Below are 279,102 nucleotides of genomic sequence, written 5' to 3'. Positions count from 1 at the left end.
AAAGGACATCGATGGACTGCCCTCTGGCCTCCTTGTTTCAATTACAAAGTGGCTTTACCCATCTAATTGAATCGTGAGCTGGCCTCCATTCCGGTTCATACTTTATTCCACCTCAGCACTCTATTTTGTTTGCTTTTAGTTTTCCTTGAAAGCTTCTCGAATTGCTGGAAAGGGTTAATGAACTTTGCCTCGATTAATGTTTATTTTGAGTGACTAAGTTCTTTCCTATAACAAAATTTGTTAGTCTTAGAAGATGGAGAAATGGGATTTTTTTTAAATATGAATTTGGCATCATATTGTCCAAGAAAATCATACTCTTTGTAGAGAAGTTCAGTTATGCAGTTTATGATATGCACAAAAAAAAAGATTAATATGATACCCTTTTAAAAATAGCACTCTAAAAAGCATAGCGCAATTAAATACTTGAACATTTACATTGAGTAAACATTTAAATAACGGAAAAAAGGGACCAAGGGATGAAAAGTTTTTATGGTCGATTGAATCTTTGATGGTGCTTGCCAAATCACCGATAACATTTTTTTATATTATACCCCCAAGCATGGGCCATAAATTTCTCATTCGATGGGAATCTGTTTCGACAAAACAACATTTGTGTTTAACAAGCTGCTCCCCGATGAACAAGAGTTTCGAGCACCTAACAAAAATTAATTGTCTGCACAAATTAGCCCCGAGAACAAATATAACCATCCCTCCTCATTCCACTCGACAAAGCATTTGCAATCATTTTCCATTTACAGGGACAAAAGGAAGCAAATGTCGCTCGTTATTTTTAATCAGCTATCAAAATTTATCGCTGAAAATTTGTCTGGCCAGTGGGCAGGTGTTTTGGCCATGAAACATTTCCATTACCCGCTCGCATTACAGGTTCATTATAATGCGTCCAGCGAAATATTTTACGCGAATTTAATAAACTCTGGGAATTGGGCTGGCGCATTAAAGCTAATGGGAAATTTCGACATCCAGCTGATATGGCATGTTAGTTATACGCACTGGGGGATGTGTCGGTTGCGATAGTCGTTTGAATATTTAATGGAAAGTGTGCGCTTGTATTTTAAGTGGGGGTGAATGCCTTCTCTGTCGGATCATAATCATTGATTTATAGACACCGAAATACATTCTTTACAGTAGTTGTGATAAAATTGAGTCTCTCTATTTCTTTTTACGCCCAGACCTTCTATAGTGAGAATCTTGAAAAATGTAAGAAGTTTATGAGTTATCGCATATTTTATAAGCAAAGCTACGATTAAAGTACCAACATATTTTAGGCTGATATTAAAGCAAACTCCAAAAGCCTATTTAGTCAAAAAGTAAATTCTGCAGATTGAACGAATATTTAAAGAGTATAAATTGCAATAAATCTGGTAAATACCTTAAGCTTAACTTTTTTAAAATTTTAAATACAATGCACAAGCAAATAAAAACATTTATACCAATTTGCTCAAACTATATATATAAAATATATACCATTTTAATCCTAGTTGAAGAAAAACAAAGTGAAAGAACTTTGTAGTTTTTTTTTGGGGGGTAATTGTGAAAATAACAAAAAACATCCTTTTTTCCTTAAAAGGATTTGGCTGTGCCCCAGTTCTTTTATTCTGATTGCAATTGTGTAATGGTCCGACTTCTCAGGGTAAAAATCGAAGCATACTTTAAGGCCTGACATGATTCAGAATTTTGTTCGTTATTCGCTGCTGTTGTTGTTACTGCTGGCCAAGAGTCAAGAGCACTTAGAGGCCATTCAATCAACGAGTCACTAAGCGAAGAAAGTGGACCCTGGGTCTTCCACTGAAAAGTGTTCGAGCAGAACATCAAATTTGCATAATATTCTTTTATGGGTTTTATGTTGTGGTCGCGAAACTTGAACCGCATAAAGGTTTTGGGCGCTGAAGGTTTTCATGGGGAGTGTGGAAACTTTTTGAAGGGTCGTTGGCTGGCATTTATTGAGTGGCTTTTAATCCCCGGCACATTTCAATTAGTGTCAACTTTTTGATTTTATGTAAACACAAGCGGACGCAGAACAACTTTGCAGCCCCTCCTTTTTTCCCCACCAATTTGTTGTTCCTCTAATCAGTGTATCCACACACTCACACACAGAAAAGCCCAAGCAGAAATACATATATGCACATGAGTGTTGGTCACGCAATCCTGCGGTTGTGGTAATGTGTGTGTTTTGCGAGCGGTAAAAGTGTGTTCTACACTGCGTATGAGTGTTTATTCTATAGTTAAAGTCTTTGTATGTCATGTTACCCTAAACCCATTCGTAAGTGAGAAGATTATGTTGTTTATAAAAGTCGTTGACTAAGTATAGCAAAGTTTTTGCTTGGAATTTCACTTTGAAAGTACACTCTATAGTTAAAGTCACATTTTCCTAAACTAAAATACGACGATTCTGCTGTTTATAAAATGCTTTACAAAGTATCGTAAAGTTTTTCTTGGAATTTCACATTGAAAGTACAAGATTCTATAGTTATAGTCATTGAATGCCATATTTCCCTAAACCCCTTCGCAAATACGATGGTTCCGCAGCTTATAAAATGCTTTACTAAGTATAGTAAAGTTTTTGCTTGGAATTTCACTTCGAAAGTACAAGATTCCATAGTTAAAGTCATATTTCCCTAAATCCATTCTTAAATAGGATGATTCAGCTATTTATAAAATGCTTTACTAAGTATAGTAAAGTTTTTGCTTGGAAATTAATCTTGCAGAACGGCTTATATGCTAATAAAGTCACTTTCAGCACATGTATGCCTAAAAATGGATGGGTTCTGAATGAAATTGTAATACCCTCTAAAAGGCAAAAAAGGTTTTTCTACTATTTTATAAAAATTCAATTTGTAGGCCTTATATTGAATGAAAAGGATGTAAGCCAAAGCGTAAAATAATTGGATTGGGTATGTAAATCTTTTTTTACCATATCATTTTTTTACCATTAAAGGTGTTTTATTACATAGAGTAAACGACATGGCAACTGATGATACTCCACCCGTTACATTTACCATTTCAGTTTGGCTTTGGAGACGTAAAAAACGTGGTTTTGGCACGGATATTGTCAAAGGTCCCCGAATAAGTGAGTATCGGAACATCCGTACAAACCACATTCTCGTCAGCCGCTGGTCGTCCAACTGTCGTTTGTTTACATAACATCAACATCAACATGAGCCGAAAAAAAGCCGAAGGATATTCGGAATCTTGAGTGGGCACATGCGCACTGGTGTTTCCGAATACCCTTTGACCCCCCGGGTGGGTCTTCACTATCGACTGCCTGCAACTGTTGCTTCCTTTTTTGATTGCACTGGCAACTGACACTAATCCAATCTGGTCGAATCAGCTGCGGAACGAGCTGCAATCCCAACTGGTGCCACTAATTGCGAACAGGGCACAAAGGCAGCGCCAATGGATTTAATTTGCAGTCAGACAAATTGCACAACTTGGTCAAAACAATTGCCGACAGTTAAATTGTAAGGGTAAATACTTTCCCTAACGGGGGAATTCAATTACACTTGGCAGACCGTCGACTGTCAACGGGAGTAATAAAAGTTATCGAGGCGAACCAGTTGGTCATGTTCGCGAATCCCTTCAAAATGTAATCAAATTTTAAAAGCTTTCGAGCACGTGACTCGATGGCGGCTATTAAAGCGTAACCAAGTAAATTGACTGTGATAAAGCTGGGATTTCTGGGGTGAGAACAGTCAAAACTACACGAATTCCAAGTGATAAGAGACCGCTAATCCCCCAGACGTGCACTTATCAGCGAAGCAAACTCATACCATTTCTATTTTGTACGCTAAACCCCTTAGCAGATCCCCTTTTCCTTAAGATTTCCCACCAGTATTGAGTGCACAAATCAACTGAAGAAAAACCCGGAAAAGGAAAGGTTAAGCCAGTCAACCCCCGATGCAACAAATGGCGCTACTAAGGCGGATATAGAACACAATAAGCAGCCGCGAAACAGAACAGCAAATGGAAGTGGAAACACAAGTGGATGTGGGGTGCACTAAATAGTTGCAGGAGTTGCAGGAAGAAGGATAAGCCGGAGAAAAAGCTGCAGCCGAGTGCCAAAGTTCACACCAACCCCATCAGGAAATCCGGGAAAAAATAGGGGTGGGATAAGGATAATAATGCGAAAGTAAGAACAAATATGCGTTGATCTGTGGCAGGGTCTTGGCAAAGGGGTATATAACAATAGGAGTGTGTGGCAAACAGCAAAAGGAATCAAATCGCAATAAAGCGAGTGAAAACTAAACGGAATGGAATCCCCTTAATGTAAACAAACTGGGCACGTGACCAGAAAGAAAACAGCTATAAGGATGTTGGGTTAAGGTCCAAGCTTTGGAAAACAAACTGCTGCACAAAAGTAATCCCGACAGTTACCAGATTGTTGCAAGGATCGCAAAATACGGGAACATTTTGAGATTTGGCAGAGAGTTGCAAGACATTGTATTATCCAAATAGTAAGTAAGGGAGTTGAAAAAGTATTCGCCCCGAAAAGAAACAACACTGACTACCACTTTGCTATTCCCAGAATCAAGTGCATCTGCAGCAGTTGACTGGCTGTTAAATTAAAAAAGTCTTTAACACCATCTTGATTGGAATTGAGAATGCTAAATGGCCATCCATCAATGCCACTGCCACATTTCTGAGTTTCTTTTATTACTGCCTTATTTCTTTTAAGACACTTGAAAAATATTTTTATTAAGCAAGATGTAGATAATTTCAAACCGAATACCTAACCTAATAATATATCTTATGACTATATGATCTTCTTGCTTTTTTGTTTGCATCGCTTACGCTGCCAGATTGACTGGCTGTTGGAATTGAACTCCTCGAGAATTTTCCGGCCCAAACGGCAGGAATACTCAGCCAGCTGGCGGTTCTCCAAATGGGATTTCTCCTCCAAGTAGAGTTTCTTCTTGTGAAAGGAGATCCTGGTCTGCTCTGTCGCCTCATCCACAGGATCAACCTCCAGACCCCAGTTAAAGTCGCCTTCGCGAGCCCTCAGCTCGAGGGGATTGGGTTCGATTCCCGGCCTATAGGCAACCAAGTACCTCCTTCCATCTGCACAATTATAAAATCTGGTGGAGCAGCTCATCTCCTCCGCCAAATGCTCCACAATTGCCTCCTGCAATCGAGGCAATGGACTAAAGTCAATGAATCTGTGATTACTGGCCAGAAATCGACGCAATCGTCTCAGAATCACATCTGCCCTACGAATATGCTCCTTCAAATCCGCCACAGAAAGTTGACCTAACTGCCCGGGACTTATGCTATCATGCAAAGAACAAACCATCTGGCGTAAAGTCCGTTTGGGTGGCAATTGAGATTTAGTTACAAAGGATTCATCAGGAGGAACATAGTTGTAGCTGTGCTCAATGTGGATAAGACGGACGAGTCTGGTAATATCTGTCCCATTGTCTAAAAAGGAGCAAAGTCTTAAAGTTTATTATCATTTTCAGGTGTATTTAGCCTACCTTTAACGCCGCTATTTAGTTGCCCAGACATGCCTAAAGACTTATCCACTTTGCCTTAGTAGGGAGAGTTATGATGTCTAAAGCCCAAGTTGCCAAGATTTCCACTTAGCTTACGGAAACTGCAGACAACCAATTTAAAGCAATTTTAACTTATCTGAAGCTGCAATTTGAATTTAATAAAAACTTTGTCCAGCCTTTTAAAAGCTGAATTGGGCTGTCTCCCTTTTTTTTCCTCACAGCTGTCAATGACAGAGCCCAGGGCTGCCCAAAAATATATAATATTTTTGGATCAGCATGAAACCCTACTTTGGAAAGGTGACAACCCATAAAAAGTGTTGCAAGTTGTTTCATCGAAACAAAGGGAAATGCAACTGAAAATTTAACTAAGTTGGCAACTAAAGGATGCATAGATACTTTATAGCCCCATTTCCAACAAGTAAGGATATTATTATGGCCAAGTTAAACTGAAATCAAAGTTTTAGTGTTCCGAAAAAGTCGGTTCTGCAAATTGTTGGCCATTGGCTTTCCATGCAAAACTGCGCCTCCGGGGTGTCGAAGGTGACGGGAAAGTTTCATGGGATGGGCCAACCACAGCAACTATCGAACATCAACAACCATCCAGTTTTATACTATAGAACGGATGGTATTATGTGGAATGGGAGGACATGCCAAACTTCTTTGGTGAAAGATTTTATTGCGCTCAGCCGCTTGCATGTGTTTCTAGTCTGAAAATGGGGACTGTTTGGAAAATCCTCTCATCCTGGGAGTGGGCCTAGAGTAAATGAAGCACGACGCTTTTGTTTTTCTTGGATTTAGTTTTATGAGTCTACACCGGATGTAATTGAATTATGCAAGTTGGCAGACGACTTTATTAGCATTCGATCGTAAAGTGGGGCAGACGGAGAGTAAGGGGGCAGAAAGGGGATGATGTCACGGTTGAAGGATAACACCAGGAGGCAGGATACAGGATACAGGATACGGACGGACTCAGACGAGGGTTCCCTTTTTAGCAGTAAGATTTGAATCTCAGATGATTCCGCACAACTCACAGGGAAATGTATTGGAAAATATATGGATAAGATATTCAATATATGTTCCAGGGACAAGACAAGACTTCTCAGCCTAATTAAGACCAATGTGTTACAAAGGGAAGATATAAAAAGTGAACAAGAGTTCACGACAACCCTTGGGATAGCCACGCTTAAGCAAAAATGCACACTTGTCAACTGCCCCAGGGATATTGCAGTGGGTACTGTTTCAATATTGCGGACCAATATTTAATATTTAAGTTACCATGGTGCAAGGATAACTCTGGGGTGGTGCATTCTAGGGGGAAATGTGTCAACTCAGTGCGGGTTTTCCTTATAGAAAATGCAGTGCCAAAAAAAACTCCCCTGAAGAGACCTCCGTGAACTGACAGAATCATCTGCAGGGACCTCCAATTACAGTTTCATGAACTGTCAGATGGGTTGAGAGAATGGCGTGGAGTGGGTGGAGCAAATGGCACTGACCCCGAATCCGTTTACGAACCGAAACCAATGACAAATTGAAATCAAAAGCGTTCGAATTGCATTTGCATCTCCACTGCCCTTTCACTTAATACCATGCCCCTGTAAATTGAGAACTCAATTGGGAACATCCGAGAGCTGCTTTTGTGTCCTGTCGAGTTGGACAAGGACTAAGCTGTATCAGACGATTCAGGGGATGTGGCATTGCACCTCACGCATCACCACGCAGGCTTACAAATGTCAGAAGATTTCGTAATTCGCAACAACAGGGGAGATGGTACAACGATATGGTTCTGAACAGACGCACTGAGTCAACAGAATACAGCCATCGATTGCTGCAGTCATCAGCAGTAAAACAATGCACTTAACCAGGCCCCCAGGACACACTCTCCACACTTTCCCCACTTTTCCCCTTTACATCCTAGGAAAAAAACTTCTACACCACGTCGAAAAGTTGCCTAAAAATCCTCACGTCCTCGGCACGTGACCAAAATGTTTGGCCGTAAACAACGACAATATGAAAATGAAGAGGCGAATTCAGGAAACAATGGAAAGAAGGAAATCATGAGGAGGAAGTTCTAAGTCGGTAATCGGGTTGATATATTTATAAGAGAAAAGCCCCGGCTAACGAGGTAAGAAGTCGTGACGATCGCACCTTCAACATTTGAAATTTCTGATATAAAACATCGTAAATAACAAGAAAGAATGCTATATTCAGTAAGCCGAAGTTTGTATACCCTTCTTTGATATTTGGGATATAAAAAATAAGTACAAAAATATTAAAATATTGTTATATATTAATTTAATAGCTTATATGTCTAGTGGTTTTCGTACTATTTTAGCATGAGCGTACTGATCCTTTCTTTGGTAGCTTTATGATATAGTAATCCGATACAAAAAGCCATAGGGACAATCGGTATATTTATGAACAAATCTGCCGGCTACAAATTAAATTTTTTTGCAGAGAAATATATTTTCTTGAATTTTAGCCATTTCTTTAAAAAAAAAAGGTATAACAAATGTTTTTTAAATAGTCTTCTTCCGCACAATTCCGGTGTGTTTCGTTACTATGTGTACTGCCGTCCAAAGTGATCCTGGCTGAAAGTTTGTTCAAAGCCTTTTCAAAAATTCATCAAGGCGACGCGCACAAGTTGACTTCAGCTGAGTTCACGTCGTGGGCGGCACCACGCCCCCTTCTTGGCTCCTGCGGGTGTGGACATTAACCCCAATTGGCTAAATGGCTCATTAGGTCAGTGGGGGAGTTCTTTTGCTCACGGAACTCCAAAGGAAATGTTGAAATGTAGAAATGGAAACAGAAACAGAAACAGGAGCAAAGGCAAGCGAATTGCACTGCTGCGTGGTCAGTTATAATTAGGGACATTCGCATTCGGAGCTTTACGACCGAGCGATTAGGCAAAGGATACAAAGGATGTGGCTACCAAGGGAATGATGATGACCAAGGCCAAGGACACAAGAGTCCTCACTCCACCTTCGGTTTGCATTCAATATAATTAATTGACAACATGGTGGTTCCTTGGGAACCCCTAGAATCGTAAATATATCGGTTACAGACGGGCCTTTGTCCAATTGGAAAGTGGCCAAAGTCATGTTTGGTATGTTTGTTTAGGAGCCGTTAAGGGAGCGGCTGTGAAAACGCGTAGTGCCCATGGAAAGTGTATCCTCCTTATTGGATATAGCGACTTTGGGGGGTTTGATTAATTGGCCATAAACCAAGCGATTATCATTCTAATTTTGGGGGAGAAGGGGTAGTGAGGAATGTCTCAACCCACTTTGGAACCACCCCCACCCACTTAAATGTATCTCCCCTTTCGAAGTTCGAGTACCAGGCATCTCTGTGGCTTAGCCAGGATATGGGATGTCCTTTTGTTGCAGGGTGGGTGCTGGAGTGATTGCCACTTGTTCTGGTGTTCTGGAGTTCTGCAGTTCTCGAGTTCCAAATCCCTTTGCCTGGGCAGCGTTTACCGTTATGATTGCAGAGCCCTTCCAGCTGGTAATTTTCCCTTGAAGTTGCCCCGCAATCAAGGGGATGTGGATGTAAATGGGGATGTGGATGTGGATGCGGTGGGCGGAGGAGGGGCAGAACGCCGAGCAGTAATTGCTTAATTTGATTACGTGCCGCCGTAAAAAGCAGAACAGGAAATTTGCACATACACACGAGCTCCGTGCTGGGTAATGAAGTTAGGATGGATGGATGGGTCTATGGATGGAGAGTTCAGTGGGTGGATAGGTAAGTGGGGAGTACGATCCCCAACCGCAGGCCCAGAGCAACTTTAAACTTTATCGCAGACGCCAAACAACTTAGTTCATGTTTCGGCTGAGCCTTTCGCCGAATGTCGCAGGCCATTTGCCATAAACAACAAACGAGATGAAGGGTCCTGGAAAAGGGAAAAGGGGAACAATGGCGTCAAAGGATCGAAATGGGAAATGGGAAACTGTTCGCTCCGTGCGATAATTAGAAGCGCCCAGTGCACGCTCAATTAGAAGCTTGTAACCCGGGTCCTTGTGGGGTTTTCGGGGGTATAAGGTGTGTGGAGAGTCCATGGAACATGGAAAGTCTTTCTCCCGGCCAGCTGCAACCCCCTCCCCCGACTTTCTCTACGCCACGTTGCAGACACGCGATGATCCGGGGCAGAGTTCGGCGTGAATGAGTCGCTGGATGGCGCAGTGGGTGGGGTTGGTGAGGTGGAACAGGGCTTGAATGTCTTAATTAACTGTTAGCTGCACTCTGCGAAATCAACAGGCCATAAACGCCAAAGGGGGAGGAAGAGTTATGGCCCGCTGTTTGCCTCTAAATAATGTCGAGGACGCCGTGCCTCATATTTATGATTCGCAATTATTCTACAACGTGTGGCGGCAAATCTCCGCCTTTAGCCGGAAAATTGCACTGGCGTTGGGTTTCCACGGGTTGAGCTAAGTGTTATCTGATTCTGGAAACACGGAGAGTGCACAAACGTGAACACACATCGATACACCCACTGACGCGCACTGCCAAACAATTCGCACACACTCACCCAAAAAAGGGGAGGCAAATGAATTTGAGTTGTTGTTTTTCGGGGGGTTTCATTATACTGTTTTTTTTTTATTTTCCTTATTTTGGCGGCAGACGAAAGTGTTGGCCAGACAAATGGGGTGGCTAGGGGGTTAGGGATTAGAGGCAGGAGCTGGGGGGCTTACTATTACATGTCACTGGGCCATAAAAAAGTTTATGTCTGACATGAGCCAAAAACAATTTGCATATTTTTCCACTGGATAACAACTTAATTTAGGATACCCATAGACATTTTCGGGGGGCGGAGGGCCCTGCGTAGCCAACTGGAACGGCGGCAGAGGAGTAATTAAGCCCGCCTTAAAGGGAAGTGGTATAAAATGGATGTGGATGGTAATGGGAATGCGGATCTGCCAACTGCAGGGCCACTCGGGCGGATGCGCGATTTGGCTGCCTTTCGCACCTTTGAAGCTCTGCGGGTGGCGTCGCTAGATTGAAATTGCTTTTCACATTTCACATTTCCCATTTACTTCTTTCTGTGCGCATTTCCTTTCCCCCCGGCTGCATTCTTCGCTTTCTCTCCCCGGTGGCCATTCTTTCTTTCGTTCCTCCTGCTTCCTTTTTCCCCTGCACTTGGCTGCTGCAGTGGAAATGCAATTTATTTGCTGTCGCGGGCATTAAACGCGCTGCGCTGACTTTTGACTGACGCCATATTTTCCGCCACATTTGCAATATTCGCACGAGCCGAACGCTTCCGTTTCCGCTGAAACTGCCACTGGATCTTTATGGCTTGTGCCACGCCCCCCTTACCGCCGCCACCCTCCGCCCTGCGCCCTCTCAGCTTTCATTTTTCAAAACTGTCAGCTGCGAATATTTCACAGTCGCTTTTTGGCGTCTCACCCTTTTGGGTTTGCCCTCCCCCTGCTTTGTGCTTAGCCATCGAAGTGTGGAGTTAATGGCCAGAGCTGTGAAGTGCCTCGTAGTAACCCGAGCAATCCTGAAAGGAGCCCATTTGCCCCCACTTGCCAAGGCTTTAATTACGCCGGGGCAACAAGAATAACACGTGTACAGGATATACTGGAAAAAATCATGACTTTAAATGTATATTCAAATCAGAAATAGTTATAAAGATGAAGGTTAAGTGAGTACTATAAATATTTGATAGGTGAATAATATTAAAAGACAAATCAATTACACTAAGAAGTCTTACTACCACTAAGAAGCTTTAATTATATATTATCAGTAGGTTTCTGATTATATGTGAAATAATATTTAAAACTTTTCCCACGATCATTTCTAATGATTCATAAAATATGATGATCATTTTGATGAAATTCAGTATCAACTCCATATAGACGTTCGCCATCTTGCTTTTTGCTCTCTTTTTCTATTTCAGAGAGTTTCGAACATTGCTGTCTCTGTTTTGCCCCGAGTACTTTTAGGAGCTATCTCGCTCTTTTCTTGGTTTTTCGTTTTGAGAGAATCTTCAAAAGAGAGGTAAAGGATATATAATTAAAGTACCATGTGAATATCAAATTGATCCTTATAGGTGATTTTTTGGGTTCCATTTTTATACCCGTTACTCGTAGAGTAAAAGGGTATACTAGATTCGTCGGAAAGTATGTAACAGGCAGAAGGAAGCGTTTCCGACCCCATAAAGTATATATATTCTTGATCAGGATCACTAGCCGAGTCGATCTAGCCATGTCCGTCTGTCCGTCTGTCCGTCTGTCCGTCTGTCCGGATGAACGCTGAGATCTCGGAAACTATGGGAGCTAGGCTATTGAGATTTGGCGTGCAGATTCCTGAGCTTCCTACGCAGCGCAAGTTTGTTTCAGTAGACTGCCACGCCCACTCTAACGCCCACAAACCGCCCAAAACTGTGGCTCCTACAGTTTTGATGCTAGATAGAAAATTTTAACTGAAATGTAATGTTCTCATCAATACCTATCGATTGACCCAAAAAAATGTTTGCCACGCCCACTTTAACGCCCACAAACCGCAAAACCCTGTGACGCCCACAATTTTCATGCTAGATAAAAAATTTTAACTGAAATGTATTGGTCTCGTCAATACCTATCGATTGATCAAAAATTTGCCACGCCCACTCTAACGCCCATAACGCTTAAATCTGTATACCGCCGGTAGGTGGCGCATTTTAATCTTGCTTTGCTGCTTGCATATCTCCATATAACTGAGTAACGGGTATCTGATAGTCGAGGTACTCGACTATAGCGTTCTCCCTTGTTTTGAGTAGATCCATAGTTGGATTAAAGTTTAACTTAATTATGATTAAATTAAATTGGTAACCACTTAAGGATCCGTATGAATGGAGCGTTAACAAATTATATGATCACTAAATTGCATTTTGCACTTAATATTCAAATACATTTTTAATCAAATCGAATCAAAAATGATCTTTTCACTTCCACAACGATCAATTAACTTTTCCCTGTGTAAAAGGAACATGCTAAAGCTGGCCAAGATTATGCAGCATTTTTTCATTAAGAGTGCCAGGCGAAGCGATTCGTCTGCTCCTTGGTAGTCATCAACTTGGCTAGCCTGCGGCAGGATATGCGACGGAAGTGGAGCGCCAAGGACTAAGGCGAGGTCCTTTGTGAGGGAGATCCGGTTCAAAGCGGACCCGGAGTGCGAGTGGTCGTGTTCACTGGTTTTCGTGTTCAGCTTCGACTTGAAATTAGCATAATCAACATGAAAAGGCAGTCCCAGGAATAGCAACTCACTCAGATTCACCAACCCAACCCAGGCCAGGATACCCCTCTGTGGTCGAGTTTTTCGAGCGCCTTTAATTACACAGCCCTGCACAAATGATGAGCTGGCAAATTTCCACAGATCCCCAGTGGGCGTGGGCGGGCAGGGATGTCTAGGTGGGCGTGGCGGTGGCACAGTGACTAAGGATTTTGCGAAAATGGCCCGCAGGCATTACCAAAGCCAAGGCAGGAGTCCAGACAAAGCGATTAGTGTGCTCGAGGAGTGCATGCCAAATGCTCCGTAGACCCAGGGTTTCTTTCCTCAAATTGAGATAAACTTGAGATAAAGTGGGCCAGGGATTTCGGGCAAGGGAAAGAGATCTGGAAAAGCCATAGCCATAGCCAAAGGCAAACCAGAATGAATCACACGATAAAGAGATGTCAGCAATGAAACGAATTAGGACAATATGTTAAGTGCCAAAGTGATGGCGATGCTCGTTCTCCATCAAACTGAGAAACCAGAACCAAGGAGCAAACTAATAAAAACTAATGAGAATGAAGTTCCCATAAATCTAATTTCCTTTGCCTTTCTGCTTTCCATGCCAGCGCTGGACTATTAAAAATTCCCAGTATCAAGTGCAATTGATGGCTTACCAAAAGCATAAAAAACTAACAAAAACTGGAGTTGATATTTAGACTATGTGAAGCTCATTAGCCTTTTATTTGTGTATTCCTTTTAATTGAGTATAGGTTAATTACTTTAAAATTGTTACTATATAATTCAGGTATTTAGATAAACTCAAAGCTTATATCATTTCTTTAAACAAAGATTTATTTCACTAAAAACGGTAACCCAATCGATCTAAAATTATCCTATTAACTATGTATGCCATCTGCACACTCTGGTAAATTAAATTAGGAACCTGGCTGTCAATCAATGGACTAATCCGAGTAAGTGCGCATAGTGGCCTCAATATTTGACAGGTTGGATTGATAGATAGGGCTTTGGCTCTTTAAAATTCGCAATAATATGCTAATAGCAAGCTTTCCGTCACTTGATAAGTCTGCAGGAGCGAAGGAACCAAAGACCAGATCCTCTTCCATGCAGATTAGGCTGTCATCTCTGGCGGAGAAGCCATGGCTTAGCGGACTGTCTGGCAAACTGACAAACTTTGCCAGATTGCTCCTACTGCCAATTGTCCGCACTTTGAGCTGGACATGCAATTAAAGTTTGTGGTCCTCAGACACTTGAGAAACGCCCGTGTGAGATGCCCAATCCCCAGAGCGATTGGGCGCCAGTTGAAAAGTTCTCCTCGCTCTTCAGACCAACAGCTCGAACACTTTTAATTGTTGAACAACTTTCGAGTGCTTCATAGTTCCATGGCCTTAATCAAAGATGCAAGTAATGTTTGTCCATGAACATGAGCATGAACACGGAACATGGAACATGGCAGCATGAAGGGCTGAAGACGGAGTACAATGCCATTCGGGGCAATACGTTGGGGAAAATTCCGGGTGAAATGTGGAGAAGAAGAAGGCGAAGGCAGCAGCAGCAGCAGCAGCAAGTCACCAGAAAGTCGATGGGGGAACCCCATCTAGAGGGCTCCTCAGCTCAGCCCACCTCATCCCAACCCGCATTGTGAATGTAAATACATGTGCGAAAGCGACCACCTGAGAAATCAGCACGCCAGGAAAAGCTCCTTGGGTCGGGGTGACTGATCCACTCAGTGTTGTCGCGAATTTAACAGCTGACGGAAGGAAAAATATAACAAAATAGAAATGTTTCCGAATAAAATCCTTAAATTTTAATACACTCTTAGTTGATTAAGATACTTGTTATTTGATATTCATCCATTTCAGTTGCAAAGTTGCAGATTCTAGAGATTCTTGCGCTGCGCAAGGGCAGTAGGGAGCCACACCCACACTAGCACCCACGTTTTTTTAGATTTTGTAAAAGTTTATATGGAATTTTGTTTTGAATATTAATAGCCATCACTTAGAAAAATATTTTATTTAATAACTATATCTTCCACATTTATTTAAATATTTCACTATTTATTTTTTATATTTTACTATTCCAATTTTTATTAGTTTAGATTAAAGCTATCGATGGTTTTTGTCATATTTAAGCGGTTAAAAAAAGTACTCTTTGCAAATTGTGTAAGAAATAAAAATCGTAAGTCTTTTAAGCTCACGAGTTTGTAGTAGCTTGAAACCAGTAAAACTAAGAGCAATTAAATAATTTTTATCCAAAGATGCATAATATTTTATTAATTTTATTAAGACTTTTTATGCATCAAGAACATAGAATCAGGGTTTTTTTCAATACCATAGCTGAACGGGCTGCTCTGCCGGCACACCACCTTGAATGTTACCAAATCGCTTTAGCTCCGCCACAAGGAGCAATAAAAATGATACCGAAATGCCGCCCACTCATTGCGGGCGGATTTCGATGTGGGGGAGTGGCAGTGCCATTATGCTTGTGTATTGATCTAAAATTGAATGTAAATTGCGGCAACTCGAATGATGCACGTGGGAAAGAGCAGCTGCCTGCTGGGACGAGCACTCGAGCAGGGACCTGAAGTAGCTCCTCATCCTCCTTCCCGTCTCCTGTCTGGCCATCGTCTGCCGCGACAGGGTGTCCTGAAAGTCCTGGGGTTCCGATGTCCCGATGTCCTGGCTTTCTGCTAAATCATGCCACAGCCATTAAACCTCGCTCGTGCAGCCATTGCAGCCGAATGCAGCCAGTGTCGTTGACTCGCAGGCAGAGCAGCTCCCATGGTCAGTAGAAATAGTAGCCAGTGTGTCCTGGATCCTGCCACTCGTAACTCTTCCAGATAACCAGGGGCTACAGCCCAGCCAGCCAGCCGAGCCAGCCAGCATGTGTGCCCACCAACGAACTGGGCCACAAAAGGCCATTACATCTTATCTTGGCCAATTGGCTTTGGTTAAAATTCTCGTCGCCGGTGGAATTTATGCCGGGGGCCTGTCCTCCGACCGAGGCATGCGAATAATTTAAATCGGCAGGAAAACACCTGCCGGACTTTCGGCAATGTACAGGGCATATGCCAATGGAATGCCAAGTGGCCACGATGGAGGCACCCTCTGTTTCGTGGGGGTTCCCCGGCACATCCGCATCCTCGTCCTCGTTCATCTCGCATATTTCCATTGTTTATGCTTTTCCCCTACCCAGTAAAATGTCTACTTTTCGCTCCGTTTCGTTGGGCTTCCTTCCGTTTTATGACTTCATATTGTGTGTGTGTGGCATTGAGTTGTTGTCGGAGCTGTCGTCTCGCAGATTTTACGACCATGATGGCGCATTAAATTTTATAACTTATCAAAGGGGCCAAAAGCCGCCCCCGGCCGCCCCTTTTGCGATGTGTCAAATGCGGAATGGGGTGTAGAGTGTGGGGTGTGAATTCAGGGGGGTATCGCCCGAAAGTCATTTAAATTTTGGTTAACTGTAAATTGGCTCTCAGTACTCACCCACGGAAATTTGGATACCACGATGCCAAGTCCCCCTACCTCACGAACCTCACGTTAATTGAATTTCGCGTCAAACAAAAGACTCTGCGGCTGAAATGTGGCTTGTCACACCAAAAAACCAGGCTCGAAAGAGGATGTGCTACATGGAATGGGAATTTCCGGTCGGTATACGACGAAATACGGATGTGTGTGGGTCTGGCTTTGACTTGATTACGAAACGCGATGACACCCACATGACACTCCACTCAATCGGGGTGACAATTTTGCCATTTTCGAGAGCACTGGACTAGTTGGAGAGCTCCAAAAAAGGAACTTTTGGACGCAACTGTACTGGCTGGGTGGGGCAATCTGATAAGATTTGCAGTACAACACTTAATTTGATATTATAGTTAAAATACCTTCCATGAATAATCGGCAGCTTACAACCAATTAATCTAAAGCTTAGTCCCTTTTTGTTTACTTAAATACAACCTGACGTTATACAATAATATGAGCTTAAGGTAATCATAAAATAAACACCATTTGGATGTATCAACCTTAAAACATTTAAATTTAATACGTCTGCTTTCCTACCTCAAAAGCTTTCTGCCTTACTCACCTGCAACCTTTCCAATCCCCTTATCATACCCCATTTTCAAGCATTAAATGCACTTGTTATTTTGCAATCAAAGCCAATTAAAGCCATCAAACGGGCTATGGTAAATGAATTTGCGTCTGACATTGATCTCCGTATAAGGGAACCACCGCCCAGAAACCCCCCAGAAACCACCCAAACACCACCCACTTGACCGCAAATGAAACAAACTCAGCCAGTACATGGGAATTAACAACGATATATGACTATAAATTGTTTGGAGGTGCGGGGGTGCTATTGCGATTGTGTTTGTGGTTGAGCTTGGGCGAGTGCTGTGCAGGGCAATTGATTTAAATTAAAATTTAAATGGAAATCAATTAATTCAGATTGCCAGTGATTTTAATTGAAATTCGTTTTCTACAACGACCCAAAACTAAAGCCCAAAACCGAACAACCGAAAACTGCAAATGGTCGAATATCGAGATTGAAACTGAATTAACTGGCGAGCAGAAGGAGTCGTTCGTCGTTCAATGCCCAGTCAATTATAGTCGATCCCGATGCAATTTTTGCGGCCATCCCTCTGCCAACATAAATTGGCATTGGTTTGGTTGTGAAATTAACAATTTCATTTGATAAATCAAAGGTTGCCTGGCTGCCAGGGCGATGGAATTGTGCATTCAGTCACATTTGCAGACGCACTTGCAGTTGCAGTTGCAGTTGCAGTGCCAGTTGCATGCCCCAGTGGGCAGTGGCAACCTTTTGTGTGTCCATATTCAACATGACACGAACACCCACGCATCGTGGAGCATTCATTATGCATTGTTGCTTTCGCACACCCAAACACCCCAAAACACCCAAACAACCGAGCACCCGAACAACCAAAACACCCAAAACACCCGAAAGCCCCCACCCACCCGCATTCACACACATTCGAATTTGCATAATTGCATCTGTCATTGGCATTGGCTTGCTGGCTACAATTGCATTGACCATCGGCAACCCCAACCCACTCAGAACTGCAAATTCGAACCATTTTACTTTGTGTCCAATATGTTGAACATGCTACATTTTGTTTGCTTTGCTATGCAAAGTATGTCGAGAATGTTCCGCAAATCGAATTCATCTGCAATACTTTGGAATTTCAATAGGTTTGATAAGTAACTGCCTTGATAAAGTGACTTTGCAACTGGATAAATTCCGTAAACAAAGAAGTACTAACATTCATTCGAAAACATTTCTTAAACGATGATAAATTCATGATTATCTTTCTAAAATAGTGGTTAAATTTGGGTTTTCTTTTGCTGAAAAATGATTCAAGAGCCATATTTTAATTTGAGATACAACATTTTTTAAAACAGAGAATAATATTACTTTGTTTTAATATATTTCATCAATGATATATAGTTCTAGGTAATATGTTTTTAAGGATTTTTGTGGCACCAACGGTTAGTCCCAAATGATAAATTGAAAATTCCCCAATTTCGGTCAAGGCAAAAACCTCCTTTGATTGGCAATCAAACCGTTTGTTAATTAACAAATAATTTCTGAGTTATGAAAGACGAGAATGAAAATATTTGGCAATTCGAGGAGTTTGTTGACATTATTGTAAGTGCATTCAGGGTCCCAGGACTCTTTTATTTGTTTTTACACTCTCGACATGGCAAACACAATTTGCCACAGGCCAGCGATGACTGGAAAATCTCGCACTCGACTAAAATACATATCAGAGAAAATGACTATAACATTTTAAAATCATAGCAGGTAAATATTGACCGACTGCTCCCCCGCACAAGAGGCAGCCATTGATTTCTGCCATCCAGTTAGCTATATCTCACTGCCCATATATAGATATAGATGGATAGATAGGATGGATAGGCCGAGTGCTTGGGGAAACCGGAGAGCGGGTGTGAAGGCGAGTGGCAGACTTTTAATTAAAAGGCTGAATGGGGCCAAAAATGTTGGCAAATATCAAAATATGCAGATTCTGGCCAGGCCGTTCATTGGATGCCACGAGAGCAGATCGAAAATTGACTAATTTTTTTTCACCCTCAATCGATATTTGTTTATTGAGCTTAAAACCGGCTGAGTCATGGGTTATGTGGGGACTTTTACAGCCATTACTTGGCATGGTACACATGATGTATGCCAGTAAGTAAGAGTGTGCATGTTATTGCATGCACTTCATTTATTTTATGCGTTCGCCGGATCCTTAAATGTTCTTGTATTTTGTTAGTCATCCCCCCCCTCTGCACATTTGCAGTGCTCCGTTCCAGTGCATAAAATTTATTTCGTTTTTATTATCATTTCGTGCATTGAGTGCGCCACCCTGGGAAACCCCCACCAATCCACAATACCGCACCCCCGCATTTTCCGAGCGGAAGGAATGGAAAAAATTCAGAGAATCGCCTGCAATTGACCTGCCCTTCTCACCCCTCCCCCCCACAAAATGCTTTTCCCGGAGCGGAGCAGCAAAAAAAATACGGGAAAAAAATGGGGTAAAAAATAGTTTTCGCCCCCTTGTAAAAATATGTAAAGTTGCAACACGTTCGCCATGGCCTTGCTTTTGTTGTTGCTGGTATGTTCCTTTAAAAAATAAAAATGGAAAATGGGAAACCCCAAATATATATGTATATGGATATATATATGTATGCATGTGCTCCTGTAACAATAACAACAAGGAAAATGGCAGTGACAACAAGGACAATACTGTATGAACTCAGAAAAAGAGAGATAGTGTGGGGCGGTATGGGTTTCCCTGTCTATTTTAGTTGTTGGGGTAATTTTTTCCGTCGTCGTCGCTTTCTTTATGCTTTGCGTTCAAATAATGTCATTTCGTAAATTGCTTCACTTCTCTCTCCCTCCATCCCCCCCCCCAAAAAAAAAAAACCGCACACCCTTGTTGGCATATTTTTTTAGGGCTTCCAACTGAAACACAAACATATAGCGATATATATCCCCCATCATACATATCGGTAGTTCGGCTGGGGGTCCTTTTTCTTTTATGTTTTCTGGGTTGTTTTTTGTTTTCCTTTGTTTTTTTTATATCGTGTCCAAAGCCAACAATTGGCCTTTTAGCTCCGGCTCCTGCTTTGGTTCCTCCGCCAGCTGCTCTTCCTGTTCAGGCGGCTTTTGTTTCATGCCAGCCACTCCTGTTCCTGCTGCTGCTCCTGATCCTGATCCTGCTCCAGGATCCCCCTCCAGTTCCAACACCCCGACGTGTGTCCTTTTGAAACTTTGCCTTTTGTTTGGCGCGAAAATCAATTAACGCGCTCAATGAGCTTCAGAAACTTTTGCCCCGGCCAACACACAAACACACACACACAACAAAGCCAATTTACAGTTAACCAAAATGTAAATGTCCTTTTTGGGGGCGGCTGTGGCCAAGGGGGCGGGGCTGCGAGGCAAGTGTCAACTGCTTTGATAAGCTGTTAAATTTAATGCGCTTCAATGTCATAAAAGTCTGTGGCAGGGTCGGCAGCTGAGGGAGATTCAAGGGAGCCGTTACACGAAAACAAGTTTGGAAAGGCATATGAAGTCATCATCAGTGCGGAAAAGCCTCCCTTGGAAAAGGAATTTCGGGGAGTTGTACGGTGGGTTGGGAAAATCTCAGGAGAACAGCTGGAAAATGCATGTAAATCGAGGAGGACGAAAGTTCGAGAGTCCTATTCAATGCAGGCTTATGCATTCACACAGAGCAAAATGGATATTAAAACCTGACCTAAGCTCCAGGTATTTCTAAGTGTTCTGTATCCAATGACTTTTACTCCTTATAACCCAGCTTACCTTGGGGTGATTTCATTTTTGATTCAAATCTCGTTTAATCTTACACCTCAGAAAAGTAAACCATATTTGAAAATTAAAAAAAGGTTTTTATAGGCTTAGATTGAGATTAGAGAAACTGTCTTCGTGTTTACTTCTATTTTAAAATCATAGTAAATATTATTTATTCAAAATCTAAGATGGCTTAATAAAACGTGGACGAGTGCCTCGACTATTAGATACTCCTTACTCTGATAAAATTACACAACAAACATTTTTTTAGATAGGTCGATAAGTATTAAGGAAACAATTGTATCAATTCTGATGTGACTCCACAGACTTTTGTGATATGTGGTCGTTTTTGTGGATGTGGTATTTTAGTCAACATGGGTGTCCTAGCACCTAAGGAATCTGGATGATAAATTTTCACTCTCATAACTTTTTAGTTCCTGCTTTTACACTTAAAAAGATCTTTAAGAAAGGTGAGCGCCAGGAAGACTTTATCGTCATGGGTGCTAGAAATCTGAATGTCAAGTCTTTACTTTTGAAGAGCTCAGGGTTTTAACTTGCCTAGGACTGCTGATCAAAAATATATATACTTTAACTACTTTTCTATGTATCCTGCTATCTGTTACATATGTACTTTCCAACAATTAAATTGAACATTTTACTTAACGAGTAAGGAAACTTAAAATATATGCTGTGTCATTATGATAGTTAAATGTTTGTTTTTAAATATAAATTGAACAAGCTGATATTTGTAATCTCTAGATATTACCACTTTTTTTGTTCTGGTGCAGCCCTCCTTTCGGCTGACTCACCTGAGCCGCCTCTACAGTACTGTATCCCTCACTATCCCGTCTCCATTTTTTCCACCTGCCCCGATTCCCACGTGTGGCATCATCAACCGCCGAATCAGATCCAGGTACTGATACGCACTTGCCACGATTCACATTCAATTTGAGATCAATGCGCGAACATAATGCGGAGCAACCACATCCCCGAAAGGGGGAAGTATCCAATTGAATGCCATTATGGCTTGTGGCGGCGGCGCCAAAGCAAATTGCTGCCAATACCCCATTTGCCCAGGTGATTGCATTCGCACATGTATTTGCGAGTGCCCCATAAGAGATTCTGGCCAGGTCCTTTGGGGCTAATACCGCATGCACTCCGTTTCGGTGGGGGGAACAAAACTACTATGGCGAAGTGCCCTCCACGAAACTTGTCCGGCAATTAAAAGTAGCCAAACTGCAGTCTGACAGGTCCTTTGAAGTGGCCAAGAGACCGCAAACTTTAATTGCATGTCCGGCTCAAACGGGGGACAATTGACCAATCAAGCAAGTTGCAGAACTTTGCCAATTGTCTTTGATTTCATAGGCGGCCTGTTTGCCTCGGTTAGCTTGAGTTGCGTGTTTGCACAAATTGCGGCTTGTGGAGAACTCAATTCGGCAGTTTCCCAGTTGGCAGTTTTGTGCCGGAGTTTCGAGTTGGGAATGCCATTCATTGCTCGGCTCTGGAACTACTAGATTTATCTGGGCCTTCAGTTCTGCTGGCCATTGTCCTTCGCTTTTCACACCCCAATATCACCAGCTCAACCTCTTGGATTGTTGCCAAAAAAAAAAAAATTCCTTGCTTTTCGGGTCTTAAAAATGCGGCTTATTGTCGTTTTTCAAAGCCTGCGTGTTCGACTGTGCTGTGCCGGATTTTTGGATTTTTCCCAAACAACAATTATTTTAGATTCGTGTTTTTTCAGGCATGAAATTAATTTCGGCTCTTTGTGGTGAACGATTTGTGTTTGTGCGGCTAGTGAAAACTTTCATTAACTGTCTTTGACCTTAATCAAGTGTTTGGCATTTGGGGATGGTTACTTAAGGACCCAACCGAACTAAAACTGTTCTGTGCTGTAAGGCAATTTGAGTTTCCAGTCATTCGGAATGAGCTTCGGACATCGATACTGAAAACTGATACCCCTCCAGAACTATGAATGCCACTTCCATAATTTCTCGCTGGCCGTTGCCGTTGCCATCGGAAACGAAATTGGGATCCAGATACGGATACGGATACGGAACCTCATCGCACCGGAGTGCACTGAGCCGTAGATTTTGCTCCGTTCCACATGCATGAGTGCATCTTGACTCTCGACATGCCAATTGCAAAATTGTTTTTTGTGCCTCCTCCTCCAGGAATCGTCCATCGTGGACAGGTTGCCCTGGCAACAGGCATTAACAACACAATCAGTCGGGTTCTGAAGAGCGTTCTGGGTACGGCGATGTGAAGGTGTTGTTACCGGCGTCCATCTGCATCTCTATTTTCAACGGCCCTCCATCACTCCATCACTCCGTCGAGTGTATGCATGGCCAGCCTCTTTAAGCACTATCTACTGCCAAATTCATTCCCTTCGAAATCCTTCTTCACTGACCATAGAGCTCTTCAACATTTCCCGGCCCCCTCCTCGGTTTCCGCTTCCGAAATGGATTAAAAATGCTCTGTGCTGGCGAGAATTATGGAGAGATGGCGCCCGGCAAATTAGTTTAACTGGTAGTCGAAAACAGAACGCTAAATTAATTTCAATGCCAGGCAACTGAAACTGGAACTCAGTTAAATTCCGTTTGACAGTGAATAAAACTGCTCCCGTTGCGTCTGGTTTAAAAGTATCAGGGTTGGGTGTAGTTGGGTTAAGCGGGAATCCAGGGGGTTTCGAGTTCTGCTTTAACAAAATGCAATTCATTTGGCGCCACTGCCGACGCCATTGGGCGCCATTTTGTTGCCACAACTTTCCATGGAGTGGGATTACGAGTGCAGCAAGGCAATGAACAAGTTTTTTTCACCCCGAAGCATTATTTTTTTTGTGCTAAAGTTCTTGGCAAAAAAGTTTCAAGTTTATTAGAATGGCAGAGTTGCAAAATGCCAGTGTTGGCCAACGCCTGCCTCCAAGTGGGTCCAGTAATGGGCAAAGTTGAGCGCTAAATGCTGACCCAACCTGACCAGCTGCAGTCATCAGATGGTGCACTGAGGAAAACATTTGGTTGGGAATTTATTCAGAGCCCATTTATATTGGAGCCTACTTATAGGTATTTGTCTAATCCAGGGAACGCCAATAAAAGTATTAGGCGTCCTATATTTTAAGAGGCCTTCTTTGATATTTATTTATTTTGTATATCAATTTGGGTGATTTTTAAGTTGTAGATATGAGTAGAAACGGTTTTATTTATTTTAAAATCAATAAAAATTACTCTAGTTTAAAGATCTTAAATTATTCTATGGTCAAACCGACAGACTTGAAAGTTCCTTAATATTTTGAAGAATTTAGTTGAACAGAAAATTCAAGATGTCCTAATAGGACTTTATTTATTGAAGTGCAATGATTTCTTTCAATTTTAAAAACTATTTCCTTATTGTAAGTAGTTTTTACAAAAAGTAGTTTATGGTAATTTCTCCCACATGAGTACCCAAAATTTTTGCAGTGCGGCTCTTAGAAGCACTTTGTACCGAAACCCAATTCCACTTTGATTGGGCACTTTGAAGGCTCATTGTCGGTGGGAATCAGATTAGAAGCAAGCTCATTGTGAAGTGCTGCCCATCCCCCTCTTTTGCCGACGCCACTGGCAGCACTTTGAGGTAGCTCAAGTTCACATCTGACTAATTCCGGGCCATTTCCGAAGCTGCAGTCTGTCTCCGAGCAGGGTGGCATGCCACATGCATCTCTGTCAGCGACTCCACACCCCGTTCCACCCACTCCCCACCAGTCCCCGCGAAATGTAGCAGAAAATATGGCGTTAGTCAGCGCACAGGAACAGGAAGAACAGGAAGACGGAGCAGTCCGCAAATGGATTGCCTTCCACGTGGAAAGGCAGAGCGGAAAATGGCAAACAGGAGAAGTGAGTGGCCAGAATTGCGGGCCAACTGGCTGTTTTGGCCTTCTGAGGAGGCCGCTTACGCAACACGCTCCCCGGAGAAAGACAAAGCCAAGGGGATTGGGGACACCCCCAGTTGTATCCCAAATTAAGTCGTTATCCAGCGCTGAAATATATGCAAATTGTTTTCGGCTCATGTCAGACATAAACTCTTTTTATGGCCAAGTGACATGTAAATCCACCTAACCCACTCCTCTTCTTTTTTTGCCCCCTAATATCATACCCCCTTCTAAATTTGTCTGGGAAACACTTTCGTCTGCGTCTGGCAAAGGGAATTATTTCACGGAGCCATAGTGAACCCGAGTTGGAGTTTGTGTGCACGTTTATGCACTCTCCGTGTATCCAGAATCAGATAAGCGGGGCCCACAACTCAACCCACTCCGAAGTTGGCTTGAAAGCCCCTAAACACTCTAATTCAGCGGTGGATTCTCGGGGGATTTCTGGATTCAACCTTCCCACAGGTCTAAAATTGCAAAAGTTATTTTAAAACTCGTTTAAATATAAAATTAAAATATTAAATTCTCATTTTGTGTAACTGATTCTTAAATGATTAGAAGTATTTGAAAAGTTTAATATTTAATTGTATAACAATTAATATTAAGAAATTAATTTCGAGGAGACTATAGAAACTTTAAGTATTATAGAGATCAAAGTAAGCTATTATAACCGAAAACTTACACTCTAGCTTTAGAATCAAAACAATATTGAACCCCTTTACGTATTTTGTTTTACCCCGCCACTGCCCAGTTTAAATGGAACTTCCATGAAGGGAAGCGGAGATTTGCCGCCACACGTTGTAGAATAATTGCGAATCATAAATATGAGGCACGGCGTCCTCGACATTATTTAGAGGCAAACAGCGGGCCATAACTCTTCCTCCCCCTTTGGCGTTTATGGCCTGTTGATTTCGCAGAGTGCAGCTAACAGTTAATTAAGACATTCAAGCCCTGTTCCACCTCACCAACCCCACCCACTGCGCCATCCAGCGACTCATTCACGCCGAACTCTGCACCGGATCATCGCGTGTCTGCAACGCGGCGTAGAGAAAATCGGAGGAGGGGGTTGCAGCTGGGCGGGAGAAAGACTTTCCATGTTCCATGGAGTTCTCCACCCAAAAATACTGGGGTTACAAGCTTCTAATTGAGCGTGCACTGGGCGCTTCTAATTATCGCACGGAGCGAACAGTTTCCCGTTTTCCATTTCGATCCTTTGACGCCATTGTTCCCCTTTTCCCTTTTCCAGGACCCTTCATCTCGTTTGTTGTTTATGGCAAATGGCCTGCGACATTCGGCGAAAGGCTCAGCCGAAACATGAATTAAGTTGTTTGGCGTCTGCGATAAAATTTAAAGTTGCTCTGGGCCTGCGGTTGGGGATCGTACTCCCCACTTACCTATCCACCCACTGAGCTTTCCATCCGTACACCCATCCATCCATCCTAACTTCATTACCCAGCACGGAGCTCGTGTGTGTGTGCAAATTTCCTGTTCTGCTTTTTACGGCGGCACGTAATCAAATTAAGCAATTACTGCTCGGCGTTCTGCCCCTCCTCCGCCCACCGCATCCACATCCACATCCACATCCACATCCCCATTTACATCCACATCCCCTTGATTGCGGGGCAACTTCAAGGGAAAATTACCAGCTGGAAGGGCTCTGCAATCATAACGGTAACCGCTGCCCAGGCAAAGGGATTTGGAACTGGAGAACTGCAGAACTCCAGAACAGCAGAACAAGTGGCAATCACTCCAGCACCCACCCTGCAACAGAAGGACATCCCATATCCTGGCTAAGCCACAGAGATGCCTGGTACTCGAACTTCGAAAGGGGAGATACATTTAAGTGGGTGGGGGTGGTTCCAAAGTGGGTTGAGACATTCCTCACTACCCCTTCTCCCCCAAAATTAGAATGATAATCGCTTGGTTTATGGCCAATAAATCAACACCCAAAGTCGCTATATCCAATAAGGAGGATACACTTGCCATAGGCACTACGCGTTTTCACAGCCGCTCCCTTAACGGCTCCTAAACAAACATACCAAACATGACTTTGGCCACTTTCCAATTGGACAAAGGCTCGTCTGTAACCAATATATTTACGATTCTCTGGGTTCCCAAGAACCCACCATTTTGTCAATTAATTATATTGAATGCAAACTGAAGGTGGAGTGGGAACTCCTGTGTCCTTGGCCTTGGTCATCATCATTCCCTTGGTGGCCACATCCTTTGTATCCTTTCGCCTAATCGCTCGGTCGTAAAGCCCCGAATGCGAATGTCCCTAATTATAACTGACCACGCAGCAGTGCAATTCGCTTGCCTTTGGCTCCTGTTTCTGTTTCCATTTCTACATTTCTCCATTTCCTTTGGAGTTCCGTGAGCAAAAGAACTCCCCCACTGACCTAATGAGCCATTTAGCCAATTGGGGTTAATGTCCACACCCGCAGGAGCCAAGAAGGGGGCGTGGTGTCGCCCACGACGTGAACTCAGCTGTAGTCAACTTGAGCGCTTCGCCTTGATGAATTTTTGAAGAGGCTTCGAGCAAACTTTCAGCCAGGATAAATATATCAACCCGATTACCGACTCCGAACTTCCTCCTCTAGATTTCCTCGTTTCCTTTATTTGCCGAATTCGCCTCTTCATTTTCATATTTTCCTTGTTTATGGCCAAACATTTTGGTCACGTGCCGAGGACGTGAGCATTCTTAGGCAACTTTTCGACGTGGTGTAGAAGTTTTCCCAGAAGGTGCCGGGGGGAAAAGTGGGGAAAGTGTGAAGAGCGTGTCCTGGGGGCCTGGTTAAGTGCATTGTTCCACTGCTGATGACTGCAGCAATCGATGGCTTACCGAAATTACAGGGTAGTACCAAGTTATTGACCCATCTCGTAGCTCAACAATGTTATCTGGCATTTTGTGAGCCTGCGTGGCGATGCAGTAGCCACTTCTCCTGAATACCCTGATGCCGCTTAGTCCTTGTCGAACACAACACAACTCAACATGACAGGGGACACAAGCAGATCTCAGCTTTCCACATATCCGATGACTGGGGAAGAAGATACTGAAGATGCAGTTCGAACGCTCTTGATTTCAATTTGTCATTGGCCTGGGTTCGGAAATAAACTCGGGATCAGCGCCGTGGTTCCACCCACTCGACTCCACTTGTCCAACCCAACTGACGGCTCATGAAACTGTAATTGGAGGTCCCTGTCAGTTCGAGAAGGACTCGGCCTTCGATGGAGTGGCTCCATCCCCCCTCCCCCCAGGCCAACATTTTCGATAAACGAAACCCGCACTGAGATGACGGATTACCCCCATGAAGAACTCACCCATGATGGTAGTATCCCGGCACCATGGTGACTCACATATTAATTATGGGCCCACAATATTGAAACAGAGAGCCCTGCCGCACTCTCCGAGGCAGTTGACAAATCGATTTCTTTCCTTTTGCCATGAAGGGAGGCCATCTGACCCTCGCCCTCACTTTATACAGTTCCAGTTTCGATTTCTGATTTTCCACCCTGCATTTTCCTTTCTGCATTCCGGACCACCATGGGTGTCAATTAGGCTGTGGAAAGCTTTGTTGCTCGCCTGCAAATTGGCTTTTTATTATGGATTCCATCCTGTTGCCATCGCATTGAGCATTCATCGAGCTGCTTATCACTGGTTGTGAATGTGCTTTTCCCCAGGCTTGTGGCGGAATATCAAATATCCTGTATCCTTTATCAGCCGCCGTCGCCGCATCCACATATTTTCCAATTCATTTCATCGTGAGTTGTGCGGAATCATCTGAAATTCAAATATCACTGCTAAAAAGCGTAGCCATGTTTGAGTCCGCCTGTATCCTGTATCTCGGATCCTGCCTCCTGGTGTTATCCTTCATCCGTGTCATCATCCCCTTTACTCCTTGGGCTCCCCCACTTTACGATCGAATGCTAATAAAGCCGTCTGCCGTTGGCCGTCGGCGCCAACTTGCATAATTCAATTACATCCGATGCAGACTCATAAAACTAAATCAAAGGAAAACAAAGCGTCACGCTTCATTTACTTTAGTAGAACTCCTCGGCGGGGAGGTCCTGTTGGAGCCCCCCATTTCGATGTGGAGACACATCGAGCCGGCTAAGAGCAATAAAAGCGTTTGCCAAGAAGTTCTCCTTTGGCTTTTACTACCCCCCCAAGCAGCAAGTATCCTTCGTGTTGCTAGTCTGCTTATCCTCTTTGGCCGACACCCAAACTCCTGGCTGACAGTTGATGTCCTTTGGCTGGGGCCTGGCATGGTCTTTGGTGGTCTTTGGTGGTCCTTGGCAGACTCCACAGCTCCAGACCTCCAGACCCGTCTGCTGGCCATGAAACATGAAAGTTTCCCGTCACTTCCGACGCCCCCGAGGCTGCTCGACTGCTCAAATGCTCGACTACTTTGCATGGGAAGCGGCAAACAATTTCCTCGACTGAAAGTTGGCTGCGACTTTGATTCTAGTTTGGCCCCGGCAATAATATAATATCGCAGAATGTGATTGTCGTGACTGATTGCACTGGGTCTGCGGAAGTTGGCAGCCATTTCTTGCAGTGCACTTAGCTTTATTGTTCAGATTGTGGCGGATTTGAGTTAGTGCCCAGGCATCGGGCATAAAGTGTTGGCGCATTATTATCTTTCGGACTTCATAACTTCTGGCCCCCCCAAGAAGTTTTGATTGTGTGCCAAATTGTCTTATTTGAAATAACATTTGCCCCAACAATTTGGAGTCCTGCAGGATCCACCCCATCATTATTTTTACATTTATCGAGCTAATTAACAGTCAAGCAGTACGTGAGGTTATTTAAGCGAGTGAACGGAAAACGCCTTCATGTCGACAGACTTCAAAACGAAAAGTATTTAAACTGAAAATGCCACATCACAAAGGAAAACTGACTGACGGCGAGTGTTGAAATCAAGAGAGGAGCTTGGGAAATACTTCGACAGGCGTTGAGGAAATGAAAGGGGTAAAGTGGAAAGTGGAGGACTGCTCAAAAGATGTTTGATTTGACAGCCATTCAAGGACTGCAGTTGCACTCTAGTCATGGGAATGGTGGTCACTGATGGTCATTTCTGCTCTTTGCTGGTGCGAATAATGCACAATCTAGCCTTTTCCTATTTTTTTTGATTTTTCCAATGTACAATGTCTTGGTACGACTATCCTTTGCCAACTCGCAAAGTGCTTCCTTATTCTCGGATCCTGGCGCCTTCGCAGTCTGTGTCTCGGTTTCAGTATCCGACCGGGTTTTATGATGGCGCAACAATCTGCAGGCTGTCAGGATTACTTTCATGCGGCAATTTGTTGGCCAGTTGGCAACTTTCGGACCAGGGAATCCACATCTACCCCATGCTCTTTGATCCCTCATCCGACTCCAGCTGGCTTCCCCCTTTCTGGTCACGTGCCCATTTTGTTTACATGCCGCATTAAGGGGATTCCATTCCGTTTAGTTTTCACTCCCAAGTTTTTCGTTTCGTTTTATTGCGATTTGATTCTATTTTCTGTTTGCCATACATTCTTTTTTTGCCTTGCCATGTATACCCTTTAGCGTAGTCCCGTGCCACAGATCAACGCATATTTGTTCTTACTCTCGCATTATTATCCTTATACCATCCCCCGGATGGCATCCCTGATGGGGTTGGTGTGAACTTTGGCACTCGACTGCAGCTTTTTCTTCGGTTTATCCTTCTTCCTTGCAACTCCTGCAACAATTTAGTGCCTTCCACATCCACTCGTGTTTCCACTTCCATTTACTGTTCTGTTTTGCGGCTGCTTATTGTGCTCGGAGACCGCCATTTGTTGCATCGAGGGTGGACTGGCTTAACCTTACCTTCTCCACTTTATCTGCAGCTCGTCTTACACTCATTACTCAAGGAGTGGGCGTGTGGATAAATCCGGGTGGGTTAATGTTTTTGGGAATGGGAATGGAGATGTGTGTTTGCCTGGCTGATAAGTGCACGGTTGGGGGATTAGTGGTCTCTTATCAGTCGGTATTGGCGTAGTATACCTTCTACCCCTCTTTCCACCCAAGAATCGGGGATTTTATCACAGGCAATTTACTTGCTGGCAACTTAATGGCGCCCAACGTGGCACGTGCTCCACGTGCGAACAGCTCGCAATGGGTTGTTGAGATTGCGGAATTGGGACGGGGTTGACTACTGACTGGCGCCTGGTTAGCCATGAAAATTTCAATTATTTTCAAAAGCCCTGTTATGATTTGTAATTGGTTTTCCTTCGTTTCGCTTCGCCTCGTGCGGATGTCCCTTTCTTTAATTAAAAGTCCGAGCGTATCGAGCCTAAAAGTTGGCACTTTTTTTTGTTTGCCCTCGCTCGCTAGCCTTTGGTAATGAGCCATTCTCCGATCTAATGGCTAACTAATCAACCTTTTTTAATTGAATTCCTGGAGAGACGATGCTGTCGCTTCCAGGCCGGGGACAAATCAACGAAAGTTATTTCATTAAAAAATTTTAATTGACATTCGTTCTTCCAGCAAATTAAGCTTTGTGTCGTAAAAATATTTGCCCATTTCAGCAAGAAGTTTTGGCCAGGCCAGGCCATCTGTCAGTTGGACAGGAAAGGACAAGACCTGTCCCAGGACCTATTACCTCGTCCTTTTCTCTCCCCTTGCCTGGTCTCATTTTCACTTACCCAATGAATCAAGCTGACAGAAGCTCATATATATTTCTATTTCAGCTTTTTTTGGTACTCGGACTTTTTGTGCAAAGTTCGCTTTTCCCTCTTTATAGATATTTTGATGTAATTACTGCGACAAGTTGCCCAATTTGCTTAGTTCGGAGTTCGTTTTATTTAATTAGTTTGAAGATTGTTTGTCCCGGCTCCTTTGGCTCTTTCTGCTACATTTTTTTTTTCAGCTACTTTGGCTGGCAACAGGAAACTGCTCCGTTTCGTCGGCTGTTGAGTGACAAATTGAATTTGCTGAGACAAAATGGGGCCACTTGTAAAGGCCGCCCGTACTTTGGATTCTGTCAGAAACAACGGAGGATATATCACCCACACCTCCTATGGGGGAACGAGATTTTTGGTACTAGATCTTTGTGGTCACTACAACACTGAATTGTTTTGGCCCCCAAAAATCACCATTTTGGCTAACTGGGCAAACCAGTTTATCTTTTCTGTCCGTAAAACACAAACCAAATGCAGCTAGAAGTCCTCTAAGGGATATTCAGTGTTAAGCTTAGAATTCACAGCAGTAGTGCTGTCTTTGTTCTGGGTTTCTTAGAACTAGTTCATAGAATGAACATTCAGTCCTAAAAAAAAATTCCCATTGAAGATGTATCCTCTTTTTATACATGCATCTTTCTTTAAACATGTATCATCATTTATCTCCAACGATTAAAAAATATGTTTTTAATATGAAATTATTTTATTATTTACCTCTTAATTCAAAGCTTATCGAACATTGTAAAGATTTAATTACTGCGGTCTTATGGCTTTTAAATTTGGTATTGTTTTTAATGGCGGTATGACCATCTGTATTGCTTTTAATCATATTATCCAAGAAATATTAAAAAATTGTTAACTTACAGTTCCACGTGTAGCTATAGTACTTTAAGGTAATTTATCTTTTCTTGTTTTTAGAATTCGTGCATTAAAATTATTCAAACTACGCACATGGAGTGGAGCTAGTTCCGCTCTATTTCCGCTATCGGAGAACCCAAGGACTCAACACGACATCAAGTGCAATCATAAACAAGCGCAGCTCACAGCAACAACAACATTTATTGCTAGCCATTTGCAAAAAAAATGCGCAACAGTTGCATGTGGCAGCCAGTGGCAAGAGCAACAGCAACAACAGAAAACAAACAATTGTCCTTTCTCCGGCCCTAAAATCCGCACCCAACCCCTGAGGCCACCCAATTTACTGCCGGCATTTCGGCAGTCCCTCCTCATGAAATCCGACATTTTGCGCATGTGCCCACAGAAAAGCCGAGTCCTTTGCCGTGGCAAGTTCGTCGAAAAGAGTACCGAAGTCGAGGACTCCGGCGAAGGACTTTCCGGCGATTCAGTCGCTCGCCACTATTCGAATCACACGGTCGTCAAGGACTTCCCCCGCCGGAAAGTGTGGAAAATCTTGGTGCGCGCGTGAGTGTGTGCCTTTCGAAAGGGAAAAGCGAAATTCTCCGTCCAAACAACTACAAAAAAAAGTAAAAAGTAAAAAAAAAACACACAAGTTCCGAAGTTCCGTAGTCCCTGCAAGGCCCACAAGCCGCAAACCGAATCATTAATAAAGAAAAGCCCTGCCGTCGACAATATTGTTTCGCGGTCCCTGCATGTTGACACGGCTTAAATGGGGCATTAAGTGTTCGGTGTTCGGTGCTCGATGCATGGTGTCCGGTGTTCGATGCTCAGTGCTCATACATGCAATTGCCGCTAATCACAAGTGCAAAAATCCCACACGATTATACCTCGGTGTGACCAACTGGGCGTCAGAAATAAAAAAGGATTAAGCTCCGGATCCACATCAGTCGAAAGAACCGAGTCGACAGGCGTAAAGCTGATTGCCCGGTGATATAAGTAAGCATTTAATGTGTTTTGTTGGCTCTGACCGATTTCAACACCCGCTTGAACCCGTCACACGGATTCGCACCCATTTCAAACTCTCGACCGGAACTAAATAAATAATTGTGCTTGGGTCCCCCCGTCTCACGTCCCATCCACATTTATATGGTTTTTTCTGGTCCTTTTTTTTATGGTGTCACATTGCGTAACTGAGTGAACTTGCGAGGGTGGACTGACACTAATTGCAATGTGTGAGAATAAGGACCCTCTTTCCAGGGGGGGCGCCAAGAAGTAGGCAGTAAAAAAGTAATGTAAACTCTGAAGAGCAAATGAACAGCCAAAAAACTTGGGGCAAAGAGGAAACTAGAATAAAGTGCTCAGACTATCAGAAACCTATGTTAAGTATTACGTATAATACCCAAAGGTAATCTTATATTAGCTGTATTATCGTATAATGCATGTACTAGTTTGTTAGAATATAAATATTAGTGAAAAAAGATAAGTAAGGGTAGAAAATTGACTCGATCTTAAAAAGCATAAGCTGTTAATAAGAGTTATTTATATTTTTAATGGCCTGCTGTAAAATTTAATTGTTTTTTAACATGCTTTAATATAGTATTATTTGTATAGTGATCCAAGACGATTAAGGGTAGACAATTGCCTCGACCTTAAAAATAGGCTGTTAATAAGAGTTATTTATATTTTAAATGGCCTGCTGTGAAATTTATTTGTTTTTTAACATGCTTTTATATAGCATTATTTGTATACCAAAGTTGCTGATTCTAGAAGGCCTTTTCAAATAAAAATCCCAAACAAGCCTTATTTATGGGCACCGTTAAAAAGTTAGTCCCCATATTTTAGAGTTAGCGCTGGTGTCATTTTGGGTTTGCAAGACTTTAGCAATGTCTTAAATATATATATTTCTCTACTGAGGTGAATTTTAGAATACAAATCAATATATTACAATTTTCTTACAGGGCTGTCGTTTACCTAACGTATTTAGTTGGGTTCGGCTTTAATTTTTCATGCTGCCTTCATGAATTTAATATTTAAATTGAACTAGCCAGTTCCAACGATTCAAGGTTTGGTAGAAAAGGGATTTTCTAGTGCACACTTAATGGGGTCACCAAATTACCTATATTTCAAGGAACGACATATACCCTGGTTCTCCAAGAGTACCCCATCATCCCAATAGAGAAGAATAAAGCAGAAAATGCAAATCTCTCGTTGCGCTTGGGCGACTCTAAATGGGCTGGCCCGACACTTAGCACCACCCCACCACCCAAACAACCTTCGGCCAGTGAACCACCCAACCCCACCCAAATCCACCCAACCCAACCCACCGACCCACTCAGTGCACGCCAACGCCTCGACACGACAGTCTACGTTGATTGAATGCCTAAGTGCTCGGGCAAGAGCAACAAAGGAGGCTCAAAGTGAAACTAAAAGTTGGCCCCCTTGGTATGGGCCACAGTTTCCCTTTTAGCCCGGTTTTTATGCCTGAGCCCCTGATTAGGGGTCTTGGGGCAAATATGCATAGATTAGGCACGCTTTTAGCGCTCGATTGCCGGGCACTCGGCTTTGGCTTGATGTTTCAATTAGGGGCATAAAACTGTAAAAAAATAAATGTCGGTAGCCAAGGAGCTACCCATCCAGATCCTGGACTGACCCAGATAGCCGGCTCAGATGTCGTTCCAAGTCAGATTTTCGCCAGCTCTGGGGAAAATATCATTTTAATAACCGAAATGACAGCCATAAATCAATGATTATTGCCCATTTTCTGGGCCGGGGATTGTCGTCTGTCGTTTTCGTTGCCTTCGTCATTCGGAGGAGGGACTTTAAAACGAGGGACCCGGACTGTCGTCGAGATACTTTCATGGAGATAAAAGTCCCCGTTGTCCCTGGGTGTTGTCGCTGAGCCCGGCTTCTGTCACTTGGCACCGTAAATTTACGCCACATAATATTGAAAATTCCCATCAGACAACCGCACGGTGTTGAGTTAAACTCGTAAAACGTAATTGAGGTTGTATTTCATGTTAAATGGCTGGGCTGCCCAGTGGCGCAGTCTGTGGTGTTCTGTGGATCAGGCGACTGGATATGTGAGATGGTCATTATGGGGTTATTTACTAGGCACACGTTGCATGCAGTGGAGCATCCTTAAAAGCTTTCGTCCTGTGGCGGGAGTGGGGAATCCCCAGTGTGGTTGGATCTGCAGGTGCTTAGTTGAAAACACAACCATTCCATTTCCAAAAAAAAATCTGGAGTATTAAAATAAATTATTCCTACTGCTAAAAAGTCTGAAATTGCTGAATGGAAATATGACCACAACTGAGTACGCATTTTATCTGCCTTTTTTTTCCTTAAATCAAGTTAGATCTTAGCACATTTGATGCTTTAAATTACATCTGTACAAAAAATTATTTAAATTCCATTGTTACAATGTACACAATTTCATAATTGGCATACCAACACAATTGAATCTGATTTGCATTTTCCATTTGTTGATTTAAATTCTTGAATATTTATCTGAATAGTTTGACATTGCCATCGAAAAAAAAGCAGAAATACTTGCAATTCGATTTAAATTTCACTTTCATTAAAATGTAACACTTCATTTAGTAACGAGAAATCATTGGCTGTTTGGAATATATTGAGTTTCGGCATAAGCAAGAGGTTTAAAACAAATAATAAATCAATTGTTTAAAGTTTATAATTCCCTACATATAGAAAGCATGGACACAAATTAATATTCTAGTTTAATTTGCTAATATGAATTTAAGAAAGGAAGTTAACTTCGGCAAGTCAAAGTTTAGGTTCCTCTGAAGCTATTTAATTTCATGAATTTTTTTTTATATTGAAGCGAAACAAAAAACAAGGAAGAACGCTATAGTCGAGTACCTCGACTATCAGATACCCGTTACTCAGCTAAATGGAGATATGCAAGCAGCAAAGCGAGATTAAAATGCGCCACCTACCGGCGGTATACAGATTTAAGCGTTATGGGCGTTAGAGTGGGTGTGGCAAATTTTTTTTTGGATCAATCGATAGGTATTGACGAGACCAATACATTTCAGTTAAAATTTTTTATCTAGCATGAAAATTGTAGGCGTCACAGGTTTTCGCGGTTTGTGGGCGTAAAAGTGGGCGTGGCAAACTTTTTTTTGGGTCAATCGATAGGTATTGATAAGAACAATACATTTCAGTTAAAATTTTTACTCTAGCACTAAAACTGTAGGAGCCACAGTTTTGGGCGGTTTGTGGGCGTTAGAGTGGGCGTGGCACTGTACTGAAACAAACTTGCGCTGCGTAAGAAGCTCAGGAATCTGCTCGCCAAATCTCAATAGCCTAGCTCTCATAGTTTCCGAGATCTCAGCGTTCATCCGGACAGACAGACGGACAGACGGACAGACGGACATGGCTAGATCGACTCGGCTAGTGATCCTGATCAAGAATATATATACTTTGTGGGGTCGGAAACGCTTCCTTCTGCCTGTTACATACTTTCCGACGAATCTAGTATACCCTTTTACTCTACGAGTAACGGGTATAAATATTCTGATACGACATTGACATTTACTTTATTATAAAGAATTAACATCGTACAAAATGAGGAATAGACCGGTGATATACAAAACCTTATATTCTTCGGCTTAAAAAATAGTAAATTTGTAAATTTTTGTTTGATTTAACTTACAAATCGACCTACAAAATGGGGTATGTTTTAAAATGAATTGCATAACCTTTAAATTTTGATAAAAGTTTTCTCAGAGCAGTTTTTTTCTACTTACATTCCAACTTGTTTTTTGGTATACTTTACGCAAGTGTATAAAAAGCTTGTAATTACATTACTGGTATTTGATTAACAAAAAGTGAATCTGATTTGCATTTTACTTCTGTAAAACCTTGCATACTTATTAAAAATAAAACAGGAAAATTAATAGCAAGTAGATACAATTTCCTTTTAATAAAGTGTATCACTTCACTTAATTAAGAGAAACAAAAAACAAATTAAATGAGTTCGACTTTGACGTGAATAAAAACCATCTACAATTTGTGAAGTTAAATCCCTAATGGTCATTTTGGAAGTGAAAGATCAATTATATGCCCAGCTTATGGGGACAATAATTACGAAAGTAATTTTGAAACTGTTGGTAATTAGGAAGGCCCCACATTAAGTGGAAACTGTCATCAGGCGAAATCGCACAAATTGTGAATTTAATGGCTAGGCCAGGCCAGGCTCTAATGCCAAATCGACCCAATTCGGCCGCAAAACATGAATGTCTTTCATTAGAGGTCCCGGGTATTTTGGATAAATATATATTTACTACACATGTTCGGCTGGGAATCGTTAGCCCAGTGGAGCGCAGCGACAAAATGAAACAAAATGGAACAAATCGAGTCGGCCTTTTCCCCGTAGTCCCCGTAGTTCCCTTTCTCTAATCTAAATTAATTGCCAGCACAAATTAGCCAGTCCGGCGAACATTTTGGACATTAGGCCCGGGACTCGTGGGGCAGGACACACCAAGGGGGGCAGTGCAATCCCCAATTGTTGGCACAACATTCGCCAAACAATTCGACATTTAACATACAACAATACGCAGGTAATGCCAGGTAAACATGGCAAACTGTCGCTCGTTACTTTTAATCAGTTATCAAAATTTATGGGCAACAATTTGTCCGGTCAGCGCGAAAATTTCGCATTGTGTTGTGTTCATTCGCGAACTGGAGTCCATTTTCAAATATTTACGCCAATTTAATGAGGTTCGGGCCTGGCGGCGCGGATGTTTATCGCCCCCTCAAATTAAACAGGACGACGCCCATGCACTCAAACAATATTATTTGCTGAAAAAATAAGAATTTTTCTTTTCGGTTGCTATTTGTATATAGTTAAATATTTTAACTTAAAGTAAATACAAAAATAATAATAATGCAAGCTAGTTAAAAATTAATGCATGCATAAGTATGTATGTATTTAAATAATATGATTAATTAATAATTTTAATTTTAATAATTTATTACGATCATATTCTTTAATTTTAAATGAATTGACCTACTTTTTATAACGTTCATGTACTCCTAAAAGTTAAAATTAATCAATAATACTTACTTGTTAAAAAATAAGTTTGTACTACCAGTTCCCTGGTCCTAGTATAATTTTCCAAAATTTACCAAAGATTACTGATATCACTAGAGCCCTATAAAGTTTGGTTTAGTGTGGCTGGTCATTTAAAGTTAATGAGGATGGCCACAGGGATGACAATGAATGCAATTTGATATTTTGTTTGGGGGCTTACAAAACTATTCCCATTTTGTGAACAGTCACCGCCGAGGGCGAAACTAAATTTGAGTTTCAGTTTTCCGAAATTTGGCCACTCGTATTACTCGAATGCGAAATGTGTTTTTGTTTTTGTTAGCCAAAATAGATTCCATCGGAGTTTTAATAGCCAAGGAGATGGATATCCTGCCGCATTCGGTTGTTTATCATCAGTTGGCTAGAAGAAGGGGGGAAATGCCAGTTTGGTTGCTACTCGGAAAAGCCCCGCGGCTGTTTTCCCAGCCCAAGCAACAACAAATGGGATTGGGAGATGGAAAATCTAGGGGTGGATGGGGAGTGGGAGAGATATAAGGGTGGGGGCCTAAACCACGGCAGGGCATAGGATAGGGTCGGGGGTTCGGGAACCGAGGAACTGGAAACGCTAAGCAAACAGAGAGATGGAGAAGGAGCAATCGGTGGAAATAAAATATTAACTCAGCCCCGACTCTCCAGCTCACGATTCAATTAGAAGCGAAAGCCATTTTATAATTGAAACGAGACGAGAGGAGCCTAAGGCCCCAATTCCCCCCGCCTCCCAGGCGAAAGCCTTTTCAATCTAGGCCGAACTCAGGGGGGCGGAAAATAATACACATCGATAAATATTAGCTGGGGGAAAATGATGCAGGCAGCGGCAAAGATTATTATTCATTACGGATCCGACTTCTTCCTCGGCTATTCCCCCGAGTAATTGAAAAGTTTTTCCCTTCCTCATCTTAGGGAATTTTGCCTTCAGATCCAGAAACAACGGCAAATGCTCAATTTGTCACCGACCAAGGAAGCAGGGGCGGTTTGGATTTGAAGGCGTGGCAGACTGACAGATGATGCGAGTGACTAAGCAGAAAATGCTTGAAGGAAATATACTCTCCCCCAGTTCCGTGATTATGATTGAGTTGATGTAGTTAATATGCTATCGACAAAGATGACGATTTCAGTTAGGGGTTGGGTGTAACTCCGCTTTAGGAAGTGCAACCAGCTCCATGCTTGTCTGCTGCTCCATTAAAATCAGTTACAGGGAGTTACCCCTCCAGAAAAACACACAGCCAAAGACACACATTTTCCCTCGTTTATTTGTCTTTTGAATTATTAATGCACTCGCTGAATGACTTCGAAAGCCCAAGGATTCCAGTTCTCCCTCTGCAGATGCGACTGCTTGTGCTCCTTTTCATCAGGATAAAGGTGATGATGATGGGGCCGAAGTGGAAGGTGGCTGGATGTGCTGATGATCTGGTCCTTAATCAAGTGACTCACTGCGATTCCCGCAGGCGCTCTTTTGGGCGCAGATAAGTTTAATTAAAAAGACCGCAACATTCTTTGGCTTAACTCGGGAATTGCTTCCCGTCCGCTGGAAAACTATCTTGCGTTGGCGAAACTTTAAAATTCCAAAACTGTTTCAATGCAAAAAAGAGAAATCGGAAAATAAAGGCAGCAAACTTTTCTGATTTCGATTTTTATTGCGGCCAGAAAATGGGGAAAACCAAAAGGAAGAGATAAGTTGGGAATGGAAATGAAGCAGTTCTGGTTGCTTCTTGGCAATAATTTTATTTTGGGAGCACTCGACTGTCCCGGTTACATTGCCAAAACCACCATCCCCAACCAATCACCCACCGCCTCTTGCACTTTGACCTACCTTCCCCTGCAGTTGGCATTCCTTTCGGGTTACCTGCACACGCAACCACCAAGGATAAGGGGGCAATGGATAAGAGGTAGGGGGAAGGAGCAGCTGAATAAACACGTAGACCAAACAACAATGAGCCAAGAGGGGTAAGCCACCTCAACCACTTGAACCACAAACATTTCGAAAGCCAAAAGTTGTTCCCTTTTCCCAGTTCATAATTTATGCCAAACAAACACATAAATATTACCTCAAATTTATTAAAGCACCAGCCATTTCCAACCACCGACTCATATGCGAAGAAAGTAAGTGGGGATGGATCTCTTTTGGATCCCCTAAGCTGTTAATCATTTTGCAACTTTCTAATTACTTTTGCAGGGAACAAACTTTTTATTTTGCTTCTGAACCACACGTAACCACATATACAGACCCAAAATCCGTAATCCAAAATCTTCTAACTGAGGAAATCCCCTCCTTATAAACGCATTTCCTTTTGTCAACTTCTGTTTTCTTTTCTGCATTCTGATTTGCACTAAACTAAATCACTTTCTATTCACCAGGAACCGAACTTTAACGAGAAAGAAATTGGAGGAGAGTTGGGTAGATGGAGAAAGGAGAAAGGAATATGCAGTGACCAGCAGCAGAAAAGTGGACAAAGTGACAGGCGATAGCCGCAAAACAACACAGGAAAAGTGGAAGGCAGGACCAGTTGACAGGAGCTCAGCCAATAAAAGCCAACCAAACTCAGTCCGGGCCAAATTTGGACACACTGATGCAAAAGGGCAGCGGAGGAGGCCAACAGCAACCGCAGCAAAACAAAACTGGAAAAGTTGGTCTAAAGGGCTGCGAAAGGGGCCAAAGAGGAGCAGCCAGCGGAAGCCGAGGCTGAAAAGTTCCCAAATTTGGTAGACAGACCTCTTTCAGGCCACCCCATCCCATCTCAGTTCCCACTTCCTACCGGAACAGTTAGCAGCAGTTGGAATTTGATTTTAAAGCTGGGATCTGTTCTGAGTCCTCTGTTTGTGGCACCAGCAACTGACAACCATCACCCAAAGCAGGGGCAACTGGCAGCCGAATTAAAATCCGCACCAGGGAAACTTCACCCGGAAAACTCCACTCCCCCCTCCCTTCAAGGATACGCATCAATGGAGACACATTGAGATTGGCTGTCAAAGGGAGGATCCGGAAAAGGGAAGTGGAGCTGTGGAAATGCTCGCCACTTGCGGCGACACATGCTCTGACAACTTATTGACTCCTCGCAGCACCCACTAAACAAAACCCACTCCACCATGGGACTCCTCCCGCCGCCCATCCCGATCCTGCTCTTCTGCCTGGCGATATCCACATCGGTCAGCGGCTATCTGAACATTTTCATCAGCCACCACGAGGTGATGAAACTGATGGGTAAGTCCAGTTGCAGTTCCGGAATAGCTCCTAATCCATTAATGAAACCTCGATGGGGAAGTGACACACCCACTCCAACCCAGATCTATGATTAATAGTTGGAGGCCAAAGTGCGACGGGACAAATTCATTGATCCCTGAACACGAAAACACAAACAGTTCCCGAGGTTGGCGACCATGTCACAGTCATTAATAGTTCCGAAATTATAGTTGACCATTAAGGAAAGGTTGGTTGATGGAGGGGAGGTGGAAAATAGGTGAATACTTATCCAGGCGAAGCAAAACAAATCGCACACAAATCGATTTCCGCCGGGCCTAAACCATCCGCCTCCACCTTGCTGACAGCTGCAAGTAGCTTTTCCGTTTTCCACTTTCCTCGAACATTTCCTTGGCACCCTCCTTCAACCCATGTTCTCCTTGTTTGTTTTCTTGTTTTTCCGTTTGTTGCTCCACGCGAATCCTTGTTATTGATGGCGCCGGCTCCAGATCGAGCCAAGGCCAAGTTCCCCAGCCCCAAGAACTCCTCCTGGTGGGAGCTACACGGATTTCATAGACGTGCCAAGGCGGAATGGCCTCGTGCTTGTCGTTTGGCTCGCGATTTCCCTGCTCCTCAGGTTGATTAATGGAGCTCAGAAATACAGGATGGGAAACTCCGATGGGGAGGCATGGAAAACTGGCCTAGTTCGTGCTACTCCATCAATCGCCGCTTAGCTGGTCACAGCGTTTTCCGGCACTTAGCTGTAATTGGAGCATAAATGCTTCCATCTCATTATGCAGGTTCTCCACTTCGTTTCCTGGTTGCCAAATCAGGGCACTTCAATTAGCTGATGGCGTAAATATAATCCACAGTCGGATGGGAATGGATACTAGATTGATGGATGAATAAGCTGCGCTGCATCCAATTATTCTCATCCATCTGCTACCATCCATCTCTCAAGGCATTCAAATGCATTCCGGATCACTGGGGCAAGTGGGCTCCTTCCTGGCAATTGCACTTTATAAGCAACCATCACCATCACTTCCCACTCTCTGAACTATTTACCCCGCATGCAAATCGGATTTCATTAGCGACATTTCAAAAGATGTTTCCACTTTGTTTGTTGCTCCTCGCCATTTCCTTTGCTCCACCAGAGGGGATTCCTTTTGAGCTTTATCCCAGAACTCCTCCATCCATTTCTAAAAGCTCGTTATGTTTCTAACGACCAGTTAACACCCCTGGTATATTTCCCCCCTATTTGCGATGGTTGCCACCCTCTGAGTTGTTTCGATTTGAAAATTAACAAGCAGCATGAAATCAAACAAACTGACCCTCATCCTCCTGGTTTTTCTCACACCCTCGATGAAAAATTCCTGTGCATGATTTTCCCCTAGACTTCCACCTCATTTCCCTTTCATCCTCCGCTGCTTTTCCGTCTCCATGGGAGTTTCTTCATGCGGAAGATCCGTCACGGATGCATGAACTAGTTCCGTTTCCATGGGATTCTCTTGATGCATTTCCCCACATGGAAATATAGACTTTCTTCCTATAGTTTGTTGTGCACTTTTCGGCTCTTTTGATGACTTTCTCTGTGCAGAAAAGTAAACAAAGTTCAGATCTGTCTTCCCATTTCGTCTGTAGTGTCAAAGCCGAATCCTTGAACTTTGGCCTTCCATAATCCTGAACACCCCCTCCCTTGTTTCCTTCGATGAAGTGTCGACAGCATTAAAATTAAATATTTTCTGCGCTTTTGTTGGAGATTTTCCGCCTCTGAGTTCAATTTGGATGTGTTGTCCCAGCAACGAACCATTTTCCCCGTTGCCACCGACTCCGTCACCCTCCCCCCCCCTTTCTGAAACCCCCCTTCCGTTGAAGACTTTCCTGTTCAAGGGTGCGTAAAAATGCAATTTCAACAAGTTTCGCTTTGATGTGCACACTTTTTCTTTGCCACCCGATCCCTGGTCCCGCCCTTCGGACCTGCTTCCATCTGCCCCACCCCAGGGTGGACCACAACCTTCGGCGGGTGAGCTCAGAAATTTCCCTGCAAATGAAAAGTTAATGCAAAAGAAAATTATTTTTAATGAATAGAAAACAGTCGAAAAATCCCCACATTAGTATGCTTCCCCCAGGAGATGTTCCGTCTTCAAGGGTGGTTCGGCATCTGGAATCCATCTTAATTGACCAGAAATTGGGGGAGCAGTAGAGGGGAGGAAATCAGAAACTGTGCCAATTGAACGAGCACTTCTCATCTCTGATTCATTGGACAATTAGCAGGAAGCCCTTAATCAGCGACAAGGTGAAGGTGCACTCCCCTGGGATCCTGAGATCGGAAGAGGAGGATTACGAGAAGTGCAGTGCACCTCCCCTACTAATGACACTAATTATCCTCGTAATCTTTTATGCAAATAGTGTCTCCTCTTTGTTGGCAATGTGAGAGCTGCAAAACCTACACGGCACTGAGATTCACCTCAGCCGTTTTCTGCCAGTCTTCCGCTTTCATCCCACTTTCTGCTCCATCCCTGGAATCATATATGCCCCCCTTTTCCCCTATATAAGAATATGAGTTGCGGTCGCAGAGTCACGTGTGTGTGGCGGAGTCATTCAGACAATCGCAATTGCAGGAATTATAATTACGACCAGGGAGGAAGGCAAGTTGAGGTGGTATTACCATGGAAGAAGGGGTCTTAGAGGAAGAGAGCTGAGAAGAAAGGGGGGCCTCCATAAGCGCGGCGAAACTTTCGCAGGCAAAGTTGGCGGCACCGTGATATGAAAGACGAGCAAAGTTTGAGACTGAAAGGGGATTCCACGAGATATCCCATCCAGGAGCAAGATGAACTTATACAGGGGGTGAGAATGCCAATTGATGCTGCTTAAAGTGCAGTTCAGGATGGTTCTCCCCAGTGAAGCCAATCGAGGTGACAGGAATTACAAGGGTTACGGGAATCGAGAGATTGAGCATTTCTGACATCCTGAAATCAGGACTGAATTAATTGCGGCAGTCACTTATTCAAATACCTTCCACTTCCCTGGAACTTCCCTTGGAATGGCTGACAAAAAAAGGTAAAGGACTAAAAGGCACAGGATGACATAGGAACATTGTCCTTTTTCCGTGCTTTTGCATATTTGATGGGAAGCACTTTGGGGTTATGTTTGTGTTTTCCCACTAGCTCAAAGAAATTTCGTGTAGCAGCAGGTAGTTGAGGAACCAGAAAAGTTGGAGGAAAGTGGTGCACTTGGCCCAGTCTGAAACCCAGGCTAAAAACGCGACGGGGAGCAAAGCAATTTGGGACTCAAAAACAAACCAGAAATGAAAATGAGAGAGTGGAAAACGCATAGAAAACTGAACTGGCGTGGAAAACAGTCTGAAGATGGAGATGAAGCTGAGACCTGGATGAAAGCTAACAAAAATGCTTTTTCTTGTTCTGTAATTGGATTTAAAATTGTTTTAAGCAGCTAGCGAGCGCTTTGTTCTATCCTAAATGCAGGGGCTTTCCTCTTTTCCTTCCAATCACCCCCATTTCGGTCCGCCGGAAGCGGAATTGCTACATTCAACATCCGGCGGAGTCTGAGGAAGAACAAGCAGCAGCAGCTCGAACTTGAAGCGGGTAAACATCCAGGACACCACTCCGCTCCCACTCCTTTTGGCTCTGGTGAATAGCGAACTTAGCCTGATCCCGTGGAGTAAATAATGCACCCCCATAAGAGGTGGGCGAGGAATAGAAGTAGGAAGAGCCACAATAAAAGCGGATGAAGAAATTTAATTTCACGTCGTTTTAACTCAACCAGCTCGTCTTTCAATGCCAGCGGGTGGGGAGTTCGGATGGAAAGTGAGAAAGATCAGGATACTCCAGGACTTTTGAACGCTCCAATACGGTTCTATCCGATGAGGAAGCAGTCGCAGTTGACACCTTTTAATATCCCCACCCGAATCCCTTCTCCCAGAAGACCTTATCCTAGTCCTAGAGGAGAACTCGAGACACTCCCTGCATTCTCGCCTGCTGGTGACGGATTCGATTTCGATTATTATTGTGTCTTGGGTTTTGTTTACCCACCAGCATTGTCACCTCGGCTTTCCCTTTTCCCTTCCTGCCTCCTCCACTGAGAAAATCAATTTCCTCTTAATGGCAGAGAGAAGCGCTCGAGGGGAGTGTAAACAGAAAATGCACAAAGTTTGCTTAGCAGGGGGAAACCCAGGGCTCTAATGGAGTGGGTGTGGCCCGGCAAATTGCGGGGAAACTTTCGCTTTACGTCTGCAGTGCATCCGCACCTACACTCACCTACTAACTGCACATCCTGTTGGTTCTTCCATCCCCGCAGGACTCGAGGCGGACCTGTTCTATGTGCACGAGGGAGCCATCAACACATACGCGATGCACTTCACCGTCCCAGTGCCTGCGGATGTCCATGAGCTGGAGTTCTCCTGGCAGAGTCTCATCGCCTACCCGGTGAGTTTGGTGACTCCCGCCATCCCCAAACCGTCTATGATTAACCACTCCGCCTTCTTGCAGCTGCCGTATGCCATCAGTATCGAGTACAACACCGACCAGGAGGCACTGGGCACGCCCACGCTGAGTATTCCGCACAAGGGTCTGGTGCCGCAGGAGATCGAGTCCTTCCTGGTCTACCTGCCCTGCACCGGAAATGCCAGCCTGCAGATGCCCGTCAATGTCAACATGGTGGTGCGAGCTCCACCCCGTTTCAACGACACCCGGCTCCACTTCAAACGCAACAAGATCTGCGCTAAAGGTGGGTTCCATCACCCACACCCACACCCACTTAACCATCACTCATCGGAATTTCGTTTTGTAGGCATCTCACCCGAGCCCAATCAATCGCCAGCACCCGCCCATGCCCCCTCGCAAGGACCCGCCCTCCTCAGTGCCGCCGCCTGTGCCCTGGGTTTGGTTTTGGCCGTGGGCCTGGTGGCCAGCATGATGTATGTTAGGGCGCGCAAACAGCTCCGCCAGGACTCGCTACAGTGGGTTAACCGCCACCCTATTGCCTTTAAACCATTAACACTCCCTTTCCCCAACCCTGTTTTTAGCACCAGTTTCACCACCGCAGCTTATGGCAGCCACCAGAACGTGTTCATCCGACTGGATCCCCTGGGAAGACCCCCGAGTGCCACGGGATCCTATGCCACCATAGCCAGCCTCAACAAATACCCTGCGGAGAGCAAGAAGTCGTGCAGCATATTCGACCGTAAGTTCATTACCCACACACAGGTCTGTTTTGATGACCTCTAACCCGGGAAATCCCACAATCAATCCACAGGTTTCAGGAGCTCACCCACTCCCACGCCCTACGCCACTGCCCTGCTGCCCATGAACCTCGAACAGGCCGCAGAGACGATTTACTCGAAGCCCGAGTCGATCTGTCCCTCGAGGATATCCTACTACGCCTCCTCGCAACTGACCCAGGTGAGTGCTGAGATTCCACTATCTAGTCCACTATCGGCTATCCCTTGGGCTTGATTGGATTTGAAATGGGGATTCCGACTGGGTCCACTGCGGAATCAAAGCCTTTGATATATTACGACACGTGGCGGGCGCAAATGGAAATGGAATGGCAATACCCTTGAAGCAGACTCTCCTTTCCCCGTTGCCACGACTACCCTCTAATTTGTGCCGAGTACCACTCGATTGCTCCCCAGGCGGAGGACCCTTCATCCAACCACCTTTCCTCGATGATAAAAATTAAATTCTAATTTATATTTACGAGCTGATAAAGCTCCCGTAGTGCGTTAAACTCGAAACAAGAGCCATTCATAAATATGCGGCTTTTGCCACCCGCTCGCCCCTCAAGGATGTCTAGATGTCTGGTGTCTGGTACTGATTTCGGAAGGGGAAACTTTCGTGTGGCGCTCACGTACCTCATGTGGCAGGTGGAAAGCATGGACTGGAAGGTGGAAAGTGGGCGAAGGTGAGGCGACACACAAACCCAGTGCCTCGAGAGGCAAATGATGTGAGTCCCTTGAGGAAGGGCTGGGATGTCCGCTTAGATAAGCGAAAGGTGCTCCAGTGAGGCAGACGCAGACAGTCTGCCCCTGTTTATCTTAGCTTTGTTTCCAATCCAGTGAATTTCAGGCAGTGCATGCCCTTTGGGCGAAAATTAGTAAACTTAATCCAAACTAACCACAGAATGTGCTGAAACCATTAAGGATCCTTTAAAAACATTGGGATTACTCCCCATCCACTTGGGGCTTGATGTCGCCTCTTTAAAAAAACTTGCCCCCTCTAGGGAGAACATTAGCATTTCTTTCGGGCCAAGTTAACTTCTTGGTGTTGTGGAAATCTCTGGCAAATTGGAATAAATTATTTAGCAGCCTCTTCAATTGTTGTCCTTGTAAACATTCCTGAGACCCAACTCTGGAATTTTTCTAGTCCTCCGCCACTCTGTCTAACATCATGATGTCTAGGCCATTTTCGTCACCAAAGTCTAACGCAATTTCCATCGACGCATAATTAAGTATTCAATTTCCACGGGGACTCGAGGGGATTTTTATGTGCTTGGCTTAAAGCAGTTCCTTTGGTCTGATCCTGTCTGTTTGCCCAGTGAATTCAGTTTGTTTAGACTTCAATTCCATCCTCATTATGAGAACAGCCTCCCATTGCAGATGAGATGGGAGGCAAGGGCTGCTCCTCCACTCACCCACTCGGTTATCGGGCCACACACAATGCCAAGAGTCATATCCATTTGGGTCCGCTCTATCTAGTGGAAGGATGCACGCATCGAAGCAGACGGCAGGGAATTAAATGAATTCCCCATCTCCCCCTAGTTTCGCCTCTATCCCAATCTCTCCTAGGATATACATAATTCCCCCATTTCCACCAAAATCGGAGTGGGTATTCTCTAGGATGCGAAGTGGGGATGGCGAAGGGGATGCGGTTGGAGTTTGAGAGTGCTTGCCATAATTATTGTTGTTCCGTTCTGTTCAGCTCCCCATCCAAAGGATCCTTTGCAACCCATCCCCAACCCACTCCTTCCTTCTGGCCATGTGTGAGCGTTAAGCGAAGTATGGCACATTTTGGGGGCACAAACAAGAGGCGAACGCACTCATTTAGTCAAACAATTATATCCAATTGCACACAGATACTCTACGCACCCACACACACACATCCGAAGTCTGGCTCTGTTCATTTGTGTGGAAATATCTCATTTGTGCGGGGATCCAACCCCTCTCCCCCCCTTTTGATTCTATTAAATCAGTCTATAAACGTCGACCAAATGGCTTTAATGTGCAGCGAAAGTTTAGCAAAAAGCAGTAACAGTAGAGGCCATAACAATGGGTTTGGAAGGGGGTTGGAAGGGGTTCTTTATGGAAGTAGTGGTACATAACAATAAAAACAGCAGCGAGCAGAAAGCAGGCTACAGCTGTTGAAACATGACACGGTGCTTGTTTAGAAACACTTGCAAAATATTATTGCAGCACCAACAACAAAAGCCAAATTCCTAGGGGGTGGGTCTAAGCAGGGACCACAGGGCGGATGCGCCATTTGCAGGAGATCCAACAACCATGGAAACAGACTCCAAGCAGGGGCATTAGTATATTGGATCAGCTGGAAAACGAGAGCAAACAGTGGAATCAGAGCAAAAAAGACCCAGTTAGGCTGTAACGGGTTAAGCAGAAGCCAAGAACATCGTGCCACGCATTTGAATGGCATCATTAGGGGGAAAGTTGTCGAAGTGTTTGGGCGTACTCGCAGTACCGAGGAAATTACGAGGCGAGCAGCGGGGAAAAGTTGGAAATTAATTTCCATGGAGCTGCGAGCATGTCCTCCTGTTTTATGGAGATTACTGGATCGACAAATGGCTGACTAACCTGAACAACAGCAGAAACAGGTGCTAATTAAAAATGTTGTTGGCGCCCCATTAAAGAAATTTGTAAATCAACCTGCTCAGCGGGGGAGCAAGTCAAGCTCCATGGGGGGAATCCTTTATAAAGGGGAGCTAGACTTCCTTGGAAGTAGGAAGTACTTCTCCCCAGTTGAAGTTGGCGACACGTACTCCCTTAATGGATTTACCACTGTTGTTGCTTTTGATTAAAAGACATTACTTACATTTGTGACAAATCTGAGGGGAAGATAACAAAAAGTTAGGCTAGTGAAAAGACAGTTAATGGGCTTGGTAGTATGTGACGACCCACCAGGTGTCGAATCCAAGGGGTTAAGCCGCCGAACAAAAGCCGTCGCCAAAGGTTGACAAATTACCCAACCGTCGGTCGATATTTTTTCAAGTCGCTCAACTCTCGGCCATCCGCTGGGGATTCCCCTTTGGTCCGGCAAACTGCGGCGGATGCGGATGTGGATGCGGATGCTTTTGTCTGGCATTACACTATATTGATTGCTTCCTGTCAGCCGCAGGAGAGACAAACGGAAGTGGCGGATGTTTCTTTTGTTCCGATTTTTCCTTTGTGATCCAAGGACCAAGGACTTTCTCCCACACACCCTCCTCTATTCCAGGCTCTAACCACACACTGCACTTCACTTTTTGCGTTGGTGGTGCAACATGGAAATCGTTTGGGCCAAAATTAGAGAACAAGATTTCTCCATTAAAATGTTTGTACTCAGCTTTAATTGACATTTGGTCCACTGCTCGTTTATGTGCCTTTCTTGGGGGAGCAACGAACTGGTCAAATGTGCCAGCCTGGCGATTCTGAATTAATTTCCATTTTACATTTTGCAAAGTCAACATACCGAGAAAATCAATGGAAATCAATGGAAATCCGTGTGGGACATATGTAAAGTGTGCAACCGCATTATTAAATGCTGAATCGAAAGGTGGGTAGTGAAAAGTTAAGAGGTTGGGGTGGTTGGGTGGTATGGAAAAGAGGCGGCCAGACAGGTGAGTGCCCTAAGGGGCGTGGCCAGGACACGCAATGGCTAATTGAAAGGCAATTATGCGTGATTAAGTGCGTGTAAGCGGCGACTTTGCTTAAGTATGCGCCACCTTTAATTAGAAACCGGTAAAACTCAGGCCAACCGCCAACCGCCATCTTCCCCTCTTCAATTATGCATTAAGCCAAAAGAACCTTTTTGGTTGCCCCGAAAACGCTTATTAAACGACGGGCCTAACGAGGTCGTCTCATCAAAATGCCATGCATCAAAGGAGGCCAGAGTGAGGTGGTTAAGGGGGCGGTGTTGGCCATGGCCAAATCGATCAGGCATAAATCAAACGAAATTCAAATTAGTCGGCCCCGGCAAATTAGAAGGCACACACAGTTTGTCCTGGCAGCTTTCGACATGCAAATGCCAAAATAATGAGAGTTCCAGTTAGTTGGTTCCAAAAAAAAAAAAAAGACCAAGGGAAAAGTCAGACAGAGAGGCTTTCCACTTTGATTAAAGGCTTTTTCAAATTGCAAAAGGGGAGGGATGGTAAAAGACCTGTTGTCAGGTAAATTGAAATATAATTGAGCCAACGGCGAGCAGGTCGCCCTGTCAGCTCCACCTGGCAGCCAGCTTTTCATCTGGTTCCACTTCACTGCCATGGCTTATTAGGACAAGGCGACAGGTCGTATGCGTGATGCGTTCAAAATGTTGTCATTGTCTGGCCAAAGTGAAATTCATTGTCAGCGGGGAAGGGCTGAATATTTTCAACAGCATCAGCAATTTGCATAGTTTCATTTTGTGTCAACAATTTTATGGCACAGTGGTTTATAAATACGGTTTAAGGAAGTTATTTATAACTATTAAATAACAATAGTGAACAAGGAAATCACAAAATAAATTTTAAACTTTTTTAAATATCTAAAAATTTGAGAGTTTAATGAGATAAGTAAACATAAAGTGGGGTAGGGAAAGAATATTATTTTTACCCCTAGCTTAAACTAAAAATTATATTATTTATTATAGTATTCAATAAAATTTAAAGAGAGTCCGGCTTATAAAAACAAAAAATTAATCAAAGTATATATCTTAATTTAAAATTAAAAGAACAATTAATATTTAACCCGACTATAACCAGAAAAGCTAGATTTGTTAAATAAAATATGTTTTTAAGGACCTACACATCTATAATTTTTCGATCTAATGAAATGATCTCATTATCCCAAGAAAGCAATGAAATATTATTAACCCAAATCTCAGAGTACTGTTTTGTTTTTGACTTAATTTAGTTTTGCAAAATATATTTTAACCAAAATCAGCTTTCACCTAAAGAGATTAATTATTTTTTAAGGTTAATTAAAAGTTGTGCTTTAGATTGAGTTAAAATTAATGAAATTATAACAGACTCCACTCTTCTGCTGCTTTTGTCGAGTGCCAAAAGAGAAGTTCTTGTGCCACCGAATTTTGTTAGAGGTTGCCCAACTCAAAAGTTGCAGCGGTGAGACTTCATTAAAATATTTACGCCCATCACCGCCCCACTGTGCGGTGTTGGAAAATTGTGTGAAAATGTTGTGTGTTGCGTTGCTTTTCCCTCGGTTGTTGCCAAAAAGTTGGCCTGCTGCAGTTTGGTTTTCCCGGCAAGTGACGTGCTGACGGGCGTCGTTCTGGCAAAATTGTCATCAAGCGTTTTTAATTACAAGCCGAGCGAGATTTGGGGGCCCCAAAAGGGGCGTGGCATGATGGCAGGGGGGGGGGGGAGTTGCGGTTGTTGTTTCTGCGGGCAGCCGTAGAGCTGCAAGTGACATAAGCAAATCAGACGCCTGTCAAGTCGTATATGTTTCGTTGTTTGTGCTTACGTCACTGGCAGGACAACCCCCAGGAAATACACCACCCCCACCCCCCCCCCATGTTGCCATTAGAAATGTCACAACAACCAAACAGCAGCAGCAGCAGCTGCAGTCCTGCCCTCAAATGAGAGCAACCTATTTCGTATCCTTGACGACCAGCTGAAAATTCTGTTTCAAAATTCAACTGCCTCCCCCCGAAAAAATTCCCAATAGCCATATCATGATCAAAAACTGGGCGGGGTCACCATCAATTGGCAGCTATTTTCGGTCTTCTTGGCCATTTCGAATTTCAAATGAAAAGCCAAGCAATAATGTCTCCTCGTTTGACATCCGCATTTAATATCGAAAGCTGAAAATGAACATTTCCATTTGCAATTCGAGCCGAGGGGTTTCGGTGCTTTTATAAAATCGTTTTCACCACCCCACCTTGTTTATTGGAAATGGAAATAAAAATTGGCCCAATCTCATTTTAATTTTACAGACATTTTCCGCATTTATTGGCCTGCTCACACAGAGAGGAAAAACTTCAAGTATATCTTCAATGACAATTGACTGCGATTGAAAGCAATAAAGTTAAGAGAGCAGAAGTCCATTGAAGTGCACAATTATTTTATTTGAAACTGAGTACAGGCATTTAACTATTTATGGAGCCACTTAAAGTGTTTTTTTTTTCGGAGTATTTATATATATTGGGAAATGGGTGAAAGAAGCTTAAAGGATTTTAAAAATATATGTTGCAAGATAACTGAAATCCTTTAAGGTAGTCGATATTTAAAATGTTTTTTTCTTTATTTGGGGATTTTAAATTGTTAGGGAGGATACATTTGAAATTGGTAAAAGTGGCTGAATTTTTATCTCATAATATTTCCTTTAAAAAACAATTTAATATCAAAAATCTAAAGCTTTTCCTAAAGGGATTTAAGAAAACTGTTTAAGTAATCGAGAAAGTTCTCCGCCTTGATAAACTAAAAATATATGGGAAACCATTATTTATCTTATAATATTTTCTTTAAAAAAAACAATTAAATACAAAACATCTAAATCTTTTCCTAAAGGGATTTAATAAGTAAGTTTTTAAGTAATCGAGAAAGTTCTCCCCCTTGATAAACTAAACATCCATAGAAAACCATTACACTAATTATAATCCTAATTACCTTATCTATCATCAGTCACTCTTTCTTTCTGTGCAGTAATTAACAATTAATAACTTCTCAAACGCCTACTTTTCAATGGTGTTTCCGCTGTTTAATGTTAAACCGATTAAATAAATTCTAATTACACTTGAAGGGGGCTCATTAAGGCAACCAGGCACATGTTCTGTCAGCGTTTCAGGACATCCCACAAGGGATGCGGATTGTAACAGGATCTGTAATATAAGCAGACAGGTTCAAGGTCTGGCAGACAATCGTTGTCGTCTCTGGATCCCCTTTTGCATGTGAATACTGTAGGATTTATGGCTCAGCCCGGAATACGCCCCACCAATCCAATACTTGGGGGGCTTGAGGGGGCCAGCTGAGGGGACAGCTTTGATGATGGAGTGCGATATTGTTGCGTTTTAATTGAATTTTCTTTGTGGCCCAGAAGCAGCAGCACCGCCAGCAGCAGGAGCACGACAAATACAATAAAGGACCAAACAGCAGGAATCGCAGGGAGTTGGGCAGTTGGGGATTCCCCCCCCCCCCCCCCCCCCGTTCAGGCAAAGTGGCAATGAAGGCAATAATGAAATGAAATTCACTAACAAAAGGCAGCCAACTATTGTTTTTATTGCCTTTTGTCGCTGTCGCTGTCGCCGTTTGCTGTTGCGAATGCGCTACAATTGTGTCGTTTGCCTTCCTCCTCCGGCGGTCATGTCCTTTTGTCCTTTTTTCACACAGGAGCCGCGTTGTCAGACAACCACCACACCAAATAATATAATTCCCGCATATTGCCAACGGCGGTGGTTTTTTAATAAAAACGTTATCCACCTGCTGCTGCTGCTGCTGCTCCTGATGGAGATTTAGTGTCCAGGGAAAAGCCACTTGGATGCGATCCATCCACTTGAACTCGGCCGCAGTTATGCAGATTTCCTAGGGAATTGTGCAGATTTTTCTTGTGTTTATTAGACCGATTTTCTGTCCATTTTTTTTTTTTTTTGGACCAACTGTTTCATGTTTTATGGGAATAAATGTGCTGCGTAGGCAGGAATTTAAGCGAGTGAGTTCTGTGGGGAAACGAATACAGAGTACAGAATACAGACTTGCTGTTTGCTCAAGACGAGTTCGCAATTTCCTACAGCTGAGCTCCAGAGAACTACGGAATATTCCACCCCCCCCCCAGGCGGCTGTGCAAACATAATGCTCGGCGAATTAAAGCTTTTTTGCCAGCCAATAAATTATTCATGCCGTAAGACAACCGAGCGAGGGGCAAAATTATAGCTAAAGATGCGAGGGGGGGGAGGGGAGATGACTTCGAGCGGAAACGGATCTCAATTCATTAAAATGAATGAACGGAGGAGCAGCGCAGCCGAGTGCATGACTAACGGTAAACGGATGCAAGCTGAAAGATGCAAATCCGGCAGCTGAAATTGCTGTTTCTGTTGCCAAAGTCGATGGGAAGTTGGCCCTTTTTGCGAAGGCTATGGCGAAGAGGGTCCTTAGTTGGCCCAAATTAGATGGGGTACGGAAATATGGAAATTTATACAGTTTCCTGCAACTCAAGTGTCCTGTGAGTGAGCAGTTTACTTGAGCGGAAACCCCTTTTCGAAGCACTGAAGGGTGGTAATCTTGATTGCAATATTGCCTCTAAATCACCAGCGGCGCTCACATCACCTATATGTACATTCGATACATATTAACAGGGAATGGTTAATAATTTGCTGCTGCTTGAATTCATTTTTAATTGGTTTCGTGTGTTAATTATAGCGAACCTAGATTTCGGAAATGTTATACTTAAGCTGGGCTTTATGTTTCAAGCGAATAGAGAATGGTCACTTAAATACATATTGATGCAGTTTGGTTGGCTTTAAACATGAGGAGGAATAATTAATGGTTGCACAGGTTGGGAAATTGAAAACGTTAGGTAATTAACAAACATCGAGAATAATATATTAAATTACAGGCTGTGGGAAATACGCTAATGTGATTTTACTATATTTTTGTTATTCTATAGATTTAGACAGGTAATTTAGGCTTAAATGTCCAAACCTAATAGAATAAATACCATTTAAATTGTAATATATAATTTGATATATTAAATTTTCTATTTGAACACAAATTCATTTATTTTTTTACTTTCAGGCCTGCAGTTTGTCAACGCCGAAGAGCATTCGAAGCAATGGCAATGGTCATTGCACTAGCGGAAGTGGCAGCCTGAGTCTTTTTGGGGGAATACCCACTGGCAGCACCATTACGATGGCCAGTCATGGGGACAAGGGAAACCAGAGGCTGCGACGCATCCCGAGTGTCCAGCCCGGTGCCCTCAGCTACGAGGAGCTGGTCAAAGAGGGCACCTTCGGCAGGATCTTCGCCGGCAAGCTGGGCGAGTCCTGCGAGGCACTGGTGAAGACCGTCATCGACGGCGCCTCGCTCACCCAGGTGGCCTGTCTGCTGCAGGACGCCTCGCTCCTGATCGGCGTCAGCCACCAGCACATCCTGGCCCCGCTCCTGGCCAACACGGAGCTGCCGGGTCCGCCGGAGATCGCCTATCCCTATCCGTCCAAGGGCAATCTCAAAATGTGAGTAACAACCAAAAATATCGATTAATAAAATCTAGGAAATATTATTGCTTTTCAACCAAGAACAGGTGTTGTAAAAGTGCCTAGACTGAAAAATATGTTGTTGCTTACAACACTCTTTATTGGTTTAAAAGCAAATTCGCTTTGATAGGTATAGCAGCCATGCCTTTATTTTGAATAACAGTCTTAAAGATCGTTAAGCTATTTTTCTTAACTTGTCGTGGTCTCTTCTAATTAAAGAAAAGAAACCAATACATTTAAAAAATATAATAATAAATTAAAGAACAAGTTTTTACATTTATTTGAATTTTATACATTTTAATGAAGGCGATTAACTATATAAAATGTAGTGTATTCCTGAAATGTCAGTAAAAATGCCAAAACTTTTTAAAATAATTATAAAAGTGTTTGATTTTTTACAATCCTTGAATTATTGAAACGTAGATTTAAATACAGTTTCCATATAAACCTAAAGTTTAATGCCGATTCCCCAAAGACTTTAGCGTTCAGAATTGGCCAAAGAACATTATATAAAATTCATAAGATACTTCAAGACCATTTTATTAATTTCTCCCCCTTATCAGATACTTGCAAAAGTCTCGGGAATCGAGCACGGCACTAAGTACCCGGCAGCTGGTGGAGTTTGGACTGCACATCACGAAGGGATTGGCCTATCTGCACTCCCTGGGAATCGTCCACAAGGACATTGCCACACGCAATTGCTAGTAAGTATACATATATTCATTCTCCCAGATTTTCCTCTTTCTAAAAGCTTTAAAATAACTATTACTATTACTTTATTAACCCTGCTTCACAGCCTTGACGAAGAGTCCTATGTTAAGATCTGCGATAGCGCCCTGTCGCGCGATCTCTTCCCAGACGATTACGACTGTTTGGGTGACAACGAAAATCGCCCCCTGAAGTGGCTATCGCTGGAATCGCTCCAGAAAAGGGTTTACGCCACCCAGGGGGATGTGTGGGCGTTGGGCGTGACCTACTGGGAGCTGGTCACACTGGCCCAGATGCCGCACGAGGAGGTGGACATATTCGAGCTTACCAATTACTTGGCTGCCGGCTTCCGGCTGGAGCAGCCGGTCAACTGCCCAGATGAATTGTGAGTACACCCCACCGTCGAAGAAATATTGCTGAAATTAAAAAATATATATCTTTCCCAACTTTCTACCCGAATAACCAACCCTTAGCTTTACCGTTATGAACTGCTGCTGGCACAGCGAGGCCAAACAGCGACCTACGCCCTCACAGTTGCTCTCGTATCTGCAGGACTTCCATGCGGATCTGGGCATGTACATCTAGAGGGTGAGACGAAGGACTGACGAAGGACGAGCGGTAACCAAGTGAAGTCGAGCGGAGCGAAGCCCAACATATAAATTAATTGAAACTTTTGCATTTTAAATGTGAGATTAAATGTGAATTTACCTGTTAGAGTTTGGCGCAAAACCAATTAGAATGAAAGCCAGCTAACTTCAGATACGTAAGCAACACGCCGATACACACACACACAAGTACACTGGGGTGGACCTCTACTAGTTGAATATAATACTTAAATAATAAAAAAAATATTCTAAGATAATGGAGACTGGGAGAAAGGGCTTAGGAAAGATCATGTAAAAAAGGGGGTACAGGCAAGGTCACACTGCGTATGAGAAATGCCTAAATTTAAACATCGAATAATCTAAGGCCACACTGCGTTTGTCTGATACAGTTTAGCACCAATGCACTGCCCTTTAAACATAAAGTCACTCTGAAAAGATAGTGTCAACCAAGGTCACACTGCGTATGAGTGATACTCAAGACCAACTCACTGCCCTCGAAAACCGATGCACTTCAAAAGTCAAATAGCAACTGAGGTTCACCCAGCAATAGAGCAGCTATCAATTTTCAACCCGCTGACACAAAATGGCCCCCAGGCGGCACGTGGGTTAAACGTTAGATAAAACTGACATTTAAGTAGTTAGCAATTGAATAACAAACACTCACAAGCAGCGAAACATACACACCTACAGACAAACATACACAAACCTTACATGATAAATGAATGTGAATTATTGATGTGCATATTTTATTGAATGTGTGTAGTGTGTAAGCAAAAAGGACGAAGGATTCAAGCGGGGGAGAGATGCGACAACAGGATGCGGAATCTTTTGTTCACGATTGTTGTCCTCGAGATTGTTACGAAAGCGATATATTTATTTACCTTGATTATTATTATTACTATTGCGTATGTCATAAGGGAGGAAGTTCAAAACAGAATCTGAATCAGGTGAAAAGGAGAAAGAGCAAATGTTAAACCGATGGCAAACAACCGATAAACATTATTCACACCCACTACCACAGAAACACAAGCACACTTGCAGGCGTAGGGCTCCCCTTTAACCCCCTGAAAGCCGGACACCCTTTAGTCCCTTTAACCCTTAACTTGCTCCTCGCTCGCATAGCGCTCTAATTCAGTTTTGGAGAACCTTGTCGCAATCGTTTCGTTGCTCAATTATTTCGATGTCAAAGGACGATGGCAGGACATGCCATAAAATATGCAATATGCAGCTGAGATTTCGCTCAGTGCATTTGCAGGTGTGTGTGCAACGCATTTGTCTCCGAGCCAAAATCCCCAGCTTAAGACATCCGTGCAGTTTGTTTATGCCCTTTAGTTGAATTAGCCAAGAGTTGTTTATGTTTGTGTCTCTCTGTTTCCATTTCCCCAGAGTTATGTATTAATTTGCATTTCCGTTAGCCAAGTCAGGCGGCAACTTAAAGTTGTCAAGCCCCCAAAAACCCCCAAACCCAAAAAACACTTGGAAAATATGCTGGAATGAGTGAAGGTGTGACAAGAAAACTTGGATGATGAGAATACTTATCTTCCTTTTTTAAATTTTACCAGAAACAGCTTCACCCATCCCAATATATTCTCTAACTAGTAAATAACTAAAGCATTGCCGTTACCACTTAAACGTAGTTTCAATGTTCTCTGTAATAATCAAACACAAATGAATCTGCAAAATAAAGAAAATAAAATAAAGTACAGTCACGCACCGAAACAACTAAGGATGAAATAGAAAATAGTTCCAAACCAACAGCTGCTTATTCGTCTAGCTACGTAAGCTGACTCCAGTATTGTTTATTCTTAAGCTTCGCACTCGACTATGGAAACGTTACTAAAGCAAATACTGAACTGCAAACTATCAAAGCTCTCTGCATTTAATAAATATTCCCCACTAAAAACAAAAAAAAATAAAAATAAATAAGGCTGCCAGGCAGCTCCCACACACACACACAAACACCCACACAAACACCTACAATTATCCTGTGGAGACAAGCAAATTTCAAATAGATTATAAAGCTAAGGAGACGCCGCTCTTCAATCAAAGGAGCAGCCCACTACTATAACTAACTGAATGTGTTTCATGTTTATATATGTGTACGTGAGTGTATGTCTATGACTAAACGTATATTTTGTCGTCAAATTGAAAACTAACTGTAAAGGCTATTAAGTGGAAAACAAAACCAATACCAGCAAACGTGCAAAGCCCGGAAGGAAAAGGCTAACACAAACACAAACACACACACAGACAGATACACAATCACACAGATACACACTCACACTTCCAGACACACCCCATAAACCACAAAGCAAAACAAATTGTCATTCACTCTACATATGTCTCACTCTTTAACTCTATATAGATGTATCTCTCTGTATCCTACTTTTAGATATACTCTAGCGTATGATTGTATGTGTATACACAGAAACTCGAAACTAATGCGTTTTTCGTCTAAAAAAAAAGAAAATGAATGAAGGAATATCTGCTAAGACACACACAAACACTCGAAACGCCCTCACACCTCTAACACCCCACCCCACCCCGTCTATCTATCCGAAAGCTATCATATGAATGGCAGTGGGCGTGGCACTAAGACAAAGCTAAGAACCAGAACCACAACTGAAAGCAGAAATTCAATTTTTGTGAAGAGCAACAGCCGAAAACGATAAAGAATAAGGCAAAAAAACAAAAAAAAACAAAGCAAATAAATTAAATGTTCCTTTTGAATCATAAACAAAAATTGCAATCTGAGCAATCCGAGTGCTTTATTAATCAACTGGAGGTTTGTATAATGGGGGGCAGTACGAAAAAATGGGGATGCATCGAAGGTCTGGGGAGAAGGTCTGGGGATTTGGACCGATTCGATGGGCAAGCCGGATCCATGCGAGGGCACGTTCGCACACAACAGGAGCGGTTTTGGGGATTTCCAGAATTGGGCGACACATTTATGGGGCCGTAAAATCAAACGGACCTCTGGCTGATGATATCGCTCTATTTTCTATCATAGGTGATATTGTAATTTCTATAGGCGCACTTTACAAAACAACTTATGCCCAAAGACATTTCTATGAATGTTTTTTTTTATTTTAGCCATGTTAGCGTTAGCTAAGAATGACAAAATGTTTGTTATTTAAGAAAAGTGGCCCAGATTTCAGTAGTAGAGCACATAAAGTACAAAGTACACAAGCAATCCATGCCCGATTTAGAAGTCCATAAAATAATGGGCTTGTTTTCTTTAATACTGGTAACTTAAATTAATAAAAAAAATGTTTTCAAATGTCTTTATATGAAATTTGTTATTACTCAATGATCCTAAAGTACATAGAAAGTTATACATACATCCAAACTTAGCTGAAAGGTATCTTAAATATACTTTTAAAGGGAAGTAAATTGATTTACTTTTAAATCAGCGTTTTGTATTCAGAAGGGTTTTAGGACGGCACCCCTGCCTTTTCTGGAACCGCTCCTGTACAGGGTCCACCATTCCTTTGCTCAGACAAACATATTTGCCGTGCGTGTCAAAAACTGAGCGATGCGCATTTGCTGACCCCACGTTACCCCTTCTTCATGGGCTTCGTTTGTGCTGCTCTAATTACAAAGAATGGTAACTCAAGGATGTCGACTTTTAAGTACCCTAAGATAAGAGGGATTAATAAATGTTCCAAAGAAACTATTGCAAAGGCTTAGGTACATTAAAGTATAAGAAACAGCGTGTATAATAATAAGTTCTCGGAGATCCCATCCTATATATTATATAACGACTTTTTCATATTTAAAATTTCTCACATGAATATCCTTTTCCATATGTCACGTCTGACCTGAAAAAGTCAGTTTTCCCGCTCCAAACAGCATCCGAAGATTGTGTATACCCACTTAGCCGTCTGTACCTCGGGTATACTCAATCTTTTTTGCTCTCGCCCTCTGACCTGTCACTGGACATTCGCTTTTTCAGCCGTTCTCATAACGGCAAACTTTGACTGGCAGCCCCACAAGAGGGGGGGGGGGGGGGCGTGACCCAAGGTAGGGTGAAAGCGGCGTTATGTGTTTTTGTGCCCCTGAGCCGGCAAAAAATGGAATCGGAAAACAAAACAAGCTAAATGGGAAAATCCGGGCCCACGTTTGTCAAGGAACAACATTGTTGGCCCTGTGTGTGTGCCCCCTACTCCTGGAAAATGGGAAATCAGAAGTGCGAGAAGCGGAAGTCTCCGATGCGGATATACCAACAGGTGTTTGAGCGGCCATTCCATGGGATTAAGTTTTGTAATTAGCCAAGTCTGATTGAATTGGAAATCATGTTTGGGAATTAATGAGCAATTAGTTGACGCATTATGAGTGTCTGTCCACTCGATTTGTGGGGGTTGCGTTGATAAGATCGCGGGATTAGATGGGGCTTATGAATAATGCATATCTACACGATATTACACAGCTTATGTTGGGAGTGTAAATATGGTCATTAGTTATAAATCTTCTTAAAGTTAATATATATTTCGTTTTTTTAAAGATACAATAAGTTAAGTCATCTAGAAATCTTGTTAAAATGTAGAGCAGTTCCTCTTTAAAAAGTACTATAATCTATAATTAACAACAAAATAAACACTTTCTCTTCATAAATTAATAAATAAGTATATGCTTAAATGAAAACTATAATTCCTGAACTGTATGATTCTGACTTGTTTGTTTGATAGTGTTCATTGATTGATAAATGAGGTTGGCTGCCTTCGCTTGGGTTCAACAAGCCCATTTGGCAGGCATAAATCAGAATTCCTGATTGCGTTTATCGCAGCATTTTGCTATTTTAATCTATTTAGCATTTAATTGGCAGCCAGAGGACCTGAGAACAGGCATGAAATATGCAAAACGCTTTTTAAATCATTTAAAAAGGCTTTATTATTTATGAATTCAGATGATTTGTGGCACTATAACCATGCAATCGATACCGCCAGGCACTAAACCAATTAAATATGAGTAAACATATCAGGCGGTCTTTGGTGGCAAATGATCGAAATGTTAGATTACAATATAATGTATGTTTTTATCCTGCGGTTTTCACAGTGCATTTTTTTGCGCCCGCCATTTTCAACTCAATCGGTTTAATTGTTTATGCAGTCCGCGTTTGCCCGGAATGTTAAACAAATTGCGGTATTGCGGGCATATTGCATTTTTATCTTCTGTGCATTATGTGCCTTGTGTCTCGTGCCACTGCCACTGCAGCAGATGTGTTTTTTACCGCTTTTAATTAAAATGATGTATAAACTTACACATACAGATGACGAGGCCGCAGAACTGCAAACCACAAAATAAATAGATTCCCCCTTTTTCGAACGAGCTGAAAGCCCGCAACTGCGATTATGTTTACGAGTTCTCGGCCATAAGGCTCACTGGATTGTTATTACAGCTTCCAGTTATCGCAGTGGATTTTCCATTTGATTAAACGTAAATATTGTAGGAAAAACAATGACCAAAAAAAAAAAAAAACTACCAGACTTGGAACTGCCAATTGGTTTTGGGTAAGTTCATCAATTTGACAGCGCAAATGGGTTTCGTTGTTCGCAGTTTGTTAGTTATATGCTGCAGTTGCATTAATTAAAATTTTACACCCGGCTGCACGGCGAGCAACAATAAACCACTGGAATAATTCAACTTGATAGACAGCAAGACCGGCAATTAAACATTCGGTGCGCCCAAGATCGAATCTGAAGTTGTGTCTGCCACAACAGCAAACGCCAACTTATCGCCAGCTGCAGCTTTTGGCCATTTGGCTGAGTAATTTGTGGGCGGTGCTGACAGCCAAGGATAACAAAAGTACCGAAAAAAAAACCATTAACGAACTATACCAAAATATCTTTGATTCATTTGAAGTCGCTGAAAAGCAGGCAACACATTTTTATCACACATGTATAATACATTTTAAGATATTTTTTAGCTTTCGGATTTATTTGCCTTTAAGTTTAATTCTAACTATAGTTAGAATATTTAATTTAAAATTTTTAGAATCTTCATCATTTATGATTTAAAATTTTTTTTAATAACGCCATTACTTTGTCTTAGTTTTCAATTTATTGCTTATAATTGTCTTGCTGAGTTTATTTTGTTTTTTATATTGTCCAAAATAAAGAAAATAAATATTTTTTAAAAAATATTTTGTCTTAGTTTTCAGTCTATTTTATTTGTCTTGCTGAATTTAACTCGTTTTTTATATTGTCCAAAATAAAGAAAAAAAATTTTTTTTATTATGAAAGAAAAGAAAAAATTTTTATTTTTATTTTGTGGATAGAGATATTATAAATTAAAATATTAATAATTAGACCAATTTATTTATAAATTATTAAAATGAATGGTTTCTAAAGTAATTTATTCAAGTTTTTGCAGGGTTCTTTAAGAAATACAGACCTAGCTATAAAAAAGCCACATTCGCATATCTGGCAGTTTGGCTATTGATAAAATAAAATGGCAAAAGCAGTTTACAACTTTCGACCGTTTACAACTAACAAAGGGTCACAAATCAAGTTGGTCGGAGGGTTGGCTCGTGACTAACCGGAAGTCGCCATGTGCAAGAATTCCAGCAGCCCCTCCACCAAATCCCCCCCCCCCCCCCATCCACACCCCCAAAAACCCCCCCTTTTCATTTTCCAAGTTGGGCCGCCTGCAGTGTTGCGATTTAATTAAAGCGCCATTAAGTCGGCAATTAACAACAACAACAGCAATAGCAACAATGGCAACCAAAGTACAGCAACAACAACGCCAACAAAGGGCAAACAACTTTGACGCCCTGGCTTCGGCTTTACGTTTTCCTTTTGTATTTGCCGCTTCCGTTTCCGCTGCTCCCGCTTTCATTATGTTTGCTTTTTACCTTTTTTGCTTTGTTGCTACTGGCGCATTAAATTCTTTTTGCACTGTTATCGCTTAGAGAATTCATTAGCAATTGCAGGGGGGGACATTCAGTGGGCCTGGCCAGAAACCATTTTGCATATGGCTGAAAAAACCCTAAGCACAGGACCCCCACAACTCCAGGAATATTGGTAAAAGTCGCCAACTTTTAGTGCCGCCAACTTCATCACACAACCTATAAAGTAAAACCTACTTTACTTGGCATTTTTCCTTGAAGTCCCTGGAATATTCCAAGAATTTCTGAATACTTAAACAAATAAATCTTTATTATTTAGCTTTCCGCTCAAAAGGTCTCCTTAAAAAGAAACTGGTCTAATATTGAATATTACTACGTTATACGGTATAAAATAAACACAAGTAAGTGAATAAATAAATAGTTTAATATATTAAGTCCATTAGTGTTTTATGTTATTCCATAAATTTTAGTTAAACACACTCAAACAAAATCATAAAAAGTATGTTTAATATGGCCTAGTGGGTGGCTGGCAGAAATAATAGTGAGTTTGAGAAGAAAAATATTAAAAGCGCAAAAACATTTCCCCAATTTATTTATATTAATTTCAAAACATTCAAAATAAAACAAAATAAACATGAGAATACCTCTAAAAGTTGTTATGGAAATCCTACAATATACCTACTAATAATTATTTTAATAAAACCAGAAGTTTTCTGGTGTTTTGGCAACATCAAGCATACTTAACTAAATGAAACCCAACAAATAAACGAATTTAAAGCAAGGCCAAATTATATGAAAAGCACTCGAATATGAAAAATTCCTTGAATGCAAAATTACGGGAGGAATAAGTCTGCCCATTGTGATTGTGTGGATTATTATTTCAACTTTCCATTGTTTAGCATAGCAACTAAACTCGAATTTCCATCGGAGGAAGGGGTCCAGAGGTTGTGAGAAGGTTTCAACGGCACAAAAAACACATTAAAAACATAAAAAATAAAATAAACTGCTGTTGCTGCTGCTGCTGCCATATTCCACTTTTTTCCTAATATTTGACTTTGTTCTTTCGTTTCGACGAGAAAGTTTTATTAGGGGTACGTGTCAGGGTTGCCATGTGTGCGGATGTCGAGGGGATGTTTAGGGTTAGACTGGGGTTTCCAGCGAGGGGGGTACGACGAATGAACTGAAACTGTCAAAAGTGCACATTCCGCTCTTGACATTTTACCAAAGCGCAGCTTGAACTCAGGGGTGTGGGTTGCTAGGGGGGCAATACGGCTACATAGCCGGAGGGGGAGGGGGTCAGAGGGAAAGTGTCGTGCCAGCGATTGGCATTGAAAGCGCAAATGAAAGGGAAGTCCTCTTTTGAATGGCAGTGGCAGCTTGCGATGGAATCCCAGACATATCCCAATCCCAGAGGGTGGAACCAGCCAGCGCTGGAAAATACTGTCGGCACGCGTTCGTCCGCCCCTTGGGGTCGCAGCACCCCCCTTTTCACCCTCCTAAAAGACCGCCCCTGACAAGCAGTTAAAAAAGGCTAAACGAGAACGAGGCATAAACCCAGAAATTTGCTCTCTGTACGTTTATTGCTTTTAAATTTGCCAATTGTCGAATCTGGCGATGGTAAGTGCATGTGTGTGCACTGGAAAAAAAGGTTTGATTTTAAAGTTTAAAATAAAGTGTTACGATATACAGGGGTTTTAAGCAGGGACTGAAAATAATCTTTATTTGTGAGTTTTATTTTGGAAAGACTACGGTGATTCTTACTTTTACATGTCAAAAATGACACTTATCTTATTTAAAGAGTAACTATCAATCCATTTACACTTGCCCACAGTGTGTGTAAAAATCTGCCAAATTGGAAAAGGAATTACAAAAATACTAGGAAGATAAACCAGTAATAATAATAATATTTAAGTAGGTCTTTTAAAATGAAAATCACTAATACTGATTATTAACAGTCCCTGGTTTTAAGATATTCAAGCTTTTCTAATAAAAGTTCTTATTAAGTTTGTGTAAGCAACAGAAGTACTTACCTTATACACAAGGTTCTTCAAAAGCTTACTTTTAATTCATTAATAGCTTATATTCCCAGAATTAAAAAACAATTGGTTATCTAGGTGGACTTATAAAAGGTTTAAGATATAATGAGCTTTGTGCATGTGTCTTTGAATTGTGTAACCAGTAACCTTTATAGAAACAATAATCTAATTTGTATGTCATAATATCACCTATGGCTTAACAGAAATATTTTTCTATTGTTTTTTTTTTTTAGAATTGTTAGCCTAAACACCTTTTTTTTAAGTGCATCTGTCTTTCATGTTTGTTTGAACCAGTCTGGGTGAGTCTACAACAAATTGCTTATCAAGCGAACGCATGTAACAGTCAAACTGAAAAGGGGCCTTGCAAAAGCAAAAGCAGCCCTTAATTTGGCCAATTTAAAAATGGAAATCGATTCCCCCGAGAACCGGCGATGTGTCAATAAAATGTGATTAACAAGTTGCTGCACAAAATGCCAGCACAGACTGCAATCGGATAATGGCAATGGCAATGGGAACATAATGGTCCCGTGTCCCCCGACATTCCCTCAGGCATTTGTCGCTACTTTTGTCTCCCTTAGTTGTCATTGTGGGGTTTTTTATATACTTTTTTTTTATTTTGAATATAGTGGGGGCAGCATCCTGGGGGAGCGTGGCGAATTATCCCTTTCATAAGTGACAAATACGTCCACCCTTATCAGCCACGGCTGCTGCAAGTAATGAGATTTTATTCCAAGGGCCGTGGTAATTCGCAATAAATATGCAGCCAGGACCAGACCAGCAACTCGATCTCTAAAGCAGGCGATAAGGATGAGGACACCACCCCCAGGACCTTACTTAAATAGTAATTCTCTGAATGCATTCCGTTGGAGATTAATCATCACCACCAACGCAATGCCACAAGCGTGAAGGGACTTATCTCTGGACTTAATTAAGGTTCAGCCAAGTTTCAGTTCAAACAATATTAATTACAGCTTGCAGCTTAAGTTAGATTTGAACTTTGCTTTGTAAAAGGATACTGGGAAAATGATACGGATATTATTATCATACATATATCCATCTTTGGCGTTGAGAAAGTTTATATGATTTCCATTTGAACTAAACATAAAGCTAAAGCTGTTATTAAATTGCACATTTTAATTAATTAGACTTGACTAAATAATTGTCAAACAATGTCAAAAAGCTTTTGACACTTTGGGAAAGTTTCATTTATAGTCACCAAGCTTTTTGATAAATTAATTATGGAAAACTTTAATTAATGGTTTATGGATCAGTTAATTTTAATGACATGGCAAAATTTAAGGGGTCTTAGTTTCTGACTAATCATTGGCAGAGGTATCTTAACTCTATCGAAAGTTTTGACATGACTTAATAATTGTAAAAACAAAGTCAAAAGGTTTTTGACACTTTGGGAAAGTTGCATTCATATTCACCAAGCTTTGTGATGAGTTAATTATGGAAAACTTTCATTAATGGTTTATGGATCAGTTAATTTAAATGACATGGCGAAATTTAAGGGGACAGTCTCTGACTAATAATTGGCACAGGTGTCTTAACTATATACTCTATGGAAAATTTTGATAAGAAGGTCCTCAGTTATTTCATAATACCAAGTGTTTCCTAAGAACCGGTATCTTTTGGCTAAAATCTGCAACTGAGATTTGTTTCGATCTTTAATTGCTCATTCTGGTGAACTTAGCGCTTAGTGATTAACCAAATAAATATTTCCAGGAAGGCCGTCAAGAAAGTATCGGAACAGCCTTGTTTTGCACAACCGCAGGCGTGAGTCAGGTAATCTTATCGGGGCCCCTTGATTGCCGGGGGGTTTCTTATACTTTGATTTCGTTTTGCACTATTTGGATACTTTTTTTTTTTGCCAGACTCTCGCCCTCATGCCCACTTCATGGGGACCGATAAGCCCCCGGCCTGTAACAGAAGTTAATTAAAAGCGTAGCGCTTTTGTAAACATTGTCTTACTCATTTCGTTGCGAGGCGGTATAAAAGGCCCAGCGCTTTGAACAGCTGATACCAAACGATCCAAGAACGTTAAACGAAACCAACATGCGTATTCTGCTCGTCCTCTCAATTGTCCTGGCCGTGATCCTCGGCTGCCATGCCTACAGCGCCACCTGGGGGCGCAGGAACAGCAACGATTACCTGCTGTCCCGCACCTTGGAGGCCCGCAATCCCATCAAGAACAACTACTGGAACGTGAACGTGAACTACCCCAATGGATACTACAACATCTCGGCGGTGATCGTCTACGACAACTTCAAGAACAACTCGGGCGCAAATCCCAGCCTCTATTCCGGCGGTCCCGGATACCGCTTCTGTACCGTCAACCTGCGAGGCCAGGTCAACCGTGGCATCAACTCCACCGTCGAGATCTGGGGACGTTAAGTGACCGCACGAATCTATTATGAACGAATAAAACACGCACGAAATTCTACTAAAATAGTAACCAAGTTTCTTTTTATTAAAAACAATACGGTGCGGTTTGCAAACTTGCGAAACTAGTATTATATCACTGTCAAGAACAGTCGAGAACCCAAAATCCTTAAAGTTTTAATCTGCATACAGAGAGAAAATCCAAGAATATTGTTCTTGAATTGAGAACATTCGTTCTTAAAAACCGTGTGAGTACATTTTGGTATCAATGCACACAGAGAGAAACATCCAAGAACATTGTTCTTGAATTGAGAACATTTGTTCTTAAAAACCGTTTAAGTACATTTTGGTATCAATGTTCTCAATATTAGAACGAAATGGTGAGAAGAGAAAAGTTGAATTGAGTTTATCTAACAACTTTTAAGTAGAACTAATAGTTTATTTGTGGAGATATAGTACAATGTACATAAATACCGTCAATTCAACTTGATTCCAGCAAAACAAAAACATTTTCAACTTAAAAATGTCGCTCTATTTTTAAGAACATTTTTAACTCAAATGAGAACGTCAGAATTGTCTCTGTGCATAGATATTGTGATTCTTTAGAAAAGATTGGTTAGCATTAATATACAAATTTAAAATGCCTCTCTGTTTACAAAAACCAATTGAATTTAATAATTACAGACCTTTTTTAAAAAAAATTAATTATTTTTTGCGGTTCTGCTATTAGTTATTAAGTTCTGCAAAGTGAAAATCCCAAGAAAGTGTATCATAACCGAATATTATATTTTAGGATCCCTCTATCATTGTGCTCTGTCAATAAGAATAGCATATTGATGTATCTATATCTGCCGGACTTTGCATAATCGTATATTAGCCCTGGGCCAATCCCCCAAAACTCCCCGACAAGTTTAGAATTTTCCCCCGGCTGTTGGGGGCTTTTTCCCTCGTTACTGGGGGCGCACAAAGGATGAAAGTCGGCCGCCCGAGGAAAGGGGAAACTTTTCCTTTTTGCCAGCCAGGGGCGTAGTCATCTAGCAAAGGAAAACATTCAATATTTAATAAATATCAGTGAGTGTGTGTGGGTTCTGCGGATGGAGAGGTGGGCAAAAGTAACTGGAAATTAGGGCTGGGTATAGGACTATTGCCCACAAATCCCATGAAGACCAGACAGACTGTTAAAAAGGCTGGAGGGCTAAACCAAAAAAAAAAAGAACGGGAAAAGAAAGGGGATCCACCGAAGGGGAGACAGACTTATTGGCCTTGGTTCATTTGATTCCAGGGTTTGGTGTAAAATTTGTATTTCAAATTGCCAAAAGCAGACCCAGAAAACGAGCGGCGGATTGATATGTTAAGCTGCACGGTCAAAAGGATGTGTTGGAGTCCCTTTTTTTTTTCTTCACTTTCCTATTTCCTCAGTTTATGTATCGAATTTAAATTTCAATTTTAAACGTCTTGAGGCAACCCAATCCCAATCCCAATCCCTGCTATCCGGTGCCGTGGCGGTAAATATTTGCACAGGGCGCACAAATGTTTGAAAAGTTGTCAACGAAAATGTTTCACTTAGTTAATATGCAAAGCGCGGCCGTTCGGGCTGGGGATGCAAAGCCCCGGATCCGGATATGTTTACGGATAGGGCCACGGCTACGGATACAGCCGGAGGTTGTGATTCCGCCCTGCCAAAGGGAAAGTCAGTTGTTCGATAAAAAATTGCCCCCCAAAAAGTCACGTAACTGCAGTGTGGCAGAAACGAGAGAAAAAATGAAACCAAAGGGAAGAAGCTGGTGCATCCGAATTCGATTTGCTCTGGTGTTTCTTTTTTCGTAAACCCCATGCTATACTAACTTTAAGAACTGGCAAATGCGAGTGCCGAATTTCGCTTCCGGCCGCATTCACTTGGCATTCCTCATACGCCGCGTGGCCGCCACAACGAAATGCCTAACGTAAGCCGCTTGCCAGGCTAAGCTGACCACTACACCAGTGTCCCCGGGTAACCAGACTGCCACACACACACACACACACTGGGACAGGACTCGGGATCCAGGATACACCATCCTGCCACTCCCACTCCCATTTTCACTCCCCCTTTTGTCAGCGGCAACAGCTTGCCGAGCAATTACTTCGGACTGCCCGGAAATGTCGCCCGAAAACCAGCAGCGACAGCAGTGGCAGCTGCTTGGAGCAGGTCCTGCGGAAAACGCCCCCACCTCTGACACCCCCCCCCCGCCCCCTCTCACTTTCTCTGGGGGGGTCTGGCGCTGTAAGGACAACCGCCGGCAGCTGCTTACACTGGCCTCTGTGGCTCGGGAACATCGAAGGTACCCGCCTCAAATGGGATTTCAATTAGCAGCCACTGCCCCACCCCAGTTGCCGATTTTGTGTTGTCCAGTGTTGCGGCTCACCCTGCAACGTTTACGGGTCACAGTCAGGATGCACCGCTAAAAATCAAAGCGTAATACCATTATGTCAGCGAAATACTACTATCTACTACTTACTTATACTAAGAAGCTAGTACTACCCTGCTAGGAAGCTTCTCTAAGAATAGTAGTATGAAATACTGATAAGCCTAAAACAATAATTTTAAGAAATATATTTCGTATCTCTAGATTGACATTCAATTTACCAGAACTTTTTAATGGGGGTCCATTTTTAGCATAAATAAAAAAGAAATATGGAAGAACAACATTTAGAATAGGTAATTTCGAAGCTACTAAGAAGCTTCTCTAAGGATAGTAGTACGGAATACTGATAAGCCTTAAACAAAAATCCTAAAATATATACTTTAATGTTATGATATTAAAGATGAAATAAGGAGAATAAAATTCTAGTTTGGTAACTTATTTATTGGTTATAACATTTTGGAAAGAGGCAATATCTTTACTTCTGGCCTTCTATAAAAAATCATGTTATTCCTTGGTTTCGTTAAAATCTTTTTATAGATTAGTTAGTGATCTCAATATACATTTCTTAATAAATTGGCTATATTTACACTATGCAACATGAAAAAAATTAACTCGATGCGGCTAGGAATCCTAAAATTATTTTGAGTAAGCGGTTCAAAAGATAGGGAGCGAGACTTATAAAATGTTTTGACAAACTGACAAACCAGAAATCCGTTCGCCTGTAATTGCAGTTTAAAAAAAAGAAAAAATTGAATTTTTTAACATAACCTTTTTCTCAAAATCCTTACGCAGGGGAATTTTTTTTTGAACGCATTTTAAAATTCGATTTCAAAGCGAATAAGATTTTCTAGCAGCCATCGAGGTAAACAACTAAAGGTCCAACTTTGTAACCCAGTGTTATTAAACCTTCTTATTTTCAGTTGAGTCTAGATCCTGGACGCCCAAAAGATTATTGTTAAACCAATATTCTGTGTTTATGAAAAATATGTTTAAAATAAATGTCTCTCAGGGACTGACCTGCTTGAAAAGATTATATCTGCACTACCCTGTTTACTTGCATTATTTTAAATCTTATAGTTATTATTAATATTTTTTTCCAGTGCTTACAAGGTTGTGGGAGGTAGTGTCCTAGGGACATGACACAGAAGGGTGTCGGACATGCTGTTGGGGCTGCTGAAATTGCTGATTTGCTGTTGCTGGCGTTGTCGCCGTGCTTTGCGTTCACGTTAGTCGGTGGCCAGCAGCATTGATTTTTAATAAATAGCAATTTGGCAAACCAATCTGAGTTGTGATTATTTTAGCTGGCAGGTGGAAAAAGCATTTCAAATGTGCAGCAAGGCCAAAGGCTGCAGCTAATGTGCCGCCCACACACACAGCCATCGCCATCGCCATCGAAAAAGCTAATGAAGTATTTATGATCGGGCTGATTGCATGTGGTGGCGGTGGTGTTAGCCGGGTCTTTCTGTGCCACGTGAGGTGTCGCCTCGCCACCTGCATTTACGTTTTGACAGGCGCTGCTGGGGATTTGTGGCATAACAAATTTTGAGCGGCTAAATTGTAAAATGCCACGACATGCAGAACCAACTGGAGCAGCAGGCAATCAATATTGATGATGGTCAAATCAAAGGCAACGCCGCTTTCGCATATCCAATATGAGTTTCCAGCTTTTGGGCAACAAAAGGCGATTCCAGTGGCGCAATTTCGTACTCCCCTCTATTCGTATGACCAAGTGGTTTTGGAGCAACAAAAAACCATGGGGATACTAGTTCACGATTTTTAGGGCTAAAAATGATCGAATCCATTTGAATTGCCCTTAAATATTCTTTTAAGTGTCGTTGTGCATCTTTTTAGTCCAAAGTTTGTCATATCACAATACATTCGACTTACCTTTGCTTATTGGGGAGGGTGCTTAAGAAATTCCATTTTTGTAACACTAGACTGCACATGGCTTCCCTGAATAATTACATTTACTTTGTCTGAGTTTTTCAGCCCATGTTTTGCCCCTACTGCTTTTTATCTATGGGTACTAGCAACATACAAAAGAAAATTGCTTAAAGAAAAATGAAAGTCATGAAAAGCAATGGGCTTGAAAATTGCTTAGATAAGACAAGCAAAATGCCCATGCAAAAATCGTAGCAAAATGCCTAGCAAAATGCCTAGCAAAAGCCTATCAAAATCCTAGCCAATGAGCCTAGCAACAAGCCTCGCAAAAAGCCTCGCAATGAGCATCGCAATGCACCTCACCTTGACCATCTAAAATAGCCTTGCAAATAGCCTCGCAATGAGCCTTGTACTGACCCTCACAATGAGCCCCGCAACGAGCCTAGCAAATACATTTCATGTAAGTACAGCTAAACTTTAATAATATTAAACAAATAATGTTGAGCTTAAGAATTTGAAAAATTATTTAATTTATCTTTAAAATACGGGTATAAAGCAGTAGAAAACGTCCGTAAAGCAGTGCGAATTCGGCTAGCTAGGACTTAAACCTTACACACATATATTTAAGATTACTTACATCTAATTCCTACATTCTACATCGAGCGAATTCAAAATCGTAGCCGTGCCCCTAACCAATCTAAAGCCTTGAAAGCAAGGTCACGATCCACGGGCATGAAGTCAAAATCCACGGATTCAAGGTCTTTTGGAAGTGGAATTAAAATCCACATGAGGGACGTGGGGACTTGATTCAAATTCGAAATTCGTTGAAGACTTTCAGTACTTCATATTTTAATTTGAATAATATAAAAAATAAAACGCTATCAAATAAAAATTTAATATAATCTGATATAAGAATATAAATAATATATATATATAAAATATCAATTATTCAACATTTTTTTAAAGAAAGAATATGAAAGAATACTTTACTCACTATTTAAAAAAGACGGTCGGTATCTTCAAGAATATTGGCATGAACAGTAATGACAGAAATAAAATCACTTTACAAGAAAAGAAGGCCGAGTTAAAAGTGTCCAATAAGATAGCCGATACACACATCAAAGATAGCAGAGTTACCCTCCCTGAATTTCATTAATGGAATATTTCAATAAATAAAAATGGTATAAAAGTATATTTGTTTGAGGAGGCCGCTATAAATTATGTTTAATTTGGCGGTCAAACTGATGTTTCAAACAAAGCAAGCGGCACAAACTTTCTGTTGAAAGGTGAGGAAGAGCAAATTCGAAATCAGCTGACTGTGTGACCATCCTCCACTCGCTCCGAAATGTCCGTCTTTTTCATTCAAAAAATATCGAATACTTGAGTCTTTTTCACATCCCTAACTTTTTATAATGAAACGTATTTAAATTGCATTTTAATAATGACACATATTTAAATTGCATATTAATAATGAGAAATATTTCAATTTCATTTTAATACTGAATCATATTTAAATTTAATAATGAAACATATTTGAATTGAATTACGTACACCACCCGGAAGGTAGTTCCGGGAATGCTCATTGCGGTAGTAAAATAGTTCAAAAAGGTCATGTCGTTTTTTTTATACACAACAAAATAAAGCAACAAAACGTGTTTTTTTAGAATCATAAATTCAAAGTCCTGTAAAAACATTATTTTTGTATATTTTTCAACATTTTTACTACGGGCTGTAGCCAGACCCTCGCAAATTAAAATGCTTTTTGATTTTTTAAATTAGATCATGATTGATAGCCAGCGTAGAATTTTCTTTTTACAACCTCTACTTCATCGTGTTTTAACTTCTAAAGTTTTTATTATTTTTACTCAAAAAAAACGTTAGAAAAACGTCTTCAACACGGGACGACCCCCTTATGTAAGTAATTTTAGTATTGGGAGCGATTCCTAATTTTATGGAATATTCTTTAAATACTTAGCTTATGAATATCTCTTATCCCATTCTAAGTAAATGTAGAAAAAAGTCTCTTCTCTTTACTTTACATTTAAACTTTAATTTAACCTCCTTCACCTAAGACCAAATACATTATTTTATTTCCTGATTTTTCCATTTACTTTATAATTATTATTTTGTATAGTTGTCTCCTGAAATAAGCAAATTGGAAAAACTCCAAATAAAAGACGGCGCTCGCAAGGTATTTTACTTCATCCGGCAGAACGGGCTGCAACAATTCAGTTAGAAAAACGTCTTCAACACGGGACGACCCCCTTATGTAAGTAATTTTAGTATTGGGAGCGATTCCTAATTTTATGGAATATTCTTTAAATACTTAGCTTATGAATATCTCTTATCCCTTTCTAAATAAATGTAGAAAAAAGTCTCTTCTCTTTACTTTACATTTAAACTTTAATTTAACCTCCTTCACTTAAAACCAAAAACTTTATTTTATTTCCTGATTTTTCCATTTACTTTATAATTATTATTTTTTATAGTTGTCTCCTGAAAAAAGCAAATGGGAAAAACTCCAAATAAAAGACGGCGTTCGCAAGGTATTTTACTTCATCCGGCAGAACGGGCTGCCACAATTCAGTAATAAGGTATAAGTGTCCAGTGTCCAGTCTCTAGCTTGCTGGACGTAGTTCTAGTTCGAGGCGTATCGTCCCAAGAAGCAACGGTCGCAAGCCATCCTTTGAATAAGGTAAGTATTTGCCGAGGGCCTGTAATATCCTCTACATCATTCTTTATTCCACAGCCGGAAGTCCAAAATTTACTCCAGCAACAAGCATAAGAGATTAGCAGACTGCAGCAGCAGCAGCAGCAACTGGAGATCCAGCCACCACTGCCACCAACAGGAGCTGGACCTGGATTTCGATTTAATCGATTCTTTACCCCCCACAAAACAATCGATTCTTTAGGCCGTGCAACATTGCAATTTGGAATTATAATTTCTGATAGAGCAGCATGTAAAAAAAAACAATGAAGACTGTTTTATATGTTTTAAGCTTTTTTTTATTATCAAAACAATCCACATTGAATGTGTATATGATCTCTAAAAAATAGAATGATCTGTTTTTTATATATATTGTCAAGACAATGAATGTGTAAAGTTTCTTATCATTTTTAAGTTTTTTACTATTTTAAACGTTTGGTGTTTTTAAAAAATAAATTAAATTTGGAAGTGCAAAGATTTTTAAGTGGTAAGTGCGGTAATTGTTTTAAAAGATTTTTGTTACAAATATTTATTATTAATTCAAGTATTACTGTATGTTATTAATTTAAATAAACTTTCAGGGCTGCAACAAGATTGTCAAGAGCGCTGGTCTGTCTTTTTCACGATATATACATTTTTTTTTTCAAAAAATATCGATGTGTTAATATTTAGACCTATTTTAACATCACTAACTTGAGACAATTTTCGTCTCCCTCATTACGATTGTTGACACTTACGTGGCTCTTACGTTTGCTGACACTTACGTTTCAGGCACTACGTTTTCGGCGCTTACGTGACAGTGGAGCACAAAAAATATCGATGTATCGACATCTCGATGTCTTTTTCACATCCCTAATCTCAACTCAAAACAAAAAAAAAACAGCGCGAGTCGGACGCGGTTTTGCGGTCGAACGCGATTTCTTTGTTTTAGCGCTCGAAATTGTCGAAAACTCTCGTAAAAAAATACACTGCAAAATAACTGAAAGTGCATGCCGAGTGAACAGGAAATAAATGTTAAGTGTGTAGATAAAAAGTGACAAAAAAAGAAAACAAACAAATTAGTAAGCAGCTTTTTAAAAATATTTTATGCGGATTCTGTGTTACACTTTACCGGTTTCATGATTAACTAAGAAAACAGTGAAAATATCCAAACAGTGCATAGTGAGATAAAAGTAAGGAAATAGTTATTATTATTTTTAAAACAACAAAATGCAACCCTCAACAGCGTCCTTTGCATAGGTGTGCGTTTGTGTTTCCCTGTGTGTGAGTGTGTGTGTGTGTGCGTGTGACTGTGTTGCAAGGGGAAATTGCCGCCTGTAAATTGTTTATGTTTAATTTGGAAAGAGACGAAGAGAGAGTTGTCAAATTGCAGCACTAGCATTTACCGTTAGGGAGAGCGTAAACACATTCAACATGTTGCAGTCACTAAAAAACTAAAACAAAAGCAAAGCGGATCACTCTCTCTCTCTCTCTTTCCGTCTCTCTCGCCCTCTCTTTGAGTTTTATGAGTGTTCCCGAGTGTTTTTGCCGTGTTTTGTTTTGATTTTCTTTTCGAACACACACACACAAAGGCACACAGAGAGCGAGCGCCAGAGAGAGCAAAATAACGATTGTTGTTGTTGTTGCATTGGCCATCTAATAAAATTGTGCCGTTCTTGTTGTTGTTGCAGTTGGATTAAAAGTCAAAGCATTTATCAGTGCTAAATAGAAATGAAATACAAATAAAAGCCAATCAAAGGAAATCAAAATCAAATTGGATTATCGCCACAGCTTCTGGGTAAGTAATTTCGCACTCCTCTTATCGCCAAATTAGTTTATAGCGTTTTTTTTTCGTGTGTGGGTGGTTTTTGCATTTCAAAACCAGTTTGAATTCGGGTTTTATAAATGCCTTGATTTTTTTTTTTCGTTTCTGATTTTGATAAGACCTTGAAGCGGTTTTCGTGTAGAACTTTGTTTGATTGATGTTTTTATGCTCGAGGCAGCTTGAGCCAAAGCTTGGCTTTTAAAAATAGATCAAGACCAGTTTTTTCGAGGCCTTAAGATTGCCAAATAATTTCCTAAGCCTAAACTGCAGTTCGTTGTTGTTGTTGCTTTTGCTTGCATTGCCTAGAAAATGATGGATGTACAATGGCGCTATCTCGCTCTCTCTCTCTCTCTCTGTGTGTACTCCGTCCCGCTCGCACACCCAGAAGTTGTCGGTTGAGTTTTTACTGCCGTCTCTTTTGTCTTTTCATTTATTTGCCTTTGTCTTTGGGCTGATGACTTTGTTTTTGCCCTGTCTTTGCTTCTCTCTTCGCCTCTCAGTTTCATCGTTGATCCTTTGATTTGATTTGATCCTTGTAGGTAGAGGAAGGTAGAGAGTGGGAGAGAGTTACCGTTGTTCCATTCACTTCAATCTGCAAGATCTCGAATCTTCTGCTTTAAAACCAATTCGAGAAATACTTTGTCTAAGAATTTCTTGAGCGGGAGTTACAAAATCGTAACACTAGTTTTGAATCGACAAAACATAGAGTTTTCTATTTTTAAAGGATATTTACTTATAGGGATTGGTACTTTTATTTATATTTGGGGATTTCCCTCGTTAGGAAATCAATCCTCAAAATCAAAAAGATTTGGGATATAAATGTTTTAAACAAATATTTAAACGGTTGAACTTTAGAGGTGCAAAACATCGATGTTTTTCGACGTTACATTGATGTTTGCCAGTTAAAACATAGGAAAAGCGATGTTTTTTGCACCTCTATTGAACTTACTTAGTTTATATTACCCCCTGTTCAAATTTTAAAGTATCCCCAAGATTGTCCAATGACAATAACGTAATACACGGCTTGACAGTCCTACGATTATGATCTTAAGACAATTTTTTTTTATTCCTTCTAGGACTGACAGTACATCTTTCGTTTTCAAGGCTAATTTAATTTTTAAAACTTCTTGATAGCAAGGACAATTTTTATATTACATTCATCTCTTATTATTGAGTATTTTCCCATCAAACTTCTGTACAACTTTCATACCTTCCAAGCTTACCCTTACCAATATAAGCTGCATTCCATTGGAATACCGATGAAGGGCATGCATTTAGGCACAATACCTGGCATACTCGACATTTTAAATGCCTTTCTTCACTTGATAAACAGTATTATTTGTCCGGTTGTTAAATGACTTTTTTCTTATATGTTTATTGTACATGTATGTATATTTCTCCCTCTGTTCTTCGCCGTTTGTTGTGCCCCCGTCTTCGCATACGTCTTCGAGTGGTCTAACATGTAATGTATGCCTCGTCTTCAGTTTCTTGTTCGGTTCGTCTTTGAGACACCGGAAGTTGTTGCTAGGCTGGAAAAAAGTTATGTGTGTTTTTCAGCGGTGTCTCCATCTGTATCTTTATCTCTCTCTGGAGCCGCATATATCCATCTCTATCGGCGGGCAAGTGGCGCGTGTGAATGACCCAATTAAGCTGAAGATAACCCGGCCTAAGCTTCGACTTCGTAGGTGGCTTAAAGCCACTCGGATGGCTAAGAAGAAGCGGCCCCAGAACCTGCCAGACGAACATGGCTCAGCACAACAAAAAAGAGTTCACATCGAATATATCGAATGCGAAGTTTGAACTGTAAACAGGTTTACTTGGCCTCACCTCGCTTGCAGTTGGCTGCCACAGGTGAAATTCCGTAACGCGAACTGTCTCTAAGTATATTAAGTGCTATAGACTTACTCTTTTTCAAATTATCTGCCAGAAAGACTCACAATTTGGTAAACAAAACTTAACAAGTCCAATTTTTGGAGCTATAAAATATTTATTTATTCTGGATACCTTTTTTTTTGTATATCCTAAAAAGTTACTATCGAATTTACATCTTTCAAATCCGAAAACAATCAAAATCATGAAATTCTTAAAAGTATAGCATAAGGGTAGGCTTTAAAAAAGAAGAACTTCCAAAGATTATAAAAATTATTAAGACAGCTCAGAATTGAAACATATTACTAATGTAAATTAAAGTTTTGAGTTCAAACTAAAACTTCTTTAATTAGATTGACCTATCATTTTACTTTTGTGAGAGTCTACAAGCTATTTAAGTAGAGCTATACTTATAGATAGAATTACTGTAGGTTTCATATACGCATCTACCACTGTATTTGAATTTGTGTGTTGCTTTATTTTGTCAGGCCAAACTCCTTTTCAGCATTTTTGTATTAAATATTTCGCACCATGTTCTGCATTTATTCGGATACGAAAGATCCCCGAGGCTCCAGTCTCCAACTCCAACTCCAACTCCAAACTCCATCTCCATCTCTTTCCGACACTCTGTTGCCGTCCTTTTCTGTGGCATATTTTGTCGTTGAGTCAGTTGGGGTCAATGCTGCTGCTCAACTTAACTCTTTGCTCACTCAACTCACTTTGCTCGGTGGCCAAAACAGGTTTCCGCTTTGGCTGAGCTTTTGTTGTACGCTTTTTTCGGGTTTTTCTCCTGTGCAGTGGCCTCACCCACAGTCTGTTTTTTGTTTGTTGTTGTTTTAGATTTTTTTGTTTTTTTGGGTCCAATACCAATATGTATATATCTGGATTCCCAACCCCCGAGCGAAACATCCCTGCTGCTGCCGCAAAACAGCCCTCGACAAAAACGGGGCAGTGGCAACCTGAGACACTGGGAACGCGAGTGCAGATGGAACTTGGGATTCGGAGTGGGACTCTTGGTTGGGGAGCTGGAGTCCGTCCGGGCTATCCCGAAGGTGGATGCCCCATTCCAGGTGTTCGGTCGCTGCATTGGAACAGGCGCTCAGCTGCATTCACCGCTCGATTGCAGTGGTCGCATGTTGCAAGTTGCTGCACCAGCAACACTCGAACACACTAACACCACCAGCGAATCTTTCGCGAAAGGCGGAGACGCAGACAGACGACTGTGGCAGCATTTCTGCACCGGTTTTCCAGCCATTTTCCCCCATTTCGAATGGGCCGCCTGTGCTTTCTTCCTTGTCGCCTGTTTCGCTGCTGCCGCAACCTGCTGCTGTTGCCGCTGTACATGTTGCTGCTGTGCATGTTGCCGCTGTTGCCTCCACCACTGCGCCACTGCTGCTGTAGATGTTGCCGCGGATGTTGCTGCTGCAGGCACCTTTCTGCGGTGCCAGCTGCACTTGCCGGTGGCCCCCAAGATGCGGATATCAATTTACCCAAACATTTCTGGCTCCTGGTACTGAAAGTTTTATTTGGAAAGTGATAGCAGGAAAATACATTTCTCCATAAGTACTACACAATAATGTTTACTTTTATTTTAAAGTAAAATCAAACTTTAATCTATTTATAATCCAATTATGTACATACATATTTAGTTTCGTCTTGGAAATGTTAGTAAAGAATTTGATATCTAATTAAATGCTCGAGGCTACTGAAAGTAATAATTTGATAATAAAAAATAATCTCTCTATCAATTAATAATTATACAATTAAAATAATTAATAATCTTATTTCTCCGTGTTATGTTATAGCAACATTTAAACAATATTGGATTTGAATAAATTACACATTTTGTGTTTCTTTTATAAAAAGAAACAAGTAGATTTCATTATTGAATTCAAAAAAGACTTTGAAGTTTCCCATAACTTGTGGAGATACACATTTTTTGTTTGTTTTACAAAAAGAAAGAAGTAAATTTCATTGCACATTTTTTGTTTCTTTTATAAAAAGAAAGAAGTAAATAAAAGTACATTTTATTATTAAATTCAAAAGACGTTTTGAAGACACCCATAACTTGTAGAAATAATCCCAACATTGTAAAAACCTTTTGAAGATACCCACAACTTGTAGAAATAATCCCAACATTGTAAAAACCTTTTAAGATTTATTAAATTAAAAAAATACTTTGAAGATACCCATAACTTGTAGAAATAATCCCAACATTGTAAAAACCTTTTAAGATTCGTTTTTAGACTTCGCGGTCCTTGAATACATTTCAAAATGGAATAATCTTGATAGGTTTTAGAACATATAGCAGCGCACCCATTTTGAAACCGATCGCAACCAGTGCGATCAACCAGACTCCAGTGGATTGTGGTCCGGGTGAGTTTGCTTTTGCCTTAATCAGCAGAAAATCGTATGCGAAATATACGATACAGATGTGCCCATGTACATTGTACATACATATAGCTGCGGCTATAGCACACTTTATGTAGAAGCCCCCTGGCTCTAGACTCTACAGACTCTACGGTCTAGAGTCTAGACCACATAAACGCGTATCAATGGCGACGAAATGTGTACATCGCACATCGCACGGTGCCGAGTATGTACAGTTTAAGAGAGCGAGGCAATACGAAATATAAACAAATAATTAACTGACATATCCGTATGCTTATCGCGCAACAAACCGCAGCAGCAACAGCAACAGCAGCAGCAGCAGCAGCAGCAACAACAGCAAAAGCAGAAGCACCGATACAGATGCAGATACATGAGATACAGATACGGATACAGATACAGACACAGGCACACTTTCGGGGCGAGAGCGACTGTGAAATTTGTATCTGACAAAATGCCATAATGAACGTGCTGAGTGGCGTCGCGGAACCAGATACTCATGCCCACAGATACTCGTACTCGTACTCGCACGTCCACGTCCGAAAAACCCGAGAGATACTCTCGTACTCGTACTCGTATCCGTACTTGCTCGCCGTTGACGTTGCCGTTGCCGTTTTGCGGTAGCAACAACATGAACAGAATGTATCTACAACATCAAACGTGCGTTGCCTTTATGTCGTACTACAAATTCATTTGAGATTCTTTGCTTTTTTCGGGTTAATATAAATCAGTTTTTCAGTTCGGGTGCCGGCTGAACACATTCGGCTGATGATTCGAAAATCTGCTGGCACGCTTTACGCATCTGTCAGATACTCTGCTCTGCTTAAGATACTTTCTGGCCCGTTAGTTGGGCAATCGTCCGCATCGTTAAAAAAAAAACATAATATATATATATACACATGTACCAACTTAAAAAGGGTGGCTGTGGGTGGTGGTTTTGGTTTGAGCAGGGCAGATTAAAAAGACCCCCTCCCCATCTCATTACTTCCATTAGTTTGCCTTTTTTGTTGGCCCTAACATGCTAATTGGTTAAACCGCTGTTTTGGCTGGCCCTGTTTGTCGTTGTCGCCTCAAGTTGGCCAAGTCGAATGCATTTTTAATTAGATCCCAGCCAAAGCAGAAATCGAACGAAAGCAGTTGGCTGTTAACCTGTTAACTTGGCTCGTTGCTTTTTCTATTCCTCCTGCTTTTGTTGGTCCAGTGGGACGCGTGGGAATTTTTTATCAAATACATCTCTAAAATACACTATACATAGTGAGTTGTATTCCCTATAAGAGAAACATTTTTTAATTGATTTATTAATTTAGTGGCCTATACAACATTTTAATTATGAAAAAGAAGCCAAAAATCTTTAAGTATTTATCCACACTTAGAAAAAAAAACAACAAATACTTATTATTTAAATACAAATTAATATTAAAATTAAAATTAGAGATAGGAATATAATATAATATATTCTCAATCAATCTCAAATTATTTCTTCAAGTGCACTTTATTATGAGAGCAATCAGAAGTCACGTATCACAATTGCCTTCCTTTGTTTTATAAAAAATCAGAGGCAGCGATTATCGGATTTTTATATAAAATTTATTTAAATTTTTGTATCTAAGCATATTTTTTTCTCGCTTCGCATCGCCTCGACATCGAATTTCCTGCACATATGGACCGTATAAATATATAGATATATGTGTACCAAACGTCTGTATAGTATATAAATAAACATTTTTATAGATTTCGAATTGGCTTTGGCAAATAAACTGGTTTAAAACATCTGGCAACAATTGTAGATCCATAAAATGCCGAGATACTTTCGATTGTGACGGTGGGAGCGGTAAAAAAAAGTGAGACAACGGAGAATAAAGTGAACTTTGAGATTCCTTATATTCATTCATTAAGTTTACTCGACACAGCCATAATTATTATACCCCGTCAAAAAACCCCCTTCGTACTCTCCGTTCAAGTTGGTTTGCGTTAGTTAGGTCTCCCTGTGGCTGAATTAGACTTTCACTTTTTTCGTGCTTTTGTTTCAAAGATACAATTTTGTGTTGCCTTCTTATTGTTTGTTGTTTGTGCTCTGTGCCGCTTCTCTGATATCGAAATTACGTAAAGATGAATGGCCGCCCATTGTCTGGCCCACGGAATTTGGAGTGCGGGTGGGAGAGGTCGTTGATCGGGTAGATATAGCGGGGTGATATTACTTATATCTGGGGTATCTGCCTGGTATCTGTCGCAACACACAAACTGGTAGTCATCTTGTTGAATATGCAATGCGAGCGATTCAGGTAATGAGATCCGTCTTCGATCCATCTGGGTCCAGTCCGAATCAAGGCCCCATTTTGGGGTCGTACGATCCGCTTCGGGAGAACAGAGCCGATAAGGGAATGTTCTATATGCGCATGTATAAACAATCCAGTATTTAAATCTATTTATGTAGTGGCACACTTATACGGCGATTGTCTATAAGTACGATTTTATGGGTACATACGATTTGGGGAGATTTAGTCAAATTCAAGTTTGTGAATATATACAGCCATTTAAATGTTAATTAAATGGAAGACTTCCTTCATTTCCAAAAACTATATTCAACTTCACTTAATGGGTAGATAAAGTTTACAAGTTTCTGCAAATCTTTATAAGCAGTGGTTAAAGAGGTAGAATCATACCTATCATATAACAAATCTTCTTTTAATTGAAATCAATAATCATAATGAAAGAATAAGTAGATACTTGTAGCAAAGTACTTCAGTAGTCAAAGAACTATATTATTTACCCAGTCCTTTATATTGCAGAAAATCGACCATAGTCATGCAAGGCTTTATTATTTGCTTAGCCATGAAAATCACTGAATATGGTTAACTGAAGCAAGTTGGGAATCTTGGAGAAACAAAGGCAAAGTTCAGAACTCCCTGCCGAACGTCACATTCGATTAATGTTTGATGATTGCCTTCCGATAGCGTTTCAATTGATGTCAGTTGTCAACATAATTAATTGCGTGTACACCTTTGCAAACACACGCACATAAGGCTTGAAATAGAGGTGAGAAAGAGACACGATTGACAGTGGCAAACTGCAAAGGAAATATGAGCACTGAGAGAAAATTTTACAGATTTTGGTTATAAGGATTTAATATAACAAAATGTGTTATCTCCAAATATTATACACAAATCAATCATTTAAATATAATTTGAATACCCGAGTAAATATAAAACTTTTAAAATGAATTGGAATTCTAAGATAGTACCTAGTGTTGGATCCAGAGTTTGGTTTTTTGAGTGGAAATCAAAAATTTGAAATATAATAAATACTATTATATATTATTTATATATTTACTTTTTACCCCGAGTGCTAATAGTATCATATTATGAAAAGAAAATGTTAATTTGGGATATTAATTTTTGACTTTATACCGCAAATCCTTTTAAAGCACATCTCTATGTAATGTACCAACTAAAAAAAGTATAATATTATAAATAAACCCAAATATTTCTCTCTGTGTACACATCTCCACTACCCCTTACATTTTCTCGGGCTAACTAAACTCGGTTTCGAATCAATCAAGGCTAAAACCTGGCCACACACACATCAACGTCCGCACATCCATCGTTTCAGATTTCATAGGAAAATGTTTTTGGGTGGGAAACGAACGCAACAGCAGCAACAATAATATCATGAAGATGGTAGAAGGGGATAAGAAACGACCGTAACGAAAATGGAAGTCAATTTATTAACTAAAAAAGAAATAATGAAAAACTGGGCAACTGAAAAGGCCCGCCTGTGTTGGCTTGTGTGTTTTTGGTAAGGGTGTGCGTGTGTCGGCAGTTTTTATTTTTTTTAGAGCTGTTGGTTGTCAACGTTAATTAATCAATCATTGTACGAAATCTTGACTCAGACATTAATCATTTAAAATCACAAACTTTAAATTGGGATGCAGAAAACACTGAAGGTTTGGGGGGGGAAAACAGCACTCAACTTTTGCGAAAATCAAATTGCCTGGAAAAGGGTGAACAACAAGAAGAGGTTAAATATGAAATGCTAGACAGAGATGGCTTTATATCAGCTCGACTTGTTTTTCCTTGGTTTGCTTCACTTGTTTTTATACCCGACACTCAAAAATTAAGAAGGGTATATTGAAAACGCCTAAAAGATGAAGATATAATAGTATATTAATTTTCAATCTGTTACTCGGGATTTTTGAAAGCTTGAAGCCCCTTGAAATACTTTAAGTTCTGAGGTCTTTAAATGTAAGTGGTATAAATTTCTTAGGAAGCTTACCAATATATAAAAAGTATATACTACTAGGGTATGCAAAATATTTTGCCTCTAGGCAGAGATTAGCGGGTATCCACTGTTCGTGGCTTTCAACTAAAGCGTTCTTTCTGATTTTTATTATTATTATATCTTTTTTTTTTTGCCACTCAACACGTTTTCTGGTTCTTTCTTGAGGTGTATGGGTGTGTGCTTGAGCATGCGGCCGCACTTGTGCCACGTACAACAAAAACAACAACCACACCAGCGAGGAAAGTTCATTTGAATGCTTTTCTTTTATGCCCCCGCGAGATACACAAAATAATCACAAAAAAAAAATTGTTTTCAACCACTTGAGCATACTCTTTATCATCTTGTTTTGTTCAGCCAAAAAAAAATATGCAAAAGGATTAATATGGAAAATAACTCCCTTGATCCCGCGCAGCACGATTTTCACTTGGTTTTAATTGGGCTCTTTTAATGGGGACTTGCAGCCACTTGTCTCATTACATATTTATGGCCAAATTCTTTCTACCCTTCTGCATTTGCATTTCAAAACAAATGAATTCTACTAAAAGATTGGCATAAGAAATTTCCATTTGCAAGATTGTCAATTTGGGGGGAAGGTAAGAGGTGTTAACGGGCCTTAAGCAACATCGGAATGATCGAAATGTCAATACACTTTTCTTAGTTATTATGGAAAGTTTTCTTATCGGCACTTGTGCGTACATTGTAGGGTCGTAAAAATGACAATAAAATGTTTGAAAAAGACGTGGAATTCACTATTCACTATTTTATTGAGTTCTTTGAATAATATTCAGACCTTGGTAAGATACCTTATAAATTGCTTTGACCTTAATTATAAGGTTTGATACGAGTTTGGAGATGAGCGCAGCGTATAGTAGTTTTCGGTTTTGGGTTCACAAAGCTCTTTAACAATTACTTTGGCTAAGAAAAAAGTTTGCCTGATCATTGTTTATACTTATTTATATAAATAAAGTAAATAATATAATATAATAAAATATAATTGGTTCCATTTATGTCGTACATTGTATATGTTTCATCATACAATTTTTAGCCAAATCCGTACGGGGACTTATAATTCCCAACTAGTTAAAGCATCTAAAATTTGTTAAAATAAACTTTTAGCTGAATTTGAATAAACCAATTTAAATTTCATTATCTTTATTATCTTACTAATTTTAGTTAAGCCCATTTATGCATATATTGTTTTTTAAAATGACGATCAACATTTCATAAACATATGATTTTAAAATCAGCACCACAGTATTTGAATTCTTTCTTCTTTCTCCTTCTACTTATTTATATAAATAAATAATATAATATAATTGGCTTCATTTATGTCTCACTATATGTTTCATCGTACGACTTTCAACAAAATCCACTAAGGATTTATAATTCCCAACTAGTAATAGCATCTTAAATTTTATAAATAAGCTTTTGGCTGATTTTGAATGAACCAATTTAGTTTTCAATATCTATATTATCTTACTAATTTTAGTTTAGCCCATTAATGCATCTATTGTTTACATGACGATTAACATTTCGTAAGCAAATTATTTTAAAATCAGAACTACAGTATTTGAATTCTTTCTTCTTTCTCCTTCTACTTATTTTTATAAATATATAATATAATATATAATTGGCTCCATTTATGTCTCACAATATGTTTCAACAAAATCCACACGAGGACTTATAATTCCCAACTAGTTATAGACTCTTAAATTAGATAAATAATCTTCTGGCTGATTTTGAATGAACCAATTTAATTTTCAATACCTATATCTATGTATCTATTATCTATATTATCTAACGAATTTTAGTTTAGCCCATTAATGCATCCATTGTTTTACATGACGATTAACATTTAGTAAACAAAAGATTTAAGAATCATCACAACAGTATTTTGATTCTCGGCATAACGTTATCTGCATAGATCCCCACTTACACCATGGGGGTTTTGGATGGTCAAGGGGTTACGTGGGTTCTGTTAGGGGGCACAGAGGTAGGGTGGTCGGTGGGAGGGGGTGGCTGATGCTGCGCTATTGTTGGTGTTGTTTTTCCCGACGACAGTCGTCCGAGCGGCCTGCATGTGTCACACTGTACAGCGTACATCGCTCTCTTTGTTGCATGTGTATGGGTAGTGCAACGACCTGTGACAAAAAGCCAGCAACAACAACAACGACAGCGGCACAGGAACATCAGCAACAACAACAACAAGAACAACAGCCCACAGGGACAACAACAGAAACAACAACGTGACGCAGGGATGTTGTTACGTGCAGAGAGAACAAAAGAGCGTAAGAGCAAGAGCGAGAGAGCGTATTTTGGGGTACAGCTGTTAACGAAACTCCCACGCTGCCGCCTCTGTTGCAGCGCTGCTGCTGCGCTGCCGGCGTCGCTGCCTTGCCGGAAATTTTTGTGAGGCTTCTTGTCGATTTTTTTTCGGTTTTTAGAATGAAGTAGAGTTTATTAAATAAGTTAGTATTTTGTAAGTTAAAAGAAGTGCAATCAAAAAATATTTTATCGTATCTTAAGCATATATCTATTTTTCTGTACATAACGAAAGCTTGTATTATAATAAGATCAATGCATATGTTACTTAATATTAATAATATTTTAGTCATTCTTGAAATTGTTGGTGGTGAATGTTTTAAGGCTATACACCTATGACTAATTATAATAAATTAATTTAAAAAGATTAGTTAAGTTCTAACATATATTTGAATTCGAGCGTTAAGGTTTTTTCAAAAAAGTATTTTTTAAGTAAAGTTAAACTTTCTCTATAGAAAGCTTCTAATAATTAAAGTAAGAAACTAGAAACAAACATTGTTTTTTAAGTAGTATCGAAAAATTAAATAAGATAATGAATTAGATTACTAGTCATATCTTTTATAAGATTGAATTTTTTAGGCTTTCAATATTACGTTCATATTAGACAAGTTGTACTGTAGTCCTAGACTGATGCTGCTTTTTGCCTTTACTGCGTTTAATTTTTTGTGCTTACAAGCCTGGAGCGTTTTCGGTTGCATCTACTAAATAGCAGAGGAAAGTAGAGAAAAAATTCGAGAAAAATGGTAGAAAAATGTTTTCCCTGAAATTGCTTTTGTTGTGTACACAAGACCAAGGGAAAACAGGTTGCCAAGAAAAAAGGAGGGGGAACATTAAAAGCGGGAGGGGGGTGAGGCAGCACTGCGATGGACTGAACTTCATTAATTAGACTCATGAAATGCGGCTGCTAAACACGCCTTAATTACTGGGTCAAACATTGTATCTGTGTGTTTGCATCTTGTATCTCAGTGCCCGTGACTGTATGTGTGTGTGTGTGCATTTCCGGGCAGTCAAACATCTCGTTTAGTTCCAATTTGTTCAAATATAAACGCCACTCGCAGCATGAATTAATTAACGTTAATCAACTTTCGCGCCCATAAAAACAATATAAATAGAAAACTAGAAAATATTCTGTGGGCACGAGTCTGGCCCAATATTCATTAGCACTTGCCAAAATGTAGATAATAGAATAGAATTTGTGTTATTTATAATTTGGATGATTTATTATGAATATGCTATAATTTCTTATTCGATTTTTATGGTAATATTATAATGCCGTCCACGGAATTTTTTTTTTTTTGTATATTTTGTAAACATAACTTGTAGAATGATGGTGATGATATAAAATGTATAATATAATGTATAAATTCTAATATAGTCTTAGTGTTAAGTATCTCAAATACATTTTTATAGAAAATAAAACTTTTTTAGATGTATATTTTGTGTAATATATCATAGTTTAAACCTTGTTTCATTGTTTATTCGAATGGGTACTACGTATGTGTTCATAAAAACTAGTTTTATATTTTCGCTACTAATTCATTCTTTATTTTTATGATTTAAGACGATCTCAGCTTATCGCAAGCGACAATTTCATGGCTCTAAGCAGTCGTCACGTGTAGCTCATAAATATTTAAGAGCTATTTGAGGGGGGGTTTTTGGAGGAACTTGGGTAAAGCAGAGACCGGACCCCGTTTTACATTTTATTTGTATTTTTTATAGTTCTCCGCGCGTTGTTTGTTAATTTAGCAAAAAGCATTGCGAACTGCAGACAATTTAAGGCTTCATTAATGGGCCGGGCGAACGAGGGGTTAATTCTGGGGTGTTAAACGAGGGGACCGGGGTGTAGGGATGGAACCGGAAGAGCGGTAGTGGGTTCTTCACGACTCGAAGGATACGAGCGCACAGGCTCTTCTTCGTTCTGCCTCGTTCCGCACTGAGTCTTTTCGAGGATTACTCGCACCTGCCCAGGTACATTTACATTTAAGTACACACAGTTAAATGTGTGTTTGCCAAAGTCCTGAAGCAGGCCTCAAAATATGCCATATCCTGGCTGGATACCGTGAATGACCGTGAAAAACCGGAATCGTACAGTGGTTTTAAGCGACAAAACTAAAAGAATTTAATATTAATAATAATATCTTTCACTTCAAAACATGTATTAAAGTATTCCGCTTTCGAATTTATATATGTTTATCTGCACCCCAAAAACGTTTTGAATAATTTGGAATCGTTTGAAAAGTTGTACGCTCTTTGTCAATCGGCAATCGGCAGGCATGAAAACAGAAATAGAAATTTAATTAAAGTTAGCAGGCAGTCAGGCATTTATTCATTGTCCTATCCATTTTATGGGTTTTCCGTCCTTTCCGACCGTGGAAAGTCACCCTTGCGAGCAGAAGAGTCGAGCAGCAGAAAGCAGAAGAGCCTCAGCGAGTGGTAGGCCGATAAAATGTTGTACAACATGGGTTAAATGGGTGCAGCTGTGCGGAGACGACGGGTTCACTCGAAAAGAGTGCGTCCTCGATGTGAAATGAAACTAAGCGGAAAAAAACTCAATGTCCTAGCATTGTTATACTTTTTAAAATTTAAAAACATAAATTCGCAGAGAAAGTATTTCTGTTTGGTAAGAAAATACCATTTTTATCCCCACCCACAACAGAACTATTAGATGAAATTGACCAATATAATAGTGGAATGGATCCAACCGATCGAATTAACAGTTTAACCAATGAAATTGTTACTCTTGCAACAAAATACACATAAAATTCTAGTTTATGGGAGGCGTAACATTAAATAGTAACCAAATATACCTCAAAGTACACATTACCATTTTGAATAGATGTTAAACCATCGAATTAACAATTTAACCATTGGAGTAGTTACTCTTTTAACAAAATACACAGAAAATACTATTTTATGGGAATCTTAACATTAAATAGTAACCAACGATACAGCAAAGTACACATTACCATTTTGAAAAGATGCTAAACCTTTTTAATAGTTACGTAGCTATCCTTATTGGTCAACTTCACCCATAATTTTTTTTTGGGTGTAGTAAACCCACAGCTTTCATTAAGAGGACTATTGTTTGTTGGACGAAAATGTAGTGAATATTCACTTTGGTAAACCAACTTTATTTAGATTATTGGCATCTGGTTTCCTACTATTATGAGTGCTAAGTAACAAGAATCCTTGCACTCCCAATTAGCATCTTATATATTTTTATCAGCAGAGGGTAAAAATACCTGCCGATGCTCGAGAAATTGCTGGGTTCAAGTTGGATCTCTTTGAAAATGGGAGCTCAGACGGAGGAGCCATCCAGCGGTCTCCTCTTTTTCCTCGACTACTTTTTGTGCTAGTTTTCGTTGTTGCTTGCTGAACAACCGGTTCCGTTGCCGTTGTTGCTTGTGCTTGGTACTTTGTTGTTGCCTTATTGCGAATTTTCCTTGTTGGCGAGTGTGTGAGTGTGTGTGTGTGTGTTGTGTGGTGTTGTGTTGTGTATCCCGCTTGTGGGGCACTTGCCACTTTAGCATTTTACCACTGTACCGCCACGCTAGGCTTTCTGAGCGCCGCATCGCTGGTGGCATGGAACAACAACAGTGGCGCCCTCTGCAATGTTGCTGCAGCATCGTTGGTAATGTTGCATGTTTCAGCTGTTGCAAGATACTCCTAAACCCAGCTCCACTCTGCCCCATTGCTTGCTTGAAGAAAAAAGCGCACGACATCTGTTTCGGGACCTGTTGTTGCTGCTGTTGCTGCGGTGGCCGCTTAATGTTGCTGGTGGCGAAGTTGCTGCTGCTGTTGTGTCTGTGTTGCTGTTGCTGCTGCAGCTGGCCAACAATTTGCATCTACTTGTGGGCTTTCCTTGATTTTTATTTATATCGCATTCGCCTTGCGGTTTTTGCACTGCGTGTGAACTGAAATCCTGGGAGTTTTATTCCAGTTCTTTTCGGAACTAAAAATAATTTTGATTTAAATGAGAAAAGTAAGGACAAAGGTTGTACTTCCGATTATAACAAATTATTTGATTTTTTTTCGCAATTGGCCTCATAAGAGACCTATAATCAATTTTTTTTAGGTCAAATTCCATTTCAAACAATATATTTGCAATTTTTAACGGTTAAAAAAATATAAAATTAATAAGTTGAAAGGCTTAAAGTAGTTTTATTATTAATAAATTATGAAGGTTTTACATAAAATAAGTTTTTACAATGGTTTTGTAAAGATGTAGGTTCTTTTTAATATTTTTATTATGTTTATTGAGGTAATTTTGAGTATTTTTCTTTAGTATTTTAAAATACATTTTTTAGGGGCTATTTTTGTAAGTTTTTAAATTTTTTTTTAAGTCATCTTAATGTTCAGTAAGCCCTAAAAGTGTTTATTTTTCCTTAGTATTTTAAAACACCTTTCTTAAGGGCTAACTTTGCAGGTTTTTAATTCTTTTTTTTTAGTCAACTTAATGTTCAGTAAGCCTTAAAAGTGTTTCTAATATAAGTAATAAAGTCTTTATAACTTTAAAAGCTTTACCATAATACGATGAAATTTCTGAGTTTACGAGCAAGGCGAACTGAAACGATTGTCTTTCGGAAAATGTAGTACTCGTTTGGAGTTTTCCCCAGGGCGCATGTGCAGAGACAATCAAGCTAATTGCGTGGAGATGTTGGTTCTGTACTTTCCACCCAAGGCACCCCCCTTTTTTGATAGCCCCCTTTCAACCCACACTCCATACCCTTTCTGGCCATCTACTTTTCTCCAGCATTTTCTGCGGTTGTTTGGCTTCAAAATTTTCCTCGATTTTCCTCAGTCTGCCGCTCGCCTTTGTCCCGACCGGATGGTTTGGATTTTGGACCGGACTTCCAGGGGGGCGGCCACTCGATTGTGGGGGCGTGGCTCTGGGCGGAAAATTTGTGCGAGCTGCCGCATGGCTTTTCGGTGGTTTTTGGCTCGAAAAGCGGATCTTTCTCGCAATTTGGATTAGGCGCCCAGCGCTGCCGAGCTGCAATAGAGGCAATAGAGAAAAGAAAGCTTTTCCAGGCCAGCGAAAAGTGGAAAGTCCACCTTGGCTTTTTCACCGCCCCCCGCCCCAGCTTTGCTTTCTCCCGCCGCTTGCAGCCTGTTAGTTTCCGATAAAATTGACTTTTTGTCGCCGCCGTCGTCGTCGTTTGTCGTCTCTGTTTGTCGTTAGTTAGTTAGTTTGTCGCTTTCGTCACTGGAGGCGGCACCATTTTGTTTGGCGTCGTTTTCTCATGGGCCAACAGACGTTTCAGCCAGCCGACGATTTTCAGCCTTCTTCGCTTTTCCTGTTGCAATAAAATAATCTATGTACATATCTTCTCGCCGGTCGCGTTTAAAACCGCATCCATTGTTGGGCGTCTGGAAACGCGCGCGGTTTTTGCAGCTACCAAAATTAATGCATTAAATTCCATTGCTGACTTGCGTTTTATGACCATTGATCAGTTTATCAGATAAAATATTACTGATTTCGTATGAATTTATATAGGCTGCTTTGGTATTCACGCGATATTAATATTAAGATGCAAATTCCATAAATACTGAAGCTATTTTATTGCTACACGGTGAAAAAGCTGAGTCATTTAAAATAAATATTTTATTGATCATTTTTATCAAGAAATAATTAAATGTATTCCCAAACTGCCAAACTCATTTGTATTCTCTTTTGAGTACCAACAATATAGCCAATAGCTTAAAATATAACTACCATATTTATTTGCGATATGATTTAATTTTGCTAATTGGATTGGTTGTATTTTTTATTGATTTCGCTCTTTGAAAAATCAATGGGGCAAACTAGTTGCTAATAATTTTGTTGTTATAACCAATGTGCTAATTGTATATTATTTTTCAAATTATTTAATTTTTATTATTTATTTAAATAACTATAGTAATGATTTTGTGATAGAAGCGTGTTTAAATTGTTTACTGTGTAACCCACAGCATGAACACACACACACTTGCACACAGCGAGCGAATAAAATGGTTTGCTCGCGCTCTTCGCTCTTTTCCCCAAACCACCAACACCCCCACCCCCACTCGCTCTTTCTCTCTCTCTCGGTGGCGCAGTACCGTTTTGAGCACTAACAGCGGCGGCTAAAAACGCACCGGAATCGCGCTGCTATCGTTGCTGGGCGCCTGTTCGTTTTTGCGATAGACGCGCGACGTAAGTCGCCGCCGTTTCGCTTCTGTCTCTGTTTCGGATTCGATGCGATTCCGCTTCGAATGCCGCACGCTGTTTCTTGCTTTTGGGCGCTGCGAGAAACGCGATACGGACTACCGTCCGTTTCTGCCGCGTTTCTGTCGTCGCCGGCGATTTTTTAATTCGCGCCGATTTTGCAATGTTTTCGTGTCGTGCCGGCGGCCGATGTTAAGGCCCCAACAACAGAACAGTCGCGTGGAGACTTAACAGTGGGGCCTCGTATTTTCCACTCTCTCGCTCTCTCTCTCTCTCTCTGCGATTGCGTATATATACGTAGTGCTCTCTATTGCTGGTGCTCTATGAAGAACGAGAATTAAGATCATTTCATTGGATAAAAAATCTGAAAGATAATTATATTGGATGTCATTGTTTCATATTAAAGTGTTTATTAGTATTTATATATATTATTTAAAGGATTTTAAAATATTTCTGATAAATCTATTTAGTCTTTATACTGTTAATAGATAAGAAACGTAAATATTTTGAGTTTAAAGATTCATTTTCACTTTTGGTAATTACTTTCGTTAGAAATAATATCTTAAGTGTACTTACAAAGGGTGTTTCTACCTATGAGGAACGAGAACTAAGATCATTTCCTTGGGTTAAATAATTTGAAAGATAGTTAAACAGAATATCATTGTTTCAAATTAAAGTGTTTATTAGGATTCTGTTATTTATACATACATATATATTATTTAAAGGACTTAGAAATATTTCTGATAAATGTATTTTTTTTAAGACACAATACTGTTAATACAAAATAATCGTATATTTTTTGATCTTAAAGATTCATTTTTAGAAATTACATTCGTTAGACTAATATCCTAAAATGAGACAATGAAATGTTTGTACTTACAATGGGTGTTGCTACCTGCTCAGTAACTTGTAGGATTCGGGTTTCACTGTACCTAGACATTAATGGCCTGTAACTCTCAGAATCGCGCTGTTCTTTTTTCCTAGCAGTTATCTCACTCGCTCTTTGACTTAAAACTCCTCACTCATTGACTGTAAAATCATAATACTCGGAGACAATTGTTAATCATAAAGTTCCCAAGTTGTTGCAACATCGCTGCCGCCAACGTCGCAAGTACATTTTCTTACAGAAACTGTGCAGCCAAACAAATGCCTCAACTGAAGGACTTACTATGTATGAACAGAACCTTTATGGCTCTTATCGATTTCCTCCCAAGAGCTGTGGCCGAAAATTAATGATGCCCAAAGAAAGCTTTTTAATTAAAAATGCTAAGCCCCTCAAACATTATAGGGCAATTGTCTGTAGGTCCCCAAAATTCCTCCCTGTTCCCTCGGGACTGATATACTATCTTACCAGTTTATATTCAATTTAACGTTGAGAATTGTTTTCGATGTTTACTATAATGTTTTTATTAATGCACGGAGTTTATTGATACGATACCTACGTACATTGTATGTACAAATAGTACGTTTTGTATATATTTTTTTATACAATGTTAAGTTTTTTGATGGTACGGTCATAAAAATATAATATTAAAATAAACTTAAGTAAAAAGGTAATTCCAAAAACTGAATAATATTAGAACTTAAAAAGCATTACGTTAAATTAAATGTTATGTTATTATTTGGTAGCTTTCTATGGATTCTGATAACAAACTCAGCATAAAGTGTCTAATAATGTAACTTTCTTTTTAGAAGAAAGTAAAACCTTACTCGTCGCTACAAAATTGTAGTCAAGTTTGAAAGTTTTTTTTTCAAATAAAAAAGTTTAGAATAAAAAATTTAGATGTGATTCAACTTGTTTCCGCTGATTTCCAATTATTGTAAATGAGAAGCATTTCGTGATTACGTGGGATTTCATCTTTTGCAGCTGTATTTCCGTTCCATTTGACACCGCCTACCTCAATGGGTTAACGGAGTTTTGTTGTTTAATTAAAAGCAGCGAAAACAATAACAACATTAGCAAAGAATAGCAAACAAATCGCTCGCCTCTAATTTGACCTTTTTTTTACGAGTGAGTGTGAGTTGGTTAGTTACTCTTTTACTCAGTTACTCTATCACTCAGTTACTGTCACTCTTTGGAGAAGATTGCTCACTCTATAACATCGCTCTCTCTCGGCTATGCCCCCTCTTGCACTTAGGGTGAGAGTGTTGCTCCCAGCTCTCTCGCTCATTTGCACTCGCCCGTTGCTTTCTCGCTCACCCAGCCACCCACTCTCCCGTTCGGCCGCTTTCTCCGCCTGCAAATGCTGAGCGCCTGTTACTCGGTTCGGCCAAACCGCCGTTCGTTTGTATGCGAGTGGATTTTTGTTTTTGTTTCGAACGCGAGTAAAGTCGCGCTGGCGTTTTCAAAAGTTCCCCGATTTTCGACCAAAACTGAGAACTGAAAACTGAGCACTGACAACTGACAGCCCAAAAACCAGTTTCCAATGCAGTCAAGGAGCTTGGGCTTTAGGGTCTTGGCTTAGCCTCTCATCTCGCCTCTTGTTTACAGCTTAATTTGCCTGCATCACCCCGATTGTTCCAGCCCCTTCCATCCACGTGCCGCACAACTTATACAGTCGAACTTCCATAACTCGGAACACCGGAAATAAGAGATTCAAGGGTTCTAGGCAATCCTTCGAATTTTAACCAAACTAAAATTGGTAATATAACAATAGTAAAGTACATTAGTCGGGAGATAATAAAATTGTATTTAAGATTATTGTATGTATTTATTATTAGTATTATTTTAAAGTTTAATTGTATAATATGAAGTATATAATGCGAATCATTGTATCAAGTCTTTAGGAACTGTAGTTTATAAATTCATCTTAAATGATTGTAATATTAACAATAATTTACTTAAGCGAACGTCAAGTAACAGAACAGAAGTCGTTGTTAAAAAAAATATTAATAGATCACTAATGACAAATATCGAAGTTGTGGAATACATTATTATAAAAAATAGTATTTTTAAGTTCAGGAATATTTAATAAGACCTGTATTTTTTTTTATCTACTTAGGCGTACATCAAGTAAAATAACTCTTTCTTAAATTTCTAATACAGTTTTGTCGTTGTTAAAATAAATATTAATAGATAATTAATGACACAAATCCAAACTGTGGTATATTAATATAAAAAATATTGTTTATAAATTCAGGAATTATTAATAAGACCTTATAATCTATTGAAGTATTGCTGTATTGCATATTAGGCATAGGTTGCCAAAGGTTTTTGCTCATTTGCGCCTCTGCAACATCCAAAGTTCGTCGTCGGGTGTCGTTCGCAGCCGTTCGTTTTTCGCCCCAACGACCGTTGACTCTTTCCACAGCAGAGCTCTATGGAGCCACCATAGTACACCATATAGCACTCGGCGCACTCAGCACCGCCGATTTCTCAGCACCAGCACCATCCAAGGCCCAAAGCCAGGCACCACAACCACCGAGCCCCAACCGTTCCGTGCCGTCCATCAGTCATTCATTCAACCGCCAGACGCGGCGCAGGCCAGTTGAGTGTGTCAGTCTCTCATAGCCGATTCCGAATTCCGAAATTCCGAATTCCGATTCCGATTCCTATACCGACTTCGATTCCGATTCCGAATCCGATTCCGATTCCATTTTGGCTTTGTTTTGTTCTCTGTTTCTCGCTTTTTCGAGACACGCGAATGCGAATGTGTATAAGAAAACGCGCAACGGCTGCTCGCATTTTGCCAGCGATTAATGGGTTTAATCAGCTTTGCTTGACTTGCCTGACACTGAGCAAAAATATGGCAAACTAAATACAGAAGAAACTCAATTTATGTACATAAAAACTGTTTAAAATTTTAGTATGATTTAAATGACTATTATAAGTTACAAGATATCTCTGAGATACTTTTCCTTAAACCTTAAATACAAAAGCTGATTAACTTTCCATAGCTTTTCTTCGAGTGTGACTTCCGTTTCTCCACTGTACATGCTAATTAGAAAACGGATAAGCATTATCAAACAAAACTTTAAATGAATGATTTATATGAGGATTATGAATAAGAAAAAGTTTCCGGAAGGTACTTTTCAAAGTATCTGAATCACCAAAGCGTTTGAATTTTAGTTTATTTTTTCCCAAGTGTATGTGTTACTAGTGATCATGCCACTTAGGAATTGGCTAAGCGTTATCAAAAAAACATTAAGAAACTTTTCTGCGATTTATCTGAGTATTATTTTTAAAATGGTATCCGTAAGATACTTTTACAAGTATTTCAAGCACCAAAGCTGATAAACATTTCATAATTTTTCTCGGAGTGTGACATTTTTCTCTAAGTGTATGTGTGACTAGTGATCATGGCACTTAGGAATTGGCTAAGCGTTATCAAAAAACATTAAGAAACTTTTCTGAGATTTATCTGAGTATTATGTATAAAATAGTATCCGTAAGATACTTTTATAAGTATCTCAAGCACCAAAGCTGATACACTTTTCATAATTTTTCTCGGAGTGTGACAACATTTCGTTTGGTGCACAAACCACTTAGAAAATAGCTGAGTTATCAGAATTCAAGCATTCGTCCCTTTAAAGCTAAAAAAATGTATTTTAAAAGATTTGAAGAACTCTAAAGATATTATCCTTTTGAATTTATAATCTGTTGTTTCTACTTAAACGATTTTTTTCGGTGCTTAAAGAGTATTTCTTATTCTTTGAATCATATACAGTTGCATTGTTTTTATCAGTTCTTTGAAATTGTGTTCGTCGATTTATTTTGTTTATAATTTGTAGTGGTTTCTTTTAAAGGTATTCGAGTGTTTGTGTTGACATTACTCATATGCTTTCTGTTGTTTATTCTCTAGCTCTCACTTTCCGCTTCTTATCATTTATTTCGTGCATATTAAGTTTCGCTTCCAACCATAAATCGCCTAAGTTCGAATTGAAATTAGAGAGTAGCATAGCGCAAATGACCTTGAGACAGATAAGAAAGTCACTTTCGTATTGGATTTAAAAGATATCTTAATGCAATGGAGTTAAATATTTGAATACCGGAAATAAGAACATGAAATTAAGAACCTAAAGTATAATATTGTTAACTATTTTTCGAAAAAGAAAGGCCAACATATTTTTAAACTTAAAACTAATTAACTTGTAACCCTTTTTCGTTGCAGGACTTCCCACAGGATGTTGACTTGGCCTTCTTGTGGCTGCTTTCACCTGCCCCAGCAGCGATATTCCTCACACCTCTCCGCGTAGAACAGACACTTCCGGTATTGTAACGCGGGAACAACGGCAATCAGAGGAGCTGCCAGCAACATCAGGCCATATCTGAGATATAGACAACCGAGATATATATATATTCGCCGCCGCTGTCGCCGCCTTGTTCTTCGCGATTTCGTCGCCGTCAGCGTTCGCCGCCGACTGAGACGAAAGCTGCGAAGCAACGAGCGCCAGCGAAAGCCTCACCACGGACGCATTTATGGATGCGGGCGGCCTGCCAGTTTTCCAGAGCGCCAGCCAAGGAGCCGCCGTCGCCCAACAGCAGCAGCAACAGCAACAGCAGCAGCAACACCAGCAGCAGCAACATCTGAATCTCCAGTTGCACCAACAGCACTTGGGCCTCCATTTGCAGCAGCAACAGCAGCTGCAACTGCAACAGCAGCAACACAATGCCCAGGCTCAGCAGCAGCAGCAGATCCAAGTGCAACAGCAACAGCAGCAGCAACAGCAGCAGCAACACTCGCCCTACAATGCCAACCTGGGAGCAACAGGCGGAATTGCTGGAATCACTGGCGGCAACGGAGCTGGCGGCCCTGCGAATCCAGGAGCGGTACCCTCGGCTGGGGGCGACTCCATGCCCACCAAGCGGATGCCGGTCGTCGATCGCCTGCGACGCCGCATGGAGAACTACCGCCGGCGGCAGACGGACTGCGTGCCACGCTATGAGCAGGCCTTCAGCACCGTCTGCGAGCAGCAGAACCAGGAGACCACCGTCCTCCAGAAGCGCTTCCTCGAGAGCAAGAACAAGCGGGCGGCCAAGAAGACCGACAAGAAGCTGCCCGATCCCTCGCAGCAGCAACAGCATCAGCAGCAGCAGCAACACCAGCAGCAGCAACATCAGCAGCACCAGCAACACCAGCAGGCCCAGACAATGTTAGCCGGACAGCTGCAGAGCAGTGTTCATGTGGTGAGTCTTACGGATTTAAGGTCCTTCTTATTAGACTTATCTTTACTTTTGTGAGGATTGTTTTTTTTGTAAATTAAACATTTTTTAAGTCTACTCAAAATAAAATAGAATGCTAAAACCAGAGGCAGACACTCAAAAAACTCTAAGTCCAGTAAAATAGTTAATATACAATTTAGAATTGCTTTTAAAAGCAACATAGTCAAATACATGACAACTTCTTAAATAATTCGGCCATTTTATTTGTTTTATAGGGTTTCAAAAATATATGAACAAAATTACATACATGTTTTTGTGTGTATTGCCTTTTAAACAAAATATAACTATATAAATAATTAGGCATTGTTCACTAAAGGTGATTCAGATCTAGTCTATACATTAGTAATATTTATTAAAAAATTTTATTAGTCACTCGAAATTTTTAAAACAGACATTTTAAAGTCATAACAAGGGATATAAGGAAAAATTTAAATAGTAGTTATTATAATAAGTATAGACAAATTAGTAATTTTCGAATTTTGTTTCTGAATCACAAGCAAATCCCTGAGCAACAATTTAAAGCAGTGATTCAAATCGGATGATTCAAAACTGAGTTGACTTTTATCGACATTACTGTGGCCCTAGAGCCGAATTCTTGCAAGATGAGATTGTGAAATCGATTCGGAATTTCATTGGTGTTTCAAAAGAGCTTGGGATTATCTCGGCGAATGCAAATCGCATCCAGCAGATACGCGGGTATCTCATCAATGCACGGTTGCCTCACATTAGAGCTGGTGCAGTCCGCGGTCTCAAAAGAGCAGCGAAATAAATACGAAGCCAGCAATCCAAGCGGAGAATGCACGTACATATATATACACAAAATAATAATGAGGTCAGCGATTTTTTTTTTCTGTATTTTTGTGTGTGCTGGTTTTTTTTTTTGTACTCTTTCGGTTTCAGTTCAGTTTCACTCACACACAGCTCGCATTCGAACTGCGCCGCCAACTTGTAGCTACAAGATACATTCGCTGTAGCTACAAGCAATTGTAGGTACTACTTAGCTGACTTTTTGACGTTCCTTTGGTTGCATTTGAAAATACCTTGAACAACAAGCGGCAGCAGCAGCAGTAAAGCGGCATCGCAAAAAAGTTGTGTATTTTACAAATCAAAAGATTTTTTTCCAAGTGATGCAAGTCGCGAATCTCAACGGCCTCTGGCTTATATAATTGTTAGTTCTGTCGACAATCCGTCAAGCGACCCCATCGCAGCTTGTAATTACCAGAGGCAGCTCGAACTCGAGATTCTGATTCGGATTCTGATTCTGATTCCGACTCGGAGTTTCTATTTCTTTTATCTGAACAACGCGGAACGTGAGTTATTCGTCGTCGTCTCGACGAGATCTGTTCTATTCTTTCGGTTCAGTTCGGTTAGGTTCGTTCGGTTCTCTACGGCTTGGATTGGAGTGGAAAAGTTTTTCCGCATCCGCCTGGCCAAGTCATTTGTGTCGCTTTGTGCACCACAGCCCCTCCTTTCCCATCAGCACGTAATTATTCATCGTCGACTGGTAGAACTGCTGATGATTTGTCCCCCTTCATTTGAATTCTTTTCATATGCAAAAAGTTGATTTGGCCCGGCCTGCAGCTAAGGATGAGGATGCTGGAATTTGCTGGGGTCTATTAGGGAAAGATTTCTCTAAAGAAAAAGTCATTCAGAAGGCTACCTTCTAATTAAGTTATCAAGTATATGTGTGTGATGAAATTTAAAAATGCATTGGTATAAATATTTGAGAATCTTTAGACATTTGGAATTAATGTTTTACTGGAAAATCTTACCCCATTCGAGTAACAATTGTATTTTTTAGATATTATTCGTATACTTTTTTTACTTGAATAGTAATACTTCTTCTAAAATGATGCAGAAAAGTAATACTTTGTAAAGTTATGAGACAGATTTAAAGGCTTAATACAAAATAAATGTATTCCAATTATACTGACTTAATATTTTATTTTATTAATAAAAACAATAAGCTTGATTTCTATTTATTTGTTATATGGATGTTGCACTTAAGATACTGAGAAGATTTTTGATAAAGAATTTAATTACAAGAAATTTTCAGGAATTAAAAACCATTTGTGTAACATTTGACAATACCTCAAAAGCTCAAACATTTTTGGTATTTTCCCGATTTCATCGTTTTGCAGATTGATAAACGACCCTTCCATAGATCTTCCAATAATTGGACTAATTTAATTACTTTCTGATTTCGCCGCTAACCACCCATCCATTCCATTGGCATTTCGCCAATTAATGATCAATGGAATGGACAGGGAGCGGTTAATCTAACTTGGCTTTTCACTTTTCATTTCTTTTATTTCGCTGCTGCTTTTACTGTTTTGGAAAACTTTTACTGATTGTTGCCGCCGCCTGCGGTTGCCGGTGAAAATCGCTGGAAATTGCGGCCGTTGTAGCCGGTGCAACATGCAAAACAAGAAAGCAACATCGTCGGCAGCAGCAGCAACAACAACAATAAACCGAGTCCAACATATTGTTTATAATGCGTTGTTGTTTGTTTTTATTTTATTTGGGAAAGTCGCGTGTTGCAGTTTCTTCTTCAGCTTCTTCTAGCTGCACTTTTTCCCCAGTTGATTTTTTTTTTTACTTTTTTTTTTATTGTGTTTTATTCATTGTTGCCAATTTTCACTTCACTTTGGGTCGTGTGGCATTTTCTGACAGCCGTCAGTCATTCAGTCAAAGTCTCGAAGCGCAGTCAACAAAACAAAAGTTGCATGAGCAATCTGCCCCGCCCCCTTTTAGCCCACCGCTGAAATCCTTTCCAGCCCCCCTCGACGATTTTCCCGCTTTTCCCGCCCCAAACTCTTCGCGTAGATTGTTGTTGTTTGTTTCAAGTGCCTCGGCTTCGGCTTCTGTTGTTGTTGATGTTTTCGTTGCTGTTGCATCTTGATTGACAAGTGACAACATATTATTGGCGTATCGTTGCAAGCTTAGATTATTTGTTGCTGGGTTGTTGTGGTTCCATTGGCATTGTTTATCGCTCCTGCAGAAGTCACCCGCCTCCGCCTCCTCAAGTGGGCGTGGCCTGAAAAGTTACTTAAATTACGACGAGAGGGTAATTTATATATTGAGGTAGTTAAGGTGAAATTTTACAACAAACATGAGAGATAAGCTATGAAAATTCAAAAGGGAATGGGATGTGCTTGGGGTTTTGAATAGTAATTTAAAGATATATTGTGTGCTTTACACATCTCAACAGCTATAGAATATTTCAAGGTACTGGTTAATCATTTTAGTTATTTTAATCAAGCTGAATCTTTTGTAAATAAGGCTTCATAATATATATATTTAATGCTGAAATATGGTCTTATGAATTTTCCATCGACTTACCATAAATAATTTTTCCGAAAGGTATAGATACTTCCCGAACTTACCTGAAAATGCTTGCCTGCGATCTCAAGAAAAATTAAATTCATTGTCCGAACTCAATGTTTAATTTATTACACATTATTCCCAAGTTTTCGCCTTGGCTTTCTTGTTCAACTTGTCGACAATTTATGTATTTTAAACATTTTACACATTTTTGTTAAATGCATCATTTATCTTCGACTTGCCATCGAAGTTGGGGCGGACTGAAAATTGCCAAACCGCCCACTGGGGAAGCCCCTTAAGCCCTCCGCCCATGTCTTGGGCAAGGGGATTCACCTTAACAGTCTGCACCCCTTGCGTGCTCCATCTTTTGGCCTAACGAAGATACGAAGGGGGTTGAGTGGGTTCAGTTAAAAAAAAAGGAAGAGGGGCCTGTAAGTGGGGGCAAAAGCAGGGGCGTGGGACGGAAAAAAGAAGGGGGCGACGCCACCGCCGTGGCTTCAACAAAATCGATTCCATTTCGACAAATGGGAGAAGGCAAACAGCCGAAAAAAGTAAAGAAAACGAATTGCAGACGGAAAACTGAATGCGGCCTGCACTTGACTACAGATGAGGGGATACACGGATTGATATATGCAGTATATAGCAAATGATGTGCGGGATATATAGCCGGCGGAATAAATTATTGCCGGATTTCTGGAATAATATTGTTGCAGAAGGCAATTCATTCTCTTCGATTATTTCTTATCATTTATTGCATCATTTTGGTATCGAGCTTAACTTCGTTTTGTAATGCCGTTTCACGATGTTGCCTTTTTAAAATCTTATCTTTTTTATTACCTTTAATACTTTTATTTTTTACATTAATGTTTTTAGCATTTTTGCAAATATTTTTTAAAATTTATGAGATGAAAATATTAAGAATGCAATCGAAAAAAAATTGTCATCGATAATAAAATTTTCTTACTTTAATTCTACACTATTGAATATCGATTTGGCATCGATAAGAAGAGTAAAAATTAATCGGTTTTAAAATAATACCACAAGTCCAATCTGAAAAGTATAGATTTTGTATTATTTATCTTCAATCTATCTTTTAGTTTCCATACAACCGGTATTAAATCTTAACTTTCTTTTTTTTTTTTTGGTGTACGGGTTCGAGTTTAGTACGGTTAAAAGTCAGAATATAAAACATTTTAAAAAGTTGGTTTTACTTTTTAGGAACAACTATACAGTCATTTTATGTGTTGTCAACATATTTTTCCCTTTATTATTTTAAAGTAATATTTTAAAGTTAATTCCACTGTGGTCTTTGCACAGTGGGCCACATTGCGTGTTTGTCTCTCCGGTATATTAAAGAGTTCTGGTATCTTCTCGATGCACTTCGAAGGTTTCCTTTTTGTGCGTGATATCCTTGTGCCTTGCACCGGAACCCTAAAATAAAGCTGACTAAAGTGAAGGGAATTGGTGGAACAGGTACCCAAAAAAGACCCACATACACCCACCTATATCCACAATGAATTTTGCATCTTTTATTTATTATGTTTGGCAAATTTCATTGCATATTAAAAATGCAATTTTGCACAAGAAGAGGAGCTTTTCCTTCACCTTCCTGCCATCCGGCCATTTATCCTTTACCATCCTTCGGCTTTTCGGGCCGCCAAAGCTCTTTGGGTCCTGCGAGCTTTAAGTTCTTGAGTCTGGCTTTTGTCAATTGTCTTAAACATTTTAATTGCTTTACGTTTGTCGTTGTTGCTGTTGTCAGGGCAAAAATAATAAACAAGAGAAAGGCGTAACAGAAAAGGCTAAAAAGTATGGGGGGCGGTGTGTGCGGTTTGTCGAGTGGCTGACTGTAGATTTTTAACCCTTAAATAATAATCGCTTGGTAATCGCATTCTTTTTTTTTCGCTTTTATTTAGGGATTTTCATTGAGAACGCCGAGGGAATTCTTTGGTTTTTTTTTTTATTTGGTTTTTTTCTTGCGAACCATCCACACATCATCAGCAAAACAAACCAGGCGGAACTTCCCCTACCGTCCGTTCTTTTTGCTGTTGCTCTTTCGCTTTGGCCTTTAAAATCGATAAACTCATTTTGAAGTTGTGCCCACACACACACACACACACACACATCCCGGCTAGGAAAACACACAGATACACACGCTAACTTGGATGGATACACTTTACTTACTTTTATTTTCAATAAGCCTATGAAACAGCCCCCATTTACCATCTTTCAATTCCCTGAAGATAACCACTATCCTACCATAAATATTCATTTAAGTACCATATATTTTAGCTAATTAATTTGATTTAGAAAGGATTGCAGACAAAGAGATGTTGTATGTTCTCTCGATGAGTTGCAAATATTTGTGGTATCTTCAGAACTTGAACACTTTTCACTTAAAATGACCAGTTCGTGTCGATGGGAATAGTTAACCCCTAAATGACGCCAGTCAGGCGCCATTCTGGGCTTCCTTTATGCACTTTGGCATCCACATCCTCGTCCGCATCCCAAAGGATGTCGAGGTCCCCGGGCTTGCATTCAATTTGTGTGTCGATTACATGAAATGAGCTCTTGCCCGCTTGGCCGGGAAATGGAAAAGCTGATGAAGAGCGGGTTTATATGCAAAATTAAGCCAAACACGGCTCGTGTGTCAAAGGCAAATGTGCCCGATTGATTTGTCCGGCCATAGAAACAGTCAAGGGAATGCAAATGGAACTGGGGAATTGGTAATGGTAATTTTGGAAAATTATAATGGGAGTATTTGCATCATTGTTTCAAAATTTAATAAATATATTTCTTGTTTCCAAAATCACAAAAAGGGATTGTAAACTGAATTCCATTAAAGATTTAGAAATAATTAATGAGATATTGGTTTATATATTGATAAATAAAGATATCTTTCTACTTAAATGTACTTCAATCTTTTAATATTCCACCTTATGGAACACATTTACTTATAAAAAACTATATGCCCTTAATAAAATGATTTATTATCTCTTTTTTATACTCAGAAATCAATCTTGTTAAACTTTCATAAATGATAAATGAGTAAATCTGGCTTGGTTATTGATACTTATAGACATATTCCTTCTGAATCAGTCCCCCAAAATAAGTGACATTTATCGCTTGCCATCTTAACCCCCTAATAAAGTTCTGTTCATCCCTAAAACCTGTATATGTTACACCAGATTTTTTTTCCATCACCAATACGCAAACTTTCATCATGTTTGGCTCTTTCCGTTTTCCTATAACCACCCCCCAAAGTCAAACCACCCCCAACCCCCCGCTGACTGGCTTGTGTCTATACAGTCCTGCCAATAACCATAACGATTATGTTCGTGCAACATGTGACATCAACAATTTCATAAACGAGCCAAAATCATCATCGATGGCAACACTCTAGATTGTTCGATGTTTTCCGTAGATCGAAGCATTTTCATTTAGCTTTTACACCCTATTAGATTCCCTTTTTAGTTTCCCACCTGCAGTTTTCAATTTGCATGCGAAAAAGCTGCGAGGTAAAATAATGAGCATCCCCCTGAAAAATTCCGCTTAAACTTCATCTTCTGCGAAGGCCCACGCGGCGTATGCTTAATATACGGCATATGGACAAATGCCTCTCGAAGTGATTAGCGTTTCTGGTTAGCAGCCCGAATCCTGGAACAATGGCACTTGACCAATTCTATGGGGAGAAAACGGAGGTTTTGTAGACGGGGGTTTTTGGGGGCACTTTACGGGGATTTGTAGATTTGCAGCCATGGCCAGCAGCAGAGGAAAAATTTTCATTACTTTACTGGAGCGGAAATGGCAAATTAACTGCACAAATACACGGCCACGTGTGTGCGTGAGAGCGTGTTTGTATGCTCATTTATTCATTACATTGCATGAGCCCCCTCACTTAACCCTCACCCTCTGCCCCCCCCTTTCCAGCCCCTTTCCACCCCACGTCGAACCGCTTTCACCAATCCTATTGACTTCAAATGCGAAAAGTCGTTTTCGAGGCGGGGACATTGTTTATCTGAGTGATGATATAGATTACGGGGAAGGTACAGTTTAACTTTCGATGTAGAAGCACATAAATGTAAGTGAAAATCTTTGGATTGTAGTCTGCACAGAGAGATATGTATATTGAAGTACATTGTTCTTGATTTGAGAACATTCGTTCTTAAAAACCGTGTAAGTACATTTTGGTATCATCTCAATCTCAGAACGAAATGGTGAGAAGAGAAAAGTTAAGTAGAGTTTATTTAACAACTTTTCAATAAGTATACACTACTGACTGGATTAATAGTTTAGTTGTTGAGATATACAATGTAAATACCGCCAATTCATATTGATTTAAGAACATTCTGAACTCAGATTAGAACGTTAGAACTCTCTCTGTGTATAGGATTGCTAGATGCAGTCCCAATGCTGAAAATTTATGCAAAGAGGTCTAAGAGCTTTAAAAGTTCCAGTGTAGTTATGGATAGTTATAAATAAAATTCTTCAAAAACATTAAAAGTCCTTAAAGTACAATATAATTTTACAATAATATAAATATAATTTCAATATGACACCAAAACTTTTTTGTTTGATATTGTATAATATTTTTTGTTTGGGTTAGAGCAACATTTATGTTTATCGTCGGGATTTTCACAAACGCTTACCAAAATCTGAAAACCGTAAAAAGCGTAAGGAAACAGTAAATACTTTATACTTCCCTTGTAAAAATTACATTTGTATTTAGTTTTCAGAACTTCTCTGGTTTTTCGTATGTTTTATAAAATACAATTACTTTTTTGTATTAAAGTTCATAAATCTCGAAAAATACATCCTTAATTACGCGTATTTTAAAAACTGAAGTGCGTTTAACCATTTCCCCAACGTCATACAGAGTTTTATCGTGCTCGTTGCGTCATTGAGTCTTCTTTTGTTTACACTGTGAGCGTTCGTAAATGTTAAAAATAAATGGGCATTTAACAAAAAACAAAGCGGCTGGCAAAAGACGAAAAGGAGACGCGCAACGTCAACGTCATCAATGTCAGCGATGACGAAATGTTTGCAAATAAACAAGACCGCCTCCAACAAATAGAAATGTTAAATGAATCGTGGATGTGAGACAATGAGTGTCCATCCGACATGTGGAAAAAGTTTACGTCTGAGTGGGTTTTTTTTATTTCTGCCCAGGGTGATACATACACTGCGAGAAGCGAAAAGCGACGCCGCCGCCGGAAGTTCAAAAGGTGACAATGAGACAACGAGGAACAGTCACTTAAAAAAAATACAAAAAAAAAACAAAAAAAACAAAGCAAAAAGTGGGGGGACAACTGGACAATTGGCGGCAGAATTCACTTGAAGCAATTAAATTTATGAGATTGTTGATTTTGTGCTTTTGCAAACTTTGTCGGCCGATGAAAGCCGAACAACTGAGACAAAGGGCAAAGGGTTGCGCCCTGTCCCTTATTTGATTTGATTTTACTTTATTTTTTGCAAACCAGTATATATATGAGCACACCCAGATAGTAGCTATAAAATATCTTTGGTTCACATTTAAATCCGTAATTTCAATTCAACTTGTCGTGTTTACACACACAATGCATAATTTATAGAAATTTGTCTGCAGAGCGCAGTAGCGACAGAAGCAGAGAAGCGGGACAGGGATAGCAATAGGCGGGGAAACGAGATGGAGAGTGCGGTCTCATGTAACCTGAAGTAGAGGAACGCGCGCCGTTTGCACAGTGGATTAGAAAAGTTTGGACAGGTTAGGCTTAAGAAACAGATTTATGAATTTGTTATGATATTTTTTTTTGGATTTTTCTATTTATATCAAATATTTTGAAGAACTTATGAGGACCATAAGAGGATATCTATTTATTCGATGTATTTATACTATTATTTGGCCTTTAATGGCAATTTTTCCTTCAAAAGAAATACTTTTTTTAGTTACATATCTTAGATTTTTTTTTTTTAATTTTATTTTTAAGATGGGAAGATATGGGAATAGATATGGAAAAAAGACAAAGTATTCAGAAAAAAACTTTAACTTTTTTAAATCTCATATATATATATATAAATATCTCATATTTCATACCATCTAAAAATCGTTTTTAATGTCCCTATGTTAAATATTTTGGTATTAGGAGACAGATTTATGAATCTTTTCAGATTTTTTTGGATTTTGTATTTGTATCAAATATTTGGACGAACTTTTGAGGACCCTAAGAAGAGATTATCTTTTTATTCGATACGTTTATACAAATCTTTGCCCTTTAATGACAATTTTTCCTTCAAAAGGGATACTTTTATTAGCTACATATATTTACATTTTTTTTAATATTATATTTTTAGGATGGGAAGATATGGAAATAGATATGGGAAAAAGACCTAGTATTAAGTAAACATCTCGAACTTCTTTAAATCTCATATATATATATATATTTCTCTTTTTTCATATCTCAAAATCGTTTTTAATGTCCCTATGCTAACTATTTTGGTATTACTTTAAATCCCTTATTATTTTTTGCGGGTCTCAACTTTTTAGCAGATAGTGTGTGTCCATGGGGCACGGAAAAGCCATGGCACGCAGTCTCTTTCAGTCAGTCAGTCAGCAATCAGTCCGCTCTCCTAACCCCCTCGACGACCTCCTGCAAACCGGCGCCCATGCCCCTGCCCCTGCCCCGCCCCCTGCTCCCTGCTCCCTTCTCAAGTGTCGCATATGGCAGGCAACGTGTGCGCGCTCCTCCTTCTCCCCCCTTTCTCCGCATTTCTTCCCCTTTCTCCCGCTTCTCTCTGCGCCCCTTCTTGATTCGCTGTTGTTCGTTGGTTTTGAAGCTTCTGTAATGGGGCGCCTCTGTGGTCCTAAAGGGGGGCGGCTGGCTGTGGTGAGAAGGGGGCGTGGCAGGTCCGTCCCCATATCACAGTGAGTGCCTATACATGTATTATGGTGTGTATGCCGGTGTGTCTGTGTGTGTGTGTGTGTGTGTGTGTGTTTGTGTTAAACTCAACGAAGCTTAAAAGCTTTGTTTGCACCATGAAAGACTTCAATATTTGTAGTCTGTATTCCTCCACTTGATTTCCCGGCCGATGGTATGTAAACCGAAATACAGGCCTTTTTTTATTAGCTGCGATTGATTATAAGATTGGGGTTACTTTCTCACTTGAAGAGCAAGAATGTGTTGAAGTTTTAAATTTTTAAAAGTTTCTTTTACGCTTAAGTGGTATACTTAAGATAATATGTACGTAAACCAGTTGAGAATTATAAAATCTTAAAAAAAAACTTTCTAACAGGCTCTAACAACATTATGACTGGCAGTTTAATTAACTACATAGAAATATTTAATCTAACCCAATTATAAACTGAAAAAATTGGATATAGAATTAATATATTAAATTAACTTATTTCAAAAATCCTTACAACTAATAACTAAAGTTCTCTCTTTATATAGATGAATAATTTCAAATGAATTTCATTTATGCAGTAGGAATTCCCCCGATTTCCAGGGTTGCCCTATCAATGCTTATGGTTGTTCCTGCCTATGGTTAGGCCCCCGTAACCCCTATCCTCCAAAAAATAGCCCCCTAATCCCCTATACAACCCCCTCACCCCCTGGTTTCCCCCCCGAACAAACTGTGCCATTCTATTGAGTGCCGCGCCCACTTTTCACGCACGCCCCTTCGCTTGGCCAAGAAGTGCAAGGAAAGCGAAAACGAGCAAAATGTGGGGTGAAAAAAAAAAAAGATTGTTGAGGCAGCCACATAATCCACTTTTGCATCAGCCAAGCTGGCAGAGATCCCCCTTTGCGTCGCCGCCCCTGTTTTGGAGTGCCTTTTGTTGCTGCGGAGAAATATAAAAAATAATTGGAAGTCGCTTGCAACGATGTTGTCGCTCTCGTCAGCCTCGCCGTTGACGTTTTGCTTGTTAGCTGCACTCTCTCTCCAGTTTTCCTCCCGTTTTCCATTTCCCAACTTTCCCACTCCCACTAACACCCCCCACCCCCACCCCCACCCACTGCTATGCGGTTTCAATCTTTTCCCTGGGCGTAGCTTCTGATTTGACTTTTGTTTGCTGGTGATTAGGAGCTCAAGGAGGAAAAGAAGCAGGATTTGTTTAAACAATTTACAAATGCTTCATTGAGTTGCAAGTGGAGGAATTACGGGGTGCACAGATATTTCTGTTTCGGTGGCCAACATTTTGGGGTAGAAATTTGCCTTGGTAAAAAGAACTCACTCTAATAAAATTATTACTTTAAAATAGATCAGAATGAAAATTTAAAAAGTTGTCGGTGTTAGCTATGGCATATCTTATAGATTTTCAAAACAAGTATAAGAATTAAATTCAATAAGCTCTCTAGGATTTTATAAGTTAAAGTCTTTAAACCTAACTTAAAAATTATTATTTGAAAAAATGTTCTTTAGGAGCTGACTCAATATTTATAACATTCAAGGCGAATACTTTTTTGAGTGTGTTCATAAAGTATGAAATATGCCAGAAGTTATACAAAATTCAGCTAAAGTTATGTTTAATCCCATTTTTATAGTCCTCTAATTTGGTTTATGCCCTTGTATCTCAGCAATTTTCCAACCCGTTGACACTTTCTCTTGACTCAAAACCCCTAGTGTCCTGTCATCAGTAACTTTTTGGATGTCCTGCTAAATTCATAGCTCTCTGATTGAGCCCCTTTGGATCTTTACTCAGTTCTCCCACCACTCCCCTAATCGTTGTGTTATCCATCGTGTTTTATCAACACTTTCGCATCATCTTGGCCCATCGTCAGTGTCGTCATCATCATAATCATAACTATTATTATTAACGGCAGAGAAACGAGCCTATTTAGCGTCAACAAGCACAAAATCGTCTGCTACCCCTTGTGCCAAGAGATATCCTTATGCTATCCTGCCACCTACCGAAAAACCCTCCCCCGAGGGTTTTGGCATCCGAAGAAAAAAGCAAATTTCCCACAAAACTTTAGCAGGCGATAAAAATTTGTCTACATTAGCTGAGAGAAAGGGCGAGGAAGCAGCACGTTGCACAATTTTGTGGCATATGCCGCACGATTTTCCACTGCCCGAAAAGTTGGATTAAATGTAGTGTTACACTGTGAATATTTACCAAATTGCTTAATACTAAAAAATGCGAAATCGAGCATTCAAATCTCATTTAAACTGAAAGTCTTTCAGCAATTTGTTGTTTGTTTTTTATCTTCTGTTATTAATTATATGCTATTAATAAAACGGCGATGTGTATCTTTGTGGCTAAATATAAAATCTTTATTATTATTATTCAAAAACAACGAAATCATAAGCCTGTAAAAAACAAACAAGCTTAAATTAATTTTTAAGTGATACTGTAAATAATGAATGATACTTTTTTTTTCAGATTATTCTTAAACGTTGTTGTGTATTTTATAGTATATTTTGTTTAATTTTTTCACCAGCTTATTTTTTCTCTGTGTACCCTCAAATGGTTAATCCCCCCTTTTCGTTTTGGCAACTAGCTTTATCCCAAGTTTTTGTATTTTGGTAACAATCTTAACGGTATTCGGCATTCGAGGCAATCCCCTCGGCCACCTTCGCTTCGTGTGTGGGTGCCATTTACAAGGGACAACAGTCGGTCTGCTGTCACCCCCACCCCCTATCCACCCCCTCCCCACCCATGACAAACCAACAAAACCCTCCACCCCCATCCTGTGCAATTTGTGGCCTGGCTTTAAGTTTCTGGCTTAAGTGCGCATGTCCTGGACACGAGATTGTCTGCCCGCTTTCCTTGCTCAATTATTGACGAAAAATTGTGAAATTTGCCTGCCTGGATTCTGTTAATTGCCTCCCACACCCACTCATACCACCCCCAACCCTTAACCCACGCATCTCTTAACCCACCTCAACCCTCGCTGATCGAATTAACTGATTTTATTGTTGTTATTCCGCAGTGCGTTGACATAAACAAACAAAAGTTCACACTGAGGCGAAAATAAATAAATAGAGTGAAAATTTCATTTCGTTAAATGGCGACGTCGACGATGTCGCTTAATTGAATATCGTCCAACAACAAAGGCAAGAGCAATAACAACTACAAAGTTCTCCACTAGCAAATCCACTTGACGACAAGCAGCTAAGACAATTGCAGAAGGCGTGACAACCCTTTCCCCGGCCACCCCACTCTGCCACCCACTTTTCCACCCACTTTTCCGCCCATCTTTCCACTGTGCCTTCGTCATTGCATCAAAACAAAATTCAATTAAGTTGATTGCAAATCGTTGCCGTCAAAATGAAGACCAAAAGAAAAACAAAATGAAGTGAAATCGGGCAGAAATTGCATAAAATAGGCTTTACAAAAAGTATTTAGCAGAAATTGGGATATCCATAAAGTTATTTTTAATAATAATGATTTTTAATAAAAAGAATTAAGGCTTTCACTTCATATAAAAAGTTTTCTAAAAACCCTGAAATATAAAACTAAATTTGGGGCTTACATTGCATATACGTAATGTTAGTAATGGAGAACATATGTTATATGTTTTGTAATTTATGTTTTCTATATTATTTTAGAATGCCTGCTCTTAATTAAAATTTTGTATCATATTTTACTCTTAAAAAGTAGTCCATTTACCAAACAAAAGAAGAATTTAGGCTTTTTAGGCTTTCACTTTATATAAATATTTTACTGAAAACCCTGAAATATCAAACTAAATTGGGGTTTATTTTGCGTATACGTAATGTTAGTAACGGAGAAAATATTTTACATGTTTTGTAATTTATATGTTTTCGATTTTATTTTAGTATGCATGCTATTAATTAAAATTCTGTATCATATTTTACTCTTAAAAAGTAGTCCATTTACCAAACATCTTATTAAAAGTTGGCATACGAAGAACTTAGGTTTTTTAGGCTTTCACTTTATAAAAATATATGGCATAAGAAGAATTTAGGCTTTTTAGGCTTTCACTTTATTTAAATATTTTTTAAATACATTGAAATGTCAAACTAAGTTTTGCTTACTTTGCGTATACGTAATGTTAGTAGCTGAGAACATATGTTATATGTTATGTAATTTATTTGTCTTCGATATTATTTTGGAATGACTGCTATTAATTAAAATCTTGTATCATATTTTACTCTTAAAAAGTAGTTCATTTACCAAAAAATTTTATTACAGTAAGGTTAAGAAGAATTTAGTCTTTTTAGGCTTTCCTTTTATAAAAATATATGGCATAAAAAGAATTTAGGCTTTTTAGGCTTTCACTTTATATAAATATTTTTATAAAAACCCTGAAATGTCGAACTAAATTTTGGTTTACTTTGCGTATACTTAATGTTAGTAATGGAAAATATATGTTATAAGTTTTGTAATTTATGTTTTCGATATTATTTTTGTATGCCTGCTATTAATTAAAATTGTGTATCATATTTTACTCTTAAAAAGTAGTCCATTTACCAAACTATTTTATTAACAGTTGGCACTGTTAATTAAAGCTTTCAATTCATTCGCTCACACCATGTTTTCTACTTCCGTTTTCCCTTGTGGTCTGTTCGTGTCATCTATTGGCCAACTTGTCCTGACCGAGAGGCTAATTGGTATTGTCAGCACTGCCGCTGTCATTTAGCCAGTATAATATTACAATTTTTTGTGATGCCACCAATATTTACATGGATATTTAAATTAAAAAAAAAAAATTATGTCAAACTGTATAATTTATATTAAACCAAAAAAATGTGTTGTTTTTGTCACTGTGAATGATTTATTTAAACATTCCAAGCGTGCATAAAAACTATTAATTAATTTACAAAACATATGCGGTGCTTTCAGAGCTTGACAACAGCAAAACAGAATGCAATTTTTCCAATACGGTTAGCCATAGGTCCACACTGCGTATGTGTAATGTCTCAGCTGATTTATTAAAAAACATAAAACAAAAAATTATATAACAGCTAATAGGTGTTAAAAATTAAAGATGAATTATCATTATAAATCAGGAATATTGAGTTATTAATTTTAAAAATATTTTTTTAATTGTTGGCATATTTTAAAAGTTTTAAACCATTTAAAAGTCTTTTTCCTTCTAAATATTACTTGTTTACCCTGTGTTATTTTTTGTTTCTCACAAATTGGACGAACTTTGGGTAATTGTACCTCTAATTGCTTTATTACAGCTTTAATTGCTCGTTCTAAAAACGCTCGCTGTTAATTTACAGCTGTTACTTAACAGCCTAGCAGAAGGTGCGAAAGAGAACGATGGTGTGGGTTGAAAAGAGAGGCAAAGAGTCACTTAGTCAGGGCGATTGCTTGGCTTGTTTTTGTGATGTTTCCTTTGTTTTGTTTTGTTTTGATTCGCTTTACCTCCGACTGTTTGTCTATGTTTTCATTTCTCTCCATTTCCCTGTCTTCCTCGCCACTCCCCCCCTTAATCTCACGAGTTTCCACTCGGTTCCCGAAACAGGGAGAAAGACCGTTTGTAAATTTTAATGGCAAATCTGCTGCCATTTGCGGCACATTTCGCGTACAATTTTCATTTTTGTTATGCCCACATATTTATTTTCATGGCTTGTCCTAGGTGGTTGGGTGTTTTTTGGTGGGGTAGCAAGTAGGCCCTACGCTCGCTTTTCTCATACACATGGGAAAATCTTACGGATTTTACAAAAATCTGAATGTAATAAAACGTTTTTTTAAAAAATAAAATTTCCCTTGAAGTAGGCAACAATAAATTATGTATGGGAAAATCCAATTAACATTTTTAGAGTATACTTTTAAGAGACTTCCTTGGTCTTAATAGAATTTTAAATGATCTTAAAAAAACAAATAAATAGATAGTATTAAATTTGATATGTTTGACCAAAGTATTGGTATCATTACGTCAAATAAAATAAAACTAAAATTTAACCTCATATTAAGAAACGAATGCCTGGTTTTTCCCAGTGTATACTACATTGCTAAAGGGGGCGCACTTTACATTTGTTTTGTTTATTTTGGCGTGAGCGTTGCCAGCCACGAGAGCATGGAAGACATGGCCACCGCGAGCGAGCGAGCGAGGAAGGGAGAGAGAGAGAGAGCCCCAACGAGTGAGTGCTAGTGTAAGTGAGTGGGGAGCCGGCAAGGCAACAGAAGGAGAAAGAGAGTGAGAGAATGTCGATGGCTCTCCTTATTGTTGGTGCTTTCGCTGCCGCTGTTGCTGGCATGCCATTTCCCGTTATCAGTGGCAGACTTTCTGCCAACCTGCTGTCGCACGCTGTCGGCGTCGGCGTCGACGTCGCAGCCACTGCCTCTGCCTTCGCTCAACGGTGACGCCACAAACGCCGCACAGTGGGTGGAAATTAGAAATATCAAACAGTTTCGGAAATACAATATGTATATATTTTACTCCGTCCCTAAGTCAATTGGTTTACGTATATAACATTCATAAATTCATAGGTTAAATTAATCAGCATATGAAAGAAGGATTACCAAATATTATACAATATTTATCTAAATATTGTTTGAATTATGAAAAGGTTTTTAACATAGTTAAATATGATCGACAAAAATTCATTGAAAAAAAATTCTCAAAAAATGTCTAGCTATATTTAAACGGGCTGTCGACATACATATAACGTAATTAATATTATGGCAGTTTACGAAGTCAATTTTCCCTTCCATTTTTTCTTTTCATCAATTTTTTAAATAATCAAAATATTAGCTACGTATGAGTAATAATTTGCCAACAATCCCCCTTAGTTCATTGCGTAAACTAACTATTTGATAAGATAAACAATCAAGTAGATCATATAAAATTTCAAAATAAGAAAGTACTGACTCTATTATCTTTTTTGATAAAAATATATATGATAAAGTTTTAGACTATTAACTTTATTAATTTTGAACTGTTAGCAAATATAATCCACACCACTGTGCCTCATTTTATGTCCCTCATTTTGGATTTTGTGCGCACGCCGTGCCAGCTAATTTTGGATTTTCTAAGCGAGCCGAGTGAAATATTTTTAGCTCTTCGACTGCGACGCTGCTGGCGACGTCGACGCAGGCAGCGACGTCGACATGCAGATTTTTGCAATTGTTTGCCTTATTTGGCCGCTGACGTGATTTTGTTGTTGTTGTGGTTGCTGTATTTTTAGCCAGTTGATTTATCATTCTCATTGCGTTTACGCTGCATTTGTGGCTAATCAGTATTTTGTCTCCTTTTCTCTCGTTGCAGGTGAGTTTTTCCCCCTTTTTTGACCCATCATCGCATTGTTGTTTCGTGTAAATATGCATGAAGTGCAGATAAAACCGTAAGTTGAGCTAAGTTTTCGAGAGTATTAAGGAATCGCCATTACTGGAATGTTTGCATCATCGTCGAGTTATTTTGATAAGCCGAAGTCAAGATCACGGGTTACGTATACGCAGTGTAGGGCAGCTCAGTGATTGAGTGTGTATAACAGTTCTCTGAGTGGATTCTCTGGAATGCTCGTACGTCACAGATTTGTAAATCCAATTGGAATTAGTAAAAGTTATAGAAAAAGTTCTATGGTTAGATACATTTGTTAATCTTTTAATCTTTAATCTTTTTCTCTGAGTGGATTTTCTGGAATGCTCGTACGTCGCAGATTTGTAAATCCAATTGGAATTAGTAAAAGATATAGAAAAAGTCCAATGGTTAGATACATTTGTTAATCTTTTAAACTTGGAAATGCTCAACTAATATTAACAGTTTTAAATTCCCATTTAATTATAAATATGTTTTTTTTATAAAGTAGTTGGGTAACAATGGTATTGTTTTTAAAATATATGTACAAACCAATTTTTAGTCATTCAATTGTAATTTTAATGCTTTATTGAAATGTACCTTCTGAGTATTGTATTCTGTTATAAACATTTTTTCAAACGTTTTTAATACTTATTCAACATTTCTCTTTAAAGCTGTTTAATAATTTAATCCAATTCAAAAAATGAACTATACAGTTTTCGAAATATTTAAATTTACAATATTAATACCATACTTTAAAGCTTGAAAATTAAGAGTTTATAACATTTACTACCCTTTTGATCCATTATTATTTTTAGCAACTATAAATTTTCTCTCTGCATGGAATAATAATTGTGTCATTTGCGTAAACAAATCAATGTGCGAGTGCGTGTGTGTGTGTGAGTGAGATATTAAAGGCCAAGTCAAGACTTCATACTTCAAAACCCCCGCCCCCCCATTCACCTAAATACTCCCCACTTTTCTTATTCCAAACGAATCCGACTTCTTTCTCTTATTATTCCGATTTTCCCATGCAACTGTATTTGTATTTTCTCAGCTTTTCCACCATTTTCCGACCGCTCTCCGGCTTTGAAGTGTTTACATTTTGCGTTTGAATTATCGCTGTTTTATATGCTTCGCTTTGATTTTCTATTCACTTGTTGTTATTGCCCTGTCTGCTTTACTTATTTTAAGCTAATTTTAGTATTTAGCTTTCGTTTGCATTTCAATTCAATTTGGAAAACGGGTGGGGGAAAACGCTTTGGGCTCGTGTAAGAGCGAGTACTGTACTTTTTATTTTTAATTTCCAATTCGATTTAATTGTTGTTCTTGTTGCTTATTTGTGTTTCGCCTTTTTTCTGATTTGTATTGTGTGTGTGCGCCTGGCGCCGTTTAGCTTGGCGGCCAAACGTTCTGAAAGATAAAAAATCTAAGGAAAATATGAGGAATTCTTGGTCTTTAAAGAAAATTTACAAACATAAAATGCACCATACTAAATATTTTTAGGTATCTAGAAAATGAAAATGAAAGATCTCGAGAATCTTAAGATATATTCTGTTGAATTCTGAAAAATTTGGAATCCTAAACAAAATATTATGATGTTCTATAATACCTTGCTGAAAATCTTTAATATAATGATCACTTTGAGTTAACTTGAATGATTTGTTTTATAAATTTAACACTATTCTAAATTTTTTTGTAGGTATCTAGAAAATCATTGAAATATCTGGAGAATCTTTAGATATATTTTGTTGAATTGTTAAAAATATGGAATCCTAAACAAAATATTATGTTGTTCTATGTAATAACTTTATTATAATGATCACTTTGACTTAATTTGAATAATTTATTTTAAAAGGATCCCCCTTTTTCGATTTATCTTCATAACTGTTAAAGTTATAAATCCCCCTGTGAGTTGGGCTTATCTGGTATTTATCCGTTCTGAAAGATCCCTCTTTTCTTCTCACTCTCTTGAATGTGGGCTCTCTTTCTCGCACTTCACGCAGTTTGCCTTCGGAGAAGCCGAGTTTTGTTTACCGACTGGTTGTTGTTGTTGCTGTTGCCGTCGCAATTGAAGCGCAGTTTCTGGCAGCAACAACATGAGCTATACCTATAGATATACCTCTAAACCCGTAGCTACAACACCGAGGCATGCGAAATCCCTTGAAGCGTTTCAACGTATTTTTTCCACCCGTCCTCCTCCTTCTCCTCCTTCTTCCACATTTTGCTGCGCTTCGGTTTGTTTGATTTGGCTTGCTCACCTTCGGCTCGGCAACAACAACAATATCGAACGGACGTCGACGGCGACGGTGGCAGAGGCAGCGGCAGCGGCAGCGACGTCGGACTCACCTGAAACTCAACCTGAAACTCAAAACGAACCCGAGGCTCGTGCTGTTTCATTTGAATGGGCACACGACGGAGTTCGAGTTGGATTGGCCACAGCGTGCCGGCCAAATTGGAAGCCTTTGGTTCCACTTTGCGAAAACTTTAAAAATCGCTTAACGAAATTGGCAACTTTAGGGCCATTTCAACATATTCTCGGTTCACTTGAGAGTGGCCAGTGCTGGGGGGAAAATCTATGGGAATGTCATTGGTTGAAACTACTGTCGGACAGGAAAATAAGAAACCTTTCGTTCCACTCAAACATCCAAGTTTTTTAAAAAAGGTAGTATATGTATTTAAAAAATTACAATTAAAAAACGATTCGTTTAAAAATTTATAAATATTTAGAACTATTTCCAAGTGTGGGAGTACTATCTTTGTAACGTTATAACCTTACTTATAGATTATAGAAAAACGGTTAAGTACAATATTTCAGAAAAATTACATTCGAAATCTAATAAATATCGTACAGGGGTGCCACAGAAATCATTTGGATTTTAAATTTCATTTTTAGGTGTCTAAAAGTATGCAACACTATATATTAAACTCACTAATACAATGAGTTCATTAGGAAAGCCCACTATCCTTTAGTCACGACATACTTGTAATACATTCTTAAGAGTATATTTCTCATTTAGACTTAAAAAATTTCGAATCGATAAATTCACAAAAACTCTCTTATTAAATTAACTTAACCTTGACTCTGACTGTTCTTAATAGTGAAAAAAAATATAATTTATGTAGTCTTCGGAAAAACCAATATTCATGGGCTACGGAGGGGTACTTGTAGCTGTAGTCATTTATCACAGGCTTCTTTTGCAAATACCTTAGCTCCCAGGACCTCAATCTCATGTCCCTTCTCTCCCTTTGGGGAGGCACCATCTCCCCTCCGTTTCATCCTGTGCCTAAGCCATAAATATCGTATTAAATATTTGCCTTAGAATCGCGTTTACATTAACGCCGAATGTTGTAGTCTGTTTATCTCGTTAGTTATTGTTCGCATCGGCATAGGTGGTGTTTTGCTATTTTCGAGGGGGGTTGGCCATGGGCTCTGGCGAGGGAGTTTGTGCCAAGGGGGGGAGGAGGGTTTCGCCTCTGGTTTGGTGGTTGCAAACTTTTGTGGCATTGCCAGTTGATTGGATTGCCATGAGATGAACTTGGCGTCGCATGTGAGTGTGCGAGCGAGTGTGACTGTGAGTGTGGCCAGTGATTTATGGGTCCCCCGTGCTGATATGGGATATGCTATATGCTATATGCTATAGATATACAATAGATACAATGTCATTAGCGCCCTCCTCGATACAATGTTCGATTTTGCAGATGAAACCTCAGTATTTTGATTGTCATGATTAAAAATGGGGAAAAGGTTTTAAAATTGGTAAAGGGACTTTCATTTCTAACAATTTCTAACATGCAACACAAATATTCTTTAGATTTTCCTCCTATATATCTTTCTGTTTAAGAAGAACGAAAAGGTTTTAAAACTTTCCAGAAGTATTCAATATACTAGATTTCTCTTTAAGATTTCATATTTGATGTCTTTAGTACTGCGTTCTCTGCCGTTTTCTCATTAAACTAAAAGTAGGGCTTAAACTGTAAATGTCTATACGTTTTCCAAGTTTTAGACCTAATTTGAAGCATACTAATGCGAAATCCCCCTGAATAGTGCATAGTATATTTTAAATTCTCATTATTTAATCGATCTGTAGCCGTTTTTTCTATTAAAGATCCATTGTATTATAAAGCACTTCCCAAAAAGCAAGCTTTGAATATTTAAAAGACCAGAAACTGTCAATATTTGTGTAATGAACATTCCCTAAAACTAACGAAATTCCCAATAGTATACTTACTTTCTCGATTTAATTGGAGACTTTGGTAAACAAAAAAAAGAGACAAGATTAAGGAAGATGATGCAGCCTGGGGATCAGATCTTCGCCTGTGGATTCGAGGTCTTCGGAAGAGTGCAGGGCGTGTGCCTAAGGAAACAGACCCGGGATTTGGCCACACTGAACCAGGTGCGCGGATGGGTCATGAACACGGACGAGGGCACGGTCAAGGGTCAGCTGGAGGGCACCCTGCCCAAGGTCAACGAGCTGAAGTTCTGGCTCTTGAATTTCGGCAGTCCGCGGGCGATTATCGAGCGGGCAGAGTTCACGCCCACCAAGGAGATCACCTCGCACAACTTCAGTCGCTTTTCGATTCGCTACCACCATGTTCCCGCCCCAAAAAAAGGCCACTTAAAGGAGGATATAAGTCTAGAACCAAAATTGTAAATGTACTATTTGTTTATAACCGTTTGTTTAGGCCCTCAAATTGAGCTGCCAATAGAGCCGAGTTTGCTTTTGCGAACATCATTTATAAACCTCAAAAGTGAAAAACAGGCTGCCAGCCACTAATTAAGCCGCACAAAGAAATGCTCAGCGCAATTACATAGGGGCTGGCACATCCACAACTTTTTTTAATATATAGGTATTCGTATATATAGAGAGGTGTACATATATATATGTGAGATGACTTGGTTAGACAGACACCTGCAGCTTCAGCTAGCTTCAGCTTTAGCTTTAGCTTCAGTTTCAGCTTCGGCTTGGCCACATTTCCAGTTGAGCGACGCCCCAAACTGGCAATGAGTTTTTACGACACACAAACAGCAGCCATCAGCCGAGAGTCGAGGCAACAGACAGTACCGGCTATGCGGAATATTTAGAATAACAACAGAGGGCAACAAATATTTATCGCCATACACTAGCGACAGTAGAGCTGGAGAACTAGAGTTAAATACAAGTTGATATTGGAAAAGATTTAAAAAAAGTGTGTCTAAAAACGGATTGCCAGTACTATTTAATAGGTATAAATAATGATATATAATATATATTTTATACATTTTTAATATGGGATCCTAATTCTTTAGAATTTTAGAAACGTAAGACAGCATTTATGAAGTATAAGCTTAAAATCAGGGACTTTTCAGCATCACCGCTCTATTTTAGTAAAAGATTTATTTATCTATTTATTAATTAAGGAAGACCCTATTTATTATTTATACTTACGGAAGCAAAAATAATCAGGTGCTTACTTTTATTTTGTGATCTTGAAAAAATGGAGGAGCCATCTAAATACAAGATGATTTGGAAAAAGATTTTAAGAAAATGTGCCTCAAAATGGATGGCCAGTGTTTAATAGATTCAATGAATGATATATAATATATAATTTATACATTTTTAATATGGGATACCAAATCTTTGCAGTTTTAGAAACGGAAGACAGCATTTATGAAGTAGAATTTTTAGATCAGGAACTCTTCAGCATCACCGCTTCATTTTAGTAAAAGATTTTCTTATCTAGTTATTAATTAAGGAAGCTCTATTTTAGTTAAAATTTTTTATTACTAAATATTATATTTGAGAAATCATAAATAATCAGGTGCTTACTTTTATTCTAGTGTTCACTGTACTGAATTAGGACTTTATAATTGACCACTACATAAACTTCTTGACTGAAGATCGTAAGGCTCTTCGTATTCTTTTTCCTTCAGAGAAACGTTTATGTGATTTTTCTAGGTATAGCTTGCTTTTTAAACTCTTTATATCTAAGTAGTATATTTCGATATAAACCAGAATGGCTTAAAATCCGATTCTGGCAGAAATCGAAGTGCCACATGCACGTCTTATCACATTTTCGAGTTGTCCAAGTGTATCGCAACTTGGAGCGAGTATTCAGTTGCCCGTCGCCTGTTGTTGTTGCTGTTGCTGTTGGTGTTGCTGTAGTTGCTGCCGTGTTGTTGCTGTTGTGCTCCCAAATGCCCTCCATGGGTCGCTGACTACCACGACGCCTCTGCCCGCGCTGGCGTCTCTGCTGGCTGCTCTGTCGCCGAAGCACTGCGCATAATCACAACAAAATCAAACAAATGAACGGCACTGACACAGCGGCAACAGCAACAGCAACAGCAGCAACAGCAACAGCAGCAACATCATCACAGCAGCAACATCACCGCAACAGCAACAGCTTCGCGGAAAAGTGTGCGTGCATGTGAGCTTGTGTTGGCAACTTCGTTGCGTGTATACCAGGCGCCCAGATTTTCCGAGAGAGCTGAAAAAGAACATTTTCACATTTTCACATGCGGAGAGTGGAGTGTTCCCATTTGTGGATGTGGATGTGAATGTTGGCTGTTGTTTTTGTTGCGCTTGCGGAATTTTTATAGGTTAAGCTGTAAGCGTTAGAAGGAGGCAGAGGCGTGGGTAAAAGGGGGAGGCTGTGGCTATGGCCAGCAAAGAGGGTTGTTGGTGGTGGCCTTAACTAGTTTCAGCCGGCCGGTGTCGTTGCCTTGTAAACGAGCTAAAAATGTGAGATAAAGAGAGCTTCTTCCTCGACTCACTCGATTTTTTGAGTGATTTCTGTAACCCCCCTTGAGCTTTTATAGCCCCCCTCTCAAATTCCTTTGCGCATTCCTCTAACTTTGACGTCGCTGCCTGTTTCCGGTGTCACTTCCTTATTTAGTTGTTCACGTTGTTTGTCATTCGGTTTGTTGTTGGCCCTCTTTCGGATAGGATTTCCTTTGGTGTCCTTGTAGGCTCAACCCAATTTAACAGCCATCACAAACTGGCAGCGAATTCAATTTACCCAAAAGCCGAAAAAGAAACGACGATCATTAGTTGGATTATTATTAGTCTATTAGTGGTAATCAAATTTATGGCACAAATACAAATTGAGGGAAAACTTTCATGACGCCAAAATGGAAATTGAAAACACAAGCGAGGGGGGGGGGGGGGGGGGCAGAGGGGTAAGACAGGTTGTCGCGGCATACATAAATGCAAACACTTTGTGCAAATATTTGTGTCATTAAACAAATGACAAACGAATTGGTTTCAACATGAAAGCTGAGCGAGAGAGAGAGAGCAGCTGACATGCAACATGCTAACAGCAACAGCAGCAGCTTATCAGCCGTCTGTTAGGGCTAACAGCAACATCCCCGCAGCAACATCCCCGCAGCAACACCCATACTACCAACCACCCACTCGCACACAGATACTCACTCATCGCAGCGCTGCAACAATGCAAAAAGCAAACTTTCTCGCTGCCGGCGTCGCTGTTGCTGTCGTGTTGTTGCTGGCGTTGCTGGTGTTGCTGCTGCTGCTGCTGCTGGCGTCGCTCGTCGGTCGAAGTCGGTTCGTTTGGTTTCGCTGACAGCGGCTCGTGCCAGTACTCAACCGACTGCCAAACGGCGCACGACAAACCAGCAGCAGCAGCTGAGCCACCAGCAGCAGCAGCAGCAACACCAGCAACAGCAACAGCAACACTAGCAGCAGCAGCAACACCAGCAGCAGTAATAGCCGTACGGCAGCAACAGCAACACTAGCCAAAGAAAAGCTGAGCGTACTTTTTTTTAATTTCTGCGGTTCGTTCCCTCAGCGATAAAAAAAACACAACAGCAACATCAACGACTTCGGCAATACAACAAAAGAAAACAAATTAAAAAGAAATACTTAAAAAAATGCACTTAAACTTAATGAAGAAATAAAGTGTTCAAGTGATTAAAAAAGTTTGTGTCTTAAAAGTGAAAACAAAATAAGTTACAAATTAGTTTCAAAGAAACGAAAAAACCAAAAATTACGCAAATATTCTTATCAAACTCAGTGATTCAGCCAATATATACAATACTTAGAAACAAAAACTAAAACATTTATAGGAAAAACAAATGAAATAAAATTGTTATCAGTTCAAACAGCAAAAAAAAACAGATCTTATACGATCGAAATAACACTTTTATGTTTACAAAAAAGTTTTTCACGAATTGTGCGCCTTTGGAAATATATTTTAGCAGATCTTGAGCTATATTATTGTGTTTTCTCAAGCATATCTTTTACTCATCCCCCTGTCCTCAGACCTATTTATTTATTTGAAATTTTATTTGGTTTTTTCGTATCTGGTTCTTGTGCGAGAAATTGTGCATGGCAAATGCAGATTTATTAGGTGCAGACTTCGTAAGACTCACGTAAGACGTAAAATGGCATAAATTAAAAATCATAAATCAAAAGTGCTAAATAAATCAGGAGGAAAATTGAGCAAAAAGTGTGCGTGTGTCTGCGGCTGTTTTTTTCCCACTCTTTTGAGTCGATTGAAACCATTAATTACATTGCAGTAGATCCGTTTGGGAATTTTTGGTTCGCTGTGCATAATTTTGTATTTCATAAATTATCAAATTTAATCTTTACTTGCTTGCTAGAATATCAAAGAAAACATTTTCGCCAAAGATTTCTCCGCCTGACTGTGTGTGTGTGTTTTCAGTGAGTGTTTCTCAGTGTGTGTTACGCATTTTGTTAAGACAAGTGGCCAAGAAAGTGGGGGAAGAAAAGGGAAGAAGAGGAACAGATCTGAGCGAGCAATTGGTCGTTTGTAATGCCCTCACCGAAAAGTGGGGCATGCTCACAGTGCCATGAAGTAGAACACGTTTGGAATTGTGTATCTGCACTTACGTATTCATAAAGATGTGCATACACTAATATACTATTTATGCATTGGTTTGTGTGCCTGCAGTGTGGAAACAATTGGGCTGATTAACGGTTTTGAATTATGCAAATTTCGATGGTTATCAGCGGGTGGGGGGGGGCTATAGATACACACCTGCTGTTACATTTGTATAATTGCCCTGTTTTAGCTATATTTATTTAACGGGTTTTTATATAAGGATTTTAGATGTATGGTGTTTCAGATACTATCATGAGGTTATTTATAACTATAAAGTATTTCCAATATAAAAACGTGACAGAAAAAAATATTGGCACACTGCTATGGTTTTAAATACCAACCTAAAATAGCAAAAAACATAATTACCTTAAAAGTATCTACGAAATGTATCTATCCTAAAAGGGATGTATCTTATTTTGGGTAATTGTTTTAGGTAATAGTTCCAATATTTTAGGCAATATAGGGTTTTTAAATACCAACCTAAAACATGTGAGAACATAATTACCTTAAATGTATCTCTGAAATGTATCTATCCTGAAAGGGATGTATCTATCTGAAGGTTACTTCAAATCTAATTTTTGGTAATTGTTGTAGGTAATAATTCCTATATTTTAGGCATTATATTTGTGCTGTATTTTAAAAATGTATAATATTTTGCGACTTTATAATAATGGAATAAACCAAAAGGCTTATCTATATTATACATATAATCCCCTTAATTCTAGAGTATCCCAAAGTTAAGCATCTTCTAGAACCACTGCCACGCTTCTGGATTTTCGTGTATAATTGAATAGTGAGAGACAACAGCATTTAGGAATTCTCGGGCGAAACAACAGCCATAGTAATAGTAATAGTAATAGCAATAGCAATAGCAACAAATGCCTTTGAGCGAGCAACAAGCAAACTGTGAAACCAAACCGAGAAATCTGGCTTAGCCTTTTGGCGTTGCGGAAATTGATGCTGCCACTGCCTCTGCCGCAGTCGCTGCCTCTGCCTCAGTCGGCGTCGCCGTCGACGTCGCTGCCTGCGACTACATTAATCTTACTTTTATTGCTCTTTCTGTTGTTTAATTAATTTTCGGCAAACATAATTTCCCATTGGGCCAGCTCAGTTAAATGAGTTGAATAATGATTTATAATTCACTTGATAATTTTTTTTCTCACAATTTTCCGTTTTAATAATGTGCAAAAAATTAATAGTATGGAAAATGTAATGCGAGTAAGAAAAAAAAGGGGGTAAGTGGGGTAAAAAACGAGGGCTGCAAAGTGTAGGACGCTAAACAAGGCCAAAACATTACGCATACGCCGCATGTGTCGGGCGAAAATGGGGTAAGAAATGGTTAAAATAGCCAGGAATTAATTGGAGGCGTTCGTTGGGCGGTGGGTGGTGCAATGGGTGGGGGGAGGGGGGCGTTCTGCTATGGCTGACACTTGAGCGGACGTTTTAAGTTACACTTTTAATTAATTGTTGTGAATAAATGATGGCAAAGGAGAAAATGAGCCAGAGGAGTAAAACTGAAAAAAGAGGTTGACAAAGAGAGCTAGGGGAAAATGTGCAAAATAAGTGCATATTTTGTAATTAAAGATCGGATTTTCTTTATTGGTTATTTTCACTTTTGAGTGTCAAATTATATTTTAACAATATGTTGTTTGACAATTATTAAAATTAATTTAAAGATTCACTGGCAAAACCAATGACATGTGACCCATTGTTTTCAATGGTATTTGGAAATTCCAATTTTAATTCAGTGATAAGACCTTTGCTGGTTTATTTTTCTTAAATTTTTAAGTATGAATCATAAGTGATACCATTGTTATAAGATTCTTGGAAAGTTTTGGTCAAATAATCTGCATTCAATTTTGTGAACAGCTCATGCAAAAAAGTTAATCTTCTTAATTATACTTTTGTGCTACGCAGTGGCCTTGTCCACCGCCATTTTCTGGGGAATCCAAGGCGACTCCTACTCTATCATCTTCCAGTTCCTGTCTCTCAGCACCTATATACCATACAATGTAGCAACTAGCAACTAGCAACCCAAACCAACTAATCAAACAACACGAACGCAAAACGAAGGCTTTCCACGAAACATTTGATGTGTTTTTCTGTTGCTTTTTTGCAGTGGGGACGAGACGATTTCCGTTTTGGGGCTAGCTGCTATATAGCTATATATATATATATTTTTTTTTTCTGGTGCTGAGTGGCCGAGAGTGTCGGTTTGGATTCGCCGCTAATTCGCATTAATCATACGACGCGTTGGACGCGCTCTCTTTTGTTTATGCATTGGAATCATGAAAACGAAATTCATACAAAACCGAACTGACCGCCAACGTGGAAAGAAGCTTTTCCATATTTTCATTCATTTTTTTTTCATATATTTTTACACGCAAAAATTTACTAGAGGGAGAGGGGCATATGGTGGGTAAAAGAGATGGGTGACGCCTTCTTACTGACGCTTTTGTTGTTGCTTATTTTTAATGTGTCAAGGTTCGCGGCATAATTTCTGTTGCTTTATTTCATTTGCGCGTAAAGCAAACAGAAAATATATCAAAGAGCGAGGCAGACTGATAGACAGCGATGATACAAAAACGAGTCATAAGCTGAAAAGTGTTTGACTTTCTTTTTGAGCTCCAAGCAGAAGAAATATAGGAAGTTAAAGTAAGATTAGTTATAAAATTTTTTTTCTTTTTTTTATTCCGTTGGTTCTACAACATTGGAACTGAAGCGTACTACGCATAAAACATTAAAAAAACTTAGATAATTCTTGCACACATAAGCTACAATAAGGTTTTCAGGAACATTTTTTCTAAAGTTCCGATGATATCAGGAGATATTAAATCATTTTGCTCTGATTTCCGTTCAACTTGTCACAATATGACCACTACTTCAGTGAGCCCAGCCTTCGATTTTCAGTATACCCTAGAACCCAGACACTTACTTGGCCCGCCGACAAAGTTATTAAGCCCCACCACCAGCGAGACATAAAAAAGCCAAGACGGAGGCCAGAACGAAGGCAAAGGCGGCGAAGATGAGGATGTCGACGTTGGAGGCGACGCATCGATAAATGTAAATGCAGTAAATGTAGTGGGGAATTAGGGGAGATGGAGGTGGGGAGATTTGGTTGGGTTCGAAAAGGGTTGGGGGAGGCTAAAGGGTACGACTATGCTGTAGTTATAGGTGGAAAAGATGGTTTGTGTGTGTGTGTGTGTGTGTGGGGGTGGTAATACGGCGAGGGCAAAACATTTTTATTACCGCAGTGGAGTCGTAAAAAACTAAATTACTTTTAAGTTTGTAAATTGTGTAAGCTACCGCTCTCTTTCACGCTCTAGTATATCCCTCTCTTTCTGCAATAGGTTACATAGTCCCAGCACCCCTTACTTTTCTTTCCCTTTGCCATTTTCCCACCGCTTTTGGTCAACGCAAGTTTGCATTCTTTGTGTCACGTTTTCATCGAAAGATACCAAAAACACAGATACAGATACAGATACAGCCAGCGAAAGAGACAACAGATGTGCAGTTAGAGGGCAGTGAAAGAGACGGCATGATTGATGGTAGGCAGTAGTAGTAGAAGAAGAAGCAGTAGTAGACGGGCACAGGGAAAAACAAATTTATGAAATGTCATTTATTCATAATGAGCCAAGCGAATGGGAAAAGTGTTGGCGCGTGTATCGAAACGAATGATAGTACACACAGAGAAATGGCGAGGAGAAGCGGGAGAAAGGGGAGAAATGGGAGAAATGGGAGAGATGTGGGGATGGCCGAAACGGGCCAATTGTGTGCATTGCATTTCGAGTGTTGTAAAGTGCCATAAACTTATTAGGCGAAAGTGTTTCGTGAGTGCGAGAGATTGTGTTTGAATGTGAATGCGTAATGAGTGCTGTTATTCGCTTTGTTATTCATTTGGGGATAGTTTTGCAGCTGAATGTAATTGATTAACCAGCGATTGAGTGGCTATCGATGACCCTAGAGTGGGGTCTCTGCAGCTCAAGAGGACCTAGGGGAATCGTAAATAATTTGACTGTACTCGACATTTTTGGGAACGATAACTAATCTGATTTGTAATAGTTGAGAAAATTCGAAAACATTGTTAATTCAAATAAAAAATTCTCAGAACACGGTTTTTATTTTTCGAAACTTAACATAATTTTCAAGTGTTTCAAACCTTTGTTTTTATAATCAAAACTTCAGTTGGTTATAATATGATATTATATTTTATAAACTTCATTTTTGATTACTTCGTTGATCTTCACCGTTATATTATATCTTCAGGGTATTAAGATGGACCTACAGAATATTTTAAAATTGTGAGGAATAATTCTTCACTCCGCAAACGAGTCACTTGCGGTTATCCAGAGCATTTCGCAACTTTTCGCTCACTTGCAACCGAGTCCACTGCTTCTTCTTCACGTTGAAGTATTATATCGTGTGCACTGAACATACTCACACAGATACATTCACAAATACAGAGACACACGCACACCTCGCGACCCCACTCACATGTCATTGTGTTGGTTGCTGCGCCTATTCGCGGCTATTTTGTATACATTTTGCATTAATTAAAAACAAAATAAACAGCAAAAGTCGCGCGCGCTTCGCCTGCACGGAGGCATGAAAATAAAAACTGAAAAGCAAACACATTCTGATTTAAATGTGATTGTTTTTCTGCTTTTTTCGCCATCGTCTTTCATTTTTTCTCCGCTTACAAGCAAGTGGAAATGATTGGAGTAAAGCTTTTTCGACTATCCTATACTTGGGAATAATCAGGGTATAAATAAGTTAAAATGGGTATTAAGTGAAAAAGCCTAAATGGAGTCAAATATTACAAAAAATAGTAATATTTTTGGTAACCAAAAATGTTCTGTGACAAATATTTAAAACATACTGATTTCTTGGTTTTTGAAATCTCTTAAGAGGGGTTCTAAAAGAATGATATAATAAATATAGCAAATACGAATGATTTGGATGTTCTAATTTTTCCTTGCATACTTTTAGACACCATTAAAAATTATTTTAAAACCCTAATCATTTTAAAAATTGTGGTGTGATCTTTTTCTAAGTGTTTGTACTAAGTTCAGATAAAATACTTAGATAAACAATCTTTTAAAATACGTAAATTACTTTTGAGACTTTGAAACATAACCATACTAACAGAAATGGTTTCAATACCAATAAGTATTTTTTGATAGTTCCTTACTTTCCTATAAACACCATATACCCTTAGGTTATACGATTGAGGGGTATCAGAAGCGCTGAAGTAAAGCAGAGCAGAGGCAAAAACAAAAGCAAAAGCAGCGCCGACGCCAACACAACGCACACTGGCGCACAATCGCTCACACAGATACTCTGGTGTTCTGGTTCTCTTTTCTCAGTCGACTTCGGGGTTCTGCCACTGATTAGAAGTGTCTTTGCCTTTTATGTTATTGTTTCTGCTCTTAGGTACGGTGTACCTCTATGTATTTTTTGTGATTTTTTTTTTTATACATTTTGTGACATTTTTGTTATTTTTTGTTTGCCACTGCCTTTGTGCACTTGCGATTTTCAATAAATTTTGCACGTCTTGCAAGTGAATTTCTTTTGATTACTCTTGCCAAGTCAGCGATGTTGTTGCCATTGTTGTTGAGTGTTAATCGAATCGTGCGGCCCATCAATGCATTATATGCGGTGCATGTACATGTGTTTCATTAATTTTTGTGTAATTTCTCTATGTGTGCGCGCGCTGCAGCTGAACAAATCAAATTTCAATCAAAAGAACAAAAGATCGAAGGAGAAAACTGTAGAGCAAATCAAAAGCCAAATGCGCCCGCGAAGTAAATCCAACAAAATGATAAATTTTCGACGCTGCTCAGCACTGTCGACGTCGTTACACAACACTGGCCCGAAAAGTTCTCCCTATCTAGTTGTAGCCTAAAATCTCCCCACAAACCCTCGGCTTGCATCTATCAAATCGCGCGCCTTGAACTCGTGCTGCAACTACTTAAACTTCTGTGTCTATATATCATCGAAGTGTTTCCAAAAATCACGGCTCTCGACTCTTAATGTCTGAACTAATCAAAAACTAAACTAAACTTCGCCCAAGCCAGCAAGAGCTATAAAAGAACTATCTATGAATATTTGGGTAAGATCTGGTGAACTGTAAGAGGTTTTACTTGCTTAGTTGTTATCATTATTTAATTCATTGATGCAATACCTAAAAAATAGTCGCTTAGAATTTTGGTAATTTGAAGTTAATGTCGATTTTTATATATATATATATTATTTTATAGAAATTTTTTTCGAGGTAAAGTAAATTTTCTAAAAGGTAGATATTGTTCTTAAAGTTTCAAAGAAAAAGTCACAAAAAACTTCAAATTGCCTTTTTAATGGAATCTGAAGATATTGTTTCTTAAGCTTCAAAGAAATGGGCACAACTAACTTCAAATTTCTGAATTCCGCCAATTTCTACATATGAGCTTCGATTTTATAATATTTGTAGATATATAATATAAAGACGGTTCTTAATAATATACCATTTTTCAATAATATATTATTATTAAGGTTTTACTATCTTCAATCATCTAATATTTAAAGTGCCCTTTTAATAGAATCTTATAAGACATCAAATGATTTTTACCTAATTATAATGTTATTAATAGAATTTGATATTTTAATATCCCCAATTTATACAATTTTCCCCTCCTCTCTCCCATTTAGCAACAAAAATTCCTGAAACGACCCGCGGAGGATGTTGACAATGGCCCTGACAACTTTGAACCGCCGCACAAGTTGCCCAATAACAACAACAATAGCAATAGCAACAACAACAACGGCAACTCGAATGCCAACAACGGCGGCAACAACAATGGCTCCAACAACAACAACACCGGCAACAGCAACAATTCGAACAACAACAACAATGGCCCCAACAACGGCAACAATGGCAACAGCAACAACAACAACGGCTCTGAGAATCTAACCAAATTCTCGGTGGAAATTGTTCAACAACTGGAGTTTACCACATCGGCGGCCAATTCGCAACCGCAGCAGATTAGCACTAATGTCACTGTGAAGGCGCTGACCAATACATCTGTGAAAAGTGAACCAGGTGTGGGCGGCGGCGGCGGAGGGGGTGGCGGCGGTGGTGGCGGTAACAACAGCGGCAACAACAACAACAACGGAGGCGGCGGTAACAACAACAACGGAAGCGATCACCACCAGCAACAGCAGCAGCAGCAACAGCAACAACAAGGCGGCGGACTGGGTGGCCTCGGGAATAATGGAAGGGGCGGAGGACCCGGCGGCATGGCCACGGGTCCTGGAGGCGTGGGCGTTGGCGTCGGTGGCCTTGGCGGCATGGGCATGCCCCCCAACATGATGTCGGCCCAACAAAAGTCCGCCCTTGGTAATCTGGCCAATTTGGTCGAATGCAAACGGGAACCCGATCATGATTTCCCCGATCTCGGCTCGCTGGACAAGGACGGCGGTGGGGGGCAGTTCCCCGGCTTTCCCGATCTCCTGGGCGACGACAACTCGGAGAACAACGACACCTTCAAGGATCTCATCAACAACCTGCAGGACTTCAATCCCAGCTTCCTCGATGGCTTCGATGAGAAACCGCTGCTGGACATCAAGACCGAGGATGGCATCAAGGTGGAGCCTCCGAATGCCCAAGATCTGATCAACAGCCTGAATGTGAAGTCCGAGGGCGGCTTGGGCCATGGTTTTGGTGGCTTTGGCCTCGGCCTGGACAACTCGGGCATGAAGATGCGCGGCGGCGGCAATCCGGGCAATCAAGGTGGCTTTCCCAATGGTCCCAATGGTGGGGCAGGTGGTGCCCCCAATGCGGGGGGAAATGGTGGCAATTCTGGTAATCTCATGTCTGAACATCCGCTGGCTGCCCAGACACTCAAGCAAATGGCCGAGCAGCATCAGCACAAGAATGCCATGGGCGGCATGGGTGGATTCCCCCGACCGCCGCACGGCATGAACCCCCAGCAGCAGCAGCAACAGCAGCAGCAACAACAGCAGCAGCAGCAGCAACAGGCCCAGCAGCAGCAGCATGGCCAGATGATGGGGCAAGGTCAGCCGGGTCGTTATAACGACTACGGTGGCGGCTTCCCCAATGACTTTGGCCTGGGACCCAATGGTCCGCAGCAGCAGCAGCAGCAACAGCAGCCGCAGCAGCAACACCTGCCGCCGCAGTTCCACCAGAAGGGTCCTGGCCCAGGAGCCGGCATGAATGTGCAGCAAAGCTTCTTGGACATCAAGCAGGAGCTCTTCTATTCCTCTCAAAACGATTTCGATCTCAAGCGCCTGCAGCAGCAGCAGGCCATGCAGCAGCAACAGCAGCAGCAGCAACACCACCAGCAGCAACAGCAGCAGCCCAAAATGGGAGGTGTGCCGAACTTTAACAAGCAGCAGCAACAGGTGCCGCAGCAGCAGCAGCAGCAACTGCAGCAGCAGCAATACTCGCCCTTCAGCAACCAGAACGCCAATGCGGCGGCCAACTTCCTTAACTGTCCGCCAAGAGGGCCAAATGGCAACCAGCAACCCGGCAATCTGGCGCAGCAGCAACAGCAACCCGGTGGTGGTGGACCACAGCAGCAGCAACAGCAGCAGCAGCAGCGTGGAAATGCCGGCAATGGGCAGCAAAACAATCCCAATCCCGGCGGCAACACCTCAAATGCACCGCAGCAGCAACAATCGACCACCACAACGTTGCAAATGAAGCAGACGCAGCAGTTGCACATTAGCCAACAGGGTGGTGGAGCCCATGGTATACAGGTGAGTTCCTACTTTTTTATATACGCCCCATATCAGTTGATATATTGATAAACTCCTATTCGAAAAAAAACGAGAGCCCTATAAACACCCAAATGTAACCATTGCCCAGATGAAGCTTATCCAATAACATAACGCTACTTAATGCCATTGACACGTATGTAAATTTCCATGCATATTTAAGTTATCAGCGTAACGAAGTCAACAGCTTTTCACGAAAATCCCGACAGCAGAGCGGCAGCGGAAAAGCTCCTAGGGGTTGTTTTTCCACGTTTGAGTGAAACTCACTAGAGCTCTTCCCACTCACTCACTCACGCATTTCACTCAGCTTGTTTTCTTTATATTTATCTTTTTTTCTCGTTTGTTTTTTTTTTTGTTGAGAAAGGATCATAAATCATGTTGGGGCAAACAAGCCGAGCAAACGAACCTTTGGCCGCTTTTCCCGCACTCTCAACGAGTTTTCTCTCCCTCTCTCTCGCTTTCTCCCTTCGCGTTTAACCCTCGATTTTCCATTTCCACTCGCCAGCCGAGTTTATCTCTGTCCATTAATTTTACCACACATCTGTTCATAAAATTGCTCGGCGACCTGGCGCTCGGCTTCAGTGAGTCCTCGGCAGCGAGCGAGTGGCCTTCTCTCTGCCGCAGCTCTGCCGCACGCTTACCCCATACACCACCCTCCTTTCTCCCTTTCGAATTTTCCGAGTTCCATGTGCGCCATTTTCATTACGTGAGCGACAACCGAACACTGTTGGGTGGGAAAAAGGACGCCACGAGCAACAAAAAGAGGTTTGAGCTTGGCTTGCAATGGTTGCTTCTATTTCAGTGTTTTTCTCGAATGGAAATTTCCTTTTTAAGTAGGAAAAAGGCTTTAATATCTGGGGAAAAAACCTGTAAGAATGCGAGAAAAAGAAGTTAAGCGTATGCCCTGAAGTACCCAGACAAGGGATGCAAAAGAAAACGTGGGAAGCCCTAAAAGATCTCGCTGAACAAAAGCTATTTGTAGTTAGAAAAGAACAATCAAACAGAGAAAATGCTAAAAGATTGATTGGTTTTTGTGAATACATAAGAGTAAACTAAGCTTGAAATGAAACTGAAACATGGTTTTTTTTATCATTAATAATACACCTATAGGAAAGCAAATAATATGATATTACTTTTACTTTTTAAACAGTGTAGATAAATCATAATAAATAAATGTCTATTTAAGCGGTGGATGGAAGAATAGTTTCCACATAACAGCAGTATGAAAACTTTAAGGCTTTAATGTAGAATGATATCCCAAGATAACTATAATAATATTGAAATCTTCTATTACCGAGTTAACATACAATTGATGCTTATTAAAACATATGTTTCCATTGATTTAGGCGAAGGATAAATCATTTTAGGGTTTTGGAAATCTTTCTTAAAGTTGTCAAAAAAGTATGCTACATAGTTTTTTCTAGTAACATTTAGATTTTAAATATTTTTCAGACCACTTCTAGACCCTTTTCTTGGTCATTTCTATAGAGAGAAGAAAGAAGAAAGTATCAAATATTCTATATGTACACGTTAGTTACAAAACACCACTATACCATTTCCAACCTCCCCAACTCCCTCTTCTAAAACAGAGCCCTTTTTTGATCCTTATTTATTGTGCATTTTTGGCAACAGCCCTAGAGTGCATGGGCCCATGAACATTTACTGAGCTCCGTCATCACTCATCCATATAGTAATGCATTCATCACTTCATTGCACCGCTTTTCCCCAACACACTACCCCTCAAACAGTATACGCCCCCTGCCCTTTGAGGGGCACTTTTTCCGGCAAAAAGCAAGGGAATCTCTCTCACAAAAGCAATATTCCCTAGCCACATGCATCCTCACACACCGAATCCTACATATATGCACTAAACCTAACCCATATTCATTATCCGCTCCAAATTGTTTTCCTGTTATTTCCCAACAACAACAGCACCAACATTTCATTTACAAAATGAAAGTGCAAAACTTTTTAAGTTAAGTTTCATGTCGCTGAGTAGTTTTCATCAGAGAACAGCCAAAAAAGCATAAAAGAGAGAAAGGAGAAATGAGAAAGTGGAAAGGGGAGATGAGATAGAGAGAGAGGGGTAAAAGGAGATAGAAAGAGAGGACAAGTTGGTTTTGGCCTGGTCGAAAAAGGGACACGGCAACGGCATTTTATCCGATTTTTGGTCAGTTGCACTGGGAAAAATCAGACAAGAGTTTGTTATAATTAAAATAATTTTATTTTGAAATTAGTATTTTCGTTCTAGTTAAAACTAAATAGTAAAGAACATTTTTTTTTACTTTATATTAAAATGATAAATATTTTTCTCTGTGTATTTTTTTCCTGGGCGCATTTAGCTCAAGTTTTGCCATGAATTTCGTTCATGCATTAACCCTCGGTTGCCTGAGACTTTTCCCTCTTAACCACCCTAACCCCGCTGCATAGGAAAATAGTTGAAGCAAGTTGAGTGCCGTAGAAAACAGGGGGTCGGAAAACAGTTTTGGAGAAGGCAAAACTTGTTGACGATTGAGATTGAAATTTTTCGGGGTTTATTATAATTTTTTTATTTTGACTGCCCACCAGCCACTCACCGCCCCCTTTTCATCCTTCCCTCCTCCTTCTTGGGGCCCTGGGGCTTTAAGTTTTCTGCCCTCACTGCGATTTTGCTCAGTGGATGCTGGCCATAATCAAAGGCCGTCCTGGCGAATCCTTTTGGCTCGCTTATCGGGCCAAGACACAACACGTATACACACTTAAGTCTAACGATATATTTGCATAGGACTCATTAAAAATGCCCCCAAAACGGAGGCGGGAGGCATTTGGCAACGGGGGTTGCAAAAAGCCAAAACAGCATCGGATTCAACGAGTTTTCTCGGCTCAATAATACATTTTTTAGGGGGAGAAAAAGTTGTGGGGAAACCTCTTAAGTGCAAGAAATGAGCGAGCAAAGTGTAAAATGTACTATGAATATGACAAAGACCGGTGTCGCAAAAAGAAAATGCTGGAATATGCACAATAAATTAAGCGGGGACCAAAAAAAGAAATGGTAAGAATATAAAGTTGAAGTGGAAGAATGTGTAGAAAAGGAGCAACGCGCAGGGAAAATTATACATTTTACTAATGAGGTTTCTTACCCCAAGACGGGCTGACAGGCCATTTATAATGGTGGTACTTTTTGGACATTTTTTAATTGCGATTGTAAGGAATGTTCTTAAATTTTCTTAAACAAATAAAATATTTAAACAAGTAATTTATGTAATTTAAATCAATCAGAATTTTTTATTATTTAATACAAGGGTATGCAATTGTTTTATTTATAATTTTTTGGAACTTTTTAATTGGGATTATATAGTATTCTCTTAAATTTGTATATCCAAATCAAATATTTAAACATGTAATTTATGTAATTTAAATCAATCAGAATTTTGTATTATTTAATACAATGGTATACCTTTTTTTTTGTATTTATTCTATAGTTAAAAGATACTTTTTTATAGGTTTGGAACGAAAAGTTGCATAAAGAACCTTACAGCAAACAAGTTCAACACAAGAATTCCTCCCTTTTAATAAGAAAAAAGTTGGCTGGACGCGGAGAATTCAAATAAAATTTATCAGATACTTATTGTGCAAAATGAAACTTACACGTCTAACCAAAGCAACCATGCAGCCACAAAAACCAGACCAAAAACAACCGTACCCCGGCTAAAAGTTCAATGAATTCAAAATGTTGGCCATTTTGCATGTCCTGCATTAACTCGTTAAAATGCCAGCGACAACAACGGGGAACTGTATAGTTCTAGCCACCAACGAATTTGTGTAAAATACAATAAAAAAAAAAATAGAAAGCCATGGGAGAAAGGGGAGAAAGGCTTCGGTTGGTCGATCCGCAGGCGAAAGCGTCATCAAAATGCCAGGGCGCACAAAAGTATGCAGCGGAAATGTGCAAAACGTGAAAATGTGCGGAAATTATACTTGCCAGGCAGCCGCAGAAAGAGACAGCAACAGGGGGCGACGAAAGAGACAGCTAGAGGGTCATATCTGATTTTATTACTTGGCCCGGGGCGACTTAATGAAGTAAGCGAGAAATGCGAGCACATGCGACCAACAACTCAAGACCTCCCAACTTCGAACTCCAAATCATCTTGTATCAAAAAACAATAAATAATTTATAACCTCAAGGAAGTGGAGATCTAGGCAGCATCCAAAGTACTTATAATGAAATGGAAAAAGAAGCAGAAAAAGGCGGCTATACAATGCGCAGGCGCCAAGGCAATAAAAACAAATCCCCGAATTTCAGTTTCGGGGCTCGGAGATTCCCGAGAACAACTCTTCACATAACTCGCCTTGACAGGGCTTATGGGGCCAGGACTTATTTGGCAGATTTTACATCTGTATAACGGCATTAACCTCTATAAATTTAACTCCCCCCTCCCCCAGAAAAAAAAGGAACTTTGGCTCTAAGTAAAAGCGTAAAGAGACAGGCAGCGTATTTATGAGCGGGAAAACTTTAGCAACAAAAGAAAACATGGTATTTTCCCGCCTCTTTCATAATTCAACGAATTTGCCGGCTGTTGTTTTTAGGTATCCCAATTTTTCGGATCTCGCTCCGCTTGAGATTTCAGTTTCAGTTTTGTTTTTCTGGCCAGGCCCATTACGAAACGCATTTGATGCTCTCAAAGGTCACATTATTTACCTTTTATATTCCCATTCGTGTCAGTTTCAGGGGGATTTTCATGGGGTGTGGGTTTTGGTTGGGTTGGCAAGATGGTTTTTGGCGCATCCAAAATGCTGCTAGCTGCTAAAGCGAAGTTTCGTAATATTTTCATTCTGTTTTCCTACTCCGCTTGCCAGTTTTGGCTGCGTTTCAATCAATTTGCAGGTGGTGTTGAGAGTTTTTTTTTTTTGGGGAGCGGAAAAGTTGATGAACTTTGACGGTATTTTGGGGTTAAGTGTTTTGGCGGAGTTTGAAAATGTGTGAAAATCATCCTTTCAACTGTTTAACCTTAAGTTTCCCATTTTAATACATATGTTTTAACTTAGCGCCTTGCAATTATAGTTCTCAGTCTTGTATTTTTTTGCTGTCCTCAGACTTTGAGGGATTATCTGACAGCTTATGGCAGCAATATCAATCAGTTTATTCACACATCTTCAGCATTTAGCCGTAATATTTCATTTTCCTGGGGCTAAGCCTGCCATCTATCTCTTTCTTTTTTTGGGGTATTTGCCTCTGCTTTCGCTCACCTGGCCATTTTGATAGCCACCTTTCCGTTTTGCTCGGCATTTCCCTGCGGCGTTTCTTTTCAGCACTTCCCCTCAGCTATTTTCCCTTGCCACGGGCATAAAATTTAATATTTGCGCGTGTTCTTAACCCCTCCATGGTTCCTGCCATATCTATCTATCTATCTATATACATATATATGTGTATCTCCCCCTTCGTCGTGATTATTATGCCATGTAATCCGCTTCATATAACACTGAGATGAAGACGTGGCAGCAGGAATGCGTAAGCAAGTACTTTTAATACTTTCACCTCCTTGGCGCATTGGTATTACAACCAAATATACATATACTCCCCTGCTAAATATATATAAATATTTCAGCTTTTAATCTATTTTAATGGAAATTATTCGCAAGGAACAAAGTTTTTCGCTGGTGCTACTGGTTTTGCATTTTATTTGCTATAATTTGCTTGTCGCCACTTGCTATTCAGCAGCCCCTTCATCCACTTTCCCTCCATTTTATCCTTTTCTAAGTTTAATTTTTCTAATCTCGCTACAAATCCTGGTGGACGCTGCAAAGTATGCTATGCTTTTTACAAGGCTCTCTTTTGCAACTGTGTGTGTGAATCTGCTGCTTTTGTGTGTGTGAGTGTTTGTGTATTTGTGTGTGTTTTCTGCAAACATCTCACGTCGCATATTTATAGGCTGCCAGGGCATAAAAAGCGATTCCAACTGGAGCCAAAGCTTGCCAAAAAGATTTACAAAATGTTTTCCGCCTTTTCCTTTTTTATTTTTATACGGTTTATTTTCCGTATATTTAGATTGGCTTTGGGGCACTGTTAAAAACTTTCGTTTAGGTATCAGCCAGTCTGGTTTCCTGGCTCAAAAGTTGGTTGTGTTATCAACAAATGCAGTCCTCTATTCAAATTAGTTTTTATTTGAGCTGGAGACGGAAAAGAAAAGCAGACCGAGACAGAATGGCAGACAAGGTTGACACTCAACTCATATCAGAAACAAAGTATTTGCACAATTTGTTGCAATTTCATGCGCCACTCAGACGCAAATTCATGTAAAATGTAAAAACGAGGCAAAGGCAGTCCGGTGGGCAAACAAACGAGTCTTGGTCGAAAAGTGTAAATTCTGGGCCCAGGATACAGGGGGTATTGCACTTCCAATCCAAACCAAACACACACACACATGCTCTACGGCATTTGAAATTCCATTAAATTTTGTTGCTTCGGTCACACGCAAAATAATTTCCAGTGACATTTCCCTGGCTTTTCGTTGACAACCGAACTCATTTCATTAACTACCCAAACAGAACGCACAATCTGTTGCCACTACACACACATACAGGGAAGGATGTGTATATATCCTATATACATATAAACGTATATGTTCTCGGCCATAAATATGTCTGCAGGGCCCCCAAACCCTTCAGCCCTTTGGAAATCCATCCCCCCTCATAACAACACCTTGGGCATCCCAACCAGCCAGCCAGCCAGCCACCCACTGCAGAAACGTTTTGCCCGGCCACTTTATCAAATTAATTACTTTGCCAACAGCCGGGATAAAGGAAAACGGGGGTTCCCCGGGAGGTCAAGTGGTCAGGAAAGTTGTTGTTCACTTACATTTGCCACACTTTTACGGCCATAACACGAAATCCGACTGTGAAAACGATGAGGGGATTGGCCAAGGGGTTGAAGGGATCAAGTGGAATTATGGAATTGCAAACTGGATTTGGAATAGTTGCAGCAGGTATTAGGATCAAGAACAAAAGAAGATCTCTTAGGGAAAGGTAGAGAAATGATTGCATAGCATAGGATACTATCATTCATTATTATTATTAAAAAGAAATATGCATATCATACATAGAGAATATTCTGACGTTCTCATCTGAGTTGAAAATGTTCTTAAAAATAGAAAATATTTTTAGTTTGTGCAAATCAATTTGAATTGGCGGTATTTACATTGAATACCTCAACAAATAAACTATTATTCCAGTCAGTAGTGTATACTTTTCAAAAAGTTGTTAAATAAACTCAATTAAACTTTTCCCTTCCCACCATTTCGTTCAATATTGAGAGCATTGATACCAAAATGTAGTAAGACTGTATTTAAGAACGAACGTTCTCAATTTAAGAACAATGTACTTGAATAATTCTCTCTGTGTATGATTAGATATTATCTTTCATTACCATTATTATTATTATTAAGAAGAAATGTACATATCATATAATAACATCTTTCATTACTATTATTATTACTAAGAATTACTACTAAGAAGAAATATTTCATTGTTAAATGTCAAGCTCTTGACGTCAATTGGCAAACTCCGTAGGTGTCTCAAGCTATTTAAAACATATATCAATCTCATACAGATTAAACAAAATTTCCATTCGTTGCAATGCAAATATAGCTTCGTTATACCTTAAATAGAATACATGCTGACGTCACTTGGAAAACATTTTAAATATAGACCGTAGAAAAAGTTGTCTCGTTTTTTTTTTCTGTTCCCCAAAGGAAAATCAATATCATGTAGAAGCAAATGGTAACCAGTGTCACGCTAAATAATAAAGTAATTCTTGTATTTTGTGTGCTGTTGTTCTATGGAAACATTCCATAGATATTTCAGCGCTCCGAGATTATTAACCATAAGTTTTAATTTCTGCGAAAATAACCTTTTATGCGACAACGCCCACTCCAAAATGGGAGTTTTCCTCTTAGGGCCCACGTGGCGTATGTGTAATATTATATTGTATGGGCCACATTCATTTGATCTTAGCTGCGTTGGTGTTCGTGAGGGGGCGTGAGTGTGTGTATGTGTGTGTGGGGGCGTGGCTGCGGTGCGTGTCTAATGCTCGTCACTTGAAAACTCGCCGAGCCAAAGTAATTGAAAATGTAAATGGTTGAGGTTAGTGGCAGTGGAGAGCGGATGGAAAACGGGTGCCGATGAGGATGTGGAAAAGCGGAAAGTAAGTGAAATGTAAGAGCAAAAAAAGTAAAGTTTTCAGGAGTTTGAGGGATCAGCTTTAGTACACTTAATTCCCTTTTTTTGGTGGTTTACAAAATGCTTAGTCCCCTATTTTTTCTAATAGAACTTAAGAGCTGGCATTCGTATTTTGTGCCACATTTGAATGATACATTTTCTTGAAAAATTCAAGCACAAAACAACAGCATACCTTTCCTACCAACCTTCTTCCCATTTTTCATTCGGTTTGCTGGAAAATCATTGGGAAATTTCGTTTCGAATTTAGGTGAAAATGCAAAGCGAATTTCCATGCAGGTGATGTGCTGATCCTGTGGGGAAAAATGGAAAACAAGGGGGCGGCCGGGTTCATATGGCTGGATAATTCTGCCAAATTTGCAGCTTTGCTTTTTTGTTTGTTGTTTGCATTCTGTTGTGTCCTCTATTTACCCAAGTGTGTGTGCGTGTGTGTGGGGATATGCGTACGTGTGCGTTTTGCCTGTGTGTGAGTAAATAAAATTAACGAATGTTGAACTTTCTGCTGACAAAGTTCCGGCACATGCATAAGCAAATATGTTGAAAATTTCCAAAGAGCAATTGATTTTCGTTTTATCGAAATAGAGGGGAAATCCGGAATTTTTCTCGATTTTTTGCTGAATTTTTTTAAAGACTGTTTACCATAAATCGCTGTTTTAATTCAGTAGTAAATAAGAGCTTTCTAAGATGGAATAATCTTTTTATTTTTAAAACTAGTAGCTTTTTGTGGGTAATAGTTCTGGTTATATGTCTCAATTCTTCCCTCAATTCTTCTTCCGTGTTTCTTATTAATATTTAAAACCATTGTCACGTTCTACCTTTATTTTGCAAATTGCTGGATGAGTCAGAAACGCGCGCGTTTCTTTAGCGTTTTAATTTGTATCTCACAGATGCAGTCATTCGAAAAGCGGCAAAAAGAGAGAAAGAATCGCAGCGAGAAGAATTCTTCTCAATGCTATTTTGATGTTGATCGTGCGCCGGGGGGCCTTTGTTCACCCATGTTGCCATGCAGCTGCTTTATCTATCAGATGCCAGCTATATGACTCATCCGACTTGTGCCCTCATCTGTGGATTTTCCGCTTTCGGCTCGCTTATCGTCTTCAGATAAGCTTGATATAACCGATCTGATCTCATTAGATCTGGCGAGCTGCTTTGTTCTTCCATGATCTTGTTAATGCAGGAAGTCATTTGTTGAGATCATATGATTATGATTGTGATTGGGATCACAGCAGATCAGATCGGATCAGCTTGATCGTGTAATGATCCCCATTAGCTGGCATATTTTACTCGGCAATTACGGGCTAAATCAAACATTCGAACTGGGCACGCAAAATATTTACACTAATTAGCTGCATTTCCTCTACGGTCCAGTACACTTCACTACAAACGACTTGTTTTTGCCGGGGCATTAAATCCCCATTAAAGGCAGCTACAGCAGCGGCTACGGCATCAAATTAAAAATGCAATTGCAAATTAAATTTAATTTAAAAATCCATCAAGTCGAGTGAACGACTGGGAATGGCGAACTGCAAATGCCTTTTGATTTTTATGCACTCCCGCCTCGTAATTGATGAAGAGAAATGGCAAAAACGGCAGCTGCAACCACAGCAAACATAAATATAAGTAATGAAATCATTGCCAGATTAGGTTCTCTATATATATCTGTCGATTTCTCACATTCATTATTCATTATTCACCATTCAGGGAAAATGGTTAATGGCCTTTTGGCCCAAAAGCGAATGCTCTAATTTCTTGGAACTTGGCAGAGCTTCAAGAGAGGAAAATCTTTTATTATTTTAGATTTTATTCGTGATTTAGATTTTTTGAAAATTAGTTTTCAGAAGTATAAATTCATGGAACAAACTATTTTAAGAATTTACATAGGTTTCTTATTTTCAATGGACAGGTTTCTATATCTGTTTGTTTTATTAGGTTCTTGGCTTTAAATTAAATTTAAATTAATATTATTTAATAAATTTTCCACAGTATAATTAAAATTTGCAACTTTAAGTTCATTGAACTGGTATATTTATGGCTATTTTGCTATGGTGTCCTGATAAATGGCGTTGATAAAAAGGCTGGTGGGCTGGAGTTGGTTAAAACCCAGCCCTACCTCGTAAACTTTTGACAGACGATCCATTAAAATGTTTTTCATAAATTTGCCACAGGTGTGCCTGAGCGTTGCATGTGCCGCCTATGGGTATTTATGTATCTGTATCCGAAAACCCTTTTTGAAATGAAGCCAACAAACAAATCGAAGTCATCCATCGACCAAAGAGCCAAAGCCAAAACCCCCAATAATTTAAGCCAACAGCAGCACCAACACCCCCCTTTTGACCCACATGACATATGCATATAGTGCAGTTCATTTTGGCCACCACACAATGCAACACGCCCCCCGCCCCCCGCCCCCCTTTTCCACTACATATAAGCATTTTGGGGGCCGCTCTCATGGCCATTTATGCCAAAATTTAATTTATAATTATTGCGAGTTTAATTTATGATCATTGACATGCTGCAGCAGCCGAAACACACACACACACACACATATAGGGACACGGAAACCGCATTGAAAGGGGGGTGGATGGGTGGTTGGGGGGTGCTGGAAAAGTGGGCGGTGGGTGGCGGCCAGCTATTGTATCTATTCCTCGTTTCAAACCTCCTCCCACTCCTGCTGCAGATTGTCTGGCATTGTGTGCAAACTGCAACTGTTTCAAAAGTTTTTCTCTCCTCTCCACTGGGGAAAACTAGGGTCCCTTGGGTGGCATGGGCAGGATAAGGAAAATGGGAAAGTGGGGGGAGAAAATGGGGGCGAAACTCACACCGCTTGCCGCGCTGAAAGTTGGCTGATATGTCGGCATCAACAATGATGACGATGACGGGAATGTGGATGTGAATGTGGATGGACGCGTTGCAGTTTTCCTGCATGCCTATACGTGTGTGTGTTTGTGTGGGTGTGGAAAGTTATAACCCCACCGCCCAGGAGATTTCCACTCTCTCTCTCTTTGGGGAAAGCAGTTGAGGATTGCCTGCATCTCGGAATGCGAAAGGCATGCATAGTGTGCTGGGAAGCAATCTGCACCAGGTATTTGCCACCGTAAGTGAGCATAATTACATTAAATTGAACCCAAAGGAATTGGATGGGTATCGGGTTAGTTTGCTCCATTTCGGGGGTTAAGGGTTAAGCCACATTTTGATGGATTATCAATCCATTGGTCATTCATTTAAAAGGTATGGGTCTTCAAGGGTTACACTTTTGTAGGGAAGAAGAGGACGATTATTCACTACTTATCGTATTAAGCCTAGGAATCAGATACATCAGGTATCGGGATAGCTTGCTCCATTTCGAGGGTTAAGGGTAAAACCACATTTCGATGTATTTTCAATCCATTGGTCATCCATTTTAAAGGTCTGGGTCTTCAAGGGTTACAATATTGTAGGCAAAAACAGCACGTTTATTAACTACTTATCTTTATTAAATAATATCAAGCCTAGGATCTCCAATAATACGAATGTTATAATCTTTTGATCCAAATAATATGAACCTATTTTACCAGTTATTATTATTATTCAAATCAGTCCATTTCGAGGGTTAAGTTCTATACTACATTTTTATAGATTATCAATCAATTGGTCTTCTATTTAAAAGCTCTGTATCTACAAAGGTTGTGATATTTTATAATGTTTGTTCTCTGATATCTCTATTAAGGACATATCTTCCGATTAAAAATCCATCACTTTCATCCACCAGATTTCAATAGGAAACATATTTCACCTATAATAAGTTTCTTAAAATTTCAATAAAATCCGATTACCTTTTCCACCCCCTACCAAATGATTTTGTGAGCCCTGGTGCTTTCCAGCTTGTCGCTGGCAATTAAAAATCAAATTCGCCGTGCTCTAACGCTTTTCGAAATGAGATTTCGCTCGTTCCCTATATCTACCATCTCCTATCTCCATTCCCTGTCATAATTTCGTTAAATAACGCAGCGCGGACACCTCATTGGATGGGATTGGATTGGATTGGATGGGATGGGATAGGATCCTAGGGGAGGGGAGTTCGAGGCAGCTAGTTTATGTCACACAAATATCCAATGACAGACACCCAACGGGTGGCTATCCACTATACACCCACCCCATACCCTGGAATTCCCTTGGCTTCATTTTGGATTTTTTGGCTTCTCTGCCAAAACGAAGAAAAAAGCGAAAAAAAAATATCAAGAAGCGACAGGGAAATGGGGAAATGAGGAAAGAGCAAAACTAAAGCCCAGACTAAATCATGTTGGGGGCAGTTGTTAGTGGGCGTTGGTGGGCGTGGCCTCTTTACTAATTTCATTGACTCTTCAATTTTTGGTCGGCTGCCAAGCGGCTCCAAGTGGGTGGGTGCTTTATGAGTTACTTTTACCCCGGTTCACTTGTAGGCGAACTTCTCTTATGGCCATATGACACTGGCTTAAATTTCAAATTTCTGACCTTAAAAATAAAAAAGGTAATGGAAACTTTTAGAACATGTAAAGAAATGTAGGCTTTTAATTAACATATCAAAAACATTTTTGTCAATCAATTGAATTTCTTAGCTAGTGTCATATGGTCATACTAAAAAATGGAATACCAGAAATATTAAAATATTTGTATAGGGAATATATTTTGCTTTGTAGTCTTATAAATAGATTTCCAAGTCGAGTTTTAGAGTTACATATATATATTTTAATAAAAATTAACAAAGTGGTTGTAACAGAGGTCTAATCTAAAACCTAAATCCTAAACATTTTCCGACCGTTTAGTATTTTTTTAAACAATTTCATAATCAAATTTGGTTAGTATATATTTATTATATAGTACCAAAGACCCTCTTTACTTTCATCCACTTTAATTTTTGGTTAGCTTAGAAAATTATTATGCCAAGGAAAGCCAAAGGAGAAGAGAAGGTAGTGAGTGTTGCCTGCAGCCATAATTAATCATAAAACCTTTTGTTGAGATTTTTCGCACCTGCTTGTTTTTCGGTGTCTGTTTTTCAAGTTTTTCAATTACTTTAAGTGCAAGTGGGGCAACAAGTTTGGCTGTGGGCTTCGTGGGTACAGTTGTGCCTGGTCAGCCAAGCGGAGTTGAAGATATGTGAATGAAAACCGCTCGAAAAAAGAAATGGGGACCGCAGTTCCCTTGGAGTTTTATGTTCTTCTTCGCTGGGTGTATTTTTTTTTTTGTTTTTCCAGCCTTACATGTGTCACACACACATGCAGGCCACTGGCAGGATAGTCACATATATCATTGTCAAGTCTATATGCAAGGCAACCCCCTGCCGCCGCCACTGCCCCCTGGAACACCCCCTCCCACCAAGCCATATCATTCCCTTGACAGCGCGTGGGCCGTGCGGCAATCTTTTTGGCTTGTCAAATGCGCATTTCCTGCTTAGAGTCCTTGCTCTCCATGTGTGTGTGTGTGTGAGTATCTCTTCTCTGTGTTGGAGTGTATCTGTGTTTGTCTCCAGCGCAATCAATATGGCGGCGCTGGGGTAATAGCTGCAGGATTTACGCGCTCGTGCGGCGTCTCCGGTTCACCCGCAAGCTTCCCGCCACTTTTGCCCCATCCAGCCACCCAAAAATCCTGCGCCTTCGTCCTCGGCAGTTACCTTTAAACTTTTTTTATTGATATTTTATGTATTAGTGGGTGTGTATCCGTCTTTGGTTCTCTCTGTGTATGCGTGTGTGTGTGTGGATGGGTTTTTGTCTTTTTATGAAAGCGCTGCTGTAATGATTTGTTTTATGAACTTGTTCTGGGCTTCGATCCGCAGCCAAAGCCAATCGATGTTTAACCAAGGCCCATCGACTTCATTTGTGGAAGGTATTTATGACTGACAGCAGAGAAAGAAGCTGTAATTCTTGGGCTTAATAGAACCAACAAGTTATGTGCCTTGCGTAAAGAAAGTGGCTGCAGAGAGAAAAATAGATGTAAAGAGAAAATACATTTTTGTTTTACATCTTAAAAAGGGTTTCATTTAAAACAAACAAATTAAATTAGAATTTAAAATGATTTTTTTTAGCTGAGCATAATAACATTTTATAATATTGGAATATATATGATAAATTAAAAAATTCAAATTTGTTTTTATTGCATTTATTTTATAAGAAACACTTTTTTAAGCAGATTTGAAAAAGTTAAATGAATAAATATACCCACACAGAGAAAATTCTAACGTTCTCATCTGAGTTGGAAATGTTCTTAAAAATAGAACGACTTTTTAAAATTGAAAATTTTTTTATTTTGCTCGAATTAAGTTGAATATAAACTATCAAATAAACTATTAGTACAGTCAGTAGTGTATACTTATCAAAAAGTTGTTAAACAAACTTAATTTAACTTTTATCTTCTCACCATTTCATTCTAATATGAGAACATTGATATCAAAATGTACTTATACGGTTTTTAAGAACGAATGTTCTCAATTCAAGAACAATGTTCTTGGATATTTCTCTCTGTGCAAGGTTATTTCTCTGCGTGTATAGGACCACACATATCATGCCAGAAACCTAATTCCATTTTCCACACTGAGGCAACATTTTACACCTTGGCTTTAGATTCAGAGGGGCAGGCGCATGATTTATGGCCAACATTCGAACGAGTGGGTGGTGTTGGGTGGTGGGGGGTGGGTCCTTGGTGGCTGGGCCGAAGGCTGCCTGCCACACGCCGACCAATGCCAAAGCCAAGGCACTAAACTTCAATTAGCCCCGACGAGAGTCCATGACTTTTAATCAGCGTACTTTGCGCCCCCTAACCCTCACCATCACCCTCCCTCTCGCACTCACTCAACCAGGCATTTGCCCTCCTGCTCGCACGCGAGTTTGAAATGAAAATGCGTGGAGCTGCAGAAAACACACAATAAATTAAACCAACAAGCAATTACAGCAACAGCACAGAATGAAGGGGGCACAGGAACAAAGGCCATAGCTCAAAGGCTAGACATTGCGGTATCCTTTATTAAAGTTTGATATTAGAGGGGGCATTAAATCATTTTTATAGTTAATTTTTTTTTTAATTTTATATTTTGTTACTTAAATAATTGCGTTTCTTTAGCATACCATATAAAAAAAAACCATACCCTAGCATAAAATTTATAAAATATACCATACCCTATATAATAATAAATATATTTTATCAAAACGTGTGATTTCAAAGATATATGATCCTAACCTAATAAGAAACAACCTAGTACATCAAAAGATTTAATGTTAAGTTGAAATATTTTCCTCTACAGTTTTCATCCTCTGAGGTTTTAATAAATTTTAAATATAAATATATTAAAATTAACTTTGAGTTTCATACCCTACCTTATAGACCCTTCATTTTCAAAAAAATACTAGATGCAAAAAAGGCGAACGCGACCACAAAAGTTGCCAAGTGTGCTTGTTGCTGCTATTGCATTGGCTTTTCCTATTGCTTATGGTCACACATGAAGTGTAAAAACCCCTTGGAGGATGAGGGAAAATAAGCCTTGAATGGTCCCCCAAGTGGGGTGGCTTAAAATCGAGGAAAATCACCGTCAGAAGCCATGGAAACTATGTGGAACTTCGATGCCCAGGGTGTGCGGTGTGTCCGGTGGCAAGATTTATTCGCTGCTCGCAGATTTTTCGGTGTGAGTTGGCGAGTTTCGAGGGCAAACACTCGAGGGCAAGGAAAGGTTGGGGGTAAAATGGGGAGTTGGGATGGCATTGAAGTTCCAGGGTCGATCTCAGGCGCTGCTGTCCTCCGCTCATTTTGCATGTCGCCCCGGCGCTCTTTTTGGGCCCATTACAATAACAAATGAATGGCAAATTTGCTGCTCAGTGGGGGGAATCCCCCCGAAGATACATATACATGCACTGATAAAAAATATAAATACTCGTTTTGATGAAATTTCATATAGTTTTTAACATAAAACCCCTCTTATTATGTTTTTAAAGAGAAAAAATGGTATAGGAATACTATTTTCCATATTTAAAATAAACATTTTACTTGTGAATATCATATAATATGATTATCCGCTGTTCCAGATACCTATTTTTTCTAAGTGCAGGCGGTGAAGCGCACACAGACAGATAAACGCAGCAAAGTAGACTATGAAAAAGTGCCGAAAGATTTATGCTTGCCTCTGGCTTTCTCTCCTTCTCTTTGTGTGTGTGTGTGTGTGTCTGGCAGTCAATGCGGATTCGAAAGCCATCCTGGCGATAATAAGCTTGAAAGCCTGCCACCCACTCTCCTTGCCTGTGTGAGTGTGTGTGTGTGTGGGCGACACATCGAGCTGACAGCAAATGAGACAGCTGCAAATGGAGAAGGTGTTGGCCTCCTCCTTTTCCCCTTCTTGCGCTACGGATGCCAAGCTATGTGTCGGGTATTAGCCTCAAAAATCCCTTGGCCTGACATTCCAGGCAAATTACCAAAGTGCCAGGAGCCGGTGACAACCATTCGAGTGGCCTGTCGAATGTGGGTGCATGTCTCCAGAATAACACAAATAAGATCAAAGATCCATGCGATACGCTTGAAGTCAATCTCATCTTCTTTTTAAAATCGCTTTCATCACGCCGGAGTGCTATAGGATTTTCATGAGATATTGGGGTAATCCCTTATCGCAGTATTTGGTTCGTTTATAGGTTTGGCTAATAAAATAGAGTTGAAGTAGTACATTTCCTCTCTGATAATTAATAACATGTCATTTCTAAAATCCCTTCCAAATCATTTTTATATTTTCGCTACAGTTTTCTGGGTTTTGATCCTATACTATCCTATATCTAGTGTTTTAAATTCTTAAAATCAATCTCAATTAAGTGTCCTGGGTTTGCGAGAATACTATCTTTTTAAAAATTGAAAAAGAAAAATCAAGAGCTTTTTCGTCTTCATATCAAGAACGATTTTCCTCGAATATGGGTTGAATGTGTTGATCATGACTATTTGATCTTGTTTTATGCGCTCTCGGTTTTTCGATATTTAATAAGAAAATAACAAATAAACTAATCTTATATTTCCCTCTTACAGGTGTCGGCTGGTCAGCATCTGCATCTGAGTGGCGACATGAAGAGCAACGTCTCGGTGGCCGCTCAGCAAGGTGTCTTCTTCAGTCAGCAGCAGGCGCAGCAGCAGCAACAGCAGCAGCAGCCCGGCGGCAACAACGGACCCAATCCCCAGCAGCAGCAGCAACAGCCGCATGGCGGCAACGCTGGCGGAGGAGTGGGCGTGGGTGTGGGCGTGGGCAATGGCGGTCCAAATCCAGGACAGCAGCAGCAGCAACCAAATCAAAACATGAGCAATGCAAATGGTAAGTCCAAATACCTACCGAAATATTTTAGTTTTTGCTATAAATTACACAATCATCCACTCTTAAAGACAACTTTTTTTCTAATTCAATAAAAAAAAAAATATAAGAACATTTTGTTCTGAATATATTAGCCATAAAGATATTGTTCTTGAATTAATCAAGATAATGTTCTTAAATATATCAATATAATATTTAAAACATTCTAAAGCCAAGTTAAATCATTTCGTTCTAAATATATTAGCCACAAAGATTATGTTCTCGAATTAATCAAGATAATGTTCTTAAATATATCAATATAATATTTGAAACATACTAAGGCCAAGTTAAATAAAGAGTCTGCGTTTTTTGATTAAGTAATATCAAATGTAGTATTTTTAGCTAGAGACACTTGACTAATCCCACCTCTATTCCATTCCAGTTCCCTCCGACGGCTTCTCGCTCTCCCAGAGCCAGAGCATGAACTTCAGCCAGCAGCAACAGGCAGCAGCAGCGGCGGCGGCAGCAGCGGCAGCGCAACAGCAACAGGCGGCGGCGCAGCAGCAGCAGGTGCCGCCGAATATGCGCCAGCGTCAGACGCAAGCGCAGGCAGCAGCTGCAGCAGCGGCGGCAGCAGCGGCGCAGGCGCAGGCGGCGGCCAATGCCAGCGGTCCGAATGTGCCGCTCATGCAGCAGCCGCAGGTCGGAGTGGGCGTGGGTGTTGGCGTGGGCGTGGGCAATGGCGGAGTGGGCGTGGTCGGTGGACCTGGCTCCGGCGGACCCAACAACGGTGCAATGAATCAGATGGGCGGACCCATGGGCGGCATGCCGGGCATGCAAATGGGTGGACCCATGAACCCCATGCAGATGCAGAACCCCAATGCCGGTGGTCCCACCGCCCAGCAGATGATGATGGGTGGCGGTGCCGGCGGACCGGGTCAGGTGCCGGGCGCAGGAGGTCCCGTGCCCAATCCCAGCCAGGCCAAGTTCCTGCAGCAGCAGCAAATGATGCGCGCCCAGGCGATGCAGCAGCAGCAGCAGCACATGTCCGGCGCCCGTCCACCACCGCCCGAGTACAATGCCACCAAGGCGCAGCTGATGCAGGCCCAGATGATGCAGCAGACGGTGGGCGGCGGAGGCGTGGGCGTCGGAGGAGTGGGAGTGGGCGGCGTTGGAGGCGTCGGAGGCGCCAACGGAGGTCGCTTCCCCAACAGCGCTGCCCAGGCGGCGGCCATGCGACGCATGACCCAACAACCCATCCCACCCTCTGGTCCAATGATGCGACCCCAACATGCGATGTATATGCAGCAGCATGGCGGAGCAGGCGGCGGTCCAAGGAGCGGCATGGGCGTGCCCTATGGCGGCGGAGCGGGTGGTCCAATGGGCGGACCGCAGCAGCAGCAGCGACCGCCGAATGTCCAGGTCACACCCGACGGCATGCCCATGGGCTCGCAGCAGGAGTGGCGGCACATGATGATGACGCAGCAGCAGACGCAGATGGGCTTCGGCGGACCAGGTCCTGGTGGACCCATGCGACAGGGACCCGGAGGATTTAATGGAGGTGAGTATTATGCCCAATTTAGGCAATCAATTTAGCTAAAAACCATTGCTTACTTTACTCACACCATCATCTCTTTTTACAGGCAACTTCATGCCCAATGGTGCACCCAACGGAGCGGCGGGCAGCGGACCCAATGCTGGCGGCATGATGTCAGGCCCGAATGTGCCGCAAATGCAGCTAACCCCGGCCCAGATGCAGCAGCAGATGATGCGCCAACAGCAGCAGCAGCAGCAACAGCACATGGGACCCGGTGGCGGCAGCAACATGCAGATGCAGCAACTGCTCCAGCAGCAACAGTCCGGCGGCGGGGGCAACATGATGGCCAGCCAGATGCAGATGAGCAGCATGCACATGAGCCAGACCCAGCAGCAGATCACCATGCAGCAGCAGCAGCAGTTCGTGCAGAGCACCACCACGACCACGCACCAGCAGCAACAGATGATGCAGATGGGACCGGGGGGCGGTGGTGGTGGGGGCGTGGTGCCGGGCTCGGCCAGCAACAACAATGGTGGCGTCGGCAACGGTGTGACAGCCGGCGGTGGCAACTCGGCGTCGACCATTGCCAGCGCCAGTTCCATCAGCCAGACGATCAACTCGGTGGTGGCCAACTCGAATGATTTTAGTCTCGAATTCTTGGAAAACCTGCCCGTGGACAGCAATTTCTCCACGCAGGATCTGATCAACTCCCTCGACAACGACAACTTCAACCTGCAGGACTTCAACATACCGTAGACATGGACGACTGTCGGGAACCACTCAAACTTAAAAAACACCACCTCCAGCCAGCACCAAACACAACCACCACCACCATAACCACCACGATGTTGCCTCAGTTTTGTTTAGATTTTTATTTTGTTGCCTCTTGTTGTTATTGGCCTGGGCAGCCGAACCCAACCGCCCCGCCCCCAAGGCCCCCCGCCTCCCCCCGTTCCTGCCAACGAAGTTATTTTGTTTGTTATTTGTGTGTGAATTTATTCCTAAGCTAAGTTCGTTCGTCTATGTACTCTAATTTCGTGGACTCCACTGTATTGTATTGTATTGTATTTGTATGTATTATTAGTAGAGCTGTTCCCAAGGTCCAAGGCGAGCGCCCACTGGGCGTGGCAGCATGGCGGCGAGAGTTCGCAAGACATTCCATATGCACCGGTCGAACTGAGGAATTAGGGAAATTCGAAAAGTATTTGCAAGTACTTTAAAATCAACCAAACAGATTTCAAAATTCACATACACCGACACACACACACATATACACTGAGAGACTCGTTGTGCAACTTAAGCACTTGTACTTAATGCAAATTTTTAGTGCCACGCCCAGCGGATTGCACGCCCCATTTCGTTTGATTACTTAAGCAAAAGCCAGATGAAATGATGGAAGCAAACGCAAAAAGAACCAACAACAAAACAAAATCGAAAAAAAAAACACAAAATAGTTGTACATTTTATATTGTATTTAATTTAATTTAATTTTTATAAAAACAAAATCGACAAACTAAAAGAAACAACAAAAAAAATGGGAAAACAAAATCGAGAAACTGTCAGAATAAAGAGCAAAAATATTGGTGATATTTTAAATGCTTAAACACAAATTGAGAAATAAGCGAATCAAATGAGAAAACAACAAAAAGCGAAGACCACAAAGCAAAACTAAAAGGGAAGAACTTTTTAAAAAACCATAAATTTGAAAAGGAGAAACAGTTATTATTATTATATTATAATTATTATTGTACATTAATTTTTTTAGACGAGTTCATTTTTAAATGGAATTTTAAACGCGGAGCAACAGTGCGAGAATTGCGCAAACAAAACATATTTAAAAAATATACACTATATATTATGCGTAGTTTTTGGTAGTGAAACGTAATTAGTAGTTTGTTAAATAAATTGATATACACCCACAAATACATAATATACAAATCATATGTATGCGATCCGATATATTTGATTACTGTAAAAGCAGCGCTAACAATTTACGAGTATATAATTAGTGTTAAGTCGCCACAAAATGTTTGAGGAGATAAGCGGAGATCGAAATTTATATTTACTACATGCGCCTGGCCGCATTACCAAGTGATGCCATGCCAAGCCAAGCCACGCCCACACAGATAATGAGGAGGACGAACAATATTAGAGCAAACAAAAAATCGCGAAAAACAAGCAAATGAAATGAAAACGCCAGAGATTCCAGCAATGAAATTATTGTACGACAACTAATTAGAGCAATTCCATAAGTCCATAAGTTAGACGTTCAGTTGAGGCCATAGAAATTTTTGAATCGGGCACAGCGGTTGCCACTTCCACAATTATATAGTAACAGACAGCTCACAGCCATTTTTGCAGAGTTTAAATTAATTAGGATCAGCAGCAACAAATCCATAGCACACGCCTAGCAAAGAAAATATATAATAAATTTAATGAAAAGTATTTAAGCCGCAGACAAACAAACGATAAAAATCTAACAAAATTTACTATTACAATTATAAATGAATAAAATACGCGAATTGTAGTTTGTAATTAATGCTAAAGATACGAAGTAAAAATTTGTTTATAACTATTATATACCGCAAATTATATATACACTATTATTACTATATACAATATGGCATATTATTATTACATATATATTTCACCATGAAAACAAACTAGCGAGTAAAATCGTAAGGTGTTCAGAAGCCGCCTCGCTAAGCAGTTCCATTGATCAGTTTCCCCGCGAAACTTGAGGCCGATCCCGGCAAGAAACAGAAGCAAATCCGAACTTGATATCAATTAACATGAAAGCAACCAGCTGCCAGCGGCAAACCATAACAAGAAATATTTACCATCTCGAAACTTTAATGGAAAGAGCAATGACATTGCAATTGCTTGAAGCCTGCTATTATTTCACACAAGATTTAAATCGATTTGGACAAGCGTTTGGTTTTCTATTTGATTAGCCGAAATGTATTGGTGCGTGAGCGTTCTGTTTGCCATTCTGTTGTTCTCCGAGATGGAACGAAAAGTTGGGAAGCAAAAACAAACATTTAAAGATGTTCTTTTACGATTAAAAAATGAAAGTAAAAATAAAATAGAAAAATATTACTTTTGTAAATAAATTGAATGTGGTTTTTATTTGGGCGACAATTAATCTCGTTTGAAAAATATATACAATTGCAATTTTAATAAAGTGCTGATTGCGGTATTGGAACTAATATTATTTTTACTACATTTTCCGTAGTCCTGTTATTTTTTTTATTTGAAAAATTTACTGCATTTTTATTAAGGCCTGCAGATGGGGGTCGGCATCATAAAGTTTATAGCCCAAAGAAGATAATAATAATATAATGTAGTTTTCATTCATATTTATTAATTTCTCATACGCATGTTCATAATACATAATTGCATATTTTACGACTTATGATAAATATTTCCATATTATTCCATTTGAAATACTTGCATTTAAAGTGTATGTGTGGTGGTGTGTGCTTTAATTGTTTAACTTTAGCATGGGCATATTCAATAATCCTTCTATATAGCGTTTTCAACACATTCGCAATTGCAGCGGCTCGTAATAGCATTGCGTGTACCCATCATATGGTAATGGGAACTGCAAGTAGTTACATACGTATGTGTTGAACTTAACTGAGCACTCCACGTTGATTTACTAGACAGTTTAACTTAAAAATTAACAAGCTTGATGGCTAATTATATTTGTGTACATGTACGCGCGGGTGTGGGCGGGGGAACTAAAACAATTTACAAATAATTAGCAACTATTGCGAGAACTAAAAAGTGTGCTACAACCTAATTATATGCTAAAGTTTCCAATATTTACTCGTATGTTTATGTTTATGGTTTAGTTTTAGGTTTACTAACTTTTCAACACTTAGATGCTAGTGCTAAAGGTGCGGCCTGCCAATTCGAACGATTTCATTATATTTCCATCCAATTCTTGCAATACCTCAAAGAGTTTTCGTTTAAACAATGTAAATGCATCAATCGCTTGCTTGGTTAGTTGAGTTCTTCATTATAATTCATTCGGTGTGTAGGCGAATGCTGTTTCGATTTTGTGTTCTGTATGTATTATGCAATAAAATCAGCCTTAGTTATAATAATTGTTACTCGTGAAAACGCATTTATAAGTTTGGGTTGCCTATGACGATATTTGCATTAAGCGCTGGCAAATATTTGAGAACCTCTTTCAATACAATACGCAACTTCTTCATCTGAAATCTCCCCATGTAATACTCTGGCAAGTTAAAGTTTTTCTCTAAAAAAAACCATTATACAAAAAATCTTTTAAAAGTAAAAATCTGTAAATTTTACTAGCAAAAATTTACGTTTTGTTTTAAATTTCGATTTTTTTTCTTCATTTTCTTTTCGATTATAAAATTGCCGCCTATTGAAATATTTGTTTATAAATATTTTAATTAAAAACATTATACGTTTTATTCATTTAGTATTTGTTAGTTTAGTTTAGTTGACTTGACTTGACTGGAAATTCGGCTAAATGCTCAAATTCAAATATTATTGTTACTCGGTGCAACTTCCGCCTCCCTGCTTTCTTTAGGCATATAAAACCTACGCTAGTTGTGTATTAGAGTATGTTAATGTCGTTTAAATGTTTTGTGCACTAGTCGAACACGAACACGAATGATTAATGGATGGATACTGAATAAATGAACTTGCCTGGCGCTGGCGCCCTTTCACATTACGAACTAATATAAAATGCGGATTTTTATACTCGTACCACAATAACATCGGACACATTGTATTGTGCAGCTCGAAAGCAAACTAAAAGAACGAATTCTAGAATAAAATTCTGGCTACCGCCTCTCAGTTTGTTTTCAATTGTAGGATGTTGGGATCGGTAAACTAATCATAAAATATTGCATACTTACTGTTTGATTACAAACAGCGATTAGTTGCTGCTCGCGGGCAGCCTACATAAATTTATATCACACGCAATAAATATAATAAAAGTAATTAAAGATTTCGAAATCAAACATATTGGAGTTCGAACATCCTCTTGCCATTGAACTGATTGATTTGTGTCTAAAATGGTCGTCGCTCTTCATTTTTTCGGATGGTGCAGGCAGTTGCAGTTATTCGTTGTGAGTGGCAATGACTGTTGACTTACACTAACTAACGATATAACGATTTGGCAAACAGTTGATTTGATTCCGCGGGCTTAGTTTAGTGCAACCTATGGTGGTTGGCCTTGGGCATGGCCCCCACGATGCGGACCCTTCCCAAGGTGCCCACAGCTCCAGCCCCAGCACCGCCGGACAGACGCTGGTGCATTTGCAGCATCTGTTGCTGCTGCAGTTGCTGTTGCAGTTGCTGCTGCTGATGCAGTTGCTGCTGCTGCTGATGCTGCTGCTGCTGTTGCTGCTGTGGATGGTATTGGCTCGTTGGCAGATGCGGCTGCGGCGCGTGCTTGGCATCGTTGCAATCGCAGAACTGAGGCGGTGGCGCCAGCACCAGATTGTCGGTGCACAGCTGCTGCAGATTGTTGTTGCCCGGCTGCACCGCAGCCGCCCCAACGCCCGGAACGCCAGCAACAGCGCCAGAGGCAACAGCCACCAGCTGTCCGCTGGGCAGCATGCCCACAATGTGGGCGGCCATCGGCTGTTGCTGCTGCTGCTGTTGCAGTTGTTGCTGCTGAAGCTGCTGCAGCTGGTGAGGATGTGGGTGGGTCTGCGAGGGGTGATGGGGCTGCTGGCGCTGGAGCGTGAGCTGCGATGGTTCTCCATCGCTGTCTGCCTCCAAGGGGGGCGGTAGTTGCATGAGGGATACCGCCGTGGTCCTAGTGGCACCCCTTTGCATGGCAATCGCTGCTGCCTGTTTGCGCGTCAGCGAATTGTGACGCTGGAATGCCTTGGCCGGCGGCGAGGGGCTCAGGTCTCCGTCATCATCTTCCAGATCGGATCGCGCCTCCATCTCGGATTCGTGGCCACTGCTGGTTCCCTTGTGCAGTTTCTGCTGATGCTTGGCCACCAAGGCGGCTGTATTACTAGCTCCTCCGGCCGCAGCGGCCTTCGCCTTGAGGATCTGTTGTAGATGCTGTTGGTGTGCCAGCTGCTGTTGCTGCTGCTGCAGTATCTGCTGCTGGGTGGCGATCAGCTTCTGGTTGGGGTTCGACGACTGTTGCTGCTGCTGCTGATGATGGTGCACGTTGGGAATGCGTCCCAAGACCTGGGGACTCATCACATTGCTGGTGATGTTGTTCTGTTGCGAGAACTTATTGCTGTTGGCCACAGTCACTGGTTGCTTGCTGCCCAGCTGCTGCTGCTGCTGTTGGATAGCGGGTGCATGCTGTTGTTGCACAAGCTGCTTCACCGTAAGGGTGGCTGTGGGTACTGAGCTAGCTGCTCCGCCTATGCTGATGGTGGTCTTGGCCATGGGCTTGGTGGTGTGGCCGCTGTTGCTGCTGGGCTGATCGGGAATGGTCTTCGGCTCTTCCACAATGGTCACCGACGGCTTCTTCTTGATGGTATCGGTGGGCTTTCCACCGACCGGCTGTGTCACTCCTGCAGCCATTGCCATCTGCTCCTGTTCGCTGCTCACGCCAGAGCTGCTGTTGTCGCACTCATCTTCGCCTGGCTGCAGATGTTGCTGCGGTTGCTGGTGGGATTGCTGTTGCTTGTGCTGCTGCTCTTGTGGTTTCTCCTCCTCTGGCTTCTTGGCAAATCCGTTTGGCGATGACTTTGATGTTTTGAGATTGCTCCGAATGCGCTGGATCTCCTCCACGGAGAGCGAATGGGAAATGGAGGCACTGCCCGAGTTCGAACTGCTTCCACTGTGGTGAGGGAAAAAATGATATTAGTAGGGAACGTGTATTAATTGTGTAATGGAACCCTGCATGAATCAACGGTATGTTTCAACTACAGCTGTATGAACTATACGAACTAAACTGTAAACTTGACCAATAAAATAATTACTCTTACTAAACCACAGTAACGTGTGGGTACTATTTTACAGTAGTTTAACATTTTTCAGTTTTTCAGTTTCAGTATTTAATTTGACCAATACAATAGTTAATCTTAGAAGAACAAAACTTATGTACACACGTTACTATTTCACAGTATATTTACTATTTAATAGTAGATTTACTATTTAATTTTAGTTTTACTATTTAATAGCAGTTGTACTATTTAATATTAGTTTTACTATATAATAGTAGTTTAACTATTTAAAATTAGCTTTAATAGTTAAACTACTATATACATACTACAATACATACTACAATGTTACCTACTATCCGTATTGGTAAATTTTATCAATGAATTCTTCTTTAAGAATCACAGTAATTTTAAAACGTATAATAAGTATAATCCTTATAAGTATTTTAAATCATTGGAATCACACTTTGGAAATGCTTCAAAGTAAAGTATGTCTCGTTGATTCATGCTTGTCTCTATTGTATATATCTTACCTAGCCTGACTATTTCCACTTGTCTCTGGGACATCGAACAGTGCAATCTTCTCGTTGAGCTTAGTGTTGCGTGCCACCAGAATGGAGTTCTCATCCTCGCCATCTGATTCGCTGCAGCTGTAGTCCGGTTCGGGAATCGGAGGAGCTGTTCCGCCTCCACTTGCACTGACATTGCCATTTCCATTTTGAGCCGGCACTGGTGCTGCCTGTGGCGGCGGTGGTGCAGGCGGGGATTGAGGTGCTGGCTGCTGCGGCTGCTGCTGCTGCACCTGTTGCACTTGCACTTGGACTTGAGGAGCGGCATAGTGGGAGGCCAGAACTGTGGATGGCTGCTGCTGTGGTTGTTGCTGCTGCTGTTGTTGTTGTTGTGGTGGTGGACGCATCTGCGTGGGAGCAGCATACTGACTGACTGGTTGCTGGGAGCCAGCGGATGTCTCCTGCGATGGCTTCTCCTGCGCCTGGCGCAACTTCCAGGCCATCACGTTGCGCAGTTCCTGCGGCGAGGCATAGATCTTAGCATTAGCTGACGGATTGAAGCTGCTCTGGACGCCATCGATGGCGGCACTGGTCACAGCATCGTTCTCCGTCCGCTTCTTCAGCTTCTGCTGCAAGGAGATGGTGCTCTCGTACTCCGAGACGCTGCTGCGTGTCTCCACCTTGACCACCTGGCCGACTGGAGGAGGCGGCGGTGGATGATTGGGCGGTGGAAGTACCGCACCACCTTGTTTCAGCTCTCCCTGGTTGGAGTTCAAGCGTTGGAGCGAGGCATGGAGCGTGGCCACATCGTCCTGCGAGTGGTGACCCTTTCCAGCTGCCTGCCAAATGGATGAGGCAGAGCCATGCAGCTGGGGACCATGCAAATCTGGTGTGGAATGGAACCGCTTGAGGTCACGACCGCCTCCGGCACCACCTGCTCCCACTGTGGGCGTGGCCACTGGTTTGCCGCGCAGAGTGCCACTGCCATGCTTGCTCCTCGCCGTCTTGCGCTTCATCTCCGCCACACTACCGTAGACCAGGGGACCACTTCGCATGGGCGAGCCATTGGAGGCGGGCGGAGTGGCTGCACCACTGTCCGTGCCCGATTGAAAACGGGAGCTGGTCATCATGGTGGCATATCGGCTGGCGTTCGCCGCACTGCCCTCGCCCTGCTGCCGCTGGAAGAGCTCCTCCAGCTCGGCAGCTGTGATCCTACTAGAAGTAGGTCGCGCCTTGATGCTGGCGGTGCGCAGCTGAACGGGTGTTCCCGGACCGGTTTGGTTGCCAACGGGTGTCGGTGTGGCAATGGACTCCACCGAATTAGATTTGGTGTGCGGCAATTCGTCCTCCTTCTCGCCTCCGTTCTCCAAACCGGCCACCATGGACTTGGCCCTGGCTCTGCCCACACTCAAAGTGGTTTTGGGATCCCTGCGCGGTGGCATCGGTGCCATGCGTACACTGCCTCCCGATGAGGAACCACCACCAACTCCTCCACCCGGACCCGTCATCTTCCTGGGCAACGTGGCGCACTGACGATGCGAGGTTTGAGGAGTACTTGGTCCACTGTTCAGATGTTGGCTCCCAGCTCTTGCTCCACTGGGCAGATACTGAACACTGGCCTGCATCTGGTGGGGAAACTGTGGCGACACCACCGTCAAGTTGACCAGAGCTCCCGCCGAGCGGATCATCTCAACCACCTGCTCGTGCGATGCGGAGCTCACATCCTCGCCGTTGATCGTCAGCAGAAAGTCTCCAGGACGGAGTCCTGCCATATCCGCCACTCCACCCGGATCCACATCGTCCAGGTATTGCAAAGCCGGAAAGCGTTCCGAGGGACGTAGCTGCATTAGCTGGGAACTGGCCTTGGCGCCGCGCAGGATGAAGCCAAATCCGCGCTTGGCTCGATGGAGCACCACCGAACGTGGGGCGTTGTAGGCGCTGTTGGAGATTAGAGAGAATTAGCTTGCACCTCCTAGCCAGGAATGGATTATATTTCCTACCTCTTTTTGATGCGCGGTGCGGTGGCACTGCTGTACTGACCCACCGAGTGGTTGTTGTTCCGGTTACTCATTCCATTTCCGGGTCCTCCTCCTCCATTATTGCTCTCTCCCGGCTGCTGGCAGGATCCATTGCTGGCCACCGATAGCGAGGGCGACTGGTGGGGTTGCTGGAGCAATGTGCTGGAGCTGCCGGAATGTCCACCCAGGCTCAACTGTGGCGATCCCTGATAGGAGGCAGCGGCGGAGGCTGGGATCTGCTGCAGATGTTGCTGCTGCTGCTGGGCATGCTGCTGCTGCTGGGGAGCCATGCCCGTGCTGGCGGTCATCACATTGGTGATGTGCTTCTGGCGCAGACTCACCTCCTGGACGCAGTCGGCCGGAAAGAAGCCGGACTGATTGGTTCCGCGCACATAGCCCTCGAGCAGACCGCAGTCCGTGCTGCCCACCACTTCGATCACATCGCCCGGCTGGAGGCGGATGTGACCCACGGTGTTGCCCACATATGGTTCCATGCACACCACCGTGGTGCTGGGATGCCCAATGGAACAGGCTGCCGAGTCCGAGTTGGTTCCCACGCCCGACGAGTCGCTGATAATGTCGCTGGTGTCGCCCAGGGATTTGTCTGTTTTGGGGGAGGGAGAAAAGGATGAGTGGGTTTGTTTTTCCAGGTCTTTTGTTTATGTATATAAGGCGGAGGACAAACGACAGGGCATGCAAATGTTGGGACACACATAAGAAGCCTCCGGTCAAGTGGAGCCAAAGCGGATGCTTTAAACGAGTATTGGACACGGTTGAAAATGGAAAGAAACGAAGGGATGAGCTGGAACTGGGTGTTATAGGAACTTCCAGTAATGAAAACGGTACGTTGAAAAATAGGTGATTGTTCGAGAAATATTTAAACGTGAATTAATGTGAATCACAGCATTGATTCGTTCTATAATACTAATAAAATTGTATATTACAATGAGAGCTTAATGTGAAAGAAGGCAATCCACAATGTCCACATTAAGCAATAGACATTTTTAAAAGAGATCTCTTTATTATTTCAACGAGTATATAATTAAACCGCGAATATTTATAATAATCTTTAATTATTTATAACATCATATGTGGCTGTTTCAATAAGAATTCTTCAACTGAATCTTAAAATAATAAACATAATAAATGTAATGTGAGTATAGTTTTTTGCTTACGATGATTTAAGATGTAATAATATGAAAACTCATGCATTTTCAGTTCATTTAGTCAAAATCTACTTAGACACATGCCATAAATTTGATAGAATTTAAAATATGCATAAAGTTAGAAGAATACTTATCCGTTTGAAGAAGATATATGAATAATATCTTTCAACACTATTTACAGGAACTTAAGACCTAACCTATCAGAACCCCTTACTTACGATAACCTTTCAGAACCCCTCTCAATCTTACGACAAACTTAAGCTTAGTAAATGCAAATGAGGTCGAAATCAAACCGAAAATCAAAGCCATTCCTCACCTGTCACAATGCTGATGTCGTCCTCGTGGGATCGGTGGCCGGAGGAGCCCTCGGAGAGGCTGGAGCTGGCGGAGCTGTAGGCTCCCAGCATGTGCTCCGAGGGGCAGGGCGATGGCGGGCCGTGGAGCTGCAGTGTGTGCAGGTGGGGCAGCTGCTGGTGGTGATTCTGGTGGTGGTTCTGATGGTGGTGCAAATGCTGCTGCTGATGGTGTCCGCCGGCGAGGAACTGCTGGTGGTTCTGATGGCTGAGCATCAGGCCAACGCCGCCAGCCCCGTTCCCGTTGTTACCGTTGGCGGCGCCATTCGAGCCGACCAGTGCACCACCGAAACCACCGCCAGCCGCTGCCAGCAGAGCTGCGCCGGCGGCTCCGTTGGCGCTCAACCACCCGATGCCCGAGCGGCGCTTCGGATTGTAGCGCGGTGGTCCGCGGAAGGGAACTGTGTGGTGATCAAGGATATTCGCTTAAAATGTGTGTGAGTTGGTGGGTTAGGAGTAGCTAGGTTAGGAGTGGTTGGGTCTTATGTTTCCTGTTATTGTCGGTAGTCAAGTCATCGGTTCTTATGGGATCAGTTCTTGAAGAGAAATCTTTAAAAATTCATGTTTCTTTTCCTTTCAGAAATTACAATTTCGATTTAATTAGCCAACAACAAAACAATTACTTATTGTTTTCATTATTTTAAATGAGTGTTCATATATTATTATATTTTGTGATTTATTGATTTCAACACCCAGAAAAATGTAATGCAATTTAATGAGTCAAAAACGAACAAATTATTTATAGGTATTATTTTAAAGAGAGTTTTTTATTTTAGTAAACTTTTTTGTAATTAATAATATATTTACTCAACAACAAAACAATCATTTATTGCAATCAGGCTTTTTAAAGTTATATCTTTTCTTTAGAAATAATTTGATTTTAATAAAAGCATTAAGTCTCCGAAATTTTGAATACAATTTATTTACCTAACACAAAACAATAATTTATTGTAATCATAATTTTAAAAGGCAATACTTCTTTTAGTAAGAATGTTCTTCAATTATGTCCATAAGTTTTCCTTTATTTAATGCCCAATTTTCAGTACGCTCTCTACTCAATCTATGTTATATAATAATCTTTAAAATAAGGAACTAAAGGAATAATCTAAAACCCTAAGCCAAGCCGGAGTATGCGGCTATTCCATGGATTGATTGGCACACTTTACTTACACTTACTTACTGCTCATTTATCGAAGGATAAGCGACTGTGATAAAAAGCATAAAAGGAAGGACACTCTACTAATGTCCTGCCAACAAACAAACTCACTAGGAAATGTGATGTATGGTACGTATGAGAAAACACTAAATAACATTGAACAAAACATGGAACAAGAACAGCCAAAATATTTCAAGTGTGGCATTAACATTAACTATTTGATTCGATTACATTTATGGAGCAAAAATCTCAAACAAGCAAATGCAAAATACGAAAAAGTGTTTGGGTAAAGTATAGGTAGCACTTTAAATAGATTTGTAAGGAGTACAGATATTTATATATATACGAGTATTATACATTGATATGGGGGAAGAGACCTAGATGATCAAGTTGAATGATTGATTGATTGATTGATTGATTGTTGAATGATTGATAGATGATATGCAAGTGTTTTCAAAGAGAGAGAAAAGTAGATGTGAAGTTTGACGCTCATGGGAAAAACTGATTTGAACTAAGTGGAAAAGGAAACTATTTTTGGATGAGACCAATATTAATAAAATAGATTGAGTAGAGCAACAGAATATTAAATCAGAAACTAAATAAAATAAAACATAAGAAAAGTGCTTCAAAATATCCGAAACACATTCCTTTTAAATAGGATTTTTGTTTGACTTTTGATGAGTAGATGAAGTTAGTTCGGTTGCGAGTACGAGTCGAGTGTATTTCAGGTGGTGAATGAAATGGGTGATATTGAAAGTTACTAACACTCACCAATATCCTCAGATTTGTAGTTCTCAATGATTTCAGCTAGCTCCAGGTTGCCGGCTATGACAGCCACCTATGGGAAACAATATTGGGTTAGAAAACCATAATTCCATGAACCAAACCACAAGTTATTAAATCTCAAAACTAACTTAATTACTAGACTGAACTACAAGCATAACTACAGCAGCACAAAAGTACCATCTTAAAGACTACAAACTACGAGTTATCAAAAATTTCAAATAGTTTTAGGGTCCAGAGTTTACACAGAGAAAAAATCTTGCCATTTTGAACTTATTTTTAATGCTAGACCCGTTATAACTCTTAATATATTTTAGAGTTTTTGAAGTTAATCATTAATTGATTTCCTACTTTTGAGGATTTTGTTTTCCAATATGTTTGAAATGTGGTTATCGAATTTTTACATTTTATACTTTCTCGTCTTCATTTAACCTCTAGTTAATCTAAAAGTATGTTTTTAACCTCTAGTTTTAATACGTTTTCGAGGGTAAGACAAATTTTCCAAATTCTTCTGCAGCCTTAAAAACCTTTTGAGCCAAAGTATAAACCATTTCAACACCGATCTGAATATATTTTTCTCTGTGTAGGTTCTGGAGTCCAGAGTTTTAGGCATTACCTGGTAGGGAGTTTGGTTGGCAAAGTTCTGGGCGCCGCGCTGGGCGCCGCGAAAGAGAAGCATTCTAGCACAAGCCTCTTGGTTGTTAACAGCGCACACATGCAGCGGACTATTGCCGGACGCATTGCGGCCGTCCATGTCAGCACCGTAGAACAGCAGGTGTTCCAGGTGCTGGACCAGGCCGTGCCGACAGGCCTGCGGATCGATCGATCAACCGGGTGATCGGGAGACAGCCAAAAGATGCAGCAGAGATGCAAATGCCAACCCGCGGGTTACAAAGTATTAGCAAGCGAATTTGTTTTGTTTTTGTTTTTTTTTTTTTTTGGTAATTGTTTATAGAGTTAGAAAAGAAGATTTCAAGAAAGAAGAAAGAGAGAGAGAGAGAATTCAATCATTAATTGGCGTTCAACGGTTTGGGCCAACACCATTTCACCGGGGATTGGCTCGGGGTCAAAGCAGTTGCTGTTACGGATCGCCAGGAGTTCAAGGACCGCCACCGACTCACCTGATGAACCTCGTTCCAGCCCTGGCTGTCCTGGATTCCCAGGGTGGCATGGTCGTGCAGCAGGCTCTCTGTGATCTTGGCCTCGCATTTCCTGGTAATGGAGATGTACAAAGGGGTGATGCCACGCCCATCCCGGTAGTTTGGCGATGCGCCCAGTTCGAGGAGAGTGCTGGGTGGTTAAAAAACACATCATTAGTATCTCTAAGATCTCTTTATAACTGATAGCTGATAACTGATCCTCTCACCTGACCGCCTCCAGGGAATCGTGCTCCACAGCCCGATGCAGAGCCGTAGTTCCATCCTTGGTCCTGTAATCCAACAAGGCTCCACCGTTGACCAGAGCGATGAGCAACTTATTCGGCTTCTTGGCTCCGGTGGCCACTGTCAGCGGAGTATCTCCGCTCTCCGAGCAGTGGAAATTGGGATCCAGGCCCTTGGCACACATCTTGGCTATCTTCTCCACATGCCCACCATTTATGCACTCCAGAAAACGACGCAGATTGGCCCGCGTGTGTAGAGCCTTCAACTGGCGTTCATCCAGGGTCAGCATTTTGTACACCCGCCTCTTGTACTTGAGCTGTAGTTTCAGAAAAAAATGTAATAAATTATAGGGGAGTACGTGGACGAATTACTAGCACCAAAAACTCACCTCCAAGTATCCCACGGGTCCGTTGAAGGGATAATCGCCCAGGCGGCGTTCTTCGTCCAGGAATTTTCCCGCCTTGCCATTAGCAGGTGGGGCAAACAGGCCATAGTTGAAGCTCTCCTTCAGTTCCTGGAAAAGAAAAAAACAAGTGGGTGGGAAACATTTAAGTACGTGTGTACGCTTGCGAATCAGGTACTCCATTGACGTGCTCAAGTCGTGCGAGTCCTACAAAAGACTTCCGGCCTAGCAATTGCTGAACTTCCTCCTTGTGCTTGTGTACATATACAAACACTGGGGGAAACAATCTACAAATATCAAATGTTTCTTCGTATAAGAAGAACATAATATACCCTTACAACCCTTAAACAAAATTCCATAGCTTAGATACTAAATTCTTTCATTAAGATATTCAAAAATTAACCATTCTTGATTCAATCTTCAAGTCTCGAAAAACAAAATCGTAACTACTTTAACATGTATGTCAAGATCCCTTCATGTCGAAAAACTAATTTGAGAACGAGAGAGGGAGTCAAAACTTGATTTCAAGAACGTTTCTTCTCGAATATTTAAGACGAATACTCAAATGGAGAAAAAATTAACCATTCTTGATTAAATCTTAAAGTCTCGAAAAACAAAATCGAAACTACTTTAACATGTAAGTCAAGATCCCTTTATATCGAAAAACTAATTTGAGAGCGAAAGAGTCAAAACTTAAATTCAAGAACGTTTCTTCTCGAATGTTTAAGACGAATAGTAAAATTGATAAAAATTAACCATTCTTGATTCAATCTTAAAGCCTCGAAAAACAAAATCAAAACTACTTTAATCTGTATATCAAGAACGCTTCATAACGAAAATGTAACTTGAGAGCGAAAGAGAGTCAAAACTTGATTTCAAGAACTTTTCCTCTGGAAAATTTAAGACGAATTCTAAAACTAAGAACACTTAATCTGGAATTTTGCCTGTTCTCAATATTACTGGATGTACTAAATATAAATGAATGGCTTTCTTTTAGATTTAAAATATTTTCTTTGCTGCTGTGTACAAATGCAGGAAACTTCTGTATGTATGTGTCCTTTACAATGTCCTCGCTAATGAGCGCGTGACTGCAGCGCCAACTACAGGACCACCAACATCCAGGGCCCAACAGACATTCTGGCATTCATAATTTACCGCTGCCTTTAAGTGGCAATTTCTTGTTTTAATTAAACAAAAAAATATTCCCCCCGGTTTTTTGCCACCCCGGAAAAGTTGGTCTATGATGATGCCCAGAACAGACTCCCAGAAAATGTCTCGAGTGTACATATAACGGGTTTGACATTGCCGCTGCATTAATTATGCAAAGTGCGTGTGTGCACACATGAGTCAGTGTGTTGGTTACCGCTTTTCCCTGTTCTATTTGCCTTTATTCCCCACGCCCTTAAGTGCCTCTAAAGGCAGTGCCTTCATGTTGGCCCATAATGTGCCAAATGTTGCCATTAAAGTGAACAGTTCGTCTTGGATCCCTGGCTTGGGTGTTAGCCAGATGTGAGATAAATGGGTGGAATGGGTGGGGGAAAATGGTATACTTGACATGGGATAGGGCTTTTCTTCCAATTAACTATGATAATGTATTGTCTTACAAGTGGAAGTTTCATTAAAATAGTTTTTGTTCCCATTTGAGTGGTAAATGGTTTAATTTAAAAGAAAACCCTAGTATATTAATTCCAAAGAAGATACTTCAGCTTAGACTAATAATTTTCTTGCTAACTGAAAGTCGGAACATTGGATCCTCAACTTTTAATAAAATTTAAATATAAATACCAACAAGTTGGGGGTTATTTGCATACAGCCAGGCAATATCTGAATGCTATTCCGGCTACATGCACTTTTTCTTTCCAGTCACGTTTCCGAGACTTTGTTTATATAGTTGGATCCCCGGTTTCATATGCAGGCAGCAGTAGCAGCAGCAGCAGCAGCAGCCCTTCTTCATGAAGCCACCCACCCTTGGGCACATAAATTTCAACCACACAAACTAACACGCCCCCAAGCAGCAGTTACTCCCCATACTCTTCATATTTCCCATCCCCAACTCCGTCTGAAAACAACAAAACACGTTAACGGCTGTGCGCCAAATGGATTTTATGGCGCCACCCTCTACCTTCTGCCCTTTGGACCGCTCCCATTCCGTAGGATTCTTCTACAACCCTCATCCCAGGGCACCCTGGGTCTCAGTTACAGTCTCAGTCATGCACATGCAAATTGCAGACACGTCGCTGGCCTAGACCCCAACAAAAACAGGGAAGAGAATGATGACCTTTGGAACCGAAGACGGAAATACCCTTTTAAATAATAAAATAATATTAACCGCCCTGTTAGCTTATAGTTTTAACTATTAATCATTACATTTATAATATTTCGGAAGTAATATTAAAAAATGTCCATATTCTTATCCTATAAGATCTCCAAAATCCATCTAATTTTAAAAATTTTGGGTAGTATTTCAACTAAAACCTTAAGACCTGGCTAATTGTTAATGTTGCTTTATATTATCCTAGTTAAATTAAGGGTATGCAGAATTGACTTGAGATATTTCAAGACAATATACAATCCCTATTCTTATTTAGAGGTCTAAATATATCTATCCAAATGCACATCTTCATGTTGACCATGATTAAAGTACCCTTTGCAAGGGTATACGAAATCAGAAGGGATTCCAACTTTGGGTTTTGGGGGTTGCCCTTCTGCCTGTGGGGTCTGCTCAAAGTCAAGTTGTTTGCGCAAATTGCATTTTTATGAGTTTTGATTTCGATTTTCCAATCCGTAAGACGGCTCATAAAAAATAGCGTCGACATTCGGTGGAGATTACAAAGGGGGGACGAGAAAAGGGGCGGAGTGGATGCTGTTTGGAAAAGTAATTTAGAACTTGTGCACACTTTTTGGCTTTAAAGCACTTTTCAAACTGTTTTTGCTCATTTTGGGGTTTTTACCGTGCCACTATGTTGGCTGCTGTACCGGTGGCCATAAATTCAGTTCGGCTGCAACAAAGTGGAGCAGCCGGAATGTGTATTCGACATATTCGGTTGTATTTTTGTGGCAAAGCGGCGAGGGGCAGGTGGAAGTTGGTGGGGGCAATGTCCATAAATCATGGAGGAATTGCAACTGCAGGCAAGTATAACATAACCAGCAGACCCAATGGCTCTCCGAAGGGTATAGAAACAAATGGCAATTTGCATGAAATTTACAATATTGCACAGTTTGAGAGACAGCTCGTGCAGTTTACGAGTCTCGTAATATTTTAAGTAAAGCAGTTAGAGACCAGTGAAATTGCTTAGCAGTAATTTATAAGGAGAACTACGTGTTGGAAAACTGAGAAGAATTCTACGGCTAAGCCAATTTAATTTAACTTATGTGTTCACCGATCATAATAGATTATGCGCTGGGAACGAAAACAAGATTGCCTTGCAAAAAAAAAGGTTGGAAGGAAGTTTATACTACGACATTTGATAATTTAGGGAGATTTTTAAAATATTAAATAGGAAGAAATCAAAGGACTACACCTTTTCCGATAAAAGTTTAATAAAGTATAATATTTCAAATAATATTAAAAACTATACTGAATAATAATAAATTATTCAACTGGCAGTAAGATCAAAGTTCCAAGGCAAATACACACCAATCTAAAACATATTTGATTCGAAAATTGAAGAGCTCAACACACACAGTTGGAGAGGCACTGGGTGCCAGGCTCTGCGGGAATAATTCGATTCAGTTTAGCTGCAATTTTCAATCTACTTAGTCGCACAGTTGGAGAGCCACTAGAGCACCAAGCACTCGGCTGAGTGTCAAGCTCAGATGCGAGAACCCAAGTAAATGTCAATGCAATGGGTAATGGTAATGTGCGCTGTGCACTTGCCGCCAGCAAACAAGCGACTTCCTGTTCCAATAAGAAATACTCGAAAGACCCCCGAGGCGACTCGAGCAACAACAATGCGACCAGCAACAAAAGACATCATTGATAAATTGTCAAACAGTAGTTGCTGATGCCGTACATGTTGCTGCATTTGTTGCAATTGTCTTCTTGTTGATTGAAAGCAAAACGAGAGGGAAATAGCGGCAGGTAAGCGTAAACAGTGCCAGCAAAAAGTAAATAGCCACTCCGATGGACTGGACAGCCTCCAAGCGTGGAAGTGGGTCGCCGACCATCTGTTGTTTTTCTACACGGTGCGATGTTTTTTTTTTTCTATTTTAAAATTGAATCTAATCTGGGAAATGCATTTAAACTAGTTACTATCTTGGTCGTGTAAAGGAAATTGAGAATATAACATCGTAATAAATATCTTATATCCAAAAGCCAACTTTACTAGAGTTAAATATATATTTTATTAATACTGATATGTATTGTCTTCATAAATGAAAGGAAATTGTATTCATTTAAGAAGATAAGTATTTAAATAGCAAGTTGCTTTGGGTGCCGAAACATATCATCATCGTTTTTTTAATAAACTGAGGCATGTCTATATATACTTTTAGATACCTTAAAATCATCAAAGATTTTTTACTAGAAAATATATTCAAAAAAACTCTTCAAGTATTGAAGCCCAGAACTTTTAAAACCCAAAATATCTCAATTTTTCCCGTGTAGCTGTAATCAAGTTCTATTGCCGCAATTAAAGTCGCAACTAGTTCGAAGTTTTGCAGTCAAAAGTTTTTAGTTTGCCACTAAAGCCACGGCTTGGATTTGTTTGGGTTTTTGGATTTTTTGCCCCTTCTGCGGGAAACTTTGTGGCTTTGTCGGGCTCTATACATTTATGGTCTCATTAGTGTCAGCAAATTTTTTATGCCTTTTATTATTAAGAATTTGTTTTTTTAGTTGAGTTTGGGAATTGGCATTTTGGCCAAGCAAATGTACAGTTTGGCAGCCACTGGTGCCTGTAACTCCCACTCAAAAGGTATCGAATAACCAAAGATCTGAGCCAAATGAGTTGACAAAGCAGCAAAGTGATAACGGAAGCAGCAAAAAAAAGGGAATGGCCTGAAAAAAAGATGCTGCACCATGGGGCAAACTTGAGAAATTTCTAGCAAATACTTTTATACCCCAAGTGTTAGTTGCATTTAATGGTTTGAAATTACTTAGCAAATATTTACTCATTCAAATCAGCTTTCTTGTTATTTTCCTCACATTTCCAGTAGTAAGTTCTAGTTTCCCGTAATGCCACCTTGGCTCTGTTTCACTTTTTTAAGCAAATATTTACACACATGCGCCAATATTGAACAAACAAAGCATTTGCTGGGCAAATATAGGTTTTCTAGAGCACATTAGCTGCTTCAGACTTTGTGAATCATTTGCCAACTTCCTGCTCATTAGCTGCTAAAAGAATTAATCCCCAATTGTTTCGACCTAATGCTAAATTCAAATTTCCCTCTTCTTTTAGCCATTGTGCTGCTTGCATCTTTGGCTCGTTCTGTGTTCTTCGTTGTGGAAGATTCTCCGATTCCGCTGATGTCTGGTCTTCTCAAGTTGCAGCCCAAGAGGCTTCAACATCAATTTATGTAATCTGCCAGCTCGCACACACAGAAACAAGGAGACCTGGGTTATGGGTTCTGGGTTCTGGGTTCTCTGCTCTGTGTTCTGGGTCTGGACCTGGACTTGGACCTGGACTTGGTCACATCATCTTATAAATTTAGCTCGTTTGCCGAAAGGGAGCAGAAGGCAGCGGAAGATGGGATGCCTGTGGTTAACCGCAGAGCCACTTTGAATCGCAGTTTGGAGCCTCGAACAATGCCGCCCGACCAAAGCAAACTTGAATAGCACACTGGAAATTATTATTTCTATATTTTCTAGAAAGCTAGATCTTTGAATAGATTCGTGATGTTTTTTTTTTAATTTTTTTATCAAAGCAATGGCAATAGGTTCAATATTCTCGATTTTTAAGAGTTTACAGTGGTTTTGTGTTTGTGCGAATATAAAAATTCTATTTTGGTTTAATCTTTAAACATGATTCCATTTTTTCTCAGTGTTCTGAGGAGAAGATGCGTTCTGAAAACTGGTTTTCAGCCGCGGTTTCTGTTCGACATTCGCATTCCTATCGCCCGAGTTCGAGTGTTTGGTAATTTTGCGGCGCTGAACTTGGGTTGGTTTCGAGTTCGGTTTGTTTGCCCTTACAGATCAGCTTCCTTCCCACCTTAAAACACACAACCCCCCCCTCAAACCTCTTATGTGACACTTGGTTAATTCGGAGCTTATTAATTTATGCGTGCATTGACAACGGATTGCGGTAATTAATTTCAAGTTGATTGCATTTTGAGGCGCTGTTCAATTTATCACGATTGTTTGTGAACTCAATACCTGGTTTGTTCATATCTGAATCATTCCATTTGTCTTATACACAGGGGGAAATTTCAAAAGGGTTCTGCATGAACTTAAAAGTAAAGAAATTTAAGATCAAGGGTAATATATGGTATAATTTTTAATATTTTATCAATATTTGTTGCTGCTTTATTTATTGATACTTAAGAACCATTTTCTCTCTGTACCCATATCGGATTGCTGCTCCTTTTCCCGGCATGAGGTCAATGACGTGTCTTCCGCCTGCAGCCATTCGAGCCGCCTCAAAGTCAAAGTCAAAGCCATTCAGCAACAGAAAGTTTACAAGCCGACTCATCCCGAACCATCCCATTCGCAGGCCGCCCTGCCTGGAACCCTTAGGTTTGCTCTGCATCTTCCTGTTTCCCAGTTCGGTTATCATATAAGTAGTCAGGGATACCAGAGGGGGAACCGGAGTTGGGTGGAAACTCTGCTTCGAAACTAGTTTCATTTGGCTAGATTTTCGTGGGCAAAAGCTGTGAGCTGCTGGTCCTGCTGGTTGCCTCCTTTTTTAGGTGTCCGTCCGAGATGTTTGTCTTGTCATGCCCACCTACAGCATCAGAATCGGTTCTTTGCCAGCTTTGCCAAGCCAAATGCACATAACCAAAATTGGTTACACTTCATACTTAAAACCTTAATACCTAAAGCTGGGACTAAAAGCTTAATGAAGATAGGTTACAGCTACGGTTAGAATTAGAGATAAAAGATGATAGAACCGAAATGGTTCAGAAACCAAGCATTAACGCATTGGTATTACGATAATATTAGTAATAATAACAAATGTTATTTAGATCAAAACATTTTTCTGGTGATATGAATGATATCATATCATATGATATGATAATGATCTATGTTTTGACCTGTCTTTATTTGTTCTATGTACCTTCCTCGCGAACCGTATTTGCCCGAAATAAAAATGGGCCCGCGCGTAACAAGCACGTGCTTGGTGTCGTTTGGGCCACTTGTTTGTACTGCTCTTAGTGCATCAACGTTCAACAATAAATAAATAAATAAATAAATAATAAGAAAGAAGAATATCTAATTTTTTCCAAGTGAGTCTAGGGAACTGATGCGAAAAGTTCTCGCTGAGGCGTGGAAGAAAGTGTTGATGTTGAAGACTTCTTTGAGGCATCTAACTCATCGCATCGAATCCAACCCACCGAACATTTATCAGAGTCAAGTGCATTGAACTTGCATTCGCCGACATGAAATTTATTTGCCCACTGGGGGCGTGGCACCGGCGGCGCAACGCCCATCAGCCAAGTCATTCATATTTTTTACACCCAGATGCATTTGGACAAACAGTTGGTAGTCGCTTAGGGAGATGAAGAGCTATCTGGGGGGACAAAAAGGACATTGACAGCAAGCGTCGAAAGGTGAACTAAAACTGCACACAAAAAAAAAGGAAAGAGAAAAGGAAAATATATATGAGAATTTGCAGAAATGTAGTGGCAGGCTAAAAAGGATGTGGACAAGCTCATGATGATGCCACACAAAAAAAAAAATAGACAGGGAGGGGTAAGAGCAGCATAAAACTTGCGAATGCAGGTGACAGGCATTTGCAATAAAGCTGCTATCTGCAAAATGCCAGGAGCGGAACGAGGGAAGACATGCCACCTGGAGGAAGAGAAAGGAGACCTTTCAGAGATTAACCGTTGACAATGTTGCACGGAATGCGGCAGTCCGTCCGAAAAGCGAGCTTAAGAGCCAGCACAGGCAGCATGACAGAACCATGTTGCCAAGATATTTCCCCGTCAATGGCACATGCCCCATCTGGTGGGTTAAGTGCCGCGGGGTGGAGTTTTCCGGTGGGGGAGGGAGGAAAATGCCTAGCCAAAGAACCCCCACCTTGGCCGCACACAGTTTGACAAGAAGTGGAATGGAAACAAGAATTTCCCAAAGCATAGCTATAAAAGTTATTTGGCTCTATTATGTGCTTCCCGAAAGTTTACTTTATTTTATGGTTTTTAAAGAATTTAACCATTTTTTTCTAAAAATACTTCAAAAAACTCAGGAAGCTTGTATGGTAAATAGGACATAATAATAAGGTTAGTTAAAATATGTTTTTCTGATAGCAGATTCAAAGAATTGAATGACCAACCTTTTCCTCCACTTAGAAAAAATATCATTTCACTTTTAATTTGGTCCAAACTAATTCAGTTAGATCAAACAAATTCCGTTCTTGGGAATATATGTTTTTCTAATTGCAAATTTGATTGAATTTTCCAACAAATATAATAAGTTCTCAGACTTCTCTAACCTTTTCCTTAATTCCTTTTTTCTCCCCCTTTTTACCAGAATATCATTTTACATTCAATCTTTTCCAAACTAATGCAGTTAGCCTAAACAAATTTCCAACGGAGACTACACCAGAAGGGAAAATCAATATTTACATAGACACAAGACCCCAGACAACAACGACTACGGCAAACAAACAAACAAGAACAAGCCAGGGCAGACATTAAAAACAAAAACACAACAGGCCAACAACATGCATCCATCCTAAGTATGTACGGATATATGGGATATATTCATACGTGTCTGGCGATTATGACTGCCTCCTAAGAAGAGCTCCCTTTTTCGTTCGGAGACTGTAGAATGGAGAAGCCCGGAATCCCCATCTCGCCATGTCTAGGCTTCAAACCAAGCAGCAAAACATGCGACAAATTTTACCAGAGAGAGGGAAACCCAAGTGTACAGGGTCTTCCAAGGTATTTTTTTGTTTTGGGGTTAAAGAACGGTGGAAATGCTTTCAGCATTTTCATATTCATCCGCACGAAGAGAGATGAAGGGAGCTGAAGGGGGAAACATGCGGCTGCTTGGCAAGCAAACAAAACAAAATATAAATAAACGGGCAGGCAAATAAAAAACCAAGACGAAGCCAGGATACACTTGGTTAGATATAGGGAAAGGGACTGGGATTTTTTTTAGAACCTAAAACCATGTTCTACAGAACCATTTTTGAGAAAATAGCACAATTTTAGTTTAAGTAGGAACTAGTTTAATGTATTTAAGGATGGGATAAGAACCCTAAAACAAAAATTCTGCAATAATATTTAAGATTCCGTTCCAGTTTCTCAGCTCTTCATAAGAACATTTTAATAGTATACCTTTTTCTTGGTCTAGTAAAGCTACCCCCTGTGACAAACAACTAAGCTCAGAAAACAGAGAAATTCCAAGCACAAGGGGTGGCTGTAGAATTTTTAGGAAATAACTGGCAGGAAGGAAAACCCCCAAAGCGCTTTTCCAGTTGGACAAGAGAGTGCATTGGCATTTGGCTTGGCCAGCAGGCAGGAAAGGATGCCTTTGCTGGCCAGCACAAAATTAGCCAGTGAAAGGTATCCCAGAGAGGCCTCCATTTCTATGTCAAAGTCATTCCACTGGACAATGTAGAACAATAAAGTGCGCCACCAAACGACACACGACACAAGACACGAGAACCCAGCAGATCGAGGGGGCACACCATAATGATGATAATGATGCCAACGATCGGGAGTCGCAGAGTCGTAGAGTCGCGGAGTTGGAGAGACATGCGCGACGTGTCCGACGATATTCTTTCACTGACCATTTGCTGAACACTCGAATTGCTAATCGATTCGATGCCAAACGTGCTCCATGCTTAACCGTACTTAGTCGATCCGATCCGTGATCGAGGCGGATCAATGGATCCGATCCATCGGTTGCAGTGGAAGCCAATACCATTCCCCCATTGGTTCTGGCCACTTTCTTTCTTGGCTTATTTATGTCAGCGAGTAGAGTTCTGTACGGATTACTTGAGCAAACCTTTACCGTTCTCGTTCATGCATAAGCACAGTAATTTCGGCCATTAAATTAATTATGGTCAACTGTGTAAGAAGCATTTCGAGAGCTCTGTGGGAAAAACCCACCCAATTTGCTTGATTTGAGGTGGTGAAAAAGCTAAACCACCCTTGAAACAAGCAAATGAAAATAATACATTTCACTGCGTAAATAGGAAAAGCGAAGCCCTCAATGAATTTCCTTTAGTTTTGGGGTGGCTAAGCAAAGGTTTTCTGATGACAAACCTTGGAAAATTCGATTTATTTAGGTAAGGAATTTTCATTTAAAGTTTGCTTGAAATGTAACAATAGTTTGCGTGCACCATACCAAATTTGATAACGTTTTTAGAAAACATTAGGTTAATGATATAAGGATTGCTAATGGTATTGGGACTTCTAAGCCTATTATAACCAATAATATAATTATTTTATTAACAGGGATATCATACAGAGGGAAATTTTCATGTACATTGTTCTTGATTTGAGAACATTCGTTCTTAAAAACCGTGTAAGTTCATTTTGGTATCAATGTTCTCAATTTTAGAACGAAATGTCGAAAAGACAAAATTTAAATAGAGTTTATTTAACACATTTTTGATAAGTAGATAAAAAATGAAAGCATTTTCAACTTCAATAATGTCGTTCTATTTTTAAGAACATTTTCAACTCAGATGAGGAAGTCAGAATTTTCTCTGTGTAGGCGTCCTAAAGTTCCAATACAATATTAAATTTAAAAACCTTCTGAATATATTTGCTGGTCAGTCTAGGTCCATTACTTTAATATTTACCTACTATTTTAATCATCAGCAAAAACTATTTATATAAATTGTGCTCTGTCTATACACCTTCCACTTCCCATTTTATTTGCACATCCTGACACATCTAAGCCACTTTGACCCCTTTTCCAGGCTATGCTCGGGGACCTACAAAAAAAAGAAGACCGCTCTTTGGGACCGCTGGCCATGCTGGCAGCCATTTGCCCAATCAATGCAACACCGGGCGGACAACGGACTTTTGCACAGCGGACTGTTGGACAGGGGCTAACTGCAAACAAGTTGGCAAACAAACTTCCGTCTCAGTGCGCTCCAACACTCCAACAATCGCAGAGACTCCAACACGCTGCTGACTGATGCCACTCAGTGCTGGCAGCTTATTGTGACCCAAATAGACTGCCATCGGTCAACTGGCAGCCATGCGCCAGAGGAAAGAAAGCTCAGCGCATAGGTACACTCTACTCTGTGGATACAGATACAGATACCGAGATATATAGACAGATATAGTCGGTGAGGTGCAGCTATTAGCTGAGTGGCTGGCTGGGTGATGTCCAACGGTGGAAATCAACCTCGGGTGACAGCTTGGGGGCTGAGCCCTTCGAGACGGCATCAAATGATCAAAAGCCGATCAGAGAAGATCAATTCGAGACAAACGAGACCTTTGCATTGGTGTCGTATTTGCAGAAAGGCATTATAGTGATATTTTTTTCAAGAATAGGGAAGAGAATAAGATTTACTTTTAAAATACTAGTTTCCTATCTGTGAGATACAATTAATAACCAAAGAAAAATTCTAAATGAAAAAATTTTAGGTTATAATTATATGCAGATAGACATAATATTAATATTATTTTATGTTCTATGTTATAATATATATTCAACAAAGAGGATAAGACTTATTTCCTACTTGGTAGAACTAAGAACTAAACAAAAGAGATCGCATTAAACGGATTTAAACTCAACGCAAATAAGCTATGTACAGTGCAATTTTATCTCATTATTAAAAGCTTATTCCAGAACAAATAAAGCATTGATCTACTTTGATCTACCACAATACTTTCCAACCGAAGCAATTAAGTATACGCAGCGTGCGCAATCTTTTAGCAGGGCAATTAACGCCAAGCATGAGGCATGTGGCAACTGGAAACTCACTTCATATCGTTTCAGTTCATAAACAAACCCGCAAAAAAAAGCTTTGAGTTCCCGGCAAATGCAACTGCAACTCCAATTGCAGTTTCAGGTGTGAATAAAAAAAACCGCCAAAGAGCCAAAAATATTTTTAGGCTCTGCAAACATACAAAAACTCAATGGCTGATAAAATCCAGCTGCTGGCCAAGTGTGAAAATGGCCCAAAACAGCTGGTCAGCGATTAGGATTTTTGTGTATTTTTCTTAGTTCTTCTAGTACAGCAGGGCCCAAGCCATGTTCCTTTGTGTTCTGTGAGGCGGATTGTCTCAATCTGAATTTTTGCGGAGCTTTTTTTTTCTTCTCTAGTGGCAGCAACTTAACGGTAAACGGAGGCAAAAGGGTGCCCACAAATGGTAAGAGCAACTCGAATGCGAAAATTTATGCAGCCATGAAGCTAAAGTTGCAGCTGCCATGGCAAAAAAAAAGAAGAAAAAATGGAAAAAACTTTTCTTGGCCGCTAGATAAACTGACCGCAGCCATATTTGACAACGGAACGTGCTCTGGAAGTCTTGGGCCCCCGTTCTTGGACCCATTCTCGTCCCCAATCCGGACTGCCCACTCGGCGATCTTGGTTTTAAATCAATCTCTGGACTTTGGCTGCGGTCTCGTGGCCCTTTATTTACGGTTCAGTGATTTCTTTAGAGGTGAACGGGACACAAATTGCATCTAATGATGAATTTGTTTCACCTGAAAATGGAGCAGTGCGCCCGGGAATGCGGGTTCCCTGGTTTTTGGGTCAACCTCGGTCGACGGCAAAGTGGCACTTGTAATTAGGGAACATTTCGCGATTGGGCTTGGGCCATAAACATGTGGCCAGTCATTTGAGCTATCAGCTGGCCATCGAATTCACGAAGGATTCAGAGACCCACAGCCAAGTGTTTGGAGTGCGGACTGTGGAGTTTGGAGTGGGGAGTATGGAGTGTGGAGTCTGGAGCCACAACAAACAAGCCGAAGTGCTGGAAAAATGCTGCCAATTGCTAGGCACGAAATCTCACAGCTCGTAAATCGATGGCAGTTCGCTCCAGAGAAGGGGACATATGTGCACAGAAGAAAATGCCTTTACATAAAATCTTAAAATATATGTTAAGCACTGTAATTAATAAGAAATATTTCACTTATTTTACACTACATAACCTTAACTTTAGGTAAAACGTAGAGTTTCGAGAATGAAGAGTTCTCAAATGTGCAAAGATTCTTGATGGCCAATATATATATTGAATTTTATCATTATAATGGTTGTAATTATTGAACACTTTTGAATTTGGTTTGCAAAACAGTTTAACAATTCTTAGCAAGTAAACGAAAACTTTCGAGAAAGAAGAGTTCTTAAATGATTAAAGTTTCTTGATGGGCAATATATATATTGGATTTTATTATTATAAGGGATGAAATCATTGAACACTTTAGAATGTGGTTCACAAAACAGTTTAACCAATCTTAAGAAGCTTTTTTTTAAATAAACCAATTTAGCTTAGTTTTTAAATAACTGGATACATACAAATCTTTTCTTTTAAAAGACAAAGTACTCAACTTTTTTTCCCGTGCAGACCAACCCAACTGTATGTTTTGGGGCGTCGCCTGGCGCGCGAATTATGCCACCAACGAGCAGGCAAATGGGAAATCTTTTTTCGGCTTACTTTGCTTGTTTGCCCCCCTCTAACCGCGCGCCCCTTGGCATTCGGCATTCTGCACTCTGCTTTCTGCCAAATTGCAACTGGAGACTTTGCCAGTTGCAACGCGGAGCTAGGAACTTGCAACCGACGATGCTGCACGTGCGCCATATCGGAAACGAGTTTTTGCTACTTTAATTTGGCCAGCCGCCTGGTGGCAGCGGCTCGTATCCAAAAAGATAACTGCTGGCAGGCTGGAAAAGCTGGAAAACCATGCTGAAGGACATTTGGTGTCTATGGCAAATGAGGCGGAAAAACTGCGAAAAAACAGAAATTGCCGCAGACCGAAGCCACCAAAAGGAAAGGTAGTAGAGAAAAGGCAAGGTAGATACCACAAGAAAAATCCAAAAGGGAGATAAAAGTACTTGAAGGTAGAGACTAGGTATTACTTTTTCCGAAGACACAAAAAAAATGATAGTAATAAAAATTATTAATTTAATCTGCTTCCCACATTTTGTAATGGAATAAATAATTGAAAGAACATGAAACATTATTTGTTAGGTTTAAAACTATGTATACATCTATCGGATGTTTATTGAAATCTTCTGTATCTTTGCAAAATACAGAATTGTATATACCCCAAAAGTCTTTACCTTTTAAAGGGAAATGCCTTGCTTTGGATGCTGCATAAAGAAAAGATGGCAAAGGCAAACTGTTTGGAAAATTGTATCGAAATATCTGCGGCTTGTTTGAGTCTGACTTGCAGGCTGTGTTCTCCTCCCCTTTGGCCAAAGTCAATTTTACAAGCAATGAACTCGAGATATTTTCTGCGATCCCCCTTCTGCCCCTCTCCTCTTGAGTTTGAGTACATTTTCGCTGCGAGCATTTTGCTGGCGTCAAAAGTTCTTTTCTGTGGCGTTAGTTTCAACTAGGGCCGAGCCACGCCCACTAAATTGCCAGCATATTTGCTGCCAAAGAGATGGGGAGCAGGCCTTACTTACTAGCCTCCCCCTTCTCCACTACGCCCCTGTCGCTTTGGCAGTACGTTAAAATAGCTCAAGTGGCTGCAGCTAAGCGATGGAAGGGGGCGGACGAGAAAGGGGCATTCAACCTGGTCCACACACTTATGTGCCTTTGGCACAGTTATGCCTGCACTGAGAACAAATCAATAGTCAACAAATAGTAAACTATAAATTTGCAATTACCATTTATAGGTATATAAATGTATTCAAAGGTAAATATACCTATACCAAAGTTAAAGAGTTAACTAAAAAAATAGGTTTCCTTTAAATAGTTCCATTTTCTAATACTTGTATCTATTTATAGAAGTGGTATTCTAAGCAATTGCAAAGTTAAGCTACATTTCTTTTATTTTATCGATATTTCACGACCTTTATGGAACAACTTTTATAAGAGTAGTTTATAAGTATGTTTTAATCAATTCCCATTTAAGTGGGCTTCCTTTTAAAAGTCGAGAAAGTAGCTCTAATTAAGTTCCATTGTAATCTGTTAAATGCATCAGTTCTATAAGATTCTTTAATGTATATGAATTTAATTTAAGTATGCATATTTTAAAAAGTCGGAAGTGCAGTTTAATTAAATAACATAATATCTCCTTGAACACGAGCAAAATCTCTTCATTTCTGTTGCTCTTGTATTTTCTAAACGTCCTAATAAATACCCTATAAAAAGCATTATATACCGAAATTCCTATTTATACCCCCTAAGTCCTAAATACTTAATCGTTTTCCTCTGTGTGGGCACAGCTATTCTTAAAGGCTGCGTCTGCATTTGGACATGAGCTGCCGAGGAACGCAGGCACCTTCTCAACCGAACTGAACTCGACTGGATTCGCACCAATTGAGCTGTGATTTAAGTACACCATAAATGGTGAAGTGCGAGATTGAGATACTGGAACACTTGGACTTCGATCTTGTATACGGGTTTCTTACCTGCAACGATAAAAAAAAGAGAGAGAGAAAAGACGAATAAGTTCGGTTTGCTCAATAATGGCTAATCGTTAGTAATATGGGAGCCCCAAAACAATGCTGGTACTTCAGGCACCCTCCCTGCCTTTCATTCAGATCATCATCATAATTATAATATCCGTTATGGACCCTGTTTTGAGGGTTTACCACCCGCTTCAGTGCTGAATTCATATAAACAGTCTATATTCGTTTTAAAACAAATTGACGCAAACTAATGAACATAATCTACAGCCACATATACACACAGTCACCGGAAGTGCTTCATTGTTCGGCGTTGGGGCGTCGGAAATTGAAAAGCAACCCAAAACCAACATCAAATTTAAATTTGCAAAAAAATAAATAAAAAAGAAAAGAGAACCAACATAAAAGTGCCATTAAAAATTTAGTTAGAGGGCAGCAGCTCAAACTGAATGGCACACACATGAAAAGGAAATTACATTTATGCGAGTGTTTTTTGTGGGTTTTTTGAATTGAACTTGCGTTGTTCAATTTGCCTGCAACACTTGAGCGCCCTCAAAAATACTTTAAACTTTCCGCACTGTTAAGAGCGGTTGTTCGTCACCTCGTTGGTTTGTTTATAGCGATTACTTCATTTATATTTTATTTTAAAAGCTGACCCTTCAATTTGGTAAACATTTTAAGAGGTTTATTTTCAGGTTTAAAGCCTTGAAAATTACAGTATTTTACTAAAAATGCTTGGTAAATTCATTGCATTTTTTATATTCTAAGCAATTAGTTGGTTTAGCATAAGATTATGGTTCTTGAAACTAAACCTGTAATAGAATCTAGTGTGTAATCAATTTTAAAACGCCAACTCAAATGCATAGTTTAGATGACTGGAAATAGCAGTTTTTAGCGCAGTAAAAAAAGAAGAAAATTATTTAACTTTTTTAAAATGAATAAGCAGAAATAAAAAATCAAGCTTGATAATATTTACAACTCTCATTCCAGTTCTTATGTTATAAAAGCGGATATTAAGTTTGATTGCCTAATTGATTTTGTGGCACTTTTCAAAGCTTACAGTTTTAAAGGAACTGTAACTAACGTTTTTGTTTACTTTTTGCAATTATTTCTGGCTTTTACTTGTTGACAATTTCGCTGCCAGTTAGGGTTACTTTTTATTTTATTTTTTAAATCAAATTGCCACAATTACTTTGGCTTTTGTCCGAACTGTAGCACTCCCCATGGATTTTTTTTGCTGTACCCGCTATTATTGTTCAACTCAATTACCTCGCTTTATGCAACTTTCATTGATACATGAAGCGATTAAAGCGGTGAAACAAATGTATAATTTCACAGTCAAGGTCGTTTGGAGGGCGACTTATACAATTCGATTTGTCTGTTGATAGTCATACATGTTCAGATATTTAAGTTGGTTGAACCGTTAAATTGTTAGCCGAATAATAACAGCCGTAAAAAAAATTAACAAAGAAACAAAGCCGTTTTTTTGTACGCTTTATGCCCAAAAAAAAATTAACAACCATCCGAAAAACAGCATAATAAATGGTTATTATGAACGTTATTCCCGGATTCACATAGAAATAAAAATAAAGCAAATAGTCAAAAAGTTTCTCCCAAATATTTGGCTTTATTTCGATATTGCTTGGCAAGTTTGTAAATTATTTGTTTGTCTGCCGATAAAATGTCAGAAATTTTGTTGAAAATATTTTGTGGTTTCAGTCTGTTCACGATAATGTTATCGAGAACTGTCCGCAGGCAGAAAAAAAAGGAAAAACACAAAAAAAGAAACCACTCACAGTGGTCATGGATACGAATATATCCATTTGAAGCCCCTTTTGCCCCTCCTGGTCCCTATTTATTATCTCGTTTCTTGCTCCATTTGCAAATGCCTGAAGCGCCTTTTTCCTTTTTTGCATTTTAATTGAATTACAAGGGAGGAGTTGGCACTCCAAAGAGGGGGGGGATCGAGGTACAGTGGGCTTATAGAAAAACAGTTCCTGGTCGCGTGTGTTTTGGGCGGGGGGGGACATAGATGGGGAACACATAGATGGCGAAAGAGGGGTCTCCTCCGACTCCCAGCCATAAATCTGTAACTGTTTGCTGTACTTGACACATTTCGTGGTTGGAACTGAAGTTGCCTCGTGTTGTCTCGCTACAGGAAAAAACAGCGAAAAACGAGTGTTGCAACTTGCAACCAAATATTTGCGTAGGTGTTCGACCGACAATCGCTGCGGGTTTCGTGTCAATTAAAATTAAACTTAAACTTAAAAATTAATAAATATTTATCGCAGCATGAAAGGAGCATGTCCTACAAAACCGAAGATAGAGATACTCTGAATTTCAGTAAAATATATTACATTAATATAATTAAATAGACAGAGCCACTGTATAATATCAACTATTTAAACACCAATATTATTTCTTGAAGTTATTATTCATTTAAAATGTACGATTTATCTTTAAAATAATGCTGCAAAGAAATGTTGCATTTATGTATATTTTTTCACAATAATTAATCACTAAGCATATAAAAATTTATTTTAATATTTTTTTAAACAATTTAAATATATCTTGTTGTTTTGTGACCAATCAATTAAACTTTTCAATCCGTTGTTATGATATAAATTAATTTTCATTTAATTTAAAGGCTATAAAATATTATTTTCCCCTGAACAGGAATGCTGCATAATTTCCCTCTTTCCAAACAATTAAACATTCCCTCAAGTGCTGCGAAAATACATTATTCATGGTATTATCTTTGCATATGGGCAGGTATTAATGAGTGTGTTATAGCCAGCCACCAACCTTAAACCAAAAGGCCACCTGTGCCAATTATTCGCAGTGATTTCAAGAAGATACAAATATGGCCGGCAGCACAGCATCGGATATTCGGATCAGATGCGAGACAAACATTGCGGCGTGTAAATTCAATCAGTTGTTATTTGTATATCGATGCCATCGCAGTGCAGCAGGTCACATATTACGTATACGTTGAGTGGGTGGCCAAAAGCATTTCCATTTAACATTTCGTTGTAGTAAATCCAGCGTTGTCGGCGTTTGTTTATTTTGTTTTACGTTTAAATTTTTAATTTGTTTGGTATTTAATTAAATAAAAAAAGACGCCAGGAGCAGTGCCAAAATTAATGAAAACAAAACATTTTAATTAATAACGAGGAATATCTTGTTGACGGTAATGGTTGATGTTGTAGTAGCCTGTCATGCCGCATAACAATGTTCTCGTTTTATGCATGTAAATTTACATTTGTATATATAAAATATATAAATATGGATGGCACTTACATGTTTAGCCTATATAAAATTTACATATCACGCATACGCCATGTAAGCCCGCGTGAGCAAGCCAAATGTCATAAAACTCTTTTTTTTTATGAATTTCATTTCATTATATTTAAGTTTACTTCTTTTTACACTTTATGATGGCTGTATGTTGTGTTGTGAATTTTTTTTTCTGTTGTGGTGAATTAAAGCATGATACATTTGCATACGCAGCAAGGGATTCTCGAATATTTATGCTTTCTATACCATATATGATGTGACCTTTTTTGGTTTATTTAAACCTTAAACGTATACACACATTGTTCTCTACGCCATCAAATGGTTATAAAACTTTACCACTTCATTGTTCCCAGCTCCTTTGGCCATCGCAGAAATAGAAAATTCAATCTCAGAAGAGGACTACTACCATCGAGTACCGAGGGAGCTCTATCCATATCGACAGCATCTTTATTGCTGCGAACAATGGGTTCAGCTCGGCAGGAAGTTTTTTCCCCTCCGAACCAAATTATCCACAAAAGTATGTGACATTCTGGCGTTTTGCTAGGCGGCCAGAATGAATAATGCGATTTGGGGGGTGGGGTTTCCCTCTGAAAAGTTCTCACCCAAATTAACGGTTCAATGGAGGGACACAAGACCCCCCAGATATAGACACAGATGGGTCCTGCAACTGGGTCTCTATGCCACTTAAGCTGGATGCCAGAAGGGAGGAGAGTGGCGCAAAAAGTCGCTGAAATGATGTCGTGCGTGCGCAAACTATGCGGCGTCATTAAATCTAACGAGCGTCTAGAGATTGGATGGGTTTATATATATGTATGTAGAATGTATATACAAGTGCTTTGCAAAATGTCTACATTTTGTAAATATTCTAGGCAGCGCCATAGTTTTCACAGTAGTAATTCCCCCAAAAAGACAGCAGTCAACTCTCTACATGTCACTCGAAACTACACATTAACTTGGCTTAATTGAGGCATTTCCCATTAACTAAGCCACTAATTGCCATTGTTGGTTTGTGGGCAATTTTAGTTTAAGATTTATTGTGTTTATTTTGCCCAGAAATGGGTTCAATTGATTAAAGTTGCGGTGGTCGTAAATAAGGGTCTTTTAGGGGAATATCTGTCTTAACCAAACACACATAGGTTTTCGCTGACCACATTTACACACTTGACTGAAAGCTATTTTTTCTTCCTTCTGCACTTTGGGCTATCCTGTCGGTTTGTCTGTCTGTCTATCCTTGCAAGGATGGAAAAGTTAAGAGCATTCGATTAGAAATCCCCTTTGAATGCAGCTTTAGTCTTTGGCTGATTTATGGTGGGAATTTGCTTGCACTTCAGCCAACTAAGTTCAAGTTTTAGTTACAGCAAAGTTTTGAAAATGAAATTTAAAACAAAGTTTCTTTTAAGTTGAGAAATAGTTGAATCAGCCAAATAATGAAGGTAAAGTAAGGTAGGTATTTTTTTCAATAAATAAAAAAAAGAAATTATGAAACCATTGAAACGTTTCCAGTGTTTCCCTTATCGTAATTACACTGAAAATGTTCCCTACACGTATTCTCCGTTGCTACCTTAGACCGAAAAAAATTGAGACACCAAGAAACCCATATGCGACTAAGCTTTCCTTACTGGTTTCTTATCGCCACGAGCCAAAGTTGTTTATTAAGCGAGCTGAACTTCGGGCCAAACAAAGACCGTGGAGCATTACAAGCAAAACGACTTAGACATCAAAACCGGTAAGTAACGCCCACCCAGAAATTGAAGCAAAAAAAAATATATATAAAATAAAAACAGCTAAAAACACAAAAGCGTATACAGATCAGAAAAGCTTCAGCTACGATTTGATTAGCAGGCGGAAGTTGAGATGCCAGAAGCCCACACACAACTACAAACTGGAGCAGCGACATATTGGCTGAGTGACTGACTGGCAGACGGATTGACTGATTGATGGATGGATGGTGTGAAACTTAATTGAAGCTCGGAATATATAACGCAGATCGGTCATCGAAAGCGAATTCCACACCAGACCTAATAGTATATTTATGAAGCCCGACGATAATGCCCCTCGGCCGATAAAAAAGTGATATTACCGTCACTCACTTTTGTCTTTGAGCTTCGGGATTTACTCATCAGTTCTTCAGTTATCGAAGGCCCTCAAAAGGTTGAGCAAAAAAATGTGTAAAGAAGAAAGACCTCAATTGGCCCGCAAATATTTGTGCGATGATAGCATGAATCGTATTCTTTATGATGGGGCTAAAGGCAGTATCTGTGTGCGTTTATAGGGTCCTATGTTCAGTCGTCAGAGAAAACCTGCGATAAGATATGCGGCCAGTTTGCTGATTAATATACGACTGTGGAAGCAGGAAACGGGTCGACAACCTGATATGCTTTCTACTTTAAAGAGCTATATGCAGGTGGAATAACTCATGGAAACCAAGGAACCAATAGGGGTTCATTAACCATATATATAAGTATAGAGGAAACATACCTATCCGAATGGTTCAGGATTTTTTATCATCGAAAATTCTAAACTATTTCCTTAAGTGTCAGGTTAATGGTCCATTAGTTCTAAGCTTCGAAAAAAAATCCAAAATAATTTCGAAACGAAGTTTCTAAACCAAATACAGGCCATTTTGGATTCGGAACCTTCCTGTGCAATCAAATCTCCCCAAAATAGATTTGGCACAGAACTCTCAGCATTTGGTTCCCACACACCCGATCCAAATTTACAACATAATTTACTAAGCTGACAGTACAACCAGATTGCCACGCCCCCACTGCCAAAAATCCGCCCTCCCCGAAAACCAAAAACCAAAAACAAGGCAACGTCTGTCACTTGCCGCGTTGAGTTTGAATTGACCAAATCGAAAACGGAACCGGCACGAAAGACCGGGCCATGCAATTAGCTGGAGGTCATTGTGTTCGGTTCAGCGCAGTTCAGTTCGAATTGATTCCAGAGCGATTTCGAGTTTGGGTCGAGCTTCGGTTTCGGTTGCGCACTGAGTTTCCGTTTGCAATTTTGCGGTTTCAATATTGAAATGGGCGCGGCCCCCGCAATGTTTCGACAGCAATTTGCTCAAACAATTTGTTATTAAATGTATACAATTGATTGGCCATTGTTTGGTGTTTATTAGCACAAAGGAACAGGGAAGTTTAAGTAAGGAAAGTTTAGTAATAACTGGATTTCATTTAATCCATTTAAATTATATATAATCATTCTTGGCAACTTCATCACTACCCAAGCTCTTTTAATAAATGAAAAAATTATAAATAAAATAATAAATATTATTATAAACATTTTGTTAAGTATTACTTTTTAGTTTTTCCGAATTGTTTCATTACCAATCCACTTAAAGTTACCAAATCTGCTAGCCATTGAAAATCAAACCTTCCTTCTAGCTGGGTTTATTTTTCTCTCTCTTGACAGACAGACTGCCATTCAATTGTCAAATATCTTTGGATCTGCAGCGTCACGATTTTAGACTGGGCGCACGACTTCAGACACTACAGTTGCCGGAAAATTGCATTGAACTTCAAAAAATTGAAACTTCACGAGGGCATTTGGCAGCCATTCGAGGGCAGGGGCGTGGCCTGCTTTATGTTGTAAGGGCAGCACGTGGCAGCCTTTAGCTGGATAAAATTTCAATCAACAACATCTGGTGAAAAATTGCATTGCAATTCCGCTGTAATTGGTTTTTTGTCTGGGTCAGCCAAATAAATGCGGCCAGGAACATACTTTTCACCTTTCTGTACTTAATAAAAAAATATCTGAACATTTTGTAGATTCCTTATAAAAATACTAAGATCAACTGATCTTTGCATTCAAGAGTTTCGGTCAAAATTCATGTAGAAATTGATAAATATTACTTTTCGCCTCAAAGCATTGTAATTTCAGCGGAATGTTTCTAAAGAAGTGCTGCTTCTTCTTGCCCCTGAACGTAGGTTGCATGATCATTGGAGGAATCCTCACGGGTTTCCACGTTGGGGAGCTAATAACGCATAATGGTGACTCGGTATTTATCAGGATGACATCCACTAAATGGTGGGCTCCCGTTATATTGTGTCCAATCCTGGTGTTTGGAACTCTGAGCTCTATACTACTAATCTATGCGGCTTCCAAGGTGAGAAAGTGATTCAGTTCCTTCAGCTTGAGACTACTTCCTATACATTTATTATATAGCGCAAGCGGGGTTATGTCCTTCTGTGGTTGATCACTTATGTATTTATACTCGGTTTGTATATTATATTGGCCATTGTCCAGCTGGCAAAATCTAAACCTGTACCGGTTATATTAACCGTTCAGGTTATCATTATAGGTGGGTTTTCGTATTATTTGTTCAAATACTTACAGATCTTGATTATCATCCCTATAGTCGGTCTTATATACTCTCTGCTGATAGTGTATGGTTATTACAAATATCTCAGCAGTGTGGAATCTGATGATTCAATTTGATATGCTGACGCAAGTTAAAAATAAAGGAATAAATCTACCAAAATGTTCGAGTCGTATTTTCTGATCTAGTTAACATCTTCTCCCCTTTTTTATTCAACATAAAAGTATAGACATATGTTGTAACAAGAAATCTACCAGTAAAATAAATTCAAATTTGTCAAGAAAATATAGAAATTTTTTTATTTAAAATTCGTTGAGGACCAAAAATCAAACATGGCTTGTCGCTGCAGATATCTGAAACAGATATTGACCAAGTGTTGCTTCTGCTATTCCCTGCGTTTCGGGGTGCTGCTCTTTGGATGCATCTTTCTGACCTGGTTCCTGTATATCACCATCGGAACCGGCTTTATGATGGAGTGCATCTTCCCAAATGAGTACCAGAAGTCCCTCTTCCCAGCACCGGCGGCCCTCAAGGCCACCATGGTGTTCTCCTTCTTCGGGATCATTGCTTCAGCCTTGCTATGCATGGGAGTGCATAATGTAAGTAGCATCTAAAAACATACTCCTAACTTTGGTACTTTGGGTATGAAGCTATTATAATTACATTTCTTGGATTCTTTGTTAATTCTGAACTGCTTTCTGTACTTGGAAGTCTTTATACATCACCTTGAATATATCAAATTTAAATCTGAATAACTTCTAATTTTCTTACAGAACAACGAGATGCTCTTTATACCCTTTTTGGGATTCGTGCCCATTTGGATAATCGTACACATTTTCGCCTTGACCGTCTATACATTTAATACTGTCATCATAGTCCTGACAGTAATCACAATGTGTGGGTATCATATCATAATAATCTGAAGTCTAGATAACTAATTTCCTACTTTCCTTACAGTTATTTTGCTGTATGCATGGTTTGTGGTTTGGTCCTACTATATAGAACTGCTCTTTGCCTACGATGATGAGTTGGAAACCGGTTATGTCTAATATCTGAGATTTATGATGCAATGAATGCAATGGATGACTCTGGCTATACAATATTTAAAATTTTCAGACCATTAAGCAAGCCTTTGATTAGCGTATTAAATTTATGATGAGGGGAAATAAATTAAACTTAGACTGCCTTTTAAATTGGAGCATATTTACTAAGCTTTTGAGCACCGGGAAGCTTATCGATTTGTGTGTGCCGATGCTGTTGTACACTGTACGTGTTGCGGCAGAGCAATGCTATTTCCTGTGCCCGACCACTGTTTTTGAGTGTTAAGCATAAAAATTCAAGCTTAAAAGACCTAATAAATATTCTTTTAATTGAAAAGGCACTAAGTTTAGAGGTTTTTCTTCCCGTTTAGTGAGTTTCTAGCGCACATGAGACACCATGCACTGCTCTATATACAGCGATACGGATAATGACGATCGCAAATGGTAATGACAGTGACCGACTTACCTTGGGCAGCGAGGCGAGCACCTGCTGTTTGACATCCCAGACGAGCCGCTCCGATGGGAACTGCAGACACTTGTAGACATTCAGCTCCGGCACGTGGATGCGCACCAGTAGCCATCCGTCCCGCGGCTCCGGAGGCGGCTCATCGTCAAAAGCCCCCGGCCCGGACATGGTGTCCGTATTGGCCGGGTTCTGTTTGACTTTGGGCGTGGGTGGGTGGTACGTCGTAATTTTGACGGCTTTCTATCAAACGGTCCACGAAAAACCACGAACCTTCTCCCTCTCCTCGGGGAGTTCTCGTAGTTGCTTTTCTTTTAACTCCTCCCTTATTTTTTGGCACTTCAAAGTGTATATTCCTTTGGGTTTTGTAAATTTTGTTAGATTTACTTAATTTTTTATTGCCAATCTATTTGATGGCCTTCTGCTGTTGGAATCCGTTTCGCTTGGACATTTCGCTAAGGAGGGGCTTTCGTTGAGTCTGTTGCATGGTTCTGAAATTAATGAAATAATAAATTATGAATATATGAAATATTATGAATGCCTATTTAAAGCACAATACATTTTATTCGTTTTTGGCAGGGTAATTTATTTATCAAAGAGGTTGCAAATTTTATTATTTCTTGTATCAACAAATGATTGAAATAAATATAAAATATTAAGCATATGCGTTGCGCCACAACAAATGATATTTTTGTTCTGGTTTAAAATTTATGAATACAATAATTACACAGGACAGCAAAATGAGACTTTGTAAAAGGTTCAAGCTGAGCTGTACAAAATAATGTTTATATGGCCCATTTGCAAACTTGTGTGCATATTGACACAATTTAATGACCATAGTTATTATTCCTACTAAAAGTGGCATTATAAATAAATTCAATGCAACTGAATAATAAAGCTTTTGCCAATTAAGCCATACATTTTCACTCTACTTTCATTTCCAACGAAAAGCATTTGCATGAGAATTTTATTCACAAATGCAAACTGCAAACTATTAAACCCACCTCTTGGCCAGAAATATCAAAAACTAGTTTACACAGCACTTAAACTTAATTTTTAAATTGGTTTACATTTCTGTATCCTCAACTGACGTTTTCCTACGCAATTGACGGACTGATACGTCAATTGGCCCCGCTTTTCCAACCCCTTTTTCAGGTCTAAGTATCTGGAAGACAGCAAACCTATCTAAAAACCAAATTGTCAAAGTGAAAAGAAAACATTTGGCTGTTGATTACTATTTGATATTGACATTTTATGACTGCAGCACTGCAATGGCAGTTGCAACTGCAATTATGCACAAATTAAATTCACACGCTAAACAGAAAGGCCGAGGTGCAAAGGGGGGAGTACAGCATGTAAATGTGTGCCAAAGACCCGCTGACAGTTGTCGCTTTTCCATGGGGTTGGAAAAGGGGGCGGAGCGGGACATGTCGCGGTAACTGGAACTGTGGGCGGAACGGGTTACCCACCAACAACAACAACAACAACAACTGCAACCACATCTGCAAGTCTGCACTTTGTCGCATTTAATTGCGAGCGTGTTGATTGCATTCAACTAGTTAGTGTTGGCATTTTGGGGGCGGAAAAGGCGGAAAGGGGGTGGGGAAATGCGGAAAAACTAGTGTAAAATGGAAAACGCTTGCGGGAAAAGATAAATCCTAATTGAGGATAAAAGTTGTGGGTGCTGCGAGTGAAAGATGAAAGGGTTTTCACTCAAAAGGAAAGGCTGGTGTTAGGTAAAAAATAAGGTTTACCTTGCCTAAAGCCTTTATATAATATTATACCCCATTGCTGGTTTTTCTCTAAGCTGCATTTATGTTCAACTCGCATTTAATTTGTATTAAATATTTAATAAAAAAAGATAAAGGTATAAAAAGCCTAACGCATTTTTTCTCTTCAGTGCCCTAATAAATCTCTATATTAATATATACCATGCTTTATATATTCTTCCACGCTATCACTGCAATAAATAATCGTTATCATACCATCACTTCAGTTCGCAAGTATTTATTAAAAAATGTTGATTAAATTATAAACAATTTTATAATTATCACTGGCTTGTCTTTCGCTCGAAAAAGTTCCCATTACCCAGTAAAATTACTTTTCCCTGGTTCACTGCCCCCGTTTTTAACGCTACGCTTGAAAATAATTCCAAAAATATGTCACGGTCAAAAAACTTCACCGGAATACATAAATTAAGAGCACAAATAGGCATATCAATAAAAGTAAATACGAGAAATGAAAACTGCGTTTAAACAAGTGACTCGCGAAGACAAAAGGCCCGTTTACCTTGGCCGGCACTTGGCTGTCAATCAAACCTACGAAATTTCCAAGCTGTTCAAGTGAAATTATCAACTAAAAAGCCACGAAACGAAAATAAAAAAAAATAAAAAAACGAAAACCTCGTCGCCAGACTTCTGTTTAAGTGATAAGCGAAGGTGGCCAAGGCATTGGTATTAATCATGAGGCAAAAAAAAAATAGTGATAAGCCAAAAGTGGCGTTTGCCAAGATTTTGTGCCTTTGGCTTTGGCACTTTAATTGCAAACGATTTGCGATAATTGAGTATACGCCACGTGGTCGCACCAGCACCAAAGTCATTCAACTTAATTTAGAGACAAGAAACGCCGGGCAGGTAGGTAAATCGGTAATATCATTCGATGAGCTCTTTTTATTGGCTATTCCAGCTTAGCCAGTCATGATTTTAATTGAAATTTTCGGCGAGCGAGTTCCGGAGGCAAAAGTTTATTTCGCTTTTAATTGGAAAAGTTACTGGTCCATACTTTAGCCCATAATGTGCCTTTGAATGGCCTCCCATGAAATATATGTAGTCTCCAGCATATGTAAGGTCTGCCTGATTTACTGGTGGTCAGTTAATTCAGCCCCATCCTCTCTATTCACCGATTTTGCAGTGATTTTTCACTTGAGCTAATGGGAAAATTGTGCCCGACCTTTGATGGTTTGTGGGGTGCGTGTGAAATTCGGAGAGCAACTGTCAGGCGAGTAAATCAAAATTTATGTTTTCGCTTCTTTTTTCGCTACCCCCCGGTAAATGTGGGTTTTTTTCTCCAAACAGACAGCTGTCTTTCGGCTGTCAAACTAACAACTTTTGGTGCTCCCCTCTTGCGATCGCCATTACCCACCCTCTCTCTATATATATAAGTTTATATAGGGATGTGTCTGGGCCTGTCTGCTGTCTGTCCTTTCTATTGTCTTAGCCCTGACAGTTATTAGGTTTGGATACGCCAGCTAATGCCAAAAACTTTTTTACTCAGAGCGCCTGAGAAAACATTTATTGCATAAGGTGCATGCTATCTATTGGAGGGTACAGCCATTTTATGGTTCACTTTTTATGAGGGAATCAAATGTTGACAGCGGTAAACATATTTATTGGGTGGGGTAAACATTAATTGGTTCCGCAGCAAGTGATATAAGAGATAAGGGATAAATGTAGGAGATAGACAAGGTGTTGATGTGGTTGTTTTATGGCAGAAAGATGAAAGGAAAAGCCGTCTTTAAAGGAAAGAGGTTTCTATTTTTGGCAGATACTTTTATAGGAGGTCTACGAAAAGCTTTAAAGTTGAAAATGCAATGGGTTTTTAATTTCTAAGAGTTTATTGCTCGTATGAACAGACAACTATTATTTTAACAATAGATATTTATATTAATATTAAAACCTTTTTCAACATTTTGGCCAAAAATACACAACAAATCGGCTTTATCTTTTCTTTCCAACGCTTTCCTGGTTTTAGGCACATGACGAATTTTGCTTGGCATATTTCTTTTTGGGCCTGGCCCACTTGAGCAGTTTGGAGTGCTGTCTCCTTCACTTCTTACCTCACTGCAGTGCTGTCTTTCTCCCACCTGCGGCACCACCCCCTTCAGACCATGCACCTCCTTGAGTTAAGTGCTTGTGACACTTGCCTCTCAAGGCTTTATGACAGGCGATGAAATTTTATTTGGGCAAAAGTGTGACAAACTGAAAATGACAAAGTGCTTCGCTTCGAACCAGCTGGCAGTCGGGCTTTAAGCCAGAAAGAGAAGGGGTCAGCACGAGCAACTGAGAGGGGCTAAAGGTTAGGGTTTAAGCGAGCAGAAGACGGCCATGTAAATTAAGTTTTAAATATGCCACATCGAATGGGTTTTGCTCGGAATTAGTTACAGCATCAGGTCCCTGGAGTCCGTGAACCGAACGGGCGACTTTAGTGGGTCAGTTGAGAGCCCCATTGGGTTTACTTGAGTGCGCAACTAAATGCGAATGAAGTTGCATGTGGCACACACCAATAAGTGTAAGTACACTGTGCAAAACTTGTTCATATATAATCAGCACTCATTTCCTACATTGGTCACATTTTGTCTTAGTTGATGGTCACACTCTAATCATTTTTGGCAGCTCGGTCACACTAAGTATAACTTTTAGCATCCTGAAATTCAAATAGACAAAATTTAATCAACGACTTCTTCCCGATTTCTTTAATATTGTAATTTTCCCTCTGTGCACAAATATACGAGGATGGGGAAACAGGCATCGCTTATGCATAATGGCCCATGCATATTTAAATTGCCTTCGCCCGATGCTGCAGTTGGTGCTGCTTTAAAAGCAAATTACTTTTGTCATTGCAATGGCTTGCCGCTCAATCTTGTGGGGATTTCAGATGGGTTAAAGAAGGAAGGAAGGGTTCGAGGAACAGGTCCTTGCCCAGCCACTTATTGTGGCACACTCTGTTGTGCATGCTGAAAAATAATTTGCCTTGGCAACGGCAACAGCAGCAAACTGCAGTAAAATCAGAAGCAACATCGGCGGCATCAACAAAACGAATGCAAAATCCACCCGCACAAAACTTAATAATGGCAAACCATTATTCTTCCACCATCCAACGCTGTGGACAGTGGAATAAATGGGTCTTAATAGGAAAAGCGATTAAGTATTCGATTTGGAGATTGTAATCTTTGGCTTGGCTTTCCAATAAAAAGAAATGTGGTCTATTACGATCAGAAGAGACTTCGATTTGGTATAGAAAAGGTAGGTGTGTAGAAGTATTAACCGTATTCAACATTTTTGGAATCATATTAATTAAATTATTATTATAGTATAACCAAGTCTTAACGAATCTGAAACAACCTATGAGATTCTTAGAAACTGAATTATATTTCCTTGAGGTCCCACTGTTCTTCTGCTAAATCGAAGACGCCATTTTCCACGCTGACGGCTCTCGGTGCATTCTTGCGTGTGCCGGAAACGGAAATGCGCACATAATTCTGTTAGCGAACATGCAACAAAATGGCGCCCAAACCACAGCCGAATGGCAAAGAAGACGGCTGCTGGTGGACTCATGGTCCAGTGGGCGGAGCGAAAACTTTAATTAAATAATACTAAATGCAATTTCGCATGGCTCCTTGCTGGCAAATACAGCTAGCTGAGGCAGCAAAACATGTCACAGAAGTTCATGGCTGAGAGCATCTCCTGGCTAATTTATTTTCCTATTTTCTGTTTATTCGAACAGTAGAATTGGCTGAGAGAAGACCGCAGAGCAGCGAAACGAGCCGAGTTGGTGGAGAAAAGCAAAACAAGAAAACTTTAACCCCGAAACTTGTTTTCCAGTCACGTTCATTTTCAATCAAGTGGCATCATTATGCTGGCCAAACAAGCTGAGACTGAAATAAAAATAAAAATCGCAAGGAGAAAGAAACCGGGGAAGTGAATGGAGGAAAAACCACCACAATTGGCTAATACAATGGCAGAATTAGTCCGTGAGTGTGTGTATGTGGCCACTAATACCTTAACCCTTTGCTGCCCGGGCTGTCAGTCAAGTCCGGCAATCAGTCCTTTGTCTAGGCCCATGGACCGGCAACAAATTACCTTCGAATCATCTGAAACCGAACCACCCAAAAACCACAGAACCCACTTACCTAGGTGGCCAACCAGCGATTTCCTGTTCGAAACCAGAAAAGAGAAACACAAGTTGGTTCGGAATCAGATAAATCTGGAGGGAATCGTTCAGAATACCAACGAAAGTTGAATGCCGGAATTGGAAGCATTGACATTTTGGCATTTATTTGATAAGAATTGCTTGACTTAAGTTGAGAAAAGTTTGGAGCAAACGAAATGACTTGAAAACCAAACTCACCAAAAGTTTATTTTGGTTAAATAACTCGAATGTGCACAACTTATGAACTTCAAAATGAAACCCCTGAAACCCCAATAAATCAATACAACAAAATAATTGAATTGACGTGCATTTAGCAGGTGTTCATTTCCTACAGCCCACTAACTAAAATCACTTTTAACGCCCAGCGGCGTTTTTTTAACAAATTGTAAATCCAACAGGTAATCAACATAACTTACAGATCGATTAATTAAATCGTAGCATTTCACAATTTGTTGAAAATCCTGCAAACACTCGAAGAAATCCGTAGGTGAGTATTACGACTACTTTGCTAATTTCAGCAGCTCGAGTTACGTCAGAGAGCCATTAAGTCAAAAGTTGTATATGTGCAATCAATGAAAATAAATTAAAATCCAGCGGTTGGAGAAATATCACACAGACACCACGCACACACCGATTAAAGAGAAAAACAGAACAAAACTTTATGCAAATGCTGCGATCACCACAAAACCAATTCGACCGGTTTCCGAATGCAGTGCAAATCTCTAAACCCAAACAACAAATGACAACCGACAAGTCTACAGATGGACACATGGAAACACGACCATAAAAAAAGTAACGACTCTAAGATATAAGATATATACATTTAATGGGAAAATATTATGGGTTTTGCGTTTAGCTGTGAGTAACACGAGTCAACCTAACTTACCCCTCTCGATTTTCCCTCTTTGTGGCTTAGAACCCAGTGCAGCTCAAACTGTAGGGCCAGACATGAGGTGGCTATAATGAAATAATACAAAATAAACAGGTTTACTACAAATGTTTATTTATAGATTTGAAGACAAAACAATTTTTTCGATATTAATAAATGTAAGAATGAACAAATTTCTATAAAAAATAAAATGATTTTGTTTAAAAGTACTGATCATCTTCGTGTCGATTACTTTTCCCTTGCCTGCCTTAACTTTTCTTGTTTAATGGTTTATAGATTTGTTAATAATACAATTTTATTCGATTTGAGTAAACATTAAAATGAACAAGGAAGAACGCTATAGTCGAGTACCTCGACTATCAGATACCCGTTACTCAAAGGGAAATGGAGATATGCAAGCAGCAAAGCGAAATTAAAATGCGCCACCTACCGGCGGTAGACAGATTTAAGCGTTATGGGCGTTAGAGTGGGCGTGGCAAAATTATTTTTGGATCAATCGATAGGTATTGACGACACCAATACATTTCAGTTAAAATTTTTTATCTAGCATGCAAATTGTGGGCGTCACAGGTTTTCGCGGTTTGTGGGCGTTTAAGTGGGCGTGGCAGTCTACTGAAACAAACTTGGGCTGCGTAAGAAGCTCAGGAATCTGTACGCCAAATCTCAATAGCCTAGCTCTCATAGTTTCCGAGATCTCAGCGTTCATCCGGACGGACAGACAGACGGACAGACGGACAGACGGACAGACGGTCAGACGGACAGACGGACAGACGGACATGGCTAGATCGACTCGGCTAGTGATCCTGATCAAGAATATATATACTTTATGGGGTCGGAAACGCTTCCTTCTGCCTGTTACATACTTTCCGACGAATCTAGTATACCCTTTTACTCTACGAGTAACGGGTACAAAAAGTTCCTTTTTAAATAAAATAACATAGTTACAAAGTACTGATCATCTTCGTGTCGATTACTTTTCCCTTGCCTGCCTTAACTTTTCGTGATTAATTTCTATTTAGCGTGCAAATATATCTTCTGTCAATTTTCCCAACAAATGCAATTTATATCTCCAGCCAACAGCAGCAGCATCTCAGGCAGGGATACATCCATATTTTCGCCGTTTTCTGCTCCTTCGTGCCCGCAGGGCCATCAATCATACGCCATGTGAGCAGCCAAGAGCAGCAGACGCACACAATCAAATCAATATCAGAGTGATGGGGTGCCTTTCAGGTTGGGGGGGGGGGGTTTCTGTGGGTGTACAACGCCCACGCCACAGAGCATAAAAATTGCATTTGCCAATTTCCAGACCCAGACCAATCGGAGCTTCAGACTGCCCAAGTAAATATGGCTTTTGGGCAAATTAACCAAAAGTCACTTGGTGTACACTTGTATATCAATTGTGAATTTACGATTTATTACTGTATTTGGCAGCCACTGAGAAATGCATGAATCAGGACAGCGAAATCTACAATTTCATAGTTTGTTAGCCATAACAAATTCCCCTAATTTCATTGGAAACGCTGGCCTGGCCTTAAGTAAACAAAACGAAAACCAAGCAACTTCAGCTTATATATTAAGTTATATAAACAATCGGCTTTCCAAGAATTTTCAAGTGGATTTCCGCAGAGTATTGGCCAACTGGTCGCTGAACTTATGGCAGACACTGTTTGTTATTGTTATTATCGCTGCTGCTGTCTCTGACACCAAAAAACAAGTTTATTAAAAGATCTCACTTTGGTTTAGCGGCCTCCTTCTAATAACTCAATTTCGGTCGCCATTTACATTTATTGACACATTTCATTTAACCAGAATCGTTGGCGGGCAGAATGTGTTTTGTGGCCAGTAATTAAGCCCGATGACGAACCCAAAAATGTCTCGAAACGATTTTGTAACTTTAGCGTTAGCTCTGCTGCCTTTCATGGACCGAAAACATGGCCTGCTGACTGGCCGAAAGCCAAAGCCGTTGGCAGTAAAGCCACCATAACTGGTCGGAGCAAATGATTTTTAATAACTTTGACACTCATTAAACTCAAATTACATGCATTTGATTACGCAGCCACATGGGAGTCGAGTTGGCAGTGGCAGCCTTTTGCATTGCGGGTTTTGGGGTTTTTCTAAAACTTAAGCCTCTTAGATTTCGTCATCATCATCATCAAAAACCATATGACAGCACAGTAGGCTTATGATGGGGATGATGCAGAGTCTTATAAATGACTTTTAAAATTAGAGGGGTAAATGCAGTGTTTACTAACAAACCAGGCATTTAAAGTTCAATAAAAAGTAACAGTAAAATAGTAAAAGAATAAAATAAATGCAGATCATTTGTCTTATAGATTACTTTAAAACCCAGTAAGTATTCTGTATCTCTACTGAAATACCCAGAATAAAACGATTAATCTAAGTTCGTATTTAACCCGTCTTAAATTAAATAAAAGCCTAAGGAACCCAAATCAAATCGAAGTTTTAATTAGCCATTAATTAGCCCTAAGCTCATTGAACCGTTTGCATAAAGAATTCAATCCTATGAGAGCGGGCAATAAAAAACTCATTAAATCAAAAGTAAAATTCTCACACAGCCCAGCGCCAACTCCCATGAACTTTTTAAAGGGAAGACAGTAGATTTGATGGATGAAGACGCTTGCGAATTAATTACTCACTTTGTCTTTGGCCTCTGACAGGTAATTCCCGAGCCGAAGCCCTTGAAGTAACCCTGAACTTGACATCTATGAACTGTCGCCCTTTTCCTAACCCCCCGCCAAGTGCTAACTTCTTTTTAATTGCCACCGGTCTTGGCCAAGTCTCGTTCAGAGCCACAATCGTTAAAAGAAAACCTAGTTTACGACTCGCGAACTATGCACTTCCCCTTTGATTGGAACGTGCTCGCAAATTAAGTGCCATCTGCAGCCCATGGTGTACATATACCTGGCCACTTTTTTGCCAGAAAGAGGAGTACTCCAAGAAATTCACTTTGTTTGGGTTTTTTTTTTTTTTTTTGCTTCTACTGACTCACACACTAAACTCTGCAATGGATTGGCTTGAAGACTAGCCAAGATCTGCAAAATGGCACGAACATGTTGCACCAAAAGTGCTCAACGACTGCAGTTTTAGCTGGTGCTAATGGAAACTTTGGAATGCGGCTGCATAATTCTTACTTTTCATTCAGCAACGAGAGAACTTGGCTTAAAATCGGGATAGAACTCCAATTAGTGTTTGTGGATTTACGATTTTATGGGCACAACATTTCAGTGGGAGTGTGTTATTTAAGGTGGGTAACAAGAAAGCAAAAATAGAACCACGAAAATCGATTTTTAGAGTAAATTCCTGGATTTATATGTTAATGATATATGTACATTGTACACCTGTAGGTTTCAATATAACATATAAATTCCTATTTTTCTAGTTTACTATGACTTTTTTAAATAATTTCAGTCAGTTACATGCAATTTAAGTCCGTGTCATATGGCCATAACGTTTAGCTCCAATTCAAAACCAACTGAAGTTCCCACAAAAATTACAATCCAATAAAAGAAATTACCCACGAATATGGGAATTCAACACAATTTGCCATTTAGCCCCTCGAAAGATATGGAATGCACGAAAAAACTATCCAATTAAATTCAATCGACACTTGCCACAAAACCGACTGAGAAAAGGCTTTTAAGCCAAGAAACAAAAGGAGGAAAAGCGGGGAAAAGACGACACCGTTAGCCGAATGACATGCAAAGTGCAGCTGGCTTTTCGTGCTCGTCGGAAAAACTCAAGAGGGGCGTATGGAGGGGAAATTTCGCAAGGGGTGTCATTGCACATGTGACACGAACAGAGGGCAAAAGAAAAGCCAGAAGCAGAGATTGATTCTCGCCGCGTCACGTGGGAAATTTTCAAGTTCAAAGCAATTTTCCAAGGAAGCAGAAGGAAGGCGCAACTGTAAAATGCACAATACTCGAGAGCATCAGGGGTAAAAATAAAAATAAGCAGCAACAAAGCGTGCACTCACGTGAGACTTGATAATAATCGGATTTGGGAAATCGTGAGGCGAGGCAATGTGGAAAAAAAAATAAAGGGGAAAACAACGGGCCACCAGGAAAATACTAAAAATACAACAAAGACAGCAGACCGAAGAGCCACTTGTATCGATTACAGAAAAGCGGGCGAAAAAAAGAAAAACAAACAGGTTGAGGGTCTCCGGAGAAATGCCAGCTATCCATCCAACCAATCCATCCATCCCAGGTGAGTTCTACACCCCCCCACCAACTGAACCATCTGAACCACCTGAAATCCACCTCGCATCTCCGCGGACTTAATGGATGGCCTTCGTTTCAAACAGTTAGAATTAATTGACGTTAATAATGTTCCGATATCAAGATTTATGCTCATCAAACGGCTTCTGTGCGGCTAATTCCCTGGAAACCTGTTCAAGCGGTTCTCCCCATTGAGCATTATTCTTAGAAGTCACAAAAATAGTTGACAATTTGTCGGAAAGAAGTAATATTTTAAGATTCTACAATACAATGTTTATGGCCCTGACAGCTCGACTAATGATGATTTCGGTCCATTATCTTGGCGGAATAACTGCACACAGTATACTACCATCAGCGGTATGTTGAAGTATTAGGATAGACCTCAATTTACCTGCAATTTGCTCAATGACAACCGATAAATATTCAATTTAATGAAATTGCATTTACATTCGCAATCTCGAAACCACTTGAACCACTTTCGCCCACTCATCTTGATTGCAAAACTGCACCCACCTGTCGTCGCTATATTTCTCTTTTTTTTCTGACCGAGAAAGCCATTAACTTGGCCATCCATAATTTTTTAATTTAAAAACTTTTGCCAGTGAATGCCGAGTGAGTGGGTGAGCGGTTCACTTGATTTGAATAACCCAAAGCCGTCGCTTGATTTGCATATTAAACTCAAATCAGTACGGATTTATTGGGGGAAAAGTTTATGCTCCAAAATCCCTACACCTGTTGAGATAAACTCAACTGAAATTGCAAGTGTGTCAACTTCTTATCCTGGGTTTTTCCAGGGGCTTTTCAAGCTTGCGTCTTATATTTTTCCATTCTGAGGCAAAGATCTTCTAGCTTCTGCATTTTGCTGCAAATGTTTTTCTTCACTTTTTGTGCACTGTAAACATTTTACAAAGATTGAGAATTTGTCTTAGAGTGGCTAAAATCGTTTTTTTTTCTGCGAAGATACTGACAATCAGACGACATTTTTAGGGGGAAGCTCATTAGTGTGTTGTATACTGTACGTGTGGCGGCAGAGTACGAAAGGAACTATTTCTTGTGTACGCTATTGTAAATTAAATAATTGAAGGACCTTATTTATAAAGAATTTTTTCGCATTTTCTTGGCTACCTAATTATGATACATTTTGTTAATATTTTTTTCTCTGCACTGCAGTTTTAGCTCCATTTGCTGTTTGAGCCCCTGCAAATCCCCCTTTTTTCCCTCGGTCCTTTGTAGCTCCTCTGGCCAAACTCCTGCGGGCTTCTGTTTCCCTCCAGCTACTCCAAGATTCACATCCTTATGCATTTTTAAACAATCGCTAACCCAAATAAAGTTTCTTGCTTTCTGCTTTCATATTTACTGCCTTCCCCAGGAGCCAAACAAAAAGCAGAGCACACAACTAGGAGCTTTGGCCAAAAGAAAAGTGTGTGCCCAGTGGAAGTGGCTTAAAAGTGAAATAAGTGGAAATAGCTACTTTTTTAGGGCAAACCGAAGAACCTTACAAATCGCGGTCCCAGAGTGCCAGTAAATTTATTATCTTGATCTGTAAGCATGTATTGGCGGTATCTACGCCGCCTTGTTCTTGCCGATTTCTGATTGAATGTTGTTTGAACATTCCTCCGTTGGCTGGTAAATAATAACATGGAATTTACTTCCCAGTGGCAACTTCTGTTTTTTTTTGCTCCCGTGTTGCGAGTTCGTGTTCTAACACGAAGGAAAAAAAGCCCTCAAGTCACTCTTCTAAACTCATCGTCGTTACAAGAACGTATTCTTGTTGATGCTCTTAAAAGAATAGGTGCATTTAATATAATCAATGATTTGGTGAAATATATAACTTTAAATGGAAATATGCTTTTAAATATAGTATTCCCAAAAGGGGAAACAAATTTATTGGTTTAGAAAAATTTTACAAATACTGAAGATTACTGAATTAAAGCTTTCTTTTATTCATAGATATAAAATGTATGCCGTTTTATTTAAATTATAATTTTTTAATTTTTTTGAAAAAATGTTGTGTCAAAGTGACTTTTGATAAAAATAAACAATACAATTATTAAAAATTCAAATATTATTTTTTTATACTTAGATAAAAACCAAAAATACAACAAAAATATAAGTATTAAATCTTAATACCCGAAACAGAAGATTTCTAGATTAAATATCTTTAAATAAGGAGGACATCCAATGCTTGATTAACATATTTATTATTTTTGGTACCTATCCATATAAAGAGTATTTCACCTTCGTGACAGATAGACACAACTATCGTACCCCAGCAGTTGCTGTTCTAGTTTGTATCTAACCACTTGTATCTTGTACTCAACTTTCGCAAACACAGATACACACTCACACTCACACTGCGGCACATGTGAGATGGCAGCAATTTCCATTGGCAATTGTGTTGGCATCTGCGCTTCTTTCTTCATTCTGCCCCATGTGAAACTTGGCCATTAATTTGAACGCCGTTTTAAGCCAACGAAGGATGGATGTGGCAGTTGGCGGACTACAATACATATCTACATATACATATAACTATATGTGGAGAATGCGGTGGCACGGCATTAGATATTCTTCTCATATTTTGCATGCTCCTGCTCTATACATACGTATTGCCCATGAGTCGCTGGCATTTCCTTTTGTCTTCTGCAATTATGCATTATCTTGGATCGTTGACGATGTCGCTGTTCTCCTTCTTGCGCTTCAAGTTTTGCATTTAATTACTGCACACATTTCTCAAATTTCTCTCCGTCTGAGTTCTCAGTCAAGTGCTCATGTGTCGGTCTCCGCGACACGGCATTATCATTACCATTATCATCTGTATCTGCATCTCAGACTACGTGTATCTGCAACCGAATCGCCGTCGTGCAGCGCCAACATTATGCTCATTATGCATTTCACTTTGCAGTCGAGGATGCAACTTCAGCCTGTTCCCTTCTCGCTCTTATTACGCTGGGAAAGTTCTCTGAGGAAAGCTCGGAACACCCGTAGAGTGATTTGCTTATTAAAGGCATTATGAATTTATGTGGTTTCTTGATGGCTAAATAAATTGTAAAAAAATCGCCAATAAATGTGGAAAGCTTGTAAAAACCCAGGAAAGTGCGAGAGCAACGAGAACTATCTACTAACCAACAAGAAAATTAAATCTAGCTTTATTTTTACACTTGAAGAAAGTTAGATCTTGAAGGTTTTATATTATTTTTATTTAGAAAATGTATTACATTTTAAATTTTTACTACAAAATCTTAAAAGACTTTTACTTCTTTCTGTTCTAGCTTTTTAAGAGGATTCTTAAGAAATCTTTACTGATTTATTAGGCTGTGCAATACACATACCATTTTACTAGTGCAGATATTTTTTATTGATTGCTCTAAAGGAGATTGTATAAACGTATAAATCTGCAACACAGGCATTCCACTATCAATTAAGGACCACCAATCTTTGGCAATCGCGGCTAATTAATTTATGCACCCTCAACTGGATGAGCTCAACTGTTGCAGCTGCAGTTTTCCACGGCTGATTGACTGTTGCCAGTTTTCCAGCTGATTGCTGCTGGACAAGCGAACGTTTCAGTTTCAGATAACTGAATCTGCGATCACATGGACATGTAAGTTGTAACCACTTCTAATTATGCACATTCGCTGGTGGCACTGTTCCTGTCAAGGCGAAATGCAAAAAAAAAAAAAAAATATAAAGAAAAAAGAAAAACTAAAATGAAAATACAAAGCCAAAGCCAAAGGCAAAGAAGATGTGGCCGTTGCAGGTGCACTGGAAAATGGTGCAGCGTTGCGGTAAAAGGCAATAAAGTGGCAGGTCGGAGGAAAAGCCATGCAAAGCATCTGGCCGCCTCTCTTTGTGCCTTAATTAATTTTGATTGCACCACACACACGGGCGCTTTCCACAGCGGAAATGTTCATCACAAGCGTGTGGCAACAAAGGAGGAAGGGAGTTACTAAGCGCTCTTGGCCGGCTAATTAATTGAATTGCACACCACTACTCTAAAAGCTGAAAGACCGCCAGGCGGCCCGTCATTATGGCCCATTTAGCATTGTTGTCCATGCAAATTGGCCCATACAGAAGATTCTCGAACTCACAGTCTGATGAGATTATTAACTTGGCCAGCAGAACCCCAACGAATTGATGGTCCCCGGTAATTGGCAGTCAAGTGCGATCACGACTTGGCTGCGATTCGTCTGCAGCACTCATAGTTTTTGCAACCATTTTCCTTGTTAGCACGCTGCCTCGTGGCCAAAAAAAAAAAATCATTCAGTTTGCCGTTGGGCTTATTTATGGCCATAAAACGCAATTGAAATGATGCCGCCGTCACTTGGCCCCAAAGTTGCCTTCGAGTCGCAAACATTTTGTTGACAACGCCCGATGACAGGTCTCAAAAAGGGGGAAAAGGCGAGGAGGAGCGGGTGGTGAACTAACCAACCCGCGAGATGTCTACGCATAATTCATGTTTACGTCCCGGCAACTGCTCCATGTGGCACAGTGGGTGTCCTGGCCTAATGGGCAACCCAAAACAGTTGCGGGTAAGGTAACTTTAGAGGTAATTACTCTACTGTTTGGAAAACATGGCAGTTTCATAACCCTTTTATATAAAGCTATGCGGGATAACAACTCATTTTCCTTACAAAAATGTTAATTTACGATAGCAAAACACTGAATTTGAGATATAAAAAAAAATCAAAGGTCTAATTACCCTTATAACACAAAAAAAAATTAAAATTCAACTGACCAAGTTCCATTATTTTTTTAAATATAATAATTTTGTATAAATCTTTTAAAAATATATCATTTTAAAATCCTTATACTTTAATTTAAGTTCTTGTTGACCTTCAAACTGGCCTTACATTTTTTCAATAGTACAAAAAATGCCAAGAGAAGCTCTTAACTTATTTTCAAAGACTATAACTTAAGACCCCCAAGCTTATAAAAATGTTGTAACTATTCAAAAAATTAATAACAACCAAATAAAAATCCCATCAAATTAAATTCGAACTAATGATCACACAATAACTTAAATTTATTAAGTCATTAGTTTAGGCCGGAAAATAATAAAATTACCAGTAATGAACTAAATGCGCGCCATCTGCACGTCAAAAGCATTTTTAAAGACCGTGAAAAGGGGCTTATAGGTCAAATAAAGTATAGATATGGTAGCCGCAGTGGTAGTCGCGTTTGCATTAATAACCCACAAAAATCATTAGAGTTGAGTTGGCTTTTACGGCCGCACTGCACAAATTGATCCCACTGTAACTCAAGAGTTATTGGCTGCATTACCTCATCTCGCCGTGAATGTTTTTCGGCTGTGGTCGTCGATTTTCGGCGTCAAAAGCATACAAAATTTATGGCCAAATCAACACCAGCTACACGAACGGCAAACACCGAAGACAACCATTTGGATATTATTCAACCACTCTCGTCGAAAAAGGGGGTGAGGCCACCTCTTCTGGTGACCCCATTCCCTGGCTCATCTTGGGTCAGCGTCAGACTTGGCTTATAATTTAATTAGCTCTGCCTTCGCCAGCTCTTATCTGGGCAGAAATCCTCATCCTCATCCCCATAGCCATCCTCATCCTCATCCTACCTTCTTGCATAATAATCCAAAAGGATTGAAAGTTCAAAAGCCGAACTCTGGTCACAACAGGTGACTGAGGAGAGTGGGGATAGTTCGTTGGTGCTCTAGGGTTAATTGTCTGCCATCTCTAGTCACGAAACCGTATTTGACTATTCATTACCCATTTAAAGAGATGCGATTTATTATGGGAGGGAACAACAATCAGAGCCTTTCTAACAGGAAATCCGCACGATCGGGGTCACCATCGCCGGCTGACCCACTAAATTAATATGAATGACAGCATTTCACGGCAACTATTTCACACCCCACCCCTTCAAATGTTTATGCAAATATCTGCGAAATGAGCTGCCGTCTTGGACCACTCAAAATGCAAAATAAACAAAAATAAAAAAAAAAAGAGGGGGACTTCAAACGTGTTTGGGTCGTGATTTCTATAAGCCAAGACTACAAAAGCCCAACGAAGCGGCGACCTTGTCAAATTAGTGCCAAAAATGCCGGCGACAAAAGAGATCGGATCGCTTTTGACTCCGTTTCATAAATCAGTAAATAGGTCTGGGAATTAAAATAAACTAAGCGATCGTTGAACGCTTAAAAATGAAACCAAAAAAAATAGGTAGCCACTTAAGCTGCTCTGTTGACATCAGCAAAAGTGAACTCACTTTCAGCTTTTGTCAATAATTTTGCACTCATTTGAAAACTGGTTCAAAGTGGTTTGCACATATTTTGGCTTTTAGTGCAAAATGGAAGCTGGAAAACAAATAAATAAGCTTAATGGTTAATAGAACTGAAAGCGTATCGAGCTTATTATAATTCTCAACAGGTTATATTGTTCAACACACATAATATTTAGCTATGGACTAATAAAATCGCTTGAAACTATGTCGGAATTAGGCTAAGATAAAATCTATAAATATAAATAACCTTTGATAAGACGATACTTCGTTGCCAAACTGGTTATGGAAGAACTTAATGACAAATAAATTAAAAGTGTAAAATTCAAATGAGGTGTCTTATGCAGAATTAATTGGACAATGATTCCAGCAAACATGAGTGGCCATATAAGCATTTAATTGGTATTGACCTTTATGTTATGGTAAAAACAGAAATTAAAATGCTCTGATTAATATAAACATTGAAATTGCGTTTAAATGTGAATGCATATAAGTGCTTTTATCAATATAATATGGAAAACCATGAAAAGAAATCCCAGTGAATTCAACAAATAAGCAATCAATTAGTAATTCAAGGGGAATGTTTGACTAAGTGCTTTTCCTGTTTACCTATTAAATGCAGAAAACCACTCAATTCACGTGTATATGCTTTTTATTTCCATGTTTTTATTGACTTTGGTACATAATTATCACTCCCAACCAAATGCCTCCATCTTTTTATCTACACCTTTTCCCTACCATCCCCAGAATTTACTCAATTCTCGGCTAATGCATCATCCGACATGCCCCAGAAGCCTCAAATACAATCCCATTCAACATTGTTTGCCCAATTTCAGTTGGCCCACCTCTTGGCCAAGAGTCGGCGTTTAATTTACCTAGTTTACGCGGGGCACATGCCAAATTTTGGTCACTTTAAAAAGCCATTAGACCCTTGTTGAGTGGCTAACTTTCGGTGGGATCTGTTGGTCAAAATCAGCCAAGCGGAAACTGTACAAATTCGTCTTCATTGTTTCCTGCCCGAGATTGTTTCTCAAGCCGCAGTGGGGAAAATGCTAATTCTGGACTCGAATCAAAAGGTCTTCGCCAGATGGGTTCTTTTCCAGCGTTTACCCGACAACTTAACACGTTCGTGTCACCTTTCACACTGATTGCTAATTGAAGGATGACGACAAGGTAGAGACACGTGTTTGACCCCCTCGGATGACCCCTGGAAGCCATCTTAATTATGTCATTACCACGAAAGATGATGTGGAAAAAAAAAAGAGTCTCTGGCCATCATCAACTGGAGCAATACATAATTGCTGGCATTATCAGTGAAAGTTGGCAATCGGTCTTAATAGTTCTCCCCATTCTGTAAAAGGTTGATAATTATTGCATGTCAGCCGAGTATTAGGAACAGGAAATGTGTTTTTCTTGGGCCTGCGAAAGTGTCGGACCGAGTAAAAGTAACACAATAGCCGGCAAAGTTCATTCACTTCGGTCACTTAACTATGGGTAGTCATAACTATTTATAAACAATATCCTAACAATGTGCGTTCTTATGTTTCGTAGAACGTAGAACTCAACGAAAAATTTGCAAACAAAGGAGCAGATTGCCTGTTGTCTCCGGGTTTAATTAATGAGCCTTATTTGCCTTAGCCGCATTTGCCAGTCAAGTCGAGCCGATTATGAGCCATCATCTGAGAGCTGGGATCTGGGAGCTGGCTTACTTTGCTAAATATGCCATGAAATCGATGAAAAATTACCATTTAATTACCTGCAAAGAGAAACGGAAAGAGAGAATCGATTAGTGAACAAGTTTTTTGCACAGATAATTTACTTGGTCTATAATTAGGGTTATGGCTGAGTAAACAAAGTTTCAAACTGTTGAATTATTCAAGAGTTTTAATGTAAGTCGTGTCAAAAACTGAAATGTTCTATGGATCATTTGATTAGTTCAAAAACAAACCAAAAATCCATTTAATTTGTTATTGCATTGGATTTATACACACATATTTTATTTTGAATAATGCATAAATTTCATAGAAGCAGGCATTTTAAATACATGATTCGAATGATATATTAATAAAATTTATATTAAATCCTGTCCCCATGAGTGTTCAAACCAATCGATATGTATATATTTTTCTTTTGAAAAACCATTAATACTAATTTTAGAATTTTTTCCTGTTCAGAAAGTACCTCTCCATCGGTTTTCCCCTACTTCCAGGACTAATCCCTACCCTTTTGTACCCTTTTTAACTGCCAACTGGCAATAACAGACGCGGCACGTACAACAAACAGTTGGAAAATAGACGTAGGCAAACTCCCGGCACCTTGGACCCCCAAAGGGACCCCAGAACCACCATCAGCACCACTGAAACACCGCACCACCGCGAACCACTGACACCAACGGCACCACCCACAAATGCAGACGCGCTTTGTTGCTCCAGGGTCGCGTCGCCTTTTTTACTCTGGTTGCATTCTCTTCTGCGGCTCCGACTCCAACTTTTCCCCCTCATTTCCCACCAACTGGATTTGGCTTTGTCTCGTTTACTTTTCATTCTGTGCCTCTCCTGTTGGGTTTTTCTGCTTTTTTCCTGCTGGGCATGTTAATGACCCTAGAGGCTGCCCCGAAAGAGACGGGGAGAGGGGGACTCGAAGGGGAGTGAAAGAGTGCACACAGTTGCTCCCAAACTGTGGTGACTTCGTTGATGTTGCACAGAAAAAAATTATAGTGTGTTGTAAAGAAAAAAATTAAAAAAAAACCAGTATTATATTATATTCTCCTAAAATCTAACTTATTATCTAAATTAAAAAACTATCTATCTGCATTTTTAAAATAAAAATTATATTAAAATCCCTTCTTTAATATTAACTATGAGCAATACTTTACAAATCAATCCCTCATCACGATATATAATTTTTTTACAGTTCATGAAACAAATATTATTATTCCACTTCAATAATCGAAGATTACTTGTTGAATCACTTCCTAATCAATATTTGGAAATTATTTCTCAAGTCAAGAAAAAAATATTGTTGTCGGAATTTCGAAATCTTTCCAGTAATTCAAATAAATCCTATTCGATGACCTTTTTATTACAGAAGTCGAATATACGTATCTAAAAAATATAAGTCTTCCGAATCCGTTGTTTTAAATTTACATGTTTATTATTGTCGAAGACGTAATGTCCTATTTATAAATTAAAACATTCTTTTGGGAACTTAGATATTTGCCCAATAAAATATTATTTTTTGTCTGAAATTGGGTTTAGATATCCAGATACACATGTTTTCTTTTCCTTGACGCAATTTTTTTTAAATATTTATGACGTTGGGCTAACATTTATTAAAATTTCTTTCCGTGTAAAATAGAACGCCTCGTTGAGTGCTGCTGCGTCCGCTACGCGTCGCTTTCAATTTAGGCGTCTGCGCATAAAATTGCAACGTTTGCCTTGCTCCGCTCCGCTTTATTTTTCCCTATTTTACTTGGCTTTGCCAGGGGCAAAATGCAGCATCAACTTCTACATCCACAGCAGATGCAGCAGCTAGCTTGCTGCGCTAATTTATATAAATAATATTTAGCTGCACAGGCCCTTTGAGCAGCAAGTTCTGTTTGATGTCAGTGTTTATGTTTGCGTGGAAATTAGTTGAGCAGGCGGAGGAGCAAAAAGGCAGCCACCTTATCTCTGAACTTGAATTTAAGCAGAAGATCAAATTCAGTGGGCAGGCAGATTCAATATGCATAAAGTCCAATCAAGAGTGTTCGGGCGCACAATCTCTCACACAACAAATCCTTGAAAAACGCTGGTACACATATTTAAATTTTTTTTTTTTCCTTCTTTATTCATAAACAACTTTTGCAATTGTCAGACTTCATGTCGACACTTCAAACACTTGAGCCAAGCAGAAGAAGAGAAGGAGTTTGCAACGCACTGCACTTCGTGGGCGAAACTCCAGTTCCAAGCCCATAGCGAAAACCCAAGCCCAATTCCAATTCCAATTCCCCGCCAGCATCCAAAACAAAAGTCGAGTGAGTTGTAAATGAAGCCCACACATGACTTAACTCGAGCAAGTTGCCCCCCTTTTTCCGCCCGCTTTGCATTGCTCAATTGGAGTCAATGTCTCGGAGGAGATTCATGCAGAGATTTTCTGTATCTGTATCTGTATCTGCATCTGCATCTGAGTATCTCTGAATTTCCGAGGGTCTCGCCGAGCATCATCTGCGTCTGCATCCCGCCACAGGCGTCCCAGCCAACTGAAACGCTTTCAACAAGCATGCGGCGTGTTAATTGCAAAATGTTGCTTTTTGCCTCTGACAATTATTAAGGTGATATATCTTGGCTCCTCTATGATGCTGATTGGTCTACACCAATAAAAATAAAGAGGGCTTACGATGCGTTGCCTTGTTGAGAAGGGATTTAAGCCCCAAGGGGTGTAGGTCTTAAAACTAAAAAAATCATTTATGACAATTTAGAGTTTAACTCTAATTTTAACATAAGGATGAGAAAATGGCACTTAATACTGTATACTAGCAGTTAATAAAGTCTCTAGAAGCAGTCTCCATGTTAAATTATTATTTAGTTTAAGCTAAAACCTAAACCAACCTTTAGTTTAAAGAAAGACAGAAAAAATGCCCCTAGTTTCTGTATACTAGCTTTTAAAAGAGGCTTTGGGGGCAGTTTTTCTTTTCAATCAAAAGTAGGGTTGAAACCTCAAAGTTAGAAAACGTATGGAAACTAACAGTTGAAAACCCAACTTTAATTTAACATTTGGATGAGAAAAAGACCCAAAATATTCTTACAAGCTGTTAAAAGAGACTCTTAGGTTGCTAAGTTTCTGATGATAGGTAGTGGCCCCACAACTCTAGCTCGTAATCATTTTATATCTAAAGTCAAACACTTTGAAAGAATTAATAACCCTATGTTACCCTTCTTAAAAACCCAGAAAGATTTTATTCCATAAAATGATTAATTGAGCATCGAAAATCATTAGCTTATCGATGCCCAAAGCCATTTATTTCACCTACATTCAATTTATGAAATTTTAGGAGAACACTTTCTCAAGAACCTGTGAGAAAACGATGCAATAATGAATAGCTTACTTGGCCCCGCTTGCACTTCAAAAGATTAAGGGGTTCTCCGGATGTTCGCTACCCCGCCCTAAATATCATTTATTATTTTTCACATATTTCTACTCAGATTTTTCTCATTTCACGCCCATCACAGGGAATGAAGAACCTCTGAGAGGTAGCCGCTCCACAACCAGACATTCCCTCATGTGTATAATTATTTCTCAACTGGGCTTTTTCTCCTGCATTTCGGAGCAACTTTTCAAAGTTGAAGCCTCAAGTTTTCGAGCTGAATGTGAGCTGTCATTTAAACTGAAAGACACACACACCAGCGAATATATTATGTGTACTGTAAAATTTGCCTAATTAACATAATTACGAGCAACTCCAGCATTTGCAATTAATTTGCCAACTTGCATTTCGGGTGGTGTTTTAGCTTGCATCACAGCCCAAAATTCAGTTCGGAATAAATTAGAGAGCAATAAATAATGCATTCAATTAGGATTCCGATGAACTATTTATTAGGTAGCTATAAAATCCTGCTTATCGCAACCTTGAAGATGAAGATGACTAATCAAAAGCACTTCAAAGCACATCAGCCGCCTTGTTTTTCTCCCACTTTTTCAGGGCCGCCAATCAGCCGACTTGTTTGTTGGCTTATGAAAAGCGCAGTTTGAAAATAAATCAACGAAATGCGACAAGAAAATAAAAATAAAAACTCAAAAATGAATTCCAATACGAAATGTAAATGCTGAGCCATCAAAAGCTTTGCAACAAAAGCGGCCAAACAAAAAGTGGGGGGAAAAACGAGCTCAGCGAATCCAAGATGCCCTAAAGAGCCAAATAACAAAAAAGGTCTTTCGATATCTCTCCTTCGGAATTAAGTTTTTGGCCTGTCATTCCGCTCGCTTAATCTCATAATCCCCCTGGGTAGAGTATAGCCATAAGACGTAATTTTTTTTTTGGCTCTGAAATTTGAATGCAAAAGCAGGAAAAACTTGGTCGAGCCACCGAAATATGCACAGTATGCAAATAAGCCATAAGAAATAAACGAGAAATGCATAAAAACAGAATTCGAGAGTGACAGGTGGGCAAAGTGGAAAAATAAGAAAAAAAGGTGATTGGGTTAGAAATTTATTCAATAATAGGGAATAAAAAGAAAGATGCAGGGGAAATTCATCAAATGTCGAATTGAGCTGCGTGAGAAATGTCTCGAAATATTTAAAGTCAAATGGTTAGAAAAAAAGGAAAGCATAAAATAACAAAGATAACAAATATATAAAATTAAAATATTTCAATGAAGAAATACCAATTAAAATGAGTTGAGATCAAATAAAATGGCATTTTATAAAGATTTTTAATTTAAATAAAAGAAAATATATATAACAAAGCAACAAAATACAGATAAATCTCTTTCAATTGCATTCAAACATTTATACATTCCGCAAGATATTTATGTGTACTGATAACTCAATCACATTTCGTTGTCTTTCAACCTCGACCAAACGAAATTCCCACATAAATTATTAAAGCCAAAAACCGAATTCCCAAACATTTATCTTGATTGAACCCAAACGCAATTCCAAGCTCTACTGATTGGCATTGATTCAATTAATTTGCACAAAACTTTGTGCGGCCCTACAGATGATGGTGAATTAAATTTGAGTGCATTACCAACGACCTTCTTGCGGTTCATTCAACTTTCTTTTGCTGAAAATTGAATTGAATTTTGGCCGGGATCGAAGCACTTGCCGCCCAAGAAAATGGTTATTGAGTGCTAACGGACACGTAACGTTGGCGCTAAGCTAACGAAAAAAAAGCGGCTTTTTAATGCGTTACCCCAAGAGAAATATCGTACAGAGAAAGAGAGAGACAGAGAAAGGCTTACCAAGAATGTTGGCCCAGACTCAAGACTCTTGGAAAAAAAAAACCACCAAACCACTACCAAAAAACCGGTTACCGACCTTTAGGAAAGTTGACCAGCAGCCTGTTTCGTGGCTAACACATTTTTCGTGTTAATTGTTATGATTAAAGTTCGATTTCCCAACCGAAAAACCGCGTCACTCTTCGAAAAACTCGTTCATGTCACATAGCCAAAAAGCATCCATCAAATGTCCCATCGTTTGTCAATCAATGTTCACCAAAAATTATTTCATAATTATTTATGAAAAATTAATTGTCGACATTATTTTGATTTTGATTTGGCAACTCACTAAGTCCAAAAAAAAAAAAACTAAAGTTGCGTGGACACCCACAAAAATCGATAAATGGCCAAAAGTTGGACTGACAGCTAACTGGCCATGTGGGTCCAATTTGGCCAAAAAAAAAATATACACACAGTTTCGAATTGAAGTTTCATTGCTGTTTTGGCCACATGTCAGGGGTTTGTGGATAGGGTTAGGTGTGTTTATTTTATTTATAAGTAAACAAGATTTTCCCCAACTCAAATCCGACACTTTTAACTAATTTTCAGGTTCCAAAGCTTCTCCTCTTACTTGTTTGTACCTTAAAAGACCGAAGCTGGTTTGGGCTTTTTGTTTATTTTGCTTCTCAGTTTACATTTCAGTTTCGTTTGAAATATTTATTATTGACCCATAGAAAAAGATGAAAAAAAAACCTTTGAGGGCATAATTATTATGAATGAATTTTTATTCGAACCGAAGACCCCAAAAGTAGAAAATTTACATGAACGTGGGGAGTATGCCTGTTCTTTGGGTACCTTTTATTATAGAAAACCGCTTGGCAAATATTTGAACTACGTTTTTCGTTTTATGTTTGAACTTCTCTCTTCACCACTTATTCGATCCTATTCATTCTTTTTGGCGCTTTTGTGCCACTTGTCGTCTAAAGGTTTTGGGTTTTGTCTTCCTTATTGCGTCGATTAAAAAACGTTGGCTCATTTTTTGGGTTATTTTTAAATTGATGTGGCGGGTATTTACACATTTTTGGTAAAGACCCATAATTGCTATAAACTGTCGACCGATAAAGGAGGCAAATTGGATTCATAAATGGGTCGTAAAACGTCTAACTGAAACGCCTTTGAATATTATTATTGTTTTGTGATATTGGCTTACAGCCATTTTATGAATAATTAAAAATTTTTATATTAATAGTTTTAAAGAACGCATAAAAATATTAATTACTTTACTTGCAACTCGTTCTCAGAAATCTAAGATAGACAAATAAATACATATTAATATTATATTATACATATAATAATGATTATAAATAATGTATCCGCTTAAGTTTATCTAAGCGTTATTGTTAACTCATTGCTATTAACCGTAGTATTGTACGTATGTATTTTTCAACACCTTTTTTAATAATTTCCTAACAATTGCTTAGCATTTTATTTGATTCCCAGAACCATAAAAGGTTCTTTTCACAACAGGATGTCATTCACACACCAGAACCACGCCTTGTCCTCATAAAAAAAAATCTTTCCAGTCACATAATCAAATTTTTTTCCCTGCCACAACAAAAAGGAATGAAATGCCTGAACAACAAACACACGCTCAAAAGACACCCACATGGATACAGATAAAGGCGAATGGGCCAAATGTGTTTATGTATCTTGTATCTTAATGTGTACATCTTGTTGTTGGCCATATACGCTCGTTCAAATTGCCAAGGCTATGAGCATACACACAACAAAAGCAGGTCCAGACTATCGACGTGATTTGCATTTTAATGTGGAAATACATACGTACGTTTGTATCTGTATCTGTAGTATCTGTGTAGATGAGCGCAGGATTCGTTTTCATATTTTATGGAAATCGATTACCATTCGAAATTGTCAAGTCCAGAATGGGCAAATTGTTAAATGAGCTGCCAAAACGAATACAGTTTGACGGCCAGTTCAAAGGGGAAAAATAGACATATCGTTTTTCGCTTGACTTAACAAATCAAAATAGATATGTTGGTAGAAACCTAAAATCTTAAGTCAAATACAAGAAAAAACAAGGGAAATATTGTGTGTTTTTTTGTAGCATCATTTTAACTAAATTAAAAATACTTATTTTACCAACAAATATAATTAAAAAATAAATACCTTTAACCTAAACTTAATTAAAAACTTCATATTGGTTTTTACACCCATAATTAAAATGGAAATCAAAAAATCCCGCATAGAAAATATTAATAAAATCCCAACTCATTACATTATTTTTATGGTAATAGTAATAGTTAACTTATTTTACTGCCTAGATCTAATAAATGCGCATAAATCCTCAAATATGTACAGAGCCACGCCCCCTGCTCTCCACCGGTCCGCAACGCCCACTCATTACTGTTTATTAGCCATGCTGCTGAGGCAAATTACGCAATTTGTTGTTTAATTTTGTGAAAATTGTAAATTGTAAATTCCATTGCCTTGCGGCCTTTTTTGCGTTTAATTAAGTCTCCCAGTTCTTGGGCCTCCGTCACCACCCCCTTGGCCACCACTAATTAGCCTAGGTTGCTTTGATTGATTACAGTTACCTAACTGTTGCTCGACGGTTGGTGTTATTACAACTGCCACGCCCTTTTTGGGCGTTCTTGGGCCCCGGTTTCCGAGCTTTTCACCGAGCTTCTCCCAGCTTCTCGCTCCGTTAAAATTCTATTAACGTATTTTTTTTATGATTACTCTCTTGCCATTGGCAACAACAGAACGGGTTTCCAATCACCGCGCGAAGCCCAAGAAAAAGTCTTTAGCATCACTCTACCCATCTATCTACCATCCACTTTTCCACTTTTTAAAGAACACGGAAGCCCTGTCCAAGGTTTTATTAAATTTCTTTGAGTTTCTGCTCTTTCCCAACCAACTGCTCCAATATCTTTGCATCTTTCCATCGGTGGGGGCTCTTGATCGATCCATTGATTGATTGATTGATTGCTGGTTGGATTGCGACTGTTTGTCGCCAAAGACCCGTGCGGAAATTGCCTTGAGCCCTGCATAAATAACACTGTGCAACCATGGGGATTTTTTGAAAAACAACAACTTGAAGGCAGACAGCTAAAGAACTTATAAAATTTTAGTTTTGAGAAACAAATACTCCTCATTGAAATAATTATTATTAATATTTCATATTTTATATCATACATTTTAGAACCCACCTACACAGAGAGAATTGTTTAAGTACATTGTTCTTGAATTGAGAACATTCGTTCTTAAAAACCGTACATTTTGGTATAAATGTTCTCAATATTGGAACAAAATGGTAAGAAGAGAAAAGTTAAATTCAGTTTATTTATCAAATTTTTGATTAGTATACACTACTGACTGGTCTAATAGTTTATATGTTGAGATATACAGTGTAAATACCGCCAATTCAACTTGATTTGAGCATAATAAAAATATTTTCAACTTCAAAAATGTCTTTCTATTTTTAAGAACATTTTTGACTCAAATGAAAACGTCAGAATTTTCTTTGTGTATGCATAACCTAACTGTATACATATATATGTGTGTTATCGTTCATCATTAATCAAAATTATTTTTATAGCCTAAAAATCATCTTAAATTCTTCCTCATTTTTCCACAAAACCCCAATCTTGTGGTTTAGTGTTGATGAGCTTATTTCTTTGTACTCTTTTTCCTTAAGCCCTCGGTGTGCCAAATAATTTTGACAAATGCCGCTCAGCTTATAAAATATTTAAGCCAATTTTTCCCTTCTCTAGCGAATTGTTTCCTCGGTTGGTGCCATTCTTATAGCAAAAATTTGCTGCTTGTCCCATTAAAAATTAATTATGAATTTTCTGTGTTTTGATGTGGCGTCCTTATCGTCACAGGGGAACCAATTTTGAGACAAGAAAAAAAATGTGCTAAAGAAATGAGAAATTGAAGACCGGTAAAGGCACACCCAGAAAACAAATTCCTCACTTTCGTTTTGTCCATTGATTTCTATTTGATTTCCATTTCATTTAATTTCTTTGGGCTTTTTTGTTTCGTTTTGACCATTAAAGTGCTGTTCAGTTTGGGGAGGGTTTGTTATTTAGCATTAAATTTCGTTTTATTTCTACGGCGGCACTTTCTAAACAAAAGTTTCCCGGCTGGAAAAATCATGGCCAGACTTACATAACTCATAATTTTAGTATTGCTTCCCTACCAATTCCGCACTTTTCTGTTGTTTTTTTCACTTGCACATTTCTTGGCCATTTTGCCTGGTTTTATGCCTTTTCAAGCGCAATCTGTGCTCTTGGCCAGCAGCAATTAGCGTAATTTAGTTGCATTTAAGAAGCGGAAATAAAACTATGAATATTTTTTTGCTTTGTCGTGGAGAAAAGTTGAGAGGAAAGGCAAATGCGATTGAAGAAAATTATTATTGTTTGCGGTTTTTATTTCGCTGGCTCTTTTCCCTCAACTTTTTCATCTGGATTCATTCATGGGGAAATTTATTGTAATTTTAATTCATAATTTACTGTTCGCATTCTTTAAGCACTAGACAGCTAAAATGTGTGTATATGCTAGAAACGTTGGAAATTTCATTTTAATTTGATTGCAAAAATTATTACAAATTAACTGGATTTAGCTTAGAGCCAAACTTTAATTGAATTCACAGATGAGAAAGTTCTAGCGCAACTTTCTTCATAATTCAACTTTCTTCTTCGTTAATCTCCCTGCTCATAATGCTTCCCCCCTCCGTCAATCTAGCTCTTTATTTGTTCAACTTTGGCACGTTCTTGGCTTCTACTCTTCCTATTTTTGTTGGCCAAACTTATTTATTGCACCGCCAACACCTCCCTTCAACCCACCCACAAATAAGCCACGAATGTCGTGCCAAGGGTTCAGCTAAGACAAAAGGAAAATTCCATCGTCTGCCGAAGAAAATGTTGATTTACCACAATTGCAGGCGATTTCGCTTTCTTGCCTTAAATGGGCTGCCATAAACTTTGGCTTTTTGTTGATGTTTTAGTCATGGTAATGCCGAATTGATTTGACTATGATTGCCTTAATAATTTCCCAAATCACTTGAGGGGTTCCCTCAAGAAATAGTCAAGTTGAAGGGCATTAAGTATAATTTCAGGTAATAAGTTGTTAATTTTGTATGGTTCTTTTAGTAACAAACTCGAATTTAATATCACTTTTTTTAACATATAAACCTCTGTTAATTATTCATATTTTATATTTCTGCTTCTTCGAATTCAAAATCCATTAAAAACAACATCAAAGTAGAAAAGAAATTGTTTCAGCAGAAAATCAAGAGCAAAATTTATGCAGAAGGGCCAAAATTAGCATAAAATTCTTGGGCGAGAAGGCTTTGATAAACAATCTTGTTTGCACATGCATCCATCCATACACCCACTTATAGACCCCCGATTCGCCCTTTTTTCTTGGCAATGAACCGAAGCTATCGACTTGAACCAGTTAACCTTGACTCAAAGCCGCAGAGGAAACGCGTGTGGCAGATTATTGCAAAACTTGCACTGCATTATCGAACAGAACTCCCCCACAATGCAAACAATTATACAATTTGCAATTGAAATAAAAAGTTATTTGCAAATATAACATACGACACTGGGGAGTATTGATAGGGATTTCCTTGGTGCTACTTATCAATACCCCCACAGAACAGAAACACAGCTGAATTTACTCGAAGTGAATGAATCATTGTCGCGAAATATTTTTAAAGCACTTGGAGATTATAAATCCGGTATGGTTTACAAAGTCTTTATCTCCTTCAGAATTATGTATACATAACAATGATTTGCAAATATATCAAACTTATTTCGAGAGCAAAGTGGAAGTTGTGAAATTTATAACTTTTTTAAGGGTCATTGCCTTTTTCAAAGAAGTAAAACAAAATATTTGTATTGTATTTTTAGCAGGTTTTTATAGAATTTATGATTAATTTAAATGGTTTAATCAAATTTAAGAAAAGGCATGTGAGTATGGAAAAACTCATTTAAAATTTTAAAAAATCCTATTATTTAAATGCAGTGTGACCATGCCAAAGAAAATGAGGTCAAAATTAGGATTTTATGATGAAAATAATCAGTATCTTTACGCTTTGACTGCATATTAAAATTGCAACAGTTCATGTAGCACATCTCTCTGAATTATTCACGAGGCATACGTTCCACTTGAAATATGCTTTGCTATTACACCTGATTCACGCCCATAATGTGCCCCAAAAAAGGTTTGCATTCTGCGTTTTGGGGACACGGGTCCCTTGCATCGTATCTATAATATGTGGGCCACATTTAGTGCTCGTACGTGTAGTTTTATCCTTGTGCCAGATTGATTTTCCTTGCTGACTTTCCCACAACAGCCCATCCTCAGTTGTTGTTGTTGTTGTTGCGCATTGTGGTGGCAGATTCTTTTTTACCATACGCCCCATGCTCTTATTGATTTTTTTCCTTCTGCTTATACTCGCTTTTTTCTCTCGTGTGGGAAAGCCAAAGGAAAAGCGTTCTTTGTTCGATATTTTTTATTTGCTTTTTTAATTGCATTATGCAGTGAAATCACAGGGTGACAAAGGGGGCGGCGGCCAAAGTTAACTTCATTTGCGAGTGCCGCCGACAGGATGCAGGCGAAATCAGAGTCTAGGGCTTGGCTCTGGCCAATGGATTCCATTGTTCGGCCCGTCAAAAGTTCGAACTTTGCTTTTAACTGATTTGGCGGGGAGGGGGAGGGGGAAGTGGGGGAGGGAGCGGTAATGCGATTGCGTTTTCCCAAACATTTCCGTTCAGCGCTCCATTTGGTACAGTATTTGGTTCAAGGATTTTTTCCATCTATTAGGAGAACTTTGGAAAATTGTATGCGAGTAAAAGCTAATTTGGAGAGCGAAGTAGTGGAAGTAATTAATTAATATTGGTTCACTACTTTAAACAATTTGAAGCATTATATTTGGGAATTTAGTCATACTAGTAATCACACTTCTCTAAATTTCTATTAACTGACTTTTTAAAGTAAATTCACAAGTTAAGCAAGTGTCATAAGGCCATAATATCTATAAGGAAATTTAAAGAAGGGATTTTTATATATTTTTTTTTGCACTACTCTTTCGATTTCTGGTACCTTTTACCATTTCCTTTTATCTGGTTGGCCATAAATCTGCGTTGGGATCATTAATTTGGACTCGCTTAAGGGCTTTCGCCCGGGTACTTCATTTCTGTGCCACAATCCGTTGCACGTGCCCCATTTTTCCCCTTCCTCCCCACAGTTGATTCCCTTTATCACCTTCCCTTATCAGTGCAGTGACAGACAAAAGGCGGGCAGATAGAAAATAGAGGGAAAATGCCAACTATTAAGTTTTCCCAGCTTAGTTGAAGTCGGCAGTATTTTCACTCCTCGCTTCAAAGGACTTTCCTCGTTTTTTTTTCAAGAGAGTGGGCACATAAAAATGCTAATCATTTGCTCATTAAATCCGCATCATCCGCTGCCGACGCCTCTGCCGCTGTTAGTGTTAATGACAGGACACCAGCCGGAGAAAAGAGCGGGGAAAACTCCGGGAAAAACTGAGAGATAGGAAGAGATATGTATTTCGAGGCCCGGGCAGGCCGCACAGCTGTTCTGGGGGCCTCAAAAGTTCAGCGAGAATTTGGCACACACCAAATAAATAAAAACAAAAACAACCCAAGGCAGCAGCCAAAAAAAACAGGAGCGAAAACAAGAAGAGAAATAAAGTACGGGCAGAAAACAGAAGCGAGAAGTTGAGCGAAGGGCAAGTGAGGGGCATTACAGTGAAGACTAAGTTGGTGGAAGAAAGATACTTAGGCCATTAACCTATTAGAACTTCCAAAACTTGGGAAATGAATACAAAAGCGTTGAGCTTTCAGAAAAAAATTTGAAAAATTTAATAACTATCAACTTTACTTAGCCATAGACCGTATATATAGAAATAATCTTTAATAAATTAATATAAAATAACATATTTACTTTTCTTTATTTAGCTGTGAGTCACAACTATCCATTCCGGTTTAAATTTAAAGAAAATCAATTCCATAGATTCAAATCCCCATTCGGTAACCAATCAAAATACCTTAATTGATTATTGATTGCACTTTGATCCAAAAATAATCCTTTCATTCTACGCAGCTTGGTTGATTCTAAAAATAGAATTTTTCCCTGCTAAGCAGCTGACTGTTTGGTATGTGTCAGCCCCCACTGTACTGTCCCTACTTGGGAAATTCCATCCAAACCACCCGTCATCCCCCTGCGCAGACATCTTAACGGCCTGTGAAATATTAGGCCTGGGCCTGGAACTCGGAACTGGGGGCTGGATATGCCGAGGTCCTGCGTCAGGGAAACAAAACAGGCCACAGGGATACATAAAGCAAAAGGAGGTGGGCCGAAAAGGGGGGAAAATGGGCTGGGGTGATGCCAAATCATCTGTTTTAAATCGATTTTCCTTGTTTTTGTTGTTCTTTTTTTCCTACCAGTCTTTGTATGTGCGTGTTTTTATTTTAGCTTTATACACAGTGAAAATTACAAGTTTTGGAAGAGAATATAAAAAGAAATATACTTTGGGTACTATAAACCCCAAATGAGATGTCTTTAGAAATTTGCAAAATTTCTGTGATTTTGTAGCTTTATAAACATAGAGAAAATACCCAGTTTTGGTGGTAAACATATAAAAGTAATACTATTTTTTTGGTACTATAAACCACAATAGATTGAGACGCCTTTAAAAATATGACATTTTTTCTATATTCTGTTATCCTAAAAATAAGAAAAATATTTTCTCACCGTGTACTAGTATCTTTTACTTATCCTCTAACTGTAAATATATGTTAAGCCCTTGGGACAGCGAAAGAAGGAAAAATTGCGGCAGTCATTGCCTCTAATTCAGGTCTTAAATTTTCCTTTGGCACAAAATGAAATCTAGAAAAAATACTCCTACGCCCACAGCGAACTCCCCTTTTACTATCTTGGCTCTTCGTATCTGTGTAGCTCCCCCTCAAAACTTAATTGACCCCAAAAATAGCAACGAAAATTGCTTTAAATTTGTTAAACTTCAACGGCAGCCAACCAATCTGAGATCTACGCCTACGGGCCTGAAGAGAGTGGACGATAGAGATTACTATAGGGGGGGGGAACGAAGCATTTTTGCTCATTAAATAAATCAAAAATTGCTCGGGCCTTTCGGTGGTTGTCCATAAAAGTCGAATTTCTCGACTTGGAGCGTTTCAAATCAATCGAATACGCGTAATTTATGCAAATTGGTCAAAATGTTGGCCAAAGTCTTGAACAAAAATGTCACTTTTTTTGGGCCAGACGAATTCCGATTTCTTTCGATTTATTTTGGAGGAAAAGAAAAGCTGTAAATTGTTTTTAGTAGACATGACTGTAAGAACGCCAAGTTATTAAATTAAAAAGATCACGCACCCAGGTAACACTGGGAGCTGTAAGTATTCGGTTTAATTTTAGTAGAGGCAGTATGAGGTCACGTTTTCTATTAAACTAGAACATTTGAATATTCAAATTTTAATCTGTTTAACTTTAAAAGAGCATGAGAAATCTTTTGATCAGTAAAATTCAAATTCTTGTGCTATTTTCTGGGTAAATAAATCTTTAAATGTAAATTAACACGACGTTTTCTGAGAAAAAATCAAAACAACATAAGAAATCGGCTTAGAAATAACTCTTCCCATAATGAATTTATATTTTATTTTGCAAGAAAGCTGGAAATTCCAAATATAAACATCAACATAAAGTAGTTTTAGTTAGAAATGTGATTGTATTTCCCTCTGGAAGCCTACATCTGAGACCAACTGTGGGCGCAGCATGTGATATCAGATTTTTGGAACAATTAAGCCGCATCCACATTAAGCAACTGAAACAAAAAGCAGCCGCTGACCCAGCTCTCGGATCTCAGATTGTTCTCCGCTCGCAGATCTACGTGATATATATGTATGTGCCCCCAACATCCCGCCCCTATATCAACGAAAAAGTTAAAAACAAACTGTGTTACGTGCCACAAGCGAACAACTATCAGATAAAACATGATCATAACAGCACATATAAAATTTTAACTATTTTCGTGGCGAGCCAGTCTGAAATTTTATTGTTACGCTTGTGTAACAACAAAAACTACAACAAAAAGCAATAAGCCACAACAAGAACCAGTCACGTTATGAGTAAAGTTGAACAAAAACAACTGAGATAACTTTAATTTGTGGGGAAAACAAGGGGTAAGGTAAGGGTAATGAAAAAAAGAGCAGCGTTCAATTTCCAAATCACTCGCAAAGAAAACGAAATTTATGAATGCCTTTTTATAAACAGAACCACTCGAGTGAAGGTCATTATAATGGTAGTCCCATAAAAAGGTGCGATTAGGGAAAATAGGAGTCCAAGAAACCCAAGAGGTACACGTGATGACATACCAATTTTATTGCGAGTGAGTGTGCCTTGGAGTCCAAATTTCCCAACTTGATAACAGTTCAGTTTATAAACAATATTATAAGAAATTCCTTTAAAAGAATTTGTATAGGTTAATACCAAAATGTAAGATTCTATTGGCTTGTATAACATCTATATATTAACTTGCAAGTCATTTTAAGAAGGTGATACATGTTGTTAAATAGAATTGTCATCAGGTGTAACATTTTTCTTCAAATCACCCGAGGCGTTTCAGTGACTAACGCTATAATTCAATAAAGTCCATATTACGTTGAACCACAGAAATAGTGGTATCATTGTTACATTTTTGTGGAACTAATAGTCCTTATTTAACCAGAAAGATATGAAATAAGTCTTTGACTAAATATATATCTTTTATAATATATTGACACTAACTAGTCTCATCTTTCGAAAGAAATCAAGGAATTTCGACCTTCCAAAAACTATTTTGCAGTTATATTTTTATAAGTTGGCGCTAACTCGAAGTCTTTATAAACAGATAAATTTAATGAAATAAAATATTTTCTCTAAACTCTATATCATAACTCTTTTGGAGTTATAAGAATTCTTAATTGGTTTTTTGGATATTATTCATTCTAAAACTGTTTTATTTATTAAGTTACGTATGGAACTCATCTGATACCAAAAATTAACAATAGTTAAGAATATTATATAACTCTATTTCCGAGTTCCCCTCTTCTTAGGCCAACTCACCTCGCTAAATGGCCATTTTCACAACCTACTGACCATGACCATGGTGCAGGGGGGTTCTCAATTAACGGTGATCAAGGCTAAGGGTTAACTGCTACTTTGATACTGCCAATTTGCGAGGGTGTCCATGGGTGAAGGTCAAATGGGGGACTATTAAAACGCGTTTACTTCTCGGCTTTGACTTTAACTTTAATTTATTTAATTTTCCGGGCAATCAATTGGCTTGCGGCGCTTGTTAGTTACTGACCTTTTTTCCACTAGTCTGGCTGCAATTTTCCCCAAATTCGTTGAGTTTCGGCGCAATTTGTTTACTTTTGCAGTTTATCAGCGAGTGTTGTTGTTCTTGTTGTGTTTGTTTTTCCGGGAGTTTTTCGTCCAGTTTTCGTGCTCTTTTTTTGGGTTGGGTAATTTTGGGGACCCGAAAAAAAGGACAATTTCCCTCTTCCGCTCTCTCTCTTTCTCTCTGCGGAAAGGAAAACTCTCTCACTTCCTTTTTGCTCCTTGCGCGCGCGCTCTCGCAAATTGATTTTCACTTTTGGCGATTGTCAAAAAGACGGGCAGCATGAAAATAATAATAAAACGGAATTTTCACTTGTGCCACTTTTTGCGGCGTCCGTTTTTTATTTCACCTTCTTTTTTTTTGTTGTTTTTGCAGGGAAACGGGTTTAAGTAGTTGATTTTTGCTGGGTTTTCGGGGGAAACAAGAAATTCCTCTCTTTTTCCTTACGTACGCCTTTTTCCTACTGACTTTTGCGTTTTTCTCCTTCTCCGAGATGCTCACACACACACGCACACACCAGCAAACTCCCACACACACACTCACGCACCGGCCAAACAACAAAAATTCTTTCGCTGTCTTTGATTTTTGTTTCTTTCCTTTTTGGCTTTGATTTGTGCTGCTGCAGAGGCGAACCGGTTTCTGTTTTTATTTGTTATTTTTCCTCTGGTTTTTGCACTTCACTTCGATCGGTTTATATATTTTTTCCTTTTTTTGTTTCGTTAGCTGCAGTTGGCAGTTTTTTGAATTCTAATAAAAAATTTGGCTGGGCGAATTCAATGCACCGTTATTTCGCACGCACACACAAACGGCCGTCTCGCCCCTTCTCGCTCGCACACTCCTGGAGCGAAGAAAACGCGCACTTAACGGTTTGTTTAAAATTTTGTTTCAAAATTCGAAGTAATTCAAGTAATTGTACTGAAATCGGTTTTTTCCCGGCGACTTTAACGGTTACCGATGTGTTTCAAACTTTTTTTAACGGAACACGCGAAAACACATGCAGCACGAATCGCGGTTGAAAAAGCAATAACAAAAATCGAAAGAGAGCGCTCTAGAGGTGGGCAGACTTCGATAACAATCTGATTGGATTTTGATGAAATATATCGAGTAAACATCGAATACATATCGAATATATGTCGAATATTGTTGGAGAATTCAAGTATATTTTTAGTATAAGAGTCTAGTATAAGTAGCAATGGGTTCTAGTCAGTGCTAAGTTCTTATAAGGATTGAGTCCCGGCTGTAGGAAGGAAAATTTTTAAATCATTTTCGTCATTAGTTGGAAAACATCAAAGCGGCGGAAAATCAAATGCCCCCGCCCCCTTTTCGCCCGCCCTCCAGCACCTTGACTATTTTCTTGCACAAGTTCTGGGTCACTTGGGCATTTTTCCCAACATTTCTTAAGGTTTTTCCCCGATTTGTGTTGGCCCTTTTGGCGCCCGAATCGTTTTTCATTTTCCTGACCTAAGGTGGGTGGCTGGGGGGAGCTGAGGGGGCCACGTGCGGCTCATCCATCGCCTCTGTTGTTGTTTTTCTTTGGGACCGACGGCTTTTCTTTACCGGTCCATTGTTCCCAATTTCCTCGTTTGCTGTTTTTGTTGTCCAAGGGTTATTTCCGAAGGCGCCTTAAATTGTGGCTTTGTTTTTATTGCGAAAACCTGAATGTCCAAGTGGTTTTTGCCCACTTTTATTGGCCCACAATGATTTCAGGCTTGCTAATTGGCTGCTTAAAAAATTCAAGTTATGGCCATTTGAAGAGAAATTAAAATTTCAGCATTTTCAAAAGTTGGCCTTTTGGAATTATAGTTTTTCTCTTTACATAAGGGTTATAACTGTACTTCCAAAATTACTTCTAGTTTTAAGTTCATAAATATGGTATCAAACAATATTTTCTTCTTGTGGGAGGATACATAAGTTTCCTTTGATGGTGAAAAAAGCTTTTTTCAAATATTTTTCAGCGACAGGCTAATAGTTTAACCTCATAAAGCCAATCCAGAAATCTTTTTCACATGTGAAGTTTATGTAATTTCCCCCAATTTCAGGTCGAAACCATCACTCATTGCGCTTTTCCCCACTCTTCACAATTGACTTGATTTATGCAAAACTCCGTTCCGTTTCGCGAAAATGTTCAGTCAATAAACGTGAGCCGAAAAAAGATGACCCCGTAGGTCAGCTGGAGTACCCCTATTATGAAGAGGGGGTGGCTTTAGCTTTGTATGGAAAATTTAGCATCCGTGGCCGGAAAATGCAATTTCGCTGATGCTGCCGATTTTCGACTCTAATATGCAGTGCACTTGCATCGGACGGGTTTTCTTTTCCACTTTGCAAACTTTCAGCGTAATTAGATGGATCGTTGATTTTGCACCAAAGCTCCTTTTGGTGAACTTATTTATTAAAAGTCAAAGAAAATTTTAATATAACTATTTTAAAACCCGTTAAATTAAGTAAGATAGCTATACCATGAAACCAGCTTATAAGATGATCGATTTAAATAGTTCAGCTATAAGCAAGACCTGATTAACTCGATCAAGAAAATTGAAAAACAAATGGGAGCTCGTGGAGTCATGGTCAATCAGGTAAATCAAAGGTGTTTTGATATTTTTAAGAAGCAACCTGATCCAAGGAACTCTGGCTATATTATAGACTTTTCAACTTTTTCTTTTAGTGGATCAATACCATTATTTTTCCGTCTCTCGCGTATTCTTTATGCGAATAGATCATTACTTACTTAAGTGTTTCCACGTATATTAAACTAAAATATGCCAAAGAAATCCATAATTTTAGAGGATCACTTCTAAAGATTGATTCTATTTTTCCGATTAATGCCTATTTTCTATCTTCAGCTTAAGAATTCGCGTGGATAAGACAACCGTTATTTTATTTGGTCATGAACCAAATCCACCCAAGAAAAAGTAATTTTAATATTTTCCACTGCTTTTATTAAGGATCCTCTAGAAAAGTCGTTTTTTATGTGATGTTCACCTCCTCCAGTTCTGTGATCTGGTATTTCTGCAGTAGACGGAGCAGTTTCTCAAGCTCACGTTTTTGTTTGCGCTCCCTGTACCTTTGCTTGCGGAGAAGTCGACGGAGTTGACGACGTCTCCTTCTTTTACCGTGCTCCGACAAATGGGACAAGGATGAGTCCGGGATCAAAGATTGGGCGACCAATGTTGAGGGGGTCGTGGCGGAGTCGGGGATAGTGGCAGTCGATCCAGTGCTATTGGAGATCAGACCAGAGCTTTCGGTGGTGCTTGTGGTCACATCCGTGGACGAGGCTATATCACCACTGCCCTCCTGGATGAACAGGAAGCAACCGAGGACGGAGAGGGTTAGTACCAATGAGAAGCGCATTCTGAATGTGTCTTAGCTAGAGAAATTCGAAGGCTTTTATAGCCAGATACCTGCAAAGTCTGAGATACTTCTATGTATCTTGCATTCAGCTTTATTTGCTCAGCTTTTAAATTTATATTCTCTATTTTCATTGGCCAAATATTTTTTGTGTGAAAAAAAATATAATATTTAGAAAAAATATGCAAAAAATAAAAAAAAATATTAAAAAATAAAAAGGGTCATTAGCCAGACTGACGATTGCTCGATTCTTTTGTGTCATTATGCCATTGTCATTGTTTAGAAAAGCTACCTACAAAATAAATTCATTGGCCACATTGACTAATTTAATCATTTTTATTATTAGTAGTTGGGATTAACTACTTTTCGTTGATTATAATCTACTGAAACCAAAAACGCTTATTCAATAAAATAGAAAAATTAATTTTGTAATTTAATAAATATAAAAATAGAATAGAATTTCTTTACAACAATCAGCAAAAATATCAATGTATTAAGTGGCGTTTGACTGCGAAGCAACCGAAACAATGGCCATATTAAAAATATTTATTAAATGCTAATTGATATATCGATTTCAGTCACGTTTGATGGCTATACAACTTGTTACAAACCCATTCACTTAATGTTAGCCTTACAGTTTTAAAGTCACTTACCAATGTTTTCATATATTTTGGATGTTTCTTCATTTTACCTAGCGATTTATGTACTGCTGGTGCAACATGTAATGTGCACGACACGCCCCCTGAAACCGCTCTTTCAAAATGTGCACAGAAAAATATTCGGATAAACGCACTCAGATTCAGTATTATAATTGTTAAAGCATTATTTAGTTATATTGGGAATGTGGATGAACTCTAGATTCCAAGCAAACTTTTTTGAGATACCTATTACTTTAGAAAAAATGTTCTAATTTTTTAAGCAATAATATTATAATATTAATTCAAAGAGCAAATATTTTTCTGTGCGACCACAATGGGTGGCAAACATCGAAAAAAATGCAAAAGCGGCAGCAGAGGAATTTACAATAAATAACATTAAACAACGAGGATTTTTGAAAGGGGCAGCTGGTTAAATAATGATTGTAGCTACAATTAGTCTTTAAAATCGGTTTTTTTTGTTTTATAATTTCGATTATACTTAATTTATGATATTTATTTTTGGGTTTCTAATAAATAAACACGTTTTATACTTGACAAGACATCAAAAAATTGCGAATGCAATACTACAACCTGTGAAAATCGCAAGTCCGACCGGCAACTTTGCATTCCAAACACCAGTCGCTAATGTATTCGAACAGCTTATGATCTGTGAATAATTACGATAGCCCCTTAGCAATGGTAAAATAATCAAAAAGAGCTCCCCTTTTTTGTGAAGGATCGCGGATAAATTTCGGCGGCTCAGCAAAGCAGAAAAATGGGGGGAAAAACGAGGCTGTCCAAGTGAAAGTCCAACGCTGGCCGCTTCGTTCACATCTCACTAACCTCGTGATTTATATATTTGGCCCAAACCGGCTGTCAGTTGCAGTCACCCCCCTTCCCCCTTCCCCCTCCTATGCCCCTTTTTTAGCCACCCGTTTGACTGACAGTTGGACAGGCGGCTGGAAAAGGGGCGTGGCATGCGTTGCCTGCATAATGGAAACGTTTGCAGACAGCCCAAAACGGCAGCTAAAAACAAATTTGCATACTTAGACGAAGAGGAAAGTGAAAATTGCATCAAATATTTTCCAGGCCAAATGAGCGAAAGTAAATCGCAAAAAGGAGTAGCAAAAAAAGTGGCAGAAGATAAAAAAAATCCAAACTGGCAACAGGAAATCCATTTCAAAGCGTTTGGCCATTCGCAATGCTTGCCGAACTGATATTTGATATTCAAATTAATTTTTCTGAGCCAATTATGCAACATTATTGCAGATTATGTAAATTATAGTCGAGGTGGCTTGGTAAAATATTTAAGGTATTTGCCAGGCAGCTAAAACTATAATTAAATAATGAGTAAGTGGACTGTGATGGCTATCCAAATAACGTTTTAGGCAACACCCGTCAATAAATAAAGAAAAACAAAGTTTTTTTACCATTTATTTGGGCTACAAGGAGAATTTTGCTTACTATCTATAAATTCTTGTTAAAATTTGCCTAAGGGTAAATCCAAAATATTTATTTATTCACATTTTGGTAATACTTAAATAAAGTTAATACTTGTATGGGTAAGGAATTCTTAAGTTTCAGAAATAAAATGAGAATTTTTACTTTAGTCAGTTATAAGAAACTGAGTAACACTTAATCGTAGGTATTATACTTTCATTTAAATACTTCTTCCGGGACTGTCAAACTGTAATAACTTAATGAGAAATTTATGATAAATTTTTCCTAGACTAAAAGCCACAGCTAGAAACAAAATTAAGCAATAAATTTATGTTAAGAACCAACTGTAAGCTGTAAACTGTCGTCTGCTGGCCAGAAAACCAGCTTTTCCCCAGCTATTCCCTTTTCCATCGCCCTCTTTTTTTTTTGCTATTTCAGCACTTACACGAATTACGCGACCTGAGAAAATTGTAATTCATAATATTCCATTCTGGGGAGCGGGCTGGCTAACAAATCCTTGGGGACACCCATCCTTGCTGGGATCTGTGTGGGATCTGTTTTGTTAATGCTAAGAATAGCACATGCCTCAAGGTTGCCCTGCTCCGGGGGTGGCAGTGGGTTGAGTTGGGTTGGCCATAAGGTTGTTGTTCCTTTAACGTGTCAAACTTTTGGCCAACACAGCTTCAGCTCCCTGAAGACAGCTAAAAGATGGAATAAGGTATACGGAATACGGAATGAGGATGGTGACAGGTGAGGCAGGGAGATGCGAAAAAGGGACAATAAAGCAGGGACACTTTGCTCACAGTTCATCAGAGATTGTTAAACTTTTAGCCTGAAAATGTTAGAAAAATAAATTTATTTTATGACCATAGGAAAGTTTACAAAACTATTTATGTGTCTTATTAAAGACCTCTTGAAATGAGGTTTGATATATAAGTAAACAGTAAAAAGTATATTGGTATTTGATTAAAGAACTTTATGTTGGCTATGTATTTTCACATTGTCTTGGTACACTTTTTTATAAAACACTTTAAAAATTATATAAAACCTTTTTAAAAGCCTGAAAGGCATTTCATTTGACTATTATAGTTTTCATAGCTTTTATTTTAATGACACATTATTTATAAGTTTTAGCAATTACACTTACTTAATTTAGGATTAGTAAAATACGATTTTCTCTCTATGTTGCTTGCAATTCCAGGTATGTTCCACTACGTCACATCACATGAACTAGTCAAATTAAAAAACACGAAGCGAAACTAAAATCGGGATGGAGGCATTAGTTGGCAACCAAATCCGGATTTGTGTCACCTGTGCTTTTCCATCACGTGACTGCAAGGTAGTGGCCGATTCCCGAAATCTTGTAATTAAATATAGATTTTTGAAATAAAATGGCTATTTTAAATTACATCGTTTTAAAGGTAAAAATAAAATGCTGGCCATTTAAACTTGCCAAAATGTTCTCAGATATACCCCCGCAACCATTTCCCAGTTTTTTTCCGGCGCAATCAATTTTTGGGAGTAATCAGATGGTTGGCTGGATGCTCCTGGTCCTGTTTTTCCACCCGAAGACTCAGTTACTCCTGGCGAATGCTTGCCCTGGAAAAATATTGAAAGTGTCAGACACACATTGAATAAAAGCAGCACAGATAAGGTGGGCGGAAAATGGAAGGAAAATGGGCGAAAAGTCCGCGAGATTGCAATGCAAGTGGCATTCGCTGTTTTTCCTCCGCTTTTCCTTTTCGCCAGGCACTTTCACATCATTTGCATGTTATTAAGCGTCATTTGATGAGGGGCCATTGGGATGGGGATGGGTGGGGTGTATTTGTAAAGCACACTATCAGCATTTGCCCGACTGTTGAGCTCACTCACTCTCATTTTCCTCTTCCCAGGAGTATCAAAATCAAAAGTGCAGCTTTTCCCCCTTTTTCGGACAGCTTTTCGCTCGAATACCCGCGTTTATTAGTATTTGTGCAAGGGATTTGTTTGAAGGATTTGCGGTGTCCGTTGCTGGAATGTAGGATTTTCTAAAATGGGTTTGAGGGAAAAACAGAAGAAAGAGGTGCATGCTGTAGAACCGACAGATTTTGTAAAACGAAGTTTTAGTTCTAGGGATTACAGTTTGAAAAGCACTGGAATAAAGTTTTTAAGTTTTGGGGAAACTGAAAATTCACATTTCAACTGTATTTTAAATATCTTTAGATTTAACAAAAATTTATAATTATGTTTAAGTTTTTATAAATATATTATTAAATCAATATTCGTAGAACAAAATTTTCTAACTTAAAGAAAACTGAAAATTTTGCAGCTCCATTCCTTTTTTTATATACCTATGTATACCTATGATTTTTATTTTTTAGTTCATAATTTCGTCTGTTCATTAAATTTATTGAATCGAAATGGCTTGAGAAATTAATTTATAAAGTCCACGATGGTGGCTAAAAATTAATTATCAAATTAAATTGAACTTTATTTGCTTTGAACCCATAAATTAAAGAGTTCAACCAGGCCAACATGAGCCACCAAATGTGCAACAAGCTTGCCAAAAATTAGGCTAAACACAAAATAATAATAATAAGCCATAAACAAACGCACATGGTGGCTGGTGGCTGGCCCAGTGGGTTTCTGGTCCGACAAATTGCCACAAATTAAGACCAGACCGAAAAAAAAGGTACAAACCAAATGCTCTCGGCAGGTGGTAAGCGAGGCGAAACTGCAACTGAAATTGCATTGCAATTGCAACCAGCAGCCGGCTAAAGACATTTTTAAATCAAATTCGATTTGGGTCTTGGCATTCGGCGATTTACTGAGTCTGGGAATCGCCCGGCATTATTTTCCAATTGCGTAAGCCGCTGGGAAATGATCAGGAAAATATTCAGGATTTCTTGGCTAATAAAAAATGTATCCGAAAATCAGAAGAGATATTTCCAATAATTCACCTGGCTCTGATAAATGCAGCTGGGTATTTAACTCTTATGCACTTTTATTTCATAAATTAAGTCATTATATTAATGGTTATCACTTTTGAAAGTTGTAGCTAATGGGTTTTTTAGATTGACCATATTTTTTTAAAATATTTTGTATTATTGGAAATGTTTTTAAAAATCAGGGAGTTAAGGCAAAACTGTTTCACAAATTATCACTTTAATTTAATCCTCCAATTTGATCCTTCAGATAAGACTGGCTTATCCTTGATGATCTGGACGATCTGTTCCTGATCACGTTTGGCGCGCTACTGAAGTCCCGGTAAGTCCAAAATGTCGGTACTACCCTAGACGCCAAAAAAATCCAGAGATACACATATTTATTTTGATATATTTGCCCGAAGACGAACTGTACATAAAATGTAATTAAATATATGACTGGTACACTAATGCAAAAAGGAAATCACAAATACAACAAAAATGAGTTTGCAGGCGCGATTCGTTCTTCAGCTTTTCAGAGCGGGTCGCCTCCAAATTTGCTGACTTTTCAAAAAGGGTTTTTAACCCACGAATGGCAACTCAAATAGTTTAATGACACAATATTGCCAAAAAGGGGGTAGTTCCATTGTTTTATTTAAATAAAAGAAATTTAATCGACATACTAAAAAATAAATATTTAAATATCTAAATAACTGCCATGTTATACATAATTTATGGTTTTTATTATAGTGTTATTATTATAACAGTGTTATTACTACAAATGAAACTAATAATAAGTTTTTCTTATTTAATATTAGGGTTGTACAATGATGATATAAAGAATTCAACAATTTTAATTCAAGTTATAATCCTCAGCCAAATGGGTTAACTTGAACTACATAAAATAAAAAGCCATTTACCAAGAAATCCAGATATATGTAAGTATGTTTATGCATGTGCACATGGAACTTCAATGCAATTTAAGCTTTTCGCTTAAGCAGCCTGCAGGGAAATGCAATTCTAAGCAGAAAGTCCGACATCAGAACACATTTTGAGAGTCACTGGCGCAGCCGTGTGAACACTTGTGGTTATATAATGCCAGATGAATCCCCTCGCTGGACACTTGTTCCAAGCCAACGCACTTCGGGCAGAAGCATTTTTATAATTTCCATTCCAGTCTGGCGTCGAGTAAAAATTTTCTCACGCCTGTCGCTTCCTGTTCTCCGTCACTCTCCAGCATGTGTATTTATAAATTATATAGACCAGCATAAATCAAATCAGGCCAGGCCATGATACGGTAACCTTAAACCCAGACTTGGAATTTGCACAGGTTTGCAAGCGAAGCGTTCTCTGAATTCCCAGAATCTACAAATAACTTCTTTTTTTGTAAATTTATGTCTTTTTTATTTTAATGAAATAATGGGTAAGGGGAAATTCAAGACCCCCCAGTCACCAACTTAATAATGGCTTCCTTAACATATTTACAGAGCTATCAGCTATCATTTATAATCTAAAATGTAACCAAGACAAAGACAAAATCCTGTCTATTTCTAGTTTTTGTTTTGGGTCGAAGTAGCCGCTGTCGAAGTCGGTGTTGTCGACGTGGCCGTCACCTTGGGAACGGGCCCAATGTTGACCACTCGACGCACGGCAGAAGCTCCCGAAGATGTTGTCGCTGACGATGAGACAACGGCTCCACCCGGTATGCGATTGCCCAGCATCTGCACTGGCACCTGCTTGAGTCCGGTAGCGGATTTGAAGTAGATGTTTCGCACGGGCGTCTTACCGTCTCCAGAAACGGTTTTGGATGTCACCGGAGTGCCACTATTGATCACCTGGAACTGCGAATAGCTCTTGTTGCCCACGCCGCCCGCCTGACGGAGAGTTCCTTGCGCAAGACCAGAGCCCGTTGGCTTGATGGTCTGCACATTGACGGTCTTGACACTGGTAACCAGAGATCCTGTAGCAGGATCCACCATGATAGGACTATTGGATGCTGTGGTAGTGGCAGTCACTCCTCCCGTCTTCGGACTGCTCACAATCCTTATAGGCACGCGATGAGTACCAGTCACTACGTTTCCCATTGGTTTTATTGTGTTCCGGTTGAGGTAAACCAATTTATTCTGACTGGGAACCGTTCCCCCGGGCGCAGGGGTGAACAACTGCTGTAGGCTTTTGTTGAGCACTATATTGCCCGACTTGGTGGCACCACTTATGCTTCCACTGGTGGTGACCATGCCTGGGGGCTTGTTAGCCTCCTTAATGATCTTCTGACTGATGATCAGAGGGCTCTTATTAGCGCTACGAATGGGGGCTGTAAAACATTTACAATTAAAATCAGGAACAAAAGAGAAATACCATTTAACCCACCTGGTTTAATATCCTTATCCGCCTCGGGAATGTTGCCTTCATTGTCGGCAAAAACAATGGGCATATCGATAATGTTGGACAAATCCATACTCCCGGAAGGGCTGTTGGCTGCTGTAGTGGGTACACTCTTTGTAAGATGCAGCATGGTCATGCCGTTGGCGTTCTTAAACACCGTGTACTTCTGTTGCCCCGCCCCTGTCGACGAATTGACTGCACCCGTCGATGAGCCAGCTGTTGCAAACTGCTGCGTTTGTCCCGTGGGCGTTTTCAAGGTGAAGATCTGCTGGCCACTAACCGATGAACTTGGTAGCGTCTTTACAATACTGCCAATGGTGGCGGTGCTGGCGGTTCCCACACCTGGCTTGTTCAGCGTGTAGTTGATGAGTTTTCCCTGTGCCGAAAGGGGCTTGGAGATTTGGACAAACTGGTTCGGGGGTATCATCTTGATCTTGGTGCCGGCTGCGAGATTGACGGCAGGCAGTTGTTTTCCCAAAACTCCTGGAGTAATCACCTTGGGCACGCCTGCTGAACCTCCCAGTCCAGATCCTCCTGTAGTCGATTGCGCATCTTCGTAGTCCAGGGCATCATCTAGCATGAATTTAATGGATTGGTTTAGTTCTTCACTTCTTAACTTTGGTTTGTCTGGATGAGGTGCACCTTTTTGGCAAACAGAACCGGCCGAGCCACCGACATTAGGGAGAGGACGAGTTCGGGGTCTTCCAACTGAAGGGGGTAAAAATGTTAGTTGATGAATCGGGTATGACAGCCACAAGTGGCCTTAGAGGAAAACCCAGGATGAATTTACCCTTCCGCTTAGCAGCAAACGGATCAATGAGACGCGGTGGCTTCGGCTTTTGGGCGCGACCTTTCGTCGATGGATGAGTTAGGATTGGGATAGTGAAGGTTAAGTGATTAGTGGGTTTACATGCGGGATGGATAGTATGATGTTAAGGTTGTGCTGAATATACCGTCCGAATTTAGAATACTGGTACTCACTGTGGGGCACAAACTTCGACTTGGCCGGCTGACCCATTGGATCGTCTAAGCCGCCGTCCACTTTCCGCTTGCGCATCTGCTGAATGGCCTTGTTTGCGTTTCCATCGGCCAGGATGTGAGTTGGCTGCTTTTGTTGGCGTTGATAACCCTGCTGGTGCATTAAAGAAGTGGGCATTCGTGGTCCAGGGGGATTGCTCAGCGTTTTGCTCACGAAGTCGTAGACTTCCTCCTACAAAATGATTAAAATGTATCAAAATGCAGTTCTTTGATAATTTGTTAACTTGCTCCTTTTAACTTACAACCACCATGTAATCAACCATGGACTGGGTAACGCCTTCTATGCGTCGCTTGCTTTTCGGAACACGAAGAGCATCATCAGCACTGCCCACCACCACCAGCGAAGACTCTGACTGCATTCGCTCACGCAAGCCTTCCATTTCCTCCTGACTCGTGCGGGCTGAATTCTGCCCGATGACAAACAGTATGGGCGCCTTAATGTCCAGCATGCGATCGTCGGGTGTTCCTCGTGGACCACGCATCGTGTTGTAGGCAAATCCCATGCAAACCACACAGGCAACACTCTCCGAAAGGGCAACCTGCAGAGCCAAGGCAGATCCAGCATTGAAGCCGACGAGAATGATGCCTCGACTAGGATTCTCCGTGCGCAATTCGTGGATCTTGACGCGTGTGAGGGACACAATGGTCTCGGCCACCTGGTCCAGATTCTGATTGGCAATTCTGTTGTCTAGGGGTGGATTTCAATTAGTTTAGTCAATCATAATTGTGGTAACTAGGAACATACTTGTATTGGGCAGCGAGATCTGAACCACCTGAGTGATAGTGGCCAATTCCTGGTACCACTTCTGCATGCGATCTGAAACTGGCCCACTGGTGGGCATAGTGGGCAGCACCACCATAATGGCGTTGTGCGTGAGTTGTCGGCCCTTGGGCAGGATGTTCGGCTCCCAGCGCTTTTTCATCACCGGCGCCAGCAACTCCTGGCTATTGTTCAGTGGCCTGCTGAACAGCATCTTGTCCACCAAAGAAGGCAGCTTGGTCTTTAGCGTCTGCAGAATTTCTAGATAAGAGGCCATATACGAGGGTGGCAGGTGCTCCATGAGCAGAGCATGAATCCACTGTGTGATGCGTGTTTCCCAGGCCACGCTGGCCAGAACTTTGCGCAGTCTAGAGGCGGACTTGTCCGCACTGACGCGTCGGTGGATGGCCTCGTGCTGGCGCTTGTCGTTGGCCAGGCGAGCCAACTGATCCTGGTCCAGGATGGCACATACCTTTTCGAATAGCATCTGCTGTGTGGGCGTCCAATTAAATCTGTGAGGGAGATATAGAGTTAACTAAGATTTCTAGTAAACTATCACCAAGATCTCACTGATTAACGCGCTCCACCCAGTCCTGTTCATCCGAATTGTTGTTCCTCACGTATTTTGCAATGCGAGCGCATTCATTCATTGCCTCCTTGGCAGCTATCTCATCGTAGGGCGGCACATGTACCTGCTGCAAATCAGCCAGCTCCTCTTGCTGTGGTGGATAGGTGTGACAACTGGCACACTGCGGAGGATGACGGACCAGAATGTTCCTGGCTGGCGCAAGGCCATTGTGAACTTCGCTGCGGACTGGCGTATCGCGCATATAGCTGTGCTCCATTTTCTCGCCAAACGAGGATTCACTTGGCGCCGAAATGGTGCTGGACTGATGGATGAAATGGATTATTAGTATTTAACACGGTCAAAAGGGTACATTAGTGAGGTGAATGATCTGGCTGGGGGAACGTGGGGCGCATGCGGTGCTGGTCTGATTAGTGGGTGAAATGGTGCCTCTAGAGTCTAGACTAAACATTACACTCTCGGTTGGCGTCGAGGGCGATGTGATGACCAAGGCAGGCGACTTAATCACCGGCGTAGCCTTTGGCGGCGAGCTGACTTTAATGGATCCCGTCATGGAGGCTGCACTGCCCAGAGATCCAGCCTTAACCACATAGTAGGAGGAACTGGCTCCGCCCACTGGCGCATTGTTTGTTTTTGTTGCGGTCGCCGTCGCCGTCGCTGTGGTTGTAGTTGTGTGTGTATGTGTGGCATAGGTGCTTTTGCCTGTTCCAACGCGAGTAAGGAACTTGCTTGGACTGTAGGTTATTATCGAGGAGGAGGCCTCCAAAGTTTTCGGCTGCACTCCGCTTGGATTTGCCGTTTCCTTCATGGTTAATTTTTAATTTCGCTTTTTATTGGCTGCGCTGCCTCCCTTAGTTGTTTTCTTCTTCTTCTACGTTGTTGTCGCATTTGCGGCGTTGGGAAACAGCTGAAATGGGTCAAAAACCACTTGACCCTTGGCCCAAGCAAAGGTCACACGAGCCTCGCACTGATTTGAACCAAATTTACCAGCAATTCTTATTGATTTTCTGGTTTTTGCCTGTGCACTACGCGAATTTTTCGTTCCTGCAAAATATGGCGTGCCTGAACGCGGGGTTGCCACATCGCTAACTGAAAATTCGATCTGGCAACTCCGCTATTTCCCCGAGCCCCAGGTCCCGCGATAATATTTTACGCTATTTCACAACAAACTATCAGGGGAATGATAATCTAATATGAAGGACTTGCGGAGGAACTGCTCCTCCAGCCAGGACACTACTTACACTCTCGCTGGGTGTGGGAGTGGTTGGCGGGACTAACTCTACGTCGCCGTCCAGCGGCTGGGCCGCGATTTTCTGTTCCTCCTGCGACACATTCTGCGCCACATTGCCGCCGGTCTGCAGGAAATTGTTGAAGCACTCGAAGAAAGAAGCCATATTCCGATGTGTGTTCGATCAAAACAGAGGCTGATTTACGTTTGACAACAAAAACGCGACAAAAATAAGCGGAGCGTCAAAAAAAACCCGAGTGCTAGGGGCTAGCGTTGCCACCTCGTTCGGCCGTAGGCATGCGTTTGGCAACACTACGGCGTGTAAAAACAGCTGATCCCGTTTTGTAGCAAAGCGAAACTTTCTTAAATTTCCACAAATATTGGATATTTAACGTGAAATAGGACTACCTGGCGGCATGGACGAGCTGCAGAAGTTGGAGTACCTGTCGCTGGTCTCGAAGATTTGCACCGAGCTGGACAACCATTTGGGCATCAACGACAAGGACCTCGCCGAGTTCATCATCGATTTGGAGAACAAAAATCGCACATACGACTCGTTTCGCAAGGCTCTGCTGGAGAATGGCGCCGAATTCCCGGACTCCCTGGTCCAGAATCTGCAGCGCATCATCAATCTGATGCGCCCCAGTCGCCCTGGTGGTGCCAGTGAAGAGAAGATTTGCAGTGGCGACAAGAAGGAGGACAAGAAATCACAGCTGATGAAATTGTTTCCCGGCCTAGCTTTGCCCAATGACAAGTACAGCAAAAAGGAGGGCAGCGATGACGAGGAGGAGGCTAAACCAGAGAAGGAGCGGAAACCGGAGAAGATGCTTTCCGAATCACACAAGAAATCCGACATGAGCGATGTGGATGCAGCCATGATGGAGTTGGAGGCTCTGGCACCGGGTGAGGGCAAAACAGAAGTAAAACAGCCCAAAGAAGCCAGCTCCAGGGATCGCCAAAAGCGCAGGAGCAGAGATCGGGACACAAGAAGACGCAGTAGATCGCGGGAGGATAGACCCTCAGAGCGACGGAGGAGCAGATCGCGGGACAAAGAACGCCGTCGGCGGAGCAGATCCAGAGAAAATCGCCGCAGAAGCAGGTCTCGCGAGGATCGCGATCGTGATCGGGACAGGCGTCGGAGGAGATCCAGCTCAAGAGACCGCCACGAACGCCGAAGACGCAGTCGCTCACGCTCCACAGAACGGAGGGATAGAAGAGAACGCTCTAGGGATCGCAGCGAGAAGATGCCACCGCCCTCCGCCGCCATGACCGATGATCCAGAGGCGGGCAAGATCTACTCCGGTAAGGTGGCCAATATTGTGCCTTTTGGCTGCTTCGTGCAACTTTTTGGACTGCGCAAACGGTGGGAAGGATTGGTGCACATCTCACAGCTGAGGGCAGAAGGACGGGTCACAGATGTCACCGAGGTGGTCAGTCGCAATCAGACAGTTAAAGTTAAGGTGATGTCCATAACGGGCCAGAAGGTTGCGCTGTCCATGAAGGAGGCGGATCAGGAGTCTGGACGGGATCTCAATCCGCTGTCACACGCGCCTGAAGACGACGAGTCTCTAAGAGATCGAAATCCAGATGGACCTTTCAGCAGCAGCACTTCCATGTTGAACCTGCAAGGCAATGGCTTGGATGGCGATGAACACGAGTCAAGGAAGCGTGTGACCAGGATTTCCAGCCCCGAACGCTGGGAAATCAAGCAGATGATCAGCTCCGGTGTGCTGGACAGGAGTGAGATGCCGGACTTCGACGAGGAAACAGGATTGCTGCCGAAGGATGAAGACGACGAGGCCGACATTGAAATTGAGATTGTGGAGGAGGAGCCGCCCTTCCTCTCCGGACACGGTAGAGCCTTACATGACCTCTCGCCAGTGAGGATCGTAAAAAATCCCGACGGCTCCCTTGCCCAAGCTGCCATGATGCAGTCGGCTTTGTCCAAGGAGCGTCGCGAGCAGAAGATGCTGCAACGTGAGCAGGAAATGGAGGCTCTGCCCACGAGCCTCAACAAAAACTGGATAGATCCACTGCCTGAGGACGAGAGCCGCAACCTGGCGGCCAATATGCGGGGAATGGGTGCCGCTCCCGCTGAAGTTCCAGAATGGAAGAAGCATGTAATTGGTGGTAAGAAGTCCTCCTTTGGCAAAAAGACTGATTTGACGCTGGTGGAGCAGCGCCAGTCGTTGCCCATATACAAGCTGCGAGATGATCTGATCAAGGCGGTGACGGACAACCAAATACTGATTGTCATTGGAGAAACTGGATCCGGTAAAACCACTCAGATCACGCAGTACTTGAGCGAATGTGGATTCACTGCCAGAGGAAAGATTGGCTGCACCCAGCCCAGAAGAGTGGCTGCCATGTCTGTGGCCAAGAGAGTGGCGGAGGAGTACGGTTGTCGGTTGGGCCAGGAGGTTGGCTACACCATTCGATTCGAGGATTGTACCAGTCCGGAGACCATTGTCAAGTACATGACGGACGGTATGTTGCTCCGGGAGTGCCTCATGGAGGCGGAGTTAAAGAGTTATTCGGTGATTATGTTGGACGAGGCTCACGAACGGACGATCCATACAGATGTACTCTTTGGTCTGCTGAAGACAGCAGTGCAAAAGCGGCCGGAACTGAAGCTAATTGTCACATCTGCCACTTTGGATGCGGTGAAGTTCTCGCAGTACTTCTTCAAGGCGCCTATCTTCACAATTCCCGGCAGAACCTTCCCCGTGGAGGTTCTGTACACAAAGGAACCAGAAACGGACTATCTGGATGCCTCGCTGATCACAGTGATGCAGATCCATCTGCGAGAACCCCCTGGTGACATTCTGCTCTTCCTCACGGGTCAGGAGGAGATCGACACGGCCTGCGAGATCCTGTACGAGCGGATGAAGAGTTTAGGACCGGATGTTCCCGAACTGATTATCCTGCCGGTGTATTCCGCTTTGCCATCCGAGATGCAAACGCGTATCTTTGATCCTGCGCCCGCTGGAAGCCGAAAGGTTGTTATAGCCACCAACATTGCTGAAACCTCCCTGACTATCGATGGCATATTTTATGTGGTAGATCCTGGATTCGTAAAACAGAAGGTGTACAACTCGAAAACGGGCATGGACTCACTGGTGGTCACTCCCATTTCACAGGCGGCTGCAAAACAGAGAGCGGGCAGAGCCGGGCGTACGGGTCCGGGCAAAACGTATCGTCTCTATACGGAACGTGCGTATCGAGATGAAATGCTGCCCACTCCGGTGCCGGAAATCCAACGTACCAATCTGGCCACCACAGTTCTGCAGCTGAAAACGATGGGAATAAACGATCTGCTGCATTTTGATTTCATGGACGCCCCGCCAGTGGAATCCCTGGTAATGGCATTGGAACAACTGCATTCCCTATCAGCATTGGACGACGAAGGCCTGCTCACTCGGTTGGGCAGACGCATGGCGGAGTTCCCCCTCGAGCCGAATCTCTCCAAGATGCTCATCATGTCCGTAGCGCTGCAGTGCTCCGATGAGATTCTGACTATTGTTTCCATGCTCAGTGTGCAGAATGTGTTTTACAGGCCAAAGGACAAGCAGGCGCTGGCTGACCAAAAGAAAGCAAAATTCAACCAAGCTGAAGGTAAGTCCAATAACCTGCTTCCTTGAAATTTATATGTTAAAACAATACTAACGCATTCTTACTTTACAGGCGACCATTTGACCCTGCTGGCCGTGTATAACAGCTGGAAGAACAACAAATTCTCGAATGCCTGGTGCTACGAGAACTTCGTACAGATCCGTACCCTGAAGCGCAGCCAGGATGTGAGGAAGCAACTGCTGGGAATCATGGACAGGCACAAATTGGATGTGGTATCCGCTGGCAAGAACTCTGTGCGAATTCAGAAGGCCATCTGCTCGGGATTCTTCCGCAATGCAGCCAAGAAGGATCCGCAGGAGGGCTACCGCACCCTGGTCGACTCGCAAGTGGTGTACATCCATCCGTCGAGTGCTCTCTTCAACCGCCAGCCAGAGTGGGTCATCTACCACGAGCTGGTGCAGACCACCAAGGAGTATATGCGTGAGGTGACCACCATTGATCCCAAGTGGCTCGTGGAGTTCGCTCCGTCCTTCTTCAGATTCTCGGACCCTACGAAGTTGAGCAAGTTCAAGAAGAACCAGCGTCTGGAGCCGCTGTACAACAAGTACGAGGAGCCCAATGCCTGGCGTATCTCCCGCGTCCGCCGGCGTCGCAATTAATGGACTCAACACGGTTATGTGTGTAATTTTTTGTATTTTAAGCGCTTAGAAATATAATTTAAGTTTAAACTTCAATAGCCCTTGCGGCCGCGAAAGCGCTGTCTGTTGTCCAGCTGAAAGATGCGGAGAAGTATGAGCTTTCGAAAGATTGGTTATAATGGTGAATGAACTCACCAGGGAGCGCTTGCACTCGTAGAAGGTGTTGCGGAGCACCTGGCACTCTGGAGGAACGTTGTTATCCTGGAGGCACTGGCGCGGAGTCTTGCCCATTCGGCAGCATTCGCTCTCTAGGAGACACATCTTCAGGTCCGCCCGGACACCCGCACATGCAGTCTCATCGGCCAGCCTCTCGTTACCCTCGTAGCGCATCATTTCGGTAGTTTCAAAATACTTTTAATATATATTTTAAATATTTTGTGGACCAGTTACAAAACCAGCTGTCTCCGGCGTTGCCAGACGGTTCGATACAATTTGCAGCTGCTGATATCGATTGTCGATACAACTAGCAGCCTGATTAGTATTGGGTAACGCTTATCGACAGCTGTTTTCATGGAAGTAGCGAGAGGGACTATCAATGGAGCACCGAATTTCCCGCCAAATGTTAAAGGGAATGTTAGTAATGTCAAATTTAAATTATACTTAATTTTAAAAAAAATACAATTGATTTGTTAGGTTAAATTACCGAATCCTTAGCCACTTGAAATAAATATTATGTCTTATGAGAAAATCATGTATCATGTAAGTCAATAACTATTTATATGCCAAAATCGCAGGGTCGGATGTTTATAACAGTAAAAAAAAACTTTTGTAATTTTTATAGATCGTTTTTTCTCTTATTGCAGTTCAAAACACAAAAACAAATAATTTACATTCTGTCGAATAAAAGCAATGCAGACTAACTTAAAACTAATATATATTATTATTCCTAAGAGTTAAAATGGTTAGTTTTAAAGCTGCCTCCACCAATTTCGAAATTATTATTCAAATACTTTAAGATTTTAGTACCCCTACAATAATATCTTGACAACGCCCATGGAACGTGAACTCACAACGGTATTTTCCATTGTTATTGACGCGGTCATACTAGTCGTCCTCCCGCACAAAAACATTGCTGCTTCAAATTATTTAAATGTAGCTCCCGGTGCAAGCGATAAAGCCACTCGAAATGACCTACGACGAGCGCAGCAGTGATGGCAGCAGCTCCAGCGAAACGCAGGACTCCTACGCCCACCTGCTGGCCTCCAAACCGGGCCAATCCCAGACGCCGGCCACCGCGATGCCGAAGCATATTCCCTTTCCGGAGCACGCCACCACATCCGAGTGGCTCAGCGAGCTCATCATGTGCGCCTTCACCATGGGCTCCGCCATCGTTCAGTTCATCAACATCTACAGGACCAACTGGTGGTTGCCACAGGCGCACACCAGACACATGGTGGTGGGTTTGCAAAGGTTTTATATTCCATTCATAACACTAATGGCATATCCTTGCCCACAGAACATTGAGCTGATTGATCCCTATCTGCGTTATCTCCTGTTCATACTCAACACGCGAAGACTGATCTACTGCTTGTTGCTGGTGAAGATCAGGAACGGCAACGAAAAGAGCCAACAGTTCATCCGGCTCGGCATCAAGTACGGATTCGGAGGTCTGGTGCAGCTGGCCCTGGGATTCTGCGCCCTGAAGCTGTACCAGCAACACACCTACATTCTGCTTCTCTTCCTATCATATCCGTAAGCAGGAATCATTTAATTATCCAGCAGAAACTCTACCATCTTTTCCTTAGAGTCGTCATCTACCTGCTGATCTTCGGCTTCCAGTTAGAGCCCTTCCTGCGCACCAGATTCGAACTGCCTGGCGTGTACATTAACGATCTCCCCGTTCACAGCTGCACCACCAATCCGGTGAACATTAGGGACGAAGTGGAGACACTGCGTCATGACTTTAACAAGCGCTTCAAGCAGCTGATCTTCACCTCCATGCTCAATGCATACTACAGCGGCCTGGTGCCCTGCTGTCTGGCCATCAGTGTCCAGTATAATGTAATCAGGGCTGCCCAGCACTGCATCATCGTTTGTCTGGGCGCCTTCAGTCTCTGTGCCGTATTTCTGTATCCTGCCAAGTATAGTGATACTTTGCATCGGGCTACCTTGCATTTAGGCTGCTGGCAGCGCATCGACCGGGAGCCGGCTCCTTCGCAGTTGATAGTGGCCGCTAATGCCCTCGCCTGGTCCAAGTACTCCTCTTACAACCACGGCACCGTGGTAAAGCACAACGGGGGACTGTACAGAAGTCAGGGCCTGGTTACGGTGGCCACACCGGGAAACGCAAGCCATGCAAGATTCTATGTAAGTAATATAGAGTTGATTTTTGGGTTTCAAAAAGTTTACTAATCTATTTCGTATTACAACATATGTATATCCAAAACCTTGTGGTCCTATACCTCCGGTTTTTAAAAACAAACACATCTTTTGACCGAGATCATTAATGAGTTTTTAATGTAACTTTTGCAGAAACTCTTTCACAATCCCACCATCATCTACTCCACTTTGGCCATTCTTCAGGCCGCCGTGCTGCTTGTGGAGATTGGATCTCTAAGCGCCGAAAGCGTCGAGTGGCACTTTGTGCTCTCTATCAGCTTTGTGGCCTTCACCAGCATGGGTGCCTTCTTCAAGCTGGTGCGCGACTACCTCATCACTAAGGACCTTTACAAGGCGGAGCACGCGGTGGCACCCGATCAACCCTTTCGACTACGCATGAGAGATGCATTTATGTAACAACGATCCAAAGAATAAAAAAATTACATTTATTCTGCAGAGCTTTTGCTCTTATCATCAGGTTTTTCACAGGACACGGCAAACACCCAGGAGCTTCCCTTCTTGTGGTCGCGGACTTGTATGCCGTGCTGTTGGAGCAAGGTCCTCAGCTCATCACAGGCGGCCAATAGTTGCAAGTTTTTCACATCTCCGGATGTGGCATTCTCCCGCATCCTCCCTCGAATGCTTAACACATCATCCACCAGAAGGGAGGGGTCGATGCCGTGATCGTAAGAGGAGACCTTCTCCTGCAATGATTCTCTTTCTACCAACTCCGACAGACCAAACGAGACAACGGCCCGGTTAATAAAGTTACCGGCTGCCAAAAGCAGATCCATGCAGTATGCAGGCTCCTCATGGGCGTCCACCTGCTGCTCGTTGATGCAACGACTGATGCTGCTCATCTGATCCATCAGCACACTGATAGCTCGAGGCGTATCGAAGTCATCTCGAAGACATCTATCGAACTCGGTGACCGTATGGACCAGTTGGGCCTTCAGCGCACCCTCGTCCATTAAGTGGACGGGCTTGAGGAACTGTGTATAGGCACTCAAATCCGCCTGGAAGTTTTTAAATCTCTGCAGGGTCTGCCGAGCAGTCTGCATCAACTGATCACTATACGGCATGGCGTTGCGGTAGTTGGACAGCAGGCAAGCCATTCGAAACTCATCAGCGGTGTACTTCTTGAGGAGTTCCGAGACGGTTATGGTGTTGCCCAAGGACTTGGACATCTTCTGCGGGTCCCCCACCATATGCAACTGCCCGGTGTGCAGCCAGTAGTTTACCCACTGGTCTGTTTTGTAGCGGGCACAGCATTGCGCCTCCTCGTTTTCGTGGTGGGGGAAGCGCAGGTCAAGGCCACCGGCATGGAAATCCAACTGGCGGCCAAAGAACAGACCAGCAATGGCGCTGCATTCGATGTGCCAGCCAGGCCGACCCTCGCCACCCCAAGGAGCCGACCAGGTAGGCTCGCTTCCGCTTTTCCGCGACTTCCACAGCGCAAAGTCTGCGCTGCTTCTTTTAACGGAGTCTGACTTCTCCTCGCTTGGATCCAGCTTCTGTAGCTTTCCATAGTTCTGGCTTTGGGACACATCAAAGTAGACGGACTTGTCCGGCGTAACGTAGGCCTGCTCCTCAGCTATTAGCTGTTGGATGAACTGTATAATAACTGGCATGGTGGTGGTCACATGGCTGCGCACATCCGGCGGCTGGACATTGAGACGCAGCATGTCCTGCCGGAACTCGGCCTCGTAGGCTCGTGCCATCTTCTGCCAGTCGAGGCCGGCGAGCTGGGCCCTCTTGATAATCTTGTCGTCCACGTCCGTGATGTTCATGGCGGTCACAAGGTTAATTTTGAAGTAATCCCTAAGAATGCGCTGTAGGATGTCCACCTTTACGTAGGTGCTGGCATGGCCCAGATGGGCAGAGTCATAGACAGTAGGTCCGCAGGTGTACCAGGTGACCATTTGGGGGTTGCGCAGGATTAGGGGCACCTTCTGCCGCATTCCATGGTTGTAAATGCTAATGCCTGTGTGCTGTCCGATGGGCTTTCGCCATTTAAAAGTCCCTTCCGTCTGGGGAGCCTCACCCGCTATGTTGCGCCGGCAGATGCGAAATGGTCTTGTCCGACTGCCATAAGACCAGAGCGCCTCCTTGCTGTGGATTACATGTATGAGAATTTTAATAACCTTTTCCAGATAAATACTTACAGACCAAACATTCTGCAATCTCTTCAATTTCGTCTAAAGTAGTCTAAAATAAAATACATAAGTCAAATTTCATAGAATAACAATTACAGCTGATTGAAGAAAAGGAGGTTGCCAGACTATGTATTCCGGCTCATGTGAGTAGGGTGTGTCAATTTAAGACATTAATTTGTAAGTTAGTGAAAAATAACATATCTTTAGCATCCTAATTAATTCGAATGAGAATGAATATGTATTTTAACCAATTCATATTCCAATAATAAGCGTTCAAAATATTTAGGTTTCTAATCAGCCACCCTCTTGCACAGAGCTGCCACCTGGTCAGAGGAAAACGAAGCCGGCAGAATGCAGTGGCTTAAAATGAAGCTCCGCTTAATAAACTTATTTTTACTATTAATAAGCTCAACATGTGCCCAACTAGGAGGCGATCCCAACGGCTACCTTACATACTGTCCCTGCATGGGTAAGTACGACTTGGAAATAATCAAAAAATTAAACTAAACCGTATCTTTTTAAGGACGCTTTGGTAACCAGGCCGACCACTTCCTGGGATCATTAGCCTTTGCCAAGGCCTTGAACCGAACTTTGATCCTGCCGCCATGGGTGGAGTACCGCAGGGGCGAGCTTCGATCCCGCCAAGTGCCATTCAACACCTATTTTGATGTGGAGCCGCTGAAGGAGTACCACCGCGTCATCACCATGGCGGATTTCATGTGGCACCTGGCCGACGACCTGTGGCCTGAATCGGAACGTGTTTCCTTCTGCTACAAGGAGCGGTACAGCCTTCAGCAGGAGAAGAACGATCCAGAAAAGCCCAATTGCCACGCCAAGGATGGCAATCCATTCGGTCCCTTTTGGGACACCTTCCACATAGACTTTGTGAGGTCCGAGTTCTATGCGCCACTGCATTTCGATGTTCACCACAGTAATGAGGCTGCCAAGTGGCAGGCCAAATATCCTGCGGAATCCTGGCCTGTGCTCGCCTTCACCGGAGCTCCAGCTAGTTTTCCTGTCCAGCTGGAGAACTGCAAACTGCAGCGCTACCTGCACTGGAGCCAAAGGTACAGGGACGCTTCTAAGGATTTCATCCGCGAGCAACTGCCGCGTGGTGCCTTTGTGGGCATTCACCTGCGAAATGGCATTGATTGGGTGAGAGCCTGTGAGCACGTCAAGGACAGCCAGCATCTGTTCGCCTCGCCGCAGTGTTTGGGCTACAAAAATGAGCGGGGAGCTCTCTATCCGGAACTTTGTATGCCCTCCAAGGAGTCTATAATCCGCCAGCTAAAGAGGACCATTAAGAACGTACGCCAGACTCAGCCGGACAACGAAATCAAATCGGTTTTCGTGGCCTCAGACTCCAACCATATGATTGGCGAACTTAGTTCGGCTCTCAGTCGGATGGGCATTAGTGTGCACAAGCTGCCGGAGGATGATCCCTACCTGGATTTGGCCATTCTCGGACAGTCAAACCACTTTATCGGTAACTGCATTTCCTCTTACTCGGCTTTCGTGAAACGGGAACGAGACTCTCACGGTTTTCCATCCTATTTCTGGGGATTTCCCAAAGAGAAGGACCGCAAGCATTCCAATGTGCACGAAGAGCTGTAATTTATCAACAGGAAACACTACTTAAATACTCTAGCAGGTCATTTTTCGGTTTTCTTTTCCAAGGTTAAAAGATTATACATTTTTTTACATCACTTTTAAAAGATTTTAGTTCAAATGCCCATTGAAAAAAGTTCCAATTTACAATATTACGTATTGACAATTTTTACAAAAAAAAAAACTAGACTTATCAAGTTAGTTTAGTTTCTTTTTATAGCATTTTAATGAAAATGATAATTCTTTTAACTTCGAATAGAAAGTTGTATTTTGCGAAAACCGTTAAATGCCTTTGAAATCACTACAACATATATATAAGATATTAAAGTATTCCTCGCATTTATCGAGACATGGTTCTACAAACGATTTTACTTATAAATTTATTCAAGTTATCCAATCCACGCACTCTTGAAAATAATTTAGGTCGTAATTCCATTGCCCCGAGGCTAGCATTTGTTCATCATCACTGCGGTTTTGGGGAGTGGCGCTTCTAGTGTATCAGCTTCTGGGAGCGGGCCAGCTCCAGTTGCGCCGAGGAGACGCTCGTTAGACCCTCGCGCACTGTGCTAAGGTTCTCCTTCCAGGCCTGCAGCAGATCGCGTAACTGCTCCCACTGCGGCGCTCCGAAGGTTCGGTGCATTGTGGAAGAGATGTGAACCTTGTGGTTGGCCTGATCCAGGCGTGCACGCACCAACTTCGTCTTCAGCACCTCGATGACGAAGGGCTCAACCTCGTCCTCGTTGATCTGCAGCTCCTTGGTCAGCGTCTCGAAGGTCATCTCCGGGCTGCTCTCGGCCAGCTGCATGAAGGTCAGCAGACGCATCTTCTTCATGTTTTGCTCGTGGTTCAATCCCTGCGAGTTGACGAACTCCCGGTGGTCCTCGTAGAACTGGACGTACGCTGGCAGCTTCTCCGACACGAAGATGGATAGCAGGTCGTGGATAAGGTCGCCCTCCAGGAAGCGCACAGGCTTCAGCGCCAGCAGAGGATCCAGCAGGAATGTATTGGGGTCGGCCAGGGCGGTCACAATGCACTTCATGGCATCCTCGCGGGCCACACAGGCGTTGTCTGCGGTGTAGGTGCCCAGCAGCTCAATCATCACCTTGGAAGACAGCTCCAGGTTAGTGTCCTTGGTCACGTCGTGCAGGAGGCGGTACAGCTTCTGCATCTGTTCCGATGAAGGTGGACAGTTGGCGAACTGGGACTTCAGCTGGTCCACTCCCGTGAAGACCTCCAGCACCTGTTCGCACTGCTTGGCCACCTGGACCAGGTGGTAATAGACGTGGTAGCGCAAGGGTGAGGCGGTGTCCAGGTTGTTGAACAGGCGCCACAGCGATTGGAGGCACACCTTGCCCAGCGGGTGATTGGGAGCCTTGGTCATCTTCTCGCAGTAGGCCAGCACAATGTTCTCGCCGCGATCCAGGGGAATCTACAATATCAGATGGGTTTATTTGATGTTTAATTTGACAATATCATTTCAATTACCGTGATCATTATGGACACAATGCTGTTCAGGATGCCGTCAATCTGCGAGGGTTCCCCGTCTTTGAAGCAAACGTCGCAGACGCCGATGATCTTGTGCAAATCATCCTCCACTCCTTTGTTGGACTTTTCCGATGAGATTTCGGCTCCCAGCTTCTTGAAATACTTGCGCAGCTCTTGTACCTTTTCATAAATTATTCAAAGTATTAGTTTTGTTTTGCAGCAAGAGGAAGACATAACCTCAATTCTGGCCAGAGGCCGCCCAAAAACATGGTTTATATGGTGAACTTATACTCTACCTGCTCGTCCAGGGAGAGGTCTATGAAAACGGGATGCGAAGTCATGGTTTTGATAAATGTTATTCCACTTTTTTAAACAAATGCAGCTGAAAATAACACGCACACACGTCTTCGGCGCTTTGACAGCTCGAAAGGAAAGAGAGCGACCTGTGGTGCCGGCCTGTCGCTTTTCCCGCTATTTGGAGATGCTCTTGAGCGAGGGTCTAAAATTAATATTGTTTGGTAAGAATTAGGCTCTATAAACAGGTATAATAATGTCCCTTAAATATTCTTTTAGTTCATGAATAACTATATTTTTATATGATATGTTAAAATTATTAAGTTTGACAGCAGGTTCTAATGATTTAATGTTTTGGCGGTATAATAGCCTAAAAAAATCTTAGAAGGTACAGAGTTGCCGGACTTGGTAAAATGCATAAATCACTGTGACTGCGACTTTGGTTCCCGTTATAAAATCCTTTGATATTTTTAAGACTTCTATCCTATTCCATTCTTCACAACTTATTAGACCTTTTCCAAATATAAATACCCAAAAAAATGTTTAAAAAATGTTTTACATTTTCGCGACCGTCTGGCAGCTTTCTGTGCGGGCACACTGGAATTAAGTTATATTACTTTCCTCGCCATATTTATATTATATTTGTATAACGGGCGAGGGGATCACAGTCGTGCCTGCTAATCGCGGCGGGGAATTATGAAATACACGGCAGATACAGATACGTAGCGGCTTCTTGAGGCCACAGAATCCGCGGCAGGCGGCACAACAGTTTCTAGTCACCCACTATCCTCAAGTTAAACCCGTGATTACATGGCCACCTCGGATTTCGTTTTGGGAGGTCTGGCCTCCGTGGGTGCCACCTTCTTTACCAATCCCATCGAGGTGATCAAGACCCGGATCCAGCTGCAGGGCGAGCTGGCGGCCAGGGGAACTTATGTGGTACCCTACAAAAGCATCGTCCATGCCTTCGTCACGGTGGCCAAAAACGATGGCATGCTGGGCCTCCAAAAGGGTCTGGCTCCCGCGCTGTACTTCCAGTTCATCATCAATTCCTTCCGGTAGGTATTACCCATCATTCTGTATTTGCTATTAACTAATCTATTATTATCCACTATATCCAATCCCCAGTCTCAGCATTTACTCGGAGGCAATGGAGCGCAAGTGGATGCACAACCGGAATGGCGAGGTGTCCTACGGATTGGGACTCATGTGGGGCGCCATCGGCGGCGTCGTGGGCTCGTACTGCTCCAGTCCATTTTTCCTGGTACGCCAATTATGCGGATGTTGCAGGGGGGTTACATAAACAAAATGCTTATCTAAATGAGCCGCGTGCTCATCAGTTTTTTTGGACCTTCCACAGATAACAACCACTATTGACAACTGCCAATCAGTATCTAAATATTGCTATTTCTAGACATTCAGAAAAAGGGTATCATATCCAAAACAATTTATAAATATCAGTTTTTAAGAAATCGTCTCGTTGATACCAGTAATTTCCAGATATATATATATATATTTGGATATTACTTAATGACAATGTATTCAAAAGTAATTTAGTCAATGGCTTACTTTACCATTGAACGTAGAATCAATGTTTTAAAATCCCCCTTCCCTTCCAGGTCAAAACTCAGTTGCAGTCGCAAGCCGCAAAGCAGATCGCAGTGGGCTACCAGCACGCCCACACTTCCATGAGCGATGCCCTGCGGCAGATCTATACCAAGAATGGAGTGCGAGGACTTTGGCGGGGATCGGTGGCCGCCCTGCCCAGAGCAGCTCTCGGATCAGGGGCCCAGATAGCCACCTTTGGCAAAACCAAAGCCCTCCTGGTAGAGTACGATCTGGTGACCGATCCCACCTTGAACTCCTTCTCGGCTGGCTTAATAGCGGGCTCCATTATGTCGGTGGCCATAACGCCGCCAGATGTGATAACCACCCGTCTGTACAACCAAGGCGTGGACGCCGAGGGACGTGGTCTGCTCTATCGGGGTTGGTTGGACTGTTTCGTGAAGATCCTGCGATCCGAGGGTGTCTACGGTATGTACAAAGGATTCTGGGCCAACTACCTGCGCATTGCCCCCCACTCAACGTTGGTGCTGCTATTCTTCGACGAGCTTATCGCCCTGCGCTCAAAGTATAGTCATCAATGATCCCAAAGATCAGTAGATAGGTAGCATTACTTTAAGTACAAAATTGTTCAACTCGTTTGTAAAACCCGCTCTTATAGATTTTCTTTACTTTCTTAAGCTAAGTTCAGATTTTATATGTCTGAACTCGGCTTAAGTCTGTAGCGAGTAGTTAAAAATCCTAGTTCCAATCTCTTAGCTTAGCAAAGCCCCAGAACCTATTTGTGCCTTCAGTAAGCTAATTTTAGAGCTGTTCCTGTAGCCATTAACTGTGCAATACTTCGGTGAAATAAACCAGTTAGTTTGTTACTTTTATACACACTTTTTTTTTAGTCCGCTTCTTATCGCAAGTAGAGAGCGTTAGTGATTACTAGATTGTGATACAGAGCGGACGTTGCATTGATGGCTACGTCGGATTTTGTGCTGGGCGGCGTGGCTGCCATGGGAGCTGGCTTATTCACCAATCCCGTGGAGGTGATCAAAACTCGCATACAGCTGCAGGGAGAGCTGGCCGCCCGAGGATCTCATGCTCAGCCCTACAAGAGTGTATTCCAGGCCTTTGTGACAGTGGCCAAAAATGATGGAATTCTTGGTCTGCAGAAGGGGTTGGCTCCAGCTTTATGCTTTCAGTTTGTCATAAACTCCTTTCGGTGAGTGCTATCTGTGATATATCGAAAAATGTTATCAAATGTTTATTTGTTTACCCACAGCTTGAGCATTTACACCCATGCCGTGGAGAAGGGTTGGGTGCATAACAAGAAGGGCGAAATCTCTTTTGCGAGGGGCATGTTTTGGGGCGCCTTGGGGGGCGTTGTGGGTTCCTATTGCGCCAGTCCCTTTTTCCTGGTAAGCGATTATGTAAATCATACATTAGAGGTGTCTGCTTTGGCAGACATTTGACAATGTCTGGCCCAGATAAGATAAGACCGCTCATCGCTGATAGCTACCTTTCCATTCAAGATCAAGACGCAACTTCAGGCACAGGCGGCCAAGCAGATCGCCGTCGGTTATCAGCATCAGCATGCCTCGATGAGCGATGCGATAAGGCAGATATACCGGAAGAACGGCGTCTTTGGACTCTGGCGGGGATCCATGGCCAATGTGGGCCGGGCTACGGTTGCTTCTGCCGTGCAAATCGCAACTTTTGGCCAAGCCAAGTCTCTTTTGAAGGAAAACGGCTTGGTTACCCATCCCACGGTCCTGTCGTTCTGCTCTGGTTTATCAGCTGGGTCATTTGTGTCGGTGGCAATTACTCCTCTGGATGTGATCACCACTCGTCTCTATAATCAGGGAGTGGATGCCCAAGGTCGTGGGCTTTACTATAAGGGCTGGCTGGACTGCGTGCTCAAGATTCTGCGATCGGAGGGAATGTATGGGTTGTACAAGGGTTTCTTTCCCATTTATCTGAGAAGTGCCCCCTACTCCACTTTGGTGCTTTTGTTCTTTGACGAGCTCATCGCACTGCGGGAAAGGTACGATCTTCACTACTGATCAATGAGTACTTTAAAAGATGAACGCGCTATTCTGAAATCAGAAAAATATGCTTTAATAAGAATTTGTTTTGAGTGTTCTTTAAATTGATTTTAATTTTTGGTCATTTGATTTTTAAGAAGGAAAAATGTATAATTAAATATTTATTTTATTAAACTTATTTATTTATTAAATACTACCTAAATGTTTATATTTTACGTTTAAATTATTAAGTTTGACATAAGCTTTTATTGATATAATATTTTGGCGATATTATAGCCTAAAATAATCGTAGAAGGTACGGAGTTGCCGGTCTTGGTAAAATGCATAAATCACTGTGACTGCGACTTTGGTTCCCGGTATAAAATCCTTTCTTGCATATTTTTAAGACCTCTATCCTATCCCATTCTTCTCACCTCTTAGACCCTTTCCCTGTTATTAATACCCAAAAAAAATGTTTAAAAAATGTTTTAAATTTTCGCGACCGTCTGGCAGCTTTCTGTGCGGGCACACTGAAACTAAGTTATAGTACTTTCCTCGCCATATTTACATTATATTTGTATAACGAGCGAGGGGAACACAGTCGTGCCAGCTAATCGCGGCGGGGAATTATGAAATACACGGCAGATACAGATACGTAGCGGCTTCTTGGGCCCAAAGATTCCGCGGCAGGCGGCACAACAGTTTCTAGTCACCCACTATCCTCAAGTTAAACCCGTGATTACATGGCCACCTCGGATTTCGTTTTGGGAGGTCTGGCCTCCGTGGGCGCCACCTTCTTCACCAATCCCATCGAGGTGATCAAGACCCGGATCCAGCTGCAGGGCGAGCTGGCGGCCAGGGGAACCTATGTGGTACCCTACAAAAGCATCGTCCATGCCTTCGTCACGGTGGCCAAAAACGATGGCATGCTGGGCCTCCAAAAGGGTCTGGCTCCCGCGCTGTACTTCGCGTTCGTCATCAATTCCTTCCGGTAGGTATTACCCATCATTCTGTATTTGCTATTTACTAATCTATTATTATCGACTATATCCAATCCCCAGTCTTAGCATTTATTCGGAGGCAATGGAGCGCAAGTGGATGCACAACCGAAATGGCAAGGTGTCCTACGGATTGGGACTCTTGTGGGGCGCCATCGGCGGCGTCGTGGGCGCCTACTTCTCCAGTCCATTTTACTTGGTACGCCAATTATGTGAATGTTGTAGGGGGGGTTACATAAACAAACTGCTTATCTAAATGAGCCGCGTGCTGATCAGTGTTTTGGACCTTCCACAGATAAGAACCACTATTGACAACTGCCTATTAGTATCTATCTAGACATTCAGAAGAAGGGTACCCAACAAAAATTTTATGAACATCAGTTTTCACGAAATCGTCTGGTTGATACCAGTAATTTCCAGATAAGTATTTGAATATCACTTAATGACATAATTTATTCAAAAGAATTTTAGTCAATGGCTTACTATACCATTAACTATACAATCAATAACCTTGATTGGTTAAACACTTATATATTATTAATTTACATGCCAAAACATACATTTTTGTATTATTTTATACCCGTTACTCGTAGAGTAAAAGGGTAAAGCCTTTCGTCGGAAAGTATGAAACAGGCAGAAGGAAGCGTTTCCGACCCCATAAAGTACATATATTCTTGTCCGTCCGTCCGTCCGTCCGGATGAACGCTGAGGTCTCGGAAAATGCAAAAGCTAGAAAGTTTGGATTTGGTGGGTAGATTCCTGAGCTTCTCGCGCAGCGCACGCCTACTCTAACGCCCACAAACCGCCCAAAACTGTGGCTCCTACAGTTTTGATGCTAGAATACAAATTTTAACTGAAATGTATTGTTCTCATCAATACCTATCGATTGACCCAAAAAGTTTGCCAAGCCCACTTTAACGCCCACAAACTTCAAAAAATCGTAAATATAAACGCGGATATCTCGGAAACTATAAAAAATAGAGAATTGGGATTTCAGATTTAGATGCCATACGCCCACAAGGCGCCCAAACCTTTGAAGCCGGCAATTTTCATGCTACAAAAAAATTTTAACTGACTGTATTAGTCTCGTCAATACGTATCGATTGATCCAAAAAAGGTGGCTCATTTCAATCTCGCTTTGCTGCTTGCATATCTCCTTTTCCCTTTGGTCCCTTTAGCTCAGAAACGGGTATCTGATAGTCGAGGTACTCGACTATAGCGTTCTTCCTTGTTTTAATATGTTAAGCTGTTTGCTTAATTTAAATTGCTTATATAATTATTGTATTAACATAAATCGCCCTTCCCTTCCAGATCAAAACGCAGTTGCAGTCGCAAGCCGCGAAGCAGATCGCAGTGGGCTACCAGCATACCCACACTTCCATGCGCGATGCCCTGCGGCAGATCTATACCAAGAATGGAGTGCGAGGACTCTGGCGGGGATCGGTGGCCGCCCTGCCCAGAGCAGCTCTCGGATCGGGAGCCCAGATAGCCACCTTTGGCAAGACCAAAGCACTTCTGGTGGAGTACGATCTGGTGACCCAGCCCACCTTGAACTCCTTTTCGGCTGGCTTAATAGCGGGCTCCATTATGTCGGTGGCCATAACGCCGCCAGATGTGATCTCCACCCGCCTGTACAACCAGGGCGTGGACGCCAAGGGACGTGGTCTGCTCTATCGGGGTTGGCTGGACTGTTTCGTGAAGATCCTGCGATCCGAGGGTGTCTACGGTATGTACAAAGGATTCTGGGCCAACTACCTGCGCAATGCCCCCCACTCAACGTTGGTGCTGCTATTCTTCGACGAGCTTATCGCCCTGCGCACAAAGTATAGTCATCAATGATCCCAAAGATCAGTTGATGGGTAGCATTACTTTAAGAACAAAACTGTTCAACTCGTTTGTAATACCCGCACTTAAATATGTTGTTTTACTTAAGCTAATGTCTAATGTCTTTTAAAATTTATATTTTGTATGTCTGAACTCGGCTTTAGTCTGTAGCGAGTAGCTTAAAATCGTAGTTCCAATCTATTAGCTTAGCAAAGCCTCAGAACCTATTTGTGCCTTCAGTAAGCTAATCTTAGAGCTGCTCCTGTAGCCATTAACTGTGCAATACTTTGGTGAAATAAACCAGTTAGTTTGTTACTTTTACACAAGGAGGTAAGTAAAGAATTAAAAATATTTGTATTAAAAACTGAATCTTGAAGTATTCACTGAAGAGGGTACAGTAAATCCTGAGAACAACATACATTTATATAATTATTTTCACATCTGGGAGGTTCTTAAAATTAGAAAGTATTTTGATCAAATATTATACATTATATAATTACGTAATATTTACACAATGCCATAGGAATGTTTTTAAAATATTGATTTCAAAACATTTTTTCAAACAGAAAAAATCTAATTTCTTAAGTCTTTGAAATTTAAGGTAACGAACTATCGATACTATCGATAATAATAAAAAATTAAGTTTAAATAAAAAATTAAGTTTATTCTACTCCTTCATCTTAATACTTCTACGTAAATAAAAGTAAACCTAAAGATTTCAGCTATATGTATAGCACTTTTATATGTCTAAAAATAAAAATAAATCTACAACATTAACTAATGGGTATTTCCAATAAGTGCTTTTACCTAAATTTTATCTCAGACACAATTCAAGTTAATGAAAAGTAATTTTAAGTTTGGCAATTTTTTGTTAAACTGGTCGAGGTACTACAACTCTGTCGAATACTCATGAGACCGACAGTAAACAAAATGATAACGTAACATCAACCAAATTCAAAACTAAGGTGAAAAGATGACGAAGTCCGATTTTGTGCTGGGCGGCGTGGCCGCAATGGGGGCGGTGATGTTCACCAATCCCATCGATGTGGTCAAGACACGGATGCAGCTACAGGGAGAGTTGGCGTCCCGGGGAACCTATGTGAAGCCCTACAAGAATCTACCCCAGGCCATGGTGCAGATAGTGCGCAACGACGGGCTTCTTGCCTTGGAAAAGGGTCTGGCTCCGGCGTTATGCTATCAGTTTGTCCTCAACTCGGTCAGGCAAGTATTGCTTAGATATCTTTGATATGTATTTCATATGGAAGTCTTGAAGTCGGTAAAATGATTGTTACATGGAGAATAACTATCTTCCAACCCTAGAAACCAGTGGCGGGCCTATGCAATATTAGGAAGGGGTAGACTTATTTTTTATGAAAAAACTCCAAATATATTGGGTCTTCTCCACATATATACAGATATTATAATAAGCAGTACATTTTATATTGGTCACATAATGCCGTCAGTATGTACTATATGTTTTAACGAAGTATTGTTAATAGTTTTAAATTATTTAATTCAAAATTTTTAAGATAAGATTTTTCCTGTAAAGCCTTGTGTTGATAATATACTGTCTGAAGAACTTCAATAAGTAGCAAAATAAAGTTAAATAAGTTGGTACGCATAATTATCTTATCTATGACTTCGTCAAGAAATACAAATAGAGAAAAAACGTTACTACTTAAGACCTAAATTTGAAATTAGTTTAGAAATTTCTGGATCTTTTTATTTTCTTTATCTTTTCTTCTTGTAGGCTAAGCGTTTACTCGAACGCTTTGGAGCTTGGATATTTACAAAACACGGATGGCTCCATATCCTTTTATCGGGGCATGTTTTTCGGTGCCATGGGCGGCTGTGCCGGCACCTCTCTCGCTAGTCCCTTCTATATGGTAAATAGTGGGTGTTACTTTAACCAGACCTTGAGATCTGATTATACTTCACTTCAGATAAAGGCACAACAGCACGCCCAGGCAGTTCAGTCAATAGCCGTGGGCTTCCAGCACAAGCACACCTCGATGATAGATGCCTTCCTGCACATTTACAGGACCAATGGAATTCCGGGATTCTGGCGCGGATCGTTGGCGAGCATGAGCCGAACGCTAGTTGCCTCCAGTGTTCAGATTGGTAGCTTTCCCAAGGCGAAGGCCATGCTAAAGGATAACGGATGGGTAACGCATCCGGTTCTGCTTTCCTTTTGCGCCGGATTGACCTCGGGTAGCCTGGTCTCAGTGGCCAACTCTCCATTAGATGTGGTCACCACTCGGATGTACAATCAGCCAGTGGATGAAAAGGGACGAGGCCTAGTTTATCGCGGCTTGGTAGACTGTTTTACCAAGATCCTGAAGACGGAGGGTCTCCACGGGATGTACAAGGGCTTTTGGCCCATCTACCTCCGAACTGCCCCCCACAACACCTTGATATTTGTATTTTTTGATAAGTTGCTTTACCTGCGCGATCATTATGTTTTCCCCCAGAACACGAACTGAAAGTATTTTTTCTTCTTCTTTTTTCATTATATACATATATTAATAATAAAGAGGCAGATTACACTGTATACAAAATGATCGTATATTAACCATGTTACAACCCTTGGGGAAATGACAAGTAGTCTTCCATTCTTGATATTGGAGTTTTGAAAAACGGATTTCAATCTTACCAAAATCTGGCAGCTCTGCTGTCGCTTTACATTGTTTTCAAAATTCTAAATTGCGAGGAAAATTAAACTTATGTCGTAGGAACACCGCCAAAGGATTACTTAACCCCAAAAATAAAATAAAATATTGAAAAACCGCCAGGATTGTCGCTTTAGTAAGACCAGTAGTGCATTTCCTATTTGGTATTCTCGGCTGCGTCGGTCACACTGTCACACAAGTGTTGGGAAAGTCGGCGGCGTCGCATATTTTTGATTGACAACTTGGCTTTGATATTTTGAAATATTATCGGTGCAAAATGGCCTCCCAGGTGACCCAGGTGCAGCAGTTCTTCAACGGCTACAAACAGAATGTCGGCCGGGCACTGCGCGATGCTTCCAAGCCCTGGACCAAGGCCTTCGATACGGTGGAGGAGAAGACCGGTGTGGACAGGGTCAACATTTTCATCGGTGAGTGTGTTGTCCCGGCGACGTCATCGCGTGTCCTTGCCACAGACACCGCCCCATTAGAAAGCCCACCTCTGACCTCCTGGTAATTGACTGCGTAACCAGTGAATTTCATCGAAATGCAGTGGAATTTTTCGGGATGCATATAAATAGCAACCTGTTATATATAGCAATGCTATGTGGTTGAATCGTGATGGGGGGTTTAATCACCCCCTGGTGACCAATTAGGGAACTAATCACTCGACTAAAACGCCAAAGCCCAATTAAATAGTGTTTCTAGTTTTATCACCAAGCGCTCCACAAGTACACCGAATACCCTGGTATTTCAGCATGTGATGTGTGCGTGTAGGCAGCTACGTAGGCAGCTGCCGATGTGTGCGTCTCTTATCCACAAAAGTTTCATGTTTTGTGCTTTTCTTTGTTTACTTTAACGAAAGTACATTTTCTCAGAACGCGTTCGCCGCGAGCAATATATTTCGCGCATTCCACAATTTTCATATTTCCTAAACGGTCCGGCGAAAGTCCAGCTCCGCGGGGTCAAAAGGTCTAAAAATTGAGACGTGGCGCTCGGCACACGTGGAGAAAATCCACACACCTGTGTGCGTAGACCCACAGAGCTTTAAGTTCCAGTTCCAGAGCTCGCCGGATTGACCGATGTGGCTCTGGGAGTATATTATGCTAATCAGACATCGACGGGAGGTGCGGCGCAAGGTCAGAGTTCCCCTGGTTTACCTGGGAATAGGTGAGAATGCGGTCATAATTGCCATAAAGGAAATATACCCTTGAAGTGCTGACAAACATTGATTCATCACTTGATCACTTGGCCTCATTAGTTGAGCGGCTATAGGATAAGTTGTTGGCAGATTTTAAGATTTATAACGATTTAAACACAATGATGTTTCGCGAATTGTGGGTAAACATTTCTTTGGGTGTAGGATAATTGTAATAACAATTATAGAACAAATTAAGATGACAGATGTGCGAATCCGGCTAACGAACTGTGTATGTAAACAGACATCTATGAAGAAAGCTATCATGTAAAACGAGCTATCAGATCAACTTGCCTGTAAGCCGTGATGACAAACCAGAATGCATACAACTGTAAGGTCTTTAATATCGATTTAACAAACTTATAATCAAAGTTATAATACCCTTCGGCCAGGGTATAAATATAATTAGCCGTCGTCTAGCATGAATGACATCATACATTTATGGCAAAACAACAGGCCGTAGTCCGCTCATCTGGGCGGGCAAAATGCAACTGGCCGGGATCAGAGACAGGTCGAGACATCCATTGACAACAGCTAAGGGTTTATAATTAGACAACGGCATGGGGCGGTTTAGGAACCCCAGGGATCCGCGAAGGGGCGCCCATAAAAAGGGTACAGGTATATGGCTTAATGTCCTTCGAACAGTTAGTCTTGTAGCTAAAGTGTGTAAGTTAAGAAACCCTTTGATCGCCCTGCGCCTTGTAAAACCGCTCCTGCCTTGGACCTGCTTATAGCCAAAGGGAAAATGCGCTTCTAGGGCAGCAGCAATTGACCAACTAGACGGCAAGCATGGCAGTCGAGGGATTGGAGAGCAAAATAGTCGAGCTGTTTGTAGAGAACGCTTTCCTGCGCTTCGGTAGATCTCCAGCAATCTTATAAAGCTTTTCCCTAATAAGGCGTGATTTACTCTTTCCAGGTGCTGCTGGATTCGTCGCCCTCTATCTCATCTTCGGCTATGGCGCCCAACTGCTGTGCAACATCATTGGAGTGCTGTACCCCGCCTACATCTCCATCCATGCCATCGAGTCCAGCTCGAAGCAGGACGACACCAAGTGGCTGATTTATTGGGTCACCTTCGGCATCTTCACGGTCATTGAGTTCTTCTCTGGCCTGCTGACTTCGGTGATTCCCTTCTACTGGCTGCTGAAAGTGAGTTTTGTGTGCCTTCCTAAGTGGTTCTTGAAATTGAATGGTATACCGTGTTTTCCAGTGTGCTTTCCTCATTTGGTGCATGCTGCCTACGGAACAGAACGGTTCCACCATTATCTACGCCAAGCTGGTGCGACCCTACTTCCTGAAACATCACGAATGTGAGTGAATAGTTGAAGTACCTCTTGAAGTATAAATTAGGCTAATTAAGGATCTTTTTTCCCCTTAGCTGTCGACAGGATCATCGACGATGGCATGAAGAAGGCCGCTGGAGTGCTAAAGCACGACTAGGATGTGCCGATGTGCCGTAGCTTCGCCCGCTGCTCGCTTACCCATGCATTTGGTTTAGGGCCCGGTCACCAACCTCACCTCGTATTGGTTACGTTTTGCAATAAATTTTAAATCTGTACTTATTTTGTTGTTGATAAGAAGAGCACCAGTGGTCGCTGAACAAGTAGAAATCTCCGCTTGTTAAACGTTAAAAACGAAAACGAGGCTTTTATTGAGGAACTACTACGTGCTTCAAGCGGTTGATTCCGCCTTCTCTGCTGTGGCCTCCGCCTCGGCCGCAGCTCTCCGGTTCCGCCAGGCGGACATGTAGGTACGTGGGTGAATGGGTAGCAATCCGGCGATTCCCAGGAGCTCGGCAGCCGGCGTAGACAAGTGGGCCCCCTTGCCCAGCCAATAGCGAATCCTCTCGGTGTTCAGGGCCACCAAACGTTCGTTGTAATCGTTGGGCAGGGGATCAAAGGAGCCAACCTGCTCGATGACGGGCTGGTGCTGGTTCTTGCGCCTCTAAAACAGGGGATATTATTATTTATAAGAAGTTATATCCCTTTTAAAGGGCTATAAATACCCACCTCCATGACCACAATGTGGTAGAAAGGCCGGTTGGTGCAGCCCAGGCGCACGAATCGTATGATCTTGGCCGACTTGGCGTAGAAGCGACCAATGCCACTGGCCGGCGACAGAGACATCTTAATATTTTATAGATATAATACAAGATTTAATATAAATTAAATTTTCAATCGAAAAATGTGAATTGTTATGCAAAGCGTGACCGTTGAGGGAACTTTGAAAAATACCCAAAGATATGGTTACTCTGGGCAACCCATTCCAGCGTTGCCAGACATCGAGCACGCGATAGTTGCGGCCCGCTGACAACCCTGGCCCGCGCACACACAAGATGGCGTCAGAGAACGAGAAGCACGAACACTAAGGAATTTGTCTGTGTCTGTGAATTATATTGGAGGAAAAAGAGTGTTTTGTTTATAAATTTAATTGCAAAAACTGCACATAGCCACACGGGGCGCGTGCACACACATCGACGCACACGCACACCCACGCCCACACGTCGCCAGAAGTCGCTTAAAACCGAGAGTGTTATCAATGGAGTGTCGTTCCCCAACGCCAAGTGAATTTTTTTAGAGACCGTGCCGAGGGACGGAAAAAAATGGCGCCCGCAGCCAGAGCAGCAACTTGACTTTCTTTTCGGTCTATATAGTGTATAGTTCGCCCCCGTCTCGTCGTCGGCGAACGAATGCGGTGATTTTTTGTCGATTTTGTCGCAGTGCGATATCCCCCAGAAGAAAAATATAAAAAGTGCTTGAAAAGAACCCCCAAACGATTGAAATTGTTGTGTATATTTCGGACTATCGAACACACAGCCGCAAAAAAAATACCATTACCAATTTCCATTTACTACTACTACTAGAAAGGAGGCTAGTATTTTGTACGTGCTTTAGAATACATACATACATACCTACATATACCACAAGCAAGCGAGAAGTGCAATTACATTTGCGTTTGGAAATTTTGCGCTTTTTTCTCTTCCGTTCCGTTCCGTCTCCCGCCCCCCCGAAAAATCCCGCCCCGTTCCGTTAACCCCCCTCTCTCTAAACAATGTGCGCCGCCCAGAATCCGCCGCCCTTCGGCTATACCTGGGGCTTTGCTGACAACGGCAACCGCGCCACCGAATCGGTACTGGAGATATCGCCGAACATCAACTACACGGTCAGCGGGGAGTCGGTGAGTTTAAAACTAAAGTCTATATTATAGGAAAGTTATCCTTTGAATACTGTCAGGATGTACCCCCCAAACCCCCTCCCCCTCTGCTCCAGGTGCGTGTGTAGGTGTGTTGCTGTTGCTTTCCCACACCGAATCGTGTTGTGGCCCACCAACGCATACATACAAACGCACACACGCACTGCGTTATACTCGCTCACCCACTCGTTCGCTCGCCTCACCAACACTCGCTGCTTTCGGCAACGAACTGTGTATGTATACGGCCCGACTGGCATTCACGTATACGGTATACCGAATACGTGGAAAAACGAGTGACTGAGACATACAGACGGGTATGTGTACATCCGTACATACATGTACGTTGTACAATGTATATATGCATGCACACGCCACAGCCACACTTTATGTAACTGCGTTGTCATGCGAATATACGAATATATACAGGGGGAATGGAGCGAGTGTGTTAGAATTCTTTTACCATACATCCATAGGGGTTTTTTTCGTTTCCATTTCATTCGTAAACATTCATAATTTGGTATTTGTAAAGCGAATGCGTACACAAAACACACATTTCGAGCGGTGTGTGTGCGCGCAGAGAAATGCCAGTCCCAGTCCCAAAATAAAAACACACGCGCACCTGGCAAATAAGTAAATAAATAAATAGTTATTGCTAAAGGTCCAACCATCCCCCCCACCCAAAATATCCAAGCAATTAATTAACGGGAAGGTCGTGAAATTCTCAAAAGTCTGGCAGCTGGCAAAGGCAATCGATGCTAATCGATATTTTCCTAGACTATGTATCGCTAACCCAATTTAAGTTCTATTAATAATTATTGCTTCCCCCCTTGATTTGGTTGTTGTTGTTGCTTTTGAGTTTGTTTTGTATATCTTTTTGGAGAGCAACAATTTTTGTTGTGCAATTCAATGGAGAAATTGCGTTTGTTTTTCTTCTTTTTTTGTTGTTGCCAGCACTTACACAACTGCAAACGCGGCGAATTCGTCGCACTTGCGCGCCCGATTTCTACATGTGTGTGCGTCAGTGGCGAATTCGCCGCAGTTACTTTTCTGTTTGTGTGAGTGTTATACACGCACAGAAATGACGTGTGCTCTTTGGTGTGCGTTTTGTCGTGCGTGTGTTTTGATTACTTTTGCCGTACCGTTTTGGCGCCCAACACGCACACACTCACATGCCACGATGTCCAATTGCACTCACACACCCATAGAGTGAAAAAGGCGCGCTTTCTGCGACCATCCCCTCACGCCATCACCCCCACCCCCTGTCATTCCACCACTCTCTGTTTATCATCTGTTGCCGCACTGCTGGCTGCGCAGGTGTAGCGTGGTTATTGGCTATCAATCAGAGCGAAAAACAAGCAACGAAAACAAAACCATAGCACGGTTAGAAGCATTAACCGCTAACTTGAGGCGCAGCTTGCAGATCTTAGCATAGCGAGTGGCGACTGTACTATCTCTTAAGTTCCAAAAAGGCTTCACCTTTGCTCTTCATTCAGAATTGCAAATACCTTGCGTAAACTCAACGCCAATTAAAAATTTATATTTCAAAAGCAATTTTATATTTAATTCTCGTTTTATGAGTTAGCCGTTAAAACCATTTTTAATTTTCTTAAATTAAATTAAGAAAGATTCCAAAATTAATACGTTTTCATTGAAAGTCCAGAGTGTACTAATTATTATTAGGGTTATCATAAAATACGGTAAAAAAAAATGATTAACAATATAATTTCGTAAAAAAAAATACATATGTATGTAGATATCCTGATTTAAGGAAGTGTAGACTTAAATATGATTATATACTTTATACATATGTATATTGACTAGGCGAAATAGCTTATTCAAAAACACGTGTAAATGAATTGAATTCGATGAATTCCAAAATTTCAAATCAGAAAAAATTCTAAAATATTTAATATTTGTGAAAATAGCTTTACTATATTGAGCGATTTCCTTAAATTATTGTATTGTTTCTCTATATAAGCTCTGAAGTTTATTTGTTAGTTTAGGAAGTAACATTTAAACACTAACCTTAGAACAATCAGTACTAAAATTCCTTTCTGTTTTAGATGCCCTATCTGCTATCGACGGATGGATCATTGGCTGTTCAAAAGGACGTTAAAGGCCTCACAGCTGGCGGCAAAAATAATGTCGTACGTCGCATGTTTGTCGTGAACGATCCATCGTTTCCGCCTGGAACACAGAGGTGCGTTGGAGTTAGTCCACCAAAATATATCCATCACTACTTCATTTTCTGTGTCGCCTTCCAGAGTTATCACCGCCGGAGGAGGATCGACGGTGGTCAAGAAGCAGGACCCCAATCAGCAGGTTCTGAGCCTCGACAAGAACTGTAAGTGAATCGATTTAAAGCGAACAAAAAACCCTTCGAATCGAATCAGTGTTGCACGCATTGCTGTTACTGTGTTGTGATTATCTATATATTTTGGGTTTTCTGTTAATCGATTGTTTTTCTCTCTCTACTCCCGTTTATTTATTTTATTTATATATTTTTTAATTCTCGCTCGATCTCGCTCGCCCTTGAATTCAACCCGATAAACCGAACCCGAACCCGAAACCGAACCCCAAAATCCACCATCTCCTCCAAAAAACTCCCACCGTGCTTGTGTGTTTGCCCGTATTGCTATTGCACCTGATCCACCCACCGACCCACCGATCATTTCGCTAACTGCACCACACAAACACCACATCACTGTCACCATTTAACACCACATACACACAACACCTCATCACTTGGCGGGCGGCGGGCGCGGGCTGATCGAACCTTCTCCAATCGGAACGATATGATACCCATCGAAACGAAACAACAACAGATCTGCTGGTGGATCCGGCCACGGCCGCAGCAGCTGCAGCCGCTGCTGGTGGGGATCCAGGGCTCGCCCACCACCACACGTTGACCAACGGCAGCATCGTAGATGCCAAGACCGGACAGACGGTGCTTACCGCCGGCTCTGCGGCAGCAAAGTCGCACTTCAGCTCGATCGGAGCACTGCATCTCACGCAAGAGGAGTGCAACGAGATCCTGATCAAGCGCGCCATCGCTGCCGGCCACCATCAGACGCACACGATCACCGACGGATCCCATCACCATGCGTCCGGCGGGACACCAAGTAAGCATCTCAAATCTGTGTTTGTTACCACCCCTGCTCCGGTCCACCACTCCTCCTCCTCCACACACACACTATACAATCAATCCACACTCTCCCGATTGAAGTAATCCCCACCGGTATACACCGTATATATACCCGGCATATTGGTACATTCTCGGTTCCGGTTGCTTTTTATCCGGTTGCGTGGCATAATTACGTTACGTTTTACGTTTGTAATCTTAGTTTTTGCCATTTTTTAGTTTGCCTAACGCTAACTTTAAGTTTGATTAACCCCCAATTGAACCTAATACTTATTTAATTTGCATATTCAGTTTGTTCGGATCTTTGATTTTTTTCCTTTTGTTTCTTCTCTATTTTTTTTGTATCTTCCTTTGAATTCCATTTGGCTTTTGTTCCGTTGGCGGTGCAACAACACTCTTAGGTGACATACTTCCTGGTATTTCAGTTCAAGTACAGAAAGTAATACAAGGACTGGAGGATAACGAAGACTCGCAGGGCGAAGCACCCAACTTAAAGTTGGAGCCTGGCACATTAGAGTTGTCCCCGAAGACCGAACTACAGGAATCAATGCATTTCAGCGAAGTAAGTCAAATCTGTTGAAGACTTATAATAATATTTGTAATGGTTTATTAACGGATTTTCCGTTTCCCTTTAGACGGACGCCACCATCAAGAAGGAACGCCCGTACAGTTGCGACGAGTGCGGCAAGTCCTTTCTGCTCAAGCATCATCTGACAACCCACGCACGCGTGCACACAGGTGGTTGTTCTTGTTCCTGGCAGAATACCCCCAACCATCGAGCGGGCCTAATCATATCGTTTACCCCACAGGTGAACGCCCCCACATCTGCACCCACTGCGGCAAGAGCTTCGCGCACAAGCACTGTCTCAACACTCACCTGCTTCTTCACTCCACGGAGCGACCCTATCAGTGCCAGGAGTGCAAGAAGAGCTTCACCCTCAAGCACCATCTGCTGACCCACTCGCGTGTCCACAGCCGCGAACGACCGTTCGTCTGCCAGGAATGCGGACGTGCCTTTCCGCTAAAGCGACACCTGGTCACGCACAGCAAGTTCCACGCCGGCGAGCGACCCTATGTCTGCGAGGAATGCGGTGAGAGCTTTGCCCAGGAGAACCACCTGATTATGCACTCGCGGTAAGTTGTCATTCAAATAGTCTCTGATTTGTTGAACTGACCTTAGTGTGTTCTCTAACCGCACAGCTTCCATGGTTCATTGAATCCATTTGTTTGTGCCGAATGCGGAGCTTCGTTTCCACGCAAGTTCCAACTGGTTAACCACGGACGTATTCACGGCAAAATCCCCCACTCGTGCACTGTGTGCGGCAAAGAGTTTCTACAGAAGCGAACGCTGGTTTCCCACATGAGGTGAGCATTGATCTCTTTACTGCCAAGTAGCACTCTCTTATCTTAACCACTTCAAAAGGCGCGTACATACTGGCGAGCAAGCGCATCCCTGCGTCAGCTGCGGCGAGGGATTCCTCACCAAGGCTGAGCTGCACCAGCATGTGAGGACGGCGCACAATGGCGTCAATCCAAACACTAGCAGTGCCACCATCATAGCCAATCAGCAGGTATGCATCATGAGCCTTAACTGAAACATGTAAATTGAGATTGACTGGTTTAAATTAAAAACTCAAGCAGCTGCAACAGGCCCATCATCATCAGGCCGGTCAACAGACGCATCCGCAGACCATAACCGTGGTGAGCAACCCGGGTAACTCCACGTTGCTAACTGTCTCCACCACGGATGCCAATGGCGTGGCACGTCCGCAGTTTGTGTGCCGGTAAGTATTGGGCGTAGGTGGAATACCCCTTGGAACATCCCTTAATCTTCTCATATCATTACAGCGAGTGTGGCAGCGCTTTTAATAGCCGAGAGGCCTTGGCACTTCACTTGCGCCTTCACACTGGCGACAAGAGCCTGATGACAGATCTGTGTGCCTTGACAGCCGCTCTGCCCGGACACTTTTTAAGCACGGCCAGCCTAAATCCGGGCACCGTGGTCACGGCCAACCCGAATCTGGTGGGCCAGAGCCCAGTGCCTGTGCAGATCATATCGTCCACCGGTCAGGTTATGTCGCAGACCACACTGGTGCAGGCCGCCAACTCGACCCATCCCCAGGCTGTGGTCACCGCAGTGCCCACCATGCCCGTGCACAGCCAGCAGCAGCATCTGCAGCACGTGGCACAGCAGCAGCAGCAACAGCAGCAACAACAGCAGCAACAGCAGCAGCAGCACGTCGTTTCCGTTGCGCCGGCCAACAAGCCGAAGTCGCATTTCTGCGCCAGCTGCGGCAAGGGATTCGCCGCCAAACACGGACTCATGCAGCACAATCGGCGACACCCGAACGGCGGATGCACGGTGCGCACCCACGTGTGCGAGTGCGGCAAGGCGTTCTTCCAGAAGAACCACCTGATGCTGCACCAGCGCCAGCATCTAGAGACGAAGCCAGCCATATCGCAGCAACAGGTATGCTAGTCTCCAGACTCCCAGTCCAGTGCCTATCCGATAGCCCGATAATCAGATAATCAGTTAACCCATTTAACCTGATATCCCGTCACCCACGGATCCGATTCGATCTGATCTGAACCGCTCCGTTCCGCTCTTTAATGCTTTGATTTACACTACTTAGTTAGCGTTAAGTCTAATTCTAGTTGGGAGTAAGTTAGGCAGCCCTAACGTACATGTTAAATACTAAGCACCTAAGCAATGTTATCAATTCAACAATAAACGATTCTTATTGGCATCTCCAAACGGCTTTGTCGGTCCTGTCGGGAAGCGGCGAACTGTTTTAGCTTACTCTAAGTTAAATGTCCCACTTGTTTTGCGTCTCCTTCTATCTGCAACGCCCGCCCCATGTTACCCATCTATATATGTACCATCGAACCAATGAAACCGAATCTGAAACATAATCGCATTACCTTTTCCAATACTTTGCAGCTTGTTGTACCAACTACTTCTTACTAAGAATTAAACGAAACAGAAAAACTGAAAAAGATAAATAAAACCACAAATGAACATTAAAACCTAATCAAACCAAAACCAACTCGAGCGACAACCATTCGCACAAGCGCACACGCACGCGTTAGAGTTTGAATTTAAATTCAAATTCCGATTCAGATTCGAAAGGTATTGGGGTCTTTGGATCCGAACCGATCGGATCTGATGAGATGGGTGCGTGTGTGTGTGCGGGTGTGTCTGCCTATGTGAAGGTGGTGTGTCTGTCTATGCGTGTTCTCTCACCAAATCTATAAATTAAAAGAAATCCATAACTCTGCAATGAATACAATCTAATCGTATCGTATCAAATCGAATTCCATTCAAAGGCTTCAGTTTGCGCGTTTAGGTGTGTATGAAACATCCAAATTATCGCTAATTGTCTATAAGTGTTCCCTATTTATCATGATATTATGTATGTCTCCCGTTGTTTTTGCTGATTTTATTGTTGTTTGCCGTATGCTTAGAGATACTCCTAGTTATAGTCGACTCTGCCTGCGTCTGTCCTGTATCTCCCTTATCACCTGTTTATGTTTTGCGTGCTCTCCTTCTTTATTTTCCCCTCCCTCCGAAGCTTGCAACACGTTGCTTGTGCCCTCTTTGCGTAATCTTTAGTTTAGTTAATATTATTTCTGCATATCTAGTCGTCTAGTCGAGATGCTGAAGTGGCTGAACGAGTCTTCCCGGGTTGAGTTTAACTTCTTTTGTGCTTCCCCACTTTTACAGGAGGCCTCTGCCCAGCAGCAATTGGCGGCAGCCAGCGAACAGCAACAGGTGCAGGTGCAGATAATGCCCGATGGCCAGATCCACGGAAAGGTGATCAAGTACGAGATCTGCCGCAGTGTCTTGCCGGAGGATCAGCAGCAGGAGCAGGGGGACATGAGTGCGGACTAATCTGGAGCGATTGTATATACGTGGCAAGTGCAACAGCGACACCAGCAACACATAGATAGCAGCAACAGCATCAGTAGCAACACCCACAACGCATAGAAGAACACCAGATCCCTCCCAGAACGGTCCTCGGAGTGAGGCGAATGCGTCGTAAGCGATTCCCTTAATTGTAATATTTTAGTTAGTCTTAGGTTACCGGCTAAGTAATCGCATTGTACACATAAAAGTTAACTAGCGTTACAGACATGAACACACACACCTTATATAATATATATATATATATACAGACATATATAGATTTACGATTTAGAGAGTATCTGTTAATTTTTGCGATGCCTTGGTCGCATCTAAAACAACAACCTGTATGAGTTGCAAGTTTTAAAGCGTTACGTTCAATTGGTTTTACGCATTACACGAGTTTTAATAACACAACTTATACACAAACTTATATTCAACTAGACGACAAATATTTATGCTTAAGTGTAAACTGTAAACATATTAACACGAAACATAGACGGATAACGACTACGGATAGTTCTAGACACTAGCGCATGCGTTGCACTTGAATACGTAACACCGGGGGCTCCAATCCAGTAGTGGCGAGGCGTGGGCGATAGCGTGGTCGCGAGTGTGGGCGTGGACTTGGGACTGAATCTGGGTATGGGTAGGGGTATTCCTGTCCAGAATCGCGTTGGTGCAGCACATTTCGAATGTACATACAGAAACCGGAGTTTGCTGCAACACACCAAGTAAATGCATAACAGGTCTGACAGAGTGGAGGGACTCGAACCGGAGAGTCTGGAGGCTAAGGAATGTGGAGTAGGTGCCTGGCACAAAAACTAGCTAACACAGATATATCCAACACGAACGGCGACGGAGATCTTTAGCGTAGGTGACTGCAATTGTTTGACAACCCCAAAACACAGCCTAGCAAAAGAAAAAAACTTTACAAATTATTCAATGAAATTAGAACACAAGAAGCAGCTAACAAGAACAGACACTCTTATAACCAAACGACCCACATCATCCAATGCACGCTTGGCGACGTATATCACACTGTAAAAATTCGAAGTTAAGTCTTAGGAACGCGTTAAAGCAGACGGAACATAATTGGTAATTATCGTAATCGGATAAATGAAACAATAAATAATGAACATACACTAAGCATATATTTTAATATGTAAGCCTTAAAGAAATACAAACGGAAAATATGAATTATAATAAACAAAACAACGTGTAATTGCAATTAATGGTGAATTGTTCAAGCAATGGAGACTGTTCACCTTGCGAAAATATTATGGGGGGTCTTATCTATACTTTTATTTTAACCCGCCAAGCAGCGATCATTTGGTTTTCTATATTTCGATAAGAATAGCGCCATATACCGTGCGATTCATAATATCACTATTGTTTGGATTTGACGCATTAAGTCATATCCAAACAATTGTAACATTACTTGACAGATAGATCGTTGCATTGTGAGTTCAATACAGTTCAACCATATTGGTAACATTTTTCAACACACGTTCAGTGACTTGGGGATAATTGAGTGACCTAATGTTCTGACTCGCAGTGTACCGCCCAAGGAACTTTCTTTTGTCAAAAATGAATGAATAACTTATTTATAGATTGGCGATTAAACAAACAGACGCAAGTATTTGCCATATTGACTGTGAGTCAACGCAATTGCAATTTTTCACCAGTAAATCGTTAAGATACTTATGGTATGAGTGTGAGGATGGGAGTATCTAAAGTGTACAAAGTTGGTATGCTAATTTCGCAGAATGCCAAGGCAAAAGTAATGTTAGATAAGATAACACTAATATATGTGGAAACTCAACACAAATTGTTCTCTAATGGTTTTGCCTAAGCGAAAACATTAGGCGAAGCGTTTTCAGGTGTCTCAAAATGGCATGAAACTATTACCTTTGAGTTCCTGCCCCAATCGACGGATAGGTCCAAGCACGTCGGGAGTGTCCAACATGCTAGCCGTAATCATTACAATTCATTCACCGCCGTAACTTTTAATTGTTTTTAATTTTTTCGAGCTACAAGTGAATAAAATATTCGCCATGCTACGTGACTGGGCTCCTCTTCATGCCCATATGGGCATCGGTTGAGTCAGTTTTGGATATTCCGGCGTCAGAGAATGTCGTTTGCAAGTCTGCCCTAAAAGTGCATTGTGCAATGGATGGGGCGCAGTAGGCAGTAAAAAAAACCATTTCGGAGATCTCGACATTTCGGCCAACTGGCTGCCAAATAAGGGCTGACATGGACACGTTACCTTGATGTGCATTTCGGCTTATTGTTAAATTAAAATAAATTGAACTTGAGGCTACGCGACAGCCGAAACTTGCGCATAAATTGCGAGCACGCCTCTCAGAATTCAATTCCAAGGAAACACTGTGAGATGAGCGTCGAGATGTCATCATCATCATCCCCACACTCGATAAAGCTATCTTCCTAATTAGTCGGTCCCCACTTTTTGTTCTCAACGCACTGGCATAGTTTCCAATTGCCATTTGATCTGAATTGCAGCATGCTCCAGATCCAGTTGCAATTTTAGGCCCATGCCCATGTCGATTTGTGTGTGCGGTGAATTGCTAAGCAGGTTCCACTGTGGCCGCTTTTATTTGCCACTTTAATTTTG

The 279,102-nt window shown here is 40.8% G+C and overlaps 23 protein-coding genes and 1 long non-coding RNA gene across 65 annotated transcripts; 15 read left to right on the top strand and 9 right to left on the bottom strand.

The window, feature by feature from the left end:
• Positions 1-4,682: 4,682 nt before the first annotated feature.
• LOC108008158 (uncharacterized) lies at positions 4,683-5,716 on the bottom strand. The gene is made up of 2 exons (XM_017071947.4): positions 5,490-5,716; positions 4,683-5,433 (listed from the first exon to the last, which is right to left on the bottom strand). The coding sequence occupies exons 1-2, from the start codon at positions 5,518-5,520 to the stop codon at positions 4,772-4,774; spliced, it is 693 nt and encodes a 230-aa protein (XP_016927436.3). The 5' UTR covers positions 5,521-5,716; the 3' UTR covers positions 4,683-4,771.
• Positions 5,717-32,476: 26,760 nt separating this feature from the next.
• Positions 32,477-59,734, top strand: Drl-2 (Derailed 2). Its single transcript, XM_036813436.3, has 11 exons — positions 32,477-32,982; positions 40,454-41,297; positions 45,591-45,718; positions 45,782-46,019; positions 46,083-46,251; positions 46,318-46,475; positions 46,548-46,693; positions 55,221-55,657; positions 56,242-56,382; positions 56,475-56,771; positions 56,860-59,734. The coding sequence occupies exons 2-11, from the start codon at positions 41,183-41,185 to the stop codon at positions 56,969-56,971; spliced, it is 1,941 nt and encodes a 646-aa protein (XP_036669331.3). The 5' UTR covers positions 32,477-32,982; positions 40,454-41,182; the 3' UTR covers positions 56,972-59,734.
• An 8,154-nt stretch (positions 59,735-67,888) lies between these two features.
• Positions 67,889-68,332, top strand: LOC108008795 (probable salivary secreted peptide). The gene has a single exon (XM_017072692.4). It carries the CDS (start codon positions 67,933-67,935, stop codon positions 68,269-68,271), a length of 339 nt encoding a protein of 112 aa, XP_016928181.2. The 5' UTR covers positions 67,889-67,932; the 3' UTR covers positions 68,272-68,332.
• A 7,779-nt stretch (positions 68,333-76,111) lies between these two features.
• On the top strand, positions 76,112-157,515 carry mam (neurogenic protein mastermind). Of its 4 annotated transcripts, XM_017074269.4 has the most exons (7): positions 76,112-76,421; positions 76,920-77,026; positions 99,209-100,224; positions 133,308-135,377; positions 152,610-152,889; positions 153,308-154,426; positions 154,509-157,515. In XM_017074269.4, exons 3-7 carry the CDS (start codon positions 99,517-99,519, stop codon positions 155,156-155,158), a joined length of 4,827 nt encoding a protein of 1,608 aa, XP_016929758.4. In that variant the 5' UTR covers positions 76,112-76,421; positions 76,920-77,026; positions 99,209-99,516; the 3' UTR covers positions 155,159-157,515. The 4 variants fall into 4 exon arrangements, with proteins under 4 accessions (XP_016929758.4, XP_065719615.2, XP_036669071.3 ...); XM_065863543.2 differs by lacking the exons at positions 76,112-76,421; positions 76,920-77,026; positions 99,209-100,224 and adding exons at positions 125,360-125,487; positions 132,340-132,732; XM_036813176.3 differs by lacking the exons at positions 76,112-76,421; positions 76,920-77,026; positions 99,209-100,224 and adding exons at positions 125,364-125,550; positions 132,340-132,732.
• LOC108009711 (acylphosphatase-2) lies at positions 122,030-122,536 on the top strand. Its single transcript, XM_017074268.4, has one exon. It carries the CDS (start codon positions 122,066-122,068, stop codon positions 122,429-122,431), a length of 366 nt encoding a protein of 121 aa, XP_016929757.3. The 5' UTR covers positions 122,030-122,065; the 3' UTR covers positions 122,432-122,536.
• Positions 157,516-158,821: 1,306 nt separating the features above from the next.
• Prosap (SH3 and multiple ankyrin repeat domains prosap) lies at positions 158,822-230,264 on the bottom strand. Of its 11 annotated transcripts, none has more exons than XM_065863533.2 (13): positions 229,480-230,264; positions 200,657-200,727; positions 193,846-194,333; positions 187,524-187,541; positions 169,060-169,185; positions 168,656-168,987; positions 168,411-168,579; positions 167,906-168,100; positions 167,272-167,344; positions 165,314-165,751; positions 163,814-164,435; positions 161,838-163,751; positions 158,822-161,201 (listed from the first exon to the last, which is right to left on the bottom strand). In XM_065863533.2, the coding sequence occupies exons 3-13, from the start codon at positions 194,011-194,013 to the stop codon at positions 159,596-159,598; spliced, it is 5,661 nt and encodes a 1,886-aa protein (XP_065719605.2). In that variant the 5' UTR covers positions 194,014-194,333; positions 200,657-200,727; positions 229,480-230,264; the 3' UTR covers positions 158,822-159,595. The 11 variants fall into 11 exon arrangements, with proteins under 11 accessions (XP_065719605.2, XP_065719607.2, XP_065719611.2 ...); XM_065863535.2 differs by having other exon boundaries at positions 167,278-167,344; XM_065863539.2 differs by lacking the exon at positions 165,314-165,751 and having other exon boundaries at positions 167,278-167,344.
• LOC108009309 (uncharacterized) lies at positions 191,816-192,510 on the top strand. Its single transcript, XM_017073563.4, has 3 exons — positions 191,816-192,126; positions 192,186-192,321; positions 192,379-192,510. Exons 1-3 carry the CDS (start codon positions 191,905-191,907, stop codon positions 192,456-192,458), a joined length of 438 nt encoding a protein of 145 aa, XP_016929052.1. The 5' UTR covers positions 191,816-191,904; the 3' UTR covers positions 192,459-192,510.
• LOC108009308 (uncharacterized) lies at positions 192,626-193,532 on the top strand. Its single transcript, XM_017073562.4, has 3 exons — positions 192,626-192,938; positions 193,113-193,236; positions 193,297-193,532. Exons 1-3 carry the CDS (start codon positions 192,672-192,674, stop codon positions 193,386-193,388), a joined length of 483 nt encoding a protein of 160 aa, XP_016929051.1. The 5' UTR covers positions 192,626-192,671; the 3' UTR covers positions 193,389-193,532.
• Positions 230,265-232,476: 2,212 nt separating the features above from the next.
• LOC108008159 (uncharacterized) lies at positions 232,477-232,860 on the bottom strand. Its single transcript, XM_017071948.3, has one exon. The coding sequence runs from the start codon at positions 232,858-232,860 to the stop codon at positions 232,477-232,479; it is 384 nt and encodes a 127-aa protein (XP_016927437.3).
• A 6,354-nt stretch (positions 232,861-239,214) lies between these two features.
• Rcd1 (Reduction in Cnn dots 1) lies at positions 239,215-244,119 on the bottom strand. Of its 8 annotated transcripts, XM_017073741.4 has the most exons (9): positions 243,062-243,694; positions 242,592-242,911; positions 242,007-242,533; positions 241,504-241,949; positions 241,205-241,433; positions 241,014-241,073; positions 240,866-240,931; positions 240,209-240,796; positions 239,215-240,152 (listed from the first exon to the last, which is right to left on the bottom strand). In XM_017073741.4, the coding sequence occupies exons 1-9, from the start codon at positions 243,413-243,415 to the stop codon at positions 239,389-239,391; spliced, it is 3,354 nt and encodes a 1,117-aa protein (XP_016929230.3). In that variant the 5' UTR covers positions 243,416-243,694; the 3' UTR covers positions 239,215-239,388. The 8 variants fall into 8 exon arrangements, with proteins under 8 accessions (XP_016929230.3, XP_016929231.3, XP_065719061.2 ...); XM_017073742.4 differs by lacking the exon at positions 243,062-243,694 and adding an exon at positions 243,849-244,119 and having other exon boundaries at positions 240,209-240,931; XM_065862989.2 differs by lacking the exons at positions 241,014-241,073; positions 243,062-243,694 and adding an exon at positions 243,849-244,118.
• An 18-nt stretch (positions 244,120-244,137) lies between these two features.
• Positions 244,138-248,142, top strand: pea (ATP-dependent RNA helicase pea). Its single transcript, XM_017073733.4, has 2 exons — positions 244,138-247,450; positions 247,520-248,142. Exons 1-2 carry the CDS (start codon positions 244,252-244,254, stop codon positions 248,065-248,067), a joined length of 3,747 nt encoding a protein of 1,248 aa, XP_016929222.3. The 5' UTR covers positions 244,138-244,251; the 3' UTR covers positions 248,068-248,142.
• Positions 248,082-248,547, bottom strand: LOC108009415 (cytochrome c oxidase assembly factor 5). The gene is made up of 2 exons (XM_017073743.4): positions 248,242-248,547; positions 248,082-248,180 (listed from the first exon to the last, which is right to left on the bottom strand). The coding sequence occupies exons 1-2, from the start codon at positions 248,437-248,439 to the stop codon at positions 248,139-248,141; spliced, it is 240 nt and encodes a 79-aa protein (XP_016929232.3). The 5' UTR covers positions 248,440-248,547; the 3' UTR covers positions 248,082-248,138.
• A 584-nt stretch (positions 248,548-249,131) lies between these two features.
• LOC108010194 (transmembrane protein 39A-B) lies at positions 249,132-250,881 on the top strand. Its single transcript, XM_017075037.4, has 4 exons — positions 249,132-249,502; positions 249,563-249,798; positions 249,852-250,413; positions 250,579-250,881. The coding sequence occupies exons 1-4, from the start codon at positions 249,233-249,235 to the stop codon at positions 250,840-250,842; spliced, it is 1,332 nt and encodes a 443-aa protein (XP_016930526.3). The 5' UTR covers positions 249,132-249,232; the 3' UTR covers positions 250,843-250,881.
• On the bottom strand, positions 250,858-252,738 carry CysRS-m (cysteine--tRNA ligase-like protein, mitochondrial). 2 transcript variants are annotated; one of them, XM_017075035.4, is made up of 2 exons: positions 252,591-252,738; positions 250,858-252,537 (listed from the first exon to the last, which is right to left on the bottom strand). In XM_017075035.4, exons 1-2 carry the CDS (start codon positions 252,599-252,601, stop codon positions 250,872-250,874), a joined length of 1,677 nt encoding a protein of 558 aa, XP_016930524.3. In that variant the 5' UTR covers positions 252,602-252,738; the 3' UTR covers positions 250,858-250,871. The 2 variants fall into 2 exon arrangements, with proteins under 2 accessions (XP_016930524.3, XP_070851257.1); XM_070995156.1 differs by having other exon boundaries at positions 252,595-252,691.
• A 156-nt stretch (positions 252,739-252,894) lies between these two features.
• On the top strand, positions 252,895-255,146 carry O-fut1 (O-fucosyltransferase 1). The gene is made up of 2 exons (XM_017074927.4): positions 252,895-253,050; positions 253,105-255,146. The coding sequence occupies exons 1-2, from the start codon at positions 252,933-252,935 to the stop codon at positions 254,193-254,195; spliced, it is 1,209 nt and encodes a 402-aa protein (XP_016930416.3). The 5' UTR covers positions 252,895-252,932; the 3' UTR covers positions 254,196-255,146.
• Positions 254,505-256,129, bottom strand: eIF3m (eukaryotic translation initiation factor 3 subunit m). Its single transcript, XM_017074928.4, has 3 exons — positions 255,971-256,129; positions 255,675-255,854; positions 254,505-255,618 (listed from the first exon to the last, which is right to left on the bottom strand). The coding sequence occupies exons 1-3, from the start codon at positions 256,013-256,015 to the stop codon at positions 254,680-254,682; spliced, it is 1,164 nt and encodes a 387-aa protein (XP_016930417.1). The 5' UTR covers positions 256,016-256,129; the 3' UTR covers positions 254,505-254,679.
• Positions 256,130-256,560: 431 nt separating this feature from the next.
• LOC108010012 (solute carrier family 25 member 35) lies at positions 256,561-258,406 on the top strand. Its single transcript, XM_017074804.4, has 3 exons — positions 256,561-257,026; positions 257,097-257,232; positions 257,588-258,406. Exons 1-3 carry the CDS (start codon positions 256,779-256,781, stop codon positions 258,113-258,115), a joined length of 912 nt encoding a protein of 303 aa, XP_016930293.3. The 5' UTR covers positions 256,561-256,778; the 3' UTR covers positions 258,116-258,406.
• Positions 258,407-258,493: 87 nt separating this feature from the next.
• Positions 258,494-259,770, top strand: LOC108010011 (solute carrier family 25 member 35). The gene is made up of 3 exons (XM_017074803.4): positions 258,494-258,741; positions 258,802-258,937; positions 259,052-259,770. The coding sequence occupies exons 1-3, from the start codon at positions 258,494-258,496 to the stop codon at positions 259,580-259,582; spliced, it is 915 nt and encodes a 304-aa protein (XP_016930292.3). The 3' UTR covers positions 259,583-259,770.
• Positions 259,379-259,867, bottom strand: LOC139352562 (uncharacterized). Its single transcript, XR_011603786.1, has 2 exons — positions 259,762-259,867; positions 259,379-259,615 (listed from the first exon to the last, which is right to left on the bottom strand). It is a non-coding gene; the product is annotated as an uncharacterized lncRNA (long non-coding RNA).
• A 259-nt stretch (positions 259,868-260,126) lies between these two features.
• Positions 260,127-262,691, top strand: LOC108010013 (solute carrier family 25 member 35-like). Its single transcript, XM_017074805.4, has 3 exons — positions 260,127-260,534; positions 260,605-260,740; positions 261,853-262,691. Exons 1-3 carry the CDS (start codon positions 260,287-260,289, stop codon positions 262,378-262,380), a joined length of 912 nt encoding a protein of 303 aa, XP_016930294.4. The 5' UTR covers positions 260,127-260,286; the 3' UTR covers positions 262,381-262,691.
• Positions 262,692-262,888: 197 nt separating this feature from the next.
• Positions 262,889-264,882, top strand: LOC108008697 (solute carrier family 25 member 35). Its single transcript, XM_017072592.4, has 3 exons — positions 262,889-263,586; positions 264,116-264,251; positions 264,309-264,882. The coding sequence occupies exons 1-3, from the start codon at positions 263,339-263,341 to the stop codon at positions 264,846-264,848; spliced, it is 924 nt and encodes a 307-aa protein (XP_016928081.3). The 5' UTR covers positions 262,889-263,338; the 3' UTR covers positions 264,849-264,882.
• Positions 264,883-265,199: 317 nt separating this feature from the next.
• Positions 265,200-267,787, top strand: ReepB (Receptor expression enhancing protein B). 3 transcript variants are annotated; one of them, XM_017073627.4, is made up of 4 exons: positions 265,200-265,462; positions 267,146-267,378; positions 267,440-267,539; positions 267,608-267,787. In XM_017073627.4, the coding sequence occupies exons 1-4, from the start codon at positions 265,312-265,314 to the stop codon at positions 267,667-267,669; spliced, it is 546 nt and encodes a 181-aa protein (XP_016929116.1). In that variant the 5' UTR covers positions 265,200-265,311; the 3' UTR covers positions 267,670-267,787. The 3 variants fall into 3 exon arrangements, with proteins under 3 accessions (XP_016929116.1, XP_016929117.2, XP_016929118.1); XM_017073628.4 differs by lacking the exon at positions 265,200-265,462 and adding an exon at positions 265,936-266,201; XM_017073629.4 differs by lacking the exon at positions 265,200-265,462 and adding an exon at positions 267,004-267,085.
• A 59-nt stretch (positions 267,788-267,846) lies between these two features.
• On the bottom strand, positions 267,847-268,460 carry mRpS16 (mitochondrial ribosomal protein S16). The gene is made up of 2 exons (XM_017073630.4): positions 268,239-268,460; positions 267,847-268,173 (listed from the first exon to the last, which is right to left on the bottom strand). The coding sequence occupies exons 1-2, from the start codon at positions 268,353-268,355 to the stop codon at positions 267,901-267,903; spliced, it is 390 nt and encodes a 129-aa protein (XP_016929119.1). The 5' UTR covers positions 268,356-268,460; the 3' UTR covers positions 267,847-267,900.
• Positions 268,461-268,967: 507 nt separating this feature from the next.
• On the top strand, positions 268,968-277,698 carry cg (zinc finger transcription protein combgap). 19 transcript variants are annotated; one of them, XM_065863528.2, is made up of 13 exons: positions 268,968-269,110; positions 269,296-269,406; positions 271,485-271,621; positions 271,686-271,765; positions 272,247-272,544; positions 272,930-273,125; positions 273,199-273,304; positions 273,373-273,697; positions 273,764-273,928; positions 273,987-274,134; positions 274,202-274,347; positions 274,412-275,033; positions 276,288-277,698. In XM_065863528.2, the coding sequence occupies exons 3-13, from the start codon at positions 271,485-271,487 to the stop codon at positions 276,453-276,455; spliced, it is 2,391 nt and encodes a 796-aa protein (XP_065719600.1). In that variant the 5' UTR covers positions 268,968-269,110; positions 269,296-269,406; the 3' UTR covers positions 276,456-277,698. The 19 variants fall into 19 exon arrangements, 16 of the variants coding, with proteins under 16 accessions (XP_065719600.1, XP_036669576.1, XP_016929120.2 ...); XR_010653594.2 differs by lacking the exon at positions 268,968-269,110 and adding an exon at positions 275,505-275,910 and having other exon boundaries at positions 269,239-269,406; positions 272,247-272,543; positions 272,989-273,125; positions 273,199-273,301; positions 274,205-274,347; XR_011603785.1 differs by lacking the exon at positions 268,968-269,110 and adding an exon at positions 275,505-275,910 and having other exon boundaries at positions 269,239-269,406; positions 273,199-273,301; positions 274,205-274,347.
• The last annotated feature ends 1,404 nt before the right edge of the window (positions 277,699-279,102 follow it).

The sequence above is a fragment of the Drosophila suzukii genome, chromosome 2R (assembly GCF_043229965.1).
Source record: "Drosophila suzukii chromosome 2R, CBGP_Dsuzu_IsoJpt1.0, whole genome shotgun sequence".
NCBI classification, from domain to species: domain Eukaryota; kingdom Metazoa; phylum Arthropoda; class Insecta; order Diptera; family Drosophilidae; genus Drosophila; species Drosophila suzukii.
Note: the sequence above shows the minus strand (reverse complement) of the source record. Positions and strands in the feature narration are given on the sequence as shown.

Excerpts from the sequence above, each read along its gene's own strand:
- LOC108010013 (XM_017074805.4), top strand. The coding sequence starts at position 260,287 with ATGGCCACCTCGGATTTCGTTTTGGGAGGTCTGGCCTCCGTGGGCGCC. Across the intron at positions 260,535-260,604 it reads TTCGTCATCAATTCCTTCCG|TCTTAGCATTTATTCGGAGG; the intron begins GTAGGTATTACC and ends TCCAATCCCCAG. Across the intron at positions 260,741-261,852 it reads TCTCCAGTCCATTTTACTTG|ATCAAAACGCAGTTGCAGTC; the intron begins GTACGCCAATTA and ends CTTCCCTTCCAG.
- LOC108010194 (XM_017075037.4), top strand. The coding sequence starts at position 249,233 with ATGACCTACGACGAGCGCAGCAGTGATGGCAGCAGCTCCAGCGAAACG. Across the intron at positions 249,503-249,562 it reads CGCACACCAGACACATGGTG|AACATTGAGCTGATTGATCC; the intron begins GTGGGTTTGCAA and ends CCTTGCCCACAG. Across the intron at positions 250,414-250,578 it reads CAAGCCATGCAAGATTCTAT|AAACTCTTTCACAATCCCAC; the intron begins GTAAGTAATATA and ends TAACTTTTGCAG.
- ReepB (XM_017073627.4), top strand. The coding sequence starts at position 265,312 with ATGGCCTCCCAGGTGACCCAGGTGCAGCAGTTCTTCAACGGCTACAAA. Across the intron at positions 265,463-267,145 it reads CAGGGTCAACATTTTCATCG|GTGCTGCTGGATTCGTCGCC; the intron begins GTGAGTGTGTTG and ends TACTCTTTCCAG. Across the intron at positions 267,379-267,439 it reads CCTTCTACTGGCTGCTGAAA|TGTGCTTTCCTCATTTGGTG; the intron begins GTGAGTTTTGTG and ends CGTGTTTTCCAG.
- LOC108010012 (XM_017074804.4), top strand. The coding sequence starts at position 256,779 with ATGGCCACCTCGGATTTCGTTTTGGGAGGTCTGGCCTCCGTGGGTGCC. Across the intron at positions 257,027-257,096 it reads TTCATCATCAATTCCTTCCG|TCTCAGCATTTACTCGGAGG; the intron begins GTAGGTATTACC and ends TCCAATCCCCAG. Across the intron at positions 257,233-257,587 it reads GCTCCAGTCCATTTTTCCTG|GTCAAAACTCAGTTGCAGTC; the intron begins GTACGCCAATTA and ends CTTCCCTTCCAG.
- LOC108008795 (XM_017072692.4), top strand. The coding sequence starts at position 67,933 with ATGCGTATTCTGCTCGTCCTCTCAATTGTCCTGGCCGTGATCCTCGGC.
- cg (XM_065863524.2), top strand. The coding sequence starts at position 269,281 with ATGTGCGCCGCCCAGAATCCGCCGCCCTTCGGCTATACCTGGGGCTTT. Across the intron at positions 273,698-273,763 it reads CACCTGATTATGCACTCGCG|CTTCCATGGTTCATTGAATC; the intron begins GTAAGTTGTCAT and ends CTAACCGCACAG. Across the intron at positions 273,929-273,986 it reads ACGCTGGTTTCCCACATGAG|GCGCGTACATACTGGCGAGC; the intron begins GTGAGCATTGAT and ends CCACTTCAAAAG.
- LOC108009415 (XM_017073743.4), bottom strand. The coding sequence starts at position 248,439 with ATGATGCGCTACGAGGGTAACGAGAGGCTGGCCGATGAGACTGCATGT. Across the intron at positions 248,181-248,241 it reads ACGAGTGCAAGCGCTCCCTG|CTGGACAACAGACAGCGCTT; the intron begins GTGAGTTCATTC and ends CGCATCTTTCAG.
- Rcd1 (XM_017073740.4), bottom strand. The coding sequence starts at position 243,415 with ATGAAGGAAACGGCAAATCCAAGCGGAGTGCAGCCGAAAACTTTGGAG. Across the intron at positions 242,912-243,061 it reads CCTCGACGCCAACCGAGAGT|TCCAGCACCATTTCGGCGCC; the intron begins GTAATGTTTAGT and ends TTCATCCATCAG. Across the intron at positions 240,153-240,208 it reads GGATAAGGATATTAAACCAG|CCCCCATTCGTAGCGCTAAT; the intron begins GTGGGTTAAATG and ends AATGTTTTACAG.
- pea (XM_017073733.4), top strand. The coding sequence starts at position 244,252 with ATGGACGAGCTGCAGAAGTTGGAGTACCTGTCGCTGGTCTCGAAGATT. Across the intron at positions 247,451-247,519 it reads AAAATTCAACCAAGCTGAAG|GCGACCATTTGACCCTGCTG; the intron begins GTAAGTCCAATA and ends CTTACTTTACAG.
- LOC108009308 (XM_017073562.4), top strand. The coding sequence starts at position 192,672 with ATGGCTTGTCGCTGCAGATATCTGAAACAGATATTGACCAAGTGTTGC. Across the intron at positions 192,939-193,112 it reads TATGCATGGGAGTGCATAAT|AACAACGAGATGCTCTTTAT; the intron begins GTAAGTAGCATC and ends ATTTTCTTACAG. Across the intron at positions 193,237-193,296 it reads CCTGACAGTAATCACAATGT|TTATTTTGCTGTATGCATGG; the intron begins GTGGGTATCATA and ends CTTTCCTTACAG.
- LOC108009711 (XM_017074268.4), top strand. The coding sequence starts at position 122,066 with ATGATGCAGCCTGGGGATCAGATCTTCGCCTGTGGATTCGAGGTCTTC.
- eIF3m (XM_017074928.4), bottom strand. The coding sequence starts at position 256,015 with ATGACTTCGCATCCCGTTTTCATAGACCTCTCCCTGGACGAGCAG. Across the intron at positions 255,855-255,970 it reads ACCTCTCCCTGGACGAGCAG|GTACAAGAGCTGCGCAAGTA; the intron begins GTAGAGTATAAG and ends ATTTATGAAAAG. Across the intron at positions 255,619-255,674 it reads TTGTGTCCATAATGATCACG|ATTCCCCTGGATCGCGGCGA; the intron begins GTAATTGAAATG and ends CTGATATTGTAG.
- LOC108009309 (XM_017073563.4), top strand. The coding sequence starts at position 191,905 with ATGTTTCTAAAGAAGTGCTGCTTCTTCTTGCCCCTGAACGTAGGTTGC. Across the intron at positions 192,127-192,185 it reads TAATCTATGCGGCTTCCAAG|CGCAAGCGGGGTTATGTCCT; the intron begins GTGAGAAAGTGA and ends TTTATTATATAG. Across the intron at positions 192,322-192,378 it reads CGTTCAGGTTATCATTATAG|TCGGTCTTATATACTCTCTG; the intron begins GTGGGTTTTCGT and ends TCATCCCTATAG.
- LOC108008158 (XM_017071947.4), bottom strand. The coding sequence starts at position 5,520 with ATGTCTGGGCAACTAAATAGCGGCGTTAAAG. Across the intron at positions 5,434-5,489 it reads ACTAAATAGCGGCGTTAAAG|ACAATGGGACAGATATTACC; the intron begins GTAGGCTAAATA and ends GCTCCTTTTTAG.
- Drl-2 (XM_036813436.3), top strand. The coding sequence starts at position 41,183 with ATGGGACTCCTCCCGCCGCCCATCCCGATCCTGCTCTTCTGCCTGGCG. Across the intron at positions 46,476-46,547 it reads GTCGTGCAGCATATTCGACC|GTTTCAGGAGCTCACCCACT; the intron begins GTAAGTTCATTA and ends ATCAATCCACAG. Across the intron at positions 56,772-56,859 it reads GTCAACTGCCCAGATGAATT|CTTTACCGTTATGAACTGCT; the intron begins GTGAGTACACCC and ends ACCAACCCTTAG.
- mam (XM_017074269.4), top strand. The coding sequence starts at position 99,517 with ATGGATGCGGGCGGCCTGCCAGTTTTCCAGAGCGCCAGCCAAGGAGCC. Across the intron at positions 100,225-133,307 it reads TGCAGAGCAGTGTTCATGTG|CAACAAAAATTCCTGAAACG; the intron begins GTGAGTCTTACG and ends TCTCCCATTTAG. Across the intron at positions 135,378-152,609 it reads GTGGAGCCCATGGTATACAG|GTGTCGGCTGGTCAGCATCT; the intron begins GTGAGTTCCTAC and ends TCCCTCTTACAG.
- LOC108010011 (XM_017074803.4), top strand. The coding sequence starts at position 258,494 with ATGGCTACGTCGGATTTTGTGCTGGGCGGCGTGGCTGCCATGGGAGCT. Across the intron at positions 258,742-258,801 it reads TTTGTCATAAACTCCTTTCG|CTTGAGCATTTACACCCATG; the intron begins GTGAGTGCTATC and ends GTTTACCCACAG. Across the intron at positions 258,938-259,051 it reads GCGCCAGTCCCTTTTTCCTG|ATCAAGACGCAACTTCAGGC; the intron begins GTAAGCGATTAT and ends TTTCCATTCAAG.
- LOC108008159 (XM_017071948.3), bottom strand. The coding sequence starts at position 232,860 with ATGCGCTTCTCATTGGTACTAACCCTCTCCGTCCTCGGTTGCTTCCTG.
- LOC108008697 (XM_017072592.4), top strand. The coding sequence starts at position 263,339 with ATGACGAAGTCCGATTTTGTGCTGGGCGGCGTGGCCGCAATGGGGGCG. Across the intron at positions 263,587-264,115 it reads TTTGTCCTCAACTCGGTCAG|GCTAAGCGTTTACTCGAACG; the intron begins GCAAGTATTGCT and ends TTCTTCTTGTAG. Across the intron at positions 264,252-264,308 it reads TCGCTAGTCCCTTCTATATG|ATAAAGGCACAACAGCACGC; the intron begins GTAAATAGTGGG and ends ACTTCACTTCAG.
- Prosap (XM_065863533.2), bottom strand. The coding sequence starts at position 194,013 with ATGTCCGGGCCGGGGGCTTTTGACGATGAGCCGCCTCCGGAGCCGCGG. Across the intron at positions 168,988-169,059 it reads GACCCGTGGGATACTTGGAG|CTCAAGTACAAGAGGCGGGT; the intron begins GTGAGTTTTTGG and ends CTGAAACTACAG. Across the intron at positions 163,752-163,813 it reads GCACCGCGCATCAAAAAGAG|CGCCTACAACGCCCCACGTT; the intron begins GTAGGAAATATA and ends AATCTCCAACAG.
- mRpS16 (XM_017073630.4), bottom strand. The coding sequence starts at position 268,355 with ATGTCTCTGTCGCCGGCCAGTGGCATTGGTCGCTTCTACGCCAAGTCG. Across the intron at positions 268,174-268,238 it reads ACCACATTGTGGTCATGGAG|AGGCGCAAGAACCAGCACCA; the intron begins GTGGGTATTTAT and ends CCCCTGTTTTAG.
- O-fut1 (XM_017074927.4), top strand. The coding sequence starts at position 252,933 with ATGCAGTGGCTTAAAATGAAGCTCCGCTTAATAAACTTATTTTTACTA. Across the intron at positions 253,051-253,104 it reads TACATACTGTCCCTGCATGG|GACGCTTTGGTAACCAGGCC; the intron begins GTAAGTACGACT and ends TATCTTTTTAAG.